Genomic DNA, 288,358 nt, shown 5'->3' with positions numbered 1-288,358 from the left:
GTGTGTGTATGTGTACCTGAAATTGCAGACGCTGGAACCTGAAAAAGGAAAGGTTTTTTTTTTTTTTGTTCGTTACTTTTTACCTTGCCAAATAAGACAGTGTAGGGAGTTTTTATTTATTTTGTAGCCTTTTGCGTACGCTGTGATCCTTGCATCCCGAAGAGAAATGAACGAATAAACGTCGAGAGCAAAAATATAAATACGTTGTACGAAAAACGGATAGAGAAATTTTTACTCATTTTTTTATTCGCTGAATTCTAATTGGCCCTCCTTACATTCCGGTCGCAGCTGTCTAGAAGGGTCTACGACGAGATGAATTCTAAAAATTATTATACTCCCTCGCTTCATAATAACCTCTCAAAATTCATGCGACAAAATTTGCTTCCCTAAACTCGACCGCTCTCTCTCTCTCTCTCGGCCGGTTCCCCCTTTACCTCCTCTTGATCCTTGCGCGAGCCTCCGTTCTCTTATTCTGACTTTTTAACCCCACTCGGGATGTATATATATACCGTAGGTTACATGGGTAATGTAGAGGTATATATCTTCCCCTGTTTTTTACCTACTTTCGTCGTTAAAACTGCAGCAGCAGCAGCGGCGGCAACGCGAGGCAAAAAAAAAAACGCGAGGGATTCTGAAATTTTTTCCGTTAAGAAAAATTACCGCGCTGCTTATACTTTTGATATTCAAATGCGGAGTAGCTTAATATGCGACTCATCGTGCCGAGGCAATCAAACTTGAGGAGTCGCGGCGGCGTCTCCTTGTCGTATCTGGTTTGTAAGGTAGGTACAAGGGTGGGTTCGCCCCCTCTGTATAGATATAAGGAGTCCGAGAAGAGTTCCCTTTGGAAGTTCCCTAGTTCGATTCCGTCATCTCCTACCCGATGTATATAGCTGTATATATATATATATATGAAGCGCGATTCCGCAGCGTCTCCCGGGGTATTTTAATACGGAAAGTCCGCACGTCAGGTGGATGGAATCGATGGGAATTCAATTAAAAATATCCGCAGTTTCATGCAGAAATGAGACGAAGGTTATATAGCGTCCGTCGCCGCCGCTATGCATGAAAGAAAAGGTAAAATGAGAAGGATCTATACACACAGAGAGCTGAAAATAAAGAGAATGAGAAAGCTCTCGAGTAGTGAGCGCGCACCTCCCCGCTCAGCGTCTCCGCCAAATTTCTTGATTTGATTTCTAATTAAATTTAATTAAATGAATTTGAGACCCTCGCGCGTACCAAACCGTGGAAAGAGAATGGGAGGAATACTGCTGCATTTAAATGCTAATAGAAAGATTCTTCCGGTACTTCTGCAACGCCGGAGAGAAATTCGTATAATTATTATGTATACATATATATATACGTATAATATACGTATAAGGCAGGTATATTACACACCTTCTCATCGACCGTTCGCGTTATTTCCCCGAAAAAGGGGAGAATCAACTTTATACCCCCGGTCAAAGTTATTCGCGTTTCGAGTGTCGCCTACGGTGTAATCCCGTTAACTTTATACCAAACCGTTGCACGCTGCCGACTATTTTTCGTGCCGCTGAGTTTTTCGGAGAAAAGGCGAGATTCGCGTACGAATTTCAGCGACACGAATTTTACAAAGGGAGGAAAGGAAAAAAAGAAAAAATCAACCGAAAGGGTAAACCCGGTAGGAAGATAATCATCCGCAACATCTCCCGTCTCTCGTTCCTTAAAAAAATTTCAACGGGATTTTTTGGAAAATCTTTCTTTTTTTTTTTTTCTTCTCCTCTCTCGTCCGAATTATATTCGAAGGGACAGATGCCCGTCCGGATATCCTTGATCCCGTCGTTTGACTGTCACGTCGGCGGAGAGGGGAAAAAAATAAAAAAATAAAACGCGATATCGTAAGGAAGGGAGATTATATTTTTAGTCTAATTAGCGTATCTACGTCATTCCGATGGTTGAAACAATGGCGTTACTGATTTATCCCGTTTTTTTCCCCATTGTCAAAGGATTCCGCGTGCATTCGTTACTCGTTTTATTTTATATATGATTTTTTTTTTCTCTCTCGTTTTCACGTCAGAGAGATTACGTGAATTAGCGTCCAACGCTCTTCGTAATTGAGATATTAAATTATACATGCGAAAATGATGTTTCATTTTTTTCAATTTTGCTTTTTGCTTTTTTGCTCTTTGCTCTTTGTTTCATTCGTGTGAATAATGAGAGAGAGAGAGAGAGAGAGAGTATTTGTACACGCGCGCGTACGGAGCATAATTCGTTGATTTACGACGCGAGTTTATAGTTTACGATTTAGCATTGATAATAAACTCAGTTATTGATTATCCGATTCCGTAACTACACAACGTTAAATTATTATATGAGAATAGGTCCTAGAATAACGTCAATATTAATGGCCGTGCAATGGCTGCTGGGGCACGCCGCCTCGAATTACGACGCTTAAATCTCATTGTTTACCAAGTACAATCGTACTACACTATATACGACGCATTAATTCATCTGTTCCGATAGATATATAACCGATTAGCATTGTTAATGCGCGTTATATTCGATGTGCAGTTCTAACGAACAATGGGTACGATTACAACCTCTAAATTCCCGCAGGATCTCATTATCTCACGCGGCTCAGGACCGTCCCGCCGCGGAGTCGGTTGCGACGACGGTTTTTTCTTTTTCTTTTTTTTTTTTTTTTTCTCTCCCCTCACCGCCGCATCTCGAAAAATCGTATACAAAGATTACACTTGCGCGAAGATCGTTACCGTTGTCGGAGGAGGACCTCGTTCACCTCTCGTAAACTTTCTGTATTTCCTACTTTCAGCTGAAAATTTGAGTCGGGTATTTTTCCGGGCGCTCGTTGTCCGAGCCAGAAGTGGATACCGTCCGAAGGGGTTTTGAAGAACGGTCGTCCGGCAGTTGTTATTTCTCGGTGTCGGCCGCCGCGGTCAACGAAGCGGTTTTTCCACCCCCCCTACCGCAACGTGTAGCTCGTAGCTTTTTCCACCCCAAGTTTATTCGCACAGCATCCGAGGGCGAAGAACGCGCCGTGTCTCGAGTAGTGGCCGGAGATTTCTCGGCCCCCCCTCCCTCCGTGAATCATTATCTCCGAACGCGGAATTCGCGAAGCCACTCGACCGGTCGGCGGGCGATTTTATTTTTCGAATCGAGGAGCGAAAATTCGACGTCCCGAATTCGAGTGTGTGTGTGTGTGTGTTACATTGAATTTGAAGAGGATTCAAATTTTTGTCGCGTACTCGGGGGTGAGAACGGGGGAAATTCCAGGGGGGGGGGGGGGGGGTGCCGTTGCAGTTGCGCGTAGCTTGAGGAGATCGAGTTGCGGTTTTGGTATTGGTAAAGGGCGGTCGGCGTCGTCTACGGGATCCTCCAAAGTCCTCGGAGCTCGCGGTTTACCTGCTGACTAGACGTTGCATCTTATCTATACGGCAATCTAAACTTTACAGGAAGTTGATATAGGTAAACGTGCAGCGAGCGTATCCCGGCGGTACCGAAGGATCGGGGAGGAGCTCCTCACTCGCTGCCGGGAGCTGGCGGCTTTGAAACCAGCTTATCGTTGAAATTCCGAACGTATTATACCGATCGCGTTCGAATTTGTCGAATCGCCGACGAAACCGGATCGAAATTTTCCCCCCGGCCTTTTCACGCCCGCCGATCGACGTAGGTTTCGGAGAACGGGATCGGGAAGCGGCGGTGGCGGTGGCGGTGGTAGCCCTCGTTAAAAGAACGAACGGGAAAAAAAGTCCGCGCTGCACGCGTAATCCGGGGCTAATATTTCAAAGTCGTCGGTGTTCCAGAGTCGCATAGCAAAAAAAGACGAGATGATGACAAACCGCGGTCGTGAGAATGGAAGAGTAAAAATAAGAATAAGGCGGGCCAACGAAAAAAAAAGGACAAAGGGGGATAAACGAGAGAGAGCGGGTGGCTGGAAGATAGGAGAAAACAGCGACGACGACGACGGGGTGCGCGGTGCGGAAGACCAAACGCGGTTGTTAGACTCCCGCGTTGCGTAATGAATGTAAAATAAAAAATGTGCCGCATTTATTCTGTAAATTGCTCGTAACTTGGCTCCGTTTTTCATAACTTGAAGTCTGATTAATGCCCCCTCTTGTACCGACTCTCCCCCCCTCCCCCCTACCTCATTTTTACCCGAGCCTTGTTTGTACAATCTTTTACGCATCGGGGTTTTAACGCCTTTTTATTTCACTCGCGTCTGCAGCACGCTCAAATTTTTCTCGATAATAAACTTGACCTACCGAAGGTCACCCCCCCCCTCCCCTCCCCTCTCATCCGCGATAAAATCAATCGCGAGCTCTCGCACACCGTGTGCCCCCGTCCCGATATTTTATTTTCGGCCCTTTTTTTCGTCCCCTTTTTTTTTTTTCGAGAAGCGTGTCTCACCTGAATTTCACTCGTCTCGGTGAATTTTCCGATCCGCAGGTCTCGCGAAAGGCCCCGCCGCACCGCCCGGGGGTCTTCAAATAATTTATTCGACGTAAAAGCTTGTCCTCGACAAGGATGAAGGTAGGCGATGTCATCGGGCTCCAATCTTAAATGAAAATGATTTCCCCGGAGACGGGGGGTTGGCGTGTCTTACATTACCCAGCTCGGAGCTTTTACTCCGGGACTTTACTTTCCTCTTCTGTTCGCTTCTTCGTTTAGTTTCACCCTAAATTCGTGCGGAATATAAATGCTGGAAATTAGTGTTACCTTTTTTCTCTCTCTCTCTCTCTCGAGAAACTGCTTCTCGCTTTGCCTTCCGCCTCACCCCGTTTTACCGCCGCGTTGCCTCGTCCCCCTCCCACCCCCCCTCACTCGGATTTATCCTCTCAGCCTCGGGCTCCTTCGCGGGCGCCAGCGAGAGTCGTAAACTACATAATCAGAAATCAAGAGATTAGATTTCCCCCGACCCCTTTACACTCTCACTTTGAAAATTCACCTTACCAACTTTCCTACTGATACTACACATTGTAATGCACGTTTACAAACGCCGAAAAGTGGAAACACCTCTCCGAAGATTTGAAAAAAAAAAAAAGAAAAAAAAGAAATTGAAACAAAAAATTCAAGACGATAACCCCCGTGACCGAGCAAAATTTTTTTCTAAAATAAAAGTTCCAAGATCGGAACGACGAAGGAGCTTTTTTATTTTCGTTTCTGTTTTTGTATTTTTTGTTTTTTTTTTCTCTTTTTCATTCCACTTTCGAACGTAATCGGATTTTGGGACCGTGACCCAAGCTCACCGGGAGTTCGTTACAAATTAGTTTTCGGTCGTGTTGTTTATAGTTGATAAACGAGCTCGTTAGGAGAAAACGTGCCGCCGACGTGATTATTTAGCAGTGTGACGTCATCTATTATACGTACACGATCCAACCCCCAAACATTTGTCTCTCTGCCCTTTAGCGGGCTATTCCCGTATATATATATCTATATATATCTATATATATATTTGCTAGAGGTAGCTCTCAGTCTCGTTTTCGCTAAAACCACCCCAAGGGGTCCTCCAAAAGTACCCCCTTTTCATGTTCACGCCCCCCCTCCCCCCCCTGCCCCCCCAGCTCTCCCGCCTCCAGACTCGGCGTTGGCGATATAACTGCGCGATATCTAAATTGTAAATTTTGTTGTGAAATCTTGATCGTCCCGAAGAAATATGTCCCGGGTTTTGGTAATGCCTCATACATTATTTAGGCCGCGCGCTCACTGAGTTTTGACCGGGGTTTTTTTTTTTTTTTTTATCTCTTCTCTCTCGCCGCGTTAATTCGTTGAGATAAGATGAATCTTTGGAATCTGCGGTGGCGGGACGAGCGCGGGGGTGAAAATTTGTTTCTTCACTTTTTACGTCGGAGATTTATTCGCGAATCCCCCGTTGAAGGGAGGGGCGGGGGGAGTCGAGAGGCGAGTTTTATGTACCGGTCACGTCAACCGGAAGTCGCGAACGTTTGAAGAGTTCAAGAATCGTCGGAGGTCTGGGGCGGTGCTGGTTCTTCACGGAAGAAGATGAAGAAGAAAGAGTCCTCGAGCCCTTTTCCCGTCATAATTGTTAATTAGCAGTTAAGTTTCATAGCGAGCAGTTTGAAAAAAAGGAAAATAAAGGGAGGGGAGAGGGAGGGGAGAGGGAGAGGGAGGGGAAAAAGGAGGGATGAAAAAATAAAAATTGCTAATCACTCGCATTATGCGAGTGGAGAATTTTTCTAATTAAAATGCTTCCCGTGCGGCACGGGGAAAAACTTGGACCCGCCGCGCATAATTGCTCGACTCCATTTAAATATACCTACCTACCGGTAGTGCAGTAGAAATGAAAACCGCGAAAATGTAAATTGAATAATTATCTATGAGAGAAAATTCGAGGAGTACGATGATAACGGCGCGCCCCAAACCGTGGAACCTGCAATTTATCCAAAAATATCGACTTCGCACACCGGAGCTGAAACATTAATCAAACAACAACTGGGAAGTTTCACCCGCGAAACTCGTTGAGCACTTTTTCCCCATTTTCCTTGTTTTTTTTTCTTTTTCTCTCCCACCTCCTTCTTCTGTGGCTGGAAAGTCAGGAGCTTGACAAAGGTCAGGCCGATATTAATCAAACGGTTTAATGTCGAGCGCCGCGGCATTAAGACCCTTTACTTCGATCGTAACACGCCCCGCCGGAGGGACTCTCCTCGGTCACCGACGACTCGCGGTAAAAACTACCCCCTGCGGATAACGCGTGACAAGCGGTAAAATTGAATGCAAAACTAATTCACGGTAAACGAAAAAAAAAAAAAAAAAAGCGAACGGCGCGCACGAAAAAAAAAAGGGTAAGGAAAATCAGCTTTTGATCGAGGGCGGTTTTCTCAGGACCGAAAAAAAAAATCGAAAATCCGGCGGAACGAGTACAAATTGAGGGAGTCCGCTACTGCAGTGCGTTAACAGCGCGAACTGCAGAGAGTACAAAGTTACGGCGGGGAGTTGTGGGGGAGAGAAAAAAAAACTCCGCGTCATTTTTCCTCCCGTCTCATCCCCTCGGAATCATTTCTTCGTAGTTACAGCGGAGCCGGGGTAAAAGTAGGGTACGCTCGCGGTATAGAGGGTGTAATTTTTCAGCAGAAGAAATACGTGACCTCGTTAGGGTTTTCCCACGATAACGAGAGCGGTGAGAGACGGGTTTTACTAGATCGAGTAAACAGGGAGTTGTTCAAAATGACTTTGTAAGAAATCGCGTAAAAAAAGGTTACGATCGATGGATCCCTCGGCGGTCGGTACGCCGTTTTATGGGATCCGCTTGCAGATTCGGGATGCAGGTGCAAGTCGCGAAATCGAGTCGGAATTTAATTCTTCCTCTTCCACTCCCAAGTCTCATCCTTTATATCTATATTTCTTCGGCGGTGGGACGGCGGCGTCGCGTCGTCGGTCAGTTTACTGCGAAATGTTTAGTCCGACGAAGGGCGGTCGGACATAAATCCGTGCCGGCGAACGACCCTCCGTACCACCCCTCGGTTTCCCCCCCCCCCCCCCCCCCCTCCCCCCATCGCCACTCGCCATCAAACTCCCTTACTTCAGACACCCGGGACGTGACCCAATCTTGGTTCACCGGTACCACCCCCCCCCTCCCCCCCCCCTCCCGTGTAACACCGTCGCCCGAGTTTTAACCAAGAATCTACACCTGACGCCGTTAATCTATCAAAGTCCTTTTTCCCGACGAGGAGCGGTTCCTCCCTCACTTTTCTCACCAACTTTCTTCACCCACTCCGAAAACACGAACACCCCCTCCGCCGCCACCCCCGCCAACTTCGTTGTATACGATTCCCGTTCCGGATCGACGCGGACGTTCGGTAAATTTATCAGAAATGAGAAATAAAAACGTATCAAAATGAAATGAAATGGGAGAGAAAATCTATTTCACCGTGAACAGAGAGCTTACTCCGCGGCTGCCCGGTAGAATCCGCTCCATTATACACACACACACCTGTGTATATCTATGTACAGTAATTTTATCCTAGACCAAAAACGAGGAGGAGGTAGACAGGCTCTATTTATCTTGGCCAAGTTTGGGTTTCCTCGAATGTTCGCTGGTATACCCAAGTCACGTATTGGCCAGTCCAGCGTTTCCTCGAAACCCCGTAATTTCGGTTTCGATCGGGATTCAACGTGGCAACTTTGCTCCACCGTTCGCCTTCCCCCCGCAACCCCCTTCGCGGAATAGCGGCTGTTTAGCTTCAAATTTCAACTTCATAATCTGCGAACGTTTTATACTCGGTGGAACAGAGACGGAGAGAAAAAAACAAAAAAAAAAACAAATGGATAAACAAAATTACGCTAACGGGGGTGCATGTGAATTTCCTGTTTCACCGTCGCGCACGTCGGTGCGTGTGCGCGCGCTGAAATCATACGGCGACGGGTATAAATTTTGTCGTGTGCCAGACGAGAGCAAATGAACGGGACTCAACCGGCAATCAGTGATACTGTCGATCAATCATTCGGCGAAGCCATTAATTGAAGGGGAATTAACGGGAATGAACCAGCTGGTGAACTGCAACCGAAATGGGGGGAGGGGGTGGGGGGGCGGCACGGCGAGAGTTCGGTACACGGGATGTGGGATGAACCCTCGAAACGTTCGGTTCGCTAAGTAGAGTGCTGAAACAATTAAGCCTCGATCGCGCACCCCGTGACGTCACGCCGCGGTTCGACGCGCTCAAAATACTACCGCACACGCGAAATCCGGTTAACCCCGGATCCCGATATTCCAGGTGCAGCTTATAGTTTCTCCCGTACCTCCGACGGCGCCTCGCTTCCCTCTAATTTTAGACGCCCCCGGCCGCTCGCCCCGTATCGCATGCGCTTTCCCCTTTGGAGAAAATAGAAATCATCGTCACCGCGTTCGGTTTCAACCCTCCCTCCCCTCCCCTTTTTCTCCTGCGAACCAAGCGACGAAAAAAAGGAACCTCTCGCCCCCTCTGCGATACATTCGATTTTAATAATACAAGTCCGTACGGAGGTCGGTTTATTTTCATCATTGCATCGTGCTTCCTCGCCGAGTAAAACGCGAATAGATATTATTCAGCCGTATATAAACGTGAGCTGGAAGAGAAGTTGGTATATATATAAGAGAAAACGGGGAGAATTGAGAGGAGAGAGAGAGAGAGAGAGCGAGAAGAAGAGCGGCTGACGAGACGGGCGAAAGAGAGGGGCAGCAGCAGGGCGAACCGAGTTAAATCGAGCCTTCTTCTTTCGTAGAATGTCTGTGACGTCCGGGATGGGAGCGAGTAGTTAATTAACACCTCCCTTCCTCCGCCTACTTCTTTTATACACCTTTCTCCTTCTATTTCTCTTACTCTATCCCCCTTCTCTCCCTTTCCCCTCCCCCGCCGCCTGCCTCCCGCCGCTTCCTCCTTTTTTTCTGCACCGCTCCACTCGACACTCGTAATTAAGTCGCTCTCTTGAAAGAAAAGAAAGAACAGCCCCCCTCCTGCAGCCTGAGCTCGGTCTCATGTATTTTTAATTTAGATAGTGCCCGTCCCAAATCTTCCGACCCCCGAACCTTCGCCCTCGACCCGAGAGCCTTAACCCCCCCCGAAGCTGAGGACGAAACCAGGAACGAAGGAAGCGAACCGGTCGGGAAGAAAAGTCTCTCTCTTCCGGTAATTTGAGTTTCGGTAGACGGTCGCACCCTCCGAACCACCCCCTTCGCGATCTCCCGTCGAACAGACGTAGAAAATAGCGAAACTGACGGATAGACGGATAAGCAGAAGCTATTCATTTCTGCTTATCTGTTGTTCTTTTTGATTTCAGTTTTTGTTTTCCGGTACATCAGGCGCGACGATAACGGCGGCGAGCGATTTTACGCGGTACGAGGTGAAGAAGGTGGTTAAATTATCGTTAGCGATATTAACGGCATTATCCGCACCCCCGTGTGCATCGGCATCGGCAGCCTCTTCCACCTTCTTCGTTTTTGTCTCGGATGCGCTTACGGCGCGTTAATTTTTTTTTTTTCCCCACCCCCTCCCCCACTATTTCGGCCAATCGAAAATCGGTTGCACGTTAACGAGAGCTTTTGCGAAACACGTCGCTTCTCTATTCGGACAGTTTTACGCTCAGGAAAAAAAAAACAGAGAGGAATCGAATTCACCGTGGCGTGACAGATGAGTTCGTTCGATCGTTCGTTCATAACGTACGTGTGTCAGACGTCGTCCTAAACTGTTCCTATCTCCTACGCCTGTACCGGTTCGCCGGTCACTCGTCCGATATTCGTTCTGTGTGTTCCGCTTCGCGATCGAACGCTTCCGGCGAAATAACCGACCGGCTAGCGAAAGAAAAAATAAAAAAATAAAAAGAAAAAAAAAAAGGGAGGACAAACAAACGGAAATTCGTCATTATCCGAGGTGAAATGTATAAATTAATTCAACCCGTCCGATTTCGACCGGTATATTTCATTTTCCCCTAGACCCGGGCGTAATGTAAATCGAGCCGCTGTTGTTTGACCAAGTAGCGGGGTATAGGCGGGCGTAGAGAGCCGGATTTCGGTTGGTATAAACACGGTATATTTTGCCGGTGGTAAAATAATCGGGGTACTCGCGTCAACCGTACAGGTACATACGTACATACACATACATACATATCGCGTATAGGTGTTCGCCGCGTCGCGTCGGCGTTTCGGACCAGGTCGCTCAATTTCAGCAACGAGACCGTAATTTGCCGTATGCATGCAATTCAGAGACGGATAGACGGGCCCGCGTAGCGGACCGTAGATCTATGGATTTATGCAAATTCGGGCGGTTAGAGTCCCGAACAGCCTCCCCGGTTGAATAATGCGTTGATAAGATTAGGGAACCGCGCGCGCGCGCTCGCGCGCCCCCCGCGATGTTCATATGCCACGGATACCCGCCACCCAAACCCCCGTTCAACTAAACGCGTTATACGCGCCCCGTACACGGAACCCAACCCGACGCGTCGCCACACTCGAATTACCGAAACTCACCCCTTCCCCCCCGTTCCCCGCGATCCCATCCCCCGACGCTCCGAAAACGGTCGTCCGATTTTGCAGTTTTTCCCATTTTCAGCTGCAGTTTTGCACCGTCCACTTTCGGATCGACTTGTGCCTCGTGTACAGGGGGAGGAAAATGATGCAGATGGTATCGAATAAGGGATGTTGATGTTCCACTCGTGCAGCGTCGAATATGGTTGCGCGGATTCCTTGTGCTCGTATTATATGTATTTGCGATTTACTTAACGGAGTTTCGCTTTACCCCGTAGCGAACGAGTGTTTGCTTTGAAAGGGAACACGCGATCGGTTTCTGATACCTCGAGACGAAGACCGTCGTATCGCCGCGAGCAGAAAACGTAGTAATGGTCCGTCGAGGTCCTTAGCGTGGCAGATTTCTTTTATTTGAGAAATCTGAAACTCTTCAAATAAAAATGAAAGGTACGCAATCTAACGGTTGACTTTCAGGCCTAAGGTTCGCGTTCGACCTACCGGATTCGATGCTAAAAATTTCACGTCATTCTCGCGGAGCTTACAAGGTGATTCTGATAATGGACCGAGGTTAATTTTTCTACGGGATACGGGCATTATTTCAACGAGACGTGTACGAGGGTCCGCGAAAGTTTGGCGATGATAAATCAGATAAGAAGTTTTATAAATCAGGAAAACGATCACGGTAACTCGTTTCAGAAGTAAAACAATAATTTCTCTCGTGTACATCCAGCCGGAGCGAGGAACGAGCGAGCGAAGAAGAAGAAGTGGAGTTACACAGCGTCCGTTTCCGTTGGATAAATTATGCAGTTAATTTTTTCAACGAAACGTTAGCCTCGGGGCTCGATATCCACCGGTGATAACCATGGTATAACGATTGAACTCCATTCAACGAATGAAAATAAAACGACGCGCGAGGACGTACGAAAATGTACGTGGAATTATAGATTTTGACAATCCGAAAGTACAAAATACGTTCATCGGAGATCGGCCAATCGCTTTTCCAATTAGCTACCTACGGATCCCCGATAGTTACGGGGGTTGTTCCAATTAGTTTCTTTACAAACTGAACGACGAGGAATTTACGCGACTGCGTTTAAATAACGCGATGAATCAACGTGTAGGTTGTACGTACGATTGTTACAACGACGTACGTACGAATATGGATGGATGGAAAGCGCTTCTGTTCGTACGTACAGTTTGCTCGGATATCATAATCGATGAATATTTAACGTCGGTATTCCGTCAAAGCGTTGTTTCCCGGTGTTCGTTTTCTAGCCGATGAGAGGAGCGAGGGGGGACTGCGGGGGGACTGGGGGGGGATGGATCGATCGATCAAAATTCAAACTCCGACGACGAACGGAGGAGGCGATAGCGAAACTGTAGTAGTCACATGCCCGGCTACTTCTGCGGGAGCTTTCGCACAAACGATGGAAAATTTTCCAGCCGGTAGAGCTACGTGTACACACGTAGCAGAATCGCGAGTCGAAATTCCAACGTGTTCAATGATTGAACAGTTACAAGTGCGCGAAATTAATGCGGACTTGAACGGCGCTCGACCGTCTGCGAGAGCAACGAAAGGTGACCACCGGAGATAAGCTTCCCGGTCCGGTTTAACTTCACTTCGACAATCGCACGTAACGTCACTTGCACCCATCTATTCAGCTTTTGTCTATAGAGCGAGCGAGCAAGATGGACTCCGGAGATTACAGAGCAACGAACGGCTTCTGCTTATCGCTACCTTACAATTTATCGCGAATTATCAATGGGGAGGGAGGGAGGGAAAAAAAAAAAAAAGGAAAAAAATTGAACGCATTTCACCGGTAGCTTTCTCTGCGTGAAATCTGATCGATTAATTATTTATCGACGTGATTCCAGTGTCCTTATATACTTATACGTATAAGTGATATTTTTTGTATATAAATCGAAAAATCGTGGCAAGTAGCCGGGATGAAAATTTTTCTCCAATTGCTAGAAGCCGATTAGATAATTCATCTCCCTCGGAATTTCCATGTAACGATTAATCAGACTCGATTGTCAATTACTTTTCTATCCGGATGAATTAGATCCGAAGGGGGTGAGTCGCTTCCGCCGAGAAGCTCCCCCTTTTCGTCGTCCCCCTGATCTCAAGTTTTTGGGCCGCGGTTGAAGACAACCCTACCTACAACACAGCTCGCTTTTCCGAAGGCGACGCGGTTATTAGCCATAAAGTTAAGCGCCCTTCGGGTGGCTAGCGGCATTATTTATACGCATATAAACAGGTGGTCTCCCTCTCCTCGTCTCACTCGCACGCAAATTGATCACGCTGTCAAGTTTGGCAAGTGAAACAGCTCCGCCGGGGGGTAAGGAAATATTAATAGAGAAAACTCGACGGATTTACCGTCGTCGTCGTCGTCTTCTTCTTCTATTCGGTGCTTCCGATTCACGAGAATTCTTGCCTAGTTAAAACTTTGGCGACTCTCTCGCTGCTGTCGTACACGCAGCGGTAGCGAAACACACCTACTTCCCATCCGTTTCGCTTGCGGATCATCGTTATCGTCTCCAATAATTCTCAACAGTCACCGAAGGTTGGGAAAAAATTCAATACGACGCAACGAACTAGACGAGAAGCCTCGGACATAGTTTTTTTTAATTTTTATTCATTTCGAATACGTAGCGGCGTAAAATTATCGAAACTTTTATCGCGCACTCGTCGTAGATTCCGTGGAAAAACTTTCGGGGCGAATCCAGCGCATCTGCTCGCTTTTCTTTCCTCAATTTTGTCTGCGAAACGGTATCCGTAAGGGAAACAAATTAGGCTGGTATAAGTACGAACGTAAAAGCGCGGCGCGCGGCGCGAGCTTTCTTCTCCTCGTGTTCCGAACATGTTTCTTTTTTTTATTCAAATTTTTAGCTCGCCACCGTTTCTCCCTCAGCTTTATTTTATTTTATTATTTCTGCCCGTTTCTTTCTCTGCCCACCTGAGAAGCTAAAGTATTTTACACTCTTTTACGATTTAAAACACTACGGCCGACTTTTAAGGGTCGTTACTCTCCGCGGGGCAGCGCGAATGTCTTAATGAAACAAAAGTAAACCCCCGTCGCGTTGAAAACCCACCTGGACGAAAAACTTGCGGTAAGAGCGAAAAATAAAATACAAAAAAAAAAAAAAAAACGTCGGATGAAAATATCTTTTTTTTCTCGGCGTTTGAAATTTGAAATTGTTAAAAAAAAAAAAAGAAGAATCTTCGTCGCTTTGATTACGGTAAAATTAAAATCGAGGACGTTGATTGAGTCGCGTTGCGGATCGTGCGATCGCGTGCAACGTTGCTAGGCATTGTATACCTATATACTTGTAGGGTGTTTTATCGGAAACAGATTTTGTCACGGCCGATTTCCATTTTATGTCTGGTAACTATTAGCTGCGATCGTCTCGAGTAGGTACCCCCCCCCCCCCCCCCCCCCCCCCCCATAGCTATTCGATATACATTATGCATTTTGCTACCAAAGCTAAGCAAACCCCATTATGCCGCAGTGTAAACCGACGCGGTATTTCCGACGAGAGCGGCCCGACGTACACGTCAAAGGCGAGAAGAATTTCATTGGTCGGAAAAATCAGCAGTTACGAAAAATCAAACGACTCCATTGAAATCCTCACGGAGATCCTCGCAGCGCCCATTAAGGCTACTTCGTACGAAAACCATCCATAATTCAACGTCCGTCTATCGATATCGTTTCGTTACAAATTTGCAAATGAAATTTCCTAACTTTTTCTTTTTTTTTCTCTCATTTCGTCGAACACGTTAAGTGTAAATACAACGGGGTCGCGCAAGTAGGAATAGGAATACATTTTACGAGTGTGTTGCCGCGGCGGTCACAGGGGGTAATATATGCTCGCAGTCGGATGGCAATTACGTAATCGGCTTACCGTAATGCGCTTACCACACATGCTTTTCCTTCGTCCTTGTTACCCTGCAACCGCATTACGCCACCGACGAACGTTTATTGCTCTCAATTTCGCGAACAGGTGGTCAATGTGTCGACAACCGGGCGTGAGAAACGAAGATAGAATTAACATGCAGTCTCGTTCCGACGTAGCGATTCCGAACGATTGTTTCAACTCTCTGAAAAAAATGGTCTTGTATTTTCGCAGGACCGAGTCCAAGACCGAGCTTTTGCTCGCGTCGCGACTGAAATAGGGTGAAAAAATAAAAATTGTCAATCGATGGGATAAAAAAAATGATTCGTGAGAATCGAGAGGGGTTGATAAGACTTCCGTTCCGCATTGCGACGATTCAATAATTAATTCTTCAAACTGCAGGCGTACGGGGGGCGGCAGTGCGGCACGACAAAGCGCGCTAATTGCCCTGGGGTTCGAATTATTATCGCCGGGATGAGCGCGTTTCGGGAGAAGGAGCGGAAGGCGGGGTTGGATTACGTATGAAATTCGGCGTTACGTGTTTTGCGGATGCGCGTACGAACTAGCTGGGTATTTCTACGGTGTATCGGCAATTTTTCAAATATCGGCTAGACGAGCGTTACATGACGTGGGTCGAGATCGAGGCGTGAATATCTCACGAGACGAATCCCCCGTGTGCGCCCCGATAGCTGTGGCAATATTTCTGTTATATGCGGCTTGAGTTAAGGGAGGTACGCCGGCGGCCAGAGGATACTGGCATTCCGGGATCCGTTTGCGGTCAGAACTGTATCGGTTGGTCGAGCTCGGATTCGACATTCTCGGCATTTACTGCCGCCTACAGGTGATGATGATGTTCCTAAGGTTTCTCCGGACTATTCCAGTAATCTACATTATTTTATCGCACGCCTGTGATATATGTATACATATATATATTTCATCAGAGAAACTTTACCCGACAACGCCACAAAATTGTTTCGTCGTTACCAACGCTTCGAATTCTTCGTCGCACACGTACGTACGCGCGATGGAATTTCACCGCGGTCAAATTCTCTTTATCTTTTTTTCTACGCTACACGGTTTTATTACACCCGATGAATGATATTCTTAGGATGATGTATCTCTTAATTCCACGTAGATATCGTTGGATAGATAATGTACATACGTATAAGTTGGTGGAGAGAGAATCGCACAGCCGGAGAGAAGCCTGCAGACCAGACGGTGTGGTGATGTTATACTGGAAACCAAACGTTGGCGCAACTGCTTTAACTTCGACAAAACATCCGCGTTCACGGAATTCGATTACTTAGCCATTGTTCCTGTAGTCTACTATCTGCGCGATGCAGACACCAGATAGAAGCGATTCTCCACATCCGGTATTATTATAATACCGCGAGACACGTTTGGAACGATCATTTTCTACGTGTAACCGAAACCCTTGGTATCGCGTGAAATTGTCAAAGTTTTTTTGTTCTTATTTTAGAAAAAATACTGACGAGAGATGTCTAGAGTTTTTGAGTTGGTCAAGAATAAGAATTTGATGTTCAATTTTTGCAAGTTTCTTGACGCAAATATCGAAAAATTCCAAAGGTACTTGTCGTCGAAAATTAATACTTATTTTTCCAGAGTTGTTTGAGGTTTTCTCATGTTATTTGATCTGAGAAATACAAATCTTGAAGAAAAATTGATCTATCTATAAAATTGACTGAATTATCGCTATTTGCCATAAATTTGAAAATATCTCTGCGTAAGAATATTCGAATTTTTTGATCTACGAGCAAACCCGAGCTTAGCTGGAGTCAGCGCAGCCAGCAGCGTAGCGCTTTGTTTTGAGACGTCACCTTGGGGGCTGAGCAGAGGTGACGTCTCAAAACAAGACCCCTCGCTCGTGGCTACCTGACTCCAGTTAAGTTCTGGCTCGCTGGTGAATTGAGAAATCCGAATATTTCGACCCATGCATGGATTGCGACGAGTCAAAGTGGGTCTTCGACTAAAACCAATCGATATTTCTTCATTTTTCTGCTCCCAACGGCGAATAATTGATGATTACTTGATCGATTGCACGAGTAGATGATTTTGGCTTTCAGATTTTGATTCCTGAGCTGATTTTACGTGAGATTACCCTTGAAAAACCAAAAAAAAATCGATTTTTGAGCAAACAAAAAATCGATTTTTGGGCCAAAAGTAAAGCAGTTGAAGAATTGATTGTATTACACTTTTCTGACGTATTTTGACCTCAGGAATCCGAATCTGCAAGAAAAATTAATCTATCTCAAAAATTTACCGAGTTATCGCCAATTTTCAGCTTTTTGGGGTCGGAAAAAAAAAATTCATTTTTTAGTGTATATTAATGTAATTTGAGCTCAGGAATCTGAATCCAGAAGAAAAATTGTTCTATCTCCAAAATTGGTCGAGTTATCGCCGAATTATCGCATTTTTTGGTATAAATTTGAGGATATCTCGAAGGGAAAAAATCGTAGCTCAATTTGGACAACGGATTCGTGTTCCTGAGGTCAAAATACATAAGAAAAGTGCCATACGATCAATTTTAAAAAATAAAAATTTTTGGTCAAAATTTGAGATTTTTCCAAGGTGTACCCCTTACGATTTTTTCAAATTTTGACCAAAAATTTTTATTTTTTAAAATTGATCGTATGGCACTTTTCTTATGTATTTTGACCTCAGGAACACGAATCCGTTGTCCAAATTGAGCTAAAAAAATTTCCCTTCGAGATATCCTCAAATTTATGCCAAAAAATGCCTAAAAATCGCGATAACTCGATCATTTTTCGAGATAGATCACTTTTTCTTCCAGATTCGGATTCCTGAGCTCAAATTACATAAGAATACATCAATAACTCAATTTTTTTTTTTCCATCCCAAAAAGCTGAAAATTGGCGATAACTCGGTAAATTTTGGAGATAGGTCAATTTTTCTTTCAGATTTGGATTCCTGAGATCAAATTACATCAGAAACTTATAAAAAACCTTCAAAAAACAACGAAAAAAAAATGTTGATTTTCGACCCTCAATTCCAAAAAAAGATCCAAGGAGTACCTTCAAAATTTTTCGATTTGTCGGTGAAAAGTCAAAATATTTCTCTCTATTGGGTTTCCATGGTGCTTTCATGTATTTTGATTACAGGAATCTGAATCTCAGAGCCAATAATTGATCTATTTATCAAATTTGAAGTGTTATGACTGATTTCTTGCTGTTAAAAGTAAAACAAATTCAGATATCTCTTAAATTTTTAAGCTCAGACTAATTTGTTGAATAAATTCGTGTCTGAGAGGTCACCAGTCGCTATAGTTACGGCTCATCTGGTCGATAGCCCTAAATATAACGACGTCAAAACTTCAGTTCATCTATTTTCAGTAATAAAGTTAATATCAACCACATTGTCCATCAACTACCAGCCAAATACCACCCCTTCCCAGATGCTGATCATACCGTTATCGATAGGACACTTTTATGCCGATAGAATTTCGGAAGTAAAATAGTAAGAATGATTTCCTTCTCCTCATCGCCTATTCCTCAATTAATAACGAAGTCGTCAGGTATCGTTCGGGATCAGATATCGTTGAGGATTAATCGCGGTGATCCATCGAGAGCTCAGGGTACACAACAGATTTTCGGTTTTCATCACAAAGGGGTTATCGAGGGTTACCGAACACTGGAGGGGTATTCTATCCCGGAGTATGTCTACCGTATTACTACAAGCCCATAGGACTTAATTGACCGGCTGATACCGCGAGCTCGCTCGTTAAACACATTGTCAGAAAACTGCGACGCCTAATTCATAATTAATAATTCATAATTCGATCCGCTCCCCCCCCCCCCCACAACCTCACGATATTCGATCGCTCTTCTATTTCAGTTTGAAAAATTATTCAAACGATCCCGATACGCGATGACTTTTTTTTTCTACCTTCTACCACCTGCGACGCTGATAAAATACTTGAAAAAAAAATTGATTACGATCTATCAATTCGGCGACAAAATAATCTTCGCACGATACCACCGTTTCGTATCACGTATTCAAATGATTAACGATACGTCGGGCGAAACGAGAACGAGGAGAGAAAAAAAAAAAAAGAAAGAAGTTTCTCGATAGGTGGGATTAATCGGAGCGTATCGAGGCCATCTTCGAATTGATAGAAGACGATAAATAATTGGCATTCAATCGTTACACGCAATATGCGATATTTATTTAGGAGAGGGTCGGTGGGGTCCGTCGAGTTTTGAGGCTAACGCATTCATTCGGGAGACAAAAGGACAAGGAACATACCTAGGCGTAGAGGTGTAGGGCGTACAAATGTACGGCAATACGGATATCTGTGCACGAATGCCCATTTACAGAGCTCGGTCAGCCTTAATGGAAGAACGAATAGCCGGAGGTTCCGGTATGGTACAAGTACGTACGTACGTACACGTAGGAGAATAGCGTCGGTAGAAACTGCGGGGGTTCGGTGTCCACCGGAGTCTGGCTACCTGTGGTTTTCGCCCGCGGAGAGAGAGAGAGAGAGAGTGATAGATAGAGAGTGATGGAGAGAAAGTGAAAGAGGAGGAGAGGAAGCCCAAGGCCCGCTCTTCGTCCTTAGCGCGGTCCTCCCGTTTTCCGTTTCACCCGGTCGAGCTAGCCCCTGCAAAGTCACGACGACCCTCGCGCGACCCTCGACGCTTTCACTCTCGACCCTGCACTACGCGTCGGTATTATACATATACACGCTTCGCTCGCTCGCTCCGCTCTTTGTTCTATACGGTTCGGTTTTCCCTGTATTTCTACTTTACTGGCGTGTAGTAATTTTCGAACAATCGGTTCCGTCCCTCGAGCGCGCGCTTATATAGTTTTCGGTGCTTTACCAAGATCCGAAAATTTGTCATCCGGTAGCCGGGACGTGTGGAGGCGTGCGTTTTTTTTTTTTTGTTCGAATCTTCCAACGCCCCGCGCGACCCCCTCGCACTCCGGTTACTCGATCTTTTGTCACTTTTGATTTTATCTAATTAAAGTAAAAGCTCGGGCGCGTCGCTCGGCAGGCAGCGCGCGTTACGCGACAGACATTTTGATCAAAGTCCTCGACGCAGCGGCGGCGGGCTACAGCTACTCGAGGAAAATTCTTCCACGTTTATTTTACAAGACGAGATTGCCAGATTGCTTCGGCACTTAATTAGCGTCGTGAAAAGTTCCGACGCCTTTAACGCGAGCAACCGTTTCACGGCAACCGGCTGTTGAATTAGTACGAACGCATTAATTAACCAAATAAAAAAAAAAAGAAAGTAACACATAATATATTTTGAACACAGACGAATTGATCGGTTTTTTTTCTTTTTCGTTACATGTATTTCGATTGGTTTTACAAAGGTCGCACGTTCGTTGGATTCGAGAGAACGTGCGACGTGTAGTTGGGCTTCTATAATTTCGTTCTATCCGATCGTGATCGATAATAATCTGCACCGAGGTGTTTTAAAGTTTATCACGATTCAGACACCGTTGAGAATACATACAGCTTATAAAGATAATACTGTCCGTACAATTAATTACTCTATTGTAAACTTTACCCTATTACTAAACTCTAATCTGACGGTACAAATGTCGTGGCTTAACGCCGCACCGAAATTCGAGAGATAGCGATGCCGATGAAAAAAACAAAAAGTACGTTGTAAAACGACGAGTCAAAGTCTCAAGTTATTTTTAATTTCTCGATAGATTTCAGGAGCCTACTGACGTCGTCCGGTAACATCTCCAGTTTGTTTTTGTAGAGGTCTAAATTTTTCAAGTTTTCAACCCCCTTGAAACTGGCGGCGTCCAGATCGCTTATTTTGTTGTAAGAAATATTGAGGGTGACGAGAGAATCGAGTCCTTCGAAAGCACCCTCGGGTATCGCGACGAGGTAGTTCCAGTTCAACTTGAGTTCGACAACATTTTTCAACTTGTTGAAAGCTCCCGGTTCTATGTCGGCTATCAAATTGTTCGATACGATTAATTTGGCGAGTGATTTCAGCTCGGAGAATAGATCCTTTTGCAGCAGGTGTATGCCGTTTCTGCTTATGTCGAGTTCCACCAGATCCACCAGTCCGACGAACGTGCGGTTGGTCAAGCCGTTCGACAGTTGATTCCAAGACAGATTTAGGTGAGTCAATGAGGTAGTTTTTTTGAACACTTCGTCCGGCAGTCGGGCGATTTGATTTCTGCTCAAATTGAGGTCCTTCAAATTGGTCAAACTTTCGAAAGCGTTGGTTTCCACGTCCGTTATATCGTTGTAGGAGAGTACGAGTTTCTTCAAGCTGATCAAATGGCGGAATATACCGTCGGGTACGCAGGTCAGTTGATTCCTGTTCAATTCGAGTGTCTCAAGATTTACGAGACCCTCGAAAGCGTCCGGGTGTATAGCGTACAGTTTTCCCCATGAGAGAGTCAATTTGTTCAGAGACGAGAGGTTCTTGAATACCCCGTCCCTGAGTTCCGTGATTCTTATGAGATGTAAATCGAGTTCTCGCAAACGTTGCAAATTGTAAAAAGTCTTCGTGCTAATGTCCGATATAACGTTGCACGAAAGTACCAGTGATTTCAAGTGATCGAGATCGTCGAAAATCGGTTCGTTGAACGTGATGTTGTTGTTGCTCAGATCCAGATGTTCGAGTCGTCCGAGTCCCTTGAAAGCGTCGACGTCGACCGCGGAGATATCGTTGTACGACAAATTCAAACTAACGAGAAAGGGGACCTCGCCGAATGCGTCGGCGGGAATTTCTTCTATCCTGTTCCTGGACAGTCTCAGTTCCCTGAGGTTTCTCAGTCCCTCGAAATTTTTCCCTCCTATTCGGAATATCTTGTTCCTCGATAAGAGGAGTTTGCTGGTATTGCAGAGTTTACGAAACGTTCCGTCCTTTATTTCCTCGATATTGTTGCCACGGAGGTCGATGCAATCGACGTTGCTCGGTGCGTTTTCGAACAAATTCACATCAACCTCACTTACGTCGCGATTTTCCACCCGCAATTCGCGAATCCCTTTATCCTCGTTACCCCAAAACACTCGCGACAATATTCCGTCGTGGATATCGACTTCTTGCGCGTCGTCCGCCATCACGAAACGTGAAACACTGCAGCAAAACTGAGCCCTTCTCGTTCTTATCTAAACGTTTATCTTTTCATGTGCGCGACGTCGTTATCGCGGAATTCCGAAGCGCTATAGCCGTACGAGCGTAACGCACGTCTCTTACTTTTTTTTTTTTTTTTTTTTCTCTCAGCCTTCTTTACTCTCTCCTTCCTCTTTTTTTTTTTTTATACAACCATCCTTTTCTTTTACTGCATATGGTACGCTAATGAAAAAAGAAGAAAAAAAAAAAAAAATCTACAAAGAAATAGAGAGAATGTACCAACTGTAATTCTTATTATCTCACCGCACATTTGTTAACAAATAATACAGCTCTACATCATTTTTTCCCACTTTGTTTTACAACGAAAAAAATTATCATCGCAGCGAGATTACGATTTCTTTTTTCTCTCATCAGTAGAGACGATATTTCTTCCTATTTGGTTTGGAATATTTTTTTTTTTCTCTGATTTTTCATCATCGAATACCGAGAGTCCGCGACCGAATCTCGTCGGTTTTTCCGACGATTTATCTACGTCGGAGTGAAAGATTTCCGGTAACGCACACGAACGCGAACAATATTCACGTAACGTACCCTTCAATCGTACAATGTGCGGTCGCTGTATAAATCAAAATCGTTTCAACGTTACGCCTAAATGATTTATACTCCGTTTTTTTAGTAGCGATATCAGCGCGATATCGTTCGCGAGGTAAGTTAGTAACCGTACGTACGATTATTTTTTTTTCAAAAAAACCTGGATTCAATTTTTTACAAAAATTAACGAAATCCTAAAGAAGTATGTGGAATGATGTAACAAGGGGATATATATGTATAATCTCGGTGCACGGCGATATTGAAAAAGTTTTCTTTTTGTTTTCAGAACTACTACCTCGTCGGATGCGGAGATAACATGTGGGACATGTCTCCAGGGTTGGGGCGGTTGGAAAAACAATCCCTAACTCTGTCTGGCTATAGCGTAGTCGAATTTGCAACGACCGTAGAACAGTGGATAGGTAGGTAGGTAGGTAGCTAGGTAGGTAGGTACCTGACTCTGATTGTATATAGTGTCAAACTTTGGGACATATTTCTGGCGGTTTTCACTGGACGTGCGGGGTCCAGGGATGCCGCGGCGTCGCTAACAGCAAAACAGTGGGCATCTATTCCGCGGATTCTTCCCACTACCCCCGTGTTTCCCTCGCCGCGTACCGTAGCCCTGGTACACGTGCGCGCACCGTTGTCACCCTCGCGACGATAGTCGGAGAAAAAATCCACGTGCTGAGAGGACAGGGTACGGTACGGCGCTCCGGCAAAGTGTGAAAAATATCGCTACTCCCTTCCAACGCGGTGTTTCGCCGTCGCCTTTTTTCACGATCGGTTTGGCGCGGTCGCGACTTTTTTTTCGTATTTCGCGAAAACGAAGACGCGACGACGGCGGGAAGGGGGGGAGGGAAACCGCGCGCTCCGAAAACTTGCCTCGGTGAAAAAACGGAGGAGCGGCGAAAAGAGAGCCGAGTTCTTTTTCTTTTTTTCCTCCTGGTCCGAATGAAAATTCGCGGATAAGATACGACCGGTGAATATTTACAAATGTGTAAATTTTTTATCATACTGACGAGAGGATAAAGGTCGCGAGCGTGCCTTAACAACGTTACGAGGGGTGCGCGCGGTGGGGATCGGGGGATGAAGTCACGGTTGTTTATGTCTGTTATGCGCGCAGTTCGGGGTTTATGACTCTGGAGAATCACGATGCACGGCGACTGGATGTATATACATATTCTACAACGTGTACGGGTCCGCTCGTACACGGCTTACGTATATACTTATACCGAAAACAAAAAAAAAGTAACGCACGAAACCGGTGAGAAAGGTGCGCGGGCGTATCCGGGCGGACGAGAAAGTAAACGAGTTTTTCGTGGACCGATATAAAAATCAAGAATTTCGATCGAAATCGACGTGAATTTTTTCGATGGGGTTGCGGATCGTTTTTGGGGGGGGTGATGAAAAAATTCGTGGCGTTTTTCGGTTTACGATACGCGACATGGACGTTCGGGTCGTCATTTTTCTAGCTGGTTATACCCGGGCGTATGACGGATTTTGATTTCTTCCCTTCGGGGGCACACTCCGGGACTGATCGTTTCTGGCTCGACCTGAGCACGTTTCGTAACACGGTATATCCACATCCTTTCTCGGCTTAGGCGACCCTCCACCCTCCACCCTTCGAGGTTTCGTGTTTTCCCTCGTTCCCGTGACGCGCCAAAACACATTAAGAAGAAAACACGGGAAGTTTATGTTAGCCGCCTCTATTTTCGTTTTATTAGTCGTCGTCGTCGGATCGAATGGGAGTGAGATTATCGCGGATGAAAATTATCGCCGTAATTCGCGAATCACGTATAGTCCGATCACGCGTCACTGCAACAACCGGGGTAGTACGGGTAACAACCCCGGAAAATGACACGACTCGATTTCACCCCCTCAAATAAACCGGGAAAGTAACCTACTCGAATTAAATAAGATCCTCGGAGTCGGATTCGGGTAAATATAACTTGAGGGAATGAAAATCTCATGCGGGATAGAACGGGTCTAGAAATTTTTTTACTCTCTTACCCGGCGAATTTATTTAGTGATTTTAATTTCTATCCGTCAGCTTCGCTCCGGAGTTCGTGTATTTTTTTGCTGTCCTTCATTTTTTTTGTTTTTTGTTTTTTTTCTTTCTCTCCGCTTTTACGACTGTAACCATCGCGAAGCCGGGAGATCCCGGTGCGTTATATTCTTGCTTTTTCTTCTCCTCTTTCATTTTTATTACAGCCCGAAGGGTGGAGGAATCATTAATCTGAGCTCTATCGGTAAAATCCACGGAGGAACATTAATTACCGGAAAAAACCGATGTGCGCAAAAAACTTCGACCCAAACCCCCACGTATACGTTGAGCTGTTACCCCGATGTTGGTTGGATTTTATAACTCGACGACGGCGGGGTAGGTATATAGGTGCGTCGGAAAATCTGTCGTGAGTACGGCGGAGCCGTAAAAATAATTCATTCGCGTTGGGACCCGTGGCTTGAATAGTTTCGGTGTAAGAATTATGCGAACGATTTCCAATTCGTATACCGTAAGATTTCAGCGTATCCGCGGACATAAACTTCTCCGAAGGTAAAACGGTGGAAATTTGTGGCGTTGTCTTTCGATACAATGGGCCGCGGTCCACCTGACCCGGATAAAATCTCGGATATTACGTATGAAATGACGTACGAGAAGGTGGCGATAAGCGAGATCGTAAAGAGAGGGTAGTTTCGCCAGTTCGAATGGTCCGAAAAAAGTGAGGCGTTGAAATTCGCAGCTTCCGGATATATATATTCCAGATGGAAAAAAACTACGTTCGCGAAGAGCAAAATAAATCAGAAATAAAAAAAAAAAAAACGAGGGCGTATGTAAAGTAAAGGTTCGAAGATCCGGAATCCCTAATTCGGTTCTCTCGAGAAACTGAGTGAAAACTTTATCGTCCGAAATAGTCGGGACCAGCGGAAGACGGAGAGTCGGAGGAAGCGTAGTCAAACCGAAGACTTCCGCGCTCCGCCTCATCCCCCTCCCGCCCCCTGTAGCCGGGGTGCCCCCATCCCCCGGCGACGCAATTGTTGATTGATCGTAGATCTCTGGATGGTAAACTTTACGTATATGCACAGGACAAACAGGCGACTGTCAACACGTATTCTATCTCTCCGGTACCCTTTGATGAGGGTACAGTCTACAACTCCGCACTAAAAGCGCTTCCCTTGATTGAAGACCGCCAAGCTCAAGTCTGCCTTGCGACGGACCACGGATTTACCTACCCGCTGTTTCCCAACGTGTACCACATGCACGCGTGTTCACCCCCCCCTGTATTATACGAGAATACCTCGGAGCTGAGCTCATAACTCTCTCCTCTCCGTTTCCACGTATAGCAGCGAATCAAAAACGGTCGAAATTTCGGCTTAACGAAAGTATCGAACGACGTCCGGTCGACCGAGAGCGATATTATTGTAACCTTCGCCAACTTATTCTCAAGATTTCTGTCAAAAAGCCGCGGTATCTGGAAAATTGATAACCTTGGCTCGATCGTCTTGCCCCGATGCCCGAATTAATTCGAGTACGCGTAAAGTCGCGCGCTCGCACCAACACGCGATAATATACTCCAAACGTTCGATTCGTACAGTTCACCGATTATCGTCGCAGAACTGCGACTCTAAGAAAATAATTCGGACGAGGCTATTCGGTCACTTGTTCATCGAAAATACGAGTGCGAAAGCACCGTATCTTCTCCCACTCGTTTTTCGTCCGACCGAACGGTGGCCGATTGCTTTTCGGATCGGTTGGACGTATACGAGGGCAGTGATATTTCGTACGGGTTCGAATAATGTTGCGGTGTCGTTAATAAATTTGGCCGACGCTATCGAACGTCAGTCCGAAACCGGTGGAATCAAACGATCGTCCGAAGACCAACGATGGCGGACGGTGGAAAACGAGGTGAGTAAAGAAACGTTTTTTTTCTTTTTTCTTTTTTTTTTTCTTTAAATTCAGTTTCAGGAAAATTCGGCTTTCAGAAAACGATCTTCCGATGGTTCGGCTGGAGAAAGAACACGGGCGGGAATCGGTCACCGAAACGCCGCGGTGTCTTTACGCGAATTTGATCGAAGACGCTAAACTCGAGGGATACACACCGATTTTTCCAACGGCCCCCAGTTACCCGGTAACACCGATAGCCCGAAGGGCGTGCTTCTCGCCTCCGTATTACGTAGTGCCGATCGAGGATTCCCTAGCGGAAAATAACGGGCATGGAACGTCGCCACCACCCCCGTTCAATCCGGCGTTCACCGATCCCGCGGAAAACCGTGAAACGAACGTAACGGAAAACGTGACGACGGTGGAACAGGAACCGCAACGCGATCCGTATCTAGGCATGATCGAACCACCGAGGAACGCCTGTAAAGTTTCGATGATTTTGCTTTTGTCGAATTTTCTGTACTTTTTACTGATCTTTTTTTTTTTTTTCTGTCAATCACCCGCAGGCTGCACAGCGATGAAAATGTGGCTGACGATCGCCATCACCGTTATAAGCGTCGCCATAATTATAAGAGTTCACCAGCAAACGGTGAAAAGACTCCTGAGGATGGACGGTTGGCGCGACGAGTCCGGCTGGTCGGAGGACGCCCCCTAATTTTCCGGTGATCGACGTCCCTTCGATGCGAGAATTCTCAACGGTTCGGAGTCTCTCGCGGTCGGTTCGTAGAAAATTCGGCTCTCCGACGCGATCAAAACTGCGGTCGGGGTTTCGGAGGGACTGGGAAAGGGTCGCGAAAACCGAATGGCCAGCGACGACGTGTTATTGGGACCGCCGGAGATCCGAAAAATTCGGGTCCGAAATAACGTCGGATCGACCGTCGACCGACGTGACCCGAGAGAAGGCTTCGATGACGACCTACCCGACAAATTTTTGTAATAAAGTTTGACTCTGCGATAAAAAAAAAAAGACTATTAATGTGTGAACGGTGGTAAATTACGTCCTTCGATTTGATGGGTCATGATTTTGATTGTTTGATGTACAGTGATTTTTTAGCGATGTAAGTCCGCCTGTCGAATGTAGTTAATAATTTTTAAGTGATTTAATTTTATTTTCTCTAATAATCAGTGACTAATAAAGAAAATGTTCTCCGAAAACTGATTCTTTTTTTTCCATCTTCCAAATCGTTCATGAGTCATAGATAAGGTACGTCGAATCAACCCCCCGGTAGAATGAGAGTATTGATTTATGAAACTACGCAATAATTTCTCTAGAATTTCTCTTTTTGCTATCGGTAGTTTTTTTCGTCATCTTTCAGCAAAAATAATATCGCTGACGACCAGTGAGAAAAACGATTTTGACCCTTGACCCCCCCCCCGTCTGAATGATAATCGCGCGGATTCTCCGAGAGGAAGGGGAACGTTGCGAAACCACCGAGAAAGCGAACACGACCTAAAACAACTCTAAAAATCTCGTACAAATCGTTTACTCATCGTATCATTGAACCGTTTCAAATATTTTCGACAAAAATTTCAAACTCGATAGAAAAAATCCGACGTTTTTTTATTCGCGTCCGCAGCAAGACGTTGCGTCCGATCGCGTTTTTTCTCATCGAAAGTCGCGATCGTACGCGACGTACGCAAATGAAATTGCCTACGGACGGTATACAGTATCGCAGTAAATTCCGTTCCGATAGGAACATAGCCAGCGTTTCACGTCGACGAAACAGAGCGCAATCTATGTCGGGGAAAAAAAGGCAATCCTCCCACCACGTTTATAGAAGAACCTTGGGGGCCCCCGAGCTAGAAAATGACGTTCGAAGAATAGGTGTAAAACGTAACGCGCAGTACCCGGTTAACGGTAACCGCTGCCTCGCTCCGAAAACGAGACGTACAAAAATTCGTCGAGAGAATTCTCGAAGTGAAATAAAGTTCGAAAAAAGGACCCGACTCCACCTCCTAAAAACTCCGTTATTTTACCCGGAGAAGGAGAGTTCCTCGTGGTCGGTGTGAAAAAGGACACGTTAGTCGGGAAGTGCCGAAATATACCGAACCCGTGCCACGCATGGTTTCAAAACCCGTAGAGCTGCGAATTTTTTTTATCAACGTACGGCCGCTGGGCCGTAGTACGTACGGATCGGCCTTGTCCTTCTCTGTGACAGAAAAGTGGGGTCCGAGTTACGTTCCCAAGCGTAGACACGACGTTGTGCGTGCGTGTGTACGGTTTCGTCCGCGAAAGGAGGCCAGTTAGTCAGTTCCTCGTGTCGTCTTGCGGACGCGGGGCGTTGTCGTTTCGGTAATACGATCGGTTGTTTCGAATCAAAGATAAAAAAAAAATCAAAAAGAAAAATTCAATCCGTCGCGATCACGATTTTTTGACGTTGCGATCGGCGCTGATCGGTAGTCATCCGTCGTATCCGGGGTGGCCATGGACAGACCGAAAAGGCAGCTCGGCGTCGAGCCTCAAACTCCGCCTCCGATGTACTCGTCGGTGGTGGGTCCGAGTACGAAGGAGTACACGCTGGTGCCGGGTGGTCAAAAAATTTCGACCATCGTCGAAGCACCGAGCGCGACGGCACCGTATCCAGATAAGCCAGTCGTCGGATTCGCGCCGTATCCAGTTTCCGTGCCAACGGCGCACAGGAGTACGAGTTACCTTCCGCACACCGTGAGACGCGAGTATCAGAGACCGTTTCCCGATCGGGTGTGCGTTCCGGATACCTACGGCTTCGCGTCGGACGTCATCGGGGTCAGAAGACCGTCTCTGGAAAAAGCTAGGAAATGGAATTGGCGGGTTCAGGGAAACTACAAGGAAGAGTCACCGAGTAAACGATGATTGCAGTTGCACGATTTTTTATGGCGATAGTGAGAGTAGCTACCTTTTTTTTTTCCCCTAACATTTGCGTGTTTCTCGTTTCAGTGTTCTGCGTGATACTCGTATGCTGCGTTTTGATAGTTCTCTTGACGTTGTTGGGAGTGTCGATTCAGTTGAGCAAAAGGTACGGAGGTCTGTGATCCGCGAGAGGAAATATCAACGTCGCGGTTTCGAGGATTCCGAAGACGATTTCGCGAGCGAGCCGGTACCGGTGTTTTCGGAGATCCGAAAAACTTGCGAGTCACGAGTCCCGACTGCGCAGCTTTATTTCCGACCGGTCGAAAAGGCCGAAACATTTTTTCATATTTTTAACATTAACGATAAGTAGGAGAGTGTAAGCGGCTTCGGGGGATATCGATCCCGTGAGTCTGAATTAATAAACTAGAGAAGAACCTCGTCATCAAAATTCCTCGCTTTTTATTAATTAGCCCGATGCGGTTCGAAGAATCGGAAGAAACTCGACGGAACGGACCGAGCGGAGCCGAACGAGCTGTAAGGTGCATCGTTAATTACACGCGTCATCGTTGATTGACGCCCACGAATGTGTCGATAATAACAAGCCACGCAATTTTGCTGCTGCTCATTTTTCAACAACTGATTGTTTTTCAACTTCGTCCGAAAAAAATAAATCCTCTTCTCGGGACAATTGTCATCACCGAGATTTCTACGATCAAAAAGAACCACATCCCGTTCGTGCGAATCACGTGAAATGGGTAACGATAATTTATGACGAAATATAAGGATCCCAGCATCATCCTCGTTATAATTAAACGTTACAAAAGCTATAAAAGGCGCCATGATGGAATGCAGCGTTGCGTAACGTTGACAATATAACAGTGCGGTGACGTTGCTGCCGTATACCTCTACGTTCCAAACTCTGTAATTTTATCCGTCCAAACGCGTTACACACCGAGTGTCAGGTAGAATGAAATTTTGGACAGCTGAAGGCAATGTTTTTTTTTTTGTTTTTTTCTCTTTCCCTCGACTCTCTACATTCGAGGTACAACGAAATTCGTATTCCTCGTACGTGAAATTGAGCTTCTCAAATAATTTCAATCTCCGCGTCGACGTATCCCTTCTCTACTTACACGCGCCAGCCAAAATTTTGTCATACATACGCCCGTCGCGGGCACCCGGCTAAAAGACAAGAGACACGTGCGACCTTCGCGAAGAAGCATTAATAAACGTGATGGAAATATTTTTTTTTCTCGCGAAATGCCGAGGTTTAACGGGGTATATACCACCCCCTCGCGTTGATACCTCTCTGTATATACCGGCATTGTTTGCCGGGCTATAAAGAGTGAAAAAAACGAAAACGAAAGGGGCGAAAATATCTGAGGAAAAAAAAGATAAAAAAACGGTAGAGAAGAAACGGTGGTCCGTTCTCATAGTTTGCCGAGAGAATTACGTCATCGTGCGTCGCACACTAGATAGCCGCGGGACGGCGGCACCCACAGACCGAATTATCGATCGGTAAGGTTCGGGATAATACCTACGAGCGAAGACCGCAGAACCCAAAAAAAAAACCTTCGTTCTTTTTCTTCGGTTTCTGTTTTTTTTTTGGTCTTTTTTTGGGTCTTTTTTTCACAAAACCGTCGGCACGGCTCGCGCACGTCGGGGTGCACGATTGGGCCTACAATGTGTTGTAATTCTCCTACAGAAGTCATCGAATAATTTCCGAAGAAACGATGACGAGAGAAAAGTTTCACGCACACCGAAATCCCAATTGGATGGGGCGAATTGTGGCGGTGCGGTTGGTTCGCGGAGATCATCGGCCATTTGTATCCGTCGTTGAAGGGCGATAATAGGGAAGGGAGGCGCTCACAGCTCAACGAGATAAACGTAATCAGGGAATAAAGTTGGATAAATGTTTCCAGACTTCTCTTTTCAAACCGGTATTTTGTCAATTCAAAGACAACCGCGGAAAATCCTCGAGTGCCCATCGTCCTAATTCGGCTTTGACGTATATGTTCTTTTATTCGTTTCATTTCGTTCAATTCCCTTTTTCTCTTTTCTCGTTATAAAAATTGGATCTCGATAGCGGTGGGTACACTTGTATCACAGGGTAAAGTTTTATATGAAAAAAAAAAAAATTTTCGCGTCTCCTTCCGTAGCGAAATTTTGTACGCTTTTGACCGTAAACACAATGAGACGAGAGATTTTCACGAGAGAAAAATGTATCGTTCGATCGGGGGTACGAGAAAAAATAAAATAAATAAATTAATAAAAAAATATAAATGGTAATAAATGAAAAAATAAAAGTCGAATTAAACCGTATAGCGAATCGATTTATTAAAGTCTTCGTTTCCCATCGACGTTTATATCCTAGATTTACGGCATCGTAAAAAAATCAATGTACGTTTCCACCCGTCTACGGAGATACGTATAACTCCCTAGATTAGATTATCCATGACTCGATCTTTATACCGAACGTAGTTGAATTGTACCCGGGTTACCGGAAACCCGTTTCCATTTATTTCTGTTTCTTTTTCCCTCTTCAAATATTATTTTCGATCCCTCGTTTCCTCATCAGGGATCATGAACTCCTTGCCGTAAAACTGGCAAAGTTCGACAATTTTCATGTCTCCTTCGATCGTTTCCCGTGCATCGTCGAACCACCCGAAAACTACCGCTTCGCTCCGCGGGGGATGAAAAAAAAATATCGTTCGTTGAAACAAAATAAAAAAATTTGAGCTTTGTAAAAAAAAAAAAAATGAAAAAAATCCAATCGAAAGAAGGAAAATGAAATAAATAATTTTTTTTTCATCGGGTAGCACCGTTTACCGTGGACAGAGAATCCGGTCAATTAACTAACTTGAGTCAGTCGCTCGTTTACCGGCTCCAAAGTCTTGGAATTAAACGTGAGCAACTCGGACAGGTACTTTCCATTAATGGGGCGGGAAACCGGTGCGCATCTTTCCGTAGCACGGCGAGAATTTCGCGTGGTAGAAGAGCGGAGAGCGAGACGGGGAAATTAATTCAAATTAGCGGAACACTCGCTTTGACGAGAACTTGACGAAATAGCTAGCTGTCCGGGCGCGAAGGACTACTCGCCCTCCGACGAATCCTTCAAAGGTGGGTATCGCGCGCGCGCGCGTCGCAAATATCGTCAATCAAATTTATCCGCTCTGATGTTTCATTAGCGGGGAAAATTTGCCTACCTACCCTACCCTACCCTACCCTACCCTACCTCACATAATTCATCGCCATTGATGCGAATTTCTATTTCCCGTATCACCGGCGCAATTTCCCTCCCCCTCCCCCCGCCACGCACGACGTCAAAAAATACGTACACCTCCGTAACGGACTGGTAGAGTTTAATAATCGAGGAGAGAAAAAAAAAAATACAAGCGAGCCTTATCCGGTCGGAGTTTAATTCATCCGACAGACATCGTTTCTAAATCCAAACGGATTCGTGGCTCACTTGGAGAATACAGTGAATAAAAGGATAAAAGGAGGCAAGAATAAAAGATGCTTTCGGGAGTGCGTAGACTTTATTTTTTTTTCTCCGCTGCCCGTTTTCGTTTCGTTTCGCAAATACCTATTATTGCTATAAGATCGACGGGGGTGGGGGCGGGAGAGGGGTGAGGGTAGAGAAAAAGCTCAGTCAGAATCAGCGTCAGTGTGGAATAACATTTGGGTAAATAAGATCAATAATTCTCGCACAAAAGGGACTTTTATTCCAAGCGAGAAAGCGCGTCCCGCAACGGTACCCCATCCGTATAGCTGTATTTGCGAAATTCAATAGTATCTCTGCGTACCTTTACACGTATACACGGTGTGTATACGTGTAAACCGGAAACGGCGTACGCGAGAATGGATTGGGGTTTCTGGGAGGGGGGGCGGCGCGGGGGAACGCGAGTTCGGAATAAATGGAGGGAAGAAAAAATGGAGTAAAAGAAAACCCCCGAGAGAACAAAAAAAAAAAAAAAAATAAACGCACACACACGCACACGCGTACGTACGGAGTAAGAAAACGGGGAAAAGACTAAAAGAGATCGGGTCGGACTATTCTCCGTTCGGGAAGCGAGGCGCGAGTAAAACGACGCGGAACTCGCGCTAATCCCTGGCGACAAGGCTTACCTTAGCGGAGATGGAGAGGGATCGGCGGAGATTCGAAAAAGATCTACGCGGCAAACGTGGTGGAACTAAAACAAGAATTGATTGGTATTCTTTTTTTCCCTCTTTTTTCTCGCTTTTTCTTTTACCCTCACTTTTTTTCTTCTTCTTCTGCTTGCCTTTGTCGGAGGAGAAAACTTATCCACATAACGGTGTAGGATAACGTAAGTTGGCCGCTACCTCCGTTCGCCTTTCATCCCTCTTAAGAATCTCTCGGATCCACTTCCCAAGTAATACGTACGACGTAATGGATATTTTTTGAATTACCTCATTTGCGGGGTGAAGGCAATCGCTGAAATTCCGTCCACCCGTCTCCCCCCCCCCCCCCCCCCCATCCCCGGGCAGTAACGAAACAATCGTCACCGATTTACAGCCGGGCAAAAGAACTTTTGCTCCGCGATTCTGTATTATAGGTGTAATACCCGTCGCTCCGGCCGGAGAATCAAGCTGCGCGATCTGAAAAAGGAGAATCGAGAGAAAGGAAAAAAAAAGAAGAAAAAAGAAAACAATAAAGCTGAAAAACTAAGAAAGAAAAAAGCACGCAGAATTAAAGGATATAAAACGAACTATACTGTATACTGCGGGAACCTGGTAAGGAAGAAGACGTAAAAAGAGAACGAGGATTTGAAACAGCTCACTATTCCTGGGGCTCCATTCGATGCACCGAGCTTTTTCCGCTTCCTCCGTTTCTTTCGTTCCGGTTTTTATTTTTTATCTTTATTTTTTTTTTTCTCTTCACATTTTTTCTCCTCTAACTCTCGGTCAGGGCAATTTCGTTGTGGTCGGTAGTAACACATTTTTACTGCAGCAGTTCGCGGTAAAGTATGGGGGTCGTTGGAGATCTTCCGTAAGGCCAAGTGAGATAGTAGCTGCGAAACTAGAAGGAAGTGAATGAAATGAAGAGAGAAATAGATCCGGTGTAACTGAGGTAGAGGGAAAATAGAAAAAAAAAAAAAAAAAACACACAGGATAAGACTGAAAAATAAAAAAAAACATTAACAAAACTGGAAAAAAAGAAATCACAATACGAGCGAGACACGCGGACGTTAAAGGTCGGATATACCCTGCATCTGCACAGCCGACGACAACCGGCTGTAATGCAAGTTGCAAATAAACGTGTGTGTATGTATCGGATCGCAGGAAAACTTTAAGAGCTTTTAGCAGTTTCAGTCCTCAGACAATTATACCCTTCGGCCGTTACTCTTTTTTTTCTCACCTTCTCCTACCACCATCTCCTTCGCTATTTTTTCACTCCTTTTTCTCATTTACTCTGACCAGCTCGAAGCTGGACGGAAAGCAGCCTTGACGTAATATCGTGAGCATTTTCAAAGGGAATAATCAGGCTTCGCAGGACGAAATACATGGCGACGATATTACAAGGGGTATACAGGTGTAATTAAATGGTGTGTAAGAGGATGGCTATATTTACGTGATTCCTTGGCCAGTGCTGCTGGTCGCCGGGGGTCTCGACCGTCGGTCGAATATCTCCGAGGGATTCGGGGGACCGGTCGGAAGACAGCGTGTATCGAGTGAGCCCATCGGTAGCGGAGAGTAGGGAAGACGGGATCCCGGCAGTCAGGCGGCATTAGCTGCGCAAAAGCTTTTTCATTGATTAAGCTTCGATATAGCGAACGTACGGCGGACCTTTAACATGCTTACGTCATCCTTGCAATATCAAGACTCACGCCGCCGAAGGGATGATAGAAGAAGAAGAAGAAGAAGCGGAGAGGGGCGCGCGCATCCCTGACGCCGTTTGCCCTTAGCTTCTTCGCGTGTCACCAGAAACAGCCAATTTGCGGTCCTCCAGCCGACCGGCTTCCGTGGATCCACCACACTTCGCCGGATCACGTGGTATACCTGCGTACATGGAAAAGCATTCCTCCCCAATATTTACCGTTCGTGTGTCCAACGCGTCCCCATCGTCCTACCGATGTGCGTCAGCCAGTCGGCACACCCAGCGGTTTTTACCGGATTAAAAATTCATCCCTCGATCCATAGGAGTCGTGGGTCCGCCGCCGGTAGGAGAGGTGAAAATACTTAGCCTCTGGAATGAGCAGAAAAAAAAAAAAAAAATAGGAAACCGCTAGTTTGGAAATCTCCTATACATATAACGGGAGAAGGCAAAAAAATTAATGAGGGAAATGGCTCAGCGTACGACATAAGCATGCATTTTCTCGGGGGAGGTATCCGGAGCTCGACGTTCACTCTCGCAACGTTATCTCGGAGATTTTTTGGTGCGTTTAACGCCCGATCGTTTGGCGGCTTGTGTTACACATCCGTTGAAATTCGTACGGACACGTTACACGTTTCCCCTACCATGGAACGCGGATCCGTTGGACCGTAAAAATTTATTAGTCGTGAATACGCTTTCGTGGCAGAAAGAGCGCGCGTAGTTTGTTTATCGTTTAGCGGAATTTGTCGACGATTGCCGTTAGTTACGCGATATTATCGTGCGGAGAGCCGTGTGGAAAGCACGTCGATCGTCGAAGATCGAAGTGGCACGACAGGGTAGGCCGAGAATGCGATCTCATTTGAAAAATTAATCGTCGAAACGTGCGTTTTTTCGAAATCATCGAAATCGTAGAAGAGCTGATATAAAACGACCGGCGTTACAACGAAGCCAGACGTTTCGTAGGAGAGGCGAGCAGCTGGAGAGAGTCGTCCGAATCGGTGATGACGTTCGCATACGCCGTTCTCTTTTCAGGCGCCAGAAGTCTGTCCGGCAATAGGTTCGAGCGCAGGCGCTCGACGGTTGTATCTTGAAAACCTTGGTCTTGCTCGTTCGGTTTGTTCGGCACATTGCGTATAAGCAAGCGTATAACTGTCTATCGGGTTTTAGAGACTCGAAAACTTACCAGCCTTGTCGAGTCTTCTCTAGTTATCTTTTCTACCGTAGAGCTAGTGAACATCACGTAGCGATGACGTAAACGAAGCTAGGAAATCATCGTTGTGGAAAATAACGAACCACCGGACAGTGTTTCGATCGATCGTAGTTCGCGAAGGCGTGTTTTATCAATTTTTTTTTTTTCTTTCGAAAAATCCTCGACAAAATCAACGGCCGAAAAAAGTGACGGTGTTTCGTTCCACGGATCCGAGGTACGGCTCTACGTGTGCAGATAATGACGCCGAGATCCCCGTCCGCCCGAGCCAAGGTCGTCGTCGTTCGCGTTATTTTTGGAACGCTTACGCGATAACAGAGCATACCGCGGTGTACGCGAGGAACGAGTTCGCGAATTGCGACTAGAAAAATTGAAAAACAAAAAAAAACAAAAACCCGTTAACGTCCGGATAAATCGTTGCTCTATTTCTCGTCACATCGATATTCACAAATGACTCGCCTTATCTTGAAAATTGATAAGGTCAGCTGATTCGTGAACGCCTGCCCGCACGTTCGAATGTAACAGACGTACGTGTGGACTTCGATTGAAAAGGCGTTTTGCGCGTTTCTTTGTTATCCGCGTGGCGGTGATACGACCGAATTAGGGTTGGCTCTTCGCGGCAACGATTTTTACGATCCGTTGTACGGAACACGGGGTGTGCGTGCAAAGTAAAATTTTCATCGTTTCCTTACTTTATTTTTCAGCTGTTAGTGACGAGTAAGCCGGACGAGTTCGCTTCAGACTTCGCAGTCGTTGTCGTTGTCAATTGTCGTTGCCACCTGTTGCACCGAGGGCTGGGGGGAGGGGGTGGTGCGGTTCGGGTATTCCGCACGGTTCCGGGCTAGCGGCAGCGATGTATCCTTCAAATCCCAACGGCGGCGGTTCGGCCCCCGGAGGAGTTCCCGGCAAAGAGGCCGAGGCTGCGGGGCTAACGGGGGTGAGAAAAAAGCGAGAGAAAAATTCAGTAAAATAAAACGAAAGAGAGTAAGGTCTCGTCGCGGGCGCGAGGATCAGTCTTCCTTGAATAATCAAGAGTGTCGTTCAATTACAGCCCTCCTCGGCGTCGAGTGCGACGGGCACGGAGGGGCACCAGTCGTCGAATCCGTCCGCACCGCTGCTGCCTTCGAGTCCTTACAACCCTTCGGCGATACCGCCGAACCTCGAACCGCCGCCTTACAGTTCGGTGGTCGGGCAAGACGCGGGTTTCGGGGACTGGAAGAATCGTTCGAGTTCCTTTTCGGGCGGTACGAACAACCCGAGGCCCTACCCCGGCTCGCCGCAGTTCATGAACTCCTCGAAATCGACGTCGGGACTCGACGCCAACGATCCCCCGTATCCCACGGGACCCCCGACGGCGGCTCGAGCGCCTTATCCCGCCAACGGCGGATACTCACCGTACTCGCCCGGTTCCGTTCCCCGGGTGCAGGTCAACCCGCCCTACCCTTCGGGAGCCGGTTACTCGCCCGCCGGTCAGCCTCCCTATCCCACGACTTCGATGCCGATGCCCCAGTCGGTGGAACCTGAAAGAAAAATCGGTTTCACCGTACCCGTTACCGAAGAACCGAGAACGAATATCGGTCAGAGCAACTCCGCGGCGCCGCCGGTTTTTCATCCAGCACCGATCGTCGCCAATCAACCGCAACAAATGCAAGCCGGAATGATCTATCCGTCTCAGACAGGTGAGATCAATCCGTACGACCCGACGAAGAATAATCAATATCCGACTACGCAATACCAGCAAAATCAATACGCCCCGATACCGCCACCCCAAACGATTTACGTTGTTCAGAAGGAGACTAACACGTCGAACAACGACGACGATTGCGCGTCGTTGGCTTGTTGCCTAGCGTGTTGCGTTTGCATGATGGAGTGCATCAAAATATGTGGAGAGGATTAGAAAAATGGAGGAGAAAAGAGTAGAGTTGATTCAATGTTTTACGTTCTCCGCGTTAAAGATTCCAACGATCCTGAATGTTCTATGGTCTATAATTTTGAGAGAAAAGAAAAGAAAAAAAAAGATTTCTTCGTCAAAAAATTCACGTGCAAGCTAAAATATCGTACGAATGTGACGCGCGACGTCCTTCGCGATTGTTCGAACATAAGAGTAATCGCAAAAAAAAAACCCAAATACTCTCCCGCTCAAGTGAGTGACTTCACAAAAATGTTATTAGAAAAATTATTCTACGATAATCATGGTCACACATATTTTCTATGTAATTCTACTTATATATATATACTCTACGCCTTAACGAGTCTATCGTCGACAGCTACGACGACATCAAATGATCGTCGAATGACGATAATAAATAACCTACACATTAATAGGAGAAAATTAAAAAATAGATTTAGCGCCCACGTAGTACGTGCGGAAAAGAATTGAGATATACGTATACGGTATATATACCTATATACGAGCATCTGACACCGACCTATGTTCAATCATGCTGCGATAATTTCGAGTGTGTTACGATGTGTAAAAGAGCAAAGAAAAGAAAAGAAAAAGTAAAAAAATTAAGTTTAATTCGATTCGATTCATTACCGTTACTTTTATTCTTCAATTTATATATTCTAGTTTGGCGACCGTCGCAACGAACGAGGTTCATCGTGTTCCTCATGGTGGTGGCTTTCATGATAATCACGATGGTAGTCTTCGTTTCGGTCGGCATGTCATCAGTCGCCAAAGGTTTACGACGTTAAAAAAAATCAGAGTTCTTCCGAGAGAAAAACTATATTCGAATAAACGATACTACATATACGTATATAGAAGATCGACATCTGCGAGGAAGATCCGCATCGTTCGAACGCTAATCACTATTCGATTGAACGACTTCGTTAGCATCTCCGAGCATCCAGATCGGAAGAATGAGAAAAAAGAAAAAATGAAAGAATGAAAAAATCGGTGAAAAATAGAATCGAACTCCATAGTTTCTTCGAACTCTCGTACCAATTACGTCGTATGATCGAAAAAGAATAAGAGGAAAGTATATCTCGTTAATTCGAAGTCGGAGGAAAGGTCACGATACAGTTAACGGGATTCCCGTTCCCCGCTTTTCAACATTTGTGGGGAACCTTTTTTTTTTTTACCGTTGCATTTCCACCGATTCCATATTCGCAAATTTTATACAATGCACATTCGGGTATCGCGTCTTTCCCTACGTTGTTCACCTGTATTTATATAAAACATCAGACGAAGCGTGAATCCAACGATAATTTTCCACTAGCTTGTATTTCTCATGAGAATTTCACCACTGAGATTACAAAAGGTATCTTCCGCGGTACGTAGCCGCGTTCGCTTACACCCGTACGCGCGAACACACCAACGTTTACCAAAGTCCGCGCGTGCGGCGGAATTCGCGTTTCGGATTCGCGAACGAACACAGCTGCGGAACACCGGGGCACGAACTTCTTCGTAAATCAGTGTCCGAGGACGTTTTTTTTTTTTATAATTTTATAATTTTTTAATTCTTTTTTACCGATCCCTGATCCGCAGCACTCCGACTCGATTGAAATAATTAGGGGTAGTTTGTCGTTTAAAAGTAAAAAAAAGAAAAAAAAAAAAAATTCTTCGATCTGATATACATGTTTTCTTAACTCGTCTTAAACCTTGATAATAATTAACGGTGCGTACATTGAATTAAAACCTCGCGACGCAGAGAGCGTATAATACGTGGGTAGAAAATAAATGAGATAAATTACATAAATTATTACGTTACCTCATTTCATACTCGCAACGCCCCGTTACACGGCGAATTGCCGACGAAATTAATACACTGTGCGTTTTTTTTTTTGTTTTTTTTTTTATATTAAGAGAAAGAATAAAATAAAGAGGAGAAACGTAATCGATATTGTATTGTAAAAGATGAATGTGTAACTGTGATAAATAAAATGATCAAGAAAAAAAAGAAAGAGTTTCTCGTCATTTCGTATCCACGATTCTCATCTCTGCTGTACCTGGAATACGAGTGGATCCGACCGATCTCGTGAGACCCCCGAAGTACCGCGTTGTATAAATAAAATTTTCAAGTTTCTTTTCATTCGACGTTATCCGTTCGTTTTCATTCATTTAATACCTCGTCAAGTTAGATTTTCCGTAAAATTTTCTAACGGCAAAAGTAGTTACACGTTATACGGAGGATAAAAAAAAAAAGCGAGCGAAATATTCATCAGATTTAAATAAAAACCCTCCGGTCTCCGCGACTGTGTGTATACGATATTCCAATGAGTATAATTATAACCTTCAGATTCTTGAAAATTCTGTCTCGCGCAGATTTTGTTCAATTATTTTATTTTATTTTTTATTTCAATTTTATTTCAATTTTATTTTTTCTCTCCTCCACCAGATGCGAGCAGGACGCTCGACGTTGGTCGCAGTCGCGAAGGCGCATTGACCTCGACTTTAACGGAGGGTTTATCCGACGAGTCCGCGGGTACGCGTCGCGCGCTCAAACGTGGGGGTAGGTTGGCAGGGTACATCAGCATCGCGAGAGCACAAAAGTAACTTCGTTCTATTTCTGCCACGGGGGAAATTACCGTTGTAAGACAACACGTGTAATACTCGTCGGGGCTCTTTTGTGTATCCGGGCGAAACGGGGGGAGGGAAAACGCCGTTTCCCTCCCCTACCCCCCTACCCCCCTACCTCCACCCCTCCGTCGGAAAGTCAACCTCCGGCGATTCATCTTCAATTAAATCCCGCAGAGCTGCCCCGCACGTTTCTTCATTTCTTCGGATCACTTTCGCCGATTTATTACGTCGGAATATATCGTTTATATATATATATATACATATACCCAGGATCGGTGGGTGGTACGTATAGGTAATATTGTACGTCTGCAGCGTAGTCACGTTTGCTTTTAATTCAACGTTTCTCTCTCTACCCCCTCGATTCCAATAAGATCCAGTGGCGCGGGTCACGCACCCGAAACCATTACCCCCGTAGTCCCCGAGGGTGGGGATCGAGACTCGCGACGATTTTCGCTAAATATAAATTATGTTTATCGTTTCGTCAAAATTAACACGTTCCAAGGGGGTTGTGTATGGATAAAATCCCGGTCGCGCGTTGGTTTTGGGTTACCCCCTTAAACGCCGTTTACATTTACACTGCCAAACGCGGGGACTACCTCGCGAGGTGGGCTACACCTATTTTACATAAGTCGGTTACGTTCGCGTTCGTATAATTCGCGTATACTTCGTACAACTTCATTACACGGCGGGCTTTGGCGAATGCGGGGAAAAGAAAATACGGACGAAATGAAAAACAAAAAAACCAAAAAAAGAAAAAAAAAAAAGAGTCGCCTAATTAAAAATACAAAATTAATGTCACCGTGTAAATGAACTTTTTTCCACTCCTTTCAATATCGCCACTGCCGGACTAATTTTAAATTGCAAGGTAGAAACCGTATAGTTGGTAATTATTTTGCTCTTCTCCTTTTTTCGGTGGAGGATGAAAAGAAAAAAAAAGAGGTTGAATCAAAAATTATATTCCGAATGCGACGAGTTAGAGTCAGGTTGATTTGATGCGGATAAATATTCGCGTATTAGTCCGGGCCCGTGGATATTACGTGACGTGGAAGACGCGGGAGACGGTTTCTCGAGGGAAGGGTGGGTTTGAGGACGGCGGCAGGGGGGGAAGGGGGGAGGGGATCGAGGGGGTGGGTATTTGTCGACGGATGGCGGTAGTTAATTACTTTACATGAGAGGCGCTACCAACCCTTTCGCTACTTCAGACGTCGTTAATACGTAACCCCCCCGTTCCCCCCACCCCACCCCCTCCCAGTTATAGAGTGGCCGGATATACCCAGAGACCACACCACCTGTAAGAGCTTTCGCAAGCTTTAATCTACATTCCGGTATACCTCTACAATTTTCAACCGCGCCTACGTTATTTTTTTTTGTTTCTTCTCCTCATTTTTTTTTCTCTCTCTTTGTCGTCGTTACCGACGGGTGAATGGAAAATTTCTATCCATTTACTCAGCCCATTTTACATATTTTTTGTGTAAAAGATTATCGATCGATTCGGTCAAATTATTCGTAGTGATCTGAGAAAGAATTGATCGCGAAATAGAAAGCAAGAATTTTGGGATTCATGAGATTATGGAAAAAAAATTTTTCTTCATCTGAAAACCTGGGGATTTCTCGGAGTACGGTAAGAACGAATGCAGAGAGTTCGGTGTAGGTGGTAGTTCTAAGGTGCGTCTCTTTTTCTATTTTGTCTTTCACCTCTACGTTCGTTCTATTTTATTTTTTGTCATTTTCAACGAGATCGTTGAAAGAGATAGCGGGGTTGCTACCGGTCGGTGGATACTATAAGATGAGCGAAAAGTGCAACACGGTGCATATTTCACGAGACGGGAAGCAGACAGCACAGGCGCACACGGTGCACAATCACGCTAATGCTCAGACTCACTTTGCACTGGCTTCGTTTTTTTATTTTCACATAATTTTATTTCTCTTTTTCGTCTTTCCTTCTCCGTGCTTGTTTTTTTTTTCTCCTTCCCTTCTTCTTCCTCCTCTCCTATTTGCCTTTCTAAATAAATAAGTCGCTATTCCCGCCGGAGGTCGGACCACCCCCCAACCCCTCCTCTCTTCTGTTTCAACGTACCACCTATATCACACGTCTTCAACAGCTACAGAATTTCATTTCCGGTATACTTTGGCCGTACGGACGTCGCGGCGACTATTTTGACTCACGCGCGTTCGTTCCGATGTATTTCCGATAGCGAGGAAAAAAAAAAAAAAATATCTACCGCGAGAAACGAATGAAAAAAAAAAACGACAAATTTTTCCCTACGTTCTTACGAGACTTCGGAATCGATTTCGGCGACTCTTCTTTTTTCTCTTCATCTTTTCCATGCGGGGAGAGACCGAACGGTGTCGGAAAAAAAGATCTATTTCAATGAAAATCCGACGAATCGTCCCGCGACGCGGTCCGGGTAACCAGATTAATCACGTCGTTGCTAAGGTTCATTATATGAGAGCCCCGTTGAATCGGTAGTTTGTACGCGGTGCGTGGTTCTAGCGGTTTTACCGCACAATACAATTACTAGTTGGAGGCTGGCGGGCCGAAATTGTTAATTTCTGCGGTTGTGTGACGAGAATAAGCTGACCCAACCCAAACGCTAATTGATAGCGCTTGTTTCGAGGCGGGCAAAGTCCCTCAGAAATCGACAAAGCGAGCGAATTACGCCCTCTTCGGATGACTAAATTGTGTGCAGAAGCCACCCCCCCGTCCAACTTGTTGTACTGTACGTACAAAACGGACGCGATGACTCCGCAAAACTATCCGATGAGACGTCGAGCGATAAAAATTTCGAGTAAAATTTTCAGAGCTACAAGGATCAATAACTGTAAGGGCAAGAGAAATGGAGAGAAAAAAAACATGAAAAAAAATGAGTTGAAAAATTGCAAACGCGAACGATCGACGTTTCGACGATTTTTTTCTTTTCCTATTTCACCGCGACGACGCAAGGACATTCGACAATTGACCCCGAAGGTGGACGTTACGGTACGGATCGAAGAAAAACGGAGAAAAACGTAGGAGATGAAATACCGACAAAAGGATATATCTATCTTGGAAGAAGTGGTGGTGAAAAAAATGCTTATTCAAAATCAAACAGCTTCACAAAAAACCTCCCACTCGTGCTTTGACCATACATCACAATCGCTTTTATATACATATATAATGTATACGAATTCGTATGGACCATCTAGGAGTGCGAGTAGAAAATTTTCATGTACATTACATATGTGGTATACGAAAGGAAAACCTTCTCTTGCGAGGTTTTACAATACATCATTCATACGAACGAATCTCATATCGGTTTTTGATCCCTCCCATGACACGCGGGGGGGTGCTGCCACGAGTTGGGTGTGTATCGAATAAAGGATGGAAAAAAGAGAGGGGAATAGAAGCGGGGGTGGAAAAAAAAAAGTCGAAGAGAAGGAAAGAAAAATGGAAACGAAAGGAAGAGTTGTGGGCAGCGGCATTGAGAGCTCGGGTAGTTCGGTTGTGTCCCGGTATCCTCCTCACCTCTGTTTATTGTTATGCCGTATTTATGCATGAGCCCCCATTGTAGAGCAGATAACCGGGCAATCCTTTAAAAGGATCGTGCGAGGCTCGGAATGGTTTCCGTTCAAAGTGTTGCCCGTTCGCCTTATATACCCTACATTCGGCCGAAACTAGAATCGATCTTCCATACCAATATACCGAAACCGAAAGATACCCCTATTCCGAGGGACACTTTCATCCCGGATCATACCGCCCCGCCATCCGACTGTATTCGATTCCGATATATATATATACACCACGTATTATATGTACACGAGCGCGCACACGCGATTCGATTTCACTCGACTCGATTTCCGAGCGAAGCCGAAACCATCTAGAAATTGCCGATTACATTTTACGCGAATTTTATAGACCGGTGTCACTTACGTCATTAGCCCCGACAACGAGAAAAATTCACCACCTTCATTTTTATCCCCCGATGCCAGCTGCGTCCGGTGTTTTTCCCAAACTGCTGGCGCAATGACGCAAAAATAAGAGAAAAAAAAAATAAAAATAAAAATAACCAGCCAACAAAGTTTAATATCCTAATTCCGCTCGCTGCTTATTTTTGTGATTTTTATTTTTTCTTTTTTTTTTTTGTTTAACGCAGAGAGATCTTACCTAGGGTAATTCGAGCGGCGTGCAGCTGGAAAGCTATCGCAATCAGGAAGTGGATAGCGAGGTAGGTAGTTTGATAAGACGATCCCCAGCCACGTTGATGTCTTATTGGGACGTTATCCCGCCAATTGGATGATAGTCTCGACCTCTGTGCGACGATAAAGAGCAGACACCTCGCAGGGGCGATTTCCTGCCGGCTTCGGCTACGGGGGTAAACTGCGCGGAGCCCATCGCCAACCGTTGCCCGTATTCGACCTCCGACTTATCTGAAAAGTCAATTAGTAAACTGTAATATAGTTTCTCCGTGTTCGGTTTCAATACTTTTGCACCGAATAATTAAAATGACGAATTTTGGAAAAGGGAAGATCTTCGTCCTTGCGCTTTTTATCGGCTCAAACTTTTTTCATTGATATAATTTCGCGTATCGTCTATCCGTAACGTTCGATACACCCGCAAGTTTCGCGTGATACGAACTTCTATACGCTGAGAGATAGGTGCAGCAAACGCGCATATTATCTTTCATGGGAAACATCCCAGTCCCTTGCAGTAATATTCCGATATCTTGTTTCCTCAAGAAGCGAACAAGGACCAAAGTGCATCCGGCGATATACACCTAAGCTCACCCAACGCGCGATTCCGTGTAATTTTCATTCCAACATCCCCTCACACTTAGTGTGCGGAGATAACAACTTTGTTAGATTTTTTTCGAAAATTATAACAAATTGTAAAAAACCACTCGAATCTTTCCGTACCAAAGGGATGTATTCGTACTTTTTGGCATTATTTTTGCCTGCAGACGCGAGTAAGGTCCGCGAAGCGTGAGCAGAAGCGGGAGCCGAGATTCCCTCAATTTTCCGAAGTTAAGGTTCCACCTTTGGGGCGCGTAAAATACGATAAAACTCCGTATGGAGTCTAACCTGAGTGACAACGTGGAAAAATATTTACCCTACAACGTAGTTAGAGATGAGGAGGGTGAGATTTCGGAGCGGGTTGCGCGACCGAATTTCTACTAGAGACTCGAGACTCACCCACCCCGTACGCCGGCGGAGGGTCTGATATATCCAAAGGCTAAAGCTGAGGTTATAAAGGCGTAGCGCACCCCCTCCCCCCTTCCTCGACTCGTTTATTCGAAGATCGGCGTCGTATTTACATAAATCAGCTATGCAATCTCTTTTTATATATTTTTCAAAATATCTAAACTTGATGTATACACACACACACACACGTACCGTACATAAGCGTGTACACGAGCGAATTACCTGTTTGCGTATTACGAACCCCCGTGAAACGCCATTTTTTTATCCCCCTTTTTTTTTTCGGCGTTCTCCATTCGAATTCGTCCCTCGTCGCCAAAAAGAATTTCTCAAAAAACATCCACCGCAAAAGGCGAGCAAATTTTTGACTTGCGATACAAAAAGAAAAAAAGAAAAAAAGTGCCCCAACTTTTCCACCCTTCGTTTCGAATATCGATGGATTTTTCATGAGTTACGGTTATACAATTACGCTCGATGCACCACGTGTCTCTGGAACAAGTTGCGATAGGTATGCCGGGGTACGAAGCAAACTAGCGTTACCGGTGCGTGCGGAAGCCGTTACCCTTGGCCGGGGGTTGCTTCCGAGGGAATGGGGTGGGTGGACGCCGTGGGTGGTTGAAAACTAAAACTACACGAAGAGAATGTTGATAAGCCAAAGCGGTAGGAAATGTGAATTTTAATAGACCCCGGCAACCCCCCGGTACCCCCCCGCCGCTCCCCACGGGGTTGCCCCGCTGCCTGCAGCGGCACCCCGTCCCTCTAGCCTCCTAGCCCCCCAACCCCCCAACCCCCCAACGTCCGCGCGACTAACTCGCCTAGTTTTTGCAATGCTAAAATGTTCTCTGCAGGCTATAATTAAATCCCAACGGGTGAGTCCTCGAGTGTTTTATAATTATTCACGCCAATTTTAACGGGCGAGTTATTCCATCGGGAAACTGGTTATCGCGTCACAGTTCGGGGAGGAGAAAACTCAGGGGGGGGTGGTGGCGGTGGTGGTGGTACGCGACGGTATTCAAATCCTGTGTTTCAACATTTCTTTTTTACTCTCTCTTTTCTTATCTCGTTCTTTCACTTTTTTTTTCGGATAGGTGACACGAAGGAAGACGTTGTCGTTCTTTGGGCCAAAAATCTCTAATTTTTTCTCTTTTTCGTTATCGAAAACCGCGCGTCGTAGGCGCGCAATTTATTTTTTTTTCATGGCTAAACAGACCGCGGCATGTACACGGACCGTGAATATCCGTGGTATTTTATATTTGATCCCAATAGATAGGATAAATTTGATTGGAATCCAACAAGCAATCAGTGAAGCAACAGTAGGTAGAGCTGGTAACACTGGGCGCACATCAAAATCAGCCCCCGTACGCGTCATACGGCCGCGCTACGGCAACGTATAACGTCAAACACCGAATGGTGTGTATATATATATATATATATGCGAGTTGAATATGATTCATTTTAATTAAAACTAAATTCCGGGATAATGCATATTGTGAATACCCGTGTCTGTGCAACCGTGTTCATCGACATCAACATCCGCGTACATATGTCACGAAATTTCTACACAAACGAAAGAACTACTACACGGAATAATAATTAATAATTGAACATTGAATTTGCGATCGCGTACCTGTATTATATAAATATATTTCGAAATTTGTAATTTTCATCCCGTACCGCGTTGATCCGTTCAACATTTTTCCCATTTCAATCGACCCGATCTCCACGAAATATTTAAGAACTTTGGCCCACGTTCGCAATTTTTCAAAAAAACCTAACGTCGAGATGAAAAAATCCTCAACAAAAAAAAAAGAAAAAAAGCTGCGGTGTAACGGGATACAATATTTGTAAAATTAATTATCCCGACGTTTCGGTTACGTTCGTTCGGCAACTGTGCATGAGAATTTAATCCTCCACCCTCATGCGAAACACGGTGTAAACGTATCGCGAAATTTACTCAGAAAACGTGGTAATTACCGAGTTTAAACCACGAAGCTAGACGTAACATTATTTCTCAACATTCTACGTGTTTCTCCGCTCCGTGTCAACGTACAATATTGCCTTACTCGTAGCACAATTACCACGTATCATCGCCATACTTCGGGCTCGCCGGATATTTCCCTGCGCAAAAGCGGAGAGAGAAAGAGAAAAAAAACAAAAAAAAAAAAAAAAAAAAAAAACCAGGAAACTATGCGAGTAACTAAAACTACAGGCAACGGAAGCATGAGATGAATAATTTCACTCCCACATCATTGATATGATATTTATATTTTCCGTTACCTCGCAATTAACGCGAACGTGTCGCCTGCTCCGAGAAAGTCTTGGGGGTGGGGGAGGGGCGGGGGGTGAGTGAGTGAATTTCACAGGGTCAACGGAACCCCCGTAGTCTTTGTATTTACACGGCGGGTATCCCTGCGGCCATTTTCCCAATTAAGCCGGACTCCCCGGCGGTCCATCGCAGGACAACCCTTGAGCAGGCGAGAACGTATATATATATAATATCGAATAAGACCGTATCCAGAGTCGTAGTAGGTATACATACACGCGTTCGCCGACCCCCTCCGTTCTCTTTTCCGCCTCTTTCCTTCGTGTATAATATCGGCGGACGTCGGTCAGTCGCACCCCCCCACCCCCGCGCCTGGAGTCGGTCGCTCCATTAGCGAATGCCTCGGCACACCCCCGACGCCACCCGTACAGGTGGCTTTCCTTTGCCACCCGATTTTCTCTCCCATCCCCGCGAATATTACACCCTCCGCGTCCGAATCCTCTCGCGGATGGTTCGCCTTATTTCACCCCATCGCACCGTTGCGATGGGGTGGTATTAGCGCGCGTGTGCACGTGTGTCGGAGTAAGCGCACGTACCACCCTATCCAAATTAGAATTACATCGGTCCGGGGCCGGTTTATGTATAGAAGGATGTATATATATACCCAGTTCCACCCCGTGTGCCGATGCACCCCAATTTTGCTCGGAGATTAAATAGCCTTTTCCAGGCTATTTATCCGATGATATTCACAGCACGGGGGTAGACGCGGGGATAATTTTTTACAGAGGAATTGTCCGAGGGATTTGTAACTTCGTTTTCTTTTTCGCGACATTTTTTTTTTTTGTTTGTAATCGTCTGTCCGCGGTAGAGTCGCGACGTACGTGAAAGTAACGCGAAGCTTACACGGTTTCGAAAGTTCCGAATGACGGAAAAAAAAAGAAAAATAGATCTTCAAGATTTAATCCCGCAGAGGGTGAGACACCGAAGACTCGGTAGAAAAAAAAATGACCTCTCTTCGGAACGCGGTGTGATTTTTTGACGTGAGAAAAAAAAAAGGCTTCGGTGGTATTCCGGGACTATGAGCGGGACGCAGGTGGAAACGGGGTAGTGAAATAAAAAAAAAGGAGCGAATCGGAATAAAGTAAAATAGTTGGACTCGGTCTTCGTTAATTATCGATAACGCGGTTTTACTCGAACGGTAAACTAATTCGGTGTGTAACCTTGGAACAATGAATAATATATATTCCGAACTCGAATTCTTCGTACGGTCGTAATTAAATTAGAGGACACGCTAGCGGATAGGGAATGAAATTTAACGATAAATTAAGTTAAACTGAATCACAGATGTCGGCATTGTTTACCCGATGTAAAGCATTCGGCGAATAATAAGGAAGGAAAAGGGAAGGAAGTCCAAATGCTAATGTCCGCGCCGGAAGGTGAGAATGGTATAGAAATAGCGAAGAGTCTGGTATATTTGTTCGGGGTTTTCCTTCGCCACGGTTGATATAGCGGATGTGTATTTTCTGCCAGCCGCAATTTCCGCACTCCAAGATTTCTCTCTCTACCCCCCCGTTCGATGAAAACTCCAAACTCGATTAACCGGGAGACAATAAAACCGAATAACTTAACGGGCTACGGACCCGTAGTACTCGGATGAATTCTTATTTCATCGCCGAAACTACGCGCACACGTACGTACACGTATACTCGGGGAGAATTATAAGCTCCCCGCAAGCTCCTTGTAATCAATCTGGCTGATGTCCGTGATTTTTTTTTCCACCCCACTTTTTCAACTTTATCTTTCGGTCGTCAGGCTGATTCCTTGCCTCACGCTGATTGTAAATGTGATTACATCGTCGTTATTTTCGCGCTCATTTCAAGCATCGGAGGTCACATAATTCCGCCGCGACTTAACCGTGTATTTCCGCAAATATATTCCCTCCCATATCTCCTCGGTAGCTGCTCGTTATACCTCGGATTTACAGAGGTCATTGCAGGGGGTTGAATTTTTCAAGCTCCAGACGACTGCACTATAAATACGTATAAGATACATGCAGTCAGATTCGTTACTGCGCTCTTCAATGTTATACATTATGTACGACGTAGATTCGCGTGTGCAGATGCGACGTTCGGTATTCATCTCGCATGAAGAATAAAGGAAAAAAAAAAAAAAATAGGAAAAAAAGGAGAACCGATTACATTCGACGTTCGCGTAACCGACGGTAATAAGATTTCGGAGATCGAGAGATACCGGGCGAGTAAATGAATTGTATGTTTTTTTTTACTTTTTGTTTCTTCTGTTGAATAAAAAAACAGAAAAAAAATCGGACAAAAGCACGAAATCCGTGTGACGCGATTTTTGGACTCAAAAAAGACCAAAGACTATGTGATTACCGTTAAAAATGATTACCGTTGTACGACGATTATTATTTTTACGTACACATATAAATATGCAAAAAAAACTACATTTTTTAATTTTTTCCGTGTCATTTTTCACCGTTGTTAAATAAGCGCCGCTCTGCCTCGGAACACGCGGTGAGAGAAAACGAGTAAGATGAAAGGAAAATACATTTCTTACACGAGTCCTTGGGGATACCATGAGCGGCGAGGTGGTTACTGTTGGTGTGGGTAGCTGAAAATTGTGTTGAAAAATGACTTTTGAAATTGCCTCTTATATTTCTAATGCTTTATGCTAATTATCTCAAACTAGGGAACGGGTACGAAGCTTTTCTCCTCCAACATCCGTCACCCAATTTCATTTCGAGATCTGCATCAGCGCCCAGAATCCTCCCGCTCCCCTTTCTTTTCGCAAAAGCTCTCCACCCTCTCCGTCGCGAACCCTTTTCGCAAAAAGAAATGGAATAGCAAAAAGTATACACCGGTGTACACATCCCCGTGAAAAAAAAAAACAAAAAAATATACCCGAGGTTAAAATTTTCTCCACTTACAGGATTGAGAAACTGTTCACGATTTCATCGAGATATATCGTAATAAGTACGTGTACGGTGTTCATAATTCTTGACAGAGAGAGAGAGAGAAACGAGAAACGAAAAAAAATCAAAAAAATTAAATCAAATCAAATGAACAAAAAAGTATCGGATGGTATAAAATATGCGCGACAAATCTGTAGCCTGATTTTGCGCGGATTAGGTTCGTGCGGGATTATGTGTAACTGGTAGTAATGCTATGTACTCGGAGCTTTTCTATATATATACATATATATATATATGTATATATATGTATAAAATATAACGGGTAGTGATGTACGTTTATGCGGGCGTTGTAGCGCTATCTGTATACACACTGTGTGGAATGCACTCGCACCCAATCTCGAAAACCCTCTTCCTAGCCGTGTACAGACTATCGCGTTTCATCGCGATTTCAACTGAACGATACCCTGCAACGCGAGTATCACGAGGGCTTATCCGGAATTACACGTCTAGATGCTCTTCACCGTCGCTACCGGTAGTAACGTCACAATATAAACGCTCCGATATCCATAGAAAGCTACTACTACCCCCTACCCCCTACCCCCTACCCACCACCACCCCCCGTTCGGTTTGTCGTCGTGTAAAACCGGAGTCGAGCATTATTGCTCAAAACGCATCGATCTATCCGCAGATAAAATAAAAGAAATTGAAAATATTGTCTCTGGAAAATTTTTTTGCGAACCGAGCTTGACGAAAACCGACAAAAAAGGAGACATCAATTTTTCGGTGATACGGAATCAAAGGAAAAAAAAAAACGCGAACAAACTGCCAAGGTTTAAAATGTGAAACTTTCAACGTCTTTCGTTGATGTGGGGAAGGTAATATTTAACACGTGCGTATGTGCCGGTGAAAAAGAGGCCCGCGACTCCTAGAGTAGGTACGCTTACACCTTTGGTCGGGGGGTTAATAACGGCTGGCGCATTTGGCAGGCGGGTTTCAGTGATCGATCATGTCCTGCACGAGGATGCTAATGGCCCTGCCGTTGACGTAGTCAGAAAGCAAGGAGTCCTCCCTTCATCTCCACCTTTTCCCTTCCCCCCCCCCCCCCCCCGCCCTCTAGGGCTCTCTCGCAACTCCCTATAATTTAGCCACCCGACTCTCTCTTCCCGCAGGATCCAACCCTTGATATAACTTTTTTTTCCTCTCCCACGTGTTTTTTTTTTACTTTTTCTCGTTTTTTTTTTTTTTTTATTTCTCTTCTTTCTCATTTTACTCCTGCAGCCCGAAGGCGGGTCTGTTTCTACCGCAAAAATAACTCGATTATAAAAGTCATGGCTTCTCCTTGTCGCCCTTTATTACCTCGCAAAAAAAAAAAAAGAAGAAAAAGAAAAAGGAAAAAAGAAACAAAAAAATACAACCAAGGGGTCGGTACGAAGTAGTTTGAATAAATGATGAAAAAGAGAGCAACAAATATAAAACGAATAAATAAAATAAATTGGCGAAAATTTTCTACGCAGCGTGATACATCATGCGTACATGTGCACAGGTTGTTTTTCAATAAATTTATCATCGATTCGATGATCGATGGGGATCGTAGATGATAAGATACCGAGTTGGTAATCGTACCAAAGTTGCGTAGAAAATATCTGGCTGTTCGATCCGCCCCCTTAATCTTTCGATCATGTAAAATGTGGAGTACCGTTACCGTGTGATATTGCGAAAGTGGGTTGACGGTCGACAAATTTTTCGCTCTTTTTTTTTTCATCTTCCTTTCAAAGTTTCGGTCGAATGTCATTTTATCTCGTTTTGATTTTTTTCGCGGTGTGAAATTTTACGTTTTTCCCATTTCTCTGCACCTCTGGCGTTGCAAAGTCATTCCTCCAGAGAGAAGGGGAGAGACAGGGAAAGAGAGTGACGTTCTCCGCATGAGGATCGTTTGTCAAAGCGATTAAAGCCTCCGCGAAAGTGTCGCTCTGGACAGCCTCGGCGGACTCGCGTCGCTGGACCCATCGGGAGAAAGGACTGCGATGCAAAAAACGAAAAATGGTGGTGGAGAGAAAAAAAATACAGGGAAGAAAAAGAAATAAGGAGGTGGAGAAAAAAGGGGAAACGGGGGAAGGGGGGAAGGGGGAAGGGGGGACAGCGTCGTTTGATAAATCGGAAACACGGGTCCGCCATGTTGATGAAGTTGGGAATGACAAGAAAAAAAAAAAAAAAAATGAGGATTACGTCACGTCGAACGATTAGTAAGAATTATTTTCGATGACTACGGCGACGGGGATTTTTTTGTAATTAATAGTAACGAAGCCACGCGAGAGAGAGAGAGAGAGAGAGTGATGGTAAAAATTGCGAAAGTATAAGACGTATTACGTAGCTTGTATACCTGTGTAGATTTGAGCTCGCGACGTCGAGCTTAATTTCATATTGCAATCCCGATCAGCCAAGCTGCATCCTGGCTGTGGTTAACGACGTAATCTCGTTAAAGAGCGACGTGGTTTGCCTACGAATTCAAAGTCTTGGTCGGGTCGCCCTAAGTTGCCAAGGGTCGTCCTAATTCTCGGCGGGCCGGTCGGGCGCGGTCTGATTGCGAACCTCCTTGTCGCATTCTAATGATACTTGCTAAATGCTACCGAGCTTGTTCAAACACCATGTACACGTAAACGCAGTTCCATACTCCGAACAATAACGCCAATTTCAATTCAACCGTAGGATCGAAACGAGCGGTAAAAAGTCGGAGGGTTGAGAAAAAAATCAAATTTCTTCATAATTTCAGGTGAAACTCCGAAATATTCGACAAACTTATTATTCGTTACTCGATCTCACCTTAAACTCCGGGCATTCTGTAATAATCCCCATAAACAATGTATAATTCGAATTTCATTGTGCGAATTGTTTCAAGTTCGCCAAAATTTGTGTAACAATGGTTTTAGAGTAATTAATTCTCTCCCCCATAATATCTACAACGGGAAATTTTTTTTTTTTTTGTTCTTACTTAAACCAGCTTTCGTGCCATCTGCCAAATGAAATCGAAGAAAAAAATCAATCGAATACGACGAAAGAATTACATTAAAATCGTATTGTGTCGGATATTTTTCTATTTCACCGTCATTAAAATTTCTTTTCAATGAACTTCCACGGTTATATTTGGAATAGAATAATATCGGAACAACCCGTATGGAGAGTAACCTAGGAAACGAGGGGTGATTGCAATTAAGTCAAATAGTCGTACGGAAATGGGCGCGCCAGCGTACGTGTGAAGCAGCTTATAATACCGCGTGAACTGGTTACAAAAAAAAAGAGAGGAAAAAAGAAACGAAAAAAAAAATAGAAAAGAGAAATAGAAAAAACTTTGTGAAATATGTTCGCCCATAATTTTTCAACCTGCGTTAACGTTGCCGCGCTCGTATTTCAAATGAAATGGTATGAAATAGGACATGGAATATCCAGCGGTGAATGTATAAAAATCAAATTTTAATCAGCGTTCGGGTCATCCGCGAAAAACCAAAATAATCGAAGCGAGGTGATAACATTGTGAATTTGTTTTTTTTTTTTTTTTTTATAATTACGAAGGAGATAAAATTATCATAATTAACGTATGGGTGGAAAACAAGCTTTCAGTTTAATAAATTAAAAACGTAAGACCTCGCAGTTCGGCGGTGAAAAAATAGGGGAGGCGGGTAAAGCTTACGAGGAACGAGTGCACCGCGGGTGTGTAACACGACCTTGTGTTTAATTAAGTGCAATTAAGCCTAATTAAGGAAAAGGGGTGGTATTAACACGGGGACGCGTAGAGTCTTGGGAAACTGGAGTTTGCGGTTGAATTAGAAATCGTAAGAGCTTAGGTGGTATGTGGGGGCTGCGCGCATAGCTATGGCGAATAAATGAGGAGAGTACATAACCCACGGTGCGGTTTGGTATTAACACATATATATGTATATATATGCAATGCGGTGCACTAAACGCGTCCCAGATTTTGCGGGACGAATTTTCAACGTTAATTTCCGCGAGTGTAGCCGCCCGGTGGATTTCGACTCGCTGACCGTATGACGGCGAGTGCGAGTTTCGCCTACGTTACGCGCGAAGATCCGGTCCGCCGTTTCAACCCCTGCGTTCGAAAAATGTACACACGTGACGTAGAATATCGTACGTACGTCACGAAACGCGATACGGGATGTTATAGCGACGACGAGGAGAAATTTCGATGAACACTTTTTCGCTCTTTCCATAATGAAATAAAAGAAAACCCCCCGCCGATGAAATTACGAATTAGTGTACGCGCGGTTCGGGACGTCGATCAATTTCGATTCAACGCGGGGGATCGGTAATGAGAGACCTGTCAGTTACAACGAATTTCGGATTCGGTTGCACGATAAATCAACGCTCGGACTTAACGTGGATACAAAATTATGAGCGGACAGATTTTCGTTGTGAAAATTGTGAGATTTTTTTATCGACCGAAACGGAATCGCTGAAAATATTCGGGGCGAAAGGTTCGTTCGGAAGCGATTTGAGGGGAAAGAGAGAGAGAGAGGCGTATCTATCGGTGATCGATTTTTGGATTTTGTTATCGAAGTATCCGGAAGCCTCGAGATTCGTCTTGCTTTTCAGAGCTTTTATATATACATGTATATGGAAGTACGCGAGGAACGGTGTGAAGTGCGCACTTAGGAGACGACTTTTTAAGCCGAACTCGTAAGCGGATCAGACTACTCTTACGAAATACCTTGACGTTCGACGGATCCCTCGCAACGCGCCGAATGATAAAAACTTTTCCGCATATCGATGAAGGGTAATGAATGTCTTGAATTATTTCCATCCGCTTCGGAGTAACGCCGTTGCCGAAGACCGGAGGGATGGGAAAAGAAAAAAAAAACTGCGGAATCGCGATCGCTTTTTGCAAAAAAAAATATCTATCGTCGGTCGTGTACGGTTGTGAGTTTTTTTGGGGGTGGGGGGGGGGGGGGGGGGGGCCATAAAGGTCGCAAGAACGGAATCAAGTAAGGAAGGAAGGATTTAATAATGCAGAGAGTCAGGCTAGACGTTGGGTACACATTGACATTGGTACAACGCCGCTTTCGGGCGTCTTCAATATCTGAGCAGCTCTAGACCGGGGCATTGTCTAGCCGCCTATCCTTTATGGTTGGTATTGCTGGTAACTCAGCCCTTCCCGCCCCGCGGTATATGTGTAGGTATTATGCCCTCAGGAATGATGGTTGCTCAGTTTCCATTCATTCAATGCACAAAGAAATTGAATCGACAAAGCCATCGCGCCCGTCAGCCGACGCGTGCGTCGAAACACGTCAAAGTTAAATATCGAAGAAATTACCCTCATTCACCGACCCCTCCTTTTTATCTAGGTACGTCGAAATTTGGCGGTCGCGTTTATAGAAATTAGCGACTCGAACGCGCTTGACCGACCAGATTCAATTATAGAAGGAGAAGAAGACGACGAAGAAGAAGACGACTTGGGAGGAAAAAAACAGGGTAAAGATGGGGGCGAGATATTATAGAAAAACGCCAAGTCGGGGGGTGGCTAGGCGAGGTAGAAAAAGGGGGGTGGTTGTCGAGGGGGTTGAATTGGTAGGCGAGTAGCATTGAGCGACTGCGTACAATACCTGCCATAGGGCTGCAGCGTAGCTCGGCGAATCCTATTTCAATTCCAGCAAGTTAATTGGAATTGTTTGCCGCAGACACCGCGAGAGCTGCTTGCTCTCGTTCTCGACCTCACTTCGCGTCTCTCAGTCTCTCCAGACTGTACACCAGAATCCGGTCGTACCCTATACGTATATACCGATGCCGCCTGCACCCACCTCCCCCCTCCTCTCCACCCTATCTCGCTCTTTCGACTACGTCTTCACTTATAGACCCTTGGATATCTCCTTGAGGAGAATTAATTCCTAGCCTTCCACTATCCTTCCTTCCTTCACCCTCTTCTCTCTACCGGAATTGCTATGCGGACCACCAACAACCGCTTGTCCTCGAGGTTTTGGGTATAAAGGGAATGCGGGGCTCTCACGAGGACGTGAACTTTATTTTCGCGCAGTAATCGGGACTGATCGTGAATAATTATTCGTGGTTATTTCTTCCTCTGAATCAATACATTTATTTTCCAAGATAAGTGTGAATAGGGGTGACGCTAAGGAGGCGACATACTTAGCGCAATTTTTCAGAGTTCGGGTAGGTCAAGTGGTCGAGGGCGCGTCGTTTGCAACCAAAAAAACCGTTTCGATGATTTAGTTGAGTCCGAGCAGAGCTTTGAGGAATTTGCCGAGTCCGTTGATGTCGAGACCGTAGGACAGAGCTACTTCGCGGATGTACTGGTAGGTAGGGTGGGCGATCACCTGGTGAACGGCCGCCTGGAACTCGTCGGACACGATGTGAGCGATGAGGTTGGCGAACTCCGGCGATGTCTCGAGCTTCTCGAAGTAGAGGGCACGGAGTTGTTCGCGGGGCAGGAGAGCGAGGATCTCGTCTACGAGACCGCGGAATCCACCGGTGGCGCGTGCGTTTCTCAGGAACATGCGTGGCTTGAAAGCAGGGAGATCGAGGAGTCCGTGGATCTTGTCGACCAGTCCGTACACGTCGAGTCCGCCGTCGGCGAGGATTCTCAAGATTTCGTGGTACTGGGGCAATTCCTCGACGTCGAGAACCAGCTGCTTGAAGTCGTCGGACGTCAGGTAAGCGACACCGCTCTGCACCTGAGCGTCTTCGGCGAGGTAGACGATCACAACTTCGACGATTTTGTCGACGGGCACGAGTTTCTTGAAGTCTTCGAAATCGTCCTTCAGGGTCCTGGAGGCGATTCTGAGTACGGGCCTCGGGGGCAGACCGAGGAGGCTTCTGATGATGGTGCTCAGTTTGCTGACGTCGATACCGTAGGCCAAAGCGGCTTCACGCATGTGTTGGTAGGTAGGGTGGGCCCTGACCTTTTCGATGGCCGCCTGAAATTCGTCGGAAGCGATGTGGGCGATGAGGTTGGCGAAGTCGGCGGAGGTTTCCAATTTCTCGTAGTAGAGGGCCTTGAGTTCTTCCAGGGGCAGGACGGCGAGGATCTCGTCGACGAGTCCGCGGAATCCACCGGCGCGTACGAGGTTTCTGAAGTGGACGCGTGGCTGGAAAGCCGGGAGATCGAGGAGTCCGTGGATCTTGTCAACCAGCGCGTAGACGTCGAGTCCACCTTCGGAGAGGATACGGAGGATGTCGCGGTACTCGGGGATGGCCTCGACATCGAGGACGAGTGTCTTGAATGCGTCGGAAGTCAGGAAAGCGACTCCGTTCTGGACTTCGGCGTCGTCGGCGAGGTACTGGATCACGATCTCGACGATTCTGTCGACGGGCACGAGTTTCTTGAAGTCTTCCAAGTCGTCTTTAAGGTTCCTGGAGGCGATTCTGAGAACGGGCCTCGGGGGCAGACCGAGGAGGCTTCGGATGATGGTGCTCAGTTTGCTGACGTCGATACCGTAGGCCAAAGCGGCTTCACGCATGTGTTGGTAGGTAGGGTTGGCCCTGACCTTTTCGATGGCCGCCTGGAACTCGTCGGAGGCGATGTGGGCGATGAGGTTGGCGAAGTCGGGGGAGGTCTCGAGCTTCTCGTAGTAGAGGGCCTTGAGTTCTTCCAGGGGCAGGATGGCGAGGATCTCGTCGACGAGTCCGCGGAATCCACCGGCGCGTACGACGTTTCTCAAAAGCGTGCGTGGCTGGAAAGCTGGGAGATCGAGGAGTCCGTGGATCTTGTCGACCAGCGCGTAGACGTCGAGTCCGCCGTCGGCGAGGATTCGCAAGATTTCGCGGTACTCGGGGATGGCCTCGACATCGAGGACGAGTGTCTTGAAAGCGTCGGAAGTCAGGAATGCGACACCGTTCTGGACTTCGGCGTCGTCGGCGAGGTACTGGATCACGATCTCTACGATTCTGTCAACGGGCACGAGGTTCTTGAAGTCTTCCAGGTCATCTTTCAGGTTCCTGGCGAAGATGTTGTGGGTCGGTAGAGCGGAGCTCACCGAAACGCCGAGAACGGCGAGGATTACGATCGCAAGCTTCATCTGTAAACTATTTATTATCCACAGTTATCGAGGCGAACTTCGACGTGAAAATGTAATCGCAATAAATGAATGAATCGAATGAAAATAATGGAAGAGAGAGAAAGAACTCAGCGAGGTGGTAAAAAATATTGTTTTTACCACTTACCTTATTCAGAATACCTAGATAGTTCTGAGATGAGGTGACCGTTCGCACACTGACTTATATACCGAAATTTCATGCACTGGGAGAGATAAGGCTCACCCCCCTCCCCTGCATTCGCTTCGCGACAAATCAAATCACCGCCGGCTTTGATTAGATTACAATCGATGTTGCAGGTGGTCTACTTAGCGAGATCTCGAAGAATAATTATACCATATTTCAACGATTCAACGTCAGATAATCGATGATTGTTTGTGCTCAATTACGAAGATAAAATATCTATAAAATCCATCAAAGTCAACCGATGCTTACTCCTACTTTATTGCTGATTTTTCTAGAAAAATTCAATTACAATTCGTGAACCAAGTAGGCGATCAAATTATTCAACAATTCCGTCGCAAAACAGACTTCTACACCGTCGTCGTTTGCCCAAAAATAATGTCGTTGAAGAACTTGATTTCGTTGAACAGCGTCGCGGAATGCTTCGAATATGGGCGATTGAAGAATAACGACGAACGAGCGGAAGGTGGGCGAATGTATGAATTTCTGCGTTAGAAGTTCGTGGAGTTCTTCGCTCGGTAAGATACGTCTGATTTCCTCGATCATGCCGGAAAATCCCCGGTCAGTTCTCGCTGGATTATCTTTTTCGTGTTTCGGGATTTCGCCCCCTATCGTTTCGAGTTTTTCGTACCAGTATTCCGTGCTTAGTCCGAGATTTCTCAACATACCCAACAACAGATGAAATTCCGGCATTTTGTCGAATTCCTCGGCTATGTATCGGAAATTGTCGTTCAAGTAACCGATCGTATCCCGACCGATCTGCTTGTCGTTAATCACGTACGAACGAAAGATCGCCGATACCTCGTCGAGGGGAACGAAACCGAGTATATCCCTCAGGTCCTCGTCCAAAGAATTTCTATCCCGATTGTGCGAATCCGAAATTTCGCTCACATCCAGCTGCTCGTACAAAGAAGTTATCTTCAACACCACGACCCCCGCAATTACTATAGAGGCCGCAGCCATACCCAATATTAAAAAAACCCCGTTCATTTGATCAGGCTAAAAGCAATCAGCAGATGCCAACGGTCGTCGAATTTCTCACTGTACATTTCTTCTTGTCCATGGTAAATGGCTGATAGTATTTATCCTTAATGGGTGAGGTTTTTTCGGATTTCGAGCATTTTTTTTCCTATCTTTTACTTTCCGTATCGTTCCAGAGGCCGAGGGGATATTCGGATTTCAGAATTCATTTTCGAAACGATGGATTTTTCAATTTGTCCCGAGTATTGGGTATCGGTGTGCGAAAAATTTAACTTTTGACATTTCGAAAATAGTGTCGTGAAGTTGCCTACCGTGCGCACGTATTTTATCTCGAGATAAAAAAAACGGTGTTTTCAGATTCGTTTCGAAACATCATCGACGCCGTAAAGCGCACGAGAAACGAAGAAAAAAATTACTTCAAGATCAATTGGCGAGGTGTTATCGAATATCAAAGTGAAACAGTTGCAGCTGCAGGGATTATCGTATATCAATTTGATTAAGGAAAATGAGGTGATCTGATCGGATGATAAAAAACGATTTCAGATTCAGAAGATTTTATCGTCGGTCGATTCAACGTATAATGCTCGTGCGACGCGAATGTTTAAGGCTTTTCTCGAAAAACCTTCGCATCGGTCGATTCGTACCGAAGTAGGGTACGTACCTTTCGTAAGTGCGAAATATTTGATTTTTCTATTTTTCTCGTTATTCTATTTTTTTTCATTCCATCCAAGTTTCGATATAATGTTCGTTGTTACTCAAGGAAGTACCTTGATGCGCGGATCTTAAGGCTTCTTGTTCGGTAGTTGCAAAAGCTCGTTCATAAACTCTGCCGTTGCATGCAAAGCAGTCATTAGTATTCCTGCGTTTTTTTTACTTTGTTTCTATTTTTTCTTTTCACTATTTTTTTTTTCTCAAATAGCATGTATTATACTACCGAAATAGGAAAAGCTGTCGTTAAGGAAACGGAAAAAAGTCGTTAACACGTACGGTACACAACCACAGTTCAGAAAATAAATTCCCATGGACATACAGCACGTTTGCATTCGGCAAAAATTAAGCTCGTGAATAAATTTTTTACATCATCGTACTTCAATTTCGAGTGAAAATATTCGCAGTCAGATCGATCGTTTCCAACTATAGTGAAAACGAAAAAAAAGGAAATATAAAAATTGCCATTTTGTGAAAAAATTCATTGATCTTTTATTTCCAAATAATTCGTTATGTAATCAATCTCACTTGGCGTAACGTGAATTAAAATTTTCTTTCGATCGAACCGGAGGCAAAAGAATAGAAATTCGAACGACGTTGGGCAGAATTTTGAAGTCCGTCGGTCCGCGTTTTATTGTGGGTAAATTTAAATCGCTTCAGACAGATTGACGACAAATGATAAAACGATTGATTTGAACATTGATCGAATCATCGAAAGAATAAGCTCCTTTTATCGTATCATGAGCACAACAAGGTCATGAATAGATTCGATAAAATCTTTGTAATAAATTTCTCAAAAAACCGGTAGTCGATGCCTATTTTTTCTTCAAATTTCGACCCGTCCAAAGTTGTCCTGTTTTTGATCAGAGTAGGTCTAGAATGGGTCCAGCTTTTCTAAGATGATCGAGGCAACTTTCGACCGACGATCAAATTTTTTAACGCGAAAATTCGAGACATGGTATTAACGTGCGGTAAGTGGATCAGTTCCAGAACGATCTGCGAAGTTATTTTTCAGCGATTCAAACTCCGGTAAGTTGATAAAAACTTTGAGGCGTGGTTAAAAGTCATCCGATGGAGAAAAAAAAAAAAAAAAAAAAAACAAATCATATCGACACGTAATTTCTTACACAATTTGAGATTACGGAGATCATCAGATCTAATTAAATCATCGAGACAAGGATAAAAAAATCGTTGGTAACGTTTCACCAGATTTGCATCATAGCAATTACATTAATATCGATCGAGATAATCGCAATCTCTGTCGCGTTAGCTTCTCAGTGAAATTTCCCATCACTTTCAATGAAAAATTAATCCCGATGCACCACGTATTCGAGAAAGCTATGAAAAATTCAACCGCACACCTCAATGATTCTCGACGACAAAATCAATCACCGGAGATTGAAAAAGGAAAACGAGAAAAGAAGAACTACAGCTATCAGTAAGACCGATAACAACGACTGATTGATTGAAGTCGATGTGTTAATCTATCGCGATGAGATTAGCATAAGAAATCTGATTAGGTCTGTAATCTAGAGTTTCGGCATAGCTTTGGATTTATAATTTGCCTGATTTAATACAAAATTAGGTGACCTTCTTCGAAGGGGGGTGGTGTGGTTGAAAACCAATATGTTTCCAAAGAATGAAAAAATCCAGGTGAACTGTATCGGAGTTTTATTATTTTCTGATCACCGTCGTCGTTATTCTTTCAATGGTACCTCACCGAAATACAATCTCGAAAAAGTTTCAGCGATACGTACACAGTGTTAGGTGGTTGCAGCCGAGGTTCGGACGAGGCGAAGAACACCGCGTGTCGCGAATGGTCTCCTTGCCCGATAAATAAGAAGACGCTATGCCGTGTTCGGCCAGGTGGCGCTAACTTTTAAAAGGAAAAGTCGAAAGGGTTTTCTCTTCCTCGGCGAAATGGTGTAAAAAGGGGGCAAAGAGCGAGGTGGGAAAACTGCAGGTCTCTAATTAAAATTCTTATAATTTAATAATGCTAGGCAAAACTGAACCCGCGCCCCGCGAGGGGCACATCGTTCCTCGATTTCGGTAACGCGAAACGGAGTAAATAATAACGGTCTAATTAAAGGAGTAAATAATAATGTAATTATATTTTGATAAATTCAATGAAAACTTCCCTTTCCGTTTCGATAAGATTGATATCTGCGGTTGATTCCTGTGTACAGCGATTAACGTTCATATCTGAGTTTGATTTTCATTTATAATGTATTTCCAGCACAAGCCATATTGCTCGAATGTACAGGATGATTTTTAAGAAAGGTCATTCCTTTTGGAAAAAAAAAACTAAGTCAACCTTTTTCACAGCTCAGCGCTTCAGGCTACAGAAGATCCAACTGTATCGGTAACAGCTCATCATCAGTACACCCCTTCCTTTCATAAGTTCATCAAATGAAAGTTACGAATACAGAAAATTTCGAAGTTCAAAAGGGCATTGAACGCTTCGACGACTAAAGATATTCTTACGATTATGAATTTTCCGACTGAAACGACTAAATCTCAGCAATTTTTAACCCGACTTGTACAACCCCGTTGGAAATCGGGGGAGAAAAGGAAGAGAACGACAAAAAAAAAAATAATTCAATCGCCACGGGAGATTCGGAATCGTCGTCACAATTATTCGTCCATGACCACTTTGTTTTTTTTTGTTCGAGACGCGATTTCGCCGACGATTGATAACGGTGGTCGCGCGATATCGATGCATACAGTACGCGACGTACATCTGTTCTCTCACCTTCGACATTGTTTTGGAGGTGGATAATCATTGACGCAAATAAAATTCAATACTATCGAGAGACTTCTGTAAAAATCACGTACGTACCTCTCAAACTTGAGTCCCTATTGGATTCGACAATCGTAATCTTATCGCGCGGATCAACGGCTCAACGGCTGATAACGCGGGGACGCTGTAATGACCCGCGTTCAATTGATTCCGAACGGGTTATCAATGTCTCGAAATTTATTCGACGAACGGATAAGCCAATAAGAATTTTGTTTATTTGCATTTATCGATCACATATCAGATGTGGGAGTGCGAATAATCTGAGATCTGGATCCAGAATTTCGTTGAGATGACGTGGATGACTATTTCGAAATAGGTGATACCGTTCAGATCCAATTAGATCCAATTTGCGCTCTTACAAAAACATTCTCCGCTACGAAATTCATTCGGTAGGAAAGGGATTTTGCTTCGGATGTGATCCGCAGCGAATATATCGTAGGTTCGGGAAATACCTACCCATCCCCCCCCCCCATACGTATTACAATGTCCTATAATTACGTAATTAAACGGGGGGGGATATCAGAACCTTCCCGGAGTTAGTGTTTTCAAATCAAATTATAAATTAATCCGATTACCAAATTCCTAATCACCATAATCTTCTCGTTATAATGATATTCTTTGATTGTTTCCCGAATGTATCGATATCGATACCTGCTTTAGAATCCCACGTCTCGGTAATTCAGCGACGGCAGTTCTTACACGTTCGATCGGAGAGTGGCTGCTTCGCATTCGGCGATGCCGACCGGTACGGCGGTCTCCTTTTTTTTTTTTTTTTGGGAAACGTGAATACGCGTGTACGAAACGGTCGAAACTACCGCACACGCGTCATCCGTTTCTTCTTTGGTTCGTCGAAACGCGGTTTGCCCTTTTCAAAAGTTCCCGTACGGCCGGAATTTCGGGGACGAAGTGGTGGGGTCTCGGGATTTTCGGTAGGACGAACCGACCCCCGGTTTTCCCGCTGGATTTTCGCCTCTCCGACGAATCCTTCGTAGTCGGTAATCGCGGGGTCGCGCAACGTTTTACCCTCCCCCCCTCCCGCGAGAACACACTTAACTCTATTGCGATTGGATTTCCGAACCGCCCCCGCACCCTACTACCTTCTCGCACACATTCGAACAACCCCGACCAACTTATCCCTTTGCAGCTCTCGCACGCCGTACACGCCGCCGTCGCGACGGTTCGAACCGTTTTGGTCCACATCCGCGAAACTCGCACACTTCGATAACCTCCGGAAAACCGGCTACGGCAATACACCAGATACCTACTCCCCGTATGGCCTCGTACACGGCGCAAAACCTTATTACAAGCGACACGATAAAATACCTCAAAGTACAGAGAGAGAGGAAGGAAGGAAAGAAAAAGCAAAAGTAAGAAAAAAAAAAAATAGAAACGAACGGCTGCAGAATGAGAGAAAAGAGAAACCCCGTTGGCTCAAATCCATAAAGGACGTTCTACGATCTCGTGAAAATAATAATTTCTCGGTAGAAATCGAATTTTCCATGTGTGTTGGATTATTTAATAAAATAAAAAAAAAAAAAAAAAACGAAAGGTTTCAATTTTGACGAAGCTAATTGTTTTGTGCAACGGTAATACGGGATTTAGAATTTCTAAGGTCGTGCGCGGGTTCGAGTAGTTGGATACGCGCGCTCACCCAAGGGTGGTGGAGAGTGTTGATGGTCCTTCGGGAGTAATAAAATTGTTCGGGAGTTGTAATAACCTCATTAATTACCACGGTAAACTCATAGCGTGGCAAACTTTCCAAGTAAATAATGGAACCGCTAGCTATACGGCTATAGCGCAGCTATCTCCGGTTCCCTCTCCTTCAATCTCGTTTCTATTCTCGCGCGATATTATGACGTGCCCCTTTTTCTCTGTCACCCCGCACCGCCCGCTCCATTCCTCAATTCTTCTTACCTCCGTCTACCCGAAGCAATATCTTCAACGCCTCCTCCCTCGCATCGCGTTTGATGTTCTTTCCATTTTTATATGCACGTCGGAAAAACCCGAGTACTCCATATTTTTCACTCCTCTTCAATACGTTACAACGATGCCACTTGTTCGAAATTCGTCGAAAGGGTATCGAGATGATTAGAAAGAAGGACAAAAAAATCTAATCGCAATTCTACAAAGTATCGATTTTTGTTTTTTTTTCGTCACGCAAAAGAAAGAAGGACACGTATGTAAATCGGATATGAAATTAACCGTCCTCTGGATCTATGCAGATTCGCAATAACTGTTATGTATTATAAACTACTGTCCCGGTTTATATCTTCGTCCTTCGCATTATATCCGTACGTAACTACACGGGTTACACACGATTGTACGTTCGCCGTATGGAGATTGCAGCGGATATACGCAATTTTGAAAATTGGCTATTTCAGAAGGGTAGGTAGTTTAGGTATACATACGTACATACGTTGTACACACCTATGCAGTTACCCCACCGAAGTGGGAAAGACCAAACGAAGAGCCGTTGTACTCGTAGCAAATTCGCGTACACACATACGCCGAATACTTTCGAAGTATACCGAGCGTACGCGGCGGCGAACTATATCCGACGTACACACACGCGGTGCTGTCCATTCATTTCACCCGGACGATTCTCTCGCAATTGCACCTCCTAGAGGGTATGCGCAAACATCGAAACGGATCGCAGATGTGACGAGGAAACGGGGGGGGGTACGCGTTTCGTTGCTCGTAATTCAATGTCAATTCTAATGAGTCTCTGTACGGTCTCTACGGGCGGGGATGCGCGGTCAGCCGCTATTTCCAATCAAAAATCATCCCTTATTTACGACGACGAGCGGCGTCGGCCACGGTCGAGAACGATTACGAAACGGAGACGAAAGAGCGATCGTATTTGTTTGTTTGTTTTATTTATTGTTTTTTTTTCTCTTTGCCAAACACTTTGGCGAAAATTATCGATTTCTGATCGCACGAGATTCGAATTTGCTGCGGGGGGGAGGAAATTCAGCAAACGCCGGGATATCGACGAGCCTGATACCGCCGAAGGCAAAGTTCAACCGCATTCTGCTACGTAACTACTACCTGTATAATACTACGGCTGCGGGATACCGTACGTAGAGATAATCATAATTGAGCCAATATTACAACGTTTCCAATCATGTCGCCTTGATTAGTAATACCGCGGACTGGATCCGTTCGATACCGAGATGACGACGTCGAGGAGAACAAAAATTATACCCGAGGGACCTCGCGGGTAACAGAGAGAAAAAAAAAAAAAAAATGAAGAAACTCGAAAGAAAAATAGCTAAGAGACCGAAAATTTGAAAACGGTACAACTCCAATTCCCGCGAAGCGAGGGCGAGTTTACCGTGCGGTACGTACGCCCAGGGGGATCCTGAGGGGGTGGCTGAGGTGAGAATTAATTTAATCGTGAGATTTGGTAGCTCGTTAAAGACAAAGCGGTTTCGTGCGTAGGAGTCACCGGTATAGGTGTCGTCGCACCGCCGCTTTACGTTACGTTACGTTACGTTACGTTATATACACGTACCGTTCCGTTCCACCCCGCGAATATACATTATATACCTACTCTCGACGGTGTTCACCGGTTATTTAGATCCCGAGCGAATTACAAGAACATCCAGGCACATTTCCGGGGACAATGTCCGGGAAGTTCTCCTGTATTTGACGCGCAGGGATTCTGATGACCCCCCACACCCTACCCCCCCCCTCCCCCACGACTGACTCTACCCACCCTCCACACCCCCATCACGTATACGCGGATGTATTTACTGCGAGACGTGATATAAAGTGAACCGGAAACTCTCGCTTTCCAAGGCTATACACAACGTTCAAATTATTTACCCTTATACATATGTATATATTATCCACGTTACCTAAATTCTCGGCTCTTACTCTCGACGAAAGTTTTCAAAAAGCCTCGAGGCAATTTAAAATAGAGGCGGTATTTTGAGGAAAAAAAATAAATAAGACGTCCTAATTTGATTATTTCGTCGATCCTTTTTTTCGAGTAGGTTCAACGGTGATCTCGGATGATTATTTTCGCGAGCGTCTATAAATTATCGCGCGTCAAAATTCCGTGGGATCGGAGGGGGTTGAAAATGGCTAGCGGATGATACACCGTGTATCCGTCCGCTCTAGGTGTGTTTCCTACGTTGAGAATTCGATTTCCACAATATATCCCAGGGGAGTTTCAGACCGCTTGTGTTCTTCGACAGCCTTCCCGGCTACAGCTGATATTACCGCGAGATACACGCGAACCGTCGAACGATAGAGACCGAGCGTTGGGTCTACGAGAGGGGGGGGGGGGGGCGAAATTCGAACCCCGTTCCCTGATCCAACGTTGATGTATAGGAATAGGAGAGATCCCACAACGGAGGAAACTACCCCGTGTTGTTTCTCGCGGATCGAAAGCTTATACCGTGTGTGTGTGTATAGCGCGTTTCCCGATTATTTTCCAATCACCACCACCACTACCCCCCCTACGCTACTCTTCCGCACATCCGACGCCCATCCTCCGACGCCAATTGTTTCGTAGGTCCGCATACGATCGTTTGTCACGGTTTCGATGATGCTGCAATAACTCGGAGGAGGAGGAGGAGAAGAGAAAAAAATCGAAGAAAAAAAATAAAATAAAATAATCACAAAACGAATCTCGTTCTCCGGACAACGTTTCGATCGCGCTCTCGTCGTCCGACGATTGAATTTGATGAAAAAATGAAAGGAATGATAATTTTTGACTCCAATTGTCAGTTTTTGGGAAACAACGTTGTCCGGATTGATGACGTTTTTCGGGTTTTCCCCTCGTCGGTGTGTTTCGCGAGATGTGGCTAATATCGAATCGGGATTGCTGAGGGGTGACGTGGAAGGGCATTGTTCGCCGATGTGACGGACGCGAGAGATGCTATGCGGGGTTAAAGCGATACCACGGGGGAAGGGGGGCGAGAAACGAACGGATTGAAATAATGGCGGAAATCCGTCTGCGTCATTTGACCCGAATTATACGCGAAACTTTGCCGGGGAAGATATCACACGCACACGCACACACACCCGCAAGAAACGTCCGTTTCAACGGTGATGCGAAATTACAATCTCTAATCGGTAACACCTGACTACGCGCCGGGTGAAATACATTTACAAAGGATAAACTGGGTATAAAAAAAAAATCGGATCATGCGACTCACCGACTCCGCCGCCGAAGGTGGTAAAGTTTCTTCTTCCGCTTCCCTCTCAAATTCCATCCCCGCGAACGCTTCGCCTGAAAATTTTCAGAAAAAAAGAAAATCTTAGAACGATCTAACGATGGAAGGTAATAATAAATTCGAAGTCAACCGGGCGACGATAGAGGCAGCGTTCGGAATATCCCGCGGGAATGTGGGAGAGGGATGATAAACGGTTAAAGGGGGTGGTCGGGGTGTTCCCGCGAGTGCTTTGAGGAGGCATCGGAGGCGTCCCAGGGTAGACTTTATCTTCGTGCAACCGGACGAGTGTAGTATTGTTGCGTGTATTTTAGTCGAGGCTGTCCATATTTCGCGATATAATAACAACTAACAATGGTTTAATCCGAGGCAGGCACCGGGGGCGGACCTCGAGCACAAAAGGTGTGAGCTACCGAGGTAAGCTGATTAGAAACCTTCCCCCCTACTACTGCGGAAAGCTGGACACCGACAACGCAACGAAAACCCGCCCCCCCTCCCCCCTCTTCGTATCTCATATTTATTGCTACGTACGTAGCCGGTATTACACACACACACACACACACGGTATACGCGATACAATGGAAATATGGGGATGATATAAAACCGACGCCCTTTTTTTTTTTTTTTTTCTTCACAACGACGAAAAATATAATGAGCCGGCAAATTACCCCGACGGTCCAGACGAGAGAAAAGAAAAAAAAAAAAAAGAAATGAAAAAATTAAAACCGAGTATCTAACTATCCGCGCGTCTGGGGAACTTGGAAGAATTTGTTTTTTTTTCACCCGCCCATCGGTGTAAAAGGAGGAGCTGGTAATTGGTTCGATCCATGTAACACAAGCACTTTTTTAGAAAAAATTTTGAACATTTTTTGGGCTCCGCGTCTCTCGGTTATACGATAATAATAATTACCGCGATCGCGACGCGCGAGGGGTAGGGAGGTGTGGGTAATTCGGTTTTAACCTCGTAGGAGGGTCATGAGCAACCGATCGATCTCGAGGGTGGGGTTGGGAGTGGGAGGGGGTTAAAGAAAACGTGGAAGTTTGTCAGGAAATTTCGCGTTTCTCTCCCTTTATCTGGTAACTGATCTGGATATTGGGTTCGAGTTTATTCCGGAGGAATACCTCGACGACCAACTTACGTACAAACCCCCGGGAACCCTGGAGGAAAATAAACCCCGCGAGTCTCTCCGAGCTCTTGTTGACTCTCGTCTTCAAACAACGCAGTGTTCGATACCCCGCGGTGCCCCGGTGGTCCGCCAACGGTCGTTACTCGTTAGTCAAAAATATGCGACACAAACGGAGGAGAAATTCGCGTCGCCGAAACCGATCGTCGTTGAAAATGGGTCCGGTAATTAATAGGGTGTACGTGAAATACAGGCGCGAGTTTCACCACTCGATGGATTTTAATTGTCACGTAGATTTTCGGGGGCGAGGAATTTTTTTTTTTATTTTTCATTTTTCTTCTATTTTCTTTGAGGCGGGAGTATGCGGTATTACGGGGTATCTAGATGCTGCATACTCCGAGGTATATAGCGACTGGAAGCCGCAAACCCCCCCGAGTCCTATATACCTGCACGGTGTACGGTAAACCCCAACCCATTCTACTACACGAAGGTCCCAGGGTGCAACGAGATACGCGGCGCAGCGATATTTCATACGTTGCGAAGCACTGTAATGCATACGGAGACCCTACGGGATGATTTTAATCCTCGATGCTTTTCACTAGTTCGTGAATTCCTCTTATCGCGTACGTCGTAGACACCGCGTGCATAAGATTTCTTATCTGGAGTTATGTTTTTTTTTTTTTGGCTACGGATAATCAACCGATAGAAGAGATGATTTTGCGAGATAGTTTTTGGTGAAACCGGAACCCTCGATGAATGGAAAATACCGCGGAGTTCGTTTTTCGTAGATAACCGCGAGTTTAATTGCGTGTACGAAGAGAAACGCGTAAGTTTAGAAGTTGAAACTGAGGGGAAGTTTTTCTCCTCATTAAGGTACGTGGGAGACCATGATTATATCTGATTGTTGGATCAAGTTTATCGAGGAGCTTTGGTACGATCGTACGATGCTAAGAGCTTCAATTAGCCAACAAATTTCTACCATTTAAAATCAAACTACTGCGGGTACACCTCTGACTAGAATTTCCGAGGCTATCGGGCGAATAGTTTTAAGTATATTTCAGAGCGTTCTCCGCAAGTCCGCCTGTGCAAACTTCGGTGTATCCGTGCGGATCTACGAAACTGTGTGTTCGCTTGAGTAAAGACGACGATTTTGGAGCGACGAGAAGATTGGACGTTTGTATCATGTTGAGGATTATTTAAGCTCACCACATCGAACCGATTACAGATTATCCGCGGACGCCCCGATCATTCCGCGGATATTTCTTTCTCATTTTCGTTCGCTAATCGTGGAATTGAGGAGATGAAGAAAGCAGGTACCCCTTTGCATTTTTTCAATTTTCGACCACAAATGTTTATGCTTTAAGATTAATCGTATTACACTTTTCCTACGTATTTTAACCTCAGGAATCCGAATCCAAAAGAAGAATTGACCTATCTCTAAAATTGACAGAGTTATCGCCGATTTTCAGCTTTTTGGGGTCAAAAATAAAAAATTCATTTTTCAGTCTATACTAATGTAATTCGAGCTCAGAAATCTAAATACGAAAGAGAAATTAATCTATCTATAAAATTTATCGAGTTATCGCCATTTTTATGCATTTTTTTGCATAAATTTGAGGATATCTCGAAGGGAAAAAATCGTAGCTCAATTTGGACAACGGATTCGTGTTCCTGAGGTCAAAATACATAAGAAAAAGGCCATACGATCAATTTTTGGAAATAAAAATTTTTGGTCAAAATTTGAAAAAATCGTAAGGGGTACCCCTTGGAAAAATCTCAAATTTTGACCAAAAATTTTTATTTTTAAAAATTGATCGTATGGCACTTTTCTTATGTATTTTGACCTCAGGAACACGAATCCGTTGTCCAAATTGAGCTACGATTTTTTCCCTTCGAGATATCCTCAAATTTATGCCAAAAAATGCGATAATTCGGCGGTAACTTGGTCATTTTCGAAGATAGATCAATTTTTCTTCTGGATTCGGATTCCTGAGCTCAAATTACTTTAATATAGACTGAAAAATGAATTTTTAATTTTTGACCCCAAAAAGCTGAAAATTGGCGATAACTCGGTCAATTTTGGAGATAGATCAATTTTTCTTCCAGATTCGGATTCCTGAGGTCAAAATACGTCAGAAAAGTGTAATACAATCTAATTTTAAACTAATTTACTTTTGGCCCAAAAATCGATTTTTTGTTTGCTCAAAAATCGATTTTTTTTTGGATTTTCAAGGGTAATCTCACGTATAATCAGCTCAGGAATCCAAATCTGAAAGCCAAAATCATCTACTCATGCAATCGATCGAGTAAACATCAATTATTCGCTGTTGGGAGCAGAAAAATTAACAAATATCGATTGGTTTTAGACGAAGACCCACTTTGATTTATCGCAATCCATGCATGGGTCGAAATATTCGAATTTTTCAATTCACCAGCGAGCCCGAGCTTCGCTGGAGTCAGGTAGCCACGAGCGAGGGGTCTTGTTGTGGGGAGTCACCTCTGCTCAGCCCTGAAGGTGACGTCTCACAACAAAGCGCTACGCTGCTGACTGCGCTGACTCCAGCAAAGCTCGGGTTCGTTCGTAGACCGAAAAATTCGAATATTTCGACGCAGACGTATTAAATTTATTTTACAAAACGATAAAATTGCGATAACTCGGTCAATTTTGGAGATAGATTAATTTTTCATTCAGATTTGGATTCCTGAGGTCAAAATATGTTCAATTTTGAAGCATAAAAATTTGTGGTCGAAAATTGATCCAATGGGACATTCGACAATAGTTATCTAATCAAGAACATCCTCCATAATAATCGTAATATCAATTCTAGAATGCACATAATTGTACCCACGGGTAGAATAGGTGGTTTTTCACCACATAAAATTTCCCCGACCACATGCAACGGGGTGGTTTTTCCAGGTCACAGACGTGGTTATGTAGATCAAGTACACGTACAGGGGTTTGTACATAGGCATGTGGGGTAGAAGGGTAAAGGCCTGGTCAGGATGAGCTCATAAAATACATGCACTCTGAGCGTACGACGCGAACAGCGCCGTTTTCATGATGTACTTGCAGATGACGGAAAGCTCGAGAGAGAGAAAAAGAGAGAGAGAAAGAGAGAAGCTATAAGGATGTGGGAGGTTGCTGGCAAAGTAGTTGATGATGAGGAGGGCGTCTTATAAAAGCATGGTGGGTAAGTCTGGCGAGATCGTGATCCGAGAATACGAGCAAACCTGTACCAAAGCATTGCGCAAATTACTCGCGGGATGAAACGAAGAAAAAAAAAAAAATCTTCGCAATTTCGATATGCCTAACAAACGTGCGATAAATTCACTAGGTGCACACGCGGGGCCGGGCAAGTCATTTTTTTTTTGCCAAGCAGATTTACTTTTTTCCCCCGGTTTTTTTTTTTTTGTTTCCTCGTCAATTCAATTATACATTCGCTTCTTTTTTTAAAATTTCGTAATTTGTCGCGATTAATTTTGAATCACTTCCGGGCGAACAACCCTCGACGAAGGCTCCCGGTCGTTGCCCGCGAATATGAAAGTCTTGTCAAAGCGCAGAGAGAGGTGGTGGTCGGGGAGTCTGGAGAACAAGACCGACTCGCTTCTTCCTCACTTTATTTTTCCCCTCTCTCTTACTTTCACCTCGCTCTTCTCATCTATATCTGTTTCTCTTTCGTAGCACGCGAAAAGTTTAAAACTGAGAACATCCAATTACGATGCAAAGGACCGAGTTAGGAGTCGCACGGAGGGTGAGACCCGCCTAGCGATTTCTCACAAAGACGGAGAAGAGCGAGGAAAAACGACCGGGGAGACGGAACACGGGGGGGGGGGATTGGAAGGCATGAAAAGAAAAATTAAGAAAAGGGAGGACGCGCGCTACACGCTCTCGTTGCAGGAAGAAAACGCATTTTTCGAAAGCTTGCAAAAATTCTGACGTCTCTTCGCGTGCAGAAAGAAAAAAAAAAAAAAATCAACGCATCCAGAATTTTCAGTTCGTCCCGAAATTGATGCGTTACAACGCGATCAGGGAGGATAGCTTAGTTCGCGGTAATCTAAATCGCAGGTGGATTCTATTATCGTACGATATACCTGAGACGGGAGGCGCGCGGGAATCGGCGAAGCCTCGACTTAATCTAGGGAGGTATAATCCTCCCGCTTTTCCAGACAACCGACCATACACCCCCGAATTCCGAGTGGCGGTCGGTAGGTACGTATATTTTCCGCGGATCTTTTCTTACCGAAGAAATCAGATTAAGCGCGAAGGGTGCGAGTGGGTTAGGGTTGGAATGCGGAGGGGGGGAGAGAGAGGTCCAGGGCGTTAAAACGCGTTCTCCCCAAAGGATACACGTTAGCCGCAGCAAAATCTGGGTCCTCGTGTGAGTGCGGGCACCGACTCCGACGCATTAGCGACCAACTGACCAACCCGAAACCAATGAATCTGCCGACCGAACCTCCGCCAGCTTTATCTTATTGCCATTAACGTCCCCGTATTTCTACCCAACAACGAGATTCGACCGTCACATCCCTCCGAGCTTAATCTTAGGGCTAATAAAGTCGAGGCTCGCAAATTTGTGCAGACGAGGAAAATAGGGTAGAAAAAATTCACGCGCTCCTTGAACCGAAATCTTAGTCGATGGATGAATTTCTGAGGGTCGAAACTTGCATGTGGGGTGATATTAGCGTGCAAGACGTCGGCGATTACCTGGAGAAAAAAATTCAACTTCTCATTCGTTCCGATACACATTTTCTACGGTAAGGTCCATTCGACGCGAATGTTTCTTGCTCATTTTCATTCGCTGAACGTGGAAGTGGGGCGACGAAGAAGGGGGGCACCCCTTTAGATTTTTTCAATTTTGAAACACAAATTTTTATGCTTAAAAATTAATCGTATTACACTTCTCTTGCATATTTTGACCGCAGGAATCCAAATCTGAAAGAAAAATTCACCTATCTCCAAAATTGACCGAGTTATCGTAATGTTATCGTTTTTTGAAATAAATTTGAATATGCTGCGTCGAAATATTCGAATTTTTTGGTCTACGAGCGAACCCGAGCTTTGCTGGAGTCAGTGCAGTCAGCAGCGTAGCGGTATGTTGTGAGACGTCACCTTGGGGGCTGAGCAGAGGTGACGCCTCAAAACAAGACCCCTCGCTCGTGGCTACCTGACTCCAGCTAAACTCGGGCTCGCTGCTGAATTGAAAGATTCGAATATTTCGACCCAAGCATGGATTGCGACGAATCAAAGTGGGTCTACGACTAAAACCGATCAATATTTCTTAATTTTTCTGCTCCCAACAGCGAATAATTGATGATTACTCGATCGATTGCACGAGTAGATGATTTTAGCTTTCAGATTTGAATTCTTGAGCTGATTATACGTGGGATTACTCACGGAAAACCAAAAAAAAATCAATTTTTGAGCAAAGAAAAAATCGATTTTTGGGCCAAAAGTGAAGTAGTTTAAGAATTGATTGTATTACACTTTTCTGACGTATTTTGACCTCAGGAATCCAAATCTGAAAGAAAAATTGATCTATCTCCAAATTGACCGAGTTATCGCCAATTTTCAGCTTTTTGGGGTCAAAAATAAAAATTGATTTTTCAGTCTATATTAAAGTAATTTGAGCTCAGGAATCCGAATCCAGAAGAAAAATTGATCTATCTGCAAAAATGACCGAGTTATCCCTATTTTTTCGCGATTTCTGGCATAAATTTGAGGATATCTTAAAGGGAAAAAATCGTAGCTCATTTTGGACAACGGATTCGTGTTCCTGAGGTCAAAATACATAAGAAAAGTGCCATACGATCAATTTAAAAAAATAAAAATTTTTGGTCAAAATTTGAGATTTTTCCAAGGGGTACCCCTTACGATTTTTTCAAATTTTGACCAAAAATTTTTATTTTTTAAAATTGATCGTATGGCACTTTTCTTATGTATTTTGACCTCAGGAACACGAATCCGTTGTCCAAATTGAGCTACGATTTTTTCCCTTCGAGATATCCTCAAATTTGTGCCAAAAAATGCGATAATTCGGCGATAACTCGATAAATTTCATAGATAGATCAATTTTTCTTTCGGATTCAGATTTCTGAGCTCGAATTATATCAATATAGACTGAAAAATGAATTTTTTATTTTTGACCCCAAAAAGCTGAAAATCGGCGATAACTCTGTCAATTTTAGAGATAGGTCAAATTTTCTTTTGGATTCGGATTCCTGAGGTTAAAATACGTAGGAAAAGTGTAATACAATCAATCTTAAAGCATAAAAATTTGTGGTCGAAAATTGATCCACAGAGATATTCGACAATAGTTATTTAATCAAGAACATCCTGCACAATAATCGAAATATTAATTCCAGACTGCACATAATTGTACGCGCGGGGAGATCTTCGGAAATCTTAGTCGATGGATAAATTTCCGAGGGTTGTAAACCTGCGTGTGGTGGTGATATTAGCGTGCAAGACGTCGGCGATTACCTCGAGAATAAAATTCAATTTCTCATTCGTTCCGATAAACATTTTCCACGGTAAGGTCCCACGGTGTACCAACCGCCGAGGTACTTTGCCGCGAGAAGAAGCTCTTTCAGGCAGAAGCGTGTCGTAATGAGACATGAAAGTGTTTGCAATAAGGCATCGTCGTGTATAAGTCGTTGACGTTACCTCGCCTACCTCGTCTAACTCACGTATTCGTCTTAGTCGTCTGGGAGGTAGTGTAAGGCAAAGCAAATATGTTTTCGCTTTGCATCATCTCCCTCCCGGCCCTCGTATGTGTAGCGCATAAGCAGGTGTGTACGTGAACGTTACTCGAGCTCGTACAGTACGGTACGTCAGTCTGGGATACGCTGAGCGAGACGAGGAGAGAGCCGAGGAAAACTAGAGTGGTGCACGGGGGAGGTGAAAAATGGGGGCTCTAAATCTACGTTCCCAGGACTCCGTTTCGTCTGTATTCGGTGGTAAGACGTGAATTCGACGATCGTCAACGCGATGAAAAATGCAAATATATCCAAACAGCGAATACTCGACACAACTGTCGAGCACGCTTTAAACGTAACTCAAATTATTTACCCCGTACGGGATCTACTTCGCCACACCCTCGTTACTACCAGGGACGAGGACACCTGAATTCTAACTTCATTATAACCTCGTTCTCAGCTCTTCAATTATCCCAGCTGCTGTGCGCAACTATTACGACTTTCATAAATATCCCCTTACCACCCCCTACGCCGCCCCTATTAATTGTCACGAAATTTTCTCAAGACGTTCGATCGAAAGACAAAAAATTTTTTTCGTCCAAATTGCATCGAGACAGTCGCACGACGCCGACTGAAATTCCCTGTACGGATCCTTTCGGTGGACCCTTTAATTTCAGACTCGAATTTTTTTTTTCTTTCGGTTTTCATCCCCCCCTCCCCCCCCCCGAACATTTCGCCGGGGTAGAAATAGAGTAACGCGCAGACTTTTGTTAGCTGCGCCAGCATATTGTCGAGGCCCCGAATGTGGCACGCCGGAATTTATACAATCCGACCACTTCGCCGCTACAGTCGTTGTCTATTTACAGTTGCCTGAGTTTCAGAGAAACTGGGCGTCGCGACGCGCCGCACGGCAGCGGCGCTACACCGCCCGCCGTACTCCATTCCGTTCAGTGGGTTGCATTCAGCATCTTTAGAGTTCCGCATCCACCGAGAGAGCGAGAGAGAGAGAGGGAGGGAGGGACGGAACGTAGGAAGTGTACCTAGATGTGGTGGCTTAACTCTAACGCGGGGGTAGTAAGTGCAGCTCCGGGTAAACCACTCCGAGAACAAGGGGATAGGAAAGTCTACCGAATACCGACGGAAGCGCGGATACGGCGCTTTCTTGGCACGAAAATTGCAATGGGGATATACAGGCGAACGAATCCACCGTGTACAACGTGAGATGCTTCCGGTTACGCGCGAGGTCCTTCGGAATTCTCATTGATAAACATTTGTCTCACTCGCCAGCTTCACCGCTACGGAATTAATCGTTGTCCGACCCGACCGTCCCAAGGGACTCGTTCGTTTTTTTTTTTTTAAGAGTTTTTTTTTGAATAAAGAAGACTCTTTGATGTCGAAGAAGAAAAAAACAATTTTTGCATCCGAAGGAACCAAAAATGTAGCAACGAAGTTTGCGGAGGAAAATCTGCGAGGGTGATTTTTCTCTTACAGCGAAAACAGAGGAGATTCGATCATCGAGTTTTCCGACGAGGGATGAAAACAAAAAAAAAAAATAAAATAAAATAATGGGAGACAACGCGCGACCTTCGAGAAAGAAATCTCGTTGAAACCCAATAGCTACTCTCTCTCCAGTGGTCCGTTCTATTATCTTTCTTATATTTTTTTACTCTCCTACGAATGTAACAAACTTTCTTTCGTCTTCTGTTTGCTATACACGTTTATCTAATTTCTTCTTCGTTTTTATCGATACCGTACGGTGAAATTGAAACCGTCGAGTATAAGTTGAAGATTCTCTTACCCTCCCCCCCCTCCCACCCCCTCCGGTCGTCGTTCGATCCGCGCACATTCTCTTAAAAATTTCTACTAGAACACAGAAACCGAACTGCGCTAAAACTCGGACGAATCTCCACATCCGCAGGGAAGGGGGAGGGGTGGATAGCTCAATTCCGTCAAATGTCGGAAAAGTAAATTGCCGGAGGATAATTACGTTATCCGTTTACGGAGGGTTATATCTGGTACGTTACCGAGTTGGTCCGTTTTTTTATTTTTTTTTGTTTTTTCTTTCGTCTTACATCGTTTCCAACGGATTCAGTTTACCGGTGTAAGTCGTCATACCGCGGGCAAAGTATGGGAAGAAGTCTTGTATAAAATTGGGTCAGAGATCTCGACCTCTGAATCAGCTTTTCAATACGTACCTCTAAAACAATCGGCATATTGCGGAAGATGATAAAAATAAATTTCGCTAGTTCAAACTCCGCAACTACGCTCGACGAAATAAACGCGAATCACCGCGGTGAAATATTCTCTTGTTTTTCTCACCGTCTCGAATCACCGAAACTCACGAAAAATCCTCGAGCGAAAAAATCGCGGGGGTGGACACACGGGATTCGCGAACGTTTCGTTCGATGGAGAAAGAAACTTACAACAATTCTAATAACATCAGCGATGGAAATCGGGTATTTTTAATCGACTCACCGCAGTCGAGACGAAGTAGAATCCTCCGTTGACCTTCGGATCGCGTGAGGGTTCCTCCAGAGTCCATCCCGAATCTGCGAAGAAACGCGGTGCGTGTTGGCGTCCACCTCTTCCAACTGCGCAGCGGCTCGGTCTTCCTCCTGTACTTTTTATCACTCAGGGTTTAACGTGCATTCCGACGCGATTTGAGTCTAATAGTTTTTCGCTATTAGCTAATCGGTGGTCCCTCACGTTCGTATTTTGATAAGTGCGTATTACGGGAAAACGGAAAATTTTGCACAAAGAACTCGAACTGATTCTAAATCGCGTAACGGTATATATCAAAAAAAAAAAAAATATCGTCCCCTCGTCACCGTCGCAATTAATGAATCGTTGAATAAAAATTTTAAACGACAATTAAGGCCGATTATTAATAATCAATTTATTGCACCACGCGTACACCGAACGATCGTTACCGGATCGAAACTCACTGCGGAATGGCGTATTACTTATTGTGTCAGCTCGTCGGCCCGCCCGGCTAATCCTCGTGTTTACGTCCGACGGTCTCGTCGCCTCGAAAGAAAGGTAAACAAACCGGTCGCGTTACGTACTACAGTCGTTACCACGATAATATGAAAACGTATTTCATACCATTCGGCGCTGATTTGGAAAATATTCTACCGATCGTTTATTCGTTCATAAATTTTGCAACAAAATATAAATAAATAAATTTCCCCTCGCCGGAGAATGAAGAAATTACTCGTTGCAGAGTGCGGGCGACCTGTACGAGCCCTTTTTCATTTTCCTACGTTATTTTCCCTGGGAGGTTTTTTTTTCTTTTCCCTTTTTCTTTTTCTTTTTTTTTTCGTTTTCTGGGGCGGAGGAACGCGGTGTGGATTTAAAACGAAATAGCGCAGGGGCCGTGACGGCGGGTCGCAAGAGTATCTCAGCCATTTGTCATCGTCAGTGCCTTAGCGTCGCCGTGACACTGACACTGAACACTGCTAAACCAATTAAAACTACGTCGGGGGCATAAACTAGTACGCGGGGGGTGAGGGGGAAAATGGAGTATAGGGAGAAATACCGAGAGGGTGGCCGGGCTGCTGCTGCTGCCGCCCGCCACCGCCGCCGCCGCTACTCGTGCCCCAGGAAGTGAAAGTGGTGTCGAGCACCCTTATACGTCCGCGTCTACAACGACGACTTTGGTGCGCCGACGCTTCGCGTTACGACTTTAGGGGTACACAACAGCGTAGCGCATCTACGCTACTACCTACCTACCCACCTACCACCACCACCACCACCGCCAACGTTACCGGCGAAACGTCAACCCCTAAATTATGTGCCGCCCGATAATTTATACTTTCCGCAAAAACATCGGATTTATCTAACTTTTCACGTCCATAAATTCTTTCGCTCGGTATAGCGTACACATTACCTTATGTACCCTATTGTATGTAACGGAGCGCCCGTTACATAATGCGCATACGTGCGCACGTTGCTGTACGTGTGTTCCGTTACCCCAGATATTTTGCGAAAGGAGAGTTCGAAATTTTGAGGGATGGCGAACGAATATTCGACTTGACTCGAAAAAAACGAAGACCTTATACTGCTTCGTTTTCGGGGATAGAAATATTCGGATACCGGATTCGGATTCCCAAAATCATCGAATGAAATCGAAATGAAGTCAGATTTTTTGTATCTGTAATCAGAAAAATGAAAAAAAAAATTGAAAATTCAACCCCGTACGGAAGAGCGTCGTACTCTGAGCGAAACAAAGTGAATCCGCGGTCGGGTGGAGATGAAAATTTTCCCTCGAATTTCTCATCAGGCGGAAAAAACGGCGGGGGAGGGAGGGAGGGAACCCCGCGGCATGGTTGAGCAAAGTTGAGGTGTGGTTTAAAGTAAAATTTCATCAGCTACTTTCTTCTTTCACGCAGCTCCTCTTCGATCATATTTCTTTTCGTACGATACTTCATGCGTGAATGAAAAAAAAATTTCAAAAAAAATAAAAGAGAAAAATTAGAATAAATATTTCATCGTCCCGTTGCCGGCTCAGCTCACTCCTTTGAGATAACAACGATCGCAGCTAGTATTAGATGAAAAAAAACTCGTCGCAGTTATTCTACGAAAATTTTAGCGACCGAGAAGAAAAAGTTCCGCATTTGTTTGATAAATTTTTTTTTCGTCACGATGCGCGAGGGACGTTTTCGCGGTTCGAATAAAAATTGGCAAAAAAAAAAAAACAACAAAACAAAGGTCCGAAAATTGTTTCGTGGTAGCGAAAATTTATCGACGAATTTCGAGAAGTGAAGATTTTTAGCGGATTGCACGGGGGGAAGGGGTGGGCTACGGACGCGCTTCGTCGAGACGGGGACTTCCTGTTTTCCGAGAGAATCGAAACTTCAAAATGTTAAACACGTACATTTGTATGTATATAATACATATATGTATGTATCGCGTGTACGTACGTACGTCTGAATTATGCTTCGCGTTCCTTTCGAGCGAAATTAGTTTTCGAAAGTTATGAATTACACAGCTTCCCAGCTCGGAACTTCGCATCTCTAATTTAAGACACAACAACAACAACAAAATCTTGTTATACGAACAAACATCCCCGATCCACATTCGCGTCGTGACATCTATAGGCAGAAACGCCGGCCGCCGCGACTGGCGAAAGTAAATTAAAATGTTAACGAAACGCTCTCCCACCGAGTGAGTGACGCCTATTTTATCCCCATTATTCTTCTTCTTCTTCTTCTTCTTCTTCTTCTTCTTCTTCGATCGATCCGCGGGCATGAAAGGCGAGTAGAGGATCATCATTCGATCGAAATATCGTGCGCGTTTAACGTTTCGCAGAGAAACTCAATTTTCTCTTTTATATACACGCAGGATATTGAAGCTCCGGCGAAAACAACTGACGGTCAACCAAAGGAGCCGGTCTCCTCAAAGTCCCCTCACCTACTCTACTCCCTCGAGCGAATACGCGAAGGTGCAGGGTATATTGGGGTAGAATTTCCTTTGAAAACCGAGCCGCTGCCCTACTGCTTTTCTGACCAATTCCCCCCCCCCTCACTCTGAAACCGGAAACTGTGTCAAGATTCACGATTTCCCCCGAACAAACCGGAAGTCCGTGCAGGAAAAAAAATCTGGAGCCGAGAGTTTTTCGAAATATTGAAATATCTGCGGAAACGCGGAATCGAGGGGGGGGAGGGAAATTTGTCCCGTGCAAAAAAAAAGTTTCTCTCTCCTCTTTCCTCCTTTCGTCGACGGACCTGCGATAGCGAAACGGTTTTCGGGGCCTCTGGATATTTCCGCGAACGGGGTGCGCGGGGTAGTTTTCTTGGAGGACGACTGGGCCGGCGGTGAGACTGAGATCGTTATTCGCGAGTTAATTTGAATGAGTGATGCGATGAATGGGGAAAACCCCCCCGCTACGTCGAGATCAATATAGACGCCATTATCAACGGGCAGGTCGGTTGCTCCGGAGGCGGCGAGCGTATAACCGGGGGACGGTATCATATAAGCTTTATTAATTAAAGTTGGGGGGGGGTGGAGAGTTAATTCTCACACAATAAACCCCGAAATTAGTAACTCCGTTGATGTACATCCGGGCTTACTTTGCCCGAATATACACAATACAAGGCAAAACCTATCCGACGCAAACCGCCGTCGTGATACACTTCGTTAAAGATGAACGAACGGCGAGGTCAGATTAAAATTCGAACAATCTGAAATTACGGCGTCGTAGGTTCGAAGGAAAATCAAGGGAAACGAAAATAGCGGAAAAATTTGATTCGCATTACCGGATTCCCCCACCGTCACAAATCGTTCATATCTAACTCTGTGAAAAATACGGAAAAACACGCGCGACGTTAACTACACGTGACGTTGTTCGAACTCCGTCAGTCGGTTGTTATCGAATTGACGAAACTGTCGATATAATATTGCCGTGAATATTTTTCCAACGGTAAACCGTCGACCGCGACATCTCGTCCGGTTGGCACAGACGTCGCGGTAAAATAACCACGCCGAAAAAATGCAACAATTATTTGCCAAAGGGACGAAAAAAAGCATCGATCGAGACGACGGACTTTTTTTTTCTTCTTCTTCTTCTTCTTCTTCCCAACGCGTCGTAAAATTTGGCCTCCAGTTTTTTGGTTTTTTTTTTCTATTTTTCTCTCTTCGATAGCGAAGCTGGGAAAACGACGCGACGTCGAGAGTAGGTGTAGTAAGTACGTAGGAAAAGCAAGCGGCAGGTTCGCCTCACGGTGGTAGCTAGCGAGCGAGCGAGCGAGTTTCTCTGCGGGTTCGTTGGCGGTGCAATAAATAACATCTTGCGCGCAATTCGCAGCGTGTATACAGTTAAGGCCGTTGGTGTAGCCGGTGTAATGTTTTAAGGGTTTGGCACGGAAGGCAGTTTGCTTCTATTTCTTTAATTAAGAAATTCATTATTATGATTATATTTATTATTATTACCGCAGGAGAGAAACTTGGCCGGCACATCCCACGCTCTCCGCGTGCTCCTTTCCGCACACCCCTACTCGTTCCGTTACACCGTCTCCCACTTTTCTGCCTTCTGTTTCTCGGCCGTTTTCCAACTTTGTTTTTCTCCTCAGCTTCTATTGCAAGAAAACTCTGCGCACCCCTCCCCCCCTCCGCCCACCCAGGTTTTCGTGGCGCACGTGGCGGTAACTGCCCGAGCGTGTGGATCGGGGAACCGGTCCCGCAAAACTGTTGGAACCTAAAATTTCGCTCAACTCCGTACTGAGTGAAAGATGATTTCTTCGAAACCCGAAGAAGAAGAAGAAGAAGAGAAAAAAAGAGAAATACGAAGCTTGAACGAATAAAGAGTTTCTCAATTCTGCAAATTCATTTAAAGGCGCGGCAGGAGTTGCTCCGAAATAAATGAGACCCGACTAATCAAACCGTCGTTTGATCGTTGCTATTATAAAAAAAAGAGATCTCGCGAGAAATTTCTCCCCCCCCCCCCCCGTAAGTTTTCAAAAACTTTTTTTTTCTCATATTCCACGAGCGTCCGAATTGCATCCGTCTTTCCAGTCACACAATTTGCTGACCCCCCAAGAGTTTCCCCGCGAAGACGTCGGTCTTACGAACTTGAGGTCGTAAAAATCCCGCGCAAGTGCGCGAATCTCTGAGGGTCGGATACCGAATCGAAAAGAATTATGATAATCGTGTATCGCGACGAGGAAAAATAGAAAACGTGCGGCTCGGCGAAAGATTTTTTTTTTTTTTTGTCGCATAGTTAGAAAGAGGGGTGAAAATTTTCTCGTGAGATCAGCGTTAGCTCGTGAGAGGAGAAGCGTGCGGATCGCGGATGCCGAGGGGGAGGGGAATTTCTTTGGTAAGGTAGAGGAGAGCTGCCGCTGGCAGTAGTAATCAATACACGCGTACACTCTCTTCCTCCGCACCACCTTCCAGCCGCCCACATCGACGCCCCAGACGTCTGAAAACCCCGTTTTTCATCTTATCTCATCCATCTCCGGGCCCCGAACTGATCCCATTCGTGTCCTCCGCTAACGATCTTCGTACGTCCAGTCGCTGATGATTTTCAACGTTCCGTTGCAGATAAAGGAGAAGACGAGGGGCTGGAATTAGGGATAAGAATGAGTGGAATTAGGGTAATGGGGGAGGATAACCCGGAGCTGATTTTCGTTAACCCCCTTCAAGGTCACACCGAGATTTTTTTTCTTCCACCCCCCTTCCCCCCCTCCCCCCGCCGTATCTCCTTCTTCGACGTTTTTTTTTCCCTCGTTCCGCGAGGCGGGTGGGCTGGTCGCTTTCGTGCGAGTGAACTTTGCGGGAGTTGCGATCTTCTCGCCTCGCGGGGATGCTCTTGACAGGAGTGAGGTTGTCGCCGGGGTTCCTGTTACGCTTGTACGATGTACCGTATTAATTTATTATCCCGTCGTCTTGCCGCGCTGCCCTTACCCCGGGCCCGAGGTACAACGCTCCTATTACAAGTGCTAAGGTAATTATAACTCAACTCCTGACACACGAAACTATGCAAACCCAATCTAACACGGTGAACAGAAGCTGCTCGTGTCCTCTCTCCTGATGCATTATCGAAAACTTGACAGCCTTAATTTGGGTGAAACGATGTGAGATTCACTCGATTACAACGGGACAAGGACGCGCTCACGCGCCCGGCTAAACAAAGCTCGTGAAATGAGATGAAATAAAAGAAAAAAAAAATAAAGGGAACGAGACGAAAACAGGGATACCTCGTCCGACATAAATTTCACTTCATTTGTCCGATATTTCCAACGCATTGAACAAACGGAATTTTTGCTCGATCTTATTCCGAATTCAGATTAGCAAAATTGCATTTTATATGGTTCACGCGCTCGCTCGTATACATATAACTCCTCGGGGTACATAAATTTTCTTCGCGAAGCAAGTTTTACCCTCCGATTTTATTCTTTCATTCCTCTCTCGTACCCGTTCCTCAGCGTATATTTTCGCCAATGCTCACCCGTCCGAACGTATTATTCGCACGTGAAGTTAAAAAAAACAATAAACCGAACGAATAAGGCGAAACTATTTTTCCAACTTTTTCTTCTTCTTCTTCTCTCTATCTCTCTCTTTTACACTCATCTTCTTTTCGCCTCGCACCGCGTTTCTCATTACCGCGTGTTTTCAGAGGTTTTCTGTCACCGGTGAATTATTCACGTACACCGGGAAAATACAGTCAATAATGTAAAATTGAGCCCGAACCCCGGTGAGCTTATCCGTGAGAGCGAACCGGCAACCGGTACCCCCCGAACCTTCGAAAACCTCGCAACAAGCGCCATCACCTTTTCGCGCTGCATTCATTTTGTCCCACGTACTCCGACCGTACGGTTGAATATTCCATGGCGTCTGGGGAGCAGTGTGTTGTATTTTTTATGCCAGGCAACCGCCGCACCTGCATTATGGAAGGGCCCGGGACCCCGGCGTCTCTCTGGAAATTATATCAACGCGGGGAGCCCGTGGCCGCCCCCTTACCTACCCCCCTCCGGTATCCTTTTCCACCCCATTTTCCTGCACCGAACCGCCGATGGTGTACACACATATATTTTCCGACCGGCACACGCTCTAACCCCGACGAAAATTTCGCACCGACGTCCCAGCGCCACCGAACGCTGCAGCGAAAGTTCCGCGTGTGCGTTATATTCCTTACTCGGTTTAATTATTCAAAAAAATTTCATCCCCATATGTGCTGGGGTACGTACGTCACTACTTCCGATTGCGAAAAATGGCAAATAAAGTCGAATTCTGATTTGCGATGATTTTCAAAGTTTCGCGACGCACGCGGAATACAGGCTCGGGACGAATTGTCGGGATGAAGTTCGGACCGGATGCGGAAAATTTGCTTCGTAAGTTTTCCACCCTATGTATACAGTGAGGAATATACGGAACGCTTTTACGAGTAGAAATTTTTCCACGAAGCGAACTACTGATCAGACGCTATTGTGAACGGGACATCTTTTTGTACGGAACTAAAGCAGACGAATCCGGACCGGATATTCCCGGTAGAACGCGCGGGATAAATTTTCCTCCGTCGTTCTTCTAATTTCAAATACGGAACCGTATAGATTTACGCACGCTCGTAATTTTTTTTTTTTCCACCTCAATCATTCTGTTTTTTTTTTTTCTTCTTCTATCCCACAAAACGATGAGCGCGAATCGTTCAAGGGTATACACACGGAAAGATTCGTCGTATCGAAGATTTTCGGGGAAGTTCGGAAACCCTTTTGAATCCTCGATGGATATATATGTGGGGGGGAACGCCGATAGCTCTTCTATCGCGCGAGTCACGCACGCGTTTTTTTTTTTTTTTCTCTTCTCTTCCCGGGGTAATTGTGGGTCCGATAAAGTTCTCAGCCCGTGTCCATCTTACGTGAGCTTTTATGCTGCACGTTGTTAGAAAACTTTTTCCCTACCGCTATACACGCGCGGTGTTCCGTAGACTTAGTTTCGAGCGGAAAAGTTAACACCGCATAAAGTAGTGTGTACATATATAGGTGTACCGAGAAATCCCTGCAGAGAATCTACGCAGGGATGAGAGAAAAAAAAACCAAATAAAGGAGGGAAAAAAGAACCTCCAAGTCGTAAGAGAATAGCGGGTGAGAAATTTTTATACTTAGCTCATAAAAATCTTCGGAGAAAAATTTTTTTATCTGTTTTTATATTTACTCGTTTAGCCGCTGCTTTTCTCCTTGTTTCTGAATTGTTTTATTTTTTTTTCCTCTACGATTCATTTCGAGATCAAATAAATCCACGATGTCGATAAATCTCGTGTTTCCAGAGCGGCGTTATCTGTTTTTTTTTTTTCTTTTCTTTTCTCCAAACGGAGTAAAAAGTATCGCGGGATGACGAGATCGATTTTATTGAATTTCTCCTCTATACGGGCACACCTACTTACACGTCGAGGGGATAAGGTGTACCTGGAACTATGGGGGTGAAGAACCGTTGGACGGAGCGGAGGACGTCGGTGAGGTGGGTTATATAAGGGGGGAGGGGGACGGCCCAGGGGTGTCTGGGAACAAATGGAACGTGCCGGTATTAGATTATGGGTGACCAAATAACAAGATTGCGGATGAGAAGACATCCATTAGTTTCGCCAGGAGTTGATTCTCCCTCCGTCTCTACCTAACCGAGTTACTCCTTATATACAACGCAATCCCAAGAGCGGACCGTTCCCGACCCGCAAACTCGGCAGCCATTTTGGTATTTTCTTTCATTTTCACCTCCGCGCCGGCGACGAGACGAGAAGAAGAAAGAGAAAAAAGAAGAAAATAGGAGGAGGAGGAGAAAAAAGAAAACTAAAATAACCAACCGATCGTGGAATCTCCGGTTTTTTTTTTAGCTCCTCATTTTTCGCCGCACTCTTCGGGGTATATGGAGAAAAAAAACCCCGGTGTAAAATTTATACGTACACCGGTAGCCACGTACGCATCCCGTGCGAGGAACTTTGCTTTAAATTCCGTTCGAGGGGTTTGAACAGATGCGACTTCTCGGAAGTCGCCCCTTGTAAATATCGAGTATCAAATACCGAGGAACGTGTGTCGGGGTGATCCGTGAGGGCGGGTTGAATTAAATTCCTACGAGACATTTGAGCGTGGCTTTTCCAGTTTTCGCACGCGTCTGTCTTTAAGCGGGCGTGTGTGCACTCGACAAATACATACATACATATACATATAATACATATAATACATACGTACAGACGTCGCTCCGGGGTTTCCCGTTTCTGCTGCCGACGACTTCGAAACCTGCGGCATTTCTCTGGGCACGAGTCCGCAAAAATCTCCGATTCTCCGACGGCTCGTACGATCCTTTTTCGCGTGCCGCGAAAATGTAGACGCGCTGGATATTAACAGCTGGTACATGAAAAAAAAAAAGGACACTTACTCTCGACCGATGTCCGGAGCGGGGGGTAGTTTTGGAATTTTTTTCACGCTCGCGCGAAGCGAGTAACGTTCGTCTCGGAGAGTCGTCGACGAGGAATATCATGGGAAAAGCGTGTTAGCCTCCCACCGAAGAAACGGCAGAAGAAAAAGAAGAGAGCGTCTGCTTCCTCTCATTTTTGCGGAGTCGAGTAGAAATATAGTACGTTACAGTACGGTAACCGGTATCCTGAGTGCGTCCTTCTGGAAAGAATATATATACATAGATATATATACATATGTACACGTGTACACGTACACACGTAGTTAGAGTTCTTTGCCGAATAGGCTTGAGAAATGTAGAAGACGCACGGGGGGTTGAAACTAGGAGGATGTCTTTAGCTAGGAAAAGAAGAAGCGAAGCTCTCAGCGCTCGGTTCTTTGCCCTCTTAACTCTCGACCCCTCAGTAGCTCTCAGCTCTGAGTTATTTTTATTTCATTTCGTTTTATTTTCTTCGTTTTTTCGTCGTCGTTGTTGTTTTTTTTTTCGGTTTTCGTTTTCGTTTTTTTTCTTTTTTTTTTTTTCCACATCTCCTCCTTCCCTTTTCTTCTCGGGAAGGAAGCCGTTTAAGGGTTTTAGTACCGCAGCAGGCTCTCGCGCGTTACATCCGCGCTCAAGACCAGTTGCCCCTCCGACTTACCGGGTCAGCCGGTACCACCCGACTCCACTTTGCAGAAGACGGCCAGATTAACCGAGGATACGAAACGCCCCCGCGACCAAGTTTCGCGCGAAAGAAGAAAATTGAAGAAGAAGAAGAAGAAAAAAAAAAACAATTAACGAAGAAATAGGAGGAAGATTTTATTCGCAATTATAGGAGAAATGGATTTCTACATTTTACTGATGTTTAATTATGATTTTTTCGAATAAAACCGATCGTCATTTCGGGATAACGGGTCCTCGTCAACTATTCGTAATTTGTCGGGAATCTTGTTTACTGCCATTTTCATATTTCGTCGGGCGGATATTGAGTACAAGAAATTGAAACGAGCGAACGAACATGACGAACGGGTATTGTATGATTCGGCATGAGAAAAAAAATTTTTTTTACGACGCCAAAACGTCGTGTAGAAATTCCCCCCGGGTTGTCGTCGCCCTACGATTCAACCAACGATTCTTGTATAATGTATTACGAACATAGTTTAGGGAGAACTGAATGATTCCGTAATAAAACAACGAATAGAGATGCAATAAAACTACCTCGTATACCAACCGGATATCTACGGGAAAAGCGAACGAATAAATTGCCGCGAATCTTTCGCGAATTAATATCGATATTACACTTTTTATATATACGGACGTTCGTTCGCATTTTCAATTGCGAACAATACGGAGCGTGAAAAAGCAAAATTAAATAAAAACTATCGCCATCTACGTGTACGTAATAACCGCGTATCGCATCATGCGTTTCATGTGAAAATTTTACGCTCGCAATAACAACGAAATAATACCTATATCATACGTATTACGTGTGCACGAGGCATCGAGAACGATCCAATAATTTTTCTCCTATTTTTTATTTTTTTCCCTTTCGAATCCATACATACATACACATATCCGTGTATGACGACGATAATCGTGGGCACGGTTTTTTTTTTTTTTTTATTACGTACACATCCGACGAGTTTTTATTAATTCCGTCATCCCTCGCGAATATATTATCAATAATGAATGGAATTATTATTTTATTTTGTGTCACGTAGTTGCGGCGCACCGTGAAACCGAATCCCTCCGGGGGTATTTTGTAACCGGATATTGTGTACGTTTTTAGTTGGAAAATTATTTTGTTCGTTGCAAAAATAAAAGTAAAATTAACAAAAATTTTCCGTCGCACAAACCGGGATGAAAGCTCGCTTCAGAATTTATCAGCCAACAATCCAAGCAGCGATAAACCCAGCCGCTGCAAATACACGGTATTGAATGGAACCGTGAAAATCTGGTGTAATGCATGGTAGGTAAATAGCGGATGTGTCAATATGTGCGCGAAATAGTTTGCACGCACGTACGTACGTCCGCGGACGCAGTTCATGCAGGAGGCACTTCCAGCACAATCAACGCTAAACTATTTTTAAATCGAAAATCCGAGGCTCTCCTACCTCCTACCCCCGTAAATGTTTACCCCGTTGTACCTCACGTTCCCGTATTTACACAAAGATACGCACCATATTTATACGTGTGCATAATACCGAGCCACCCGTCGAACAGGTGTCGAACAAAATTTTCATTCAAACTTCGCGAGAATATTTTTCAACCCCGTTTCACCTGACGGGGGGGGGGGGGGGATATTTGGTAAGAATCAAAAAATCCGATCCATTCGACGACTCGGGGTGAGAAAATAGAGCGCGATTATTTAATTTTTCGCAAAAAAATTTCTCTCACCCTTTTTTTGACAACGTCGCGTACCGTACGGGGAGCGGAAAAAAATGATATCGCGTAATTTGTCTTCGTTTATTTTTCGAATAGTCGGACTCGGCGTTCGCGTACGCGTACGAAGGGGGTTGCGAACGTGCGGAGGGATTGCGGTATAATTCATACGTTACACGTTTAGTTAGCGTGACGTGGTGATGTTGAAAAATTGGTTATCCGGAATTCCTAGGTACGTACGTACGTACGTATGGCATGGCGCGTCGCGTTGCAGGTAGGTGGTGGTCTCTTTGTTCCGTACGCCTCGCCGTGCAGTCCGACTGCACACGCGACTCGCGTACAGGTACACCTGTTCGCCTACGTGTGTAAGTACCTATGCGCGGTTTACACGTACCTGTGGGTATGCGGAATCCAAAAGCAGTCGGGCCGTTGAATGCGACGAAAATTATATTATGGAAATCCAAGCTGCGGTGTACTTATGGAAATCTCGTTCGCGCTGCCGCTGCCGCTTCCGCTGCCACCGATGGTCGTGCTGTTACTGGATCTACCGTAGCGTCGATCTGAATTCTCAAACTTATATTTGCGTCCGTTCTGTGTTGATATCGTATCGAAAATAAAAGAAATCGCACACCTCGCTTATTGCTGTCCACGATTCGTTCGAATGCGAAGGCTAGATATTGAGTTAATCCTCGTGATGTAAGTGTAACGTAATTTAAGTACACGAGCATCTGAGAGAATCGCTAATCCTCATCGGGTGACCCGATGATCGAAGAGATATTCATGTCTGTCCGTGAGTCGAATGAAATAAACAAAAATCTAAACGGACTAATAATTAACCGAAACTGCAGCACAATATTCTAAAGAAAAAATCCAAAAATGATGTTCGACGAATCCGAGATGCTCCCTTGATTTTCAGCTTCTAGGATTTTTATGAGAAAAAAAATATTCTGACGCTGAATTTCTGCAGAAGAATATATGAGGAATGCGATGTATGCGACGAATTTTTCGTAGCAAGACTGCGAACAACTGAAATAATCGGGTTTCGTGAGGTTGATACGGGTATGAAATAACAGAACTACTCGCTGTCTAATCAAGAGACTTTTGTTATTAATTTTTTTCAACAGGAACGTACGTTTATTTTGCACTGAGCAGAAATACAAGCTATTCGTGAAAGATGAGGTTACAGCGGCGGCGGCTATAGCTCTCCCCCTCCCCCTCCCCCTCCCCACTCCCTTCGTAAAACTTTTACACCCCCGTACTTATATTTTACAAATTAATTATATAGTACGGGTGATGATTAGTATAATTCATACTGATACGCGCTTTTGCCCCCTCCTCATATTATTAGAAAACGCGAATGTGTCGTAATAATTAGAAGACAGTAATTATACCATTATACACATACGAATTACAATATTGGTAATTTTTCTTTCTCTTTTTTCGTCGTCTTAAAAAATTTCTTCTCCATACTTTTTGTGCATTATCATAATTTGATGTACAACAATAATAATAATAATTTTAATATTAATAATAATAATATATTATCTTAGAAAATAAATATATATAATCAATAGATATATATTTATCTTATTCACTTCGTCGTTATCGTGTGCTTTTTTTCTCATCGTTTCTATTTAAATAATTATCATCGATATTCGTTCGTCATATGTAATTCTCCTTAAAAAATAACGATATTTTAAAAATTCACTACACATAATGTAACATATTATCACTATATATATATATATTATATATATTTATATATATATATATATAATACCAAGATTTGGAAGAAAAAAAGAACAAGACCACTTAAGAAACCGATCGATTTTGATTAATGATAATTACAGATAATATTTATATAATGGAGGAAAAAAACTAATCATAATTATTCATTATTCATGTTCGTATACCATCTGAAAAAGATATTATCATAATTTTGAGGTGCTCTGTTTCTCTTTTTCGATAAATTTCGTGACTCGTTTTTTCTATAATTCATTTGATTTTCAATATCTCTTGTTTTATTAATTATACCTTATTCACTCGCTGATTCCGCGAGGAGGGGTGCCTTGCGCGCCGCTTTTTATCATTTTCATTTTCATTTTCATTTTCATTTTCGGTACTTATTCATTCATTAGTTTTTTTCGTTTTTTTTTTTTTGTGTTTTTTTTTTTTTGTTCAATTTTCAATTTTCATCATCGTTTTGAAAATCATTTTTCTTTACTTCTCTTTATTAAACAAATGATTCAAATATTAGCGATATTTTTGAAGTTAAGGGAGGTAATGTACATACATTTAAGCATTCGAAACATACACGCAAAATTCTTTGTACACGCGATCTACATCCGTACGCACACATATTTTCATATATATATATATATATATATGTATGTACATATATATTTGAATATATATATATTGCGTAATATCGATACATACATACATACGCGGGTAAAAATAGAAGAAAAAAAAATCAACGGATGAATGATGAAGAAATAGTTTGAAACGTAGATCCCTCTCGTCATATACGATACAGCTAGAATACGTCGTATTACGCATCATAATCTCCGCGTATCTGCGGCGTCCCTCGACGCATTCGTTCCATTCGCATTTGCATTCTCTCGTATAGTATATATACGTATATAACTATGTAATGGAAATCTCATTCGTTTTCTGTAACATTTTTTTTCTTTCTAATTTTTCAATTCTCTTTAAGTTTTTCGATATTCCTCGAGTCAGTCGTCGAGGACGAATCGCAAAAAACGTAAGCGATCCTCAACAGAGTTTCGTGCCCAAATTTTCGAACCGAATCTTTTCCGCAGAAGTTTCTCATCTCATTTTTTTTCTCCCTTCTTCTCTCCGTTCAAGCATACTTTATAAATGATCTATCGTCAGGGTCGCGATTATCGTCTACTATTTTTTCTCTCGTTCAAAATTCAAACTTTCACTCACAGTCAACACTCAGTCCCATCATTCTCTCATTACAAATGTATAATATATAATATATTTATATGTATATATATTATTATTTATTAATCGTAAATAATTTAATCGTTAGACAATATAATACAGAATGACACGTTCACTGAATAATATATAACTACTTGAATAATTTTATTTTCTATTACTATTAATGTTATCGTTATCATCATCATCATCATCATTATTATTATCATTATTATTATTCTCATACCTTTTTTCCCCTCTATTTGCTACGCCGGCCCTTTCGATTCGTTCGCTACTATTATTACATGGAGTTTAACGTGTTCCAAGCACGAAAGCGAAATTAATGAACAATTCGATAATACATATAAGTATACTGCGTACAAATACATATATACATACATAAGAAATAAACTATCTATGTATATATGTATATCAATACGTGTCATAGAGTGAGACCGTGGATCGTGCATTTATTGGAAATCACCAAAAGCGTTAATCTTCATCGATGGTTTAATTTTTGTAAGTTCTTTAGTTTCTGCTTTTTGTTAGTTAATCTTTTTTTCCTTCCTCTTTTGGTTCAATTTTTACACCGACACGTTTCGTTTCAGCTGATCAAGCCATGCGTGCACTTTGCGTTCCGTCAAGCCACTCGATCGAAAATTATTATATCATCGTCGTTATTATTACTACTAATGTTATTGTAATCGGTAATTAGTTCTTCCTTGTTTCGTTTTATTATCATTGTACATATATATATATACATGTATATACTTTTAATTTGTTATTAATCACCTAAGAATTAGATAATCACATGAATAATTTTCTCATTTCTTTGCCTATCTCTCCATACTACCTATCTTTTTATACGAAAAGAAAACGAGAGAAAAAATGAAAAAATTTATGGACAAAATGGCGATTTTAATACTGGGTTGGTAGCATTTTTTTCTTTTTTTGCTATCCATGAAATACAATTTTCTCTAATTTCAATTATTCAATTAATTTATTCGCCTATGATATACAACGATTCTCTGAACAACGATCATTTCAAATCTCTCTATCTTTCTTCATTCTTTACTAATTGAAATTTCTTAATTTTTTTCTAATCAATTCACTCTACACCCCTCGTTAACATTGCGACTAACCATCACCGTGATCGGTTTTTAGAAATCAATTAACAATGAATTTTGACTACTAATTTTATCAATCCATAAACGTTCGTTAGAATCTCTTACGATCAGGTGGAAAAAAGTAACTAATTTTCCTATTCTTTGTACAAAGCAAAAGTGAAAATGAAAATTTGTACCTTCGATACGTACGAACGACCAACCCAGATCGTGAAGAACGCCGAGAATTTTTCTATCTCCACACTTTGCAATACAATAGAAAGACAAAGAATGAGTCAAGGATCAGTAGATCACCTAATCAAACTTGAAAAACTAAAAGTTAATCCCGTCGATTCGCAAAGCGTAAGAATTGAAAAATAATTGAATGAACTCATGATAGATTTTCGTTGTAATTTCCCGCAATCCGAGTAATATACATGAGTATTCATACGTATATAATATATCAGGGATAAAAAATAAATACTCTCGAATACGCTCCGTTAGAAATTTTTCATCGCGAATGCATTAATGTATAATATTCTGTACGACGGTTGGATAGAAAAAAAAAAACGTTGAATGAAATATTTTAATGAAAAATAAAATTCACCAATCTGTACACGTATGATAAGTATATAATAATTGTATTTACACACGTCGCTATCTATGTAATATTTATTTATTTATATATTTTTAATAATTAATAATATGCAGATAATGGTATTTTAATTATGAATATGACAACTAGGTAACATTACCTACACATATGTGATGAAAGAAATTTATTCTTCAATGCTGAATCACTTTTTTCTTTTCGTACAGATATATAATATTAATTCAAATATCGAAAATATTTATTACAATGGAAAGAAAGAATTTGATTTTTTTATTCACTCCATCCCTCTCTCTTCCTTTTTCTATTTTTTTTTTTTTCGGAAGAACATTTCTCATCATCTTATCAATTCCCATTCATATAATAGTCTAATAATCATAATAATAATAATAATGATAATAATAAGAATATCCGATAGTATAATTAATTCGTTACAAGCTATATATATTATCATATCTATTTATTTATTCATTCATTTATTTATTCAATTATTTATTTATATATTTATATTTATATGTTTATGGTAAATTTATTTCATTTATTATTTTTCATTTAAACTTTTTTCTTCTCCATTTTGTACAATTAAAATAATACAATGGTAATTTATCAATTAATCAATATATGTATTATATTCTATTTAATAAATTATATAAAAACACTCATCCGCATATTCTCATACAATTATAACACATCTTTTACCAACATTATATTCATATCAACATCGTCATCATTATCATTGTATCTCACCTGCAACCTCTTTTTACACGTACAATATATGTTTGATTTTTTTCGTTTTTTTGCAATTGCATTTTTCATTCTCCATTTTTTTTCAATATTTTTCTCTTCATTTTCAATTAGGTTGAAATTTTTTTTAAAAAAGCTTCGGTTACTCGTTAATCCTGTAGTAAAAAAAAAAAAAAATCCCATCACGAATCGTACCTTCTTCTGTAATTTTTTTTTTGGTGAAATCAATGTCTGCCTTTTGCTAGGTTTTTGGTCTCTTTAGATTTCAATTCCTCGCGTATGATTTGGTTGTTTTTTCTTTGCTATCTCGTTTATCGACGAATCGATTGAATTTTTTTTGTAGCCAAAGGAATTACTTTTTTCAATTCTCATCATCACATCATCAGGTATACCTCGCACCAACAAAAATACACACACATATATGGTTCTTTCGATTCAGTTAAATTCGAAGCGCGTAAGACTTCGCAGATAATTAATCGATCCCTTTTCTAAACTTCTCTTCGTTATTTCTTTTAATAATCAAAAATCTTCGTTATCTTCAAAATTTATACACATATATATATACATATACTATACGTTTAGTCGTATCAGAGGGATCATATATAAGGAGCTGAAGCAAAACGGGGCACACGTAGATTATTTATTACAGTTATGTGTTCAATCTGGCGTCTTGGTAGAAAAGAAAAAAAAAAAAGTAAAATAAAGTAAGAAGAAAAAACTTATGTATGGAATGAAATTTCTAAATTTCTCTCTCGGTATCTATACCACCATGTATACTGATTTATTACCTATCATTGATCGATCTGATCGGTCGTCCACGAATAAACTTGCGGAAATTACAAAATAAAATTAATGTTATCTATAAAGTTGATCGATATCGATCGTTTATTGGTCTGTACACGAAATGTCGACGCTGGCAGAGATGAAATACTAGAGAAAAGAAAAAAAAAAATTGGGTATGGAGAAACTAAAATTTAAAAAAATGGAATAAATCGAAGCACCTTTCCATATTTCTATCGTGTTTTCATCGTTTCAAACGTTTACTTTCAACTCGAGATTACGCCGGAGGTAAGGTATACCACCTACTAATTATATACAAGCAATTAGATTTCAATTAATCTCAATTCGCGCGCAAAACACTCGAGAAGTTATGAGATGTAAAAAAAAAAAAAAGGAAGTTAACGATTTAATATCTGGTGCGTTTCAACGGGAGCGACGATGAGCGATTATGAATATTGCCAAAAAAAAGGACGAATGAATTAACGGCGGTAGAAAAAATTGGAAATAAAAAGAAAAATCTTCGAAATAATTAATATCTCACCCTCTAGTTACTATTTATATATTTTTCGCGTTATTGTTTTATCTCTTGTCTTCAAGCTGTTGAATACATAAATATATACGTATAGTTTGATGTAATTATACCCATGTATTCAATCTGCAGCAGCACGGTAAACTTTTAATCTGTTTTCCGCTAAGAGTTTTCAACGTAATTATACGGGGGGGAATGGGACGAATTTTCTTTTGATATTTTTCTATTGAATTTATTTTCTCCTTGTTTTTTTCGAACGATAGAATGAAAACGCGACGCGATAATACTACAGTTTTTTCTATCGTCTAATATACAAACGACAAATGTATATATACTGTACATATATGTTATACGAAGGTATCGTACAAAGGAATTTATCGATCGTAGATTAAAATCGTATCGGCCGTTATCGCTGCATAAATTTTTTCTGACCAAAGAACGAAATTTGCATAGCTATATTATATCGTATAATAAGCCCGTATAAAATCCTATATAAACACTAAATCTATATTATATATCTGTGTACATATATAATATATGAGGTGTTGTCTAGATGACGTAGTGACGTAGTTATGTGGACTGACTTTTACAATTCTTTTTAATTACTTCTCAAAACTTTGTTACTTTCGACCTTTTGTTTCATCGATTATTTTACATAATTATAATCCCTTCGTTCCCTGAACTCGCATTGAAATCACCGTCGACGAAATAAATTCTCGTTTCATTTCCGTACAAGGTATTATCATCAATTCGTTCCTACGATTCCTTCTTTAACTATTCCTTTTCTTCTCCGTTCTCTAGTTCTCTCTAATTTTTACAATTATAGACAATATTACTTTCAATTATTTATCCCACAAAATTTTATCTACCGACGACTATTTTTTGCTTTTCTTTTTGTCCGTTTTTTCTCTTTTTTCTTCGTCTCATAATATATATTTCAATTTAATGTACGGTGTATATGTGTCATCGATGGCGGTAAATTATGGTGTAATTGTAATGATTGACATCATATCAATTGTGTATGCAATTATACTTAGTTAACTATTTTATTTTCATCGATTTTTTTTACTGTTCAGAAATTTGTAAAAAATTGTAATCTTATTTCTTTATGCTATTTTATTATCAAATATTCATTCATTCTTTTCATCGAGATGAATTACTTGGCGGAATTACGACATTTTGAAAAATCCCTCGCGATAACCGCGTTACACGTACGATGATCGAACGAGTTGTTCCGGGTGTACAGATGCTATGTAGTCGGATAAAATGGAGTCGAGAGAAAATTAATAGACATTTCGATTCGTCCGTTGTACAAAACTGTAGACGCGGCCGTAGTTTGTCTCGGAGAGTCGCCGGTGAATTTACTTTCCAAAGGTATGACGATTATGAAAATAAAAAGAAACGACACTCTCTGCCCATAATTTTCCATACATGTATAGTATTACACATATACATTCAAATATAGATATACAGATACTGTGTTCGATAAATATATAAAACGTGATACTTGAACTGCCACCGATCGAGAATATGAGCGCATGGTATGGGTAGATAATTTATTTACAAATCTCCATCAATTTAATCGATTACAGAAATGAACAAAAAAAATAGAGGCAGGTTTTTAATATCCTGTCACATTTCACCTATCTATGAACTCGTATTTATTCGCACGAAACTATTTTTTTTTTTCTCTTCACTCTCAATAAATTATTACACTTATAGATCGGAATGTTAAAACGCGCGTAGCTATGAAGCATTGGGGAATATAAAAAATAATGAAAAAAAGCAGTTAAGGAAAGAAAATCTGTACTTCGCGATATGGAAATTAGACGAACGAATTCACGGTTAATTTCGTAGCGAAATTTTCTCTTGTCGTTCGGTTGCGTATGTGTACGAACAATAAATATCCATGCATAGTATATAATATTATAAACGTACGGTGGTGTTGAGGGTATGATAATATTTATATTGAAACAAGATGGGGTTGGAAGGGATGACTCTTAATATACATGTATATAAGCTATTACCATTATTCATTATTACAGTTACCGTTATTATTGTTGCTGTTATTATCAATATAATTATTAATTAATATTATTATTATTAGTTCTCTTTTACTTTTCAATCAAGTTCCTCTCTTTTTTTGTCTTCTCTTTTTTTGGTATTTTTTTTTTTTCTATTTTTTAAAATTCTCTCTATTTTTTTATTTTTTTCTTTGTTTTTACTTAACTCGTTGCACGATTTTTACAAGTCTTTAAATGCCAAAGGTCACTTTTTAAAAATATATATCGGTATATTATCTCCGTTTTTGTTTTTTAAACATGTTTGTTTTTTTTTTTTTTAAATGCTGTTCTTGTTATTGATGTAGATTTTTGTTTTAACAATGATTTAATCTTCGTTCATCACTTTTAATGATTTTTTTCTTCGTTTTACTCTATTAGTTCACTTTAGAATTTTATAATGATTTCTTTCACAAAGTAGGTTCGATGGCGTTAATTGAATTCAATGTGTTGCTGATGCCGTGTTCGTGTCGACGATGCACGCAATTAGGTGAAAATTTATCACACCCATCGATCGGTATTCATCCTTCCTAGGCAGCAAACTAATAACCAAAGTTTTCATCGTAGTGAGATAGCGCGGACGAATTTAATCGAAGATCTTTTCTAACCATCGATAACTGACTCGACGAGGTTCTGGTTTCACGTACGTATCGATCGAAAATTTCTGCGGAATTTCGTCAATTTGGAAGAGAAAAGAGAATCGAGAAGAGAAAAAAAAAAAACGAGAAGAACGAAACGTCCTCGTGACCCGAAAATTTACAGATATTATTAAATTTGGAAAAGGGAATAAAAAGTTTTATCGACTTGCGGAAATTTTCGATCGATAAATCAAGCGTACGCGGACATCGGAATATTCATCGTTGAGTGGATAGGAGTTTCTAGGTAACGTCGACACCATTATCGTAGGGTAGTTACACTAACACCACAACATCTCTTCCTATCTATGAAACATCCATATTCATCTACCTATCTATCTACCTATCTATTTACTCCTAAGCAATCTAGTTCATCAATAATAATGATAACAACCATGACAATGATCTCGTCGATGATTGAAAGAAGAATGAAAAATATTTCAATTAAAAATTATCCACCGATGGATTTTTGGGTTTAACCGAACGCTGGTCGTACACGTAAACCTAACTAATTTAGTTACATCTATTCACATACTATCCTACATGTATACCTATGATCGTGTAGTTTTTCTGTTATAGTATACGGTATTGAAAACAAATTTGGAAACAGAAAGAAAAGAACTAATGAATTTGAAAAATAATTATAAAAGTAAACGACTCTGTACATATATAAATATCACATGGAGTTATTCTTATAATTTTTTTTTTTTTTCTTTTATTTCATTCATTCAGTTTCTCTAGAGACACCGTGTGTAACAATGATATAATTAATAATAATGAAAATAATAGTAATAATAACAATAATGATAATAATATTGATAATGATCATGCGACAACCACGATTTTAATATGGCTATCAAAAAACATTCTGACTTCACGTACCTACCTATTATCATATTGCGTAGGTGTGGAGAATATACCTACTATTCCTATTATAATAATCATTAGTATTATACATTCGATAAACCCTAAAATTGTAAATATTTGTAATTAATGTGAATATGGTAACAAATAGTTTTAAACATTGAAAAATTGCACAATATACAAACTCAGAACTTTTCTAATTTTTTATTTTTTTTCGCTTTTTCTTTTCTCTTACCTGCTTTTCTTAAAATTTCATACCTATGTAATATAATTATAATGTATACTTTCACACAATTTTCATTCGTCATTCAAGCACACTTTTTCTATCTTTCTTTCGTTCTTTCTCTCTTTCATTGTATGTACTGATATTAATAATTATGATAGAACATATTAATAATCATTATCATATCCTATACATGTTTTTTTTTTTTTTTATTTAAAATTATTTATTTGGCCACTGAACATTTAAAATTTAGTTATCTTCGTTTTATTTTTTCTTACTTTTCTTTCTCCATTGCCTTTTTAAGTTTTTTTCTTTATTCATTGGTTAGTTATAGTAAGGGTGAATTATTCGTCCAGATGAAACAGGGTGATTAGTCTTTTCATCATTTTCTGCATTATTATCGAGAACTGTATGCGTATGAGTGTTCGTCTCTTCCTGTGTCGAGTGTGTGTGGGAATGGAAAAGTGTCGCGAAACGTACGTTGATGACATCAATAATTTATTACAATTTTATAAACGTAAAATTATTTATCGTTAATCGATTAATTAATTATTATTAAATTTATTCACGTGTGATCGTTTGATTCGTTTTTTTTTTTTGTTGTTTTCATTTTTTTTATTCATTTTTTTCTCTCTTCTTTCTAAATTTTATTAAGAAAAAATCTACATGATTACCTTAACTGGCCCCACTGTGTTCTATCGCTCATTTTCTCGCTATTGCATTCGATTATTTTTTTATTTTCATTTTTTTTTTTGTTTGTTCAACTGCTACACATAGTCATCTCATTTCATCGTCATATTAATACTATAGAATAATATCTTTTCCAAATTTTCATTTTTTCTCTCATTTTTTTTTACCGCTATCATATTCCCCTGGTTTCAGCGTAACTTAACGTAAAATAACGTCGGCGTAAAACGTTTTTGTCGCAGAAGTAATCATACGATATTATCAATAGTATTATAATTATAATAATTATTACGACGATTATTACTATTATTCATTGTTATTTATCGTTTATTATAAATGATTATTATTGATTTGTGCAGATTTAATTCTCTTAAATTTTTCTTCTTTAAAAAACTTTGGCAACGAAATACATATTTTTGTGGATATCTAAGGCGACGAGGAGGGTGTGACTCTGACTTGACTTGACTGATTGATTGATACATTGATTGAATTATTGATTGATTGATAATTGATTAATATTATTCTCTGATACTAATACTGCTGCGCTGCTGCATTTCTCTTTTTGGCGTGACTTTGTTCTATTTTAACAAACCTTTATTCGCTGTAACGAAGGCACCGCGAAACTGTGGCGTAATTTTAGAATAATTACAAGATGGCAATGTACGGGAGTATGGTTGAAACGAAATTAGAGAAGGAGATACACATCGAATATCGTATCTGGAAGAATGAAAAATGCATCTTTGACGGTGATAGAAAGAAAAAAGAAACATGTAATACAAAATTCTATTCCGTTTCGTGAGTTCGAAAAACGGTAAATTGCATTTGGCACCGTTATCATTACGATAATTATATAATTATAACAAAGTTATTATTAATATTAATATATTTATCAATATGATTATAATTTTCATGAATAGAAGTGATCGTTATTACTATTATTATTGTTATTATCGTTATTATTATTGTTATATGGTACATGATTAGTGGTTGCAAGTGTTACATAAATTTCCAATTACACGTACAGAGGTATAAAAAAATTATGAAAAAATTAGCGCGGACGCGGTGCCTCCGCGATCTTTTTTTTTCTCGTTTTTTTTTTTTGTGTCTTTCTCATTTTCTGAAAAAAAAATAAAAATTTGGAAAACGGATAGTAACGGAAAGAAACTAGAACCGAAAAAACATGGTAAATTTCATCGGGGAATGTAGCATTGAATCGGTAATATTATACTTCGGCATTTCCCTCCCCCTTCCTTCTATTTTTGCTTTCAATGCAAAACTTGCAATTCCACAGAGTATATAATTTATCGATGACAGCGAAGATTATAATTTTAACGTAGTTATTGGCAGTGATTGATACTTCAGTTAGAACTTGTGATATTTTATATTAAATTTACTTGTTTTTAGTGCGTGCTTTCTTTTTTCCTTTTTTTCTCGTATCTCTCTTTCCTTTTTAATTACATTTTTTCTAACCATTTGCTGTATGTATAATGTATTATGTATGTATATACATATATGCTCAGTATATATATCGATGGTTTTACTTCTGTGTTTCACTGATTTTTCAGTACACATAATGTGTGTGTATGTGTGTTTGTGTTTTCTCTTTCTCATTTTATTCTACATGGTTTGTATAATAGCATATTCTATAAAGACGATGCATACATATATATAGATTATTTATTTTGTATCAATTTTTGCGTTGTATTCATTATTGTTCAGCATTTCGTGTTTGAAGGCGTGTATATGAATAATTGTTCTGTAATTTTTTTACGCTCAAAGATTTTTTATGTTCCTTCTTTTTTTTTTTACCTCTTTTACTCTTTTGATCTGAATTTTTGTGAAAATTTTTGTGAAATTTTTCATTTATTTATTTATCCATTCATTTTGGGCTTTCTCTGCGCGTGTTACGTACGGTTAAAATAATACTATGCAATCTGAAAAAATAAATTGAAAGAATTTCAAAGGAAAAAGAACAAATTTGTATACATATTTATTCAGATTGAAAAATTGAAAATTAAAAAAAAAAAAAGAAAAGAAAACTGATGACGCTGATTCATAGATACAATTCCAATCACCTTTGTTCTCTCTTTCGTTTTTTTATTTTTTCTGTTGCAGTTTTTTTTTTTTTTTAATTTTTTTTTCTCTTCTCAATTTTTCATCGCTTTACATATATATAATATATATATAGATATATCTATATAATATTAGGTATTATTATATTTTTTTTTTTTTTTTTATATCGCTCAATGGACAATAACATATCGATTTATCACACTATCACATTTATAAGTTATTCTCCCATATCGCTATACATATCATTACAAATCGGATTATTCTCAATGCTTTCGTATTGCAATGAGACTAAAAAGGATTTTTCTTTTTTTTTTTTCTTGCCTTTTTACATTTTTTCCTCTTAATATATAATTACGCTTCATATAATCTTCAAAATTTCGTCTCCCATGTTAACTACCAACCATAGTTTCATCATTTTAATTATTTTTTGTTCTCCGGTAGATTTGAAATATAAATTAATCGACGAAATTGTAAAGAAATATAAAGTAGATGAAAGAAATTGAACGAACGCGAAATTAGAAAAAAAAAAAAAAAGATATGAAAACAAGAGACAATAAAATAAGAAGAAGAAGAAGAAGAAGAAGAGAATTTTATCAAATATTATTTGTTATAAATATTAATAGTACATTTATATATATATATAATATACATATTTATTCATTCATAAATATAAATATATATAAATATATATATTATATGAACAGAATACACGATAAGGAGTAATTAGCCAGGCGTTTGTTTAGTTCTACATACATAATTAGTGTATGTATAATATGTATATACGTATAGGTATTTGCAATCTACACAGCCAAACCCTCATACGCATGACGGGGGTGATCGGAGTCACCCCGTGGCATATCAGGCTGTTTAAAATATCCATATCGTCGCTCTCTTATTCAACTCATTTTTTCATTCTACTACTCCTCCTCCTCTCATCGCTAATACCTATACCTTTAATAATCCCATAGAGGTAATAAAAACTTTCAAAGTTTTTAATTATCATTTGATCTTTTAAAAATTTTCACTCTCATCACTCCGCATCGTACATACCCATCGAATCGTCATCTAATTTATCACACGTGCATATACGCAGGTATAATTTCATAGGTACATGCATACACTATTATATACATATATATTTCTGATTTTTTTTTTTTTTGCTTTTTTCTCTAATTTTCGTTACCTTTTTTTTCGTCCTTGGCTTGTCAGCTTGCTAAAAATTCAATTGGAAATCATTGTTAGTTTATTTTTTCTCTTCGTGTGCGTCATTCTCCTTATTCTCCTGCTACTATTTATTCGAATCCAGGGCGGGGGTTGGGGGTGAGCTTCTTTTTCTTCTTATTGTTTCTTTCTTTCCGTGTGTTTTTTTTTTTCTTCTTCTTTTTACGTTTGTTTAATTTTTTCTCTCCGTCGTTTGGTTTAGGTATTCGTTTTACAGCGCCTTCTTATCTCCGCATATCTTTTTTCTTTTTTTTTTTTTTTTATTAATAATAAATGTTAAAGAGCACGAAACGATCGCACTCGTCGTCACTCTCCCATTTTTTTTTTTTTTCTAAACATGTCTCTTCATATGGAGGGCCAGGTGATCGCTGCGGGAAAAACAACGGTCGCAATGCCTGCATTTGAAGGGTTTTGCACCCGTGTGTTTGCGGTAATGGCGCGTCAATTCGTCCGATCGAGCGAATCGCCATTCGCAACCCTCCCAGCTGCATTTGTACGGCTTCTCACCTGAAACACGATAAGAAAAAAAAAACCAAATAGGGACAACCCTTCGTGGAATGAACGAGTGTACGAGCGGGCGATCGTGGTTTCGTCGTCCGCCTCCCGATATCTAACGCGAACGCGAAAATTGCGGAATTCGGGGGGAAAACGGAAACAGCTGGAAAATCGACTTTGCGTCTCATCCGCTGTACACGGCGTACGGAAGGTCCGGTATATGAGGGAACGACAGAGAGCGAATAGAGTCGCGTGTATTATTAAAGCCTGAATAATCCGGGCGAACGATACGGGGCCAAGGGAGAAAGAGGGAGAGGGATGACGCCCGTAGAGGGAGGGAATATGTATACATATACCACAGACACATATATACGCGTAGCTATGTATATATATACAGATTGTATACACATACCATATACAGGGCGAAAGTGAGGAGGAGACAATGCACAGGGTCACCACCTGTGGCGTGATGTTACCCGAGCTTAACAAGCCAAGGGAGTTGGTTGGCATCTGTGGTGGATGTTATATAGGGTGGGTATCCACAACTACATACATAAATTCGCACCTACACAACGATCCCTCCCTCCGTATGGCTGATGACAATGCCGGTGGTATCGACCCACCCTAACCTGCCCTTACACTTATATTTTATACAAGGGACGGACACCCCCGAAAGCCTCAATTTTTCCATCTACTTTTTTTCTCCATCTCTTTTCGCAGGCAACTATTATCGATAAATGACGTAAGAACGCTCCCCTCCTTTTCTTGCGTTCAATCTTGAATTGTTTTTGATTAAAACCAAAAAGAGAAAAAAAAATTATGCACAAACAAGAGGCGAGATTTCCGGGGCGGGGGGGAAGGGGGAGAAAGAAAATCGTGTAAACGTGAAAGTGAATTTGAGGTGTGCGCGGCGCGAGGGGGTGGTGCGTCCGGGGGTTGGGGTTGGGGGGGTGGTGGGGTGGCAGGAGAAGGATGAAAGCGACGGACTACGCGAGGCTCTTCGTTAAACGTGGAAAATGAATAAATTCTTTGGCGAATGAAGAAATAGCTTCGCGGCTATGTGTATACAAGCCCGCATCTCACGTTTTTCCGAGACAATAAGAACCGTGCAGCACATCAGAACGCGACGGTGGAGTAAAACTAAGAAAAAGAGGATGAGGTTGAGGAGGATGAGGACGAGGATGCGAAAGAGAAATGCGAAGGAAGGGAAAAAGGAACTGCTGCTGCCGCTGCTGCTGGTTCCTCTCTTACAAGCGAAAGAATTTATACCGTACTTTGTTCGCCTCGAGCATTTTTGTTTTACCTTGCTTCCATTTTTTTTTTTCTTCTTTTTCTCTATCTCGTCTCCTCTCCTCCGCTTGTTTTTTTTTTTTTTTTCGTCTATCTTTTTATACGTCCTAACAACGTCGCGCGATACGCGAATATACGTAGCCGAAGAAAAGAAAAGAGAATAGAGAGAAAAGAGAAAAACTTAGAATAAAAATAAGAAGCGTCGCGAGGGATGGACGGACGTCGTTTTACCGCCCACAGGATCACTACGCGGAAGACGGGGACAAATCTAACCGAGACGCCGTTCCGCATAACCGACAACTGTTTCTTCCGCTGCCGTAGCTACCGCTTTTACTTATTCCTCGTCCTCCCCGTTTACCGGCGCTAAACGAACTCGCCGAAAAAGATAAGGAACCAGACGCTTTGTGGTACGGCGGCAGCTCGAAACACCGTATACGCGACTTTTCGTATGTAACGTACCTACGAGACGATAGACTGCACTGGGACACGTAGAAACGTATACAATATAGGTATAGGTACGGGGGTAAACTGAAATAAAGAAAGGAGGAAAAAACCAAAAAACCAAAAAAAACAACTCTCAAGAGCAATAGGTATATATAAACTCTCTCTGAACTCGGCTCGTGTTCAACCTGTACCGAATACACGTGTGTACGTGGAGACATGCCGTTCGTTTTCCAGGATACATATATATATATATATATATATATATTCAGACAGGGTGATTTAGAACCCCTGCGTACCGCGGTGAAACCAATAAAAGGGATGATGCCTCGTGAATAAACGAGAAAGAATATATATAATAAAAAAAAAATGATAATAATAAAATACCGTGAGTTTTCATCTTCCACGTACCGCGGAGGAACAGAGTTCAGTTTTGCGGGGCGAAGTGTGCGTGTGTGTTTGCCGCGGCATAAGCGACCGTCGGCATAACGGTCAATCATTCGTTCCTCCTTTTTTCGTTTCGTTTCCTTTTTTTTTTTGTTTGCTTTCTTTTCGTTTTTTCAACAACCCCCCCGTACCTCCCCGCCGCGCCGAAGGATATTTTTTCAAACCCGACAAAACGATCGTTGAAATGCAGTAGGGTTAAAATCAGGGTGATCGAAATTTATCACATGGTTAACGCGAATAAAGCCCCCGCAGCGATTCTCTCGATCTCGTTTTTGTTCCAATGGTTTTTTTTTTTTCATTTTTTTCTGTTGTTGTTGTTGTTTCTCTTCTCTTTCGGGTGCGGGCGGAATCGTTATTATTCCCACATTTTGAACGGGGTGTACGATGTACAATATAAATATACAAATAACTCGTTCGAATCGGCTCCTTTATTCCACAAAATTTTTCATTCTTTCAATCAACGTTTCTTCCTTCCTTCCGACCCGAAACTTTCGACGATAACTTTTTTGCGCGGCGTCTACTCGCGCCGGCTCTGGATACATCTTTTGGAAATCATGAATTCCGGTGACCGACGCCCCGACATCTTGCCGTTGGGCTTAATAAAATGCAAAAACGTGGCGGTACGTCGCCCTCCGCAAGAGCCGGGTGGAAGGACGAGACGACGCTGGTCCGCGGACGACGTGCCGTCGCAATACCTTTCTCGAGGAACCCGGTTCCTCCCGACTACGAATACGACCAACCAATACGAAGGGACCCCGCCGGAGACCGACCCGGAGAGGGAAGAAAAATCGCCCGACCTCCCAGACGGGAGACGAACATCCCCCGTGTATATCCCCCTCTTTTTTTTTTCCACGAACTCCGAGGAGAGAAGACCGACCCCTGAACGCTTCAAAATGGCGTCACGTGCGTCCCGACGCGCACACGTATGCGAGGGACGGGGATGACGATGCTGCACACATGCCACCTTCCCTCGGCCGAAATAACGTCTCCGAAAAAATATGAGGGAGCTTTTTTTCCCCGTATCCGCGCGTCGTTGTCCGTACTACCGATTGCACTACCCTGTGTTTTAACGCGATTGAATAATATTCTCCCCTTTTTCTTTGTAACGAGAAGCTAATTCGGTACGTAACCTTAGGGGCAAAAATGGTGAATCGAGATTGTAGAAATACGAAGGTAAATTGCGTAAACGGTAGCCGTAGAAACGATTCGGTTTTATTATAACTTCGCGAGACGGATAGCTTTGGGCTATTACCTACTTACTTATTGTTAGCTACGTCGCGTGTATCGCATAAAATACGCCGTTTTAATTCAACCCCCTTTTCCGATAGCCAATTATCGTGCTCTCGTTGTATTTTTACCAAAAAAAAAAAAAAAAAAATAGAACCGCGTAAAAAAAAGAAGAAAAATTAAGAGACGTCTTTTCCGAGGAGTCTAAACCGTCGCGATGGAAGAACGATTCGTCCACGGACCAGGTGTCGTTACGATACAGCGAACGACGATCAATTAGAAGGATTAAATTCGAAGTATATAGTTGCAAAGTCTTGTTGTCCGTTGGAACGGAATGCGGGGAGCGCGGTGCCCTCGGATAGTCGGCAGTAAAGCGCATTCCGCAAACCGGGTCAATGAGGACTAGTTGAGCACGTTTATTATCTCTCTCTCTCTCTCTCTCTCTCTCTCTCTGTCTTTCATTCCTCTCACGCTTCGGATACTTTCTACAGTCATCAGACTACGTCTTATTGCGATCCTAAAGATCCTTTCAAACTCTCCGTCTACGAGCCTACGTACCCACGCGCTGGCACGGAATACTCAAAGCGTCAACCTTTTCGTATCTTCTTCGTACTTTTCCGTTCCTGCCTTTTTTTTTTTCGTTTTTTTTTCTCTTTTCGAGAACTCGAGTCGAATTATTTGTCAAAGAAACTGAGGGAGGATAACGCTGAGAATGGAAAATTAGGAGAGAACCTATAGAAATCAGCCCGGTAAAACGGTTGGTCGCCCTCGGTCCGTAGCGCGTACTTTAGTTTTCTCCGTGGAAAAAGGAGTCGGAGTAAAAGAGGAGAAGAAAAAAACGGAAATTTCGGTAGAAAGCCCTGTACTCGCGCCACGCGTATTCTTCCGCTATTGAATAAAAGAAAAAGGAGGGGGGGGAGCGCTTTCTTTCACTCGGCGAATTCCGTTGAGGAAGAGGAGGGCGGTTTGCCGAAACGAGAAAAACGCCAAAAAATAAAGAAGAAAAAAATAGGTTTTCCCGAAAATTTTCTATTCCTACGAACAAGTGTGCGGATAGACGAATCGCGCGGTGAGAGTCCGGCGGCGCTCGAGGATCCGCGCGATATCGCTAACGGGAAAAGACAGTCGTGGAGAACGACGACGACGACGAGCTCCGTTCCCCCCTTCCCCGGGAGATAAGAAGGGAAAATAACCAGCTTTTGTGTATTTTAGTCAATTCGCTGAGGGCGCAATGTTTGTCCATGCAAAAGGGTGGCGGAGTGTCAAGTTTGTAGTTTCGCGGTCCCTCTGATTCTCATCCCCATCCGCTTCCAGTTTCGTACAGCAGACCCTCCCCCCTCCCCCCTTCCCCTCCCCCGCTCATCTCATTCCAGCTTTCCTACATTTTGCGCCCCGAACGAACCCTCTTTTCCTATTTTCCCACAGGGACCTTGATACCTGTATCGATTGGCGGTTTCTTTTTTTTCTCGTCTCAGCCCACGGCTACTTTCTCCTCTTCATCCCTCGTTTCTTCGTCGCCGCCAAAAAATTTCTTCCTTTTTTTCTTCCCGGTATTATTTTTCGCGTAAAAATTGCGAGTGATATCCTCGACTATTTCTCTAGGAATTTGTCAAAAAAAATATGTTGAATCGGTATAAAAATTCTTCTAACGCGAATTAACGGGCCGCCCCGATAGAAAGGGGTAAGTTAACAACGTGCTAATTATTATAACCGGGCAGGGTGCGGTGGTGAGGTACGGGTGAGCACAGGTAATCCGGTAGTTAGCAATTTTGCTTAACGATCCAGGAGCTGTAATCCCGAGGAGCGACGACACAGCTGTAGGAACGGTTGCAGTATACTACCGAGCATAGGAACTAAATTTTCCCGCACCGCGTAGCTCCGCGATTGTCTTTGTCTTTGTCGTTGTCATCGCGGTGTGTACATGTATACATATCTATCCCGGTGTCGCGTATGTATACGTACACGGTGTACCGTACACCGAAACCGAAACACTGTATCCCCTTTTTCAACGGCGAGGCGAATCTCCATAGACATTACCGGTGCATATTCCGAAGGGTGGTTTTCGCACAAACACCCGCGTACGATATTACCAGACTATCCTGGACGAGTCGCAACAAAAACCACGAACAAAGCGAGAGTTCGTTAATTACACTCCGCGGCTACGTGTGCGGGAGAGTTCGTGTGCGACGGAGTACACGCGGACTGGGTTTTCCAGGTGTATACAGGCGGCGCATGTCGCGGTATAACTACCTTTTCTCTCTCTCTCTCTGTATACGTACGGTACGTATAAAACGTAGGTGACGTTGCGTCGCCTCTGAAAACCCCGGAGCTCCGAATCCCGTCGGATATAGGAGATGAGGCGATTTCTATGCTCATCTGAATAAATCCCCGCACCGAAACCGATACGTGCCGGCAAACAAACAAACAGACGAACCAACAGACAAACAAACTTTCGATGTACATCTTCCGTCAGACACGGTGCAGCGACGCTCGTAATGCGAGTCGGTTTGACGTGTCGAGCGCTCGCGAAAATTGGCCGAAAAAATTCTCCTGGATTTTTTCTAAGGGGACCGGAAAAAAAAAAAAAAAACAGAAATCCGCGAAACCGAAACGCGAGAGGGGGAAGAGAGAGAAAAAAAAAAAAAAGAAGGAAACGTTCCGGACCCGCGAAAGTTTCGCATGATCGTAACTCACCCGTGTGCGTTCTCTGGTGTGCTTTCAGGTGTGAACTTTTCGTGTAGACCTTCTTACAACCAGGAAATTGGCATTTGTGTATCCGTCGTTTCGTGTCGGGGGGACTGTGTTCGTGACTTCGCGCGTGATGCCTCTGTACTACCGTCGCCGCCACGGGGCTCGCACCTACGTGCTGATGTTGGGCACCGACGACCGTCGGAAAACCGCTAGCCGCCACGGTTATTAATCTGGAATAGAAAATATCGGGGGCAAGGGTCAGACGGATTCATCCCCAGCGAAAAAAGCCTCCTCTTTTGCTGTTTCATTATTTTTTGCTATTTTTTTTTTCAACGCACCTCGCGACTCCTTGCGGACTGCTCGCGGTGACCCTGACGATGGCGCTCCTCCCGCCGTTACCGTGGAGGTTCAGGTGATGGTGAACGTCGAGCATGGAACTACCGCTCGACGAATGACTGGAGTTCGAGTGACCCTGACCGGACTCCGGGCTCGACGGAGGTGTGAGAATTTGTCCTTCGCCTTCGCAACCGCTGTCGTCCTCCTCTTCGATCTCCTGAAACGACAAGGGAGGGAAAAAAAACGCGTCGGTCAGAGACGATTGATTTCAAACGAGAAGTGAAATTTTTATCTTCGGATTTTTTTCCCGGGAATATGGTATGGCATCTTGTACCGACCTCGTGCTCTTCGTCCTCCTCGAGGTCCTCGCTAGGCTCTTTTTTCAATATCAAAGCTCGGCACGACACGGAGGGCGAACTGTCCCACGATAAAGCCGAACACGCCGAACTCGCCGACGACATCGACAACGAATCCAGATGACGATCCAACAGATCCCTATCCCGATTGTGATTGTGATCACCGGGGCTGAATTTTATGTCCTCTAAACACAGGGGATCTCTGTCGTCCGACGTCGTCGTCACCTGCGCATGAACCGGTGAGAAGAAAAGTTTTAGTCGAGATTTGCGAAGAAAAAAGAAGAAAAAAATCACCCCCTCCCTCGCGCGAACCCCAACGAACACTCACCTCCATTTTGATCGGTTGATCGAACTGTGCGTTTGCGTTCCCGGTAGAAGCTGTCCAGGATATAGGAGGTGCTGTGAAAAGATTCCAAGGCGCCGTGTCCAGTTCCGTGGGTAATTTTTTGTACGACTGCAGCTTAGGTTCGTCCTTCAGGTACCTCTCCATTTCGTAGCATGTCTGCGAACGGCAAAAGAGAAAAGAAAAATGAAAAATCACTCTCTAATTAGCGAGTGCGAGAAAAATACGTTCTCGGCGAAGGGAGAAAAAAAACAAAAAACATACAGAAATATGACGAATGTGCACCATCACCGACGCGACCAACGCTGCGGAGTGAGGTACGCTATTTTTGGGGGGGGCGGCTTATATTAATTATTTTCAGGGTAAAAATAAGTGAAAGAAAGAAAAAAAAAAGAGAGAAAAAAGAGAAAAGAAAAAAAATTAAAACGGGATAACAGAAGGTGCTGACGTAGGTATATACGACCTGCCCTGGGCGAACGACTTGCCAGATGGAAGATTATTTATACATACGTATAATACGTACGCGTGTAAGCGATGGGGCCGGAGCACTTTGTACATATACACACCGAAGGGAAATTTAAACAAACAAATTTTGGAATGATCGCGAAGAGGGTGGGGCGGGTGTTGATGACGAGGAACGTAGAGTACGTAGGAGGAGGAGGGTAAGAGGCTGAGAGCGCCCTACGTACTTTCTACGACGTACACCAACTATGGAATATATATACATAGTTAGTCCGAAGACAAACGGGGGGGAAATTACTCAGCCCCTAACGTACGTAAAGCAAAGTTGACATAACTCCGCGCGTTAGCCGAGTTAGCGTTACGTACATACTCTATCGTAGGCTTGTGAAACGGTATAGGAGTTGCCGTAGGCCCGCAGCATTATACCATACCGTACAGGCCCACCGAGAGGTAAGAGGTACGGTAGTAAGGTAGCGGCGGTGGTGGGCAACGTGGCAAACGACAAGGTGAGTGCAAAGTTGTACATATGTTACATATATATACATATACATATATATCCTTCGGTGCAGAATTCACCGTATATTTTCACTACCTTCTCACGGGGGGGTTCGACCGAAATTAGATTAGGCGCCCCCACCGTATCTCATCGCAAAGCACTCCCCGTTAATTAATTACTGTTATAGCTGTTTATCCCCACTTCCACTTTTCGGGAGTCGCTCGACCGAGCTGTGCTGTGTATGAATAACGGTCGAACGGATCGTCGTTTCTCCGATTGCGAGGAATGTACCGGACGATGTAAGCGTATTTTTTATTATCCTTCGAAAAAGCGTAATTTTTCGGCGAAACTGTATAATCAAAATTGGAATTAAGCTCGACTCGGCAATTGGTGAGCGTGAGTCGTATATTCGACCTTATAAATCTTCCTCATGCATACAAATTTCGAACTGTGACGGCTACGCGGTAACGCGGTGCGGTTAAGCCGGGGTAATAACTCGCGGGCTTTTGAAATAAATCCGATTTGTAGTATAAGGGGACGGGGGACGGGGGAGGGGGAGGGACATTCGACGAGTCCTGAAATATGACGCAGCTGGTCCTTGCTAAGTTCTTTGAACCGTGCGAGTAATCGTGCGTTTTTGTTTAAAAAAAAAGAAAAAAAAAGGAGAGGAGAGGAGAGGAGAGGAGCTCTCTGCCGACTAAAAATTTCACCCGGGTCCTGCCGAGCTCCTGATTCTTTCCGCTCCCTCTATCTTTAGGGACAACTGTACACGAGAATCGAGAAAATGATATTCCGTCGTCCTCTTTGCGAGGATTCGGATCGCCGCCGAGGTCTCAGTCGCCGAGGACTTGCGATTAATTTTCCGTTGGACCGAAGGTTATAAGAGGGGAGACACGATAAAGGGTGGAACGCGGAGTCGTCCTCCCGACAATCTAAGGAGTGTAACTGAAGCTTTGTTTTCCGGACGTCTCGAATTGACTGGCGCACAATGACAAACGACGTTAGCTTCTCTCTTTCCAGGGTAGGAAATTAAACGGGAACGTTATCTACCTGGGTGTAACGATACCCCGTATAAATCATTTCTGAATTTGTGTTTTTTTTTTTTTTCTTCCATATTTTTCTTTCGGTTTCTTCCGCGAGGCGGGCAAAAATCCTCGGGAGGGCGGGTGGGGGGAGGGGTTGGTCGGGTGTCGTTTGAGAGGAAGTTCGGAGACGTTGGCTGATATACGTTGTCCCTGTGATTTTCGCCCTTCCCGAAGTTGGGAGGATTTATAAAGCGGTTCATCTCCTCCTCGTCAGAGAGTCATTTTGAACTTTGCCCCTCTCACTGTTGCCGTCGAGGCGGGCCAGCGAGAGCTCCGCGTGTTGTATGCCGAGGTCTTGATGGATGTGGGAGCGATTTCTTTGTGCCGCTGTTACGGCGACCAGCTTGAGGGCTCATCTCGCGGCGCACGAGGTTGTTCCTCGCGAGACGAGAAGAATGAGAAATAAATGACGAGGAATGAAAAGAAATATAGAGTGAGAATGAGAGCGAGGGGGGGGGGGAGGGAAAAAAATAAGTGGGAGGGAAACGGAACGAGGAAGTATCTCGGCGACTGTATTAAAAGAAAGCAGACGTAGTCTGGAATAGTGTACAACCGTAATCACACTGCGCGCGGTGATCATCGCGGAAGAAAAACGCTGATAACAGCAACTATATTAACGAGTAAACGAGAACTGCTTTCTTACCTAGATCCCTCCTAAGTCGACGACGACGACGACGACGACGACGACGACGACGACGATTCGCGGCACTTTATTTCCCTCATTTTTCTACCGGCTTTTTTCTTTATTTCTTCCACCACCTCTTTTCTCTCCCTTTTCATCTCTTTTCTTCTCGATACTTTTTTACCTTCTTTCACTCCACTCCTCTCCTACTACTACTTCGTCCTCCGTCTGCCTCCTCCCTTCTTCTTCTTTGCTCATTTGGTACGGAGTTGTTGCTTGAGTTTTTTTTTTCCAAACGTTTACGAGAAAAATTTCTACACGGGCTACCCGACTTCATCGAGATTCGAGGAGTTCATTTATGTACCTAACTACCTCTACCGCCACCGTACCACCGCCGCTTCTGCCGCCCACCTTATACTCCTCCTGAGTTTTCATTATTAGATTATTAAACGGCGTCGGCTGAAGAATATGTGGTTATACTCGGTGATATTTCATAAGGTTATATAAATCGGGAGAAGGAGGAAGAGGAGGAGGAGGAGGAGGAGGAGGGCTGCTGGCGTTTATTCGCTTCCCATGAATCTAGTTCTTTCTCTATTCACGATTCGACGTTGGGCTACCGAAATTCTCTTTCAGTCGATGTGAATACACAGGTGTAAAATATGTTACAGAATAAGAATATAAATAGCGTGTAGGAACAAGTCGTGAAAAATAAAGAAGAAGGAAAAAAATCTAGTCGGCAGTCGGTGTATATATAAATTTTAATCTGCACGAGCTCATTAATTAGGACTAATTGCAATTTGAAAAATGAAAAGTTGTTCCTTTTTTTTTTCTTCCTTGCTTTTTTTTTTCTTTTTGTACGCTTTATATAATTTTCTTTCCATTTTTTTTTTCCTATTTTTTCTTCGTTTTATTTTTTATAACTCGTTAGTGCGGAGGAATAATAAGAACGAAAATAATTTATTTTAAACTTTTTCCCCCCCCCCCCCCTCCCCCCCTCCCGGTGCGATTCTCGGTTCTCGGACCGAGTTATTACTTCCCGTAGATGCAGATGTAGAGGTTCCTTATATATACCTATGGAAATACGGAGGGAGACCCGACACCGACTAACTCCCCGCAGTAGTGGTGCACGCTCTGAAAGTTCGCAGCCAGCGATATTCTAAGGCTCCTTATTTCTCCATTTTATTTCCTTCCTTCCTACTTTTTATCTACTATACTTTTTTTTTTTTTTTTTTCTTTTTCTTTCATTCGTTTTATTCGATTTCATTCGGTCGTTTTGTGTTAAATTTCACACATCACACGAGTTTCCTTTTTTCGTTTTTCGTTTTTTTTTTTTTTCTTCAGTTCCTAGCTGCTCTCTTTTTCTCATTCATTCGTTCATTCATTCGTCTATTCATTCTTTACCTGGAGCTCGCGCAAAAGCACGAAGCTTTCGACGAACGTATTTTATCCGACTTTTCTACACTACATAGGTCTCCGCACAGGTACCCGCCGACGCAATTCTACCGATTTTTACCTCCGGTCACCGGTTACCACTCACCTCCTAATTAAACCAGACGCCGACTCGCGAGGCTCGCGTACCCGTACACATCGTACACACGTCTGATATAATTTCTAATTTTACCCGTGCGGTGCAAATAACTACACACCGATACTTTCGTGTACAACGGTGCAACGAAACCGTAACCGCGACCGCAGCTATCAACGCTACGTAATATTAATTTATTATTCTCATTACCGCTCCGGAAATTCTTCCGTACCGAGTTCGCCCTGTGCGCGCGTAGTACCGCCCGAACGGAAACTGGGAGGAATCGGACTTTTGTCCGATCTGTCACGATCAGCAGCTTAATTGATACACAACGAGCCACAGTGACGTGGTGGTGAGAAAAGGTTTCTTTATCTTCGAAGTTCTTTTTTTCTCTTTTTCGAGAACAATAAAATCGTTTGACGGCAGTTACGTCTCCGTTGTTGTTATTATTTTATTTTTTTTCTTTCTTATGCCCAACGACGAAGCGGACGAACGACGTTTTGGAATTTTATTCGAACCCCGAACCACAGCGGCTACGCGTGCAGGGGACGATTATATATACGAGTTTCGCATGCATACGGTCGGTTACGGAAGAACTGTGGAAGGGTGGGCAGGGGGGGCGGAGGGGTGGTTTATATATAGGTGAAAATTCATGGCGATGAGACACCCTTGTTCGACGGAACGGCACGTCAGCAACGCAGAAGATATTTCGGGGTGCGGTAGAGGAGACCAACGATTCCTCGAATTTCTCCAGTCTAAGAGCTTACGCCGCGTGGGCGCCCGGGAATTCTACCCGGGCATTTAACGGAAATCGTGCAAATTCGCCCAAAATTTTATCCTCAAAGAACCCCCACCCCATCTATTATCATTATTATTTTCTATTTTTTTTTCTTACCGTATCTGAATACCGAAACGGAAGGACGAAAGGACGAAGAAAATCGGCGCCCCTCATATTTTTTCCCTCCCTCGCAATCACACGAGGTGATTTGTGTTTACATATGAGAATTATTATTCGGTTCGATATGCACCTGTTGCTTCCGATTACACGGGTAATTTTGGTCAGGTGTGACGATCGTGTGACTTGATTATTGCGCGCGAGAGAGAGAAGTCGACGTTGATTAGAAATTGCTGTCGCGGCGACCGCACGGAGGGCGGTTGTGTGGGATTGAAAAATATATGTAAGCTCGGATCGTGAGTTTAACGGGGTAGGGGGGGAGGGGGTTGGTTTTACTCCCGCGGAACGTAGGGGGTGGTAAAAAAGACTTATCTATTTGGTTGACTCGTTCCGCGGAACGCAAGTCGTCGCGTAAGTAAGTAATCGCTTAGTTTACGGCAGGACGAACTGCGACCGGTTAAAGTTATACCCAGCGGTTTAAAGGGAGGACAAAAATAAGGAAGGAAGAAAGGAAGAAAGGAAGGAAGGAAGGGTATCTATAGTCTTTTTATTATTAGCGCCATTAAACCTGATACTGCGTAATAATTTAAAAGTTCACCTGCAGCGGAGACGCCGCTCCAAAGGAGCGTCTTACTTCTCCTTCGCGTTGGCTTTCGTCGATTACAACGCGGTTCTGTAGCTCCGCTTCCACTTCCACTTCCACCCTCCCCCCCCCCTTCGCCCTTTTCCCTTCGTCTGAGTTACGGACAAACCCACCCACCCCTCCCCGTCTCATCCCCTGCCAAAACTCCGGCGAAACGATGGTCTCTGTTATCCGGCAGACTTTCCCCCCGAGGGGGGGAAAAGTCTGCAACCAGCGTTTCATTCTATTTCTTCGTTTCGGGAAAGACAAGCCAGCCGAAGTAAAAAAAAATAACGGACGATCCGCGGACGGGTTTTTCTTTCTTTTTGTTTCCCACTCGTCGCGATGACGAAAGGCGTCGTTCGATGGTAGTAATTTTTCTTTCCCCATTCGCACGAATGCGGACTGCGATTGAATTGGAGAAAAAAAAAAAACAATAATCGGAATCAAATCTCGGGCACCCCGATCGCAAAATTTGGTAATCACGGGAACATCGGGGACTTTCACATTCTCCTTGCGAGCAACGAACGAGCCGCGATCTCCTCACCCCTCGCGGTGGTAAAAGCCACGACCGAACGTCGTCTGGACCGATTTACACGCGTGCGTGTGCGCTCGCATATATGCGAGGGTATAAAAAACGACGAGGATGACGCGGGCGAGCCACGACGCATCGGGTAATAGACTGGAGTGATTCGTGAACAATGCACTTCCCGATCAGCGCGGTGGGCTACAAGTCGAGAGACAGATAGATGGAGAGCGAGAGAGGGGGGGAGGGATAGAAATCGTGGAGAAGCTTGATGACGGGCTAGGGTTGTCGGGAAGAAAATAAATAATAATAATAATAATAATAATAAAATAATAACAAAAAACGACAATAGACGGAAGCGGGAGGAAAAACGCGAAACGCGAATAATTGTCATCTTTTTTCCCGCACGATGCGGCGCAATCCGACGTACGAAATCGACCCGCGTAGCTGTACCAGCGCTAAATGTTCATCGGTTGTAAATGTCGGTGGGGGATGCAACGGCGGCGGCACGCTGAGGTATATCTCCCTCGAGGATTCATTGTCAGCTAGGAATGCGGGGATTGTTCGTTCGTGGGATGCGGGTGAACGACGAAAGAGAGAAACGGAAGAGTAACGGGGAACGGGGCGGGGGGAGGAGGAGGGGGCAACAAAAGGGGAAAAAGAAAAAAAAAAAATATATCGGCCGGTTGAAAGAACGAAGAAGAGCGGAGATTCGAGCGGGGGTAAAAAATAGAGAAAAAATAAAAAGTACACGTATACACACACACGCGCGCACAGTAGGCCCCTCTGTACTTCGCGAACTCGGTGTGCGCGGTGTGCGTTGATTTTTCCGGTACAAAGCCCGACTCTGTTCATTCATAACCGAGGGCTGAGGAGAGACAAAACGAACGACACGCCGCGCGGTCGTCCGAAAATTCTTCTCCTCCTGTTTTTTTTTTTTCCTCCCACCGTAACGCGAGCAGTCGCGAAAAATACGCTGTTATTTTTTTTGCAATTTCGTTTAATCGACGAATTTCGTAGGTGGGCAAACCTACTGATACTACTTACTACTGCTACTCGTCATCGGTTGCGCGGCAAAACTCGGTTGAATTTAGTTATTCCAACGGAGAACGAAGAGACGTACGAAGAGTAACGTGCATAGCTCGGGGTCAGGGTTAACGACGCTAACGAGCCAAGACTGAATGAGTTACGACTAATTCAGTGCGTCGACTTCATCCTCCTCCGTCCTCCCCGTCCGTACGAGACCCAGCCAGCCAGCCTGCTCCGCGTGACCGGAGCGCTCGGTCAATCCGCGCCGAGCGAGGGAGGGAGGGCGGGAGGGAGCGAGAGGGGACCAGATGCCAGATGCCGAGCCCCCCCTCCCCCCTTCCCCCTCGCCCTCCCGTCATACGCGGTAATAACACCCCCTGGAAAATGTGCAAGTTATACGCGCGGATGGAAAGGCGAGTTTGCGGCGAGGTCCGATACAACGCAATCCATGCGGTTCACGCCGGTGCTCTCGTTACCGCACTCGCGTACACCATCACCACCACCAGCAGCAGCATCTGCTATCCCCACGGTACAACGGACACAATTGCAGAGACCAAGAAGCACGAACGGTACCAAATGCTATTTCAAGGATCTCATTGTTAGTTAGATACGAGTGCATCGCACAATTGTTTGTTATATGTACAACTGACGTCATCTCGTTAATGTTCAACTCTTCCTGCCGTTGCGAGGAGGTAGAGAGTACCCCCCCACACGCAGAGTAACCTACTACCTCCTATACCACGGCTCGGGCGAAATAACTTACTTCCATACGATGTGCATGTGTGTGGGTACTCACGTTTATTTTAATGACGGAAACTAAACCTTTGCAACATATTTCTTACGCAATTACATGCATCAACGTATCTTCGGATGATAAAAGTCCACAAATAGACGAACAATTCCCTCCCACCCCCCTTCCCGCCCCTTCCCACCCTCTCACTAAAATGCACGTACGTACGTACCCGCGTTCGACTCTGGAAGCGCCGAGGAGGCTATTTATAAATAGGGTCGGTCGGGATTCCGCGTGGGGAACACACGTGTGAAAATATTTTCATCGCTCGGGTATTTCACGCGGTGCAGCGCGCGTATCGCATCCGAGCGTAGGATTATTTGGTTCGATTTTAGGCGTCCGATATCAACGCGGAGACGCGGTGCGTAACACCGGTATGAATCGCCGCCACGGTAGAACGAGGACCGGTTCAACGTTACATCGGTCGAACAACCGTCGACGACCAGACGCGACGCGGAGACGCGGGTATGACGATGACGCGTCTAACGACGTGTGTTTCAACGGGTATACATATGTATATTATATATATATACGTACGACCGTCGCGCGAAACGTACTTTGGTGTCAGCTGTCGACGGGGACGACGTGTAAACGACAGCCATTGATGCATCGAATACAAAGGTAGATCGGGGGCTAGTTTCTGCAACGCGTCGAGAGAGAGATGGAAGAAAAAAATTGTCTCCGCGGACGGGACGCTTTTTTCTCTGCTGTATCACGTGTAGTATTCTTTTCGGACTCTGCTAGAGAACGTACGACGTCGCTGATAATTTGGAAGACTTGGATTTTTTTTTTTTTGCAATTTTTTACCACAGTCTCGGCCCATCGAATCCCCCTGTGTTTCTTCGTCGTCGTCGAAATTTTTTTCTTCTTTCTTTTTGATCTTTTCTTAACAAGCTGAAGGAGAGCGCGTATCGTCGACGTTTGTAGAGCGCCAACCCGGCTACAACTTGCGGATTGACGTTGACGCTGTTGAAAACCGTATCCGTTGGACGCGGAAGGTCGCCTCGTCGAGCGCCGAGTTTGCGAATTCGCAAGGTTTTTTCCGTACGAGTGAAATTTTTTCCAAGCTTGCGCGCAACACGCGCCGTTACCGCGAGGTGTTGAAATTTCGTCGGTTTTTCGAGGGAGCCGAACGAACGTAGGAGAGAAAAGTAGGAAAATGGGAAATGTGACTACGAATAGGGAATTCGGTAGTGGCTTTTTTTTGCGTTATTAACGCGAGACATTCCGTCGTCATTTTCACCGTCGTAGTCGTCGTCATTTAACAAAACTCGACAGATTTTTATCTACGGCAATTTGTCACGGATAATTTCTTTCTTTCTCTTCTCTCTTTTTTTTTTTCCGACCCACCAGAGTCGAAACTGACTCGCGCTCGGCGTCTCTACACACCGCGTAGTAACGTCGACCTTTTTTTTTTCTTTTTTTCGTCTCCATCGCTTCGCTCTCAAACGATGTTAACATCTACTTCGAACAATCAATTAAAAAACTCGAAAAAGAAACATTCGAAGTGTAGCGAAGGTTGTAAAACCAACAAAAAAAAAAAATACCTTGAAATAAGAATTGAATATGAATTCCTGCAATTTTTTGAATTGGAAGAAAAATAAAAAAGAAATTCTGGGCTTCGCAGTTTGCGAAAGTCGAGCGGCAGTTTTCGCCAGTTTACGTCATTTTGGGGCAGCGATGAAGAAAATTAGCCGTGCCGCACATGCCCGTGTATACCTACCTTCTACGTAGCGTAAGAGCTTTCGTAGGTGAGAACAATTAAAGTTGCAGGTAAATTCGCGAGTACGTCGGACCGCACGTGTACCACCAACGTTTCGCGCTCTTGTTTCTGATGGGCAATTAATTCGGCTATTCTCCAAAGTACCTGCAGCACATTATGCATCAACTCCACTTGCCTGCAGAAGCGGCTACGCGTTTTTCGTGTTACTTATTTTTTGGTCCACCAACGCCGCCGGATTCCGACCAACGAGAAGGCCGGACAATTTTCACGTAGCGCGACGCGACGATTCTCTTCGTCTCGTTTGTTCGGATCGTGAAGTGAAAATTCTTCCCTTTTTTTTTTTGTTCTTCAATTAATTTTCTTTTTTCCGAGCGCGTTGCGATCGCGTGATAAAATTCACGTTGACAATCGCGCGCCGACCAACGACACAGCGAATGTTGTACAATAATGTTAATACGGATCGCGTCACGTCAGGGAAAAAGGGGTCATCCTCGGATTAAAAAGAGGAGAAGAATAGAAAGAGAAGAAAAGAAAAAAAAAAAACGTAAAAAGCGGACCTAATTCCTGCGCACATCCTTGACTCGTCACGATATCATATACCCTTCACGAGTACCGTGAAACACACGGGAGTGTGCGGATGGGAGGTTTAAATTAATTTAATGCCAACAATACAGAGTCAAGTTGGGATTCATACGCTGTCAACGACAGCACACTCCCCGTAGTGAATGGATAGACGTTATGGATGTCATACGAGGGCGTGCGGTGCCACTCGCTCTTTCTCCATCTCTTACTCTCATTGTCCGTCGGTCCGTCCGTCGGTCCGTCCGTCTCTATTTAAAATCGTGAGAAGTAAAGGGAGGAAAAAGTCGAGTGCGAGATAAATCGAGAGACGATCCATCGAGCGTGTAAATTCTTTGAAGACGTGCGACCAGCACACGGGGTGGAGGACTTCGGTTGAGCACACGGCGATAAAAGCGTACGTTTTGGTCGCGGCGATCCTCGCCATCGTCGAGACTGTTGCGTACGGGCGATTCGGAGGCTATGAGCGAAGAGTAGGGAAAAAGTAAGAAAACTAAAAAGTCGGCGGCCGCACGTTCTCCGACGTGACATCCTCTCGCTACGCCGAGAGTGCGTATCCTGCATACACACCGATCGATTTCCAGGCTTTCGGTTGGCCGGCGAAGAAAACTCGAAGCTTCGAGCTTCGAGGTCTGAACTTCGAACGCCCGCTTCCTCCACCGTTCACGAGCCTCCGCCCTTTTCCTTCTACTTTTCAAAAAGTCCGCGCGTTTCGCTCGACGTCTCCTCCGTCTCATCCCTCCCGGAATTTTTCCCGAAGCTTCGAACGTCAGCCGAGTTCTCCTACGCGGTTTCCGTTGTATTCAGATTTTTCTACTCGTTCTCGTTTCAACGTAGTTTTCAACGTTTACAGGGGCGCCCGCCGTACGAAAATGAATAATTGATGTATTTAGAAATCTATTCGTCGGTCGGCTAAGTTTATTAATTAAGAAGAGCGGTGAAGAAGAAAAAAAAAAAAGGCCACGGTTAATTGGTCTTGGAATCGCTATTTCAAACTCTAATGTATATTCCCAACAGCATTAGCAGCTCGAAAGTTTACACGATTCGGCCTAACTCACGTTTAAATCGTCTGTAACGAGTAAATTACTTTTGGCAAACTTTTAATTGTTTAATATATACATATAACGGCGTGCAGTGAAATACTTAAAATCAATTCGCAAATAACAATTGTTATCATCGTTACAGTCCACATTGTTATTATACGGGTGAAACTTGCGAGTATATATCGTGTCTGGCACGCTTCGATTAAACGGTATCAATAATATTCCCTCCCCCCCGCCCCCGACCATTTTTTTGTTTTTTTTTTTGTTCAGGAAGAACTTTTTTTTGATAAAAAAAAAAAGGCTCGTCGAATCGCGGTACGACTTCTGTCCACGTTAACGCTCATATCGCGACCCGTTTACAAGCAATTAACGAAGGATATTTTGCATTATATGTCCCCGTAACAGCAGCTCATTAAAAGTATCCCCCCGCTTCCCCTCCACCGTCCTCCTCCTTCGTCGCTCCTCTTTTCTCTCTGTAACGCCCCCGGTAACTCGAGCACCGTTGTTTTATGGATGATAAACCGCGACCGGCAGTCAGTTTTCGCTGGCCGCAATCCACCGCCACCCGTTTCAACCCCCGAACACATTTTCCATGCAACGCCCTCGGATATACGTATGTGTGTGCGCGCGGGGATGCGGGGATGTATTATTCTTGACGGACACACGCCGTGGAAAAATTAAATTCTCTTCATTTTTCATTGCACTTGAACGCGACGACGATACGGAGCGCGTAAATACGTCCCGCGGCCGCTAATTTTATTTCACCGTTCTCGCGGCGGTAAACGCGAGGGGAACGAGAAGAGGAGAAAAATAATTATCGGCAAATACGGCGATCGTGAAAAAAAAAAAAGAGGCATTTTTCCAACGATTTTTTTTTTTTCGGTCTTTGAGCGCGCCTTACGCAATCCGTTTGAATAAACTTGTCACGCTCAGGGTACGCGCGATACGTGTCGTACGAATGTATCCTCTTTTGAATTTTTCTTCTTTTTTTTTTTTTTCTATTCGGAGTCGCAGGTGTTTGCCAGATGTTTCATTTTTGCCGTAACGATCGTACAGTTACTGCAGTTACGACGACGATGATCGTTCGGTAATATTACACTCGTAAAATACAGAAAGAAAAAAAAAAAAAGAATCATCGCGTTCGCGACTGATTATTACGAACGTGTTTCTCGTACGATTCTTCCTTCTCATTTCGATCGTGCGCTTTCATAAATATTGAATCAAGATTCACTTTTGTTGCAATTATATCTGACGACGTTGAATTGCGAATCGTCGTCGGCGCGTGTTGGATATTTTCTTTGATTTTTTATCTATCTTCTTTTAAATATATCAGCAGGTGCGTTTTCGAATCTCGCCGCGTTTACGGAGGTGTAACGAGAATGATCGCTAAAAGTGTATCGGTTTTATTCGGTCCACTTTTGCAACAACGAATTACAACTCACCTCGCCTTTTAAGGCTCACGTGAAAGTTCAATGATGTCACCACCGCGTTAGCGCGCGGCATTTCGCAGGTGCGAAATACGGGCGCACACGTAAGAGAGTCAGTCAATCGGCCTCGCAGACTCCCCCCTGAGGTAATCGTTTCGCCGATCGGAAATTTTTCGTCGATCCGATCGCGCGATACTTCGTCGAATCGGGAAAAAAACTTCGATCATTTTACGGGGTGAGGAGAGAAAGAGAGACGAAGAGAAAAAAACGAATCAATTTGTACCAAAACTTGTAAGTTCTTTTTCTTGTCCCTTCTTCCGGATCATGAGAAATCGCGATTGCCTTTGTACGGTTACCTTTTTTTTTCGCCAACTGTGAACGCGCGATTTTTCTCTCACGCGAATTATTATCACGGAAAATAGAGGGAGAGAGAGTGAAAAAATTGGAACGAGAGAGAAGGAGGTATAATAAAAAAAAAAACCATCCGAGTGTAATAAATTTGAGTTTCGCCATTACACACGGTGAGGCTTGGAGAAACCGTGGTGGTAATGGTGGCGGCTTCGGTTCGGTTCTTGGCGAGTTGATTCTATACGGTTTGGTGCTGCAGTGCCTCGTTAGCGAAGCTAGGTAAGGCCATGCCGGTGTTACTGAAGCCTGTATTAATGCCAGTGCTCGCTTCGTAGGCAATGCATAATTCAAGTGTCTAGTTTGTCGCTCCACAGAGAGAGAGAGAGAGAGTGAGAGAGGGAGAGAGAGACTCAACGCCCGGATAAACCAGCTGACGACATTGCGAGGCAACGAACGAATTGCGTTCAACGTCAACGTCCAGGCAACGTGGAAAGCTTTTAGCTTCAAGAGCCTCGTCAAATTATATTCGCTAAATTGGTGCTTCGCCGTTTCAAGTGACTATCAAAAAATCAAAGAGAATCGTCACAATCGTTCGATAAATATTACATATATATATATTCAAATCGATAAACATTCCGAATAATTATCCTCATCTCTACCTTCCCCACTTCCCACCTCTCGACGCCGAGAAGGATTCGATCCGCACCCCCTCCCCCACCCCGAAATGAAGGGACGCGCTCGTTTCGTTTTGGATTCTTTATTTTTCACCCCCAAGATTTTACCTTCACCTTCGACCTTTGACTTTACCTCCATTTTTTCCCAGCTCTTCCCATTCCTTCTTGCGCACAACGTCCGACCAGACGACGATCATCGCGTACGTGGGATAAAAAAGCTCCTGAAGGATTTTCGGGGGAGGGGGATGAGAATACTTTGGCGAGGAGGCTTTATACGCCGCCAATCTCGCTTTGATGTCCGCGTTTATACGCACGTAGATGACTACCATTGTGTACGGTGTGGGCAGCCGTAACACGGACGCCCCATAGCTAGCTCGTTCGCCGCCACTTCTACTCCGGTATCTTCCCCGCGTACTTCCAACATAGCCGGGTACCGACCGACCACGTACGTCCGCGCCCTTTCGCAGGTTTCCCGTTGGGCACGCGTTACTCGCGGGACCTACAGAGAGTCACGGATGTAACGCGCGTACACAAGGGTACCTTGTACCCGCAGCGTTACCCTACCGCGGGTATCCCGTACACCCTCGAGCAATGACGTACTATGTAAACGTTTGCGCACCGCCCCCCCACCCCCCACAGAGACCGGAAACCGTAGAGAGTTACGCGTAGAATCGCCGTATCGAAGGTATACGTGATCATGTATTACGCTCGTCAAAGGGTTCGATCAAATTTTCCGAAAGATCGGATAAAAGTTTTGGAAAGCAAAAGCAAAAAAAAAAAAAAAAACCCACGGAACGGAGAGAAGGGGGTAGAAAGAAAAAAAGGTGGGGCGCGTTGCGAAACGAGAAAATGGCGCAGGGTCCCCAATTAATTATAGAGAGTGAAGAGGATGAAGTTACGGGGTGAACGTATCGTGTGTATATACATACATTCGTTAACCGGAAGACCCTGTAGTTTGAACATAAATAGGCGGACTCGCCGGGCGGTGGAAAAGCTCGGTCGGTCGGGTGCCGGGTATAACAGTGGGTAGGTATGTATAGAACACGTTGCGGTGACAAATGAGAGACGGTGTAAACCCTAGGCCACAATAAGCTGGTTAACATCACCCAGATATCCGCAGCTCAATTGCCTTATTCAATTATCCACACCGAAAGTGGAAGGAAGGAAGGAAGGACCGAACGAACGAACGAACGAAGGTTGGACAGGAGCCTGGTAACCGCGGATAGTAATTTAAATATATTATTTACCCAGGTTCGTTCGGCATTCGCTAAATATTCCCCAGTTGAATTAATTACAATATTTTCTCATCGCCGTACGACAGCGCACCTTTTAATTTCGCGCCGTTTAAATCGAGTCCCTCCCTATTTTCCATTTTTTGTCCGTTTTTTTTTTCTTTTTTTTTTTTTTAATGCGCCGAGTGATTTAATGGACAGATTTATAACGTCTAGGGTTCTAGATACTGGATTAATACACACGACGAAAAGCTCGGCCTCGGTGGGGTTGATGGTGCATAATTTTTTGCAGGCGTTCACCTGGAGGATACACCGTGGAATCGCCGTTGTTCGCAGGTGACGACGGGGTTTTTTGTAAAAGGGCTTTAAGCGCCGAGGCGTTGCTCTGAATTGATTGGAATCGGAAATATGGAAAATTGCGACTGGGGAACGACTCGGCGTGCCGTCGAAAGAAGAAGAAGAATAAATAAAAAGAGAGAGAGAGAGAGAGAAAGAAAGAAAAAAAGCAGCTCTCGATAAAACGTTTATTACATTATACGCTCTCTCGCCGTGTGAATTCGATTCGGAAAATAACCCGTGGAAAAACTTTCGGATAACGTTGCACTTGTCCCGGGACGGCTCGACGGCTGTCCCAGATTCTCCTCGATTTTCTTCCAACTGTTTTCTCTCATTTTACTTCACTTCGTTGCCAGTCATCGGCTCGGGATCCGATATCGCGAATTTTTTTACAGATTGAACGGAAGAGCTTATAAAATATATATACGTAGTGTGAATGTATATCGTTTTGAGAAACTCTCCGCATAACGATCCGCAAAATTTTTCTACTCCCACTTCCCCCAGGTGATGATCGCCGTCGTCCCGACGTCTACGGTATATGAAATTTTACCGTCACATTCTCTCGAGTATATTTGACTCGCGCACTCCCGGCGTACACAGTGCGCTGGATGGCGGTATCTAGCAACTCCTTGATAACGTTCTCATCCCTCTGGAGTCCCCGGGGTACAATGTCGTCTACCTGCTTTATAACTGCCCGTCGGGGGGATATCGCGTGGAATAAAAATGATTGTCTAATATTTTTCGAAGAAGAAGAAGAGATAAAGAAAAAAGAAAACATAATAAAGCATATTGCTTCGTTACACCTACCTGCTGCACGCTCTGTACTCTCGGCCTCAGTCAGCCCTTTGATTTTTTTCCGGGACCCGCGACGCGTTCCCGAAGGGCTCTAACGAATAGACGGAAGTCGGGAGAGAAGGACGCGACGATGGAAAAAAAATAAATAAAATTCACGAGGTTTTTGTAACTCTGACGTTAAAGGGAATACGTACGGGGCGAGGGGGGGATCTGGAAATGAAAATGATTAGGTTGAAAATTTGCGATCGTTTCTTCACGGGGGTTATAATTTGCGAACCCTTTTGGCCCGTGCGCTCACGGGTGCATAATTGTATCCGATGGGCAGGGGGGGGGGGGTGGAGGGGCATAAACACAAGGGCTTTGAATGTGTACGGCGGGAATGGCCCTTACGTTCGTGTAGGTTGGATCCCTGTAACCTACAAGGTTGTTGTAATTGCGTATTCCCCAATGCAGCGAGCGCGAGCGTCATCAGTGGCAGGGGTTGAGGGGGGTGGGGGTGGGGTTAACCCTGTAATATATAGACATATTATATGGGTGTATATTTTCCCTCCGTCCTTCTCTCGACTTTCCCTCTCCCTTTTCCCTTTTGGTTGCGTTGAGATTCGACCGAAACAAATTGCTGGTACTTTGGTTGACTGACTTTATTACCTTTCGGCCCTCTCGCTCGCTCTCTTTTTCTCCCGCACCCGCGTCCTTTCCCTTCCCCACCTTCCGCCCCCCACTCCCTCATCCCTTATTTTCTCCTTCGTTCTCCCGACCTTTCGGTACAAACAAGGTGAACGAGGTAAACGAGCGAGATTACGATCACGCGTGTCTCTCATTTGTTACTACGCTGGAGAGCAACGAACAACCGGGCGACGACCAACCCTTCGCCAACTCATACAACGTCGAACAGAAACTTTGAGATTTTTTCTGTTTTTCTTTTTTTCTTATTTTTGGATTTGATTCTCGTCGCTGGGTTTCGAATCTATGGAACTGATTCAATGAGGAGTACACACGGTTTTAACATACCTCATCAATTCGAATTGATTTTATTTTTTTGTCTTCTACTCGCGGCGGTACACGTCAATTATACATTTATCTCGTTTCGTTTGTCGGGATTATTCCGTACACTCATCTCTCGTCTTCGTGACGGGGGGGGCACGGTCGGAATTTGTATATTTTCATCGCATTGTCTTCCCGTCTCCCTTCCCCTTTCCCATTTATTTTTTAACATTCCTTTTTTTCGGGGCCCCTCCCCCCCGGTCCCTCGCCGCGATCTCGTTTTAGCTTTTACGTTTATTTCACCCTCGACATCAACAAACATCTTGATTATACCTTGAAAAGCTGCGGCTCGACTCACGACTCGAGTCGCTCCGGTTCCCTTACCACCCCCTCCGAAAGCCGCCGCCGCCCCGCGCACGGTTAAAGTCAAGGGTAGCGAACGGGAAGAAGGGCGGCGGTGGCGGCGCAGGCATAAAGCCCGAAGCGAAAATCCGAAGCTCGACCCTGCAGGTATTTGCATACGAAATTAATGCCTCTCACTCTCTCTCTTATTTTTCAGCCAATGAAACGTAAATCTGTATCGATATTCTCGTCGTACGTCAGGCACCCGTTTTTTTTTCTTCTTTAAATCTGAGATCGAAACTTTTTTTTCTCCCTCCCTCATTTTTCTTCAAATTTCGTACCGAGCACAAGAGATCGCAATTGAAGCGACGATCCACGATGAGCCACGTGGAAAAAAAAATACGCCGGTCAAAAGCATCGTCCGGTTTATAACTGCAGATTGTAGTCTGCGAACTGCGTACACCCCCCCGTTACGATGCAGCGACGGCATGAATGACTTCGTTAAAAACTCTACCTATACCGTTTCGATATGGCGGTCGGATTCTACCACGTGAATGACCAATCAGAAATACCTCTCGGCCATCGCTCGCCAATATATATATCGTCCTTTATGTGGCCCCCTGCACATTTCGAGTAGGTATTCACAAGAGCCAAATTGTGTGGGACGGGCATCGAAAGCTCTACGGAATACAAAACAGCCGGTTTTTTGCTTTTTTTTCTTTTCTTTTTCTCTTCTCCCAGTTATTACTCCACGCGTATTTATTATCCGTCTTCGAACTGTGTCCGACTTCGACTTCGGAAAACCGTTGAACAAAAAAAAAAAAAAAAAATCAAAACGAGGATTTCCGAAGAGATTCGGAGCGAACGTACGGGGGTCGGAGTGCGGAGGAGATCAATAGTTGCATAATTTTGATCGATTCGTTTGAAAGCGAACGAGCCAAAGAGTTTAGAAAATCGCGCGGGGCGTGTTCGAGTTCGGAATTCGATAGCGAAGTGGACCGATCGGCGATAAAATTTATGAATGAACGATCGAACGCGAGTTACTTACCTAATATCGTTGACGATAAAACGGCGGGGCGAGCGTAACAGCTGTCCGCCGCCCGTTATCAGTTACCAATATTGGTGCGTCTACACAACGTTATTTGTACATAATATCTGAATAAATATACATATCGTGCCACACCGTTCCTCGGTTGTACGTAATATTTGTACATTGCCACAGAGAGCGTCAAGTGGTTAATAATAAACGCCGATTGAAATTCCTTACGAACAATGCTCCCATTCATGGATTTCCCCACTCGCGAATAGATTCTCCTTTCCTCTCTCGCTCTCCTTCTTGTTTTACCAATTTTTTTTTTCGCGTCGAAAAACCAGAGAGAGAAGAAGAAAAAGAAAAAAAGAAACAGAAAAACGGAAAAAAAAAAAAAACCGTACGAGCAAACGTGTGCGGCTGAATTGAAAATATTTTTTTCGTCGTTCGCGTTGACGTTACGCGCGTGGCCGGGGTGTTCGTTGCACGCGAGGGGAGGGAGGGGAGGGGGAGGGAGGGGAGGGGGGACGGTGGTGTATTTTGTGAAACGTCAGTGTTTTAAAGCGTCACGTCACACGTAGCGTTTTACGGGTTTAATAAAAATTACCGGTCAACACCGCATCAGGGTTTACCCGTCACCGCCCATTTTCACCTACACCCCCCGTTACCGTATACTTTATGTACTGTACGTGTACGTGTACGTGTACGTGTACCTTCACAATCGAGCGCGTCGAATTTCGCTCGGTTTTATTCAAACTGAAAACACACGAGGCACCAACGGTTAGCGACGCATAAAACGGTATAGAATGTTACGTAGAGCGACGAACCGAAGCTAAAAATGACAGGGGAAAAAATATTTTGTAAAAACCGTCGAACGAATAAAAAGTGAAAAAGTGACGATGATGAGTATGAAAAATATGAGGACGGTGATTTAGGCGTTAAAATTTCTCTTGCTCTTTTTTTTTTTCTAAACAATTTCATTCCGTCTATGACGACAATCCTTTCGCTCCGCGTGCGCTACGCATTCTCTCTAAGGGAACACCCCTCGGTTCGGAGGGTTGAGCGATTCGCTTGAAAAATCGGAGGTACCCTTCTAGAGCGTCGGTGTTCCGTTACTTCGGCTTTACTACCTACGCCTGTAATAGAAACCGCGGAATGTTTGCGTGCGGCTAGCCGGATGCACGGAACGGTACGCGGAGAGGCAACAGCGTTGTAAATTCCAGTCACTTCCCCCGAAACTCCCCCGTTGCACAGACGACGAGACGAGGATGCGAAACTGTATATGTATACACGCGTACGTCGTACCGCTGCATTTCCCCGTGAGCGGGGAAACTCTCGAATTTTCCGCCGAAAAATCGTGTCAGACGTAGCGCGCGTGTTCGTATACCTCGCGGTATATTTTTTGAACCGACGAATTTTTACCCTCGCTGTACGGAGAGAGACGTAGATCGGCTTCATTTTAGCGTGTCGCAAATATCCTCGCCCTCGTATGTAGCCTGAGTGCACTCGGTCGCGGCGCATCCGCCGGCTTTCGTAGACCGCGATATATTCCTGTTAAGCCTCGCGTAACGCGTGAATTTTATGGGAAACCTGTCGTCCCTCGATTTTGCTCGCCGGATTGTATTTAAGGGCGTTCAAAGTCGCCGATGATGCACTACTCCGGGCGGGACCGTAAACACCGCTAATTTATCCGTGGAGTCGTCATCGGCCGATGGGAAAAAAGGAAGGAAGGAAGGAAGGAAGGAAGGAAAAATTGCGAGAGAAAACGAAACTAACGACGATGAAACTAAAAAGTAGAATAAAGTATCTCCGCGTTCGCCGCACATATTCCCGAATATGGATAATCGCGTTTGGTCCGATAGAATATACGGAAGCCGGGTATAGAAGAAATTGACGGTTGATATTATATCCATAAGGGCGATGGTTTCAACAACGTCGAGTTGGATAGCGCCGCGAGGGGGTGGAGAGAGCGAGCAGAGTACGGGGTAACTACAGTGCTCGACTATCGCTACCCCCGCTGCTGCTACTACTACTACTACGTACAAGTTATCTCGACGTTGGATAGTAGGGGGTGGGTAAGGTGAGGTCGGGAGGCACCCGACGGTAGGAACGGGTTTGGAAACGAGGTGGTCTACTATCCTAAATGGTGTATTCCACGGCGGGGTGAAGTAGTCCATAAAGTTAGGATGGAATTGGTATGCGAAGCCGATATCGCGTTACAACCAGCTTTCCGACCACCTCGATCAACCGCCCGGACAATTTCATCGCCGGTGGTGGTACGTGTACGCGTTACCTACCGGCAGATCAAACTCCCTTATATACATATATATCAAAGTTGCATACGATCGTTACGATCAAACTTCGTAGTGCACGTGTAACGTACAATTATTTAACTTTTTACCAATTAATTTCGCATCGGTTGTAATCGTATCTCATCTCCGGCGAACCCTTTTGGGTGACCCAGAGTGGCGAAGGACTTTGGACGGGGGGGAAGGAGAAGAGCGAGAGAGGAAGGGAGGGAGGGGGGGTGGGCACCCAATCAAAGCGAGCAAACATTAATTTAACGCTATACGTTTCGGGGATACGTTTTGGCCGTATACGTACATCTGATTCCCTCCTTCTCTCTCCTCTTCTCTTCGTTTTCATCCAATTCTTTTTTTTTTCCTCTTTTCTTCTTCTCGTACACGTCCTCTGTATATACCTGTTTCCCTTACTTCACACCGTGGGGTTAATTACGACGGGCGCGTCGTCAGGGAGGAAAGAGGCGAAGGGAGAGAAGTTTGAAAAAAGAAAAAAACAAGGAAAGGAGAGAAAGGGAGAAGGACCGCGCGGGGTTTGTAAGTGGCCAGTTAATGGTCGTCGACTTGTTTCCGTTCAATTGCGATCCTCTTAATTTCGCTAGCACTCTGCCGGGTCCAACCCCCTCGTTCGTCGATACACCGTCGCCGCCCCGCCGCGCCGACTACTCCACTCTCGAAGTCAACGTCACAAAAACAAACGTCAATTTCGCACAACGCTTCGATTTCACGCGGGGAATGAAACACGCGTTAACGGCTGCCCGGTAAGAGTCGTACAGAGAAAGTACATTAAATCCACCACGAGAGAAAGAAGGAGAGAGAGAGAGAGAAAAAACGACCTCGGTATTCAGAGATCGGAAATCCATAGGTTTTCCCTGTCGGAATTTCATCCCCTCATTGCAGATTTTTTCCGCACAGATTATGGGGAGATTTTTTGATTTTTTGACGAAAGTTGCCGCGATTCGTTGCCGCTGACAAATTGAACGGAATCGCGATTCAATCTCGATAAGAGTTCGAGAGTCCGGACGAGCCCTCGTGTCCCCGCGCGGGGTCGCGGACAGCGGGAGAAAAATTGCGAGGGAACGAAATGAGGGCGAGATGACGAAAAACTTGGACTTATCGAACGCGTTTTCGAGAAGAGAGGAGAGAAAAGAAGAGAAAAAAAAAAAAAAAACGGGGAGAAATTCTTTGTCGCAGCGTCGAAGTCAATCGGCCTTTTTTTTCGTGGGAGGTTCAGCTGTCCCTCCGTTTGCCCCTTTCTCTTCGTTTTCTCCCCCCCGCCTCCCCCGTGCTCCGTCCTTCTCCTCCGTTAACCGCCCGTCGCCGCCAAATCCACCCTCGAACCAATTCGAAATCGCATTAAATCCGTTTCAATGCGTTCAGTCAAAACTCCAATTTAAAAGTTCTCCCGCGTCGCCCGAGAACCGAGAGCCCAACCAACCCCCCCGCCCCCCGGCGTTCTCCAACAGGCGCGCGCGTCAGCAACGCAGCCGGAATTAGAAATACCGAAAATAGTTTTCTAGCCGCCAACTAATTTTCTCTAATAAACGAAAATCTCTTCCGCCTCCTTTTTTTTTTTAACCCCTCTTCCGAATTCGCCGTACGCTCGACCAGCTCCGACCGCTGCCTGGCTAACGCGCTATCGGACAATTTCAAAAACGGGGATAACTCGCCAGCTATTCGCGTACCCGAACCAAAATTATATCGGCGCATAGCGAATACCGATGAGGCCGTCCGACGCCCTCGAAATACTCGAATGACTTAGCTGTACACGTATTCCGGCTATGTGAAGTAAAAATTCTTCATCTCAACTATTTTCTACGACATCCCGTCGGCCAGCTTTATAATCACCGCGAGAGAATGGTCTTTTTTTTTTTTCCATTCGTAAAACATTTTCATCGGCAAGTAAAATCAGCGTCAGATATACAAATGCAACATATCGGATCGGTGTGGGGAAAAAAAAAAATGCCCGATTTTTCCCCGCGGTAAAGGAGGAGGCGCACGGGGGGGGGGGATACGGAGGGGTGGTTCGGATATATAAGAGGCAAATTAATGAGATTTTCTGAAACCCCGCAAGTTTTCTACCGACCGACAACAGCGAACTCCGGGTCACACACACTCGCCCTATATATTTCTATACACATATCTACGCGTGCGACACACCATCGCGTAAACCGTCGTAAGAAAAACGACCGAACTGAACTGAACTGAACTGGTGAAACGTTTCGTGTATGGTATATGTGCGTACGGTACGTACAGGCGTATACCTATATACGAGTAGTAGGTCGTTCCTCGGGTTTTGCTATGGTAGCAAAAAGGGTGAGTTTCTTTCTTTCCTTCCTTTTCTTCCTTTTGATTTTATTTTATTTTCTATTTTTTTTTCCCCCTCTTCTGACAAAGCAGCGGCGGTACGCGCGTGCGGAGCGTTCGTTTCGCCTATTTTCGACATTTTTGCGACAACTGCTGTACGCTAGCGGGTACGTAGGGTACGCGGTACGGGCTGTGGGAGTCGTGATACCGGCGAAATATATATTTTTTTCTTTTTTTTCTGCCCCCTCGTTTCATCCGACGTACCGACGTCCTTTTTCTACTCCTCGATTCTCCGTTTATTTTTGCGAGCCGGAGGGTAGCGAGTATCCTAGATTCCTTCTAGTTCGCGGTGTCGAGACGAGAAAAAACACACGGGGCGCGAAGGAGTGAGGAAATCGTACGCGAAAATTGAATAATTTCGCGATTCGTAGGCACGCGCGGTTTTGAATTAGAAAAAGTGAGAAGAAAAAAAAACCGTGGGAATTTCCGACCCTTCGTTTCACCTTTTACGCAGATGAGACGGTCTAGGAGAAACAATTTTTTTTCTTCTCCACCCGAACCGACGGCTACGCGAAAAATCATTCGCGACCCCCCCCCCCCGACTCGTTATCGGAGTCACCGTAAAGTGGAAACGAAGAAACGTAAGACAAATCAAGTTCATGATCCCGTAGGTTACGTTCGTAAGGGCAAAGGAGGGCCGGAGTGTTGAAAACTTTTTTGACGTAATAAACTTTTGCCAACGATTTCGATAAATCTACGGGTGGTAGGTTGGGGGGTGGGTAGCTCGCGAACGAAATTAATGAGATTCCTTATTCTTTTCACCGTACCGATTCCTTCTGCAAACTAAAGGAAAAAAAAATCAAGGGTCCCCGGATTCCGAACCTTCAATTTCGTTTCCGTACAATCGATTTTAGATTCCAAAATTTTCGATACTTTTTTTCCTTTCTTTTCGTTTTTTTTTTTTCTAACACAGTTATGAACCGAAGTTTGCTGGGGGATTAAGGATACAACGTCCTATATTTTCTGCGTGCATATCAAATTCATTTCAACATTTCAGGATTCCAAAGTAAAACTGGAATATAACCGAACTGCAGAAATGTTCGCAAAAAGAATGTTGCCAGATATTATCACATTTTCATAATTTTTGTTCCCTTCTCCTTTCTCTTCAGCTCTCAACTTTTCACATATTTCATGCCTCACCCCTCCCTCTTTCTTCGAAACTTGTACGTTATACGTTTACCGCTATATATTCTTTACTTAAAAAGTACTCATATACATGAAATTGCCCTCGGGATATAAGAAAACGTTCGGCAGTTCTAAAAACCGCGGCGAGAGTTTCAAGATGGTCGGTGGAATAGGTGGGTAGGTAGGTAGGTAGGTAGGTAGGTATGCCTGTATACAAGGGATACCGTACACTCACACAGAGTCAAAGCTCGAGAAAATTTGTCACTTGTTTTTGAGTTAAGAGTTCAAGAGGGTCCTACCGCTCCTCTGTACGGTAAAATGTAAATCCACCCAAGAGTTTTTAAACGATCCGCCTGCTCTTCGTCCTTTCCGTCGGCGGCGGAGAAAAAAGATCCGTAAGAATTCAGGCCCGGGGATAAGAAAAATGAGAAGAAGAAAAAAAAAAAAAATAGGGGCGGCCCAAGAACTCCTCCAATTCACACGTGTCGTCGACAATCTTTTCCGCGGGTCGGTCACGGGGGGGGGGGGGGGGGGGGGTAGGGGCGAGGGGGTTGGTTTTTTTCGGCGGTAAACGGCACGCGAAGGCGATACGGGAAGGAACGGGGGAAAACCCGGGTCGGGGTAAAACGTGCGGGACGCGAAGGACGGTGGAAACGGCGCAGGGGCTAAAACGTTGATGGACCCAGCGGTCGGGCGGACCTTGTACTATGCGTTTCGTAGCCGGGGGCCGGTGCGTCGATCGCGAACAAAGGTTCCATCAGAAACGGGGACGCGTCTGGAACGGGCGCGAGAGAAAGCGCGTGCAGGGCGACGACGAACCTTTTTGTACCTTACGGTACGCGGGTGTATCTGTATGGCGAAGAGTGGAGCGAAGTCGGCGGTGTGGTAGGGAGTCGGTAGGAAGCGACGGTCAGAGGGTAACCCACGGGGCCGGCCCTCCCCCTCTTTCCATTCCTCATTCTCTTAGTACCAGCGCGCACTCGAGGATTCAGGGTACATTGAGCACGAGGCGAGAAGCGGTCGAGCGAAAATTCCATTCCGTTAGTAAGGGAATGGAAGGAACAGAGTTCGTTACTTCGGTAGGAAAGGAGAGGAGAGCCTATAGCGTAGCGGGAAAAGCAACGGGAAGCGGGTTTACTTCGTTCGCCGTGTTTCGCTAAACACGCCTAATAAATCTGCACGCGTGCTCGCGTAACTCCGGGGGGTTGGAGGGAATTAGAAATGGAAACCCGGTTATATTCTCGCCCGTACGGAGGTACGGGGATTAGCCAGCGACGGTCCGAACGCGTCCGGGACCTGCACCAGATTCGAGGAGGAAAAAAATTCAAGGGAGTTAAACTTTCGCGCAGGCGAACCGTTCGACCGACAGCGTCAAGTTTTAAGGGTCGCGCTTTTTTTTCTCCCTCTTTCTTCGTACTTCGGTGATTCCTTTTTTTTTTCATTCTTCTTCTTTTTTTTTTTCATTCTACTTTTGGGGAGAGTAAAAACGGGACGACGAAACTAAAGGCTACTGTGTACCCTTATTATACGGTAGGAAGTCTTTTAGGGACGCGGTAATCTGATCCACGTGGCTAACTTTGAAATCAACTCTAATTTTCTTTGGGAGATATTACGGGGTTAATGAACCGTGAGTAATGCGAAAGAGTGGAAGACGATTATGTACTCGGCGATTGTTCGGGCGACGGAAATTTACATACACTGTACAGGTATAATATAGGTCGAAAATATATGTATGTGATAAATATCAATCGAAAGCTTTGCTTTTCACCACATTTTTTTTCTCCCATTCGATTTCTCATAGTTAAAAACGAGAAAAATCTTTGCTCACGTTCTATCGTACACAGGTAGAGCTTCGAGGACTGTTGGTCATGAACGTAGTGGCTTTTTTTACCCCAAAAGATTCTCACCTGAAACAGATAGAAGAAAAAAATTTTGTTGTAGTTCTTGCGCTCAAAGCTCACAGGACGATCTCGCATGTGAACAAACGTGTGTAAAACGTGACACAGTCTTTCCTAGAAAGTGACAAATTACACCAACAGTTAAATACCGAATTATCCATCGGCAGCGAAACTGATAAAATCGAAGCGGAGTACTAGGAAGTGATAAAATCGTTATCGTAAACATTTACGATGAATACAGGTGTGTGTACGGGCCGCGTAACGGTGCTCGGGTCGCAGGGTCCCTCTTCCGCCCCGGTTAGGCTAACGCCTACTCCGCATCGATGGATGAAATTTTTGACGGAAGAAACGTTGAGGAACATAAAAAACAAAAAAAAAAAAAATGGGCAAACGCAGATCTCAACGACGCCGGAAATCGATAACGACTATCTTATTCCGAACGACCGAGGCGACGAGCTTTTCTTCATTCGTCTATCTTATAATCGAGCTCTTCGCCGATCGCGATGTGGGTCAGAAAGGTAGGTAGCTAGATAAGAAAAAAAAAAAAACAGAAAAAACTAGAAAAAAACGTTTTCCACGAAAGAGGAAGAGAGAAACAACCGCGATTGCGAGGAAGGTGCACCTGTAACGTGGTTTGAATATACCTGCGGAACAACTCGAGTAGTCGAGACCGTCGTCGTTCACGTTCGTTGAGCAACACGGCGATGACCTTATCTCACTGTGATCTCTTCCTCCGACCTCGGAGTTCGCGTACACACGTATACCTACGAACGTCGCCTCGTTACACACACAAAACTATCTTATCCGTACAAACGTAGGTAGGTACGAATGCTCCGTACCTGTTGTTTTTTTTTCTTTTCTTTTCTTTTCTTTTTTTGTTAACTACTCTTACGTACACGCGCGCGGTGCGGCATACCACGACGAAGGAAATTATAACGGTTATCGTTGTGTCGAGTAGGGGAAAGATATTTTCTTACGCGACGATTCAACGGGTCTGCCAACTTCTTTTTGGTACGAAACTCGACGATTAATCGCCACCTGGACGTTATTCCGCGCGTAGAGATCATTTCCGATCTACGTGAAAAGGGGTTAATTGTTCCCACGATCGTTTGTCAACGTTATTATCGTTGGGACCGGGAAGTTGGGAAATATTAATTTAGAAACATTCGAATTAAACGTGGAACGACAGGTAATAACACACCTAGCGCTCTCTCTGACGCACGTAAAATAGATGGGAATCGTATACGGAATATTCGACAGTTTGTTTTTTCCGTTTACCCCGCACTCGAAACGATCTCGAGATACCGATCGCGGTCGTATAATTCTCTCGTATCCCCAACGTTTGTAGAGAAAAGTAAAGAGAAAAAAAAGTAGAACAGATCAAACGTGCGTACGATGCGTACGCACGAACGTGCGGGCCATTGTTTCGACCGAAATAGGGTATAAATAAATTAAATTATACACGCGGATCTTGCGAGTTCAAAATTGTTTATACACCTACTGTACAGAGTACGACGTATACCTGGTACATGGATACATATTTGTGCGAATTACTCCGGCTGTACTTGGTGCAATTTCGCTACGCCTTCCATTTCAGCGTTATCCGCCACCCCTGCCAAGGGGGGGATGGATGCGTTCAGACGGCTGGCGTCGACGAAAAGCCAGACGTACGGACGGACGGACGGACGGACGTACGCGTACGGGGGAGGAGTACGAGGGGGTGGATAGAGTTAGGGTGTTGACAAAGTCCTCTAATTTGTTACGGCCCTGACGTTACTCTCTCACCGAAATTACATCAACTACCGAGTTTATTGCGCGACTCCGAGCGACGAGACGGAATGTTCGGTTGTGCGAGTAGAGAGACGGAGACGGAGACGGAGATGGAGATGGAGAAGAAGAAGAAGAAACGAGATCAGAAGGAATAAACAAGAGAATTCTTGGGGGGTGGGGGTAGGGGTAGGTAGGTATCAGCGAGAACGTCGATGGCTCTGAGAATTCACGACTCTCTTTCTCGAGAGCCCAGTTTTGAAATCCTAATTTTGAGGAAACTCAAATCTCCATGATTATCGTCGCGGCTCTGTGTAGGACGGGTATGACGTCGTTAAAACTGAGAACTTTAACTCAAAAGCTTGAAACTCCTTCTTATATTTTAGTTCTAAAACATTTTCATAGCTTTTATCCCCACCTCGTTCACCGTTGTTTCGTTCTTTCCATTCCCCTGCATAATACGTACGTATACGTATATACATATGTACATATTACATACGTATGTAAAGTTCTCTCTAGCGGGATTTACGATGCCCCGTATCACCCCGTAGCTCCGAACGTAGGAGAACGAGGACGGAATAAAAGGAAATAAAAATTAGGAGACAGCTCTCCGGTTGTTTCTACCTTTTGTGTATTTTTTTTCCCTCCCTCCCCCACCCCTTTTTGTTTTTGTTTTCGTTGTTTTTTTTTTTTCTGCTGTTTTCTTCAAATTCAACCAGTTTCGTAGTGCACCAAAACGGGTTTTACGATGAAAATTTTTGGCAACTTTTCCTCCAACAATTTCGCATCTCGTTTCAACCATTCGTATCCTATACGTATCCTAACGTTTTGCGTGAAAACATTTCCCTCAGTTACACATATATATACGTAACGTATACGTTCGCTCTATACGTTACAGGTACATATGTACATTCGTACATAACAAGGGACACGTAACATGCGGGAACATGAGCATATATATGCGTGTACATCTATGTACTTGATATATATATATATATATATATATATATAAAAGCATAGCTGGCTGGAGCTAGCAAGGATGTTACTGCGGTTGTTCGAGAGGCAGCTCTTGCATTCCCGCTCTGTTCCAAGGCGATAAAATTAAATCAGTTATAAAAGGAAAGGAGAGACAAAGTTATTCTGCTCCGTTTACCGTAAAGGTGAAGGCTGACAGCCCCGCATCCGACTACATAACAACCGCGTTAGAAGCTAATATAGTTTACGAAAAAAAAAATTCTTCGCTACACGAATCCCGGATTTGACTCCGGTCATCCCCGAGGTACAGCGACGAACGGTGAGGCGGTAAGCTCGATTTTTCGACAAAATAAAGTATCTTCGGAAACTCGATCTCCTCTCGCACGCCTCGAGAAATAACTCGAAGGAACTCGTAGGCGTGAAAATGTGGAAACCCGTGTACCGAAAAGGTGCATCGTGTGGTGTACGGGAAACGCAACGCCTGAATACGGAAGCGATTCGTCTTCCGGTATCCCGGCAAAAAGGGGAGGGGGAGGGGGGGGAGGGGAGAAAAAAAAATAAGTCGCGGTTGTACGAGTTTGTCGAAAAGGACGATATTAAGGACGATCGAACTTACGATTCCGCGCTTCGCGGCGTAGAGTTCTCGAAGGAGCGAAGACTTTTCCGAGACTAACGAGACCGGCTATAACCGAGCTCGGGGTTCAGTCCCAGGTATTTATCCGAGTCGTGTGTGGGCGTGCGCGCGCGTGTGTGTGTGTGTAACCCGTACGAGTGTACCGATCGCGACCGGTAAACTCGTACGAGACGTCGTCGTCGGCAATAATCTTAAACAGTAATCAAAGCCCGAAACGCACGGGATTCCCTCGACGTACCCGAAAGTGGCCGTATAAGATTCTCCCGATCATTTGAAATTCCACGAGAGAGAAAGAAAAAAAAAAAAACACAGGTTGAAAATAGCGAGGAGATAACATCGCGATTTACGCGCCTCGTAAAACCGACCGCCGTCGGGTTTCGTACGAACGGATACCGCTTAGCCTCCAGCATCGCGCACACGTACGCAGGTGAAATAAATGAAATAGAGGCGTCCGTGCATACCGGGTGGTCGGTTCCATCCGTTCGACGGGCGGCAATTTTCCGATTCTCCGATTTTCATGCCTCCCGCGTTTGGATCCCCGTCGCTTTTTTTTTGTCCAAGTCCCGATCGGTTTCCGGGTTTTTTTTTTTTTTGAGAACTTTCGTAAATATTATTTGTATCCGTTGTCGCCGGGAATCCGGTTCATTGTGATTTCCCGTGGGTAATTAGCAATTACCGTAAACGGCGGATTATAAAAATAATCCATACGGTAATCCGGTGTTAATTAAACGCGGTGCCGAGAACTCTTCTGGCTTCGTTTAAAACCCCTCAAACAAGTAGGGAAAGAAAGAAAGAAAAAGAGAAAAAGAAAAAAAAAAAAAAAGATCCGTACAAAAGGAAAAAAGTTTACTACACGTTTACGAGTGAGATCAAAACCATTCATACTATAACCCATCGCGCGCTGATTTTCCTACACGCGAAACATTGTACGGTTTCCGCGGGCTGATCAAAGTCCGCTCCGCTTTCCCAGCCTCTCTCCCATTCAACAACATTTTATACGAATTCCTGACTTCGCTTCTTTTTTTTTTTCTTTTTCGTCCCGCACTCTCGCACCTCGAGTCGCGGGTCAGTTTTTGATTAATATTTCCGTACGTCGCGTGGTCGTAGAGGAAAAAAAGAAATTTTTTTTTTTTGCCGTCGGGAGTCTCGGCGATCGATGGGGACTTTTTGCGCGATATTTTACAAAAGTTGATTCAGCGACGGCGGCGCGCCGCGGCGCAGGAGAGACGCGGATGTGTATTCTCGAATTGGGCCGTGAAACGCGGAGTAGGTACGTACGTGTGGTACGGCCGGGTAAAGAGTACGAACGTATGAAAAAAAACGTACTTAGTTACGTACACGACGTACGGCGGCGACCCACTTTGATTACGTCAAAAGAAAATAAAGACCCGTTTGTAACCGAGCTGAGTGAGCGAAGGAACGGCGATGCCTGACTCCTAGCGATGCTGGTTCAACGCCGTTGAGAGCCTGGCTGGCTACCTTTTTACCTACACTCGTACGACGGGGGGAAAAAATAACGCCGACACGTTCGCAAAACCTTTCCGCACGCGCACACTTCGGAAAAACCCCCCCGACGACCCGGCTAATTGGAAAAAGAGAACGGAAAACTTCATTTCAAAGTTATACAGAGATATACTCTCGTAATTAGATACCCGGTGGCTCGCCACCGTCGCATACGTTTATTTACCCTGCGTTTCTCCCAACGAGGGAAATCGCGAATTTTCCAACTTTCGTCTTGGATCCTGTCGTTGTTTTTTTTTTTTTTTCCTCTCATTCATTTCCTGCATTCGAAATTCTTTTTCATCACGTTTTTCGTCGTTCGAAGAGGAGATGACGTAAATTAATTTGGTGGGAAATTTTCGTGAAAAATAATCTCCGTGCTAGTGAAACGAGACGTTCGTATAATTGGGAGGTTGTTTCGTTAGAAGGGTTAGAGATTTACGGGCCCCGAGTTAGAATTTTCAACCCCGAGAATCAGCCACCGGAGATACAACGTCACGCGTTTCATGAATAAGGGGGTGTGTGTACCACGGGGTAAAAGGGGAGATCGTTCAGGTTCAAGATTTTGTTGCGACCCTTGACCTTTGACCTTTTTTACCTTTTTTTTCCCTGAAAAGTGGTGGTGGGCTTTTGTAGTAGTTTGCCGGTGTGTAGCGAGGGCGAAGCGAGAAAAGGATTAAAGGCAGCCGGGGCTATCGAATTGGCAGGAAATAGAAGACGGTAGATGACTTGCCGAAGAATTACGGTAAAGATGCCAATTTTACGTCACGATCATAATTCTCAAAGACGATCGTACCTCCGTCGAGCTCTCATCTATAGAACTTTTTACCAGGCCACTGAGGATGAAAAGTTAAACTTTTAATGAAATTTCGAATAGGTAGTGAGAAGGGGCGAATCTCCAGCTACTCCGGAGGATCATCTTTAATGAAAGAAAAGCTCCATATTTGATTGACGAATTAATATGCTAGGATAATAATTTATCCACGATCAATGGAGGGGTTCGAAAACGATTGGAAGAAAAAAAAATAGGTCGAGAACTTCGTTCTCATTTTTTTATAATTGGCACTGCGTTGCTTTGTGACGTTACTGTGCGATTTTTCGAATGCTGTGGCTCTTGATTGATCTTCGGTTTGGAGACAAGGAATGGATGATCTTCGTCCCGTTTATACTCTGGTGTTTCTCGTTACACCACGCCTAGGCATGACCATCGATCGGAATTTTTTTTTGCGATAGTTTTTTAAAGGTTTTTTACAAGTTTCGTATGTGATTTAATCTCAGGAATTCAAATCTGAGAAAAATTGATCCATCTCGCTTTTTTCACCACGAATTTGAGGATATATCTGCGTCAAATATTCGAATTTTTCGGTCTACGAGCAAACCCGAGCTTTGCTGGAGTCAGGGCAGCCAGCAGCGTAGCGCTATGTTGTGAGACGTCACCTTGGGGGCTGAGCAGAGGTGACGCCCCACAACAAGACCCCTCGCTCGTGGCTACCTGACTCCAGCTAAGCTCGGGTTTGCTCGTAGACTGAAAACTTCGAATATTTCGACCCATGCATGGATTGCGACAAGTCAAAGTGGGTCTACGACTAAAACCAAACGATTTTTTTTAATTTTTCTGCTCCCAACAGCGAATAATTAATGATTACTCGATCGATTGCACGAGTGCATGATTTTGGCTTTCAGATTTGGATCCCTGAGCTGATTATACGTGAGAATACTCTTGAAAAACCCAAAAAAAAATCGATTTTTGAGCATAAAAAAAATCAATTTTTGAGTAAAAATTTTTTAATCCTTTTTATTGAGTTTAATATGATTTTCTTATGTATTTTGATCTCAGGAATCCAAATCTGAGAGAAAAATTGACCTATCTTTAGAATTGACAGAGTTATCGCCAATTTTCAGCCTTTTGGGGTCAAAAATTAAAAATTGATTTTTCAATCTATATTAATGTAATTTGAGCTCAGGAATCCAAATCTGGAAGAAAAATTGATCTGTCTTTGAAAATGACCGAGTTATTCCCATTTTTTCGCATTTTTTGGCATAAATTTGAGAATATCTCGAAGGGAAAAAATCGTAGCTCATTTTGGACAGCGGATTCGTGTTCCTGAGGTCAAAATACATAAGAAAAGTGCCATACGATCAATTTTGAAAAATAAAAATTTTTTGTCAAAATTTGAAAAAATCGTAAGGGGTACACCTTGAAAAAATCTCAAATTTTGACCAAAATTTTTTATTTTTTAAAATCAATCGTATGGCACTTTTCTTACGTATTTTGACCTCAGGAACACGAATCCGTTGTCCAAATTGAGTTACGATTTTTTCCCTTCGAGATATCCTCAAATTTATGCAAAAAAATGCGATAATTCGGCGATAACTCGATCATTTTTGAAGCTAGATCAATTTCTCTTCCAGATTCGGATTCCTGAGCTCAAATTACATTAATATAGACTAAAAAATGAATTTTTTATTTTTGACTCCAAAAAGCTGAAAATCAGCGATAACTCAGTTAATCTTAGAGATAGGTCAATTTTTCTTCCAGAATTGGATTCCTGAGATCAAATTACATAAGAAACTTGTAAAACACCTTCAAAAACATCGAAAAAAATTCTCTGATTTTTGACCCCAGAATCGAAAAAAAACCAATTGATTTCTTCGGGTTTTTTTGATTTTCGGGCTCAAAATAGAGTGTATTCTCTATTTCGAGGCCAGGAATCCAAACTCTTCAACCAAATTGAGATATCTATCGAAACGATCGAGTTATCTCATGTTTTAGACAAGAAAAAATTGAGATATCTCTTTAAAATAATTCAGAGATAGATTTTTCTTACGATTGTAGGGGTAAGAATAAAGGAGATTGGTAAAGGGAATCCAAAAAAAAAAAAAAAAATCCGGAACTGTTGATAACAAATACAGAAACATATAAAATAAAATAAGAATGAAACGAGATATCAATCCTCAGAAAACGAGAGGAGGATTTTACTCGACCAAAGAGATAAGGACTTAAGGATGTATATAGGTCGTTTTTACGTGAACTGTAATCTGTTACCAGGACGACCGTAGCCGGGGCACCGGGGTGACCCGAACCCGACAGAATTCGTATCAAAAGCTGAAGAAGCTCCGGAACCTGCAGACCGGGCAAAACAGAACGCGGATTCACCGTTGAATTATTTAACGAGTGTCTTATAAAGTAGAAATACATACAGCAGGCAGGCAGCAAAGCTACTAGCAAATACGCCGACGTCGTTTGCTTAGAATTCCCTTCCGAAATTTTTTCATCCCCGTACAGCAGTTCATCCACTTTATATCGCCCCGCAGAAGCAGCCCGCAGAACGACGGGTTTTTTTTTTTCTCTCTCTCAAAGTTTCGGTGAATGAAAAAAATTTTCCTATACACGGATACGGATATCCCCTTAAGTTGGTTACATTTTTGAAATCCAGTTTCACGACCAACTTCTTTACATCATTTTTTATTCAAAAATATATTTCCTTTCTTCGTTGTTTTTTTTTTTTTTTCACCTCGACGAGTTCCAGGATGTGTATCCCTTGTTATTTCGCAAACGTAGGCCGATGTGTAAGTAGTCGTAATACGTTATACGTCCGATCGGGGAGAGGGCGAGAGGGGGGTGGATAACGTGGGATGTTCGGGTTCAACGGTAACGCGAGTTTCGCCGGAGCCTGCCCGCGGGTATCAAGCGGAATGGATAAAATGGCGCAACCCACGCGTTCAAAACGTACGGACAATGGTCAACGGTAAAGACATACGGCGGGTATCAAGACGCCGCCAGGGGTTATTCGAAAACCCGTACAACCGCATAGACGTACGTACAAACGCGGAAGGGGAAAAAAGATCACAAGCGATACGGAGGAAATGAGAGGAGGGAACGGTGTAACGCAACAAAAGGGGTGATTCGCGGAGACGGAAAATTCGGAGCGGAAAATTAGAGGAAATCAAAAAAAAAAAAAAAAAAAACCTCGTCCGTCGAAAAACACAATTAGACAAAAATATAGCCACCCGTTTACAGAAGAGATTTTCTATCAAAGTAGTATTACAGCTTCGGAGACGATAGAAACTGAGAAGATGAGAACGGAACGGACCCTCGTCTTCCAGATTTATGTCGGCCTTGATAAACCTCTCGAGATTAAGAACACTGGCCTCTTCTTAATCCAGTTGGAAAGAAGCCAGTGGAAAGGGAGTAGCGGAGCGGAGGACGTGGTTATTGTATTTTCAAAAGCGACGTCCTGCCCGTCCGTCGGCTAGAGTTCGCGTGCGCGTTGAAAACATCGGTGTCATTTTTCGCGACCGCGTTGATTGAAATTCAAATTCGAGGGTAGTGGGTCGTATGGTAACCCGGCGAATCGACGAGGGGCTCGGAAGAGGTGCGTAAGAGAGAGAAGGTGAGGTGCGTGGGGTGAAAAAAAAATTGGACGAAATAAATAGACGAGAGAGAAAATAAATAAATAATATACGAAATATATATAAATAAGTGAGGTGTTTGAGTTTGGCCTTGAAGTGGAGGTTGTCGCCCGACGACGACGACGACGACGACGACGACGACGACGACGCTCACCGTCTCGTGCAGCGAACGCCGGCGGTAACGGATGGCGGCGTAACGACGTCGTTACGAAGATATACAGACATTTCGAGTCTATACCCTACTACTACCCCCGGCGATTATAGCATACCGCCGACGCCGACGACGACGTCGGAGGGTGGCGGCGAGGGTAGGCCCGTAGCCCCCCCCCCCCCCCCGCCCGGGGAAAACCGCAGCTTCATAAGCTGCCGACCCTTGCATACCTCGCGCTCCTAAGCTAAACCCACCTTCTTTCTCGACTCACCCCCCCCTGGGCATCGAACTTCGCGGTGGACTAGGCCTAAAGAATCGCCCCATTAGCGGGATTTATGGGAGAGAGAACCTGAAATAAAATATATCGGGCTTCTCCGCTGGCTCCTATCTACCATAACCGAAACCCACCCCCCCGTTACCCTTTTCTATCGGCCGATCATCCCTCGCGCACTTTCGCACGTAGGTGAGGTAAACCCCCCCCCCCACTTTCCAAATATATACACGCGCTTCTTCGGAATCGGACTCACCGCAGCTACTCGTCGCTGAATCAAAAGTACATGATTCGAAAACGTAGAATGAAAAAGAAAATCCAACTACCGCATCGTAACGCGTTACACACACGCGTGTAGGCGTACATAAAACTTCGGTATGAAATTGCGACGGTAGATAGTGGATAGTTAGAAAAATTTTCCGGTTCTTCGTATCGCGGTAGGAGGTGTGCGCGGGGTACGGTCGCGCTGTGTTATAGAAAATTTCATGTGCGGCGGTGCAATTTCTTTTTTACAGAAGAGGTGCCGCGTTAGGTTGTTCGTTGACAGTTTACTATTACGAGACGACGAGGAGGAGGATCCAATTGCGGTATAACCGAGCTATATATAGGTGTAGGTGTAGCGTAGCGTACGAAGTGCAGTTCTTTTTGCCGGCTAGCTAGCCATCCCACCTCAAACCCTCGTTTCCATTTCATTGCATCTTTGCGCCGCGCGGAATGAACCGCGTGGCAATACCGTGGCGGTGAAAATATAATCCGTACCGGGTGCCGGCGGACCTGCGTAGAAAAGTAGAAAATAACCGAGCGAATCGGAGGCCGGTAGAATCGCTAAATACAATTTTACGGGCCTCAACGACGATCTCGACGAGGATCACGCGGTTATCGTCGTCCCTCCGTATATCCGCCGACCGTTTCCGTCTTCTCTTCAGTCTTCGACGTTTTTTTTTTTTTTTTTTTTTTCGCGACACGCGTCAAAGGTCAAACGAAACTACTGCGGCCACTCGTTTCGACCGCATCTCCGTAACTCTTATCGTTTTTCCTCCCTCTCCCGCATCTCCCTACCGTTCGGAGTACCGGACAGCTGCACTAGCCCGGTGGTGGTGGCGGCAGCGGACCGAACGAGCGACGCTCCGGTTTTGCCTGGCTTTACTCGCCCCTACCCCCCGCTTCCGTCACCGAGCTTCCCGACGGTGATCATCCAGTGGAAAATTAACACTGTCGGAATTTTCATCCGATATTCCGGCATTCTCCGGTTATACCGCCGCCGAAGCTAGTGGCCGGTCTTCGCCTCCCCCGCCGTCGCTATACCGCCATTTTCTCATTCGCTTCTTTTCGTTATTGTAATACCTACCCCGCCACCGACTTCGGTCCGGATGAATTTTTCCATTTTCAACAATTCTTTTTTTTTTTTGTTTCTTCCGTTCCCATTTTTCTCATCTTCATCCCTTAAGAGCGTAAGAATTTTTCCTCTTTCTCTGCTCGGTCCGAAGGTATTCGAAACAGTTGATGAGGAGAGGATCGATTTTAGCTGCAAGTTAGACACGTATAACGCGGGAGGGGGGGAGGGGTAACGCGAATAAACCTCCGGGAGTGTTTTGCAGAGAATTTAAGCGGCCGTACTTCGTGGGACTTCGGTTCGCGTTTACCCTGCAGGAAAGTTTCGGAAGTCGAGGCACGAAATCCTCCTAGGAGGATTTGTTGGTCTCCGCGCTCCTGCACGCTGCGGGGAGGCGAGGTCCGGGTGGAAAAGGGGGTGCCACAGAGAGATTCATTAGAAAGACAACCTGCAGCAGCAGCAGCAGCAGCCAGCAGCCAGCAGCCAGCAGCTTCGCTTCCCCCGAGTCAAGATACACACTACACGGTACGTTTCCGGTGCATTTTGGCTTACCTTAAACGCGAGGAGAATTTAGCTGCCTTGGTGTCTGCACGACCTGAATAATCACTGGGAACTTTGAGGAAACTGAATAACGCTAGCGAGACGTACCCCCGCCCCCCCAACCCCAACCAAACGTGCGACGACGACTACTCGTGAATCAATCCCAACAGTCAGCAGACACCGACCGAACGACCGACTAAATTACACCGAACTTCTGCACTCGCGCCAAAAACCCCTCTACCAATTCCGTCATTTTTTTTTGTAACCAGATATCGCACGCTCCAAAACCTTTTCCAAGGTCCTTCGATCCCATCGATCGGTCAGCACGCGCACACCTGGCGAGTGTCTCGTCGAACGAAAAAAGAGAAGAAGAAAAAGAAAAATAAAAAAAAGTAGCCACCTTTAATGATTCCGATTTCGCGAACGTTGTGGAAGTTTTCACCGTCTATCGCTCACCGGGCAAACACCATCGCCGAAGGATATATGTGAATCAGTCAGTCAGTCAGTCAGTCAGTCCCGGATAGCGGGAGAGAGAAGGAGAAATGTCGGAGGATAGGGAGGTGGAGCGGGAAGGCGAGAGATAACCCATCGTGTAGGAAGAAAACTAACGGTGCGAGCGAAAGAGAGACACAGAGTACGATGGAGATTGAGGGGACCAGACGAGACCGACGGGGGTATAGGCCAGCCCAGCCAGGCATAGTACACAAGGGAAATAACCCGCTTCGTCAACACTGCTCACTGCTTCCGTAACTAATGGATATTCTGCGGGAATAGAACAGAGTAGATATCCCCTATGTATGTACGAGTGTGTGTACGTGTGTATGTACACCCCGTGTACACCTCTGCAAGGGTATATTGTTTGTACATAGGTGTACGCGTGGAGGTACACCTCTTTACCGGTGTGTGTGTGTGGGTGTGTGTCGGTAGTCATCAGAGGTTTTCGTTACCGAGCCTTCCGAGAGGCCGACTGGTAAACCGTGAAATGAATTTAGCAAATTTGCAGACTTCGTTACGGGGGGGAGGGGGGGGGGGGAGGGCCGGAAGGGGTACGGAGTAGGCGAAATACCCCTGTCGTATCGGATTCGTTGGAACGGAAAAGAAAGAAAAAAAAGGGACGAAGATATTCCACATGTGGTTCGCTAAACGCTTCGAAGGGGATGAAAATTTGATCGGAATTTAAACTCCGACTGTCAACGACGGACCGTCCGCGTCGCCGGCTCAACGGAAGGAAACTTTTCTCTATTCGCGGCGAGGGAAATTGAATTTCGGGCCGCGGATACGAGACGAAGGAAAACGGGAAAGAACGCCGGCCCGCCGTTTTAACCCGTATAAACGCCCCTCGTATCGAGCTTTCATTTTTTCGAACGCGATACGCTCGTGACATCTGCTCTTTACGAACGATACGCTCTTCCGATGGAAAATTTGCAGAGCGGAAGGCGAACGATAAGGATGGTAAAATTTGGACGTGTGGCTCCGTACCGGCGATTTCCTCCGTCGAAAGGTCTCGCGAACCTCAACTCGTTCGATCCTCCAGCTATCGTTAGAATTTGAGAATTTGGTAATTCAATCGATGCGGCGAATCGTCGGTTCGGAAAAGCGGGAATTAAACGATGCCGGAATCCGGGCACGTGTTATTCTTTCCACAAGTCAAACATCAACGTTCTCGTTAGGAATCGTAAATACAGCGACACTCCGCTCCGACACACCGCGGACACCACGAGCTATGAAAACCGACGAAAATCGGAAGCACGTCGGCTGCCGGGAGGTTTACACTCCTTTATATTCGTTACATGGTCGAGTCTGTTAGTCAAGCATATTCCTTCGTTAGGTAGGTAGGTAGGTAGGTAGGTAGGTAGACACGTAGGTGGAAGCAGGTTCGGCAACTCGAGCAGCGGCGGCGGCGGCAGCTGGTAGCGTGTCCCGGTGGTATATCTCTCGTCGCAACGTGGGTGTATAACGAACGAGCAAACTTTCATCAAGAAACAGAACTGCGCGGGGGTTGATTCGAAAAGCGAGTCCGCGCTTCCGTTTCGCGCTTTCCCTTTTTTTTTACCCCCCCCCCCCCCCCCCCCCCGCCCTTCTTTTGCTACCCCCCCACCGTTCGCTGATCGGAGAAGTTTAGTCCTCGACGCTTCGCGTTGTACGCGATGTGTACGGAAAAAATTGAAAAGTGGGATTGAAATTTTCCCGAAAGGGGTTTCGACGGAGTGCGGAGCGGAGAGATACGGAGGTATCAATTTCACTCAATGAAACCGAGTTGAGATTTAGCTGGAAGTTGGAGGAGCGTGCGAGTCGAAAACCGGGCAAATCCAGCTCGAAGCTAAATCGCAACCCTGTGTAACACGCGCGCTCAGATATACCTATACGCGTATAGCCTACGGATACGCTCGCGTAGAGAAAAACAGAGAAAGTTTACGCTGAGCGGGGAAACCACGCGACGATGAAGAGAGACGGGAAAAAATAAGGGGTAAAAGCTCGACGCGATGGCGCCAGACTTTCCGTGCCGGGCAGGTGGAGGTATAGAGTAAAACGCGTTACACACACGCGATTTTATCGATTCCACATTCGCACAATGGAAGCGAGCCGCGGAAGAAAACGAGACGCGGGAGCCGAATGGAAAGCGGAGGGGAAGAGCGGAGGAGGTGAATGAGGAAGCGAGAGGGAGAAAGGGAGAGGAAGTAAAGAGGGAAGTAGCCATTCACGTTCGTTACGAGACCCGGGCAGGCGCCATGTGCTCGCCGGGAAGGGATGAAAAGTAAAAGTCTACGGCCGCGTTCACGATTTAAGCGACGCGCCGCCGGATAATCGCTCGAAAATTGGAATTTACCTCGCGACCTGCTTATTCTTATTATCCCCCGTTATCGAAACTCCCGTTCGCCGCTGCAACGCAACGTGCGTCTCGAAAATCTTCTAGGCCCTAACGGGAGAAATAAAAAATTCACTAGAGCAGGCAAAAGATAAATGGGTTCGGGACTTTGGTTTCATTTTAAGTGGGTGTATGTTAACGAAAAAAAAAGAGGGAATAAATTGTCAGTAGTGGAGAAAAAATAATTACCTCGTAACGTCACTTAAAAAGCACTTAAAAGTTTTTAAGTAGCATTTTTTTTTTTCTCCACCCTAACTTTCCAGCTTATAAATGATGTACGGTACGGTCGTGGGAAGCCGGTTTTTCTTGCGGCGCACGACCGATGCCGCGTTTGACTGGTTTTTTGCCAAATCTTATCGATCCGCGACGTCGGAATTTTCCAACGGTTTTCCGGTTTCTTCGCGCAAAGATAGGGGTGTACCGGTGGTCGGTAGGAGACGCGATAAAACGAACCGCGCGCGCGTTTCTACGAAGAAATAGAAACAGTTTTTATACGGATTCAAGACTCGGTGGTACAAGATTTATAATCTTTATCTAAACGCGGTTATATTCGTTATTATTATACGATTACCATTATTACTGTTATTACTCCGAAGGTACGCCGCGTATCGATTAACAACCGGTTTATGATATCCGACCATTATTCAGAGGCTAAATTGTAGAATTATGCAAATATCACGAGGCAAAGTAGTATGGGAATAACCTTTTACTCTCCCTCCGTTTTCGCTCTTTCTTCGTCGCCGTCGATCGCCTCTCGCCGAAAAATTCATCACATATAAGGTATCGTTTTTCGACGCACGTGATCAACCGCGAATGAAGAAGAAAAAAGAAAACAAAAAAAACTATAAATTTCAACCCAAATTCGCCGTACGCCCCGAGTGAAGAAATTTCTCGCCGCGTCTGACCACCGACGAACTTTTACCACTGCGATTCCCGCGCGGTGGTCTTCGAGTGCGGATCAAACGAATGTCTCCGGCGTTATTCGTGGCTGAAACTATACCGTATGGGGAAATTACGTGAGAATCGATCCCGACGAACTTGCATCCGACAATATCCGAGATATTCGCAAACTCCGAATAGTCATTTACCGATTTATAACAGAAACGCGTAGGTAGAGCGACGCGATTGAAGTGGCCACAAGTTTAGCGATGTACCTTGCACTATGTGTACATATAGTGGAGCGACGTAGTAGCTGCTCGCTTTTAGATTGACTCTGGTTACGAGATCAACGTCGTCGCAGAGCTCGGAAGAAGGAACCGCCGCCTAAGTGGTAGTATAGGATTGGTTGAAAGGGATGGAAGGGAAAAGAGGAGGCGTCGCGGCGGATCGCATCCACCACCACTGTGATACAGCTTCCTCGGATCTTCCCGCTCTCGGGGTACAGGTAAAATAAACACGAAACCCCCGTGTGCGTGCGATGGCAACGTAACCGGGTAGTGTCGCGCGCGGTCTCTATCCAGATCCCCGAGCCTCGTGTTCTACTCGACTCTCTTAAGTCGCGCTTAGAACCAAATCTCTCCCACACCGCAAAGAGAAAAAAAAAAAAAAAAAAAAAAAGGAAAGATCTCGCGCTCGAGGACGAAAAAAAAAATTCATCGCTTCCCTTCAATGCTCCAAAGACTAAAAGAATGATAAAAAAAATTATGTATGTCAATCTCCTCAACTGCGGATCTTGAGCTTGATGAAAAAAGGTTGAAAAAAAAGCACAAAAAATATGCCATCCTCTAAACTCGTAAAATTCGCAAGCATCTCTCAATCGTGCGAATTTCTTCGCCGGTGGATTTTGATTAAAGGAATGAATCGACGATGCGGGTTTGATGTTTTTTGGATTTTTGATTTTTTTGTTTTTCGTTTTTTTCTGTCCGCGAGTCTCGACAGCGTCTTTATCGGGGCGTCGGAGTGCGGCGGTATTATTAACCCAGGGCGGTTTGGGTCGCGAACTTCTTGATGGGATACCGCGACGGTTATACGAAGTCAGTCTACGCGAGTGAGTGGTGGTGGTGGTTGGTGAACCGGAGCGCGAGTAGTAGTAGAGCTAGCTAGGGCTATACGCTACACGTATAAAGGATGGAATCGAGAACGCGACGTTGAGGTTCAGGACTTGATGACGTCATATCCGGCCACCCCACGCCGCGTTACAGGGGCTTACATCGTCCCCTTATTCCCTTCGTCCCGCCGCGTCCCTCGAAAACCCCGTAAGCTTCGCTCTACCCGTGAATCCGCTATTTCCTATCTGACGAAAACCAGAAGAGGATAACGAGCGATCGGGACGCACTTAACTGAGCCCAAATTAAAAGACAATGAACCCTTTTGAAAAATAGAAGACGTGTGGTCGGATCGCGATATCGGTATCCGCGACAAGTGGAACAAATTCCTCGTGTCTCCGCGGATACGGGGAGAGGAAGAAAAAAATCGGCGACGATGTGAAAAAAAAAAAGGGAAAGGGATGTTTGAAAAATTGTTTTTCATCTTGGCGCCCTGCGACGAAACTATATTACACCCACGTTGTGTATTAATAATCTGTATAAATCTCGTACGTCACTCGCGTCAATTACTCGTTTGTGTTTATTAAATATTTGCGGAAGTGACGGGGGGGTGGTGTTGGTCGCGGTCGGTTGTTCGGGTTATTTTTCTCCTATCGTCACCTCGTCACTACTCTCGCGGGCGTCCCGACGGTTCGTTCGTTCGATACACATCCCTCTTCTACGCGTACACCGGTTATCCGTACATACAATATTCGCCATTGTTCGTTAGCGATGGATAATCCGCGGCCGTTCGTCGCTCGCATGGCGCGCGGCGTGATGAAAAATGCATCGAAATCGAAAGGCAACGCGAAAAAAGTGAGAAAAAAAAGCGTATAAAACGGGAAGGGGGCATACACGCGGAAGGAACAACGAACCAATACGGATGAACGGACATGACGAGCGAAGTATTACCATCGAATAAAAAACAATATTCCACGTATCCCGCACTGCGACCACATCCCACAATTTCTCGATAAATCATTTCAATCTGAGCTCGAGCTTTCGGAGAACGGTAATTACGACACACGCGTAATGGGTTGGCGTACGTGAAGCGAGATAGGCGAAAGGGAGAGAAGAACGAGAGGGAAAAAAAAAAAAGAAAAAATCATGAAAAGTTACGGCCAAAGTTTTGCGGGTTTTGATTAAAGGGCCCGCGTATAAAGTTAACGCGTTGATACGGTTAAGGGTGAGTCGGTTATGCTTACCGTCCTCGCTATACATCACCCACAGCTCGTTGAGGTTTCCGCGATGTTACTACCGTACGTTACGTACAATTCAAGAGCGGGATGGAGAAAGAGCGAGATACGTAGGGAGAGGAGAGTTAAGATTAACAGAGTTAGACTGGGTGGTGACCGACCCTTGTCACGGGCCACCTTCTCGCAACGACGTGTACATGTATATGTGTATATATAAATATATATGCAAGTTTTCAGGGTGAAAGGTCACACACGGTACACCTACTCAGGTGGCGTCGTAACTCATCGCCAACCCTCGTCCCCCTCCCACCCCCTCCCGAACCGTTGCAACCTTGTATTATTCAGAAACGAAAGCTTTTAACCCGCGAACGGTGATCTCGACGAACGGAATTCACCCCGATGTAAAAGCGCACACGACAATAAAAAAGAAACAAAAAAAAAAAAAAAAGATCTCGATCTCGAAGCCGCGAAGAAATCGACGGATTAGGCGTAACGCTTTCTAGTTATTTCGCGAAATTAAGATCGAGTGAAACACACGTCAGCGAGTTGCCTAGTTTCTCGGGAAACATCGAACGCCCTTCCCTTTTCATCAGTTTCCTCTTCCGGCGTAAGAAGTAAAAAAAAAAAAAAGAAAAATGAGAAGAAAAGAATCGGAGAGGGAGCAGAGAATTTTTTCGGTGAAATTTCTTCACTTTTTATTAGCTGTTCATTCTCACGGGGACTGTGGATTCTTGTCGAAAGCTCGCGGATATTTCAATGACTAATTTCGATTAGATCGGGGGGGAAAAAAAGAGAATTGGTAACGGAGCCACGCGAGTTATATGGTATTACATTGGAGGAGTGAGGCCTAATTGATGACACACTTGACAAAAGCTGTTGATTCGATTTGGCAAATGGCCACCGACACACGACCCGACATTTATTTATTTATCTAATCTTCAGTTGGACCGTTTACCGATACGTGTACACCTAACGTACGCGCTCCTATTTCCTGGCTCGGTTTTTATACGTACGTTGCGAAACAGGTAGAGCTATTTTATAATTGAAAAAGGGGAGCGTTTACTATAGGAAATAGACCGTTCTAAATTCGGATACTATTAAACAAACATTAGCGCTAAACCTCCGTCGATCGATCAATCGCACCTTCGTCCGTTGATATTAATAGAAATTCGAGATTGTTTCGTCACGACGAATATGAAAGGACGAATTATCCCCGATACGGCACGATATGTACGTGTGTACCTAACCGGGTGCAATTAATTCGCGATTATTAACCCGCGTTAACAGCAGAAGCGATCCAATAGCGGAAATATTTAGTTGGCAACGTGGTGGAAATCGCGTGCAAACGCAACGTGGAACGTCGTCGCCGCGACGGAACAACCACCGCTACTACTACCACTAATATCGCCGCCGCTGCCTCTAGGAGAAACGTCTTGACGTATTGCGTTTTCCGTCCCATTGTCTACCGCAGATCCTTTATCTTTGATTGTCTGCTCTCGTCGTATAACGTCGGGGAGACGATTTCTCGTTATTATATTCTAACCCCTCTTGCCCTCCGAACTCCTCCGAGCCGCTTTACTGCGTTCCTAATTATTTATTCCCCAACTTGTATATACACACACTAACACACACATAATGGAACTTCTCAAAAGCTGATCAAATTTCGCACGAGTATCCATTTCATTAACTCTTATATGCTCAACAATTCTACGACGAGGGGATGAAAGTAACGTCAGCCGTCTCCCGATGTTGTTGAAGAAGAAAAAAAAGACATTAAAAAAAAAAAAATGATTCCTCAGATCATAAAGAAACTCCATACGGAATACCTGTACCCGCGTCGGTGTACACGCGGCAACTAATTTACATCTACAGGTGGCCGATATAAAAAAAAAAAAAAAGAAAAACTAAAAAATAAAATGAAATACAGAAAAAAAAAAAAATAAATAAAGAGAAAAAAAAGTACAACGTGTCACTGTAACGCCCCTCTCTCTCTTTTTTTCCTCCTTTATTTTTCCGTTTCTCCCCTCTCCCGTGTACTCGTGGAGAGGAAGGGCCCTCGGCATTGAGCGAACGAACCCCTCGCGGAGAGGATCGAGGGAAGTAGCGCCCCACCCCCTCCGTTCCGTTTCCTCTTCTTCTTCTTCTTCCGATTCTTTTTTTTTATTTTTCCTCTTTATTTGTCTTCTCGCTTCTGGTTCTGCTTCTGCTTCATCTTCTTCGTCTTCTTCTTCTGCCTCTCGGAAGAGGTGTGGGCTTCCTCGCCGTCGTACTTTGCGCGAGTCCGCGAGACTCGGTACGGAAAACGTCTTTGCTACCGCGAGAGAAGACTACGAAAGAGGGTGTGAATTATACTCGAGAAGGGGTCTCTGGCTAATTTCATCCCTCGACAACCTTCCACCACCATCTTTTCTACCCCCGGTCCACGGGCTTCCCCTCTTCTTTTTTCTCTTCACCTTTTTTTTTTTTTTCTTTTCTTCTTCGTTTTTTCTCGTTTTACTCCGACAGGGAATTTTCACTCTCCGGTTCGACGAGCCTCGGAGACGAAGTCTACGACGACGAATATTTCAGCGATATCGACTATTCCGCGGACGGATAGAGGGGGAAGGGGGGCAGACGGGGTACCTCGGTACGACGGAAGAACAGGCGCAAAACTCATTCATGCGAGTATGCAGATATTTTCATCGCAAAGCAGCAGTATAACCGACTGTAGCGTATACGTACGTACGTAGTACATGTACATGTGCATAGGCGACTCTTATTCGACAAAGTCAGATTTAGATTTTTCAATTTATTCAACGTACGTAACCTACGTCTACCGCTGCACACGTACCTACACTAGCGTTTCGAGACGTATCCATCTGGCGAATAAGAAATACACGGCGGAAATAGCGAAAGAGAAGAAGAAGAAAAAAAAAATAGGATTCCTAATATCGAACGTAGAAACACTATTTTCATACAGCGCCGTCGAAGCGAGGATGAAAAAAGTATGGATGCGGTAACGGTGAAAAATAAAAATTTGCCCCAGCAATTATTCGATTAACGAACTCCGTTCTACGGGTTGGATGTGACATCGAGCTTTGACCTCTTCTTTCGCGGGGTTGTTTTTTTTTTTTTTTTTTTTTTTTGCCGGCCGCGCCGTAACTGCAGCGGGGTCCTTTGCAGCGAACCCCGTGAGATAGAATTCTGATTCGGTTATACGGTGTGTGTCGCGTGGGTATACGCGCGCGAGAACTACACTCGCCTCAAACTCGATAACGTTTTCTCGATATTATTACTACGGGCATCGGGTACCGGCGCCAATTCGATTACGCCTCACGGCACCGCTGTACCTTCCCTACCTACCTACCTACCTACCCATCTAACCGTATACCGTCGTACCGCGTTTCACTCTATCTACTACGGATCCTGTAAAACGCTCTCCGAAACAAACGGCCCAACCATTTCGGCGAAAACCAATCAACGAATTAACGGAGAGAAAGAAAAAGTATATATAAAAAAAAAGAAAAAAAATTACTCTTCTTTTTTTCTCATATTTCAAATAAGCGTAAGTATTATTCGATGTGGGTAGAGAGCGGTGACAATTATCGCAATTATTTTTCTCTCTCTCTCGCTCGCTTGCTAGCTCGCTTCGGATGCGGTCGAGGGGAGGAGGGAAGGGTGGGAGGAGTCGTTGAAATTTTTCGTCGCTAAATTCTGGAATATATTACGTTGAAATTTTCGACGAACCGAGCTGGCGGAGAGAGAAAGAGAGAGAAAGAGGGAGTGAGGGGGAAAAAGGGAAAAAAGGGGTGGTCGAATTTGTTCCATTAAGCGGAGTCGCAATTAGGGTACAGAGGCTGTTGGTACGATAAAATAATAGGGCGTGAGTTAGAAAGCGGAATGACCCGCACCGTACCTGACTATTCCGCGATTAAAGCGAATCGCGGCGCTGCTCCGTTTCGAATGATCCGGAAAACGATCGACCAGTCGATGAAGTAAAAAAGGAATATTGACTCGACGTTTCGCCTCTTACCTGCAACAGAGAAAACGGGACACAAAGATCGATTAGTATCATTGCGTACGTAGCAGGGATAACGATGAGACGAATGTATAAATGGGCAATCGGCGACGAGAGGAGGTACGAGTCGATTATCGTTTTTTTTTATTTCGCACGCGCGCTTCAAATGGCGTGCAAAATAATTGACTAGGTGAGACGCGTCTTTTTTATAGAAAGCGCGCGGAGCGTTGCGGCGGCAACAACCTCCGGATAATTGGACATCTTTTCGAACAACGGGCCGCGACGTACATAGGCAAGATGAAAAGACGAGGGAGAAGGGCGGGGGGCGAAGGAGGGGTGGGGGGAAAGGAAGGAAGGGAGGAAGGGAGGAAAGGTGGAGAGAAAAAAAAAAAGGAAGAAAAGGGCAAAGACGAGCTTTGAAGTATATAGCCGCGAAATTAGAGTGAGGTGGGTGGGCAGAAATTCAATTATACAACGATACTGTGTACAACACCGATGCGAGAGGAGGATTCGTATAGCTTTTACTTTTTGTTTCTCCTCAATCAATTACGAGTACACGCCGAAGAGAATCTCTTCTTTCTTCTTTCTTCGTCTCTCCCCCTCGTTTCCTTCTTTCTCCTCTTAACTTTTTTCTTCTCCACATTTGTTTTACCGTACAAATAACATAATTGATGTTTGCGAACGATTAATTATCAAAGAGCGTGGTCGATAAAAGAGAGAACGAAGCACAACTTGGGCCGGCCGTACGTCCGTCTCGTGTATTACGAGATATGAGAGACCGAAAGAATATTAAAAAAAATCATAAAAATTATACCCTCGCTATTTTTATGGCGAATATATCGTTCGTTTGTTTTTGCAGCATTTCAGAATGAAAGGCACCCCGGCTCACGCACAGACGGGGCGAAAGAAAGGAAGTAAAAAGGAGGACAAAGCAAGGGAGAAAAGAAAGAAAGAAAGAAAGAACGAACGCCGTCGCCGCTAGTACTACTACCGCCGTGTCACCCCGCTGCCCCGCCGCCATCCCCCGAGCGGCAAACCCCCACGGTGATAACCTTTGCTTTTCCGCGACGGAATTAAATGAATTTCTCCTTTGTGGACGCCAACGTCTTTGAGGACGGCGAACGAAACATAAGTATATACGGTCGAGAGATTTTATCCGCCAACGAAAACGAGCGGGAAGCAAAAATCGCTTGCTATTCCCATTTTACATCACATACACCGCGAGTAATTTCTTTCCTTTTTCTTTTTTCTTCTTCTTCTTCTTTGTCGTCGCGTCGCGAATTTCGAACTTCGTTTCCTCGTTGAAATCAGTGAGTAAAAAAATTACACAATTCCCAATTTTACGTACAGATGCGAACGAACGAAATTTTGTATGAAAATCGTTTTCTCTTCCTTCATTCCGCGTCGTATAATCGTCTTCCGGATTAACTCGACGAAACTTCGAACGTTCCAAGGATGATCCCCACGTGATCCTAACGCCTATCCCTATAATACTAACCGAACCTCAGCGTCACGGGGAAAGCTATATTTATCGACGTGGGTTTCTCGGGGCATCTGCAGTCGAGGCCGTTCGCTCGCCGCCTCGTCGAGACTTTATCTTCTCACCAGACGGGCGGACAGACGGACGAACGAACGAACGAACGTACGTACAGAAACAGACGTGTGTGGGCTCAACGTACAGCATCCTGCCGCGTACTCGAGTCGTCAAGATTGCGTTTGTAACCGTACCGAAATCGCTGAATTATTATTTTCGTCTGAAAAAATCGAACCGTTTCCCGATTCCCCCATTCGAACTTCGGCGTTTTTTTTTTTTTTCTATTCCCCAGGCAATTTTTTCGGCGAGCGAAAGGCGCGGAGGTGCGCTGCTCCTCGGCTGGAAGGGTGTGAGCGGGAGGGGTGGACAGGCTGTTGGTAACACGGGTGAACTAAATATAATGTTACGTGCGCCGAGAATACACGCGGTAGTAGGTGGCGCGTAGAGAACAGACAGGAAATTGCAAATTGCCAGCAGCCATACGCACCGTTGAGGCGACGGTGACGACGACTACGACGACTACGACGACGACGGGAACGAAGGGAAAAGGGGGAAACGGTGGTGGAACGGGTTACGCGTACACCACCACCACCGCCACCGCCACCGGTGTGGCAAGTTCGTGTCATTTGGGAAGCACGAAATAAGCTAGCCCTGCGAAATTGTATCTAGTTGGTGAATTAGGGCGCGGTGTACCGATACCGTCATCTGGCCCCGCCTTGTCTGGCCCCGTCTGCTTTCCACGACCCCGTTTCCTCCTAGCCGAACCACCGACGCTCCGACGTTTACTACCACCAGCCAGTTCCTGAGCTGTACACCCCTCGCCTATCCTCGCCTATCCTCGTTGGTATTAACTCTGATGTATACCACCTACACCGGTAGTACGCCACGCTAAATTCTCTCTATTTCTCTTCGGGGAGGAGGGGGGTAAACCATATGACGATATCCCGCGTTCCCGCCGTAGGTACGTATCCCACCTACCACGTTGCTTTATATTTGTTTGTCCACATGTCTGTCCGCCAGAAAATACATATATATATATATACATTAAATACATTTTATGTGCACACGCACAATCGACCTTGTTTTCCAATAATAGTGCCCACCGCGCCCCCGTAGAGTTGGTTAAAATTAATACCGTTAGGTAGGACGAAAAAAAATATTTGTACAATTGTGAATTATATTTCCCTTCTTTCTTTTTCTTTTCTTTTCTTTGTTCACTTTTCATTTTTTTCCACCCGCGACGGGATGCGGGTGGCGGAAAAAATGAGACGAACGAATAAAGAGAGAGAAGGGAAGGGAAGGGAATGAAAAGTTTATTTTCTCCCTTGGTATACACGTGTATATTTTATGGGGATGTTAAATGGTAGATAGAGAGAGAGAGAGAGCGCGTCGAGGTTCTCCTCGAGTATCGAGAGGACGCGGGGGGTTCCGGGTTGGGTGAACCGACGCCGTGGAGAGACCAATTCAAGGAACGATAATGGAAAATCTTTGGCGAAGCGTAGCTTCAAGATCACCGAACTAGGAGCCTCTCCCGCCGAACTGGAAGGTTCGCTTCGAGGCCCCGATATACTATATACTATACATACACATACTTTCGTACAAACCGTGCGCTCTCCGCTCCAGAGTTTTTGACCCCTGTTATCCGAGGAACGAGACACGAGGAACCCTCCGCGCGTGTGTGTGTATACATATATATATATACACCGAACACGTACGATAGAATAAAAAGAAATAAGAAGGAAAAAGCAGTTTCAAACAACAGTTTTCTTCGATAACCAACTCTACCTATATGGTATAAGACCCGGTGCTACGCTGCAGCTGCCCTCGACAGGACGGACCGGGCACAGCGTCGCGAGGCACTTGGCCAAAAAAGAGTAGGATCAAAAGGAAACGAGAGAGAAAAAAACTAAAGGAGAGAAGAGAAAATCGGGTGGACCAGATCGATATTGAGGGTAGACGCGACGTGCCCCGTAAATCCAGCTTCGATCGGGAATTAATATCGGCGTTCTTTTCAAACCGTACCAATTCGGGCTTGAGATTTTCGACTCGACGACGGATTTTCTTGAGCTTTTTTAATTTCGTGTCTGAAATTCGAATCTTCGGACGCGACGCGAGACGGAGTTGCGACGAGGTGGTGTGGTGGGTTCTCGCTCGTTGTCGGGGACACCGGGCTTCGCGAAATTAAAACAACCGATTGAAAATATGACGCACGCCCGCCCCCCTTTTCCCCCCTCCATTTTCAATTCGAATCAAAGTCGGAGATTTCATAAGTCCGCGAAACATATTCATCCCTCTCCGCGTACTTCAGTCATCCGGTAAAAATCCTCCGGTAATTGAGTAGATCCCGAGTAACCGACCGAAGTGAGTAACCGAGTGAGTGACTGACACTCCCAATTAATTCCGCGGAATTTATTCCGAGCAGGTTATTTGACGTGATAAAAATTGAGGGGCTATTGTCGGCTACGTACGCTGGGTAAACGAAAATATAATTTAGTGTAAAACGTTGCGATGATTTTCCCCTGTTAGGAAACCCTTTTTTTTTTTTCATTTTTTTTATTTTTTTTACAACATACTCACGATTACGTGCAAGCGTATGATAACCATGCGACGTACACCCCGACGGACGATACCGCGCGACGTCGAGCAATCGAATGAAATTAAATGAAATGAAATTAGATGAGATGAGATGAAGTGGAAACGTCGAACGGAATTAAATCAAAGAGCGTAGCGAAAAAAAAGGGGAAAAGTAATGTGTAAAAAATTAAATGGAGACGAGAAAAAACAAAAAAAAAATTTACACAATTCAAGATAGAATAAAAAAAAAAAAGGATCAACCCCGTACAGAGATACGGAATATTAATCACGAAGTAATGAATTTTGCCCTCTATCGAGCTTTTCCGATATTGCAATTTCAATCCCCCGGCTTTACCAGTAGCTTGTATAATTCTCTCTCCATCTCGTGTTCGATTACTCAATTTTTATGATCATGTATAAATTTTATTTTCATTTTTTTCTTTTCCTCTCTCTATTTTTTTTTTTATTTTTTGTTTTTTACCCCGCGCTTTTCCGCATGTACGGAATCCGTTTCACTTATCCTTCTCCATTTATTGCTCGGCTGCGTTAAATTGCAACGGAGATGGGCAGCCGTACGGTTATAGCGATTGTAATAAACCCCGCATTCTTTCTTTCCTTGTTTTTTTTTTTCCCCCGTCTTGATTTTTAATCATTTATTCCAACATTTGATTATTAATTATTAGGAAAGCCTGGGGGGGGGGCCCGAGCGTTGTGTTACTACTGAAAAGTTGATTGAATTCTCAATTTTCTCCAACAATCATAATAACCCGACGGTAATAAAAAACAAACAAGAAATATCGATCCCCTCCTTGGAAAACGGGGGGTCGCAAACTGAAAAACCCAATTTTCCGTACGTACCCCACTACCCCCCCCCCCATACCAATATAGCGTCAGCTGTATTGAGCAAACTTTGAAGAAATGGGAAATTACTCGGGGTTAAAATAAAGAAGAGAACAAGGGAGAAAAAAAAAATGAAAAAAAAAACCAAGGAGAAGGAAAGTAAAAGAAAAGCTCACGACTGCATTCGACTGTGGATACCTCGTTAGCCGATTAGTCAGCATTAAAACGAGAATCATCCCCTCCCTAAAATAAGTAGAAAAAAAAAACAAAAAGATTTCCGAGCAAAAGTAAAATGAAAAAAGTCGCCGCTGTCCTCTATCTCTCAATTTCTTCGGCTCTGTCGGGATCCGTAGGTAGTGAATTTTTTATTTTCTCCCGCCCTCAAGAACGCTGTAACGAAACGTACGGGGGGGAATAAAGAGCTGCTCCATTAACCCTTCATTAGGGCCGTTGTACACGCGTTATACGTACATCGAGTGTACGAGGAGTAGGGCGGGCGTGTACGGACGGATTCGATAAATAGAGTAGTAGTAGCAGCTATCTTTTACGAACTGCAGCACGGCATAATATCCGAGTGTTCCGAGCCAAGCCAAATTGTTTGGCAACCGCAAATACGGTGTTAAAATATGGCGTTATACAGCGACCGCCGGCAGCAGCCCCCCCCTGTGCTCTCTACGTCCAAAAACATCCCCCCGACGTTCACAGAAAAGCACGGCGAGGTCGTAGCTGCGACGGTAGTGGGGGTGAGGTGTGCGCTCTGCAGATTCGGCAAATAGAAAATTGGGTCGAACGTAGAAGCCCCTCTGTCTGTTTTATTTTCCATTCTTTCGTCCCCTTGTTCTTCCTGTTTTTCGCAGCGTTTCCGCGGGTGTGGGTGTGTGCGCGCGTGTGTAACACGGTAAATAGGCGAGGGACGAACCGCGGAGTAAAATATTCAGGGGGTCACCTGGCGTTCGGAAAGCCGCGGGGGTTTTCAGGTATATCCGAGGAAGACACGTACGTACCGTACGTACGAACGTAACAAACGACGATGCGTTAACGCACGACAAAGGGTGAATTTGCAGGAGATGGATAGATATATATACGGCGACGTATGCAATATACACCCGTTATACATACGTATACGTATCATACATACATACATACATACATACATACATACATACATATGTGTGTATACGAAGATGTTACGGAGGCTGGGTAAATGCCGAGAGGATTAAATCGTGCCACGGTTCACGGTGACCTGGCCAACGTCCTCAATGGCTCGTTTCCGCACTGACTATGATTGCGTAATGGCAGGAACCCAGGAGTGTCAATGGTCGGTGGGCACAGCGTAGCGTGTATTCCGACTCGACGGTGTTGGATGCTGGAACGTGTAACTCGCACACCTAATTTAACGCGTTACAGGGGTTACGTAAAAGCTTATCGTTCCCTTCTGAAAATCGACGATATTTCCGCGCGGTCGGTGGAAAAAGGAGGATTTTTTCTACCCTCCCCGTACTCGTTCTCAGATTTTCTTCCGGGATCGGAAAATGTGTTGGAAAAAAATTTTTCCCAAAACTTACCGCTTTACCACGAGCAGTGGTCGGTCGGCCCTCGGTGTGTGTTTTTTTTTTCATTTTTTCTTTTCGTTCGTTCGTCGGTCGGTTTCGTTCCCCGCGTTATACGCGTTTCCGCGGTCTCCTTTTGCCCGCGTGAGTCACAACGACCACGGTTTACGCGAAGCTAGCGTGTTACATCTACCCCAAGGGAATCGCGGGGTGTTTCTCGCCACGCGAAGAACCGCCGACGGAATATAACACACGTCGCTGCGTAATAACGCCCGCGAACGTTCCCTTTTGCTGACTAATGTTGGCCGAAAAAAAAGTTTTTCACCGGAGTTAGACGAGTTATCTCCGAGTTGGGATCGACGAGTGACTCTACCGAAAGAGGGAACGGGGAAGGCCCCCCCCCGGCGGCTGTTCCGAGTCAAAAGTCACCCGGGATCGAACGAAGTCGTCGCAAAGAACGAACGATGACGAACGTTCCTTGATTTTTTTCTTTTTTATTTTGTTTTTTTTTACAGAAAAATAGGGCAACAAGAACAAACCGTGCGCGAAGACAATGAACAAATAAACTCGCTAACGAAAAAGAGAAGGGTAAAAAAAAGAAAAAAAAAAAATAAACCGGCTCTACGCGTACCTACGTGGCGAGTTAATAGAATTCTCACCACCCGGTTCTTAGCTACGCTCTAAACACGCCGTCGACTTCGCGCAGTCTTTAGCACTCCGAGCGAGGAAAAATAGGAGGAGGAGATAAACAAAAGGAGCGCGGAGCCCGACGACGACGACGACGACGAGAGAGGAAAATGACCGGCCGCACGAGATGAACAACGGCGATAACTCGGATGGACGGAATTGTAAAGAAAAAAAAATATATATTATATATACGCGCGTACCTGCGAGGCTCAGGGGCTTCGGTGTTTTGAAATGGGTTTTGTAAAATCGTCGATAAATCGTGTCCGAGGGAAAAATGCGGTTCAATGAATTTCAGTTTGGAAAGTTGTACGTACGTTGCTTGGAGGACGAGCGACGGGGCGCGACACTTAATGAACCTCGCATGATGGAGTGGATCGAGTGACGGCGGACGTTACGTATGTGGCGCACAATCGCACGGGTCCTCCGCTAAAGAGCGTGTGCGTGCGTGCGTGTGTGTCGTAAATCGCCAAAGAAAAAGGTAACGCGGAGAGAGAGAGAGAAGAATCGGAAAAATAAATATAACAGATGCACGTAATTCCGACGATGATTAATCGCTCGAAAACCGTAAGCGAACCGTTCGCGTAACGAGGACTCTCTTGTTGCTAATCGAGGGAGAAAAAATGAATAAATAATTGTTGGTTTTTTTTTATTTTTTCCATTTTTTCAGCGTGCACAGATCGGTTGTCCCAAGTCGGTAAGGTGAACAACCTATCGTAGAACGTCCGCGAATATCCGAGCGACCGATTTCCCACTTTTCCAGCATCGAGTTGCGTTAGCGGTAATACGCCAAAGTTCCATAACGATTGGATCCGAGAATAAAGCCGACGGGCGTTTCGCCTATACCGGATTGAGTCCGGTCGCTATCGGGTCGACTACTACTGGATAGGCGGTTCGTCTCTCAAGTTCAGGAAAACGGCTTCCAACCCCCATTTCTAGTTTGCATATTAACCGATCTTCTCTCTCTCTCTCTCAGTCTTCGTCCATCCACTCGGAACTTCCGCCGCCACCTTCTTCCTCGTCCTCTTCCGTCGTCCGTTCTCCGTTCGCTCTCCCACCGATGATATCGAATACTCGCTTTCTCAATAGACAGGCGAGTAGCAACGGCGTCGTCACTCATGAACTTCCCGTCACTTTAACCACCCCCCCCCCCCCCCCCCGTGGCCCATTCGAGACACCAGATGTTGGTCCACTCCTCCTCCTCCTCCTCCTCCTCTATCGACGACCGCCCGTTTTCGGAGGGACGGCTACCGAATTATGGTGGAAATTCTATGACCGGGGGTCAAAGTTGTCTCATTCCACGGTGGAAATTCCATCGAATCGATGCACTCGGATTTGCGGCAAAGAACGCCCGTAATATAAACTAACGTTCAACTGACGGTGAATTTAGAGCGTGAGAAAATTTCTTGGTCTCAACCGTAGTAGCCGCCTCTAGGTGAATACGGAACGGTAACAGTCGCAGTTTTTTAACCGCTCTCGAAAAACTTCCATATACGTAGAATAAACGTAGGTATGTATACGTACGTATGAATGGAGTTATAGTTTCGCTACGCCGCATAAGGCAGATATATGTATATTTTAATCTATATGTATACCTTATATATATATATACTAACGGGGGAAAACGTCACGGATACGCGCTTCGCGAATGATGTATGGAATTGGGACGAGAAAATTCGGAAATACTAGAAAAATTCGGCCAATAAAACTGGACGAATTTTACGCTCGACGCACGAAAACTTATACTCCATCTATGTACACATCTATATCTATATACATATGTATAAATAATATAGGAATATATTCGCGAATGAATGTGTCGGAGCGAACCTCGTAGATATTATATAAAGGCACACGTATATACCTATACGCATTGTAACGATGATATTTTACTGTGAATGTGGCCTGCCGACGTAGCGGCGCCAAACCCCACGTTTACCAGTCATTGATCCACGAAGCCGGTGGCAACCATTACAGGTGGGCAGTGACTCTTCTGAAATAAAATCATTCCCCTATCGATGATAAACCGTTTCCAGTTTGATCGATAAATATTTCACGCAGAATTATCGCTTCGATTCCGTGCATTTCCGATACCGAATAACTCTGTCAAAACTTGCGCGATTTTCGTTCGTTTCGATATCATTTTTTTTTTTTTTTTTCGATCGTTTTGAACACCGTGAGAAGAAGCTATCGGGCTTTAGGGACTGGCAAATATGATAAGATGTGAAGAGAAGAAAAAAAAAAAATTAGGAGAGAGAAAAAGGAAGTTGAAATAAAGAATTAGCCCGGTCGATTTCCCTAATGAGTTTGGCTGAAGCTTTCCAGTGCCCTCGACCTCGCTCGGCGTCACCGTCGTCCTTTTTCTCGCAAATTTTTCGCGAAGCGGTACCGGAAAAATTGCGTACTCGAAAATATTCAGCTCGCGAACTACTTCCGCGCGTTTTCTCCGATTCCTTCGCAATCAAAATCGCCCCAGTTATATCGTTCGATCCCGTCTTTCCATGCGGATCAAACACCGCGGGATCGCGAGCGTGCGAACTCGAAATTTTGGAATAGAGAAAAGAAAAACTGAAATATTTCGATCCTGTGGTTCGTTTAATTTTTTTTTTTTTTGTTTTTTCTCAGGGGATGAAATTTATTCACGCGTTCGAACGGCCTCGCTGTACACGTTCTTGTTTTTCGTCGTTCGAGTCCGGGGGGGGGGGGGGTGGGGGGTGGGTCGCTAGCCGGCAGTAGGACGCGGTAAAGGATCCTTGCCAAATATTTTATATTTGAAACGCGCGCGGGAGGGTTTCACATATGCAAGGAAACACTATCCCTAGGCGAACCTGGGCACCCTGGGCAACCACCCCGGGCCGTGGATACGTTCTCGGAATACTAATGGGAACGAGCCACGAAGGGTATACGAGACTAAGGGTCGTGAACTACCCCGCGGTGCTGTTTCCCCCGTTTCGTGCGTTTCTCTGCGCGGCGCGCCGCTACCGCGGATATCGACGTTCGCGAAAAATACTGTTGGAAAGAAAAAATAGCGGAAGTCCTTCGGTCTTGCGCGCGGCCCGCGGTGTACGAGGCTGATTTTTTTTTTGCGAAACGCAGTGTGCGAGAAAACATTGCGAATAATGGAAAACGAATAATGTAGAAAATCACGCGGAATTCGCGGCGAGGACGCGGGAATATGCAGTTTACGACGATACTCCGTCACGCGATATGGTTTCAGACCCTGCAACCAACAACAAAGAAGATCTCAAGGATCTTCGAGGGGCTTTTTATAGACGGTCAGTTTCTGTCACGGAAGAAGGCACCGCGAATGCAGTTTCCTTTTTCTTTCCGTTGCATTTCTTTTTTTCTTTCTTTCTTTCTTTCTTTCTTTCTTTCGTCTCCTCTTTTCCACCGCGGTAACGGAGACGCGGCCTGAAATTGCCATTAGTAAAATACGATCTGCGGATCGCGAGGCGATTCCGAGGAAATCAGTGCTAGTAGAGAAGAGGTGGAAGAACGAGATAGCGGAGATCCGTGAACGGGGAAGATAGAGAGAAGAAGAGGTGTGGTAGCGCCGTTGAAAATGGGCGAAGAATAAAAGAGTACCCGACAAGTTACGAGAACTTCTGGCTTCGCGCCAGGCGCTACGCTCCGGTGTTCGCTCCGCCGCGCCGGTGGCTGAGCGAAAATTATACGAGATATGAATTTACGGGTGGCACCGGCACACGCCGTTTGCCAGGATAAAGGGATAAAAGAACCCGAAAGGGGAGTCGGAGATAAAGATAAGATGGCTGACCGCCGCCCACCCCGCCCCCCGGGCACTCGGGCGTCAGACTTCCCTAATAAACTTACAGGTCGAACTCGGATCCGGAAAATCCCTTATCCCGAAGCGCGAAACGATTCAAAATCCCAAACACATCGCAATTTTTTTTTCTCTCTCCCTCATTTTCCCCCCGTGAATTTCTCCACCGTACCGCGATCCGGCTGCCCCGATCTCTCTCTCGAGGTGATGGAAATTTTATCCGCTTCTTTGAAGGAAACACGGGGAAAAAGCCTCGGCTCGATATTTCCATTCTATAGTGAAACGTCGAGCCCCCGATTTCCCCGCGTAGCGATAACGATGTGGATCACCGTGTTTCTCCTTATTAGCGATTGAATCAAACCGCGCGTACAACCGAGTTCGCGATGCGGATATAAAATGTGGCTCACAGGGAAGATAACACGTTCGGTAGATAGATATTATACCCCGGGCTGGCTAGCACTTCGAACTATCTAGACTACGGAGGATAATCAGGCCGCGATGTGGGAACAACGTTGTATGTATTTTCAAACTGCACACAATATATACCTGCAGCTATGTACGGTACCTACCTACGTCGTCCCGGTGTATTCCACGTGTATACGGTGAGTTAACCATTGTTTCCGCGCAGGTTACGTGCATACAAATCTATTCCGACGCGCGGTACGGTAGCAACAAAACTGCGAGCGTACAAAAGATACGAGACGAAGAAGAAGAAAAATGAATAAAATAACGCCGCCGAAGAAGACCACGTGTTTTACAAACGCACGTAACAACTGTATTGTTCGCGAGGCGACGCGCGCTAAGACGTTAAATAAATTGCAAGTTTATAAAAATATCTCTCTCTCGTTTGCGAATCGCATGGGAGAAAGAAAAGCTTCGTCCAGGGGGTCGTCGGTGGCGTGCGACGGCGAGGGGGTTTGTCAAAAAATGAATGAGTGAAAGAAAGAGAGTCGTCGTCGAAGAAGAAGAAGAGGAAGAAAAAGAAAAGATCGCGAGAATTCGCGTCTTCCAGTAGCTAGTCTGGAAAGCTTTGAAATTTACTTTTATCGGTACGACGACGATGAAGCAACCGACGGCGAACTATGCGGAAAAACCGGACGTGCACAGACCGAGGAGAAAACGAAGAAGTAAGAAAGAAAAAAAAAAAAATAAAGAACCGTTCGGTTTATTCGAGAAAAACGAAGGGAACGCCGGTTGCAGCCGCAAGGTGTATCTGGTGAGAAAATGATGGAAAAAGAAAAAAAAAGGAAGGAATATTTATTTACCTTTTGGTATCGATTGAAACGGGCTTCAAAGTTTTATTATCCTCGTTTATAAAAGTTCCCCATAGGAACTGATTGTTTCCAGAATTGATTCCGAAATTGCCTTTTCAATATTTCAGTTTATATTCTTTTCGGTGCACGTTTCGGTGCACGGGATCCAAAAAAGTTTTAATCAATTTCTCCGTTAGATAGATACGTGTATTTTGTTCGAAGAGCTAAAAGATGATGTGATATAGAAATTGTGAAAATACGAGGAGGGGTGTGACCGAGAAGAAAATTGACGGGGAACCTTCCGCTATTTTCTGGAATACCGCAGAGTTCCCGGGTATTCCCAGGGGTTTTTGGGACCCCATGGGTGTCCCCATTTCACGGAGAAGACATAAACTATGCATGCGTCTTATTTCGTCTCGGCTATCGTTTTCCACGTTCCTCTTATCCACCGAACGTATATACACAGCCACGAGTTAGCTACGCGGGGTTTTTTCTTCCCAGTTTTATTCAATACACCGTAATACGAAGCCGGCAAAATCACCCGATTCCGTATACGACTCTACATTTTTACGCGAATGTATTCGTCTCCATTTTTTTTTTAGAATCTCCAAACGCTACGGGGAATAGCGACCGATCAAAGTTTTATCCATTTATTTCGGTGGCATTGAAAATTAGCTATCCGTGAAAAAACCTCGAAGGTACCACGCGAATATTACGACCAGAAACTCGCATCGGAACCAAAAAAAAAAGGTAACTCTGGATGACGGTGTACGTCGCCGTTTCTCGCGAGGGTCTGACGATGGCGGAAGTGATTAGGTGAATTGATTGAACGAGAACGTTTCGCCCCCCCGCCCCCCTCGAAATGGAATTTATGCGAGCGTGAAAGAATTTCGAGCAGGCGTCCGAAGGTAGGGGTGTTACGATCGTATAGATATATGTATATACGTCCAAATAGTAATTCAACGTTCGCCCTTTACAGCAGCAGCAGCAGCAGCGGAGGCAGACTTTGAGCAAACTTACTCTCATCTTCGCGTGAGGGGGCGGCGTGGGGCGCGAGAGAAATAAAGATACAGAGAAGATTCCCGGGGTGGAAGAAGAAGAGGGCGAATGAGGGGCCGAACTAACTGGTCATTAGGATCGCAAATGGCGTCTCTTGAAACATTTCTCTCCGCCACGTACGCAACGCGCAACCTCGCCCCGTTAAATTTGATAAGAGCACGAATTACACCGTTCTATATATACCTATATACCTGGGTACACCCCCCGTGTACGGTACGTGGTAACGGACGTGTTTCTGGCCTACCACTCTTCACCGACAAACTCCCGTCCTACGGTAATTCCGAACGAACGGATAAATCCAATTTTTGTCCTTTTTACTCAGTTTCTTCTTCTACGTCGCAGCCGCATCGTTGTACAATATTTATACGAAGCGAAAGGCGGGTGAATGAAAAAAAAAATGAATTTCCATGCATGTATTTGAAAGGATGTGATATTTCTTTGCATTTTTCTCTTCGGCATAAATATCAATGTATAGGCAGATATGAGTTTGAAACTTTCTACCTCCTTGGAGGAGGAAGAGTCTGCTTCGCGAGACTCGTACTTGAGACCGGCGTACCTTTTTCTTTTTTTTTTACTTTCCATATTTCTTCTACTTTTTCTCAACTCGCGATCCGCGAGACGTATTTTATTCGGACGCCGTTGACGCGTACAGCGTACCGTCCATCCCGTCTAGTTATACCTAGCCAAAACTTCCCTACCTCTCGGAGGGCCCCTTAACCACGTATCGGAAACAATTTCAATTTGAAAAGTTTGAATACTTAGCGACTGCGAGGAGGAGAAGTGGAAAAGAGGACTTGAAATCTTTACGAAAGGTATTTCGAATTGAGCTTAATTTGAAACACGGGGATACGAGGCGCAACCGTATTCGCCCCCCCGACCTCGGCCCTCCTCTACTTTCGCAGAGGGCCTCAAACGCTCGCGGAAGCTTCCGAAGATTCGAACTCTCCGGGGCAGGCTCGTCACCACCGCCGCAAACGGATCGAGAGATCGCTGCTTACGTATCCCCCGCCCGCCCCTCTTATACCCCCCCAAAGAAAGCTCTCTTTGAAACAAGTAAGCTCTCCCGAACTTCGGACTCGCCGAGATTACCTACCCCGCACCTTTTACCTTTTAAAAAGAAATGAAAAGGAGCAAAAAAAATCGGAGAAAATGTTGGAAAAAGAGGCTGATCGCAATCCACTGGATCTTCGGGAAATAAGAGGAATAACTTTTCGTGAAAAGAAAAAACCGAAAAATACATATTCCGGGTGGTTTTTAAGTGTCGGCGTGAGTTTGAATGCGAATGTTTGGCGGTTCGTTAGTTTTCGGGTTTTTGAGTGACTTTCAACGATTCGAGAAATACTAGTAGAGTAAGTTTTTGAGTATCCGTTTTTGAGTATCTCAATGGATCTTTATCAAAAGCGGATAAAGATGTCTCATTAAATACCCAAATTATTGGAAGACGATGGAAGGGAGAGCGAGAAGAGATTTGATCAACACCTGTTGATACCAATGCAGGTAACACTGAGAAGCCCACTCGTTCAATAGCAAAATATATAATTTTAGAGAAATTCAATGGCGTTAGAGTGGGTATTCATAAAGAAAAATATGCAGAAACCGTAAAACTAGTTTTAGAAAATTCAGCTCTCAATTCGTCCGATGCTTTCATAAAAAAGGACACGTCGAAAATAATCGGTAATTATCGAACGATTAATTTCTGGATATCTCATATCTCATCAGATACCCAAATCATTGGAAGACGATGAAAGAGAGAGAGCGAGAAATATTTGTGAACCGGTAGCCCCCTGGTAGAGAAAATCTTGCGAGGACGAAGAATAGGGAAAAGAGAGAGAGAGAGAGTGGGAGAGAGGGAGGGAGAGAAAGGGGTCTTGTATTTCGTCGACCGTGTCGTACAGTCCTGAGGGAGTACACGTCGATCTTACCCCCGTTCTTATAAACTCCCACACCCACTTATACCACCACCACCACCATCACCGCCATTGTTTGCAGTTTGCAAAGTTGTGAATTGTCACGCTGCCACTCCGCGAGGACCTTCTCAGCCACTCTCCCCGCACCTTATACGTCTATTCCCTTTCCCCGTTTTCCTCGTTCTCCTACTTTGCTAGAGCCTCTCATCTACCGCGCTAGCTAACGCGTTGTACCGCCGCGTTCTCGGCTACATCTATAACGTTTCAATTTTGACTTGAACCAGAGACATGGTGCCGCCAACAAGCCCACCTGCCTCATCATCGCTCGAGTACCGAACTTATCTAATATCTAAAATTACCAAACTTCATTCTATCGCGAGTCAACTGAGAGAGAATCATAACGCGATACTACGTAGAAAACCGATACCGATACGAAGCTCGCAGCTACACCTCGGGGATAACTTGAGGGAATTTTCTAAATTCCCAAAACTCCAATGATTAAATAATTCAGCACTCGTTCCTACGAGAAATTCGGAGGCACCGGTTATTTTAATAAATCGTTATTCAAAAACTTTTGGAACAACTTCTCGAGCTCGTTGCCTTCCAAACTTGCGTCATCGCCAAATAAATTGCGTTGTTAAAAAAGAAGCGAAAAACAACATGTAAATTACCACACTGCCATTAGGTATACGTAATTCAGCAACAGCAGCAGCAGCAGCAACGGTATTGTACAAATGCAGTGAGAAAAATTTCACTCGTTAAATATATATATATTTTTCGTAAACTACCGTCGAGGGCAAAAATGTAAAGGCCAAAAACAGTTTACGCGTATAAATAACGAGGGCGGTTAGTTTTTTCTATTTTCCTATACTTTTTCTTTTATATTTTCATTATTTCGAGTTTTTTCTTGTTTTTTTTTTTTTCTGTTTTACAATATTTTCTTCTTTTTTTTCCTTCATTTCTGTTCCACGTCTGCCCAGCGTATGGTCATAAATTTTCTCGTTTAACGAGGAGCGAAACAAATTGTTATTAAAAAAGGCACGGCGCGGCGCGGCGCTATGCGTCCGACGATAGAGGATTAAAACCTGTGACGGCTAGAGCCGACCACTGTCCCGGTCAAACGTTCGAACCGAAATCCAACCGACGAACGAACGAACGATCCCCTCGTTTCGACTACGTAGTGTTAAACAATAGATTTTTGAATAAATAATGAAATTCGTTGACCGAAACGTTGGTCAGATTTTAATACACGCTACGAAATAACCCGAAGCCAAAAATGTGTATGTGTATACGTATGTGCGCGCGTGCATGAAGGGGAGTTTTAACTAGCGAGGCGAGTTATAAATTTCATTTCGCCGATGATTTTCGTCGATTTTCTCGTTTTACGATCAGTCAATTTCATTTCAATCGGCTCAACCGAAGTTAGAATTTTCACGTCGCGTTACAGTTCCATGCGATTCGAATAGCGGACTCCGATAATTGCACTCGATATTATCCAGTAAATGTATAATATTGAATCAGTCTTCGCACCTTGGATAATTTCGCGTTGAAGTACCCGGAGAAAAAAATCCTATCGAATACGTGATTTTGGTCATTTGTTTCGTCGCAGGCTCCACCGGGTGAGAATGACAAAAAATGCGCGAGAACGGGAGAGAGTGGAACGAAAAAAATGGAACTCGAGTAGAATAAAGGGAGCGACACGCGCCGCGAGAAAGAGATGGGAAAAAAAATGGAAAAGAGGGTCAGGATTCGAAGGAAGGATGGATCCCTCGAGAGTGGTAACCTGGAGGCACACGGTGCTCTCTTGCAACAGCGCAGCAGCAGCAGCAGCAGCAGCATCAACGACACGAAATGGTACGGAGGTCGTTCGCTATACGTTTGTACGGTCAAGTGCAAAAGTTGCAGCGATTTACAAGAGCCGGATATCTCCCCCTCGTACGTATATTTCCGGACTCTTCGCGATCCGCGCGAGGGTGAGAATCGAGCTTTTTTTAGATCCTGTACCTGAACTCCTACGTGGCGTGCTTTTTTTTTCTCTTCCGTTCTCTCGGTACGACACGGGACAAGAAACGTCGCACTGCGATAGCTCGGAACACTATGGGTTACGTGTAGAAATTCGCGAACCACATTGTTTTCCTCTTACGTAGATTTCTTCTCGATTTTCATTTTGTTTTCATCCATTCTTCCGATTTATTTTTCTCCTTTCCGACGCCCGAACGCTGTTGCCGATCTCTTCACGACGTTCGAATGTTGAAAGTGAAGAGTTTTTGAGGATGAAAAAAAAAAAAAAAAATTGCACGAAAGGAACAAACGAAGAAAGTATAAATAAATTTTGAAACACCGGTTAAACCGATCGGAACTATCGCGTAATTAATCCGCGGGAGGGAGAGTAGAGACCGCAAATCGATCGGGCCGCGCGACCGTATCATTATCAACGAGCGGACGTGATTAAATTTAACGATCGCACTAAAAGTCAGAGACTACGAGGGGCAGCTCCAACAAGTTGTATAAGGAATCTTCGATCCTCGTGGTCCTGCGGCAGCGGATATATACGTATACGAATAGCAGCGCCTGATGCAGCTCGGGTATATAAAGTGCGGTAGCGGCGGTGGCGACGCTAAAAAATCAAGGATTATTCGAGGGGGGAGGCAAAAAAATGATTACACGTAGAAAAAAAAAGGATCAAAGAATTTCGCAACGATCGCACGAGGACACGAAAATAACCGATGGAAACATCCCCTGCTCCTTTCTCTTCTTTTTATTCAGGAGTTAAAAAAGCTGCGGGGGGGATGAAAAAATGTGTAAAATATAATTTCAGGACCCCCTAGCCTTATGTTCGTTTTTTTTTCTTCCTATTTTCCTCACCCTCCCACATCGTATCCTTCTTTTCGTCTGTTTTTTTTTTTTTTTTCTTTCGCCTACCTTCTTTCCGTACCTTTCCCGTTTCCGTTCCCCCCCGCATCGTTTTAAGCGAAGGCATCACCGCGTAAAATGAACTCTCGAGTGAAATTTCCTTCAGATCTCGCGCAGGGGTGGCACGGTATCGCGGCGAACTCGAAGAAGGTGTCGACGGATGGAGAGAAAAAGAAAAAAAAAAAAAAAAAAAAAATGGAGCAGAAGGAGAAGAGAAGGGAAGAGGAGAAAAAAATGTACGACCGAGAGGAGCCGCCGGGTTGGGGTACGTACGGCGGTACGTGCGGTTTGACAGTTATAAGAAAATCGAGGGTTGAAAGGTAAAAGGTAAAAGCGGTTGGGGAGGCAGAAGCCGCGGCGCCAGGGTTCGACGCCGGGGTGAGAAAAGAGGAACGCGGAAGGTGATATTAGTACGATTACACTCGGCGATCCGCAATTTTCTGAATCACCGCGGCATCACGCGCGCCATTAGAGATCGGGGATTTTTTTTTCATCTTCTGCATAACCTTTCGTTGTTTTTTTTTTCTCTCTCTCTCTCTCTCTCGTCTTTTTCCCTACCGTCCTTTTCTCCCTCACCGATTATCGAAGAATGGACGACGATCCCCGTTCCACATTTCCAACATCATACCACCACCACCATTATCAGGCCCTCATATTTTCCTCGCTCTGTCCAAAGCAGCGGACTGACTACCACTCGATTCGGAGTGCGGGTAGGTATTTTACCTTCCTTCCTTCTTCTTCTTCTTCTTCTTCTACTTTCTACTTCACCTCATTTTTCGTTTTCTCATTCTTATTCTCACTAGGCGGTATAACTCCGCTTTTTCCCTCGCAAACGATCTGGCTAATGTGCTAAAGGGATATTGCGTGCCACCTCTCACTAAATGCCTGTGATTACAAAATCGATAATCATCATAATGTAACTACCGTAATGATAATAACAATGATCGTAATAATGACGGTAATAATGATAATCAGAGCGCGACAGTCGGGCTAATGCCATTACACAGTCGTTGTACAATATCTACGCCGACCAGGGTACACGTACAAATTGTGAAAACACACAGATTTAACGTTCTCGTTTCGTCCGCCGACAGATTTTCAAGGGACGTTTCGCCTACTGTAACCTTCCGAGAGAAGACGAACGAAAAAATTTTGCTTTCATCGAACACCAGAAATTGGACCATTGAAATTCGAAGTCGGATGGAAAACTTTTTTTTTTCCAATACGTCGTTTTCGCAAATAATTATCTATACTTTCCGCCACACGACACGTTAATAATTCGAAACCAGTTACCCACCACCGACGACTTCGGACGGTATATACGGCGGCAGCTATTTCTCCACTCTCGTCGACCACATCGCACGGTTCAACAGATGCGAGAGCGATTGGCAGACGAAGGGAATAGACGTCGATCGGTACGAGGAATCCACATGCACGCGATGATACACCGTTACCGGTGGTTACACGCGAGCGTGTACGGCGTATCTCTGTATCATCTAGCCGTACACACGGACGTATCATCTGCCTGGGAGCCGTCGAGCCGTGGGGTCGGCTAAAATGATTGGGCGCCAGTTGGAAAAAATGCGATTAAGCGAATGGGCTATTCACGTGAAATCATGCTACTAAAGCAATTTGCTGCAATATTTCGGCCCTATAGTTCCGTACTGCGAGCAAGCTGCAGCGGCGGCGGCAGCGGCGGCGGCGACTAGATGGGGTGAATCGTGACTACGCTATCCTATACCTACACTTTGTTTCAGATAACGTACAAAATAAGCCGAGCTATACCTGCATACGCGATACTCCCGCTGCACCTGGCGCACAAGAGAGAACTAGTGGACCAAATGGACATTTCCAGTAATTCCTGCACTACGAAATGCGTTGTACGTAGCAGCGGTAGTAGCAATCCGATACGGATTCATATGTTTTTCCCTTGAAAATAAAAAAAACAAAAAAACAAAAAGGAGAAAGAAAAAAACCCTTTCAAATCGACGAGCGATATACAACATTTTCCGGCATACTTTCACCCCGATGCTCACGACCGATGGATGAGAATTTTTATTTTAATCTCATTCGAACGACAAGCTACGGACAAGATTTTTCAATTCGTTGGAAAATTTCATGAAAATGTGGAAGGAACCAAAAAAAAAAGGGTTTTCAAAAAACTCGTTCATTGTGGGAATAAATTTCTATGAGATGGTCGAAAGGAGTGAAAGAACGAGAGAAATAAGTTGAGCCGAGCCTAGGCTGAGATTTAGGGAAATGAAATCAAAGTGGAATCCGATGGAATAATTAATTGGAAAGCTACTAAAATATGCCTTCCGCATCTGTGCCCGTCTAACTCCGTTAGTTTGTCTGTTCCGCAGAGACGCTCGGCGTCGGGTAGAGAGGGTCGTAAACCACCGTCGAGAGAGAGAGAGAGACAGAGACAGACAGATAGATAGAGAGACAGAGGTTTGGGTTTGAGGCGATCCCCCCCGGCGCGTATCTCGCTACCTACCCTCGCACTTCCGCTCCATCTCCGTACCCCCCCCCCCCCCTTTCCATCCTATTCCCAAATTCGCATCCACCTCAGTTTCCATTCCATCGCCTCTCGTCGACGTCCAACGTGCGTCTACCCCCACCGTCGAATCCGTTGCGAATGATTAGCCCTACTCAAATTTTGAAAACCAAATTATCCCAACAAATCCGCCCCGCGCGAAACCCCCCCGACTTCGCTACCCCCCAATCAAACCGTTCGACCGACGTTTCCGACCGCTTCCGAACAACCTGGACCACATCGGCGCGTTCGTCGACGTATTTCTTACTCCGATTTTCCCTCGAAAAATCTTTCGACGATACATTTTTCGCACGTCTCTCGTTCGCGGGAATAACGACAGCTGGACGATCCACGCTTCCTTCCGAAATACACGGAACAAACCGTCGGCTCGTAACGATTACGAGACAGCGTGATACACGTACAGCGAACGAAATCCTCTGGACGTGGCGATCGCATATAGCGTTTGATTGGAGGTGCACCTCTATATGTATACTCGCGTTACGTGTGACGAGGCAAACTGCCGGTTGGTACAACGCGACGTTTGTAGTACAACAGTAGTACAAACACGGAGTACATTTATGTTACATTACATATATATATATATATATCCGTGTGAATATCTGAGCACACGCAGACGATGCGTAGATATAACGTAGAGTAGTAGTCCACGTTATATACCTGCGAGCGCGTTGATCCTTTCCCCACAAGGGATGCTCGTTTCTCTCCCACGCTCTGTGCAAATTTCCACGGCGTCACGGTGTTAATTAGCTTGACCAATAGTGCGCGATACTCCCCTATGCCACCGTTGAGTACGCGCCGTATACCGCACATACCCGCGTAATAAAACAACTCCACGCCGTTTAAAAACGCCCGACGTGCGATACTCGCCCGTAAATATCATCCGCATCAATTACGCCGGTGTACCACCGGGTGGGGTACGGGGGTACGTCGGGTGGGTGGGTGGGTGAGATCGCTCGGTGTTGGGGTAGAAAATTTTTTTTTTTCCGATCGAACGGAAGGAGGAGATTCGCGATGGAAACAAAGCGAGCGAGACACGAAAAGAAGAAATAAAAGAGGGAGGAGAGAAAGCACTCGAATTAAGGGCGCTTCGCTTTTATTAACGAGCCCCGTACCCGGCGAACGCACACCCCGAAACCGTAGGGCCGACCCCTTCTGATCCCCGAAGTTCGAAAAACCGAGTCATTTTTCAAGTGGCATTGAACGAGCTCAACTTACCGCCAATCGATAAGCTTTTAACGATTGTTTGCGCACGACGATAATAATTACTGTACGGATACGACGGCGGCGGCGGCGATTCGCGTCGAAACACCGATCGTTGATTAACACGACGTCGTATGCTCGAGGAATTTCAAATATGAATACGTAATCCAATACATCGCTGAATAATATCGCGTGACGATCAATTATCACTTACTGCGATCAAGGGATATATCTTCGTGGCGCGGTGTACGGGGGTACGTGGTGTGAATAACTTTGGAGTATATAGCGTATATCTCCCACGTTATTAGGAAAGCCTTGAAGCTTAATTAATTTCATAGTCTTGTTAGGATACCCCGCCGTACTACGGTGGTGGGTGGGTACCTCTAAAAGCATCCACCTATCTCTACCGTCCCTCGCAATCGAGTGTAACCGAATAAACGAACTACTACCTAACGATTCTCCTCCCTATGCAACGTGAGCGTATCGTGAAAATGCTCGCGATCCCAGCAAGGCGTCGAAATATTCGAATTTCTCGGTCTAGGAGCAAATTCGAGCTTTGCTGGAGTCAGCGCAGCCAGCAGCCAAGCGCTATGTTGTGAGACGTCACCTTGGGGGCTGAGCAGAGGTGACGCCCCACAACAAACCCCCTCGCTCGTGGCTACCTGACTCCAGTGAAGCTCGGGTTTGCTCGTAGACCGAAAAATTCAAATATTTCGACCCTTGCATGGATTGCGACGAATCAAAGTGGGTCTACGACTAAAACCAATCGATATTTCTCAATTTTTCTGCTCCCAACAGCGAATAATTGATGATTACTCGATCGATTGCATGAGTAGAGGATTTTAGCTTTCAGATTTGGATTCCTAAGGTCAGAATACATTACAAAAGTGTCATAACTTCCTTTTTGGCCCAAAAATCCAGAGAATCCAAGGTAAACCGATTGAGATTTATAGCGATTTTTGGGCCAAAAGTAAAGTAGTTTAAAAATTAATTGCATTACACTTTTCTGACGTATTTTGACCTCAGAAATCCGATTCTGGAAGAAAAATTAATCTATCTCTAAAATTGACAGAGTTATCGCTGATTTTCAGCTTTTTGGGGCCAAAAATGAATAATTCATTTTTTAGTCTATATTAATGTAATTTGAGCTCAGGAATTCGAATCTGAAAGAAAAATTGATCTATCTCCACAATTTATCGAGTTATCGCCAAATTATCGCATTTTTTTGCATAAATTCGAGGATATCTCGAAGGGAAAAAATCGTAGCTCATTTTGGACAACGGATTCGTGTTCCTGAGGTCAAAATACGTAAGAAAAGTGCCATACGGTCAATTTTAAAAAATAAAAATTTTTGGCCAAAATTTGAGATTTTTCCAAGGGGTACCCCTTACGATTTTTTCAAATTTTGACCAAAAATTTTTATTTTTTAAAATTGACCGTATGGCACTTTTCTTATGTATTTTGACCTCAGGAACACGAATCCGTTGTCCAAATTGAGCTACGATTTTTTCCCTTCGAGATATCGTCAAATTTATGCCAAAAAATGTCTAAAAATGACGATAACTCGATAAATTTTGAAGATAAATCAATTTTTCTTCCAGATTCGTAATTCTGAGCTCAATTTACATTAATATAGACTAAAAAATGAATTTTTTATTTTTGATCCCAAAAAGCTGAAAATCAGCGATAACTCTGTCAATTTTAGAGATAGATCAATTTTTCTTTCAGATTCGGATTCCTGAGGTCAAAATACGTCAGAAAAGTGTAATATAATCAATTTTTGAACTACTTCACTTTTGGCCTAAAAATCGCTATAAATCCCAATCGGTTTACCTTGGATTCTTTGGATTTCTGGGCCAAAAAGGAAGTTATGACACTTTTGTAATATATTCTGACCTTAGGAATCTAAATCTGAAAGCTAAAATCATCTACTCGTGCAATCGATCGAGTAATCGTCAATTATTCGCTGTTGAGAGAAGAAAAATGAAGAAATATCGATTGGTTTTAGTCGTAGACACACTTTGACTCGTCGCAATCCATGCATGGGTCGAAATATTCGAATTTCTTAATTTACCAGCGAGCCCGAGCTTAGCTGGAGTCAGTTAGCCACGAGCGAGGGGTCTTGTTGTGGGGCGTCACCTCTGCTCAGCCCCCAAGGTGACGTCTCACAACATAGCGCTTGGCTGCTGGCTGCGCTGACTCCAGCAAAGCTCGAATTTTCTCGTACACCGAGAAATTCGAATATTTCGACGTCTGCGTGGATCGCGAGCATTTTCACGATACGCTCACGTTGTATATACCACCAAAGGCGACGTACACCGGCGGAAAAATTACGACGTCCCTCCGAAGGATATAATTGAATTGAATCCAATGAAATTTTCTTACCGTCTCTATGCTACCTTCAGCAAAAGATACGATATTTTTATGATTTTGCCATACCAAATGGCCTCTGATACTTTTTATTCATGAAACTCATAGACGGAACCAATACTCCGAAGTGGTCTTAAAATTTCGAAAAAAGGGAGAAAAAGAAATCGGACGAAAATACTGTACGCCGGATGAAATAAAAATGGAATTTCACGATGATCGGTCAAAGAATCAAGCTTAAAATATATATCCACGACGAAAGGCCCCACGTATCACGATAAGAGGGTAGAGACGTCATTCCAACGTAATTGCATTCGTTGCGTACTCGTCGGTAGATAGATATTCAAAGTATCAAATACAATTTATCGGTCGATGTAACGTACTACATCCATAAATCAACAATTTACGACATTATTTTTCATCGAAATTTCGAAAAATTGATCCAACATATACGTCGGTATTAACTTTGCGCAAGAAAAGGAAAGAAGGGATGAGAGAAAAAAAAAAATGTGATTTTTGCTCCATGTCTGGCTGCGAGTTTACGGCTGCACGTATACCGCTTGCTTGCTACGTCTAGTTCTTCTCTCGGTAGGACGCACTTTGAAGCCATCAGAGATACGGGGCGTAAGACATAACCGAAACCGCGGGCGGCAGAACAGATAGAGCGTATAGAGATATAACGGTAGAAGCGGAGGCACATCGGTAGCGTCGTAGCGGCATAGCTGGATATCAAGACGCATTTCCCATGTCAAGGCGCATCCAACGACGCCCCAGAGGCTCCCCGAAGAGAGGCGAAGGAAAAGAGCTCGAAGAGGAGAGAGAGACGTATCCCCATATTCCTACTAACGCGCGTACGTAACCTGGACCAAAGTGCTTGAAGAGCAAAGAGAACTTTGGTATCTACGTGTATACGGTGTGCGCTATTCCTCCCTTTACGAGCGTACGTAGCTTCCATGTCCTGCGCATAGTGTTCCCCCGTTCGTTCTAATATAAACTGAGGAGAGGCGGAAGCGAGACGGTTTTTACCCATCCGAGCTCGTAGATTTTACGCTTTTTCCATTTTTTCCCCGCCGGAAGAAAATTGAGGGTTCGCAAGACGGACGGTGTACTTGATTTTCGTGAAATGTGATGAAAATAAAACAGGCGATCCGCGCGACGAGGAAGAAGAAAAGATCCGACGAAAAACGGGGTACCGAAGTGTTCACGGAAACCGGAGTATCTCGCGAGGGAACGGAAGAATCAAACACCCTGTATACGTATCCGCCGAACGATGATGATGGTAGAGAAGTAAAAGGAGAAGAACAAGAAGAAGAAGAAGAAGTCGAAGAAGAAGAAGCAGATATGGAGAAGGAGGAGGAGGAGGAGGCTGGTCTGTCTGTACCACGCGAGTACCGTGGGAGATGCGTCGACTTCTATTTTCAGTCTCTGCCTCCTGAATGGAATGGCTTGCTACGCTCGGGTTTGGCTTTCGTGTCGCGGTGGTATATATCTCTTTCCCTCACCGCGACTTTCTCCCTTCCTCTCGTTTTTCATTTTCCTTTTTTTCCATCGTCCTACCCGCATCTCCGTCTCCCTCGCTCTCTCGCGTTACAGACGATCCAAAGCCGCATGCACAGCTCTTCCAACGTTATATCGCCTTACGATGAAAACACTACCATACCTAGATACGACTACTACACGCGACAAAACCATATATACACACAAGCTGCGGAAGAATCGGATCGAGCGTTTCAACCATTCACTTCCAAGATGACTGTTTTATTGTGTCTCGCGGAAAATCTCACCCCCTCATTTCCCCCTTCCTCCGGCGCGTCTACGTCTACGATGTCACACGGGGTGGTAGTACGCCAGCGACTCGCCGATATTTTCATTTTGGTTAACAGGCGGCAATTGTCGAGTCGACGCGGAAATTTGGTCGATTTTTCGACACCTACCTGTAACGTTGAAAATAGAAAGAGAAAAGAAATTAATTAGAGATTGGTATTATTTTCTGAATCCTGAAAAGAGCAGTCATATTTCACATTGGGGGAGGGAGGGGGTGGTTTCTACTTTGAATAACTGCATAGCGGATATTAAAATGTGAAATAGTGAGTTTGGACCGGGATGCTGCGGTAACTTCTATCTCTTCTCCTCTATTGCATCCGAGGACCATCAGAAAACTACTATATTACTCTTTACTGTATTAGCTTAGGGTATAAGATACGTATATCTACATATATATATATACTTTATTACTTCCAGCTATACGTGTACAGATACGCCAGCCGCGAGACCATTGAACGAAAACTTTTTACTACCCGGGCTAATATTTACCCAGACAATATAATAATAGATGATATATATGTACGGAGCCTGCGATCTGAACCCTAATTTGTCGAATATTTTTACGAGTTGTACGCGTTCGACGTATAACGTAGAAATATGGTCCACAGATTTTTCGGACGTTAAGGGAGATGTGGTACGAAAAAAAAAAAAAAATGGTGACGAAAGAGAACGAATGAAAATGAAATGAAAGAAGAGTAGATAGAGAGAGAGGGGAAGCGTCGTCGCGCGTTTTTCTTCGCGGTAGTCCACCTACTGTGCTGCGAGAAAGCGTCGTCGTGCCCGGGGTGAAAAAAAAAAAACCCGAGCTCGAGCTCTCCGTATTCCGCAGGAAGTCGCGAAGTTTCAAAGGCCCCAATCAAGTTGCCGCGGCGCTATCCCAACGTCGGACTCTTGCAGCCCCCCCCCCCTGCTTCCATCGTCTCCCAGGGGAAAACGCACCGAAAAGAAGAAGCGAGAGGGGCGAAAAAAAAAAAAAAAATCCAAGGAGTTTTTGATTCGCGGTCTCGTTAGCGCCGCACGCTGTTCACTTTTCTCTTTTTCCTTCACTCGCTCGCTCGCTCGCTTGATCTCATATATATATATATATATTGTACATATGTATAACTATGGGTACACATCCCACGCTCCTACCTTGATGAAAAAAAAAGGATGAAACTACCGATGAGCCAACGACTCCTGCGAGCCACGTGGTATTTTGCCCTTGACCTTTCACCCCATCGCGAATGTCCCGGAAATCATCCCCAGCTGGAATCCGTAGCGATTTCGAGAAGTCACCAGACGCGGTGGTTTCAACCCCATGGCAAAAATACGATATCTTTTCTCGCTCCCCAAATATTATTTGCGGGAGTAGCAGCCCGTAGCCGGTGCTCCGGTTGCTATGAGAAAATGAGAGGAGAGAAGAAGAGGTACGGAGCCAGCCAGTGGATCGGGGGGGGGGCGCGAACTTTTGTTGTGAAATTTTATTTTCACCCTCGTCTCTCCCCTCGAAGTGACTAAAGTATCCCCAACATCGTTTACCGCGTGCCCCGCGCTCACATCTACCGTGTCAACAGGACTATTCGAGGTTCCGAGCCAATCGAGTAGAAGGGAAAGAAGCGAAGGGCATTCGTACCACCAACGCGCGCCTCGCAAGGGTCTCTCTCGCATATGGTCTCACCCTTACACGCGAAATTTCCCTCCCTCACGCCCCCCCCCCCCCCCCCCCCCCCCCCAATGGACGATACACGCCCGTGTAACCACGTCACTTTTGCTCCGCAGCTAAATGATGGGTGAAATTTTTGGCCAAAGCATTTCGAAAAAAGTTGTGTCACTTTTTTTTGCCGATATTTGACATGCGAGTTTTTTGATCGTGTAACGAGTGACGTATGCGGGTCTCTGTAGTGAAGGGACGTAATGAATTATTTTTGAGGTCGTAAAAGACCTCATCATTGTAACGTGTAAATTTTTACCTTTTACGTTCGGGTGCCATTTAACCGATATCGAATGCGATACCCCAGATTAACATCTCAGCATCCGATTTTTCCACACGGGTTTTGAAATCATCCGCGATAAATCGTAGAGAGGGATATTAACAAATCGTCAAAAACTGACACCGTATACGTTGTTCTCAAGTCCCGTTGAATCGAACGTGCGTCATACAGGGATTCGCGTAGCGATTTCGCCTCGAAATGCGGGTTCGTAATGAAAAACAAAAAAAGAGAAAGATAAAGGAAAATCGGCGCCCGGTTACGGAGGTTGAAAAAACCATGTTCGAGATAACGATCATTCCCTGAATGAGGAATAATAACGTGGATGAGAATCGAGGGTATACACAGTGGATCGTGTACGAATAAATGAACACTATCGGAAAATTGAGTTCGGTATACGTTTTCCAATTAAACTTAGCGTGATTATCGGGGCAAAGCGTAACTTCCGAAGCCGCCACCCTCCCCTCGTTCGAAATTTTTTCGTTCAGTTTCGTCGCGAGACACACCGTACGTTGTTCGTACGGGAACTGTGTGTACACACGTTTCGCGTGGATATAAAGTTGCTCAGCTGCGGGGTACAATTTAGTTTTGGTAAAATCGATACGTTCGTAGGGTTCCGCGTGTAACTAATTATAGGAAAATTTACGCACGCCGATGCAACGGCAACGGCAACGGTAACAACAACAACAACAACAACAGAGGCAACGGCAGCTGCGTCCCTCACGTTAATATCACGTAGTGCATTCGATGGTGAAATAGAAGCCCGGCAGAACGGCATCGCGTCGATTCCGTGCTCCCGCCCGACGCGCTACAGTTTCGCTTATACTACCCCGGAGTTCGCCATCAGGTTTAGTTTGCATTGTTGCGTTTAACCGCAGAGCTAGCGATTTCCGCCTACCTACCCCCTGCCAACCTTTAACACCATTTACCGTAGCGTAGCGCAAGAGACCCGATATTGGTTGAGATTAATGGTTACAGGGATTTCGTATACCTCTGAATATCCCGCAGGCATGCTGCACCAGATCTATCTCTATATTGCGGTTTTCCCTTTCTATTTGTACCTAATTCCCCCGTCGTACCTGCGCCAACGATCGTCGTCGTCGTCGTCGTCGTCGTCGAAATGACTTCTCGTCATCGCGGTGACTCAACCACCCGATCTGCGACACAATAATCACGGAATACGCGACACACGCTTCGCTCACCTATCAAAAACTAACCGGCTCCGTCGAACGTGATTCATCGATCGGAACTTTGATCGTTGAAATATCGTCAACAACGAGAACACGTCAGTATGCAGAAGTCGTAATGAGCCTGATTCTGTTCCACGAGGTACTCACCACTCGTTCTGCGAAATCGAATGACTCTGCGTCGAAACGATGGATTTCGCAATGCGAACGCAACAATCTTTTTCCCCCAGTTGAAAACGAGTGTAATTTTATTTTCCGCACATCGAACCAGATATCGGTAACCTACGGGACGGCTGTTTAAAAATACATGAGATGAAGTTGTTTCCATTTTAAATAATCACTTTCTCATATTTCTTTTCGTCGTTCGTTTTTCGCTTGCCGGACGAGAGAGATAGAAAAATTTGCCAAAGGCATTCGAGAAGAGAGCTCATCCACGATCCGTACAGGTGCAAACTCCGGTACGACGCGTATGCGGAGGCATGGCCGGGCGTCAAGACTTATTTAAACTCCAACAGGTGAGGTTTGGTCTTGAACGGAGTTGACAATGGCCCGCGACGCTGCTGCGGGGTGGTTCGCGAGGAGTAGGAAGATACGATGATGGAAAAAGAACGAAGAAACGGGGAGCCAGACGTCCCTCGTTGTTTCCCCGTCGCTAACGGATTCCTCCACCTACCGCACTTCCCTATTTTCCCTATCTCTTATTCCCGGGGTCTCTTTTTCTCATTTTCGTTTTTCCCACATCGCTCTCGACGCAATGTTCCTTCTCTTCCTCCGCGGTGGGTTTTGGTACCTATGCGGATAGTTGGGTAGGTGGGTCGGTACCGCGCCGTCGAAATAACGCGCGGCGTGACGTTTTCAGTATTCTGAATATAAAGTACCCTCGGTCTTCTTCTTATTCTTATTCTTCTTCTTATTTACTTCCTGTTCGGTCGGTCGGTCGGTTTTTTCTTACCAACCGAGAACCCGCTTTTCTTCACCGGTAGAAATACGTAAACCATATAGCCCGCGTTTTACGTACGGATATAGGTACGTGGGCATATATACGTGGGTCCGACGTACCCGTAGAACCCGCAAATCTCACGGGACCCTACGAAAATATCCACGGCGTCTCTCGTTTTTTCTCCCCGTTTCCGTTACACTATCCTTCTCATATTTTCACCGTTGAGAAATTAGTGTACGCAAACGCGGTTGAAACTGGAAGAGAAGGAAATATCCGTGCGAGAAGAATAGCGCGCGGAGCGTACGGCAGAGCATCGCCGTTGCCGCGGTGTTTCGGTCCATCGGCGTTATTTCATAGCTGAGATTCAAAAAATCAAAGGACCGTTGCGTATCTAAATATAGGTGGATACGTATACCTGTTTTCTAGAGATACGTGTATGAGAGCGTGTTCACCGTACACACAAGTGTGTACGGTGAACTGCAGGAAGTGTAAGGAGCGTCGGTTTAAAGTTGAACAACTCGCGTGCTTAGCGGCGGCAACGTGGAGAGTTCATTTCGAGCGAGGCCCCCGTATAGTATTGCCGGGACGGAGACTATACCCCGTCGCTTCCTCCCACGAAGCGGAAACCGGTTTCATTGAACAGGCGTTTAAAAATTTCCAAACCGCCGCTGTTTGAAAAATAATCAACGGACACGGCTCGTTGCGTAACTCTTAGAAAGTTGCTCCGGGGGAGGGTTGCCGGAGGACGAGTTCAACGTGAGACAGAAAGAGAGAGACCGAGGAGGATCGAGAGGGGAGAGAAAAAAAAAAAAAAAAACGACGAAGATGAAAAAGATAAACACGAACGACCGGCGGACGGACGAGGAGAAGAAGATACCCGGTCGAAGAGAGGACGAAAAAAGAGGAAGACCGTAATAGGAGATCGAGAATACTCGGATATATACACGTGTGTGTGTGTGTGTATAAGTTTACTCGCGTTTACGTACGGATCGTAAAACGATCCGCGAAAAGTCAATTCAGAGGCGAAATAATCGCGGTATTTTTATTTTCTTCGTCGTTGGTTTCTCTCTCTCTCTCTCTCTCTATTCAAAAACCTTTGAGCACGTTCAACCACTTGGACAATGCCTGTGAAATTTTTTTTTTTGCAACGTTCGCGCCGCGTCTGTGTTCATATTTGTACGCGCGAAATGTCACGGCGATATATTGCAACGTACTCGTTAACCGATCAGAAATGAGAACGTAAATTTACGTATCCGAATCGCTCGGATTTCGAAGTGAATCAATTTCACGTTGAATAAAATCAGCCGAAAAGGGAAAAAAAAAACTCTGAAAATATTTTTGGGATTTCTCTGCAGAATGAATTTCTTCGAAACTGAAAGTATCGCGAAAACAAGTATGTATACACGGCAAACACGCAACGTTTCCCAATACCTGGTATACAATACCTGCGAGTATAAGTTTTTTGGGGGAAAAAAAAAAAAAAAACCGATACGACGGTAAAAAGAAAAATGAGACATCGTTAAAAATTAGTTCACGCGAGTGGAATTGAAAAAAACAATCGTCGCGCGATATCGCGATCGCATGTGGTCTAGTAAAAATACGTTGTCCACCGTATTCACTCATCCCATACGAATATCCCACGGGTTCGCGTTACCGTCTGGTTTATAGGTACACGACAGACACAGTCGCTACCTAATACTTAGATGTACCGAATCCAACGTTGCGCAGCATCCGACCGGCAGAAGTCGGCGGGTATCGTATCCCAACAGAATTACGTTGCAGTTCGAAGCGATGTGGTCCGAATAAATTTTTCAGTCTTTCGAAAAGAAGGTGGTTCGACGAACGCCCTGGACACAGAAATTATTTATACGGATACAGGGTACGGCGGTCGTAGAATGTAAAATCTGGCCGAGTTAATTGGTCCGAGGATTAATTCGCGCGGGGTTGGAGTGGTCGCGGGAAAATTGGATAGCGTTGAAACTTTGTCGGGTGGTGCAGTAGTCGCCGGACGGGGGGAGGGAGGGGGTTGAGGGGGTTGAGGGGGGTGTTGAGGAAGTGGAGGGTGCAGATCGCGGCGGTCGAAGGGGGTAGGTGGTTTGCTACGGCAGCGGCAGACAGAAGAGAATAGAATAGAACAGAACGGGGCGGAATAGAAGCGGAGCGGAGCGGTGCGAGGGTCGTTCTGCGGTTGTACGTGAATATTCGCGCCTGCAATTTGCACCAGTGGCTGCTGGGAACGGTGAACACCAAACGGAACATTACATTATTCACCTCGACGATTCGCTTTGTGACTACCTATACCAGCTTCGGTTTAGAATAGCGAACGCACACCGTACAGCCGGGACCCGGGACCCGGGACCCGGGACCCACGTACACCGCGCGCACGCCATATTCCAGCGAAATAACGAACAAGGATCTCTCTGTTATGACAGTAGGCGATTATTCCACGGGCCAACGATTCGCGTTACACCGAGAAATTATCGAGGTTTATCGATCCCCGAAATCCACGATACGCCGAAAACGTCATCGCGAAAAGTACTGAATTAATCGACGATCTGTCGAACGAAATTTGGGGGGGAAAAAAAAAAAAAAAAACAGCGAGAATTCGTTAATTTGGCGTCGCGTGATGAATGGGGAACCGCGAGTAGGGATGACGACCCGTTGACTTTGGCTCGCCATCCGCATACCGAGCGTCGTTCGCTCGGGCGTATATATCTGCAGTGGTGAAGCCAGGGAATGTGTCTCGGTTCGGATACGGCGATAGGAAGAGTCGCGGTAGTCGAATCCTCATCGTCCGATTGTCGGATGTTACGGAATTCCTTCGGGATAACTCTGCGGCGAATGATTTTCAACGATACTCGACCGACTCCGCACTCCCCTCGCAGCGAATGCGCTTTCCGAGGTTTCAAGGTTTCAACCTTCGAGCTGCGGGCTTATACACGGTCCCCTGCGGCAACAGGTCCGCCATGTAAACCGACCGACGTCAGGGCTAAATCGCCACGACAGGCGGCAGATTATCGTTCGCGATATTCGCCCCTTGCCCCGAAAATACCGGTGACTATACACACATCGTAGGGATATGCGAACGTGTCTTTCGTTCGGTCGTTACGTAGGCTATTCGCGAAACACGAAATTACTATTCCCGTCGTATGTACAGTAACGGAGGACGACAAAAAGAAAGAGATAATATAACGTGCAATCGCAAAAATTTATTTGTACAATATCATTAACGCTACGCGGTATCTCCGTAGAGTTGTGCATGTGTATTTTTTTTTTTTGTCCCTCACTTTCATTTTTCTTTTCACATTCTACCTGGTTGTATTTTTTCTGAAACTTCTTTTGCTTGCGGTTTACGTAACGCGATACGTACACGCCGTCTCTTCAGAGCTTCGGATACGTCCGCTTGAGTTTACCGTCAGTATCGCAATGCGATGATTCTAAAAAATTATAGCCGTGAGTTGCACTTTGTCAACGCTTCGTGTATACGTGCGTACACGTGACGCTTATCGCTAAGTAATTTATTATAAATAAATTTACGATACAAGCTTGACTACAGAAATGAAACGAATCGCTCTAGAGACGGTACAGGTAGTCAAATATAATTGAGCGCGTCAACGAGCTTTGCGAGTTGCCTGCGCGCGAACATGTTATTTCCGTCAATGAGTGTTAGGAGATTCCTGCGCGCGAACATGTTATTCCATCCATTAGTATTGACCTGCACGCGAACATGTTATTTCCGCCGATAAGCTTTGCAAATTGCCTGCGCGCGAACATGTTATTTCCGTCAATGAGTGTTAGGAGATTCCTGCGCGCGAACATGTTATTCCATCACTTAGTATTAACCTGAGCGCAAACATGTTATTTGTTTGTTCGAATAATATAGATCCCACATATATTTGCGCGAGTCAAATTTTCATTAACAGGTTACATAACAACGTGTTGTGTAATTCGGGGACTGCGCTGATCTCGGAAGACTTGAAAAATCGCAGGATCATCATTTGTTCGATGGACCATTGATATCCGCACTTTTTACCTTCATTCTTCCGATGGATTTGATGGGTGCTTTTCATTTTTGTCCGAGGCACGCAAATAACAATAGCTAACGCCACAAACCATGGGAACCTCGAAGTGAATTACTGACCTACACGCATATCATTCAAGAACTCGAAGCATGCGTGCACGCCAGCATATGTACAGACGTATATATTACATATATTTCACATTTATGATTATATTTACAACTGCCCGTACAATATACGTTGGTATATATATATATATATATACGTACATAGGTATGAGTGACGCTTTACGGTGCTGGTTTTTATTCATCATCATGAATTAAGTTTTCTTTTTTTTTTTTTTTGCTTTCATGCAGTCGGACTACCGACTCCGTTGGTTCAACGTTTGAATAATATAATTTCCCACAGTTAACACGCCCGGTTACTCGGTCAGAAGAAAAGAAACGAACGTATCAAAAAAAAGTGAAGAAAAGGGCGAAGAAAAAGAGATGAGATGTTGAAGCTGAGATGAATATATGGAAAAAAAAATTTGAAAAAACTACAACTTTCGGTTATTACGCATCCTGTTTTACGCGCGAGGATAAAAAATGGGAAACGAAAAGCTGAAGAGAGAAAGAAAAAAAAAATGAAACAAAAAATAAAGTAAAGGGTTTAAGCTGCAGTTGTATACTTATCTACATTAGGTCGGTAAGTGAAGCTGCGCGTCACTTTTTCATCGGACCGAAAGCTGAATCCCGTTTCATCCCGTTTTATCCCCGTCCAGGATATACGTACGGACTATAGATATAGACGCGTACAGGAAAGTCGGTTGTAGGCGGCCAGGCGGGAGCCACGTGCACCAGAAAACAAGAGGAGGACGACGAGTATATATAGAGACTTTGTGAGATTATCCTTGGCGCCTATCCCGGCGTTACCGAAGCCGGTGGCTATATTCATTTATTTTCATTAAATTTAATTGTTCAGGGTTATACTGTACGTTATTATACGGTGCCTAGGAGCTTCTTGCTTTCCGCGGAGACCGTGCACAGCGGCAGACTTGCCGCATTATCACATCAGAGAAAAAAGAAAACGAGAATTTCATGAGCCACGAACTGGTACGTAGGAAAAATGAAGAGGCCCGACGATGAATGACGAATTAATGAAACGATATCTGTATCCACTCGATCTATAGCTGACACCGATTCGACGAGATGATTTAACATCGAAAAAAATTGTGAATTTGTATCAACGGTTTGGTGGTTGAATTTTTTTCTCCATTTTCGAGTAGCTACGCGGTACGAATTATGCGGTACACCTATTTAACACGTCTCGAAACCTTGGGAGCGACGAAGTAAAAAAGGAGAAATAAAAGAAAAAAAATAAAAAAATAAAATTGCCGCAAATTCGCGACGAGTCGAGTCGCGCGGCCGTTAAACCAATCCCAGGGTATGACGTCATATTGCCAACGTACTGTTCAAGCAAGGTCGTTCAACACTAAAATCCTTAAATTACGTATATGTATACCCCTATACACATGGATGAAGTTACGTAGACTCTTTTTAAACGTTACGAATGTAGAAGGTAGAAAAAGAAAAAAAAAAGAATTGATAATAAAAAATATGAAATAGCATAATTGTAACAATAAAAGGCAATTTCAACTCTTTTATTACCCAATTTAGTCTTTTCCTTTTCTCAATTCTTTTTTCTTCTTCTAATTCTATTTTTCATACCAGAAGAAAAAATATATAGGAGCAGGTGTGACTCGAGAAAATGAGTAACGACAGCTGAAGTAAAAGACTACCGAAGTGCAGTGTGACACCCGGGCGTACATATAGGTCTGCGTAAAGCGGCAGGTTTTTAATTTCTCTCTTGTTGTTTTTTTTTTTTTTAACTTGAAAAATTATCCTACATCCGCAAAGGGTCGGTTCAAAGATGAGAAAAGAAACAGACGAATCGGTCGAAGTGAACGAAGCAACGTCGAGGGTGTGAAACTTGCGAAAGCGAAAGTGCAGAAAGACCAGACGAACAGTTTTCCCTCTTACTCATTGTCAGTACAAATATATGTATACACAGTATACGTAGGATAACGTAAAGCTCTCCTTTCAGCTCGTTACAAAATGGCGGAGTTCGAAATGGACCTAGGAACGTCGTTTATCGATCCGCACCCGTTACATCTCCCAGGGGCGGCTCTTTCTTCGTATTATAGTTTTGACGCGGTTGTACCGCGGAGGCGTACAGAGGATTGTCACAGCTGTTGCACCGTTACAAACTACACGGGCACACGTATCGAGTCACGTGTGTGTGTGTACGTGAAAAAATTCCCGTCACATGTGTACGTAAGGTATAAGGCTACTCGGAGAATTGGGATAACTTTTCCATGCATCCGAAGTGAGAATGTAGAAATTTTTCTATTTCACGGAAGACATCCGAAGAGTTCGGAATACGTACGTAACGTGTAACGAAATACATGGGTTTATTATATGGATAACCTTATGTACGAACGGTGGAGTGCGAGTGGTAAATAAAACGGGGGGAGAAAAAAAAAACAAATATAGGTATACCGTACCTAATATACGCGAACCAAGTTTTCCAGAAAAGTTTCTACATACGTCGCCTCGCACTGCGGTAGGTACAACCGCGGCGGACGTACGGGTATTATATGTACCGTAGCGAAGATTCTTTTAAAAGTTGAAAAATCTGAAAAAACTTGCGAGAGCGAACCGTTCGGATTTGGCTCGGTTCACTCGCGGCCCCGCAGTGCAGCTGGGGAACCGAGAGAATGGGATGAAAATTTTAGATCGGGAAAAAAGAATCGCGACAGATTCTTCGCGCGAGATGGACATTGGGTCACTAACCGCTGGGATACCGCGCGACGATTCATCGTCAGAAAAAAATCAATTCCAACGCGAAAACGAAAGTAAGATTCACGTAAGCGTACGCGACAGTCGGTGCCGGAGAGAGAGAGAGAGAGATAGACTTTATGGATCGAGTTGCGCGAGGTCAATTCGATTCGCTTCCTTTGAAACAGAAGACAGACCTTATCCCCGGAGCGTATCTGTATGACTCTATAAGGTGAGCCGAAAAGATGTCGGCTACATTCCGACGATAAAAGGAAAGGGAGAAAAAAAAAAAAAATACAGAATAAAAATAATTACGAAACGATGAATGAGAATCGGCCGTCGCACGGTCTTCAAAACTTCGTAGTAATTCGATTCGCGACCACTTCGTAGCCACCGAGATATTAATAAATATTTTTCATCCACATATCGGATAACCATCGTTAATGTATAATTGCGGTAGGTCGACGAGCAAGTGTCCCGTACGTGTGTAACGTATACGTAAAGTTTTGCGTACACGTACGCTAGCGTATCACATATGTGTGTGCGTGTATAAATTAAATTGTAATTTATGATCATCGTGTACTATCAATTGTTACTCAACCCGTACAGCTATATATGTCTAGAAATTCGACCTCTCACTTCTACTTTCATCTCTCTCCGTTCTCTCGTATCTTGACCTTTGCATTGCGTTAATCTTCTCTCTCTCTCTCCATTCCATATACATATACAAATCGTGCGTGATACGACGAACTCTCCTCCTCCCCCCCCCGAATTATACGAAGATTTATCATCAACGATAATTTGGCGTCACCGTGTGTCCGACTCGTTACGGTCGTCGATTAAATTCGTACCGGTAACTCACGATCAGACTCGATTATTTTTCACCCTTCAATTTTCAACGGACTCCGCGTCGGTTCGGTAAAACTATCGGCCAAAAAGCCAAAAACCGAGGAGCTCGTCGACCGAACGATGAGAAAAAATCGTCGTTCGAGTCGGACTCGAATAGTGCGAGCGATACGAACGCCCCGATAAATCACGGAGCAAATGATCGGTGATAGTTCAGCGTCTGCGTTCGGTATCCGATTTCCATACGCGTCGGTATTGAACGTGACGCGGTGGTGAAGGAAGGATATGTAATACAAATATTATAGCCTCCGCGTATGATCTTCGATCACGTGTGTGTACAACAGATTCGTTACACTCGCGTGAATCGATCACTTTCGGTAACTAAGGTAACCGAATTATCATGCACCGCACATACAGTATGTAATCCCTGCGATGTACGAGACGATGTTTACAACAAATTTATGGAAATACGTTCGATAAACTTGCTTGCGTAATAGTTAACGACTAATTGTCAATTCTCAAACGTGTGCGTATACATATATAAACATGCGTAGATATGCATTTTGTAGTGTGATTCCGTTTCAAAAATTCCACTGGAAATTGATACCATACTAATATAAAAGCACGCGTATACATATATCGATTATTTCTACAATCATATTTAAAAATAGACGATTATGAACGATGGAAAACATGATATCATATAATCTACACATTCAACATCGTCCGCGGTGTTCGTGCGCGTTCGTCTGTGTTTTAAGATAAATTTCCGTACACTCGTTCGTCTACGTGTGCAGGTATATTTTCTGATTCATTATTTTGCACATATGTGACACATTTGTTAAGTATTCGAGCGCGTGTGTGCGTGCGTATACCTATATACCTAGTTCTCGTATTAAATTCGAGGAAATTACGTCAGCCCGAGGTGTATAATATTATACGCATACATACGTGAGGTGTATATTCACACTCCGCGAGATGAGGAGGCGAGTGGCGAGAGGGACACATGATTGTGATGAGCTTTTCAAAATATATATATATATATATATATATACCCATTCACGTATAGGATCTCGTGCACGAAAAGAAGAACAAGGGGAAAAGAAAAAAAAAAGAAAAAAAAATTAACGCGTACGTGTACGAGCGTCCCCGCGTGAGTCTATCGACGTGTGCGAGTGATGTAAATGTTTTATAACAATATGCAAACAATCCTAGAGCCGAGTGTAAAAAAAGAAAAAAAAAAAAACAAGTAGAAAGGAAAACCTGCGGTAGGAACGCGTCTCGATCCTACTGCAGTATCTCGTATAAATAACGAGGGTATCATTTGACACGCGTTTGAATCCCTCGCGATACGAATCTATGTACGCGGTAGGCGGGGGAAAAAAGAGAAGAAGAAGAAGAAAAAAAAAACAGTAGACTTCGTTGTAATGAAACTATTTCTGTATACCGCGTTTCGCGTGTACCTTAGACCCCTGCGCGCCTAACGTACTCTGGATACGCCGGTCTCGTTCGACGAGGGGGTTGGTTGGTTGGTTGGTTCTTCCCTCGATGCGAAAGGAGGCGACGCTACGAGCCGGTATACAGTTATGCCGGAGGTTCGACTCGCACCACCTGATTCACCAGAGGCGATGCGGAGACGGATTTGCATTTTTATTGGAACCGCACGTTACTCACGGTTCGCACTTTCCGCCGAGCTTCTTCGTACACGCTCGCATTCTTTCTCCGCGCGTGAGATACACGAGAGAAAGAGAAAAGTAAAGGAAAAAAATTTGTCTCGAACCGCCGCCGCCGCACCTCACGGGTAGTAGCGCGGTCTCGACACATTCTACGCTTATGTTTGTAATCTAAATATGAGCTATCAATTTCATCTCCACCCCGCGCATAGGTATACCTATATACACACGTTGTGTGCTTATAACTTGGGGGAGTACGGTGGGGCTCTTTATATTTCAGAGAACCTGGTAGAAAATTAAAATATAGAATAGGGGAAAAAATGGCGTGTGTATCACTCGTACGTCATGTATCGTCGCAAGTATAACTTGCCCGATTTATTATCTCCGTACCGTGTTCCTATTTTTGCGAACGTGGGAAATTTTTACGCTCCAGACTTATGCGGGAGAAGAAGATTCGCTGAAAACTTTCGCGATGGAGAGAGAGAAAATAAAATGAAAAAAAAAAAAATACCCGTACAGAAAAATACATCGCCAGAGATGATTGGGTACATAGACTGAATGGAGAGTAAAATTACGATCAAATCAATTTTTCACCTCTCTCCAATTTTATAAAACCCCTCGCAGACTGTGAAACTTATTACATTTCTCCTTTTGTGTATGAGTTATTCCATGCTCGAGGTGAAATATCGTTTCCATTGCTTCGATTGCAACGTCTCTTTTTTTTTCTCTACGGTTTTTTACTTTCACTTTTCTACCCCTGAGATTTTTTTTTTTTATTCCTTTGAAAAAAAATACTCACCCGGGTACGTCGCGTTGTACGATCTTAAATTATTATCCCAATGATTTCGACGCCAAAAAATCATCGACGTACGTACCTGTAACAGAAGAAAAAAGAGGGGTTTGATTTATAGGAAAAAATCAGATGAGGTTGACATTCGGCACGTAGGTGGATACGAGACAATGAAATGATGAGATAGGCTGGATCGGCGTGAAACGCGATTACGTATCTCCTCCGGCGAGATGAATACCGTTACTTTTTAGTAGATATGTAAAAGTTGGCGTAGGTACGCTTATAAGGCATTGTCACAGGTATATAAAACCGTATTCCATTGAACTAGTCGTAAAGAGTAAAAGAAACACACGCGAGCACTCAGGAATGTGTTTATTGGCTAGAACGTGATGTTTTTTACGAAGGCCACTCGGCGCGGTATAAACGCCGTGCAGGGGATAGATGACCTCATCAGATTTACAACATCGTTTGCGATGAGCTCATTTTATAAAAGTTTAAATCATCAGTTTTTTTTTTTTTTTTGCAGTATACCTATAGGTAAATAAATTGTTGCCGTTATTGTTCCTCTTTCTTCTGTATTCTCGTAACCGATGACGACTGCAGGGACCGAATGTGGGGGGAATCGAAGTCTACGGATTCCCAATTATGAAAGGGGTGGAAATACGCGAAGACCAATTTATCGGAGTATCCGTATGAAAAGTTTGGCGGCTCGGTGTATCGCGTACACAGATAGAAATATAGATCTTGAAGCGAGGAGCAATTCCTCCAGGAGAAAATAATACCTTAAAGTCGTACTTGAGTCTTGAGTTTCTTCAGAGACTCTTTCAATACATATAAAACCACTTTGCCCTCTCCTCTCGCCCATCTTCCTATAAACAAAGAAGCTATTTGAAGAGTTACTTTGAGAATTTAAGGAGAGTTGCGGGTAGGTTTTAGATTTCTACTTTTCGTTTTATCAGAAAAGTAGAGATACACCGACCCTCTTTCTTTATGTACTGCAAAAAAAAAAAAACAAGACGCGAAAGAAATACAGTATATGGTGCACCGGGAGAGAAAAAGAACGTTTTCGCTCCTCGTGAGCGTAGCGAAACTTCGCGCTTTTGCTCCGCTTTAAACCAGCAATCTTCTTCACCAACCGAAAATCCCAAGATACTTATTGTTAGTCGACGTATTGAATCAAGAGAATCATTCGCACGGGGAGTCTGAAATCGCTGAGCGAGTAAATGATGGATGAAAGAATGAAAAGAAGATTTGCGAAAATTATTTGAATAATACTCCGCGATGTCTTTTTAAAGAGAAAAATACCAACGTCGTATTACATGAATACAAGATGGTAATAATTCAGTTTTTTTTGATTCATACGATATTTTTTTTTTTTTCCTTCACATTCTAACTCCCTCATTTATTTCGCATTTTTTCTCATAGCTTATACGTCTCTCGGAGGAGTTTGCTTTGAAAACAATTTATTTTTACCATCCGTAAGTGGCCCTCCAGATAAAAAACTACACCAAGATACGTAAGGGGAGAATCGAACAGTTGAACCATTCACACGAATGAGAGAATTGAAAAAAAAAACGAAAAATTAGTATGAAATAAGAAATGGAAAATAAAAGGAGAGACATCGACTCTTCGCCCTGAAAGTATCTCCATAAATAATCGCAGGTTCGAAAATACTTCTCTTTCTCTTTCGAAACATTTTTGCCGCGCAATTATTCGGCCGACTTATTAAAAAATAATCAAAAATCTCGCTGCGGGACATTTAGAGTTTTCGTGCACGGTGTGCGATAGTTACGTACCTATACGTTGAACTGCAGCATATTCCGCAATTTCGAGTCGTTCCTACAAACTATATGGTATATGTATGCACGTGTAATGCATTCTACATACCCAGTAGTTGAATTAAAATATAGTAGGTTAATGTAATTGCGCGTGTAAAGGAAAAAATTTATACTCCTCGTTGTTCAATGCTTATCATATATAGCGTAGAGTGCTGCACGAGGTGTGCTAGAAAAATCGTACTCAAATAAAAAAAAAAAAAAGAAGAAAATGAACAAAAAATGTTCGCATCACACGTACGTGCATACACACGTGACTCGGACTTCCCACGTACACTTTTAGCGGTGGAAATATAATTACACCTGATGTATGTTTCCTCTGTAACGCTGCGACTATGTACGTGTGTACTACCTGCTTTTTTTTTTTGGTCTTTTTTTCACACGCATACTCCTGTTAAAATCACGAGTTAGTTTTTATAGGTATAAGTCCGACAATTTTTAACCACTGTTACACGAGTATAGGTACAGCTGCCGTTACCGCTGCCGCTATTAAAGCGTTTCAAAACTTTTGTTGAGTATAATCGCTAAATTGGGAACTATATAATTGATACAATAATAGAAATGATGATTATAATAATGAAAAGAGTTACTTTACAAGCAGCATACCGCCGGTGCCGTACAGTTAACAACAATCGTAGTTATTATTATCAAACTAAACGCGTATAATTTTATTACTTCTTTTTTTTCCCCCCCGTATTTTCTAGGCGTTATAAAACTTATCGTATATTATCGAGTTGAAATATCTTTCGTTGCTCGCCATTCACGCGGTTATTTCATTCGATTTAATAGTTATACGATAGCTACACGTGTGCATCACTACCGTAGGTCAGTTCGCGCAAAATGATCACGAAAGGAAGAAGAAACGCGAGAAAAAAAAGGAAAGAGGTGTATCATTAATTAAAAAAATCTCGAGCGATTTTGTTCATTGTCGCGTGTACGGTTAATAAGCTGCTAATTTCAACATAATCTTCAAAACTGTTAATTACAGAGGCAAGAACGCGAAGCTGACGTGTTGTATATTTTTTTCTAGTAACAAATTGTAGTAAAAGGATGTAGCAAGTTCACCTGCAATATGCATGCATAAATCTAATTATGAATGAGAAAGAAGAAAAAAAAGAATGATCGAAACCAAGAAAAAAAAAAAAGAGAAGTAGGACACGCGTGTTTGAGGCCAATAAATAACTCGGTAGGAGGAAAAGCTCAGGGACGAGGAACAAACAGGTTATTAAAACCTTTAGTTTAAGGATCGAGATTAAAATCTGATTTGAAAATATTATAACAGGACGCGTGGTTTTCACGATTTTTGTAAGGAAAAAAAAATTTACCACCTCGTTACCACGTCGAACGTTAACGACCGTGTTACAGGTGTCTCCGGTTTTTTTCTAATCTACATTCGCGCTGACCTATTAATGAGAAGCGGATCTCTGAAAATAAATACTATGCACCGGACGTTTAGTTTCTCTGAGGAGAAAATCGATCTCTCGCGTAACGCGAAGTTCGGTGCCCCTGACGCGTTGCGGATCAGCCAGCTATAACTGCATGTACAACCTAATAGGACCACCGATGCTATACCGGCTGCATACGGTACGATGTGCTTCCTTTTTATTGCTCCTTATTTTCTTTCAATCATTCGTTTTCTACAGTCCAGTTCCGTAGGTATCGAGAAAACGGTGTAGCCTGTTTGCGGAATGTTTTCCAATCGATATCGGATCTCACGTCGTTCTGCACCGTGCGTTCGTACAGAGCTACACGCTACCGCGGTCGTCCAGAAGTCGTATATTGTCTACTGGGTGCAGAATTATATCTGAATATAGAAAAATAAAAATCGAATCGTCTCGTCTCGTCTCTTCTCTTCTCTTTTTCCTGTCACGGCGTTACGAATTTTTTATCGAATAACATGGAAATACATCTTCTCTTCAGTCGCGATTTCAGCATTGCCAAATCGGCGTTGGCTCGAATTTTTTCTTTTTTCTTTTGCCCCACAAAAACTGCACAGAGGGTGATTTTTTTCATTTTCGGACGGTTGCGACTTTGCGCCCAAACGAACCGTTCGGTTCTTCTACCTCCACCCTTAACTGCCGTTGGCTTCCTGCCTACCCCCGGTAGGGTCGAACTTTCTCATTAAATCCGAGTATACTTGACCGCTGTAAACCACCGACGAACGTAATTACATTCATTAGCGTGCACACGGACTCATTTGATAATGAGCCGAAAAACCACGGCGCTTCGTCGTCGACCATAAGTTACAAAATTCTAGGAGATACCGTACGTACGAAATAAGAAACTCCGAACGCTTCGCAAATAAAAGTGCGATTCGTATGTCGGGGGATCGGAAGAAATCTTCCGAGCTTCACGTTGTATACCTATACGTATATTACTATCTACGGAATAATACATAGCGTAAAATATTGGAGTTCGATTGAAGATTCACGCGGGTTCGGATATATATATATACCTACGTATACATGCATCATACATGTATATACGTATATGTATATCTGCATACTTTTTGTTCCGGATCTGCAATCGCGGGAAGGTATAGCGTGTAAATTTGAAATTCCTTCACGGAATCGTTCAGAGAAGCGATAAATTTTCACTGCGAAATAGTAGTAGGTATGTAAGGTTGGGGGGGAGGGGAGACGCTCTTATATTCCGTGCAACAGGCAGCTATATATTGGTGAATATTGGTGCAGGCGAGTCGTACTGAATTCCTGCTGCAAGTAACGCCGGTATCGATGTGAATTTGCATCGACGATTGTTTACGGAAAGGGAAATTTTTTTTATCCCTACCAATGAGTTTGAACAATTGCCTCGGGAATTCCAAATTTTAAACCCATACGTTGAAAAGTGATATTTTATTCGATGGGAATCGAATAAAGTGATACAATCGAATGGCGGGGAGGAAATTTAAAAAAAGCTTGAGGAGCTTTCGCGGGGTGACTGGTACATGTCCTGATATCTTTTTAGATCCGTTCTTAGAAACTGCTGCTACACAGCTGTGGGTTCTGTTCGAGATCATCGCACACCGGATTTTATACTCACAGCTTGTGTACGAGAGAAATATATTCTTGAGAGATCCAAAGAGCATCATTTCATATAGTTATAAGCGGGGTTTAAAGCACTTGAAGTTTGCCCGGAGAGCGGGTATTATATATAAATATATGGACGAGACGAGTATGTAGTTGGTTATAAAAGTTGAGAGAAAAAAATGGTCGTTATGTCACAAACGGCATTCTTCCCAGCTCGCTTTACGCTGCCGCATATCGTGTGCGTCAACAATATATATTCATTTTTATAATGGTTAGTTTGCGCCCACGTTATATATGAAAATTATTACATGATACATGTATGTTGAACAGTCGATTCATGAAACGGTGAATCATTAATCACTCGATCAGTTCCACAGATGAATCAATTGAGCTTGCAGATTCCATTGATATCCTCACTCATTTCTGGAGTAATTCGATCTCAGGAATCCTAATCTTAGAGTCAAACATCCACAGAATTGATCGAGTTATCGCTATTTTTTCACATTTTGGGGTCGAAAATCAGACAAAAAGTTTAACGATTTTTCGGGGTTTTTTGGGATTTTATTATGTATTTTGACCTCAGGAATCCGAATCTAAAAGAAAAATTGATCTATCTCGCTTTTTTTACCATAAATTTGAGGATATATCTGTGTCAAATATTCGAATTTTTCGGTCTACAAGCAAACCCGAGCTTTGCTGGAGTCAGCGCAGCCAGCAGCGTAGCGCTTTGTTGTGAGACGTCACCTTGGGGGCTGAGCAGAGGTGACGCCTCAAAACAGACCCCCTTGCTCGTAGCTACCTGACTCCAGCTGAACTCGGGCTCGCTGGTGAATTGAGAAATTCGAATATTTCGACCCATGCATGGATTGCGACGAATCAAAGTGGGTCTACGACTAAAACCAATCGATATTTCTTCATTTTTCTGCTCCCAACAGCGAGTAATTGATGATTACTTGATCGATTGCATGAGTAGATGATTTTGGCTTTCAGATTTCGATTCTTGAGGTCAGAATACATTACAAAAATGTTATAACTTACTTTTTGGCCCAGAAATCCAAAGAATCCAAGGTATATCGATTGGGATTTATAGCGATTTTTAGGCCAAAAGTGAAGTAGTTCAAAAATTGATTATATTACACTTTTCTGACGTATTTTGACCTCAGGAATCCGAATCTGAAAGAAAAATTGATCCATCTCTAAAATTGACAGCGTTATCGCTGATTTTCAGCTTTTTGGGATCAAAAATAAAAAATTCATTTTTTAGTCTATATTTATGTAAATTGAGCTCAGGATTACGAATCTGGAAGAAAAATTGATTTATCTTCAAAATTTATCGAGTTATCGCCATTTTTAGGCATTTTTTGGCATAAATTTGAGGATATCTCGAAGGGAAAAAATCGTAGCTCATTTTGGACAACGGATTCGTGTTCCTGAGGTCAAAATACATAAGAAAAGTGCCATACGATCAATTTTTAAAAATAAAAATTTTTGCCCAAAATTTGAGATTTTTCCAAGGGGTACCCCTTACGATTTTTTGCCATTGAATGCCACGGAGCCACCGCAACCCGCTTCTCAATCGCTAGTCACAGATTAAAATTGATCGAGGTAGCGACGGTTTTAGTTTTGAGATCGCTGACGTCATTCCACGACTAATTTCACGTGCTGCTAGGGCGTAATATTTTAAGACATTGTTACACTGGGTATATGGAAGTAATGACGTACGTACGCCTGAACATTGTAGTCACGTAGCCGGTGAAAATTATAATGATATTAAAATCTCCGTGTAATATATATGGACAGCATAATACGCTGCAGCTGCAACGGCGGGCGGCACCAGTGTACCTACATTACACGTACGCTATACCTACAAACTCGAACGACTAGTTTTCACAGTGACGTAATGTTATAACGTTGAATAGACTTGATTCTTCGTCAAATACGCGATATATGAGGAATATTTTACATTTTTATCTCCTCCACGGAATTTTAGTTTCATTTATTTTTTGTTTTTATTTTTTTTTAACGCTCAAATTATTCCCCGTCACAATCTTCCAGATTGTATAACCCATTAGGGATGAAAGACCGCGTTTGTACAAATCGCCGTATAATTTCAAATGAATAAAACTCAACGCCTCGAAGAGGATATAATTTACCCACGTATTACGTACGATAATTAGCAACAACTTTGCGGAATTCAATCTAATGATCCGTCGATTCCATCGCTCATTAAGGACGAGTCGCGCATAGCGTTATTGGCTCGATTCGACGTTTCCACTCGCTTCAAAGGGAGGAGAAAAAATTATTTTTATGGGGCGTACAGACCGCGGGCATCGGCGGGGATAATCGCGCGGTCGCAACGTGGAGTATAAGGAAGAACGTTATCCGGATTTAATGTGCATATGAATTTATATCCGCGATTTTCAACGAGCGGGCATAAGGTGGTGGGCGTACCTAATGCGTAAAGAGGATAAGATTTCATTCCTTTTTCGTATCTACAAGCGTTCGCATCCAGTTTCAGCGGCTGAAGATTTTCCTCTCCACTTGTAAAGTCTCGCGCAAACATCGCCGAATGAGAGAAGAAATCGAAGAGAGGCTTCCTTCGAAAAACCTCAGAATAAAAATAGATAACGAAAATGAAGAGAGGGAGATGCTACCGCGATGGCAAACGTACAAATCGATAGTAAATCAATAGAAAAATTTAATAGCGATGATATTTCCTTCCGCGATGGTACGGTGTAAACGAATACACGGGCATGAATAATAATATATCGTGTATCGCGGCGCGAGAATTTCGCAAATTTTTTTTTCGAATATATTTATTTATTATTTCCTTACCACCTCGCTTCGTCGTTTTTTTTCCTTCTTCTTCTCCTCGTCGCACACACTTTACACCCCACCCGTGCGGATTATACGCACAGGGTTATTATTATCCGCACAAAATCCGCATAAATCATCGACCATATTCCTAAGAAACAAACGAGGAATACAGAGAGTGGAAGAAAACGAGAGGTAAGGAGGATGGATCAGACCTTTTTACGCTGAGTTTTTCCATTCGGAAATACTCGGAATAAAAAAATAACCATCGATCATACGGCGTCTGATACGTAACGATGACGACGACGATAATGAGCGAAGTTAATGAAAATCGAAGCCCACCTGTTGTTGGAGGTGCCTATTCAATTTTTGCACAGTGTGGCGTGTGTAGAAAAAAAAAAAAAAAATAAAACGATAAACGAAAAATGGATAAAATATATAAAGAACCACTTCTACCGCTGTGGTCTCGCCGTTTGTCGGCTGGCGCTTTTAACCATACGGTAATACCTGGCAAAGCTGGTTTTCCGTTCGACGAGGCAATTGAACGCCCTGAAAAACGAAGAACCAATTAGAAAAAGCGTCACCTTCAATTTACCTCCCCGTAGCCAGCTAGGCGCGCCTTATTCCTTCTCCCTTCGTTTCGAACCCCTTCTTTAGCGCGGAAAGGGGTTCGAAACTCGAGACTAATTATTTCCACACTTCACCCGAGCAATTATAAATAGGAATCGATGCCGGCGATAAAGAGAAAATAGAAGAAGAAGAAAAAGAAGAAATTATCGAACGTAGGTAACGACTTTCATATTTTCCCACACATCACCCTTCCACACGTCAGCCCTCCGAGCGCGGGCATAAATTTTTTTTCCATTAATTTCCTCTTCTTTTTGCGCAGCCCTTTTTCCCCTCCCTTTCGAGGTGCAGGTCCCCGGTTCCTCCCGCTCTCTCAATCGCGGGGTTCAGCGGTGAGGTCGGACCCTGCGGAACCCGGTCGCAAGGGATCGGGAAGAGGAATGAGATCATCCGATAGTAACTCAATATATATATCTAGATTCCGGGGGTCTCGCGGGGGCGACGGCAGCTCGCTAATGTCTCCTCTCGTCGATCGCGCGCGGCTTTCGTAGCCAATCACTGCCAATTTCTGCGCCACCGTTACCGCTGCCGATGCCGGGCGGTGCTGGCAGCGGAACAAAAAGGATCCCCTCCGCCTCGAGCCTCGAGTACTCTCCTTTTTTTTTTTCGCATCCCATAATTCGGTCGAAGTGTCTCCCCGGAAGAATCTAAATCCCGGCCGAGAAGGCCCCCGGAATTTATCCGAGCCGAGAGGGTCCCCGAAAATGTCTTCCCCAAAAAAACAGGGCGAGGTATACCGATGTACCGAATTGTTTTTTGTTTTCTCTTCTCGGTTCGCTAGTTTCAATCAACGAAATTTCTACTCCTTTTTTTTCTATCCGTTCTCTTCGTCTCCGAGAGCGGAGGAAAAAAAAAAAAATGCCAGACCACCTCACCTCGGGATACATTCGCAGCCGGAGCGCGTCAATTTTCTCCACGTGTCTCTCCGTAACGTTCATAAATTTCGACTATATAAACCTAAACCTCGCACCGTCGTTCTATAATTAGAAATACTTCCAGCGGCGCACTAGAGAAAAGAGAAGCGAGAAAAAAAGAGAAGACGAACTGCAATAGAATGGGAATATTTAAAAGATGAAGAAGAAAAAAAAAGAAAAAAAAAAAACCAACTCCTGTGAACCCTTCGACCTCTCGTTCGAAAGGCGCTTTGAGTACCGGCGATGATTAGGCGACGAACGAAAAGCTAACGGATCGTACACAAGCCATAGGCGTATAATAGTGAGGTCTGCTGAATGCTGATGAGAAAACGCAAGGTATGAATTCAAAGCCGTAAGACAAGAGTATCTAAATATAAAGAGAAAAATATTTCTATGCCCTCTAATTTTCCTCCAACATTAATCAAAATTCACTTAATTCACACCACGAATAATTACCGCGCGCGGGATCGTGCGGGAATGCGCGATGAAATTGTTGTACGAAAAAAAATTTAAAAAAAATTTTAAAAAAATTGAAAAAAAATTGAAAAAAAAAAAAAACGGTCCTTTACAGTTTTGATTCAGTAACGTGTAACGTCGCGTCGCTACAGAAATCGCAGCTTTGCCGACGGGGTTGTGCGTTATTGTCCACGTGGGATGAAAGAAGTAAAAAAAAAAAAAAGGAGGAACATCCACGCACGCATAATTGCGAAGAAAAAATAACGTCACGAGACAATCGTTGACACGTACCTTCGTGCACGGCGTAGATGATCATTCCACTCGAACATTCACCAACGAAAGTCAAGTAAGCGACGCGACGCGCACAAGTTGAAGAAATAATTTGAAGAAACATACGCTCATCGACCCGGTACTCGAAACACTACCGTTACGACGCCGCTATCTGCACGGTGCAATTCCAATTAACCCGCACTCCGGTAGGAATATGAAAATCCGGACCACCGTGAACCCGAGGACGACACCTCGGACCCCTCGAAGTACCGGCGATACGAATTTTCATCGATATTTTTTTGCAACTCCCGAATCACGACGAACGGCGAAGAATGTTTAGAGTACGTGAAATAATGGCAATATTTTTTTTCGTCAATTCTCATATCTACGGTACATTATCGGGCGACACCTGTTTACGATTCGACGTTTGTTCCACGGTCGTTCGAACGGTTTTTATACCACCCTGCAGAGGTTTATCGCGCGCGTACGTAACGAGAAACATAAATTACAATCGAAACAGAAAACTCGGCGTACGCCGAGACACACGCGGGGTTCCTCCGGTACGCGCGATCGTCGTTACACGTTTAGAGGTGGTACACGTATCCCGTGTTCCAGACGATGTGTTATTGTAAACCGGCAAGTACGACGTTGTAAGTAATAATAATCGTCGAGGTTTAGAGAGAGCGATAAGATTATTACAACGTTTAATTGTCACGTACTACGAAGTGCAGCGTGAGCTGCTGAGGATAATGATACGAGGTTGCTAGCGCGTACGCTCGACGAGTAAACGAGAAAACTTTGCTGGACGACGAAAGGAAAAAAAAAAAAAGAGACCGGAGGACAGAATTTAGACGAACGATGAGCTCGAGTGCGATTCGCTGCGTTTTCGAAATAGGACGAGGAATTTTTTGAAAAAAAAATCGTCAGAGGTAACCCGTTGGATAAAAATGGTGTAACGCGCGCGTCCAGTTGCTATCGCGAGTTGCGTGTTTAGTCGTTGTACGACGGTCTGCCTACGGTCATACGCCATATTTGGGCCCTTTCTCATCCCGCGTTGAGCGAGAGAGAGAGAGAGATAATCCAAAGTATCCGTACGGTGCAGCCTCTCTCTCTGTTTATTTTTGTTAGCGAGAAGCCTTTTGCTCGTTAATCTTATAACGCAATTCCCAGTAAGGCCCGATGCTGTTTGCGCTATCTCGCTTATAGTATTTTAAACCGAACGTTTCGGTCCCAGAAAGAAATATCCATGTCTCCGAAGTCGGCAACGAACGTCTGTCCGTCCGTCCGACTTTTTCGCCGTCCGTTTTAGATACACATCTATGACCCATATTTTTTACAATCACCGTTCGAACTTTCGTTACAGTCTCAAACGATTCGATTCAACGCTTGTAATTTCTCCGCTTGCACCGTATTGGTGGATCTTTTGAAAAAAAAAAAAAATCGACAAACCTGTTGCACGTTTGAGAAAATGCGCGCCGTTGGTGGTGAGAAAGAAAAAAAACCAAAAAAAAAAAAAAATTCGAACGGTATAAAAGCGATCCGCACGTAACGCGTCGACATTCTTCGCGCGAGATCCATTTTCATACGAAAAACTTGCGTACTTGTAATTCAAGCGACGCGACCGCGTCGTAGTTGAACTATATTTAGTTAAAACTTGATGCGATTTAGCCGGGTAAAAGTGGCATCGAGACTGCGGAAGAAAGAAGAAGGGTATGCGTGGATTTAAAAGTGTACGTATATCGCGACGTACGTTACGTACCCTCTATGGACATCTGAAAGTAGCGGTCGAGTAATGGTCATACGTTAGGTAGGTAGGTAGGTAGGTAGGTAGGTAGGTAGGTAGACGCCGTTGAATATAATGTGAAATAATACGAATGCGTCGAATGTATCCACGAGCGTCACATCGTCTCGTTAGCTACGCGAAGTTTCTCCCGTATATATATATATGTATAAGCGTTACGAGTTCAAGCGGGGTCATTTTTCAAGTATTTAAGTTTCGAAACACGTTCCTCAAAGAGATACGAGTACGTTAGCAGTTTCATTTTTCTTCATTTCGTTCCGTTCACCGTTCCCTCGCCTCACCTACCCTTCCGTTTCCTTCTTTTTCCGTTCGACGAAGAAGGAACACTCGAAAATACCCTCGGGCGATCCGGAGCCGGGCTTTCATTTCCTATTCTTCTTATTCCCAATCTTTATTTTTCTTCGTTCTCCTCTCTCTATCTCTCTCTCTCTCTCTCTCTTCCTCCCTCCTCCGGACATCTCACATCTCTCGACGAAGCACGTGGGATTTCGAACAAACGCGAGAAAATTGCGCAATTTTCACGAGGTTCTCACGTCCGTCCGGATTACGTAGAAATTTTTTAATATCATCGATCCGAACTTAATTACGCGTACTCGTCGAATATGATGGAATTTTTTTTTTGCTCCCTTCGTTTCGATATCGTTCATCGAATGAACTTTGCGAGAAAAAAACCGATGGTTCGAGGTTCCCGCGGGAGGAGACCGTCGAAAAAATCGACGAGAAAAAAAAAACCTCTCGAGCGTGGGCGATACGGGTTCTCGAAGTTTTTTGATTACCAAAATGGAACGAGGCGAAAAAAAAAAAAAAATCGGAGTAGAAGAAGAAGAAACCGCGGAAAAAGTCATGAGAGTTTTGTCGTCACTTTTATACTCCACGCTTCGCCACGCGCGCTATTTTACGTGAATTTTTAGGTTCGAGATACGATAAATTCTCTCGCAGATACAGCCCCTATTTTTTTTTTTTGTTTCCACTTCTTTTACTTGTGCCAGGAATTCATAAAAAGAAAAAAAAAATATTTCTACCCATCAAGTTCTCGAAATATCGATGATGTCTGTCTGACTGCCGGAGGCGTATCTTCGTTCGCGCGAGCCCCTTTATTTTTTCTATTCTCCATCGATAAAAACGGTGCGGACGTATTTGTCTAAGGAATAATAATGACGGGCGAGAAACTTGAATTTCGAATGATTTTTTTCCGTAGCTCCGAAAAGGGGGGACGTAAAAATAATTTCTTTACATGAGAAAAAAAAAACTTGACCCGTGCGTGAAAAAAAATTCGTGTCAAAGTGCACGTAATTTAAAGCCTGCATCGCGCCACCCCCTCGAAATACGACTGTTTAAACATACATGTCCTCGCTTTACGTATTACACATATCCGTGCTTGTCAGACGGACGTCGACACGTCAGACTTCCACCCTAACCCGCATCCCGTTTTCCAACGTGAGCTATTCCAAAAATTTTCCTTCATAATTGGAAGTTTTTTCAGAGCGTACGGAACGAAGTTAGGATCGTACGAGTCGGTCTGACGGAACGAGGGTTGAAAAAAGAAAGAGAAAGAGTCGGCCGGGGGTGTCGGGGAGCGAAAAATTCGGTAGAACTACAAGAGAGAGGGAGAGAAAAAAAGTATGGAGTAAAAAAAGAGAAACGGATAGCTCGTCTTACAATAGCGTAACATGAAACGGTACGAGAAGTGTGAAGTGCATTTGTGACGCGCCGATGGTGTGGTGAAGTTTGTAACGCCCGAGGGCGTCGAAGGGGGTTGAGGATATGTGATTGTGCGTAGAGTTTACGGATAGGTACACACACACACAAGCGTAAAATTGTACGTAGAAATATATACTATACTATACGCGTGTACGGGATCGTAATCCGTACAAAAGTTTATCGCACGTGTAAAGATCGTGTGGAAGCGGCGCGTCGCAACCACCATCGGCTGCGCGAGATGAGAAGTGGCGGAGAAAAGGCAAACCCCATGTACGTAACCAGCTATGTGGGTATAAACGTACGCGGGGTACTCTCGGGCACGGTAGGGATTCTATAGAATTTTTTTTTCTCTCCATCTTTTTCTTTTTTTTTCCACTTCTCATTGTCGCAACGAGCCGAAGCACGCGTGCGTTATTCATCGGTCGTCGTCGTTCATTCATTCATTCGTTCGCTCACTCCCAACGCGTGCGCCCCTGGGATCCGGTTAATTTATTACCGGTAATCGTTTCAACGCTTAGCTATGCTCCTTGAACAGGTGCGGCAGGTTCCGCAGGATCGGCAGGTTCGGGACTACGGACCGTGCGCCGCCACAAGCGTCCTACGATCCCATTTTTTTTTTTTTCTTCTATTCGTTGAATCACTTTTCTGAGACAGGTTTTTGAGAGAGAGAGAGAGAAAAATGTGTCGAGCAATCGACGTTTTTTTGGATCGATTTTTGGTGGAAGATTTGAAGAAAAAAAAAAAGAGAGAAAACGTTGAATCGTAAAAATGTCCGTGTTCCGTTTTTCCCCCGATTTTTCTGGCCCGCGTGAGCGCGATCATCTTTCTTTCGGACCTCGTCAAATCTCAAGTCCAGTGCACACACGGCTCGTGTGTGTATAACAACGATACGACTCAACAACGACGTAGCAGAGGCTGCAACCTGACCCTGTTACTCCTCGAATTTTCCCTTCTTTCTTTTTTTTTTCTTCGCCCTCTTCATACTCGTCTTCTTGTTCTCTCCCTTTTTCACCTACCCTCGGACGGTCTCTCGTGAAGGACAAATAGATAAAAAAAAAAAGACAAAATTCTGAACACAGCCTTTGCTATGTGACGTTCTTTTTCTCTTCATTTATTTTCGGAAATTTTCGAACAGACGAAAAATATGGAACAAACTTTTTTTTATCGCCGGGGAATTTATTCGAGAGAATAATAATTATTAGAAAAAAAATATTATGTACGAGAATTCCAGACGTTAACGTTACGAAATAACGTGTAATAATGTTGATGAAAAAAAAAAAAAAAATGATGAAAACGAAGCAAAAAGACAGAAACGTATACGGGGAACGCTTGTAAGGAGTGCGAAGGTTGAATCCAGTTCAATAGGTATACTTGAATGGAACGGGGTGGTGGTTGTTATACCAGCTGCTACGATCAATGGGTATATATAATAATAATAATAATAAGAATGATTATAATAATACCGAAGTGCGTTACTCAACGGTTCAATTAGTAATTTCTAATTAGCGATCGCGCGTAATTGGTAAGCAATTATCATTGGATTTGAATTATTTTTTATTTTTTTTCTTTCTCATCGTCTTTTGCAACGGGTTGTCGATACGAAAAATCGAAAGTCTCTTCGTAATTGCTGGAATATCGTGAAACGTTATCCCAATTTTTCTCCTTCTCTCTTCACTCCTGAAACCGTTTTTAATTCTCGAAGTTCGTTAAAAAGCGTAATCTCCGTAATTAGGAAAATATCAATAATTCGTAGGCACGACGTACGTCGCGTCGACGTTCGATTGTAACCAATCCGATCGAGCAATAATTTCAGGTGCGTGATTTAAACGGTCGCCCGTAAACCGCTCGTCCGTACAAAACGTACGAACGTTCCTGATTCTGCGGCTACGTTATCGCAATCTATTTGATAAGTCAAATTTATTACGATTAAGTGTAGCGTATATACGCAGAGAGATATACATACATACGCGCCAACGGTACGCGAATTTTGCGTCGAACGCGAAGCGAGCAAAATTTTCCGCGGACCGACGATGGAGGGCCGAAATTTAGGGGGATGTAAAACGGGTGAAGAGGGTAAATTTACCTGAGTAGATAACGACGGAAGTTATGCGAAAACAGTTGTAGCCACCGTTGCGCTGGACGCAGGTTCAAAGTCCTATCGAACGCGTACACGCCGCACACGTATACACGTACGGCGGATGAGTAATATGCGTGCACGGTATCAATTGATAAATCGTATAAATATGCGTATTGCGTCCAATAACGCGTACCGCGGGTTACACGGGGGCAGCGTAGGTACGGATAGTTGGGCGATCGTTGAATCTACAGAAATTTAATCAATTGCACGAACGATATATCGCGTTCGCGTGCGATTCGAATTGATTCCTAACGCGCGCCGGTCGCCGGCGTATCAAGCAACGCTGCCCGCAGATAATTTATCGCGACGAAAGAGAAAAAGAAAAAAAATAAATAAAAATAATTCGAACAAAAAAAAAAAATAAAGGAAGGGAAATTTCACGGCCAAACGTAGAGATAAGAGGCCGTAATCGCGTCAGATTAGGTTACGCGAGAAGAGGAGGAAAAAAAAAAGGCATCTCGATAGAGCGTCGAGATGAGATAAGAAAGATAAATTTCGAGGGTACAGAAGACGAAACAAAAACAGAGAAGAATGAGAATGAAAGGCGTCTGTTTTAGCCTTGTTTTAATTACGGGAGAAACCACAACCTGCCGCGAGATAATGTCTGGCTGCTGCTGCTGATGCTGCCTGCCCCTCCTCGATGCTGCACTACGAGCTTCAAAGGGATCTCTTCTTACTCTCGTTTAATATCCCGACACCACGGGGGCTCGGAGGGGGGGAGGGAGGAGAATAAGGGGCTCGTAACGTATATCTCCACCTACAGTGCTGAGCCGGAGTCGAGAGCCCACTGATAAGTACACCTCGTAAAACGCGAGAGAGAAACGAGAGAATGTATAATAATCGCGACCGAAAATTATCGGGTTACTGGGGTAGCTCTATAAACGGTGTGAAAACTGTTGGCGTTTTTTTTCTTTTTCTTTCATTTTTTTTTTTATCGGGCTGGTTACGAATGGAAAAAAAAAATCATCGGATCGCAGCGGCTGAAAACTTCCCCCTTTTTTGCGTTTCTTTCTGTTTCGATTGTTCGCGGCTGCTTCTGATTTATTTTGGTTTTTTTTTTTCATTTCAAATTTTCGACGTTTTCGTCGCTTGGCGCAATTACGCGATAGTGTAAAATAAATATTTGCAACAGGACGTGGGTTGGGCGTGAAAATGATAATGAATTCCCGTCCGCGATAAGCAAACAAGGATCCCCAGTTAAATGGAGAATGATTAATCAGACGTACAATATAATCGCTGTATTACGTCATTTTTGCATATAAATATACCACCGTTTGGAAGCAAGTGAAATTAAAAATTCTCTATACCCTGTGTCCCAACGTTCATACAACGCGGTATGTCCGGTTACCTGCCGTCAGGTGCCAACTTCCCCGCAGCGCCGATCTCATTCACGAATCTTACAATTAGTCCGACTCATCTCAATACCTGATTGTAACGCGTACTTGGAATTTCATACCTCATCGCACATCGAATCGAGAGGCGCGTTATGAAATTCTATCGGCTAAAACGTGGCCGGTCATTTGCCGCGCGGCTATCGAGAAATGAGGTGAAAAAAGAATCGGGTGAACCGGAAATGAAGGGAGGTAACCGTATAGGTAAACCTTCGAAAACTGACCATCTGCTTTTGTCCGGTTCCTTCGCTAATATAGGTCGGTACGGGTATACGCAGCCTGTCGCTCGCCGTTAGACTTCAACCCCGGGACAGCTGTTGATTTTCGGATGATCCTTTTTTTTCCCTCGAATAATTAACGGTACGCGTTGAGAGGAAGAGAAAAAAAAACAAGTAAAAAAAAAAAAAACTAAGGGGAAAAGAGGACGGAAAAAAATGCGAAAAACGCGACACATCCGTCGCACTTACAAGTTGAAAATCTTTCTCAACCGTCTCTAATTTGCGCGTTGATTAATTTTTTTTTGTTTTTTTTTTTTCTTTGCAAAAATTAAAAAACACGAAATTTGAATAAACGTCGTGCACTCGACCGCTTCTATACAGATATTCCTGCTACACGTACACGTTTAATGTCGACCTATTAACCCATCAGAGTGAAGAGTTACGAAGCAGTTGTACAATTAGAGAGATGCTTCTGGTAGAATTGTACATACCTATACCGAGGAGAGCTAGCTGCTCCATACAGTCTAAAATTAGACTCTAATCGATAATGCCTCGCTAATTGAGGCAAGAACAGCTGTTTCTAGGCTGCTAGCAGCTCTAACCCATATAGCTGTACAGAAATGTCTATCGTACGGTATCCAGCCTCCAGGTGTTGCCGCAACAGCGGCTATTTTCCGCAGGTAAACGTCGACGCGACACACACCGAGGTGTCGTACCTTCGTGACGCGATTCGTTTCTCTGATTTCAATTATATTTTTTTTTTTCTACGCTTTTCGAAGACGTGTACGTACATCAATTCATCGAGTCGTGAATCGACACGATTTATCGGTAAAAGAAAGAAGCGAGTAGAAGTTTGTCGGCGTTAAAAGTTTCGTCTTTAACCGCGCGTATCCGAAGCTTGTGACGCGGTGCAATTTTGCTTATGCAGATGGAATTAGGTACGGAAGAGACGGGAGAGGGCTTTCCGTCTCGCAGTTTCTCTCCCGTTAAACTTGTACGATGCAGGTGGCGGTGGGTGGGGTTGACTCTTGGGGGGTGTAACACGTATCCTTGTTTGGTAAACGGGTATTAAGCTATTGAAATATCAAATTATCGTCGTATCACAGCACCGCGATAATCGGTTTAGAGGTAGGTAATAGCTACTCGTGATATTAGTTCTAGACTGTGCTGACTAACTGTACAGTTAGTCGTAGATAACTACCGCACCTCTACGCCGATCGTTGAACGATCGACGATTTTTTCCATCGAACACCGATTATCCCCAAAGCTCCAATTATTACTATACCTTACGCGAACCGGTTACCTTGATATTTCCCATGGTATTCCATAGATTTGGCGCGCTATAGGCCGAAGCGATCATTAATTCGTGAACGATTCTCACCTGAAACAGAAATATAAGAATTTATTTAAAAATTTTATTCTTCGGACGAATACTTAGAAAGATATACGAATCGTTCAACGCGCTGTGATGTAATAATTTCAGTGACTCTTAGATAAAATTCTATTCCACATCGGACCGGATCAGAGCGTAATAACGAGGGTACTCGATGCGTGTAACGGTAACGCGGTGATTGAGCTGATGTTATTTTCGTTGGTATTTGTTTTGATTATTTTCTTCTAAGATTTCCCCTATCGTTATCGTCCAGCCGTTGACCGAGGTCAGTATCGTGCGACGATAGTCGAAGCGCATGCAACGATGCGCCGGTTATACTTTTAACGTCCTTTTTCTATCTACCTACTCGCGGTTAATTAATAGCTAACGTGTAACTCGTTAAAAATAGACGTCGCGTATGACGGGGAAATATGTATATATATATACGGGAACTTGGAATAAGCAAAAATAAAAGAAAAAAAAAAGGACTGAAAACGAGGAGTGAAAAAAAAAACGAAACGAAACGATTTTACTGCATGTACGTCGACGTTTGACAAGCTTAAAATAACTCGCGGAAACTTTCTCTGTACGTACGCATATATACGTGTTATTCGTCAGCAGCGACTGAAACACATGATCCATATATTCGAGTTTCGTATGTACGTGTAATCCCGATGACGCGTTGAAAGATGTTTCAACTCTCAACATCTTCGGTGTTTTTTCTTTTTTATTTTATTTCATTCATTTTTCTTCTCGACGCTACGGACAAGAAGGAGGAGTCCCCGAAGCTATTCGTCGGTTTTCTTTCAAATTTCTCGTAGAAAAAATCGCGCGACGAAAATTTCTTCCTCTCTTTTTTCTCGAGTTTTGAGTATTCTCGTTAGAATTTTATTTTTTTTCACGCGAGTAAGAATACGAAGAGGAGATGGGGGGCCGTATGTTTCTAGGAAGCTTTCGTACCACGAGTAGATTTACGCAATGGAAGGCTCGCGAGTCGAATGCGTGGGCACTCGATATTCGACCGGCGGCAGCTTTCTCTATTCGACACACGTGTGTTTCGTAGATGATACGCGGTACAATTCTCGAGTTGTACGACCGTAAAGGAGTCGGTCGCGACGAGCGGTAAGAAATAAAGAGAAGCGAAATAAAATGAAATAAAAATCAGTGGAATCCCTTCTGCATTTTTTTCATATGCGAGTATGTGGGTTGTATAAACGTGTGTGTGTGTGTATATATACTCGCGTGTACATAGGACCGTTATAATTCGTCGGCATTGTTGAGGGGATAAAATTACACGATGAGAATAAAAGGAATGAAACAAAATAAAGGATCGCTAATTGGAAGTACACGCGTACGTATATATATATATATACATATACGTACAAGCCAACTGATGAACTCACGTCTGTGACAATGGAAAATTGTAATTAGGACATTACAAGGTTTTGTCAGACCTAACGAGGATGTACTTTCTCTTATTTTCCGTTACTACATAAGAATTAAACGAAGAGTGGTGAAAAGTTCTCGGTCCCCCTAATTTTATTATAACACCAAAATTTCCCCAACTCCAACCAAAAATAATTAAACTCCCACGAGACACAAATTTTCTTCCCTCGACATCAGCGAATTAAAGTGAAAAAAAAAAAAAATCAAATCAAATAAAACCAAAAGATTCGCTACGTATTATCCAGATTTTCACAGGTCGTGGGACGTACCATTTTCGTACCATTTCTTGCTCCACTCCTAGGAGAGGTCACTCTTATTTTTACGGGGTCGGTTTACTCCCGTTCGGATAATCTCCTCAACGACGTCGCTAGGATGACGTTACCCGGAATAAGAAAACAAGAAAAAAAAAAAATGTCATCAAGAAAAACCAACCCTTCTCATCGATCGATTTCGAGAGTGAAAAGAGGAGGGAAAATTGTCGAGTATATTAGCGATGAAAAATCATACGTGTAAAAGGGACAGATCGATGGAATATCTTGGTCGTAGCTGAGGTGGCTATCGGGAGAGAGCAGAGTTATTCACCCTCTCGGGCGATGAGGTTCGCCTCGTAAACCAGACATCACCTCTATAAATATCGGATAACTCTTGTACGCGAAATATAAATCAAGTTATGGACCAATTATGGGATTAATATTTATGGGTGCAACAATTCACCGGACCGGCACACGCGAGTACACGTATAATACAGAAACCGCGAAAGCCGGAGCCGCGGATCCTGTAACTCCGTAAAAGAAATAAGTCGAAGCAAAAGAAAAGAAAAAATTAAAAAAATAAAAGAGACACCGAAAAAGAGAAAAGTCAAAGATCCTCGACGGCGCGCGAGAGCGCTCCGCGATTCATAAATTTATAAACTATAAAAACAAGGTAAGCAAAAGAATCAAAAAAACTAACTCGGGGGTGGAGGAAAATCGATTTTCTGGGTACACCAAAGTGCAGTGATATCGTACGTGACTACGTACGGCGAGGTATCGATTAACGTGCTACGTATAAACCCCCCCCCCCTACGCTAGTAATATTTTAAGGTCTACCCACTAATTACAGTCAATTACGTACGGTCGACTAAATGGTTGTCGGTAGGACGGTAGGAATTTCCTTCGCGCCACGCTGCTCTCTCTCTCGCCAACAGCGAACCAAACGCTCTCTCCCTCCCCCCACATGCGAACCGTCTCCTATACGTGCCGTAAACTATACGCCGTTGGAATTTAATACACACGATGCGTGTACCGGCTCAAAGTGCGTACGAGAATCAACGGATATGAGAGAGAGAGAGAGAAAAATTGTTTTCAAAAGAGATGAGAAAAGGAGAATTTTACGCGTCTCCCTCGTACCACACAGCAGTAGGTAGGCACGTTTGTGTTGTAAGCTCTCTCGTGTATCAGCCGTATCGATTCTCGTTCAAAGTATACGCGAGTAAAGGAGTATAATATTATCGGTGATTGGACGTGTGTCGTTGTTGTGTTGCGGTTAATCGAAGGCATTAATATTGAAGATTGCAACACCGATTGACCCGTATTCTCAGGTGGATGCGGAGGTATGTGTTTCCTGTCAAAACACACACGTCCTCCTCCTCCTCCTCCTCCTTTCTCGCTCTCGTCGCGTTTCTTTTTTCATCCGTTCAATTTTTCTGCCCCCGAAATGTTCATTTTTTTAGTTTCATTTTTTTTTCTTTTCTATATCTACGGTGCGAAAAATTCGACGAGTGTCCGTAGGCGGTACGTCAACCCGTAGTTCGTCGATTTCGAATACGCGAACGCGGTACGGATTCGAATACCAATGGGCAGGGAAAATTACTCGCCAGAGTTTAAAAGACGGAATCGCAAAGCTGTCTGTCCTTTATTTTTTTTTCTCTCTCTCTCCGTGTGCCTCCGTGGCGCACTGTATAGGTACCACATCGCAGTACAACGTAGCTTGGCATGGCCCCTCTTCTCGCGTCGTCATTATACTTTCAGATGGTGATGCCTGTGTTTCGGGTTACCTACCGCGACCGCTGCCGCCGAATTCGACTGCATAATATACAATGAATCAGTCCTCGGGCCATCGCGAAATGGCGAAATCGATAGCCCCCTTTTCCTCTCCCCTCCTTTCCCCCCCCCCAAACCCTTTCGCACACGTCTACGACCCGTGCGTACGACGAACTGACGGAACACCGCGTTTTAAGAGGGAAAATAATATCTCTCAAATTTCCGAAACGCGCCACGATTCCGATAGAATTTTTTACAACTTTCGCCGACGACGATATTCTAAAAAAAATTTTTCAAAACCCTCCGCGTAATTAAATTTACACCCCTCAGGTAATTATAACAATTTAGTGATCGTTGAACGCTGAAATAAAGGAATACGGGGGTGCGTGGCGTACTACGGGAATAGTTTTCAGCAAAGGGGGTAAGGAGGGGGGGGTGGGGGGGGGTGTAAAATAATTAGTCGGTTGAGTAATATATTGTGTATAACAATATGAGTAAAATTTTCGTCATACGTTACACCGTACGTGTAAGGGAGTACAGGTGGGCAATATACGTGCAAAGGTGGGTGGGTGTAATTAAATGGATGCCGACGAGCACCCGGTACCCATATACGCACACGTTACTACAAACACACCTCCGCTCTCTTCAAACATCCCTCCACACACAAATCTATATATATTATATATTGCGTAAATACGTATGCGTGTACGTATAATTCGTTTACGGTAATTAAATTTAATATGCAATTGAAATACTGTTAATGGTTGCAAAACGAACGTAACGAAATTTTAAGCTCCCAGTCTTGCCGGCTACGTGTCATCAAACCCTGTACAACCACCTCCTCGCGTCCTACCCGCGTCGTTCCGTGACTAAAGTTACCGGGATGTAGGCAGAGGCAGAAGTGGCTACGTCATTTCCTTGTATTTAAAGTAAAGTCGTTAAGCGAAGTAACGCCAACAGCCGGTAGTACGTACGTACATACAATTATCCACAATATGCGACAATTTACAGAACTTACACGTTAGGTAAAACGAGAAATAAGCGTGTCTATCCGTGAGGAGCTATGCCATTTCTCGTCTCACCGTTGCATCTCCGAATCCGTGGGGTGAATACGGGTAAGCAAGTGGACTGAGTGAGTAAGCGATGCGGGGGTAGCTGTGTATATCGAATAAAATGGCGAACGAGCAATTTTCAGTGCTCAGGGGTGTTTAGGTGAAAAATCAAACCTGTGGAGGGTTGTGATTTTGTTACGAGGGAATTGATATTATTCGGAAATAAGGGAAAATTGTATTACCCTTCACACTTCCGTCTTTTTTTTCCCGAGCATATCGCGCGGTGAACGATGCGACGACGCCGGATGTGTATTGAAAAACCCACGAGCTAAAATACAAATCCTATAGACACCTGTCACCGTTTCAAAGGATAAGTCGGCTACGGCTGGCTGACTGTCTGCGCGACTCAACCGAGGGAAACCGAAGAAAAAAGGTCGAAGAGAAAAAGAAAAAAAAAAAAAAACCAACGAACGAATGAAAATAAAAAAACAAATAAAGCTCCTTCACCTTTTCGCGCCTTTTGTCTCAAGGCAACGATATGGAAAAGTATACAACACCGAGGGATGAAAATATACGAGAAGGGTTGCGATGCCGCAAAGGATTAATTACGGATCGGGTGGTTTGGGAGGTTTTTTTCTTCTCGTTTTTCAGATTTTTATTCGTCGACTCGCGAAATAAAAAACCACCTACCACACATTCATTTTTTCGCCGCGAAAGGAATCTTTCCCTCCTCACTTTCCGATCCCCCTCTCCTCCGTTCTTGAGAGATACCTTTATTCGTCGGAGCGAAATAAACGCGGTGATCGTATGACGATAATCGGCGCGAGTCCGCCGGTAGGGGTGTTTTTTTTCCTCGATTTTGAAAAAAGAAAACCGCCTTTCGAAATCCCTGAATATCCGCACGGTTCGCTTAACTTTTGAAAAAGATTCGCTCGAATCAATGCGCGCCGAATCATCTTCGATTCTTCGAATCGAGATTAACCCTCAGGACCCACCCCTACGGCTAGGAAAAATTACGGAGGAACCTCGTGTCGAATCTACGTTCTGGCGGTTACCTAACGAGATCGAGCGGGGGAAAGAGTGAAAAGTGCGAGATCGCACCTGGGGTGAAAATCGCTCCGCTGCGGTTCGAATTTTCACTCGCGGCGAGACGAAAAAAAGTAAGTGAAAAAAGGGAAGTCGACCGATAAATATCACCGCGGTGTACCGTCGATCGATGCACAATACAGTACGATCAGTTTCAGCGAACGTGTGTGCATCTGCGGAATGAAGTATATCGCTCCGTTCGTCTTTGAACACCGGGAGACCGACTCCTAGAATCTAGTCTGTCCGGTAGTTAGTTACCAAGTCCTAATCCATTACAGCAAGAACGAGTGTAAAGAGAACCGACGATTAACAACAATGGGGTACATATAATGGAGTAAAATACGTTCATGCACCGCGGCGGTGGTAGTGTGAAAGGTAGTGGAGAGGGTAGTAGTCGGTCGGTCGGTCGGTCGGTTGCTGCAGAAAGCAATAAACGTGAGAGGCTATATCTGTAGCCCTCTGTATATACCTGTACCTGTACATGGGCATAACCTAATTTGATAATGGTAGCTTATCGTGTTTCTCCAAGTGGAGCGTATAAAACGTGAGCTAGAAGGAGAGGAGATAAAGAAACGGAAGAAAAAAAAAATAACAAAAAAAAAAAATAAAATAGAATAAAACAGAACGAGAGTAAGAGAAGAGAAGACTATACCCACGGCAGAGCGTGGGTATAGTTAGCCGGGGCTCTCTCTATTGTACACGGAGGAGACCACCCGAGAAATGAATCTGTTGGTATCAAATGTACGAGAGGAGTTTACGGGGACGATGCGGAGCAAAGCCAGCCCGGAGTCGAGATAAATCGAATCAAGCTCGTTATTGATATCGTGTACGGTACGTCGGTAGACGCAACCTCGATAAAAAGAACCACAAACCCTTCCATGTATTCCACATTGTAAACCCGTTTACAAGTTACCGATCTCTTAGAAATTCTTTTATTTCATTTATTTATTTCTTTTTTTTTCTTCCTCTCTCTCCCTTCTTTCATCCGCTGACGATTTACATGCCAACTTCGCGTGCGATCGCGCGATAGTTCGTCATCGAACGTTTTTCCCCATCGTGTGTTACGGGGAAGGAAAAGTGGGAACGATTCTCCCAATTGGACTGTTCTGTTCTTTTTTTTTTTTTCTCGTTTCAAGTCGGGTGCGAATCGGCTCGAAAATTATACGCGGTGTTTATAAAACGTTTCATTATAAAGCGTCGGGGAAATGGTCGGGTGAAAATTTCACCCTAATTTCGGCAGCAGCACCCCGTTAAAGCGGTTTGCGTTAATCGGCGACACCTGGGTGTCTCTAATATGAGGATACTAGGGAAGGTTTATCTCTGATTTTCCGCGGCAATTCTCGCTCCAAAATATACGCGACGTCGGAGACAGGGGTGGGGTAAGGGATGCAGACACGTTTCGAACGTAAAGTAACCGGAGAAAAGAAAAAAAAAAAATGGAGAAATGGAGAAAAGGTTACAACTCGCGAAACAATTTACGAGGATCAAACCAACGGCGCATAATTACAAGGCCGAAAAGGGGCTGCTCTTGGGAAACTGAAGATCCTACTCCGATGTAATTAATTTATCAACCGAAACACGGCAACCCACGAGTTAAGAATGGGTGTGTATATATATATGTATAATTTCTCTCCGGGTATAATACGCTCTACGTTACAATTTAATTGCAGACAAATCCGTAAATAGATACCTACAACGCGCGCGAAACGTAGGATTACGCAGCCACGCGAATATTCAAAGCACGATCAATTTCCCATCCGACTTATCGAGAGACGTCGAAATATCCCGACTGAAACAATGGTAGATAAGACGACGTGGGGGTGTAACGCGAATAAAAATTATATCCATAGAAACGGCGGGGGATTAATCTACCGATCGTATCGTACGAAACTGGAAACTGAACGGTGTTCGTCCGTGACTAGGAATTTTTCTTTACAATCCGACGTTCGAGCGAAACGACAAATTTCAGAATAGAAAAATGTGTCCAACGATAGAACGGACCGACGACGATTTTGCCGGAGTATAAAGTATAAAGTTCGCTCCATGATTCTCTCCTATTTTCTCCTCATCTCGTCGATCCTCGTACACTTTATCCGGGTATACGTTGCACGTACGTAAGCGTGTACACATTGTACGTTACGGCGAGCAAGTTTAGTCTCCATGGAAACTAAACCCAACCGTGTCGCACGAGTCGTCGTCGTCGTCTACGTAGTCGTTTCATGCGGCACCCCGAGACCTCCTGGTGAAAACTGAACAACCTACGAGCGCGTACTGTGTACATGTACGGCCCTCACACCCTCGTCCGTTAAGGGTAGGAAGAGGAGAGGAGGGAGGAGAGGAGAGAAGTCACCCTTGAAGCTACGGAGTTTCTCTCTCTCTCTCTCTCTCTCGCTCTCTCGCTCTCTCTTTGCCCGGTAAACTTCGTAGACGCGACATTTCCTGCCGCTAACCTGTCGTAAGGTGAATGTTACCAGGTGTATAACTATAAGGTAAATGTATACATAACGCCGTTTCAGCTTCTCTAGCTTCGAGCCTAGACCGAACTGTGTGCAAATGTGTTTTGAAATCTGTTGAACTCCTGCTAAGATATCGGAATAAAACGATACCCCGAACAAGGGTAAAAAGTCAAAGAACGGGATATCTTTCTGGTTCGAGTGGTTCGAAGTGTTTCGAAACCCTTCGAAGGGTCGTAAATCGCATGGACACTTCCTCATCTCCATTAATGTATCTTTTAACTAACCGTAAACTTTGAGAGAGTTTCAAAAAGAACTTGTAAAATTCGATCGACTTTCGATTACGAGATCATACGAAAAGCGAAAAAAGAGAAAGAACAGTTGATGATCTTCGAACCAATGGATCACTTTCTTCGACTCACCAAGGGTAAAGACATTGAGACGAAAAAAAACGATACGTTCGCAAAGTACGATCGTCGGGAGAATCGAGCTCTGAAAACATCAACGCACGTAAAGTGTAAGGAATAGAAAAGAAGGGAGAGCTCGTCGAGCCGGGCGTCGAGTTGCTTGGGGGATGGACGGGATCGGATTAAGGCGGAAATCGGCGTCGGCGATGTGTTGTAGGCGGCGGTGTGTGGGATCGCGCAGATGGCCGGCGAGTGAACTCTGGATTATTTAGGTCCGGGTGCCGGGTACAGGGCAGAGACGCGGTTGCGGGGGCGGGATCGGGATCCGGGGGGGGCCGAAAGTGGGATAACGTATCCGTCGTATCTTAAGGGTGGTTTGACAGCTGCGATAATGGTTCCCCGAGACGACCGCCCCGTTGGATATCGAAAATGATTTATACCCAAACCCAACCCCCCTGACGCCACCCGACGGGAAAACCCCCCCGATGAAAATTCGTTAATGGCCACCCTCGCACCTCCGACGATTCCACATCGATGTACAACCTCTCAAAAGAGAGAAAAAAAAAAAAAGAAAGAAATTCACACGTATCCCAATGAGAATATATTCACTGGGATCCGAATACTGTGAAATTAGTTGATCAGATTTGGGTCGTAGAAAAAAGGAAATTCTAAAAACTGTAATGGGACATTAAATACGGCGGAGCTCTTCCCGTTAGGAGTTTCCCTTCAACGTTGATTTATATTTAGTTATAACGGCGTTACAATGGGAGAATAATGAAGGTGGACTTCTGTCTGCCGGCGATGGTTTAGGCCGTAGAATTAGTCATAGACCGGGTAGGTATACCTACGTACGTGAAGGTAGGGAGTGAACATGGACACGAGAGAATAATGACGGGGGGTGGGGGGGGGGAGGGGTTGGTGAGAATTTCCCTGTTGTCCGACTGCGGTGCGTCGAAAAGAGAGAGAGACAGAGAGAGAGAGGAAGAGAGAGAGAGAGAGGGGAGGGAGAATTAGAGCGAGAGGGTGGAAATAGAAAGGTTGGGAGGTTTGCCCGTACTGCGGTACATCCGGGGAAAGGGGGGGGCCCGGCGCCCTGGCGTCGTCCTGACGTCCTGACGTCGTGGCGCCCCACGCGACTGTACCCAACGCTACGCAGGGGTTAGTCAACCCCGAGTACGTGTACGTTATTATACCGAGTACGGTATCGCGAACACGTCCTGCGAGGCTTTGAATTTGAAAACTGTATCGCTCTCGGAATTACCGGTACAGTTTCTACCCCCGAAAACGTCATCGAGACGAGACGTTCGTACGTGGGTCGTTCTCCATTATGAAGATTCGGTCGGGGATCTATTTCCGTATTATCCACCGCGAATGCAAAAATACCCTTCGATCCGCTGTCTTCGGGCATCGTCTGACCCGCAGACCGAACGCCGCTAATAATTCAAGTCCGTTGGATTGACCGCGGGGTAATCATCGATCGGTAATCAATCGATGATAAAGCGAAACGGTTCGAAAACAAAAAGGAAAGAACAAAAAGTTTCTTTTTTTTTTGCTTCTACTTTTTAGGATACAAGAGGGTGTTGAGATAATCATTTCGTACGGATGGGAGAGTGAGTATACGTGCCACGTGCTATTCTCTGATTACCTCCGTTTTCGGGGGAGGGGGGGGGGTTCGTAAAATCCAGTTAATTGGATGAAGTCGACTACAGACGCGCACACACACACGTATGTATAGGGCGACAAGGACCTCCTCACGAAAGGCGGAAGCGGTCATAAAACCGAGGGTGGAGTACGGGAAGGAAAAAAAAGTAGGAGACAAATAAAAATAAAAAGAATACACACGAAGCTGCAGGCTTCTCCCCGGCGGGGTGATTAAGCCGAGGATCTCCTCGTTCCGCGGGTGATTCCGATGTCCCGGGTTTAACTCTTCCCGCAACGAACGAAGAGGAGCCCTCCCCCCCTCCCCCCCCCCCCCCCCCTCGCCCCTCTAATTTCAACCGACCAACTAATATCCCGCCTTTATTCGTCGAAATTGTCTATAGAGTCCGCGGTGCCATAAATAGAGAGAAAGACGCGATCGCTACGGTCTAATCATCTCGCTCAGTTCGTACGTTTCACCACGGTGTGTTCCTTTGACCCGGGCTTTTAACTTTTAAGTTCCGTGTAATAAATTGAATTGCCGGACGGTTATGGTTGCTCCGGGTTGCTGCTGCCGGGGTACCGCCGCCGCTGCTAACGTTGACGATGGTATACAACAACGGTCGGAAGACCGTAGGGTATATGTATATATATACAGGGTAGAAAATAGGGTGATTTAAAGAGATATAAACAATCGAGTTGAATTAATTGCTTTTTCGTGGAGAAAACATGTTTGCCTACCTCTATTTCTTACCCCGCTATACACACCTACTCTCAACTAATACCGGAAGGTATATACCAGTTGCTCCGACCTTCCAAACGGTTAGTTACTTCCGTAGCGGTAAACTTTCAATCTGCTTCTCCACCCTCCACCTCTCCCCCCCCTTAGTTATATTTCTTTTCGCTGTTGGTTCGGCCGGACGATCCATCGACCTTTGACCGATAATTCAACTCGAACACGTCAACTTCTATTTAAAAAAAAAAAGTAATCGTCGTCGTTAACTCTGCGTTGTAAAAGCGTTCGAGTTTCAAATTTGGGTTCAAATTTCCTTCCGGCGACTTCCTTTGCAGGTAGACGAGGACCGAAGGGGGCGGACTGAGCCAACTTGAAGTCACAAGTCAATCAACGTTCGTAGCGCAATGACTAGCTATAACTAGGGTGCGAAACGAGCGGTAGAGAAATCGAGGGAAATAAGATTAGAAAAGAAAAAAAAACCGACGCCTTTCAACCCCAGATTTTTAACTGGCGAAAAAGCCCTACCGATTCGACGTTAATTTTATAATTCACGCCGTGTAACTACCCCCGGTTTACGAACGACGCGTACACGCTTAGCGGAAAATCGACTTTTCACACGGTGTTATACCGTACGTTACGTTACGTACGTACAGCGCGGTAGGTACACAGGAGTACAACGCACAAGTTATCCACGCAAAACTGATTGCCAACTGAATACGAGAGTGCCCCGCAAGCTACCTAATAATGTATCATTACCATGATTGAACCATGTGTTACAGAGTTTCAAAGCACAAGAGGGGAGGGAGGGGAGGGGGGTGGACGGGAAAGGGGAAAGGGGAAGGAAAGAAAGGGGGTGAATTTCAACCACACGCACCTGCCCACCCTCGCACACTGTGGGACACGGTAGCGGACATCTCGTGTGACGGTATACACGGTGAGAAATAAGTTGAGAAATTGATAATTTCAAATTTTTTTTATTTTTTTCCATCGCGAGTCGGAGGTTCTCCGTTGACACGTGTGTGTGTGCGCGCGAGTGAAGTTTTTTGTCCGGACAACGCGCAATAAAACACCCTCGTATGTCCGTGGAAAGTTTATTGTGCGGAAGAAGGGCGAGGTGCAAAAGTTTCAAGTTTTCGAAGTGGCGTGAAAAGCCGCGAGGAAACAGCGTCAACGATTGTTCCCAGGGGGAGGGGGGAGGGGGTGAGATATACACGGAAGATTACGATACTACAGTAAAATTGGCGATTTCACTTTGACCCCATGCAGACGTCGAATAAGGACGAAAATCTTCGTCGTTATTCAACGCGCTGTGGGGTGGTAACGTCCCCCCCCGCGGTACGTATGTGCGTCGAGTTGTAAAAATAAACCGCGAAATTCCTTTTTTTTTTTTTTGTTTCAGGGGGTGCAAAAAATCCGGGCTTTCAATTACTCCAAGTTTCAGGGTGTAACAAAGATCGGGTTTTCACGTGTGCCGGGGAATCCGAGGCCGCAAGACGCTCGAGGAATAAAAACTAACGAACGAAACGAAACGAACGAACGAACGAACGAACGAATGAAGAGTTTTTCGGTAACCAATTAGATTAATTGGAAAGCCACCTCGCGGAATTCGTAAGCTCATTTCACCACGTTGATAAGCACCGCCGCTTCTAAATATACACCCAATCGAGAAATCTGAACCATTCGTTTGGCCGTGCAGCACCCGCAACGCCCACGTTACCGCGTATGAACGTGAAAACTTGAAAGGGAAAGTAACGCGGAATTCCCTTCTTTCTCTCCACATCTTCAATTTGCAGAGAAAATTCGACACCGTAATCTCATACGTACGATAAGAATGATTGCGAAAAATCGGGAAGGTTAATTAGTGGGTAGAAAATTGATGAAGGGATGAAAAAAGCCAACGTAGTTCGAGTAAACGTATAGAACAAGCTACGGGGAAAATTGGGTTTCCGTACGATCATGGCTGTGTGTATGGAACATGAGGTAGAGAAACTATCGAATCTGCACGAAGGTACGTACGTACGTATCAGCGACGGCTATGCGCCTGTCAATCGATTGTAATAAGCCGAGAAGAGATAAGAGGGAATATGACGTCATCCGGTGCTATCTAAATTACGGCACCAACTGCGCTTGTCGTTTCTTCTCCTCTCTTGTTAGAGGAGGTTCGCCTTATTATTCCCCATGTATACGTATACCCGTACACGCTAGCTCCCTTACACACGCGGAGTTCCGTACCACGGACGTATCGCGTATGTGCCGCAGTTGGCATAGATATATCCTCTGCATAATATATATATACATATACCCGTGATATAGATAAGATAATACGCGCGCGACATACATACCTCTGCAAACGTGGCGTACCCTACGTGCAATTCGAATCGCGGTGTACGGACGACGATTATATTTGTGACAGAATCTACGTACATAACCCGCGACGTCGCTTTATAATCGCAGCTAATTATTATCCTCGTTCGAAGTCACTCTCGACGAATCTGGATTAAAATTATTTACCTGCAACAGAAAAGAGGAGAGAAAAAAATTAAAATCAAAATAAGGAGCGTCGGATTACGGCGTTTCGCGGAGTTTCGTGGATTTATGAAAACCAGAAAAAATAAAAAAAAAACCACGCAAATAATCCGTCGGTTGTTTTTTTTATTTTTTGCTAAGCTTTTTTTTCGCGAATACAACGCGTCACGCGTGCACGGTATTCGGTTTCTACGCAGGAGGTAACAGCGGCAGCAGCGGCGGCGGCAGCGGCTAGTTTTAAATTAATTTGATTTCAATTGGAAAACCTGATCGATTCAATCCATCCAACGTTCGGTGAACCGATGGCCGGCGTATTTGAATGAGAGCGGAATCGAGGATTGAGTGAATCCATATCCGACGCATACATACACGTATATATATACACACATCGAGTAGTGGGTACTATATACTACAGTTTCGTATACATATTATATATACGTATATGTACGGAGCTAACGATTCTCCGTCACTTTTTCGCTTCCGCAAATGAGAAATTAACATCCCGGCTCACCGGTTCAATCGATTTAATTACCGATTTAAAGATGACGCGAACAATTTCACGGCGATCGCTCAAGCCGATGAATAGAGAGCGAGGGAGGAGGAAAAAAAAAATATGGCAAAATAAACGAAACGTATACTTCTTCCTTCCCGTTCGACGATGCACGAGAATTTTTATACGCGTCTGAGTTGAAAAAACGAAAAGAGGGAAGGTGGGTGAAGAAAAAAGAATACGAAAAATCTGCGCGAACGTTTTAGGGGAAGGAAATTGGCGAGAAAAACGAAAGAGTGAAGAAGAAGAAGAAAAAAAGAAAGAAAGTAAAAAAGGAAGGAAGGAGGAGAATAAAAAATGGGCTTTAAGTTCTGCTGAATTTATGTAAGTCAGCCTTTGTCGAGGCCAAGAGCTAAGTACCGACGCTATCGCTGGAATGATCGATGTACTTGCCGTGTCACAGCCGATAACGAGTCCAAAACGTTTCCTAAGCCGTCGTGTCGTGTACCCGCCTCGCGAGAGGAAGAGGTCTTTCTATCGATTCGATCGATCGATATACAACGAGCGACACGCTCGTGCCATTACACCGACGCAAAAAACGGAAAGAAAGAATTGTCTCGCCGATCGAACGTTCGCCAATAAAGACTCGTAAATCTTACTTTTTCGCGAATAGCGTTAGAAGAAAAAAGCGACAAAAAATGAAAAAAAAAAAACGGGGGGTGCGAACGATCGGAAAAGAGCAAAAGATCGCACGCGCGAAGCCGCCGGTAATACCCCGTTCCGAAAAATTTTCAAAGTCCATTCATTTTCAGGGGGTCGAAGAAAGCGAGAGAATTATCATATCCTGGAAACGCGGTGAAAAGCTGCCCCGTCGAGGCGAGGCGACGTTCTTCGTAGGGTTCCACGTGCGCCATGGGGACACGCGTGAGAGGCGGCTAGGGTGACGGCGACGGTGATGCGGTAGTTGAATACGAACGGAAAGAGAGGTGTAGGAAGGAAGAGCTCGAGAGTACGCGGTGGCATAATGATAATTACGTCATGGCGACGGCGACGCCGGTAGCGGCAGCAGCGGCAGCAGTCGACGTCAAAAGCGGCGGCGCCGTACCTTTGCTGCGTTATTACTACAAAGTGCCTCGTGGGTAGCAAAGGAAGACGGAGAGGAAGGTATGCGGGGAGAACCCGGGGGCTGCTGACCCGACCATCATTTTCTCGGGGTGTCGCGAATGGACGCGGATATGGTCGGCGTCGCGTATAAACTGATTAAACGGGGCGGGGGTGCGACGCCTGGCGCATACCGAAAATCTCCACTTCTCACATATTTCGTAGCAACGAAACGAATAACGTGCGGGAGAAAAATTAAAAAAATACAAAAACTGACGGAGATAGAATTTTATAGGTGACACACATCGCGGGGCCGGTAATATTCAACGGAAATTTGCAGTTTCGTCGCGCGGTTACGTACCGCACGTTACATACGGATAAGCACACCGTGGGGTGCGATGTTAAAATATAGTTGAACAAGTAAACCCGTATAAACGACGCCCGGGTACGCGTGGAGTGGCTGTAATTTTGTCTCCGAATAATTATTGCTCAAACTGAACAACAATAATAAATTTCCGTTAATTGCATAATCCCGTGCGCGAGTATACCCCCGCCCACGGCGTGTGGGAACAATAAAATTTACCAAATTCGATTGATGGCTCTTAACCGGCAAAATTTATACGATTTGTAGTAATATTATTATTATTATTATTATATAGCGTATCGCTCGTATGCGCCGGAGATATTACAATTAACAATAATTGGCGGACGTTGATCATGGTTCTCTCTTCACGTGGATAAATTTGTTGCAATATAATAAATAATGCATAGCTGCAGGCGGCGTCGTTCGTGACTACGCGTCATGATACGTGTATAAATATGAACGCACACGTGTGAAGCTACAGTTTAACGTTACAAATGTCCAACGACTCTAACAACGTAACATTAGCGAGCGAGCCGCAACGTTTCAACCCCATGGATCGATAGAGTCATCGTGCAACTCGAAAATCACCATCGTCATCGCCGTTCGACTTTTCCTCCGCAATTTCGTTCCACCCACTCCCGGTGTATCTGATATTACTTCACCTACGAATATATGTACGTGCGAATATATATATCGTTATCGAATCTATATCTGAACACACGTGAACGTTCATTGCATCACGAAGATTATGATTATTGCAGGTAGCGTTGATATTATTTGTTAGTCATCGCTGTGAAATTTCAGCGAGTTAAATTTTCGGATATTTCGAAATGTCACGTTTCCTGATTTCGATTGAGCAAGATTCGAATCGTGAGTTCGATTCGTCGGCAGATAAAACGCGCAAAGAAGAAACGATAAGGAAAACTTGCATTTTCTTTTTTTTTTCGGAAGAAGAACCCGCTCCGATTTGGAGAAGAATTTTTGAAGAGTTTTTGCCCATCGGAGCGTCGAAATTAACATTATTGCATAGAAGATCGGGTGATAACGTAGATATAGATACTGGATTCTGTCGTACTGTATTCGGTAACGTGTGCATGTTATGTAAAAAAAATTTATGACAAAATAAATGATAAATAAGATAAAATGAATAAATAAAAGTTATCGCGACAATTATATCGTCCTGGCTTAGCGTAAAAAATACTTCGTGATGCAACGAGATTAAAACCAAGAGTTTGATAACGCCTAAGATTTATAATTTTTATATCTGTACGATATATTACCTATTGAGCGTGTACGTTGAATTGTCGAGGGAGGGGTGAATTTATGCGAAGCAATAATTATTGTCCGGAGGAATATTGGAGCATTGAAGAGATGCGGTCAGAGAAGAGAATTTGGAAAAATGTATTTTACCAGAATGAGAAGGGGATGAAAATGGAGACGAAGGATCGGTGCGGAGAGTACGAGAAAATTCTTATGTCGACGTTATTCGCTCGACGAGACGCAAAACCTCGACAACTTCTAGTAGAGAGAGGAAAAACTCGTACGTTATTTCATTTCTTGTGCAGCACGTGACTTTATTTAATACCCTACCTCTTCCATCCCCTCTAGAATCCCAACGATTCACCATCACACTTTTCCTCTTGCGTGAAATCATTGCTCGCCAACCATATTCCCCTGCTCCTCCCCATTTCTATCTACGGGAATAGACGTTGTTCTCTATATTGAACACGATTTTTTTCAATTCTACTGGGTCGACTGAATAGTTCTACCTACTGGGACAATCGAGTTGAAGCCAATTTTACACTTTTGGAGGAAGAAAAAATTAAGAATCTCCTTTGGATCCCTTAGATGGTTTCAGTTTTGGGGTTGGAGACGAAAGATTGATTTTTCAGGGTTTTTTTTTATGTAATTTGATCTCAGAAATCCGAATCTAGAAGAAAAATTGATCCATCTGTGAAATTGACCGAGTAATCGCCATTTTATCGTTTTGTAACATGGGTTTGAGGATATCTCTGCGTCGAAATATTCGAATTTTTTGGTCTACGAGCAAACCCGAGCTTTGCTGGAGTCAGCGCAGCCAGCGGCGTAGCGCTTTGTTGTGAGACGTCACCTTGGGGGCTGAGCAGAGGTGACGCCTCAAGACAAGACCCCTCGCCCGTGGCTACCTGACTCCAGCTAAGCTCGGGCTCGCTGGTGAATTGAAAAATTCGAATATTTCGACCCATGCATGAATTGCGACGAGTCAAAGTGGGTCTACCGCTAAAACCAATCGATATTTGTTAATTTTTCTGCTCCCAATAGCGAATAATTGATGATTACTCGATCGATTGCATGAGTAGATGATTTTGGCTTTCAGAGTTGGATTCCTGAGGTCAGAATACATTACAAAAATGTCATAACTTACTTTTTGGCCCGGAAATCCAAAGAATCCAAGGTATATCGATTGGGATTGGTGGCGATTTTTAGGCCAAAAGTGAAGTAGTTTAAAAATTGATTGTATTACACTTTTCTGACGTATTTTGACCTCAGAAATCCGATTCTGAAAGAAAAATTGATCTATCTCCAAAATTGACAGAGTTATCGCTGATTTTCAGCTTTTTGGGGTCAAAAAAAAAAAATTCATTTTTTAGTCTATATCAATGTAATTTGAGCTCAGGAATTCGAATCTGGAAGAAAAATTGATTTATCTTCGAAATTTATCGAGTTATCGCCATATTTAGGCATTTTTTTGCATAAATTTGACGATATCTCGAAGGGAAAAAATCGTAGCTTATTTTGGACAACGGATTCGTGTTCCTGAGGTCAAAATACATAAGAAAAGTGCCATACGATCGATTTTAAAAAATAAAAATTTTTGGCCAAAATTTGAGATTTTTCCAAGGGGTACCCCTTACGATTTTTTCAAATTTTGACCAAAAATTTTTATTTTTTTAAATTGATCGTATGGCACTTTTCTTATGTATTTTGCCCTCAGGAACACGAATCCGTTGTCCAAATTGAGCTACGATTTTTTCCCTTCGAGATATCCTCAAATTTATGCCAAAAAATGCCTAAAAATGGCGATAACTCAATAAATTTTGAAGATAAATCAATTTTTCTTCTAGGTTCGAATTCCTGAGCTGAAATTACATCAATATAGACTAAGAAATGAATTTTTTATTTTTGACCCCAAAAAGCTGAAAATTGGCGATAACTCGGTCAATTTTACAGATAGGTCAATTTTTCTTTCAGAATTGGATTCCTGAGATCAAATTACGTAAGAAACTTGTAAAAAAACCTTCAAAATACCTCGAAAAAGAATTTTGATTTTTGACCCCACAAAATTGCTCGTCAAAGATTTTTATGACACATTTCAACCCAGGAAACATGAATTCAACGAGTAAATCAAGCTACGAATCATTCCCGACGAGATTATTTGCAGTCCAGTTGGTCTACGTCGTCCTTCTCACAGTAAAAATGAACCCCGGATAATGTAAGAGGCCGACCAGCATCAACGAAAGGTTTTTTCGTCAGTACAGTTTTCGAATTTCGTGCTCGTTGTAATATACATTCGGAACATTCTGCACACTGGATTCGCAAAAAAGAATGCTCATGTGAAAAAATGTTTCTGGCCCAGGGAAACGACACAACAGATTACAGACTTTTATACCCTGAATGAGACGTTACGGTAGCATATCCAACAGGCTTCACTAACAACTAACTGACTAACTAACTAACTAATTAAATCACTCCCTCGCTATAGTACACAACACACGTATATAATGTACGTAAAAGTGAAGCGAGAAAGGTGGGTATAAACAAGCATTAAGCAAGAGCTTGCAGCGAATAGAGAATGGACAGAAAAAAAAAAAACAGAGAGAAAAATCAAACCAAAACCAAAAGTAAAATAAAAAATGAAGAAAAAAAAAGGGAATAGAAAAAGAGTAGGAGGCTGCGCTGCAGAGGCGAGCCAACCATCTGTGAGCAGTTAGCGAGGTTTTGAGGAGGGCGATTCGCGGGAGAAATGAAAATAAATGATATCGTTCGTCGTAATTAATTTAACACGCAAGAGCGGACGTACGGTGATGTTATCGTGCGTGGGTCGTTGATTTTTCGTTGGTTCAGGGGGTGCGGAGGGTGCGGAGGGCGGCGCTCAGGGTAAATCGGGATAAGGGAACCGGGAAAGAAGATGGAAAAAAGCGGAACAGGGTGACTGAGTGGCGAAGGTGGTGTGGATACACACGAGCAGGAAACCCCCCCGTATACGTACGAAGGGATGTGCCATTTAGCCGAGCTTTATTGTGAATTATGTTATTGGACGCCTTTATATTTCTTCCTCAACTTCGTATTTTTCTACATTCTCCGATCGCCGACTACCCTCGTCTACGCAAACAACCCCCTACGATTATTATCGTTTAAACCTAGCACGGCAACGCCAGGTGTGTGTGTATATACCTTAATTTAAACGAAATTGAAAAAAAAATTACACCCACATGTCAACCCGACGTTGCAAGAGACCTATTATCATCATTCCTGCAACATAATTCCCACTCAATTCCTGGTGCAAAAAAATATTCACAGAGATAATTGAAATAAGGTAAGGTGAAGATGGTAGAGGTGTAATATTAAAATTCTTCATCTACTAGAGTATTCACACCTTGTAATAATTGTATTATCATATTATTTTAGTTTTTTTTTTTTTTTTTTTTTTCCAAAAGAATTCTTCATTCCTTTCATCTTCCATTTTCATATATCCTATTATAAAACACAACGTTCATTCATTTACGGAATTTTATCGGATAAAATAGTAAGTGCACTACTGGAGGCGAGATATAATATTACTGTAATACAGTTTGAAGTTGGTAGAGAATTTTTCCTTCCCCCTGGACGACAAATAAATAAAAAAAAAAAGTCGAAAGGGGGAAAAAAAAAAAAAAAAGAACAAGAACTTTATCGTTAGCTGTATAGGTATTCATGCGATTTCTAGCTATAACGGAATTTCATCACTACCCACCCGTACACGTGTACACTGTACACCGACCTCCGGAGTAACCTGAGGGATGAAGTAAATTGTTTTATACGAGCTGTGAAATTCTAGGAGAACCAATCTTTCTCTCTCTCTATCTCTATCTCTCTTTCTCTCTGCAACATCTCGCGGCATACGAAGAACCCTTTCATTTATATCCCACTGCAATTTTCCAGCAGCGTTATATACGTTGTTGAATATTTCGTCTCGAGTAATAATATTGCGGTCGATGATAACGATAACTAAACCGTGTGTGACATTAGAGCGGCTCCGCGTTACGCGGATGGTGATATAACATTATTTAAATAATAATTATTCGTAGGACGTACGTTTTCCATATTTCGCAGGATACGCGAATACGTGTACGGCGTACGAATAGAGTAGTGTGGAGAGGAGAGAGGGGAGGGGAGGACGGGGGGGGGGGGGGGTAGGGTTTGCTCGCACTAAAACGAAGCTGGATATATTTATAACGATGCGGAATATATTCTGAAGGAGATCGGGCGTGTATAATATTTGGAAAATAATTGTTTCCCCCCCCCCCCCCGCCCCCACCCCAGAATTTTAACGGCCCCATAAACGGAGGCTCAGAGAAATGCTCTTTTAGTGCCTACTGGAGACTGCGAGATAGGAAACAAGGCTTGAGAAAATTTAACGAGGGACGCAACATCATTTTATGCCTTAAATACCTCTACGTACAGTCTCGATTTTGCAGGGGCATACGGATACCGAGGCACACGTAACGTCAGCTGGCACGTTACACGCGTTTGTAAAAATAAAAAAATTTTTCCCATTTAATTAGAAAATATTATTCAATTATTTAATTAACACGAAACGAATTACGACGATGTACGTTTACAACGAAACGCGTTCGACTGTACGTGCTTTTTATACGCACACGCATCCTCTCTCTCACACGTACATCATCACCGAGGGTACAATTATTTATTTGATTTAATCATTTTTCATCTGATTCGCTAACTAGCTTCTAGTTTTCTGCAATTATTGCCGTGTATTAATTGGCTTAATTAGTCGTGACGCGGACTCCGATTGATAAGGGAATCACCTCGTCATTACGTTATCCGTGAACGTGCACGGGTAAATTATATATATAAATATTTGAAAAAAAAAAAAATTGTATTTTACCGGTAGAGTTGGTCGATTAATTAACTAATTCCGACCGTAGCGACCGCGCGAGATAACTGAATTTTCCAAAAATCCTATTTTACGGTGTATCGATTTTGAAGAATCGAATGAATTCGTCGCCCGTACTCCCCTTGCCGCCGAGTTTCATAATCTATTAGTTAATTAATTTCAATCACAATGCACGCAAAATAATATACTTACAACTGGGTGGCATTTTAATCCGCCCATTTCCATCGAGATAAAATAATTGAGTATTCGTTAAATCGTGTTTAATTGGAAATCATTTCCTACACGAGGGTTACGAACGATTGACGATAATTAAAAAAAAGAGAACGCGAAATCTCCGCAGCCCGGACGTACGTATAAGCTCGCCGATTCGCGTGTACGAGGGTCGGTGCGCCTATAACCGAAAAAAAAAAAATAAATAAAAAAAAAAAACAACGGGATCCGTTTCGTTATCTTATAAACCCAACCCCGGGGTTCGTATATATATATACATAGAGGTATACATCGGAGAAGCCCGGTTCCGCGTCTCCCTCGATCCTCGGTAGCCCAATAATCATTGTAATCAACTCGAAAGCCGGACTTCCAGCTGCATTGGTTGTCGGTCGTTGGATTTCTCTTTCTCTCCCCCTTCGCCCCCTCCCTGCGGACTCGCCCTTCCCAAAGTACGTACACGGTATACCTATACGACCGAACGAAGAGGTCTTGGTCGAGAGTCGAGACTCGATTTATTTCTGCCCCACGGATGTATCATTTTTCTGGTCCAGTTATTTCCTATAAATAGCTACTACACTGCACCCCCTCGACGGCTCTACCAACGCGCAAAAGGCTACGGCGCCGTGTGTGTGTGTGTGTGTGTGCGTACATACGACCGTATGTGTTACATGCATATATATATATAGTATATGGTATATAGATTTACACGGACGTGCACACGCGAGAAAGATTTGTGATTCGACCGTTGACGAATGGGCGCCGCCATCACGGATCGGGACTAATTTCTCCAGGTCGTGGTTCCATAAATCCTACCGCCCGTATAAGCTTCCCACCTTATTCTCTCTTTATTTTTTTTTTTCTTTTTTCTCCTCCTCTCTCTACCTACCTCCCTCCTACGCTCCGGCAATATTTTTTTTATATACCCACCTCTCTACCCCACCCGAACCTTTGGCGTATACGACGCGGGATTATCCCGCTACGGTTGATCGCGAATCGCCGTCGCGGGTAACGCGAGTCGACGATAAGTTCGAGGAACGTTGAATCCCGTTGAGAGGATGAGCTATACTTTTCGGCGATTCGCTAAAAAATCGTCAATTTTTTAATCGTCGTAATTAAATAACGCGGTGACGAAAGATCGACTCGGTATTCAAATCGTGCGAGTTATACACACGGGATACAAACGTTCGTATCTCGTCTCTCGCTTCGACCGTACCTATACCAAGGGTTGAAATTGTAACGGCGAGGGTTAATCTCCGAGTGAATAATTAATTTCGTTAAAAGGTGTAACGGTAACGTTCGCCCACGGGGCACATCGGGGGGGGGGGGAGAGGAGGAGGAGGGAGGGGGAGGAAAAAAAGGGAGCGCGGGGGAACGGAACTCGGGGGTTCAGCAATCAGAGATAAGTACGCGAATTCGTTTCAGCTGTACGAGAGCTGGTGAACGCTTGTGCGTGTACATACCTGAGTAAAAAATTGAAAGTAATTAGAATTTATTTTGCACAATCGCCGTTTCGGCGAGGAGGAAAGAAATCAACGAGGTATTAGCGACAGTTTTTCCGGGCAAGGATTCGCCGATGGAGAATTAAACGGGAGCCGCGACACTCGCGAATTTTTCTTGCCACTCGTGTATTCCTGTGGCACGTGTGCAACGCGGCTAAACGTATAGACGGATTTGGCAAAAATTCAAGAAACCTAACGTGAAATAGGGAGTAAAAAATTTTAAGCCAGTTTCTTTTCACACCGTCCATCGAGTCGGATTTTATATACCCACTTATCTCAACCGTTCCACTTGATAGAATTCGCTACTCGATAGGCGCGATAATGACGCCGCGAAGTGAAACGGCATCTGCGAGAAGACGGAAAAATTTACGAGTAGAACAAATTTCTGTGGTACTTGTTGTTGTTTTTTTTTTTCTACAGTTTTCTCCTCCGAGAACTGGATATCGAGGAACGAAACGATGTAACGTAAGTTAAATAAACCAACGAAAAGGGGAAACGAAAGAAGATATTTAATCCTACGAACCGGCTCGTCCGCGAGGCGGTGGGGTTGGGGGTGGTTATCGGCATATGTATACTTACCCAGATACGGGGGAGGTTTTTGAATGGAAAGCAATTAGCGAAAATGCCTTATATGCTAAATCCTGGGGATTAGCGAATCCCTGGGGGAGCCAGGGGAGGTAGAATTACAAAGAGTCGATCGGTTGTATAGATAGAACTCGCGATAGTGACCCAACCCCCTCGAAAGCCCTAAACGGCGCCCCGTCGAATCAACGGACGTCCTCGTGTAATTACACTTCCGGGACATGTTAATCCCTTCTCACAGATTTTTGAATTTGAAGAGGTAATTTGTTATCCTTTATTTCATATCACGAGTGAAATAATAACGGCGATACTTGCGCATGTGTGTCTTCGGCAATTTTATGCCGTATAAAGCAGACGGCGACTCGTGCGACGCTCGCCCGGCAAGCTTTTTGAGTTGCAAATTCAAAGTGGACGAAATAAGGTTTCGGCAAAGCTTTGCCATACGTCGGGGGTTTTTTTTTTTTTTTTTCACATACTCATACGAGCACATGCTCCTACGTTTTATATAAATTATACATAAAGCTGCAGGTTATACAGGAGGTTGCAAGATTACAAGGTTACAGGGTTACGGGGTTACACTCCGTGTAAAAAGAAGAAAAAAACTATCGAGGGTTAATATTTCGGGGACGTGAGAGTCGTAGCGGAATTTATATGGTGTACGCACAATCGCTCGTGCGTATAGAATATATATATATAAGGGACTATTAGCCGCCCGTTGATGTCATAATCGACGTTCGTTAAATCCCTTGTTAGAATAACGAGTTCATTTTCATTTTATTTTATTTTATTTTTTTTTACATGCATAAAAAATTTTACGATATCGTGCAAAACGAGTCGTCGCTGAAAGGTGATTAAAATACGTAGGTACATTACACACCGCGCAACGAAAATACGCCTTTTCAAATAAATTATCGATTAATTTTTTTCCACGCGAAATATTTGCGGCGACGAGATTAAAAATCAAAGAAAAAAAATGAAAAAAAAAGTGACCGCCACGCGGTACAGATTCACCTGTCAGGAATGAAAAAAAAAAACCGCGTGCGGCACGGCGGCCATATTTCCGTCGTCGGAACGATTATATACAAATTTTCATTTTCCCATCCGCCATGCCGGGAAGCATACACATACATGGGTGTGCGCTGCCGAGTGTTCTCGCACTTTCGCACTTTCTCGTACAGTGTTTAGGGTTTTACGAGTACACGCGGCAACGTATTTCGTGTGTCATTTGCACACACGCGACGACCGTGGATATATTCGCGGAAGGGGTGGGTACGCACGCGTGTACGGGGATATATACATATCTATGTATATATATAGATATATAGATATTTTTTACACACGAGTGTATTACATCGTAAATTACAAGCCGGTGTTCCTCCACTTGCGGCTAACGCGGAGTCGACTCGAGTCGAGTTTTAGCGAGTATAAAAGTGCGTGCGGGTGTCGAGATATCGGGGGCGCGTCGGTACGCTGTGCGTGCACACGTGTTATTGATCGAGAGAGAGAAGGAGAGAGAGAAGGAGACAGAGAGAGAGAGAGAGAGAGAGGGATGCGAGGGTCGGAGAGTTTGTAGAGGGTGTTTCGCGTTGCTAGCTGCTGCCGCTACCGCCGCTGGCCGTTCAGAACGAACCAACCAACGAACCAACGAACGAACCAACGAACGAACGAACGAACGATCAGCATCAGCGGCAGCATAGCGGCGGAGGACGCCAGGCGCCTCCGCTTCCCTTGCCAGTTCTCCTCTCTCTTCGTGTTCCTCTTTCCTCTCTGCTCCTGACTTTCGTCCGTAACGTCGGGCTAGGTATCTCTACTCGCGTCGGATTCCATATACTCCGCACTGTGTAACCCGCGTGTATTTCATTCGGTCCAACAAAACCCCCCCCCCCCCCCCGTCGACTCTCCCTCTCTCCGAATTTATCCCTTCTCCACCGCTCCCCTTTCCCCGCAGCGTTCACCCTTTCCTCGGTATTTCCACCAACCCCTTCACGTTGTTATTATACATATTATTATAAACGTGTACAGGTGCGTCACATATTGTTTTACCATCGGATACTATTCGTGTATCGTTTGCAGTACGCGCGTGTGTTACATTTTTAACGCTCCGAAAAATCACGACCCTGTAATAAAAGTTCGGTTATTTTTTTCATTCTCTTTTTTTTTTTCTCTTGTCCTCCTCCCCCTTCGACCGGCGTCGGAGTTTTTGCCGCGAGAAAGAAGAAAAAAATTCGCAATAAATAAATTAACCCTTCCGTAATTTTGTTTGACTTCGTCCGTTCTCTTTTTTTTTGTTTTTGTTTTTTTTTTGTTCGCGTTTCTTTCTTTCCACTTCTTTCGCGAGTGCGAAGCTCGCATATTACAACATTTTTTGTTTCTCCGCGTTGCAGCGCGAGGGTCGTAGATACGAAGGGTCGGTCGGTCGGTCGGTTCCGAGGTCCAGAAATAAGGGATGTTGGGGAAAGAGGGGGAGGACAGGTGCGCGGAGTTTACGATAGTCGTTTTTACTCGCGGGAGCAAAGGGGATATATATATATACATAGATTTCCTCCCGGTTGTTTTTTGCGCAGAAGGTAGACGACGTCTGCATTCGGTATAAACTATAACGGGGAGGGCGAAAGGGACGAGAGAGCCGGGCGATATCCCGTGGAATTACATAGCTGCAAAAGCAACGGCACCGGCGGAGTCTACGTATAAAAGGGATGTTGGCGTTTGGAGACGGCGTCGGAAATATTTCATAATATTTATTATTGTACCGCCCCCCCATTGAGTCGGCGATGCGCGAATAAGTATATATATATATATATATATATATATATATATATATATACATATATATATGTGTATACTGCACGCGTACATATTACATGAATCTATGTATCGCGCGTATATATATATATATTTATATGTATAAACAAGCCGGAGCTGCGAGAGCCAGATATTTTTATTTGCGTCATTAAACGTGCCAGCCGCGGAAAATGACTACCAACCGCGTTAAAACTGCCGTTGCGTATCCATAGTTTTGTATGTGTTGTTTGCTCTACGCGAGAAAAAAACCAGAAGCTATTACCCTCCCCCACCCCTGCGTTGTGCGGTGGTTACATATGTGTAAGTACATTATAGGTACGTACGACGATGCGTAACGCGCGCACGAAGAGGCATTAAATGACGTCGTGTCGTACGAAATCGTGAGAGTTACTTTACCGATCGAAGTCCGCATTTGTCATCATAAATCACGAGGGGGATACCGAGGGATGTGAAAAAGACGTCGAGAGTCGGATGTTTCCAGCGTCATAAATATTTTGCAAAATTTTTTTAAAACGCGTATCACGAATTCTTCCGGTAGATTAAAAGGAAAAGAAAAAAAAAATAAGGGACGGAAAAAAATATACCAAGGGCAACGGCGCGGTGGGTTTGTAGGAGCGAAAATCTCGGATGAAAAGGAAGGGATGAAACGTGGGGAGGGGAAGGGCCGCTGCCTTCGAGGGGACCTTTCTGTTTTGTTTCTCCGACAAGAGGATCCTTCACAAGTACACTCTTTACTCTTTCGGTATTTAAATCTAAACTTAATTGTTGAAAAGAAATCAATAAGGCGAACGCACACCACCTTATTTTTAATTCAACCTCGGCTTCCTCGCAAACACATCGGCGATCGACATCATAAATTTATCTACCGATTCCTTCGTTGTTTTTTTTCGTTTTTTTTTTCTTCAGAACGAAGTGACAAATCGATGACCGGATTCGAAATGAAAGAAAAAAGAAAGAAAAAAAAAGAAAAACCGAACAGTCACAAGGCAAAAGCGGAAAAAGAATTGGCAAATAGAATGAAGATAGAGCAGGAGAGGATGGAGAAAAAGAGGAGGGAAAAAAAATTGCTTCACGCGCGCTGACGACCCTTGATCGCTGCTATAGAGGTACGAAGTTGAAAGGGAATAGGTAGCACCGTTCGGAGCGGTCATCGAATCGTTGCACAGTTCAATCGATCGCCTAAATAGAAATTTTATCGACCATTAGTCGTGCGTTAGAAAATATTCCCGAATACGACGAATGGTTTCTGGAATTTATCGCTCGTAATTGTAATGAGATTGGAAAAAAGAGAAAAAAGGGAGGAGGGATCGAGAGAGAAGGTTGAGGGTACCGAAAGAGTGAAAAAAAGAGGGTTTCGATTTCTCTCGCCATGAGAAACAGCTGTGACGGTAATATTTGGATTTACGATTTTCGGTATTGGGTACACGACTGGGATATACATAGGTGTTCCGACGGGATACATATGTAACAACGTACGTTGCCCCCGTATTTTAATGCATTTCGATTCACGTGGATTCGAGCCAACGAGGACGATCCGCAAAGTCGACGACCGCGTGATACCCTGAAAGCGTGTATAAAAAAAAAAAAAAAAAAAGAAAACTAGCAAAGAACAAATTTATATCTACATACATTTTCGTCGTACTTCGCACACTCGTACGAGAATTGTTTTCTCTCGATTGAAAATTCTCAGATAAATTCGGGGGGAAAGACACGCGTTACTCGAAGAATTCCGACCCGACGCCGCTCCGTCTGGACCAGTCGATGAGTCTGTGAAACTCAATTTTCTTTCGAAGAAACAAAAAAAAAAAGAAAAAAAAAAGACGCCGAGCAAATTGTCGATGATCGAATTTTCTCGCGTACAAACAATAAATTCCTCCTTCTCGGCGTATCCCCCCCTTACGCGCAAACTAAATCCCATTCCCATTATGCGTGATCGCGATGCACACTCGGGAATTATTCGGCTAGATAGGTATTATACGCGGAACTAAGACCTCGGATTTGAGGGTTGCAACCCTGCGGCGGCAGCAGCGTTCATCAGACGTCGTAAAACCTACGCGTATCGTGGATCGTCTGTGTGGAACACCTATCTACGTTAAAGGTAGATACGTGGCAACGGGAATGGATATCCGATGCAGGAAATCGGGTAGTTTTTCAGGGTAGAAAAAAATCGTTCAGGGGTTTTTTTAGTGGTTTTCAGGGTCGGAAAGACGTTTTCAACTAACTTCACGCACATGATACGTAAGCACGGTAAGCACCGTGTAATTCGGGTGAACACACAACGCGTCGCGACGATGGCGTATAAATGTATAGACGAAGATATAGAAAAAAAAAAAACAGGAAAGACGGAGGAGGGAAAAATAATAAAATAACTAAAAGAACCCCACGTAACACGAGCGACATAAATATCGGCTCGTAAAAATTCCTGACTTTATTTAGTGCCTATTTTTCCGTGGAAAATTTATCGGTAATTTTTCATACACGCATTCCGTCGGGAATGGGGATGAAGGAGAGAAACTAGAGGGAAACGGCTAGGCGTATATATAAAATTAAACTCGAAGTCCGGGAGATGGACCGAAAAATAGAAAAAAAAAAAAAAAAAAAACCTGAAAAGAAACGAGAGGGGATTCCGAATGGTGATAAAACTAAAATTTTCGTAAGACGACCGGCGGACGTTTTTGAATTTTCATTAGAATGAAATCAGGTAGGTACCATAAAACGCTATACGAGTGTAACGAAGGTATACCTTCGTCGTACGGATGATATAAAAACGTAGTAAAAACTGAATTGAACCAATTCTTCTGTCACATCGAATTCAGCTGACCAGACGACATCGATTGCCAATAAAAATAAAACGGATTTCAAACGAAATATACCAGCGGATAGAGAGAGAGAGAGGGAGAGAGAGCGTACACACACGTACACAGAAACTACCCGGGCCCCCGGTATATAATACGCGTCTATCGGACAGTTCGGTACACGTCGGAAAGCACCGTGCGGTTCGATTTCGTTCGTTGTAACCAACGTGTACGTAAGGAATTTCGTTGGGTCGCAACGTTACCTTCGAAGCGCCGCGTTATTCTCGCTACCGAGACTACCCGCGTAAAAATAGTAGTATTCTACGTACGCCGTGAGATGATCTGAAAAAATACTCTCTGTAAAACACACGTACCGCGCGTTCCACATTTCGGATATAATATGACTTTTAGATTGTGTTGATACAGTTGCGATTCGAGATACGAGAGCGTTAACGCTCGCGCCTCTACCTCGTGTATACCTTTGAGCGCGCGAAACGTATGGAGGAACGCGTATCGCTTCGCGAATAAAATCCACCTAACCGTCGCATCAATCCGGATGCATTATTCGTAGAGAATTTTTGCGAATTAGGAAAACTATTAACGCTAAAAAGGGGGGGAAAGATATCGGCGAAGAGGTATCGATCTCCCGAATTTAAATACTCGCGAACGAACTTCACGGTTTGGTATTCGCGGGGATGAAGAAGCTACCACCAGGTATGAGGTGAGACGCGGAGTTCAGGGTTAGTCCGAAGTCTAGACTCCGGATGGAAGGACGACGGCATTCGGGGGGGTTACGGTGTAGCGGAGAAAAGTCAAAGTGGGAATAGAAGGGAGAAGAAAATAAGAGAGCGGCGGGGGGGGGGGGAGTGGGGGAGTGGGAAAGCGGAGGGGAGGAGAGGAGTTAAAAGGAGGAAAAGGTGAGGCTGGCGCTGGCTCTTTCAGCTTTCTACGATCTACGGCCGGCTTAGCCGAGGCACGGTCGTATTTCACGTCAAGCCATACCTACGCTAACGCCGCCGTGGGGCACGCGGGGTAAAACCAGAGTCGAGTCTAGAGTGTCTCTTCCTCGAGTAAAGAGTAAGGAGAGCCGGGCGCGGGCCCGAAGGTTGTAGGTTTCCAGACGCGGAGCATCCCCTTCCCCCCTCCCGCCTTCATCTTTTCCTTCTCTTCGCCGACGTCGTGTTACTTTGGCTCGAAAAACGAAGGAAACGCTCGGTCTCAGATTACTCCTAATCCCCTCTTATCACGGGACCTTCTATTCTCAACCTCCTGCACCGGCTCGTCCTACTCTTCATCCTCCCCGTCCCGCAACCCTGTCCACTGTCACATTAAACCGGAACGCTGGCTGGTCTCGCTCGCTCGCTACCCGAGCAACGCAACGGAGAACGAACGAACGAGCGATTCTAATGGAAAGGAATTTCTAGAAAATTAAGTACCTCCGACTAACCCCTTATAACCCCGAGGAACAGCCGCGCGAGAATAACGAACGAACGCGAACGGGAAGTGCAACGCCAGGCTTTTACGGAACACTAATTACGACTCGCGGGGGTAAAAAAAAAAAGCTCCTCGTTTCACCCCTCCCGCTCGTTTCGTTGTTAGTTTTCTTTCCATCACCGCTAAAATTTTCGTTTCGATCAGCTCGTATCTCGAAACGCGCGAGCGATCTTTGAAGAATTTTCCAAAGATTTTTCCTCTTCGTTGCACGAGACGAGACGCGTTTCGGAGGAGTGAAAAAATTCGGACACCGCGCCGGTTGAATCTAAAAATCAGCCTGAAATATACGATTGCAAGACACGTTCGTGTAAAATTTAGAATCTAGTATAGACGCGGGTTATAAAAGCGGTAGCACAAGTACCTTGCGCTCCTCGGCCATGTGGCGGACCAGATATAGAGCCGAGATATCCGTTCGGTAGCTCGTTGAAAAAGCACGCAGATTTAAAACCGTGGCCTCCGACGTCGGGCGTCGCGTGCGTCGGACAGGTCCGCGATGAGGAAAGACGGGGAACGGAAAAGTAAAAGAGAGAACGAAAGAAGGGGAAGGAGAAAACAAAAAAAAAAAAATAAGAAGAGAGATGAAGGGAGGAGAATCGAAGCCAGGGAAAAGCCCGGAGGCTGTATGTGTTTACGCCGGGAAGAGGAAATGCCGAGTTTGTTGTCGGAAACTAAAGAGAAATAAGATAGAGAGGGAGAGAGAAGAGATCGAGAGAAGCATCAGCCCCTGTTATCCGGAGGGTAGCGCGTGGCGTAGACAAAAGCTTTTATCTATCGGGAGAGAATGGGAAAAAAAAAAAAAAAAAAAAAAAAAAAAAAGTAAAAGAAAATTAGATTCACAATTTTCTTGAACGCGATCGTCACCAGATTCAGATTTACATCACCCCCGACCGCAAATGAATCTATTCAAGGCCGAAGAAAATCTCGTTTTCTCCCAACGATCGTAACAATTCAACTATGACCAATTGCGCATACGTTGCGTTACGTTCAATACGAACTATAATCGTACGTAAAATATCTTCGCCGTGACGTCGTCGATCGTATTGCGCTGCATCCGAACAGCTTCGACGCGAAGACAACAAGAAATGGGGCCGATTTCTTTTTCCATTTATACGCGGCCTCGATATCGCGCTCGTTTTCTCAGGAAACTCCGCTTGCCGCTGCTTAAATTTCCAGACAAATAAACCGAAGTGACGACACGATCGATCTGACCCAACGTATACCGAAGTACGAAATTGTCGTTTCGATTTTAAAAATTGAGAGTCGAAATTATTTTGGCGACAGAGAGAGAGAGAGAGAGAAAAAAAAATTTACGAATCGACGAATCGAACGAATATTGAGAGATCGAGGCGGTCGCAGGGTTAAGATTCCATTAAGTTTCAATCATAGCTGTCTCCGTAATAAACTTTGATACGATTATTCGAATTAACCCTCGTCATAAATCCTGGTGTGAATTGTTTCGAATGAAAACGTAGAATGAGAATAAAGGAAAAGGGTTTGAGAACGAAAGGGGATGATGAAAGCCGATTTCCCGTGAGCGACGGGGGAGCTTTTTAAACTGCAAAAACAACGGAGCATCCACAATGCTCGGTTGGTGGCGCACAGGTTTCAGTCGCGAGGGAAGAAGAAGTGATTAAGGGGGTGAGCTGCTTAGGAAAATATTGTTCACCTAGAAGCTGAAGAGGCAAAGAGAAAAAAAAAAAAACAGTCGGGTGCAACGTTACGAGAATACGGTAGGTTGAAGGCTATAACAATTATAGAAAAAAAAAAACAAAAAAAAACAAGGACTTCGTCGAGAAAACGTACGAAGAAACGAATGAGAGAAAAATCCGAAAAAAACCACAAGTTGAAAAGAGAGAGAGAATTAACAAACCGAAAAAAAGGAAAGAAAAAAAAAAAAAAGAGAATGAATAAATGAATGAAAAAACAAAGTAAGAGAAGCGAACACGAGGGCGTAGAAACGCAGAGGAGAGGAAAAATAGCGGGACAAAACCCTCGACATCAAAGGGAGGAACCACGCGGTGGCTGTAAATGCGCGAAAGAATGGGTTAAAAAGGAGTGAGACACCAGAGTACGGTAGAAAAAGAGAGGGAGAGAAAAAGAAAGCAGGGGATGAAGGAGGTACGAGAAGAAGGAAAACAGGGAAAATGAGAGCGATACGAAGGGAGAAAGAGGCTCTTCACCCTCAAATGAAAACATTCCGACCTCAAAGCTTCGCGAAACCGCGCGCCGAGGTATACCGTGGCTTATGATTACTGAAAACCCCAGCCATCGTACCCCGTTCGGTATCGCCTTACTTTTTCTCATTGCCGATGGGCTTTTACGACTTTTAGTCCACGATAAGAGCGGATACGTAATTATTTGATTAGAGATACCATTTCGATTTGCCGGCGGAAAAATAGACCCCAATAAATTGGAAACGATGGTTGGACACCGCTTCGTAGTTTCCGATAAGAAAAAAAAATAGACAAACAAAATTTATCGTTACGATTCTCTATTCCACCTGTAAAACTGTGAACCTTTTTTCGGAATAACCCCTCAAAACTATTTGCAAAACCAAATTCAATCCCAGATTTTTTTTAGAAGTATGCACGCGGTGGGTGGATGACTGGAACTTTGAGTCAAGATCTGACCTCGATAAATCTTCTGCTTCACCCAAAGGTCGTCCACCACGTGCCGTTGGTCTTGAAAAAGCTCTTCAAGAAAATATTACAGTTTCACTTTATTTCTTTAAATGTTTTTTTCACCCCGTCTCAACTTGATTTGTTGTTCGCACGGTGTTGGAAATAAGTGTCGGAATAGTTGGCGGAATAATTTTAGCCTCGAAGAAACGTCGAAAAATTTTTCCCGAGCACAAATTTCAGGAGATGAAAGTGAATGATGACATGAAAGAAAAAAACCGCACAGGGTAAAGCACAAAATTGAGATCACTTCTCGGGCGGATAAAAAATTTATACACTATACACGGTCGGGAGAGAGAGAAATAAGAGAAAAAAAAAAAAAAAATTGGGGTTGTATTTCGGGTGGAGAACAGCGTTTTTTTTTTTCTGCTCTCTGCTTTCTCTTTTTTCTACCTAGCACAGTTAGGGTTTGTGCTTACGAACGATTGTAATTTACATAAGCTTTCGCTTCATTTTCCTTTCATTTCAATGGTCGAAAAGCCAAGACTCGAGTTCTCATCTCTGGTACGGTTCGAGCTGCAATAGCGGATTGAATTAAAGGGTGTTTTTTCACATTTCTTGCCACTCTCAGCGCTCTACTTTTTACTCAACTTTATCTATTCCCCACTCCTTTCGTCACGCCTGTTTTTTTCCTCCGAAACGTCAACCTGCAATCTCGCAACGAAAATGAAAAAGGCGCGTGTATCCCGAAACCCCCGCGTAACGTCTAGTTGTAAATGGTAACGAAGCGGAAAGTCAAATTACCAAAAAAAAAAAAAACAAAAAAAGGGGTGTGGACGTAATAGGTGCGTCAGAAAATTACAAAGAGAAAAATGAAAACGGGAGGGAAAAAAGTATCGCGCGATCCGTCTTGAGAAAAATTAATAAAAAGGCAAATGCGTGCTTCCGTAGAATTGGGATATCGATTTACCTCAACCTTTTGTAAAATCTTAATTGAGCAATTATTACTGTATTGTGATTATTGTCATTCGTGTGTATGCAATAAGTTATCGAACGTCTGACAATCGGGTCTATCGTCGCCTCTTTTTTAAATCAATTTAAACAGGTGGTCGTAACGGGTCTGATTAACAAACACCGCTTGAAATAATTTGGCTTCAAAGAAATACCAACTGCTCAACACGTTTCGACGTACACCGAGTGTTGTTGTGTGCATGTTAAAAGTACATAACAGGAAGTACATGTGTACAAGTTTATAGTAAATGTTAATTACGCTAACCTATGGAAGCCTATGGGGAAAGCTGGCAAGAATAATGAGAAATAAAAGAGCAAAAAAAAAAAAAATTGATAGATAGAAGAGGATACCTGACCGACTCGCCGAGTCGTTTGAAAAAATTCTCGAAACCACAAGTTCCCTTTTGCCGACGGTGATCATCGCGTTAAATTACCAAATACGTATATCACGTAGTACAGGTGTAGAAGAAATACATATATACACATATGTAATATTAGTTTCACGCGTACACAATACACGTAATATTATTACATAGCGGCCATCGTCGCGTCGTATCGTGTACACGAGATAAAGACACGCGATAGATGAAGAAAAAAAAAAAAAACAAATTTCTCAATAACTATCTTATTTGCGCTTGGGCAATAATAAGTCAGGTACAAGTTACACACTCGACACAGAGAGACGGCGGACGGAGGAATAAAAAAAGGATCACGTATTTAAACCATTGGAAGGAACACCTGGTTCCTTGAAGTTTAAACGTAGATATTATGAGCCACACGATTGGAATAGTGCGACAGCGGGGGGGGGCACGGTGGTGGCGATGATACACGAACTATAGTATAAGTATATCGGCATATATACACAGCAGATGGAGGAGAGATATTTCTCTTGTGCAAACTAACAATTAAGTAAAAGCTCCAATACCGTTTCAAATAATATTTACACGCACCTACTATCGCGCCAAAGTTTCTAGAAGACTTAAAGGCTCAGGGTGTGTGACATACATACCCTCTCTCCAGATAATTCCGTCATTTTTCTTATCACTTCGATGAAGCGATAAATTCTTGTTATTTTTTTTTTCTTTTTTTTTCACATACAGCTAGCGACTCACGTCTCCGAGAATTTATTTTCTCCTCAAGTTCTTGTCTCTCTTTCCCCCCGCAAACGAACGTCGAACAAATATTTCGATCTCTCGGACGTAGCTTACCTGCAACAGAAATCGGAAAATGCAGGGAAAATTGATCGAATAGGAATTTTCGATTTTTTTTCAACACAGATTATTCGCAATGACAGTGGATCGTCGATGTGATCTGATACAGGTGATATGATGAATCGATATTCAGACGAATAGATCCATATAATTTTCTAATTTGCATCAATATATATTCAGGGTATAATTTACCTATGGCTGAGAATTTCGAGTAGATTTACTCCTAGAGTTGTACGTACCTATAGATACAAGTTAAAGTTTGTAACGAGCAGTCACTATATTACTTTCCAAGAGGTCGTCAACCTCTCGGTATAAAGCATCACGGGCAGGCATGAAAGTCGGGATGAGCCTGGGCCGAATGATATCTACCGTTAGATTTGTGTACACATATATGCGTAAGCGTACGTACAAAAAATCCATATAGGAATAAAAATATGATATTTTGTAGTTTGAATGAAGAACAAAAAACAAAAAAAAAAAAATCGAAATCATTATTTACGCAGAGTATTTTCACGGTAAAAGGTTCGCGCGCATACGTGTACATTGACTTCAATCTAATAGAAACAGCTTCGCGCAAGCTTATGGTATTCTATATATGTATACTATATGGGAATTCACTTTGCCCGAATGCACCTGTGGCTCGAAAGATGAAAGCGGGGGTACAGGAGGGGGGGGGGGTCGACATCCAGGTTACCACATCTCGACATTGAGTGACTACCACTTTGTCAATTCTCACCTCTCTACGCGTACAATGAGCTTTCTCTATTTTATTTATTTTATCATCTCGCCTTAAGGAGCGCAAAAAACGGGGGCAAACAAACAATTCGAATTCTTGTCGAACCTGCAACGCGGGTACTTGAAATAATACATCCGCGCGTACGTTGAAGAAAAATCCACGTTCACTCTTTCGGTAAAATGAAGAAAAAAGAAAGAAAAAAGGTCTTTTATTTGATAACGCGTAAGGGAAAATACTTGGCGCGTATCAAGAGGTGGATTCTCAACAATTTATAAAGATTGTTATAACGTGTATATAAAAAATAAGGGGACCCTTGCAGGCGGGTACTTTTGCTGAATCCATATCGCGAATTGTTCTGGGGGGGGGCGAGGGGGCCGAGGGGGAGGAAGAACGAATGTAATATTACCGCTGCAGGGTTGCGAATCGTACGATATAACGCGTTGGGTATCGTTGCGTAGTCCCCACTCGCAGCGACGTACCTACCACACGTGGAAGAAAAGCGACGAATAAAAAATAAAAAAAAAAAGATAAAAAATAAAATAAAATACACAGACATGTGCGCCGCTGGGATCCTAAAGCTCTCTTCCCGTACAGGACGGCCTCTATACTTTCCTACGTTTTCGAGCTTATCCTCCGCAACACGCACGTGACCCATAATTTCGAACGAATGGCACATACAACGGGCTCCATCGCAGTCCCGAGTAACCGTGGCCGTGGCATATGTGAGAATCAACCGCTGTATACGGGGTGACTCTTGTCCCGAAATTTCGACGATGATAAAACGAGAAATCTCTACCCCGAAATCTCGTTGCCGTCGTGAAAAGCTCCGAAGATAAGATCATCGAAAGCAGATGAATTTGGAAACGAAAAAAAAAGGAAATTGATCGAATGATTTTGCGGTGGGGTTATTTTACTATCCGGTGTGCAAAGATACGCGTACGCATTATTCTTGGAATGTCACACCCTGTAGGTTCGAAAAATTCCCTAGGGATGGAGAGGGAAGGTGGGGGGGGGGGAGTAGAGGGGGTTGTGTAGATGGGGTTAGAGGGTATTCCGGGCAGCACTTTAGTCTACTCGTAAAAATACCACCGCCGGCAAAGAGTCGGACTTACTGTGTGCTGCTGCAGCTTGGTATAAAGGACGGCGAAAATAACACTCGAGAAGATCTTAGTTACGCGGGCATCCCAAGGCGTGGAAAATTCGTACAAAAATATGGGAAGGGGCGTCGTCCGGAGGCTGGAGAAAAATAAGTAAGGCGCGTCGAGAATAAGGAAGGGAAAAAAAAAAGAACCACCGGCTGTTCCCACAAAGACCCGCTCTATGCGTGAAATAACTCGGAGGAGTCGTTATATATTTCTGTTTTTATTTTTCTCGCATACGATATTCGCGGGTGCTTGGAATCCATCGAAACATTTCGACCCTTGAATGGGAATCGTCTCCCTCCTTCCTTCTCTTCTATTTAGAATCGTGACGTACTTCTATTTCGTTTTTTTTCCCTTTTGTTGAACACGACGAGGAGAACGAAGGAGGGAAATTCAAGTGATCCGCGGGGGGGGCGGGGGGTGAGTATTTGGATATAGAGCCGGGGCTGAAGTTTTCGGGCGAAAGTGGCTCTAGGGGAGGAAACGAGAAGCGGGTGGAGGAAAGCGGCAGCGATTGTACGCGAAATTTGATTGATAGTCGTTGAAGTAAAAAAGGGGAGGAGGGCACGGCTCAACTATTTAGCCTCATCGAAGTGCGTAGCAAAAACTGTTATGGATCGGCCGAGAGTACCGCAAGGTTTGCAACCCCCGTTTCCAGACCTTCTCCCCCCCCCCCCCCCCCCCCCGTTGAATTTTTTTTTCTCTCCTTTTTTTTCGTTTTCTCTCTCGCGAAACCGCCGGATCTATTCGCTCTCGCAGACATCGCGATTATTACAGAAACGAACGGAAAAAAAAAAAAAAAGAATGGAAAAACTTTGATCGATCGTTTGGACGAAATACGATCGGTATAGGTACAGCGGTGACAAATTTCTTGCCAATAAAATCAGTTCGTGAGTCTCGCGGAGATTCGGAAAATATAATCCGGGGAGATACGAATTACGCGGCGTGTTCGAAGTTTCGCGTATAAAAGCACCGGTGAAATCGGGTAACGATGCTTTCGAAAAATTTTGAATAGAGTTTCGAATCAGTTGCGAGGAATATCGTAAACGAGCGGTAGACGGAGGGTAAGAAAAAGGAGCACTCCGTTTTCTACCCTAAAATAAAATAAAATCGAATAATAAATATACGATGTGAAGTTTACGACTTGATCTTGTTGAAATTCAACACCTAGTAGATGTGTTATACGTTGGCTGAACGTGAGATAAATATGGGTATATTATAAGACGTTGTTATATACAGGTATTCAACAACACACCATATGGCGTACGGGAATAAGGTGTTGAGGAGTAAAGAAGGTTACTACCTAGAATGAAAATGTCTCCTCTCCCTCCAGTTTTATTTTTCATCTTTTTCATCTCTTTTTATTCTCCTTTATTTTGTACCTATCCTTACGGCGTCATAATACAGTTTTCCGCGCGAGGAAGAGCGAGCGTTTCGTGTCAGGGGGGGGGGGGGGGTTGCTCTTCTCATTCCCTAATGCAGTTTGCATGTAACGTAGTATATATTGTACGAGAGAAGAAATCGTTCCTTCGAGAAACGCGAGAACGGCCTCGCGTCTCGTACTTTGCCGCTGCAAGAAGGGCGACTGGTGGTTGATAAAAAAAGAAAAAAGAAAAAAAAAAAAAAGAGAGAGAGTGAGAAAAAAATGGGGGATGATAAACAAGGGGAAGAGAGTACGAGGGCTACACAGGTGAAAAGGGCATAAAACGCTGCTGCCGCTGCCGGGGAGGACTAATTTTATTTTGTTTAGCACGACGAGGATGCGAAGGGGAAGGAAAATAAGAAAACGAAAACGAGCAAGAAAAATGGAAGAAAAAAAAAAAAAAGAAAAAAAAGAGGAAGAAGAAGAAGGACGTCAAGGACGAGGCAGCCGGTGAGGGAAGCGGCGGCTCAACCACCACCGCGAAATGTAGGGAAACTCTGGACGACGACGCTTTTCCCGAGATCGATAAAAGAGAGGAAAGTTAATATTCAGCGAAGCTGAAGCTACACGCCATAGAAACGAATGAGATACGAGCCTTATTAACGCCTTCGGTAGCGAGCGAAAACAAATTATCTTTCGCTCGAAGAGAGTGAAAAAAGGAAAAGCGCATACGAAGGGTAAAACTCCGACGTTCTGTACGCGGTGGTTCGATTCGCGGCGTGGAAATAACGCGCCGCGTAATAAAAAGCGAAATTCTTCTCCAACCTTCGGGGATAGAGTAGAACAAATAATTGCACGTATCATACGATTCGCGAGGAAACGTTCGGCTAAAGGTTATCGAACAATCGTCAACCGAGCTTTTAGCAAAGTACAAACCGAGGTATAAGGTAAAGTAAAGTGAATTCAAGTCAGAATCTATAGACAGAGTTAATCTTTTAAGCACCCTTCGCAACAAGCTTGTCCGTTCCACTTCACGGACCAATATTTGCCGATAGTTTTAGGTAAAAGATATATTATCAGCCGCCATAATCGATCCGAGTCGATGGTCGGATCCACGAGTAAATATCATCAATTTACCATCGGGTCGGAGTCGAGAAACTTCGAAGGATGGTGAATCGGTGAAATGAAAAAACGAAAAATATCGCTCGAAAAGGACAACGAAAAAGGGGTTGAAAGGAACGAGGAAGGTTACAGGAAGGATGCGAGGAAGGCGAGGAGGTGAACCAGCGGCAGCGTACTACGGTATAAGTATAGTAGCAGTTATCGGCTTTCGAGCGAGAAATGTTAGTTATGTGCGGGTTAGCTTAAGCTCGGTTTGCTAAGGTTTGCTCGGGTTAGATTAGGATATGGTAGGTTAGTAGTCGGCGTAGCGGGGAGCCGGATGTATAGCGTTCAGACCCGCGAAGGTTCCCGAGTGAAAAGGGGGTAGGTTAGGTAAAATACGTAGGTACGGGGTGGATAGAGAAGGTTGCTACATGGTAAATGTAACACACCGACCTATACACCGCGCTCAAAGTTTATACAGAGAAAACAGAGAAGAAGACCTCTTCGTTTGACTTTCGCGTAACGCACACACGACCCCCCTCCCCCTCCCCGTATATAACCCTCCGCTACGCAACCCTCGGAGAAAAGGTCAATACTTGTGCAGTGGAATTTTCACCTGTAGGTAAAATTATTTCCCCATTACGCTACAATTACGCGCAATGGATATCTGAGCGAGTGGAATTTTTTTTCCCCCCTCAACCATTTTCATTTTTTCGTCCGAATCGTGTTTTATCTCGATAGAGGGTAAAATGAAAAAATGAAAAAAAAATCAGTGAAAGTTCGATAAAGAATAAAAAGAGCACGAAGAAGACAAGCGTGCGATGTACGTGTACGTGAGTCCGTCCGGCGAGCGAACGGAGATTTCAAATAAAGGAAAAATTCGAGCTAGGAGGAACAAAAAAATACCAACGATAAGGGGATAAGGTTACAGTTTTTGGTTGGTTCGAATCGAGGTGAGGTAAAAAGTAGAAAGAAAGTACGAAATACGCCTAGGGCCACGACGACCCGATCGACCGCCAGACCGAATGGCGCGACCACGCGGCGGCTCCTCGTTGTTCAACGCGGTGAGAGTAACTGAGATACGATCTACACTACGGTTACTATCGACCCTTCTATCTGCGTGTCCAAGTTCCCTGGTTACCGCGATGCCCCAACGGTGTGGTACGCCGATCGTACGACTACTACCACTACTACTACTACTACTACTACTACTAGTACTACTACTACTGCTGCTACTACTACGAGTAGTGATGCCAGCAGGTATTCAAAGTAAATGTCGGAATGAGTGCGGCGTACTACGAGTACCGCGACTATATACCTACTACAGTTACGACGATTTACGTATATTTCACAATTGAAAGGAGAGAATGATCATCCACGAGTGTAATAGGTGTACGGTGTACTCAGGTATGCGCACACACACACGCGGAGTCACGTTATACACCGAATGACGTGAAACTACGGGGGGGGGCGGTAACAACAACGGACGGAAAGAGGTTTCCGGTTGCTCGAGTGCGAGCAGGGGAAGGAAGGGCGTACGAACAACGAACCGGCACCACGTCAAAAATTAGAGACAAAAAAAAAAACAGAAAGGTTGACAAAAAAAAGGTAACTACCAAAAATTATGCTCACGACGAGAAATATGAATTTTTGATTCCTCGAATAATTGTATACCTAGGTACAGGTGAGTTGTACCGTGCGCGCGAAGACAGTTCGATTATTTAAAAGGTTGCGTATTTTAACGCAAATAATTTGTTCGAGTATTTTTTTCACTCTGTCAATGTTGGTCCGAGGTTCAATCTCTGCGTTGGAGACGACGGAACGAAAAATGCGGGAGAAAATAGGCGAGAGAAGAAATTGAGAAATATGTAAGTGAAACGCTTCTTTAATTTCTTTCTTCCCCAACGGTACGTATGTACGTACGTGTAACAGCAACAGTTTAAACTTTCGTTTATAACGCGGCAGTGGTATAAAGGCCCTGCAGTACATTGGGCCAACATTTTCCCACAGTAAAGGTTTTTCCAGTCCTGCAGATTATTTGACTTTCTAATTAGGGTTACAATGCTCGCGCTGTTTACCGTGTCCCATTACACCATAGTCCTCGAGTACATAGGAAATACTATATAATATACACGAGTACGTATGACGACTATGCACACACGTAATACCTACGTCGCCTAAAATCGGAACAATGGCCAACTTATTTGACGTACCCTATTCCCTAATTTCGCTAATTTCACTTCCGTCCTCCATTTTTCCCTCTCGTGCACGACGAATTGAAGGGTAGAAATGGCGAACTACGTGAATTTCGCTCGAAACTGGTGGAGAAAAGTAGCATTTTTCATCGGTGGGGGTGAAGTTGTCCGGGGTAGCGGGTGGAAAGGGAGTAAAAAGAAAAAAAAAAATAGAGAGAGAGAGGTGGAGGACAGAGAGAAAGAGAGAGGAGCGCAAAGGGGCGTGTATTTCCGGTGTGTGACTTCCGCTCTCGACGTAGGTATACACACGACGTGTATATATACATATATATATATGTATCAAGTCCCGCGGTGCATCATCCTGCAGCAGCTAAAAGTCATAAGCACTTCCAAAGGACTTTCTTCGCTCGGCCTCTATCTCTGTTTTTTTTTTTTCACTCTTTCTGTTTCCGTTTTTCGCTCATTCTCTCCCTCAGGTCGTACTCATCGTTCGTGATTCTGTTTCCAGCAGCGGTTCGCGTTTCTCCGCCCGTTAATGTACGCTTATATACACGGTATAAAGCTACTACGCGGAAGCTCAAAGCGATTTTGCAAAGCAACGTGGCGCGAGTAGCGACCGGAGCAACCCGACGTGGATGAGGAGGAGGAGGAGGAGGAGGAGGAGGAGGAGGAGGAGCTCAGAGAGCAGTTTCACCCTGGCAGGCATTCAAGTTTTCTCGAGGCCATCCATGTTGCATAAATATATATATATGATATAGGCGCGCAAAATGTTGGTATACGTATACACAGTGTGTAGAAGGTTTGCATCCTAATTGAAGTTGTTGCTACTGACAGTTTTCGATAAGTACTCGTGTCATTAATTACCGTTAGAAGATGGAACGTTCAACCCACCGCGACTACTACCGACGACGCCAGATTTTACCGCACTCCACCGTTTCGACCGCCCTTTAGAGCCGGGTCGTATCGCCCAAGTTGGTTACCCTCAACTTCAACTTTTCGAGTTGGAAAAATGTTTTTTTTTTTTCAACCCCCTCCCCCCCCCCCCCCCCGCTCACGTCAACGATATCAACGTTCGCCGGTGTCATTCGGGGGGATGGTAATTTACGGAACACGACAGTCGTTGACCTCGAGGTTCGGGGATCAAGTGCACGCGGGGATTTATTGGGAGGGATTTTCCCTATGGGACGAGACGATTTTAAGGTCGGGTGAAAATTGGGGAAACGCAGAACTGGACGTTTCGCTGATAGTTTTTGTACACAGGTGTGACTCGTTGGCCTCGTCCGACAAATAGGAGTCATTCAATTTTCACCCCCCTAGAGAAGGAATAAAATTCTATCGTTTGCGGATGAAATTTTCTCATCGAATCGATCGAAGGCTGATGATTATCTATTTTTGATTTACTTTTTTAGGGTCGAACGACAAGGGTAGGAGGTTACGGAGGTGAATCGATGAAAAAACGCGTAACGTGTAGATATGTATATATATTTTTTTTATATATATATAAAATATATGTGCACTTTACATACATATATATCCGTATACGTAAATGGTGAAAAAGTATAGCCCCGCGACAGCGCCCTAAGCCCAGGGGGGTTTCGAACATAAAGCGGAACTGAATATTCATTAGAAATGATAATGCCACTTCAGCGTCGCGACGCCCCATCGGTGCAGCGTGTACCACCAACGCCAGAAAGAGCCCCAACTACTACGACGACGTATAGAGTGCGAATCATTGTTATTCAGGAAGTAACGCATTGCCGGTACGCGGATTGAATTTTCCAAGGTTTTACGCATAATTTATGCGGCCAGGTATACGCGGGGAGTACAGTACGCGTCGCGATCACCTGCGCCCTTAAAAATTGTCACCGTATACGTATAAGTTATTCGTAATCCAACGGCGGTGACCGAGAGCGAGTGAATTTTCGACGAAAGGGTAACCGGGTGAAAATTGCAAAGACGTTAATCGGCTCGTAGTTATTCAACTCATAGGCGACGAGCGTCGCAAAGGTAATCGGAAAAACTGTATAAGTACAAAAAAGAAAGATCCGACTCGTAATTGGACTTAATTTTCATACTTTCGAAGAATCGTATTTGGACACAATATACGCTCTAGCCGCACACGTTGCTAATGACGAGTTACTAATAGATAGAGAGAAGACGACGACGGGCAACTACTACGCCCATTAGCCATTAGCCACTAGCCATTAGGCATTAACCATTGACCATTAAGGTAAAATTAAGAGCTGTTGACCTTCGTCGTGGGAGCCATTAGACAACGGTCATTCTCCGTACTCTGCGCGGTTACACCGATTTTTTTTTCCGAAAATTATCATCGTTCGTCGATCGACCGACCTATCGAAATTGTTTCACGGAAAGTGAACGTATAGTTCAAAAAAAAAAAAAAAAAAAAGCCAAGATAACGGTCATACGAAATTGATAAAACGTTGAACGCGTTTCTTAGTTTCTTATTTTTTTTTTTTTCTTCAAATTTTCGCGCACCGCGAACGAACGCGTCGCACAAACGACCCCGTCGTCCGCGACCCGTTTACCTCAGTTTTTACTCGCGAGAGGTGATTGCGCAACCTCTTCACTCTCCGCGTAGGTATATTGCAACCGCGTTAGGTGAACACGTGGAGTTAGTTACGTACGTTGTGTGTGCGTGTGCAACTGCGGAGTACCAAAGAAATATACCTCGGCACACGAGTAGGGGGCCGGCCACGGCGTTGCAGAGGTAACACGGCAGCGTTGAAATGGTAACGCAATGTTTTCTTATCACGTTATCAGACCGCGCTGCCTTTAAAACCGCGAGTCGAGGTTCTCCGAGCAACGCTTAACCGTAATACCGCATGTACCGTGCGCAGTGCGGCAGCACTCGGAAAATATATATACATATCTATCTCTGAACGGGGAAAAATGAAAAGCAACAAATTACCCGACGTAATAACCGAGATATTGTACCTCGATGTCGACCTGTATCACACCTATGTATAGATAAAAATATTACGCGGGTTATTATTCTTGGAGGAGAACAATTTGCGACGTAACGCGCGAACTATGAGGTGTAGGTAATTCGAGCTCGAATCGTAATACTGGAATTCCTTTTTTTTTTTCTTCTCCGTCACGGTCAAAATAATTCGCCGATGAACATCGATTATCAGTCGCGCGAAACTATACGCCGAGATACTCGTATCGTTTTCATGGGATTTATTTTTCCGGGGGACAAACAAAAAAGAAAAACCTTAATAAATAAATTTTCATCAACGTTATAGGCCACGTGAAATATGAAAGAAATTTCCACCGGTTTCCGTGTCCGGTGTGACGTATGTGCGAATGGTATTTCGTACATGCCCAAAATGGAATTTGTTTGTTTGCTGACGTTTGTTATTACATTTGATAGAAAAAAGAAAAAAAAAAAAAATTGTCGTCGTGCAAACGGTGCGCCGGGGTATTTTTTTCTTCAAATTTTTTTATTTACCAATGACCAATATGAAGAGAATACGTATCCGCACAGCGGTATAAACCCGTATAGGTATATACGTACATCCAGCGCAACGAGAGTGCGGAACTGGGAGTGCAAAATCGGTTACCGTTTCAACACAGAATCGCGGGCCGATGCAATTCGGGGCGACGATGTGGCCCAGGTAGGCGTATATATCGCGGGCAACCGTTCAGCGATTGAATCGAAAGATGAAAAAAGTAGTAAAAAGTCCGACGGTGTATGCGAAAAGGGAAAAAAAAAAAATGGAAAAAGGCAAACCAGTACGTTACGTTCATAAATTCATCGAAACGGCAAATCTCCGAATCCATTGACGCCGCGTGAGCTTTTGTGCGACCGGCTCACCGTTTTCGAAAGCTTGTATACCGTAACTATCCGAAAATTTTTGTAAACCGCGACGTTCCACGGGAGATCCAGCGTACCGGTAACTCGCGAAATTTCCACCACCGACAATAAGTCAATCTCTCGCGGATGCCCGGCTACCCATATGCGAAGAGGACACATCAGCCTTTCACTGGGAGAAAATTCGAAAATCATCTAAAATTCTGTACCACTTTTTTCGTTAAGTTCGACATTTTTCCGTGACGCACTGCAATTTGGATTCCGGTGCAATTTGGACTCGGTAATAATTCTGTTAAGCCTAATTTTCGCTAACAATAATTATTAAACGCATTCCTTCTCTTTTCTTTCTGATTTTGTTTCACGAGACGTGCAGCAAACTCCCGACTAGGAAAAATTGATCGGCTTCAATTATCATCGCTCTATACATTACGATAAATCAGTGAATGGTGAAAGAGATGTGGAAGGGGACATAAAAAAAAAAACGGGGGCGGGTGGGGGGTTGGAACGGAATCGTAGCGGTTCGTATTATTTCACTTGAACGACGCATTTAACAAAATTTTAACACAGCGGAATGCGACCGAGCTACGCCGGAAGAACGGAAAGCGACTCCCCTTTTTCTGCTTCCGGTTTGAATTACTATCATTCCAACGAGCATTGTCCGTTACATCCCGACCGGCGAGAAAGAAAGGGAAAAAATGCGGGAGCGAAAATAGAAGAATAAAAAAAAAAAAAAAAAAGTAAAAAGTAAAGACAAAGACGAGGAATTATTTTATAGGTGGTCAAAAAATTATCTCTAGATATATATGTACGTACGCGAATACATCGTTGCGAGGCACGATGAAATTTATCTCAACAAAAATTTACTCATCATCATACCTGCGGAGCGCTTTTTTCGGTTTTCCCCTCTCGACAAATTTTTCCACCCGGTTTTCATCCTGTTTTTCTTCGAGTCAAACATCTCGAGCGAGATATCCTCGTCGTATAACGTAGGCGATGAAATTGAATTACAGACCCGTGATAATGGAGAACGAATCGATAAAAATTCCTATCGATTTGACGCATCGTGTGCGTTTAGCATAGAGAAACGGCTCGCTACAGGTGTGCAAAGGGGGACGACGACGACGATGATGATGACGGTGATGACGACGACGACGATGATGATGATGATGATGATGATGATGATGACGATAACGAGGACGTGGAGAAGACGACGACGTAGCCGTCGGCCGGTTCGACGGCTACGGCAAATTAACGGGCGTTCAAGCCCGTTAATGTCGATGGAGTGTTGGGATTGAAGGAGGCGTTTAATTACCCGACGATATTAATCCCGATTGAATTAGAGGTCCATTTACATATGCGATTCCGCTTCGGGTGCAGCGGTGAAAAAAAAAATTCTTCGAAACAAAGAAACGAAAAAAATAATCGCAGGGTCTACGGGCACGTCACGTTATATCTATATTTGTGGCGTGTGGTTGTCTAGCAGCTATCGGTCTATATCTGTCTATGGGAGATATAAGGCATAGTTATATCTACGCTTTATAGGCACGGAGACATTCTTTTCCTATGACGAACACACGACTGCGAGCAGCAGCTAGTCAAACTACCGGCCTACGCCATACGAAATATCTCCCGCATCCTGCCTCGCCTCGCATAGCTTTACGTACGCATACGTACGCACCGATGGAAGTGTGGTGTGGTGTGGTGTATCACGCGTGTACGTACACGCTCGGTACACACGCGTACGTTAACGCTCGCCATACGTATGTGAATAAATTTCAAGATTTTATACATCGTTGATATTTCATTCACGGCCAACTAAAAATTACTACACTATAGGGATAATAATAACGCGGAGAGATACGTGCTATGACTAATGTCTAATTTCTATTTCTTTTTTCGCTTTTTTTTTCTTTTTTCTTCATCTTTTTTCTTCTTCATCTTTTTATCGAGCCGGTATGATAAATACAGATATACCTCGGTGTAATAACCATAAACGTAGCGATGCAGAATCGATTAATATACGCGAACCGTCGTACCTGTAATTCTTAGCGACTCGAACAAAATTTTTTTTCTGAATAAAAGTAAAAGAGATAAAAAACGATGGGTAGGTGAGACGAGTCGATTTCGATCGAAAATGGAAATAGAATCGACGTTTCTTCGGTAGGTACGACGCAATATAATAATAGGATAATAAATTGTTGATAGATAAAAATTTTATCCGATGCCAAAACTGTGCTCAATCGCCATCATAAATTCATGAATATATGTATTCGTCGAAGTTCAACGACTCGATCGACTTTTTGAAAATTATTCTATGGATGAAAACGAGAGAAAAAAAAAAAAAAAAACGTTGCTTCTGCACACCATTGCCATAGTTCAACCCCGGTGATTTTCAACGTTACGAATTAGAGTCTGAGTCGTGAAGAAATTGATTAAAATTTAGCCGCAAAAGTGTGGATTAGTAGCGGGACAAGCGGAGGATAGTAGAGGCGAAAGCAACGTAGCGTAGCGAAACGTTCTCGCGGTTGTAGGTAGGTAGGTACCTGCCTACTTGTGAGCGAATATATTTTATGAATGAAATCGCAGTTCCTATAAGTTACACGTGGGTATTTACAACTTCTCAAACTGATAATAATACTAATAAACGATCTCTTGTACGTTTATCATGTGTGTAAATAATTCGCGTAACGCACACCATCGTGCGAGTATCATTCGCGTGCGATCCGTACAATAGAGCAGGTCTGTAATTTTCTAGACGTGTCGGTCAACGACCATGGAAACGTGAGAATATAATCGGTGTACCTGAAACACGTTAGACTTCAATTTTTTGTGAAAGAAAAAAACAAAAAAATCTGGGTAAATGTGACAAAATTAAACAGTGCGGAGAGAAGAAAAAAAGGAAAAAATGGTGAACCATATAACGCGTTACACGGGAATCGAACCTGGTTCGTCAAGTTTTACGTACAAACGGATGAACAAGAGTCAGAGGCGTCTGACCTAAATTTTCCATTTCCCTGTGCGGTGTGTTTAGCACCTCTTCGCACCTCACCTTACCTATTGCAACAGTTTACGCTGCATTATACCCAGTGTTAGCACGGGTATACGTTGGGCAGCGAAATATGCAGCGAAATTTCTTCGAGGGAAAATCTCAGCGAAGCGGAGGGACGATTCGACGGATCTTCTGATCCGCATTTTATCGATTTGGAGACGAAACATTTGTCGGTGGCGAAAAACTGACGTTCGAAAAATATCGCGAATCCCGTAAAAGTTTCCCACTTTGAATGAACGCGTAAGTTACGTAGCGGATCGATGATTATATATACGGTCTCACAACTGACCGCCACGAGACGCTAACTTTCTCTTTCGTCGTACGTGGATATATAAACGCACAGCGTACGTACGTACATTAAACCGCGGTTTGTACCTACGGTTGTGAAAAAAAAAAAAACGAGGAGATGACGTTCATATACGGGAGCAAAAAAAGAAGAGAAACTCAAGCGATCGCGGAGGAATCGGTTGACCGGCCGAGTCAAGATGAAGAAAAACATGGAGAAAAAAAACAAATTGAGGAAAAGAAGAATGGACGATTCAAATTCCTCGGGACACCGAATACCGTCTACGTACCGATGTGATATCGAACGTGTGTACGAGAGGAACGCAATATTTTATAGGCATATGTAGTTAGCAGCTACACCTCGTCGGACGAGCGAGAGAGAGGCGTATTTTTAGACCTTATTACGGCGGTCGGCATGAAAACGCGACTTGCCAACGCCGATAAATCGATATGTATAATATAGATAACGCGGCAAAGTTTCATTTCGCTAGGGTGTACACACACGTCCCGTCGATATACATGCGTATTATCAGTGCGTGTGTTTCTGCTAATACGGGAAAAAAAAAAAACGGAACGCCAAATATCCGCCACATCGTTAACGGTACGCGTACAACGTAAATCGGTAACATGTGTACGCTGTACGTACGTACGTGCGTAACCAGAATTTCGGAGATAAAAATTCACGCCGAAAAGATCCCGCGTAATCTTATCGAGCGGCAGCTTTGCTCGTAATCTTTTGTGAGCGTGAAATAAAATGACGAGGAAAATGAAAAAATCTATCCTCGTCAAATGTAATGTCAATTTTTATAACTGTGCACTCCTGTGCACCTTCGAAACTCCGTAACTCGAATACTATTTCGTCGTAGAGTTGAAACTTTTCGCAACTTTTTTGCAGCGAATTCAACGCCTGACAAAAGCCTTACAGTCATCAAAAAATTGTTCGACATCAAAAAATCCAGCGGAAGCCCGAAAAAAATAATTTTCCATTCATCGAGATCGCATTTCCTTTCGCACATGCTAGTCCCCGGTTTTTCCTGTCGTTTGATTGAACGTGGAATGAGGATAGAAAAAAAAATTTCAGACCAGGAAAACGAAGGAATTTTTGATAAATAATAATTTCTGCGTTTCTGCTTTTCGGAAAATGGAAACTCAACTCGCGGTTGATCGGGCTGCGAGATACGGTGGTACGGTAACTACGGAGCAGCATGGCGGAGATTCGAGAAGCGGCGCTAAGTTATACCGGGGAACCAAAACTTATCTGTCAAAGTTGTCTAAGAATACCGCTTACGTAGTACATGTAAATAAACAAGGGTACTGTGCGAGGCTGTATACCCGATCCGCGGCGCGAATAAGAGATCCGTCAGCCGGTTTCACGTTTTTTCAGATCTTCTCGAATTAAAATATTGAGGTAAAAAAAAAAAAAAAAAAGAATTCAAAACTCGCGAGGAAAAAAAAGAAACCGAGAAGAATTGCGATAAAAAATGAATCATCGAGTGACTCGACGCATGATTGTGCGCACGCATAATATCGCTCTGTGTTTATGTAATTAACAATGATATCGATGACGAATATAATTATATACATATAAGTATCAATAATAATACCGTGGAAAAAGGAAAATCCTCATCTGTTATGACAGCTCACTTATAACGCGACTGATAATTAAGGTCTCAACATTGTACAATAATCAACCGGCAATGATAATGAAACAAGATAAGTGTATGAAAATTTTCGAATCGAGGTGTAAAGTGAATTTTCTTTCGAATATCTTGTTTGGAAATTCCCTCGTAGATTACATAATCCTCAGCTAATAAAGATTTTCGAACCGCGATCGGCTGTCGTCGGACTTTTTTTTGCTTTTCGTTTTCATTAATCACCATGGGGGCAGATTGGCGATTATTGAAAGATAAACTTGTCAAGATTGGATTCACCTATTTGGATCGGCGGCGTTGTATCTAATTTTTTTTTTTTTCAACAAACTTAAGCACGCGAGCGTATCGTGGATGAACTCTCGATTAGTGGATCTAAGAATAATTACAGATTCTATCGCAGAAATAAAAAAAAAAAGAAAGATTAACGTAAGGAAAATTATTTATAATTACACATTCAACTTTCAAGATAATCAAGATCGATAGAGCGACTTTTACACATATATTCAACGACCTTTGACCATCGATTACGATAAATATAAATAAAAGCAAGTGTATATATACAGCATATATTTATTCAAACGATTCAAGCGGCGGACGAAGCAGCAGCAGCAGCAGCAGCAGCAGCAGAGGCAGAGGCAGCGGTACGAGCGATTACTAATTGAGCTAGAAGATATACAATAATTACGTTGTAAAATTCTAAAGTGCAAAGATACGGGAATAACTGATTAGGGTATTAGAATTTGAAGACGATCGTTGATTAGCTTTAGTCAAATTTTAATTAGGTAGAGGGGAAATGAGAGACTAATTTCCTCGTCTGGTTTCTCACGATTTCGAGGACAGTGGAACGTGGCTCACCTGATTAAAAAATTGGTATTAATAAAAAAAAAAAAAAAAAGAATTCAACCGAAATAAAAGTGCACGTGTGTTGACAGTTCGTTAGACGAACGGAAAAATGCGCTAATCGTTGCCGTAACAATTATCGCGTACACCTGACGATATGCTGTAATTGATAAAAATGTTCCGCGCAGATTCGGGACACCGACAATTCATTGTAATTGAATTAATTACGCAAGAAATATCTCGAATTCCAGTTTCGGATGGTAATTCTAAAATCTCCCAAATTAACGTTGAATTCGGTTGAAAAAAAAGTTTTGACAAAAAATCTAATCAAAAAAAACCAGCTCAAGAAAACGAAGTAGCCTGAAAAAAAAAATTCGAGGGGGGGTCTAAAAAAAATTATTACCGAAACACGAACGGATGAAAAATATTTCCGACTTCCCTCCGCGTAGAATTTTCCTTCCTCCATGTACGCGAGAGAAATAGACACGACGATTTTTTCTCTCCTCACATCGTAGACGTCGTCCACCGGCCTTCCATCGATCGATCGATCGTTCGATTAAGCGCGGGGGATGGTTCCAAGGTCGAATTAACTTTTATACATATCTCACGTGTGCACATACATGTATACGCGTACGTAAATAGGTTTATGTACGACGCGCTGTCGGTTCCAGGGGGGTGGGGTGGGGGCGATGACGTAATTTTTTTTATTTATCATCTCTTTTCCTCGACTTTTTTTATTCTCAGTTTTTCCCCCAATGCTCTATAACGGAACAGCCGCACACGTGCCGTGTGTGCGCGGCTATTTAAACTCCACGCGGTTTTCAGTCAGTCGCGATACGAAATTTAACTCGAGTCTTCTTTCCTCTAGCCTCTTCTCTCTTTTTGACAGATGCTCGGGCGCCGACGACATTTTTTTTCCTCCATCTTTTCATCTCTCCAGATTTTTTAATTTTTTTTTTTTCGCGCTATCCTTTGAGAAATGAACGCAATCCCCACCATCGCCGATTGAAATCATGGGATCGCGATTGAAGCGAGAAAACGGAAACTCGCTGGATAAAAAATAATTTCAGACGATTCGCAGTCGGGTGTACGGACCGCGAGAAATCTTGTGCACGTTATACGTTACAGCGGCGCGCACATGCGAGTGCATTGTAAAGGAAGAGTTTCTTCGACGCGAGTAAGTAACAATGCCCTTCTCTGCCTTGCACGTCATATTACGTAGGTGTGTACACACGTATACGCGTACACACGACGTTACGCAGGAGGAACACAACAAACGTGTTCGCGGTGTTAGTGGAAAGACGATGGAAGATGGTAGATAAAAAGTTACAAAGAGAGAAAAATAAGTGGAGAAAAAAAGGAAAAAAAAAAAAAAAGAATGGTCGATCGTCAAAAGTTGACAATAAGAACGACGCGCTCTTATGTGCGGATATTATAACCATAGTAATAGTACGTTCGTATTACCATTACACGTAGATAGGAACCTACAGTATAATGGCAGCGTGTATGCACCTATATGTATACGTATATATATACACGTATTTCCACACATGGGAATTATGTCGCGGCTTCAACTTCGCCTCCTCTATGCCGTACGTCGCGCTACCGCCATTGTGGATGGATACTATTATGTTTCTAATTCTGCACGCTGCTTCTAAAGGTATACCAAACACACACGTGCGAAACCGTACGTCTGTACGTGTCTCTGCACTGTGTACCGCAATGTACGTACGTACGTACGTAGCCGTAGCCGTACCATATGAGAAGATATAATGAAAGGAGAAAAATGGAACGAACAAAACTGAACACCGGAGAACGAGAGGAAACGCGGCGAAGCAATAAGATGAAATTGAAAAGAAGAATTCGCCGTGGCGCTATAATATTTGCGGCTTCTCGATCATATTCCCCTTTTTTTTTTTCTCAATTCTCATTTTTCCAAACATTGAATAACGAAAACAGCGGTACACACAACATCTGTAGTGGATCTTACCTAAGAATTAAGATTTTCGGTGGATTCCTTTTTTTTTCTGAACGCCAAAAGTGCAAGGTTGTGTGCGATTCGCGTTCGGATTTTTGTGAGACTTTTTTTTTTCGTCTCCCAAAGAGAACGATGCACGTTCGTTCGTCAGCTAGAATGACCTCTAACTTGTGCAGTTTTTTTTTTTTTTCTTTTTGAAAACGAAAACAGCAACGCAAGGCATTTATCCATACGTGTAGATAGCGTAGGCATTCAAAACTGCACGGCGATACAAATTCCAATCGAAATTCCAATTTCGAATCCGACCACCGAACCACCCGTTTCGCGATACGCGCCGATAATTGTACGTACGTATACATCTGTACAACTCACCGAACAGTACGAATACGTATCGCACGTATTCGTGTTTCGACGACGACGCGCGGAAATACGTACGAATCATATTCGTCGAACGTAGCGGTGTTTCCACACGTAGACGCAAGTGTGCGCGTCTTAAGAGAAACGCCGGCCGGCTTGGCCTTTAAACGCGACGTTTAAACTTTAAAGAGCCATAGGTTAAACGAACGCATGTTTCCTAGTGTCAAACTCGTCGGTTTTACGCTCATCGTATCACGTGAGTAAAAACGATCGGTTTGCGAATGAAGTAATAGGAAGAAATAGAGGGGAAACGTGGAGACGAGTACGAGCCGAGGTTGTGGCCTAATCAACGTGTAGTTTGGGTACATTTTTTTTTACCACTTTTTTTTTTTCACGTGCATCGCTCGAGGGAATTTTGGGATTTTTCGAGGGACCTGCATGCCATTGTGGGTCGACGAACGTGTCAAGTTTTTGTTATTTTTTTTTTTTGTTTTTTTTACCTGTTGCCAATGATCCTCGAGCGATGGCTGAGCGGAGAAATATCCGGTATCGTGGATGTCCTGCAACTCCCTGAATATGTTACCACTTGGTAGGATATCCATGGTTATCGCGTTGATAGTTTGGTACACCGATAAAACGATATCACACACACCGGGTTTGTCTCTCTTTTGAAAGAATTACGTATTCGTATACGTCTTCGGACACGTGTTACACACTCCGATGATTTTCTTTTTTTTCTCTATTATATCAGACAAATTACTTTTATTCTTTCACAGTTAATTTATATTGTTTCTCAGTCGATGGACGAGGAGAAAGAAAATTGGAAATCCGTTCGACGAACGAGCAAATGAAGGAAACATAAAAAAACACCACCACGATAACCAAGATTATTACGGTGAAACTTGTAATCGTCTTCACACACCGAAATAATTTTTCAACGTAGAAACTAGAAACGAACCTCGACGTAATTTTCGACTATTTTTTTCTTAATCAAAGCAGCGAGGTGTAACGCATGTGTATTGTGATCGTACACATGTGAACGGCATTACATCGTCGTATCGGTGACTTTATCTGTGATATTCGTTATCATCTTCGGCATCGTCGTCGACGTCGTTTTTACTCGTTTGAAAATTACTCCGATTCAAATTCAATCCATTTTGAACGATGGAAAATTTGACGCAAACGAAACAGATCGGATGACACACGTGTTTCTCTCCTTTCCTTTTTGGCAAATTTTTTCTGAAATTCTCTTTATCATACCATACGAAAATCACTGCACATCGTGGTACGTTGTCACAGCATAGCAAACACGTGCGATCTAAGGGTGGTGGGCATCGGAAAATTTTTTGTGGAGCACAAGAGGAACGAGGAGACCAATGAGACGGACGAGGTACGCAGGTAATACCAACGAAAGACGATATTAATCGTCGACGTAGCTTTACCTATTTTATTTAATTATTATTAATTTTTTTTTTTTAACAGCAGACCGGTGATCAGATTGATAAGTTTTTACCAAAACTGGATCTACCCTCCAGGTAATGTTCTGTCTGATTTCGTTCGGAACAACCCGTTAAGGACGACACACTTACTCCAGTATCCATGATATATGCGAGTTTAGATTTTACCAAAGCATCGAAGCACACTGCACTCAATGATTATTCGAATCAACAAAATCGAGGAAAAATAATGGGAAACCATCGACGAGGATGATCGCTGTTTAAACTTCGAAGGACATATCACACACACTTTTTTTTTTTCCTTTTTTTTCTCTTTTTAATTTATTCGATCGACGAAGAGGAGCAACGAAAATATATATCCTCTTTGCGATTGATTTTCTCAAAAACGAACGAATCGAAAACCAGTTTAATAACGTGGGGGCATAAGGGGGCGGGGCTCGTTGATTAAAAATATTTGTTATCGACGGAACTCACAGAACTCAATACCACCTCACACTCTCCACTAATTTATTCATTAAAACCCCATACGTGCTTTTACTCCGAAACTCGTAGGCATGGTTGTACGCATGGCGGAGAAGACATCACTTCCCGTTATCATACACGTACGTGTATACAACGAGAGTATATATGTACATACGAATATATATATACATATATATACGAATACGATGATGATAACACGTTCATTTAACGCGCTAAAATAATTAACGAACGGTACGCCGTACGAGGATAATGGTTTATTGTTAATCCTTGAGTACGAGATACTAATATAGAAATATATCAGAATCGAGTACGTACGCACGTACGCATACCGGAGTTAAAGGGACAGAGGAATTTACGTTCGTGAAACGTGTGTTTCGATGGAAATGAAATTGGAAAATAAAAAAAAAACGTACGCAAAAACCACCCGTTTGTCGTTAGTGACGTTACAATTGTGAATGGGGGGGAAACCAAAAAAAAGGTGTATATCGAAAATTTGAACTGTTAAATCGCTCTTTAAAAATCGGCGAGGTAACACGCCAGAATTTAAAGACTCTTCCGCGCGAGAGCCGAAGAGCAACTGAGGCCGGTAAGGCATTGCTGATTCACGGGCAAACCCGAGCCGATCCGAACGACGACGAAATACGCGGCGCCGCGACGCCGAGATGCTCGATAAAACCGCCGAGGCGTCGTGGCAGCACCACTCGAAGAACGGGAGATAAAAAAGGGGGAGAGGAGAAGAGCGGATAACGAGAGGAGAGATGCTGGAGAAACGAGAAAACAAAAAATTACGAACAAAATTGGACCAAAACGAGAGACGGAGAGAGTAAGAGAGAGAGGGGTGACCGACGACGCACGGATTTATACTTTGCGAGCGCGCGCGCTAATTAATTTCAAACACCCGAAGGACAATCGAACGCCTCGCGCGTACGATATGCATCGGGTATAAGCGAGAAAAATTCTCATCGATCGCATGAGGAGAAAGAAAAAGAAAAAAACTATGCAATCCCGGACCGTAGCCTTCGCTCGCCGGGTGATTAAAGGCAACCTACTGTAGAGAATTTCGTTAAACTCCTATCACCTGTTTACCTACGGGACTGCAAAGAGTATCGGTGTACGCGAGAACGTGAAACAAACGTAGCGTTACGTAAGTCCAATTAGCCGGTTGTATATCTGCGGTCAGTCCACGTCAAACAATTCTCATTCAGCGATGGACGAACGGCCTCTCTGCCGCCTCGTTTAAACGGCTCGCTATATTTATCCATAGATATCGCTACCAGAGGTAGGGAAGGTAGGTGTACCTTATTCCGGAGATCGGGGCGCCGCAGTTTGCAAATTTCAGCCTTACGCACCTCGCTGTAAACGGGACTAACGATCAGTTGATATCGGCTCTCCGTCGCGTTCGGGGGTCCCTGTTTTCCCTATCGGATTACCACCGGCGTTTTTCACGGTGAGTACGAACAATTTCAAAAAGTAAGAAAAAAAAAAAAAAACTCGTAGATCCAACGCTGCAAAAAATTCTGTATCACATCGAGCCCCTTCGTTCCACCGAGAACGAGACAAAGAATCTTACGTGAAAGATAAATTAATCATCCGTTGTACCAAGGGGGGGGGGGATGATGCAACCCCTCGGCGAATTGTGAAAATGGATTGAAAAAAAAAAAAAAAAAGAAAAGAAGATTTTCTAATAAAAGTAAAATGGAAGTTCGTTTCATCGAGCGTTCTCGCGTTCTCATGTACATGATCCGTAGATGTACGTGTAGTATGTATGTATATATACATTTTATGCATAATATATAATTGATATTGCCGAGTAACGTTCAATGAAAGGATCTTGCGCTAACGTTGGAGCAACGTCGGTTTATACATTACGAGCGTTACACGATGACGACGGATCTAAGGCGAGCGGACGCGAGAGGAAAGGAGAGGAAAACGAGTAGATAAAGAAAAAAAGTGGAATCTATAGAGCGCCGAGTATACATACGGGTTGAGATAGGTGCGGGGAAATGAGAAACGATTCGTAACGCACACGGTCATAATTTGTTCAGCGGTGAGTCAAGCGATCCGGACGAATCATGTGCGGAGAGGATGTCGTTTGCGGTGCACGCGGAGCAACGTATCCCCGGCCGGCGAGTGATTCTTGACGTTAAATAAAATAATGAATCACGCAATTTTTATAACACACATCAACGTAACGTCGCGACGAAGTACGTGCGTCCGATGATAAATACAATCGAGCGAGGTATACGTGGTGATATTATCGGCGAAAAGAGAAAAAACTCTCAGACGATATTCCGGTACGTCGAGTTCCGAAATTTAGGGGTTGTGCGGGGCTACGCGGGATCCGGGAGGCTGGCTTATGAAAATAAACTGAACGTTCCCCCGGAAAAAAAATGCACGGAGAGATTCCGTTCGTCGTTTCCTCTTTCGCCCGTTTATTTGACTAAATTTGTCGCTCCCTGATTTATTTATTTCTCAATCCTTTTTCCTTCGGTTGTTTTCTTAGCTCGGACGAGGCTGGCTGACTCTCGTATTTTCTCTACTCTCGCTGTACGCTGCACGATAAGCGCGTAAGACGGTCACACGTGATACGCGTACTCGTTGCGTAATTCCTCAGTTATACGCGTTTGTATTTATTTGTTATCTTATACGCAGGATAGTAACGGACGACGCGTTGCGTAAGTTTTTGGCGTCGGCGATGCCACTAGTGATTTTACGGACGACTATTATCCCTCCCCCTCCCCCCGTACGAACGTATTGTATCGTATTAATCGCGAAATATCTCTTGGACTGATGCAAACTCACATACTCACATCCTTGGAGTTGTAATTTATAGAACAAGGACGAGAAAGAGAGGAGCGAGAATATTAAATTCGTTGCTCACGCAGCTACGCAGCTTAATAAAACGAACGAATGATTCGAAGCTTTTTTTTTTCTCTCATCTCAACGATTCTTTCCTACTTTTCTTTTTTTTTTCGCTTTTCTTTTCGACGCGCAACGCGATCCGAAAATCCGTAAATATTTTCCGCGTATACGTCGACGCGTTTTACTCGTACGTGAGTACGTACGTACATACCTATGCAGACCGCGTCCAATGGTCGATGAAATTCTATAGAAATCCCTCGATAAATACGCTTGTGATTCGTTCAACGATTTCGAAAATCAAACTCGGCGAAAATATATATAAAGCGTGCAGTGTGCAGTTACGATTACTGTATATACACGCGGATCAAATCGTTCTACGTATTATCCGTTCTCGCAGTGCAGAAAAAAAAAAAAAAAAGAAAAATTTCGAAACAAAAAACTTGCACAACCGGATATCGAAAATATTTTATTTCCGATATCCCTGACGAAATCCGTTGTTTTTTTTTTAATTTATTTTCTTTTTTTTGGCAAACAATTTTCCCCACGAATCGAGGGTAATAAAATCACTCCACGATATGCGAAGGGGTTGCAGAGGTGACCCGGAAATTCGGGTGAAAAGAAAAAGCGCGAATTAGAAACGAGAAAAAAGAAAAAGAGAGAGAACTGTTCGGGCGCGTTGTAGCGAGATAAGTTTGAGAGCGAAAATAAGTGGGCTCGTTCAAATAAATAAAGGGTTAAATTCGCGTCAACCTGAGAGGAGGAGTAGTAGTAGTATAGGTCTGGGGTGCGCGGGGATCCGCGTAGGTAATTCTCCCCCTCGTGGACGACGGCATCGGTTGGCAGCGGTATCGCAAAGGGTAGATTTTTAAATCTCCCGTTTCAGCGGGGCCGACACCGCGCCGCTCACGTTTGTAATCGTTCCTCCCCCCCGATGGAGGAAGAATGTGTACGATCGTTCGCTGAGGATCTTTCGAAATATTCCGTTGAAATTTGATCACGTTCTAGCCGCTGGAAGTCCCTCAGAATTTGATATCGTTCCGCGTATACCTTGCACATCCGAATTCTCCGATTCGCGTCAAGGAATTTGAGATTAAAAGCCTCCTTTTTTTTTTCTTTCTCCCAGCGGTTTCTTAGATTCGACATTCTACGTAGCGTTCGCAACCCCGTTCTAGTACTCGGTTTTTTGGCTCTTTATTTTTCGCCATGGACGATCGCTCGGGTGTATTTCACCGCGGGCGAGAGAGTCGGTTGAAATGACCGGAGGGATCAGTGGCAGAACGAGTTACGAGTGAAACGAGAGACACCTGCTATGCCCACCTCACTATCGCAGATAATTTATTCTATTGGTGTGTCGGTGCAACGAGGATCGCCGTTATAATCCGAATAACGTCGGAAACACTTCGGGGTAGTAGAAATACAAGTGGTACGTGTACAGCCAATGGATGATAATCCAAAACTCGAGCATCGTCGCTAGACATATCAATTCTTTGTCGCGGTAAATTTTTAAGGATCTGGACAATTAAAGATAAAACGGTACGAAATCGAGGAGCGCATTGTACGCTCGCGACTCTTCGCTTTTTACCTTTTGTTCGGGAATTGCAAAGAAAATTATTTACCCGGGACCGGGGAGACGGGGGCGAAAAAATATTAGTAAAGAAAAAGAAATCGAGAATGCTTAGGGGATGACGGCGATAATATTAATAACAGTAACAATAATAACAGCGATGAAGATAACAATAACAAAAAAATTTGAAGAGCTTGCGGAGGGGGTGGGGGTGGAGGTGGGGGGAGGAGGGAGGAGGGAAGCCCCCGATTTCGCGGTGTTTTATCCGCGCGTACAATAAAAGAAAAATATGAAAGAAAAATCGAAAAAATTGTAGCGCGTCGGGGGAGTGGGTATAGGCGGTATAGGTGGCCGTTAGAGCCCTCGGGCGTCCGCGATGGTAGGAATGAGAGAATCACCTGATCAGAAATTCAGGTGAAACCTGAATGAAATTCCCTAAGGGGCGAGAGAGAGCCGGGGAGAGTAGAGAAAAGGTAGAGTTTCACCTGTTTTCCTAATGCGGGAACCTGTTATATCCTCTCCGGTTCTGAAAATCAGCCCTTTAAAATCAGAGCCTAAAACCGACGCGCGCCCTACGATCCTCCGTCCCCCCCCCCCCCCCTCTTCATCTCCATCTCTCTCTCTCTCTCTCGTCCAAAAAAGGAGGAGTTTTCGGCTCCCCGCATATACATATACATACGGCGGAACAGCTACCTATACCTTTTTACTCGCGTCGAGGGTTCCCGGGGGATGAATTCTGGGGCGGGCCAAATAATAGAAGCCGCACCGGTCCCTCCAAATTTTCCATGCATTGTGTAGTTTTCTGGAAAATATCTCTCTATATATATATATATATAGCCGGAAAATCCAATTGAAAAGTTACGCACGGAAGTGCGTACTCGCTTGACATATCCGCGTGTGCAAAGCTTCGCGTAGCGTCTTACGCTCCCGAGGTTTTGATGAAAAGACATAAAGAAAAAAACCCACCGTCGTATCCAACTCACGGTACGAGTCCTACCAAATATTGTCTCCCTTCCGTCTCTCCTCATAACCAACGATAAATTTATGAGACTGCGCGTGGAATCGATTCGTGCGAACTATTTCCAGTCAATCGAAGACGATTTTTTTTCTTCTTCGGGTTTCGCCTCCGTTCGATCGATGAACGTAAATGCGTTAACGCGCGATGATTGATCTTTCTTTTTTGTTCTAGAAATCGTCAGCTAGATTTCTTTATCGGAAAGGGTTCTGCGGAAGCAGAGGGTGGAGGACGGCGGGAAACGAAGAGGGAAGAAAATACGGCGACTCAGTTTTAAAATTCATTCTTCTCCGGGAAGAGGGGAAGGTGGGGTGGATGCCACTTGCGAGCGAACGCCATGCCCACGTACGCGAACCCCATATATAGATTTCTTATGTGCCAGCCGCCTATACGCAGGAAAAGAAAAAATAAAAAAAAACTCCTCCAGGTATGTATTATGTACACATATTACACATATATGCAAGATGGAGGATATAAAACTATAAAAAGGTCCTCGTAAAACGTCAATAAAATCGCTCTCAGCCGATCTGTTCGCCGATAGTGAAAAAACCTCGCGTCCTCCGCATGAGCTGGATGCACATCTAAAATAGCTGCCGTATCTATTTCATTTTACTTGTTTTTTTTTTTGCTTTTTATCATCTCTTTTGGCAAATTTCAATTCCAACGCGAGCGACGAAAAACGAAACACAAGAAAAAAAAATACCAACACACAAAAAGTGAGGGAAATGATTTTTTTTCTTTTTTTTTTTTTCTGCAAAAATCGTCTCCCTCTCATCCTTATCAAATTCATTGGTCGAAACTCTGTAGGTTGTAATTATTCGGGTCACGTTCGTATTTGCGTTAGCCGGTCAGTCCGTAAAAGGGGACGCTGTTTATACGCGTTCTACATTTATGTAAAAATTTTAAAATACTCGACCGGAATCGCGTTACGTACCGTCGTGGGGCGGGGGACAGGGGAGGGACAGGGGTAGCGTAAGGTCGGTAGCCGAGGGCTCGTTGTTACTCTAAAAAATTATTGACCCCTGTTGGGCCGTTATATGGGTTATAACGTCACAGATGTCGACGTACCCGTGCGGTACAGGGTACGGAAAATGACGGAAAACCCAATTTCACTGTTTACATCGCTCTTCGGCTCATCCCGTCCGCGAGTTACACGCCGGCCGTATATACGCCCGGCCATTATGTGCATATCGCCCGCCCCTCTTCGCCCGCTTCATCCCTTACGTCGCTGCCGGGGTGCGTTCCACCTGCGGTACGAAATTGCGCGAGACGAATCCGCTGCAAGCTCCGTACCGTAGAACGTTATCCACGTTAGCGTCGTACCCCGGCCAATTTTTCCGGATAGATTTTCGGTATTTTTACCGCTCACGCGTGGATACCGGAATAACACTCGGCGTAAGAACGCGCCGCGCGAGTGAGTCTGATTGATGAGTGTCGTTTACACGTTTTCCCCGCGTTCCCGCTAAAGCTTTACCCCCCCCCCTCCCCGTGCGTGTGTATCCCGTGCGCGAATCGCAGGATGAACCGCGGCACCCTGTATTATTTTTTTTTCCCCTTTTTTTGCTCCTCTGCTCTTTTTTACACACCCACCCCCCACCCCCACCTCCACCCCTCCTCCTTTCCTTTGTGTGTACAACCCCTTCATATTCCGCGCAACGGCTACAAATGCCCCACGGATACACTCGCCCACGCATTCCGTTACTCAATTCACACGAATCCTACCCCTACCCCCCTTTTTTCCCACCCTCCGTTTCCATACACGACGTTTCTCTGTATACATACTCGCTGTATGGACAAGGGGGTCAGGCTCTGTTGCTCGAGATAAATACGCTGGATGGATATATATTCTCCCTCTTTATGCTCGAAAAAGAAATATCCCCTTTTTATGCAACGTGGATTTTTCTACGGCCGTTCTCCGCCCGTGGAAAAATAAAATTCATCGAAACAAATAATTCAATATTATACACGATTACCTGCCGGTAATTTTTTTACTCGAGGCTGACTTCGAGCGATTTACTCGGCGTGCGGGTATGTTGCGTGGTGTTTTTTTTTTTTTTTTTGCGCTTCGATAAATTTTTTTTTTTGAGCTTGCGGTTTCATCTCGCTCGTAAAGGTACCCAATCTCGGCTCGAATCGACTGACGAAAGCAGAGGGCGTGCGTCTCGCGGTACAGGCGAAGTCCGGGGGTCGGAAGAGAGAGAGGAGAACGATGGAAATTGGGACGGGGGGATGTGGAACATCGAGGCGAAAGATTCGAAGGGATGAAAAGATCTCTGCGGCTGACTTTTGGCTATGTAAAAAGAAAAAAAAAATAGAGGGGCAGGGGGGAGGGCGAAAAAAAAAGGAACAAAAGCTTTTCCGAACCACTACCTGTGGACCGTAACGACGCGCGTGCGATATTGCCTCGCCTCGCCTCGCCTCTTTTCATTTATTTGTTTATTTATTTTATTCATTTTCGTTTTACTCGGTGGTTTTTTTTTTTTTTTCTTTGCCTTTTTCTCTCGTCGTTCTCCCTGACCCCGGCGGGCAACACAATTGCGCACCGTATTCCGCGGCGTTTACGGTTATTCCCGATGGAAAGTGAGAAGGGTGGTGAGTTTTTTTTTCTCGCTTTTTTGCCCCTCTCCATTTTCGGTGACGTTCGCATCCGAAGTACGACGCTTTTCACGAGCTCAACAACCTATACGCGCGAAATCGAAACTCCCGACAATTCTTGGCGAACGACGTGAACGGACTCCGCGCAATATTTGAAAGGAAAAAACAACGCGAAAGGAAACAATAGAAAAGAAAGGGAAAAGCGAACGCAAAAAGGCGAACTCGAATTATACACCCGTAAAACGAAGAAAGAGGAAAAAGAAAAAAAAGACAGGAAAAAAAGAAAATTGGAAACTTCTGACAACATATTTCTCCTCGGGGAATAAATTTCTGTCAGCACTGAATCCTGATACTGTAACTTCATACATATAAGATCGAAAAACACGATGCGCTTCTTGAATAAATCGTGATGGATGAGTTTAATATATCGTTTTACATGTACATATGTAATTTTGTACATACCCACGCGTCCACGGATTACACGTAAGAGGTCGAGAGGTGTCCGGCGTACATTTTCAACAATTAAATCCGACAGCGTGTGCGCGACGTTTCGTTCCATCCCTAATTATACCCGGACGACGGATTCTCAAAGTCTGCGACTTTGCGGGACGAATTTCCATTTTGTTTTTTTTTTTAGTTTTTAGTTTTTTTCTCCACTTTGACTTCTCGGCGGCAACGTCGATGCGGTTCGGTTTAGCATCGGAACGTAGTTTGTTAACGACGACGAGTGTCGGCGTCGCCGTTACCGGGTACGTTACACGTGGAGCGAAAGTGAGAAGAGAACGTCGTCTGCTCGGTGGTGTAAGAGTTTGCGTTCGGGGTAAAAGCTGTACGAAGCTTCTGAGGGATGAGAAAAGGAAGACTAAGTTCGAGGGGGGGGGGAAAGAGGCACACGGAGTTGCGTTGAGCTAGATGGATGGACGATCGTTTATCGTTCTTAGCGCCGTAGGGCTTCCACCGCTGGCGTTGATATTCACCGACTGATGCTGGAAAAATTGCACGATTAGTTTCGTCCCCTCTTTCCTCCCCCCTCTCCCCTCCCCCTTTTTCCCTCCCCTCTTCCATCTCTTGTCTATAACACCCTCCACCGGCATGCCTCCAGCCCCGCGCGACTCCCATTCTCCCTATTTTCTGATTTTCTCTTTGATTTTATTCCACCCCCCCCCATTAACCACGTGCGCAGACGTCGGCGGACTTTGTGTAACGTTGGATGTACGGAATGAGATGGATGTATATATAGAGGGAGATCTTAACGATGAAAAATTTATCGGAAACGTTGGTGTTTGCGATATTATGATTCTGATTCTGATTATTTATCGTTATTATATCTCTTGAGAATCAGCGACCTGTGAGATTACACGGTTGTGATAGCGCCGAGGGGACGTTATATTATTTTATAGGGGCGAAAGGGGAGGGTCGAGCCTCGCTGTCGTCTGACATAATTTATTTTCATTAATTAGGATTTTACATAAAGAGAAATTAGCTTGGGTAACCGCTGGATGAACTACCACCGTTCATCATATATTTCACCCCTTTTCTACCGGTATAGGGTGTGTAGTATACGATACTTTAGCTCGAATTGCCTGAACAACCAACAAAACTGAGATAAATGAAATCGTCGATCCGCGTGCTCGAGAAGGCGACGATAATTTCTCCCTATTAGTTCGCGCGCAGCTTTTCTGCATATGCTATTGAGAAATTCAGCTTTTTCACGATCCGATATGGTCAGACCAACATCACACGCATGTTGCAATGCGTTGCAGCAACGTCTCGAGATTTTTCGAAGGGGTTGGTTTTCGCATTTTGGGCGAAACGTCAATAATTTTTTTTGATAGGTTTAATACGATTTTCTTGTGTATTTTGATTTCAGGAATCCGAATCTGAAAGAAAAATTGACCTATCTCTGAAATTTACCGAGTTATCGCTAATTTTCACTTTTTTGGGGTCAAAAATAAAAAATTGATTTTATAATCTATATTCATGTAATTTGAGCTCAGGAATCCGAATCTGGAAGAGAAATTGATCTATCTTCAAAAATGATCGAGTTATCGCCGAATTATCGCATTTTTTGGCATAAATTTGAGGATATCTCGAAGGGAAAAAATCGTAGCTCAATTTGGACGACGGATTCGTGTTCCTGGGGTCAAAATACATAAGAAAAGTGCCATACGATCAATTTTAAAAAATAAAAATTTTTGGTCAAAATTTGAGATTTTTCCAAGGGGTACCCCTTACGATTTTTTCAAATTTTGACCAAAAATTTTTATTTTTTAAAATTGATCGTATGGCACTTTTCTAATGTATTTTGACCTCAGGAACACGAATCCGTTGCCCAAATTGAGCTACGATTTTTTCCCTTCGAGATATCCTCAAATTTATGCAAAAAAATGCGATAATTCGGCGATAACTCGATGAATTTCATAGATAGATCGATTTTTCTTCCAGATTCGTATTCTTGAGCTCAAATTACATTAATATAGACTAAAAAATTAATTTTTTTTTTTCGACCCCAAAAAGCTGAAAATCAGCGATAACTTGGTCAATTTTAGAGATAGGTCAATTTTTCTTTCAGATTCGGATTCCTGAGGTCAAAATACGTCAGAAAAATGTAATACAATCAATCTTTCAACTACTTTACTTTTGGCCCAAAAATCGCCACAAATCCCAATCGGTATACTTTGGATTCTTTGGATTTTTGGGCCAAAAAGGAAGTTATTACACTTTTTTTAATGTATTCTGACCTCAGGAATCCAAATCTGAAAGCCAAAATCATCTACTCGTGCAATCGATCGAGTAATCATCAATTATTCGCTCTTGGGAGCAGAAAAATTAAGAGCATATCGATTGGTTTTAGTCGTAGACCCACTTTGATTCTTTGCAATCCATGCACGGGTCGAAATATTCGTAATTTTCAATTCACCAGCGAGCCCGAGCTTAGCTGGAGTCAGGTAGCCACGAGCGAGGGGGTTTGTTGTGAAATTCAGCCGTAGGTCATCCCTGAAGGTGACGTCTCACAACAAAGCGCTACGCTCGTGGCTACGCCGACTCCAGCGCAGCTCGGGTTAGCTCGTAGACCAAAAAATTCGAATATCATGACGCAGGCGTCGATCGCGATCACTTTGAACAAACGCTTACGCTAGAATAGCTTTTATCCCGCGCATCGCGTGTATCTATAGGTACCTAAATGTCGGTGATGCTTTTCTATTTACGTATTTCTTCGGCCTTTGACGAACTTCGAGTTTTTCGAAATTTCGATTCCAGCGTTGAGCTTTTCTTCGAAGTTGACATCGCTACTTTACTCGCGGTTTAGCAACGCTATACCTATAGGTATATCGACGCTCACGGGGTCCGCGCGAATATGACGGGGGAGTTCGGTAGGAAGGAATGGAAAAGAAGGAGGCCGAAGAGGCACGTAAATTCGCATGATGGCTGCTCCATACAAGACTTTTATCGCAGAGAAACATTTACCACGGTACCCATTTGCATGCAAACGCGATCGCGTACTATCCCGCGTCTTTTCCCCGCTTGTGTATATACGTACGTATGTACATACCTATACCTATATACCAGCGGTATAGCTACGTGTACAGCGTACACGGACCGCGTTTCTCCGGGATGCTCTGCAGGCTGCGACTCTTCGCTGTCCTCTTCCCTTATACTTCTGCTCTTTTTCAACCATCTTCTCCTCTCCTCTCCTCTTCCGCCTCTTCACTCTTATCCTCTTCTATCCCTAGGGCCACTTTCGGAGTTTCAGTCCCGTCACACGGTGTAGGTAGGCTCACGTATATACGGAAGCTCGAGCCTCCATTTAGCGTAAGCTTTTCCGACGACCTATTCCCGGCAACTTTCGGTCTCAGCTATTCTTTCCTACCCCTTTTTTTTTTTTTTTTTTTTTTTTTCCGCCTCCGCAATCGCGCCCTCGATCCTCGAAATAAAATTATAGTTTTATCATCGGACAAGGAGAAACAAAGAGATCGCGACGGCGACAAAGATCGAATTCCTGTTAACGTGATTTGAGAAAAAAAAACAAAAAAAAAAAAAAATGTAGGAGAAAAAA

The 288,358-nt window shown here is 44.0% G+C and overlaps 7 protein-coding genes across 10 annotated transcripts; 3 read left to right on the top strand and 4 right to left on the bottom strand.

Moving 5' to 3' along the window:
* Positions 1-20,121: 20,121 nt before the first annotated feature.
* On the bottom strand, positions 20,122-22,001 carry LOC105691039 (leucine-rich repeat-containing protein 15-like). Its single transcript, XM_012409277.2, has one exon. It carries the CDS (start codon positions 21,918-21,920, stop codon positions 20,520-20,522), a length of 1,401 nt encoding a protein of 466 aa, XP_012264700.2. The 5' UTR covers positions 21,921-22,001; the 3' UTR covers positions 20,122-20,519.
* A 4,043-nt stretch (positions 22,002-26,044) lies between these two features.
* LOC110117288 lies at positions 26,045-27,616 on the top strand. Its single transcript, XM_020855272.2, has 3 exons — positions 26,045-26,425; positions 26,503-26,883; positions 26,968-27,616. The coding sequence occupies exons 1-3, from the start codon at positions 26,404-26,406 to the stop codon at positions 27,114-27,116; spliced, it is 552 nt and encodes a 183-aa protein (XP_020710931.2). The 5' UTR covers positions 26,045-26,403; the 3' UTR covers positions 27,117-27,616.
* Positions 27,617-28,280: 664 nt separating this feature from the next.
* Positions 28,281-29,739, top strand: LOC105691044. Its single transcript, XM_012409281.3, has 2 exons — positions 28,281-29,283; positions 29,379-29,739. The coding sequence occupies exons 1-2, from the start codon at positions 28,887-28,889 to the stop codon at positions 29,471-29,473; spliced, it is 492 nt and encodes a 163-aa protein (XP_012264704.2). The 5' UTR covers positions 28,281-28,886; the 3' UTR covers positions 29,474-29,739.
* A 6,059-nt stretch (positions 29,740-35,798) lies between these two features.
* On the top strand, positions 35,799-40,134 carry LOC105691054 (leucine-rich repeat extensin-like protein 5). Of its 4 annotated transcripts, XM_048659245.1 has the most exons (4): positions 35,799-35,960; positions 37,036-37,268; positions 37,383-38,010; positions 38,904-40,134. In XM_048659245.1, the coding sequence occupies exons 2-4, from the start codon at positions 37,185-37,187 to the stop codon at positions 39,026-39,028; spliced, it is 837 nt and encodes a 278-aa protein (XP_048515202.1). In that variant the 5' UTR covers positions 35,799-35,960; positions 37,036-37,184; the 3' UTR covers positions 39,029-40,134. The 4 variants fall into 4 exon arrangements, with proteins under 4 accessions (XP_048515202.1, XP_012264719.2, XP_048515201.1 ...); XM_012409296.3 differs by lacking the exon at positions 38,904-40,134 and having other exon boundaries at positions 35,802-35,960; positions 37,383-38,827; XM_048659244.1 differs by lacking the exons at positions 35,799-35,960; positions 38,904-40,134 and adding an exon at positions 36,053-36,604 and having other exon boundaries at positions 37,383-38,827.
* A 17,165-nt stretch (positions 40,135-57,299) lies between these two features.
* On the bottom strand, positions 57,300-59,269 carry LOC105691040. The gene has a single exon (XM_025747112.2). The coding sequence runs from the start codon at positions 59,260-59,262 to the stop codon at positions 57,454-57,456; it is 1,809 nt and encodes a 602-aa protein (XP_025602897.2). The 5' UTR covers positions 59,263-59,269; the 3' UTR covers positions 57,300-57,453.
* Positions 59,270-59,702: 433 nt separating this feature from the next.
* LOC112695037 lies at positions 59,703-64,413 on the bottom strand. The gene has a single exon (XM_025747100.2). The coding sequence runs from the start codon at positions 60,449-60,451 to the stop codon at positions 59,750-59,752; it is 702 nt and encodes a 233-aa protein (XP_025602885.2). The 5' UTR covers positions 60,452-64,413; the 3' UTR covers positions 59,703-59,749.
* Positions 64,414-105,607: 41,194 nt separating this feature from the next.
* LOC105691055 (Krueppel-like factor 7) lies at positions 105,608-276,837 on the bottom strand. The gene is made up of 6 exons (XM_048659971.1): positions 274,826-276,837; positions 113,302-113,475; positions 112,956-113,198; positions 112,620-112,834; positions 112,285-112,511; positions 105,608-106,197 (listed from the first exon to the last, which is right to left on the bottom strand). Exons 1-6 carry the CDS (start codon positions 274,925-274,927, stop codon positions 106,022-106,024), a joined length of 1,137 nt encoding a protein of 378 aa, XP_048515928.1. The 5' UTR covers positions 274,928-276,837; the 3' UTR covers positions 105,608-106,021.
* Positions 276,838-288,358: the final 11,521 nt, after the last annotated feature.

This window comes from Athalia rosae, chromosome 8 (genome assembly GCF_917208135.1).
Source record: "Athalia rosae chromosome 8, iyAthRosa1.1, whole genome shotgun sequence".
Lineage (NCBI taxonomy): Eukaryota > Metazoa > Arthropoda > Insecta > Hymenoptera > Athaliidae > Athalia > Athalia rosae.
This window is presented reverse-complemented; position numbering and strand designations above follow the sequence as displayed.

Bases quoted from the DNA above. Each gene is read 5' to 3' on its own strand.
- LOC105691039 (XM_012409277.2), bottom strand. From the start codon at position 21,920: ATGGCGGACGACGCGCAAGAAGTCGATATCCACGACGGAATATTGTCG.
- LOC110117288 (XM_020855272.2), top strand. From the start codon at position 26,404: ATGGCGGACGGTGGAAAACGAG. The intron at 26,426-26,502 runs GTGAGTAAAGAA...TTCGGCTTTCAG, and splicing joins GGCGGACGGTGGAAAACGAG to AAAACGATCTTCCGATGGTT. The intron at 26,884-26,967 runs GTAAAGTTTCGA...AATCACCCGCAG, and splicing joins CGAACCACCGAGGAACGCCT to GCTGCACAGCGATGAAAATG.
- LOC105691044 (XM_012409281.3), top strand. From the start codon at position 28,887: ATGGACAGACCGAAAAGGCAGCTCGGCGTCGAGCCTCAAACTCCGCCT. The intron at 29,284-29,378 runs GTAAACGATGAT...TTCTCGTTTCAG, and splicing joins CTACAAGGAAGAGTCACCGA to TGTTCTGCGTGATACTCGTA.
- LOC105691054 (XM_012409296.3), top strand. From the start codon at position 37,185: ATGTATCCTTCAAATCCCAACGGCGGCGGTTCGGCCCCCGGAGGAGTT. The intron at 37,269-37,382 runs GTGAGAAAAAAG...GTTCAATTACAG, and splicing joins AGGCTGCGGGGCTAACGGGG to CCCTCCTCGGCGTCGAGTGC.
- LOC105691040 (XM_025747112.2), bottom strand. From the start codon at position 59,262: ATGAAGCTTGCGATCGTAATCCTCGCCGTTCTCGGCGTTTCGGTGAGC.
- LOC112695037 (XM_025747100.2), bottom strand. From the start codon at position 60,451: ATGAACGGGGTTTTTTTAATATTGGGTATGGCTGCGGCCTCTATAGTA.
- LOC105691055 (XM_048659971.1), bottom strand. From the start codon at position 274,927: ATGGATATCCTACCAAGTGGTAACATATTCAGGGAGTTGCAGGACATC. The intron at 113,199-113,301 runs GTGAGTGTTCGT...GTTCATGCGCAG, and splicing joins ATCAACCGATCAAAATGGAG to GTGACGACGACGTCGGACGA. The intron at 112,835-112,955 runs GTCGGTACAAGA...TTGTCGTTTCAG, and splicing joins AGGAGGACGAAGAGCACGAG to GAGATCGAAGAGGAGGACGA.